The sequence below is a fragment of the Thyridium curvatum genome (assembly GCF_004353045.1).
Source record: "Thyridium curvatum strain D216 chromosome Unknown NODE_65_length_251728_cov_83.732616, whole genome shotgun sequence".
NCBI classification, from domain to species: domain Eukaryota; kingdom Fungi; phylum Ascomycota; class Sordariomycetes; order Thyridiales; family Thyridiaceae; genus Thyridium; species Thyridium curvatum.
The window spans coordinates 1-251,728 of NW_022156820.1; the positions used below are offsets into that span (position 1 = coordinate 1).

The 251,728-nt window shown below is 54.2% G+C and overlaps 68 protein-coding genes across 68 annotated transcripts; 32 read left to right on the forward strand and 36 right to left on the reverse strand.

Annotated features, from left to right (window-relative positions):
- On the forward strand, positions 1-5,849 carry E0L32_009164 (uncharacterized protein; the record flags this gene model as incomplete). Its single annotated transcript, XM_031144098.1, has 8 exons — positions 478-969; positions 1,123-2,854; positions 2,934-3,060; positions 3,153-3,169; positions 4,052-4,752; positions 4,924-5,002; positions 5,184-5,377; positions 5,433-5,849. Coding segments are annotated over 8 exons (3,759 nt in total), but the record flags the coding sequence as incomplete, so codon positions are not given.
- A 1,088-nt stretch (positions 5,850-6,937) lies between these two features.
- On the reverse strand, positions 6,938-9,478 carry E0L32_009165 (uncharacterized protein; the record flags this gene model as incomplete). The annotated part of the gene is made up of 3 exons (XM_031144100.1): positions 6,938-7,134; positions 7,227-8,848; positions 8,913-9,478. 3 exons carry the CDS (start codon positions 9,476-9,478, stop codon positions 6,938-6,940), a joined length of 2,385 nt encoding a protein of 794 aa, XP_030991275.1.
- Positions 9,479-10,205: 727 nt separating this feature from the next.
- Positions 10,206-12,400, forward strand: E0L32_009166 (uncharacterized protein; the record flags this gene model as incomplete). Its single annotated transcript, XM_031144101.1, has 4 exons — positions 10,206-10,618; positions 10,678-10,837; positions 10,909-12,131; positions 12,229-12,400. The coding sequence occupies 4 exons, from the start codon at positions 10,206-10,208 to the stop codon at positions 12,398-12,400; spliced, it is 1,968 nt and encodes a 655-aa protein (XP_030991276.1).
- Positions 12,401-12,888: 488 nt separating this feature from the next.
- On the reverse strand, positions 12,889-15,332 carry E0L32_009167 (uncharacterized protein; the record flags this gene model as incomplete). Its single annotated transcript, XM_031144102.1, has 3 exons — positions 12,889-15,018; positions 15,084-15,140; positions 15,225-15,332. The coding sequence occupies 3 exons, from the start codon at positions 15,330-15,332 to the stop codon at positions 12,889-12,891; spliced, it is 2,295 nt and encodes a 764-aa protein (XP_030991277.1).
- Positions 15,333-18,333: 3,001 nt separating this feature from the next.
- E0L32_009168 (uncharacterized protein) lies at positions 18,334-20,647 on the reverse strand (the record flags this gene model as incomplete). The annotated part of the gene is made up of 7 exons (XM_031144103.1): positions 18,334-18,857; positions 18,930-19,125; positions 19,190-20,071; positions 20,132-20,272; positions 20,347-20,419; positions 20,494-20,510; positions 20,591-20,647. The coding sequence occupies 7 exons, from the start codon at positions 20,645-20,647 to the stop codon at positions 18,334-18,336; spliced, it is 1,890 nt and encodes a 629-aa protein (XP_030991278.1).
- A 3,310-nt stretch (positions 20,648-23,957) lies between these two features.
- E0L32_009169 (uncharacterized protein) lies at positions 23,958-27,825 on the reverse strand (the record flags this gene model as incomplete). The annotated part of the gene is made up of 2 exons (XM_031144104.1): positions 23,958-25,075; positions 25,131-27,825. The coding sequence occupies 2 exons, from the start codon at positions 27,823-27,825 to the stop codon at positions 23,958-23,960; spliced, it is 3,813 nt and encodes a 1,270-aa protein (XP_030991279.1).
- Positions 27,826-29,082: 1,257 nt separating this feature from the next.
- E0L32_009170 (uncharacterized protein) lies at positions 29,083-31,648 on the forward strand (the record flags this gene model as incomplete). The annotated part of the gene is made up of 7 exons (XM_031144105.1): positions 29,083-29,478; positions 29,541-29,635; positions 29,692-29,791; positions 29,850-30,031; positions 30,110-30,372; positions 30,438-31,017; positions 31,111-31,648. The coding sequence occupies 7 exons, from the start codon at positions 29,083-29,085 to the stop codon at positions 31,646-31,648; spliced, it is 2,154 nt and encodes a 717-aa protein (XP_030991280.1).
- A 707-nt stretch (positions 31,649-32,355) lies between these two features.
- Positions 32,356-34,218, reverse strand: E0L32_009171 (uncharacterized protein; the record flags this gene model as incomplete). Its single annotated transcript, XM_031144106.1, has 2 exons — positions 32,356-33,938; positions 34,029-34,218. The coding sequence occupies 2 exons, from the start codon at positions 34,216-34,218 to the stop codon at positions 32,356-32,358; spliced, it is 1,773 nt and encodes a 590-aa protein (XP_030991281.1).
- Positions 34,219-35,173: 955 nt separating this feature from the next.
- Positions 35,174-35,647, reverse strand: E0L32_009172 (uncharacterized protein; the record flags this gene model as incomplete). The annotated part of the gene is made up of 3 exons (XM_031144107.1): positions 35,174-35,291; positions 35,432-35,542; positions 35,598-35,647. 3 exons carry the CDS (start codon positions 35,645-35,647, stop codon positions 35,174-35,176), a joined length of 279 nt encoding a protein of 92 aa, XP_030991282.1.
- Positions 35,648-38,062: 2,415 nt separating this feature from the next.
- On the forward strand, positions 38,063-40,649 carry E0L32_009173 (uncharacterized protein; the record flags this gene model as incomplete). Its single annotated transcript, XM_031144108.1, has 4 exons — positions 38,063-38,176; positions 38,280-39,045; positions 39,103-40,412; positions 40,479-40,649. The coding sequence occupies 4 exons, from the start codon at positions 38,063-38,065 to the stop codon at positions 40,647-40,649; spliced, it is 2,361 nt and encodes a 786-aa protein (XP_030991283.1).
- A 698-nt stretch (positions 40,650-41,347) lies between these two features.
- Positions 41,348-42,521, forward strand: E0L32_009174 (uncharacterized protein; the record flags this gene model as incomplete). The annotated part of the gene is made up of 3 exons (XM_031144109.1): positions 41,348-41,558; positions 41,719-41,856; positions 41,911-42,521. 3 exons carry the CDS (start codon positions 41,348-41,350, stop codon positions 42,519-42,521), a joined length of 960 nt encoding a protein of 319 aa, XP_030991284.1.
- A 638-nt stretch (positions 42,522-43,159) lies between these two features.
- E0L32_009175 (uncharacterized protein) lies at positions 43,160-45,090 on the forward strand (the record flags this gene model as incomplete). Its single annotated transcript, XM_031144112.1, has 3 exons — positions 43,160-43,416; positions 43,481-44,534; positions 44,593-45,090. The coding sequence occupies 3 exons, from the start codon at positions 43,160-43,162 to the stop codon at positions 45,088-45,090; spliced, it is 1,809 nt and encodes a 602-aa protein (XP_030991285.1).
- Positions 45,091-45,578: 488 nt separating this feature from the next.
- On the reverse strand, positions 45,579-46,813 carry E0L32_009176 (uncharacterized protein; the record flags this gene model as incomplete). The annotated part of the gene is made up of 2 exons (XM_031144113.1): positions 45,579-46,459; positions 46,546-46,813. 2 exons carry the CDS (start codon positions 46,811-46,813, stop codon positions 45,579-45,581), a joined length of 1,149 nt encoding a protein of 382 aa, XP_030991286.1.
- Positions 46,814-47,372: 559 nt separating this feature from the next.
- Positions 47,373-48,958, forward strand: E0L32_009177 (uncharacterized protein; the record flags this gene model as incomplete). The annotated part of the gene is made up of 9 exons (XM_031144114.1): positions 47,373-47,503; positions 47,567-47,580; positions 47,639-47,701; positions 47,761-47,855; positions 47,912-48,003; positions 48,066-48,207; positions 48,263-48,421; positions 48,471-48,806; positions 48,860-48,958. The coding sequence occupies 9 exons, from the start codon at positions 47,373-47,375 to the stop codon at positions 48,956-48,958; spliced, it is 1,131 nt and encodes a 376-aa protein (XP_030991287.1).
- Positions 48,959-49,400: 442 nt separating this feature from the next.
- On the forward strand, positions 49,401-50,717 carry E0L32_009178 (uncharacterized protein; the record flags this gene model as incomplete). Its single annotated transcript, XM_031144115.1, has 6 exons — positions 49,401-49,432; positions 49,502-49,682; positions 49,861-49,977; positions 50,067-50,190; positions 50,316-50,387; positions 50,476-50,717. 6 exons carry the CDS (start codon positions 49,401-49,403, stop codon positions 50,715-50,717), a joined length of 768 nt encoding a protein of 255 aa, XP_030991288.1.
- Positions 50,718-51,342: 625 nt separating this feature from the next.
- E0L32_009179 (uncharacterized protein) lies at positions 51,343-53,244 on the reverse strand (the record flags this gene model as incomplete). Its single annotated transcript, XM_031144116.1, has 6 exons — positions 51,343-51,444; positions 51,503-51,733; positions 51,804-52,585; positions 52,668-52,778; positions 52,841-53,077; positions 53,160-53,244. The coding sequence occupies 6 exons, from the start codon at positions 53,242-53,244 to the stop codon at positions 51,343-51,345; spliced, it is 1,548 nt and encodes a 515-aa protein (XP_030991289.1).
- Positions 53,245-54,450: 1,206 nt separating this feature from the next.
- E0L32_009180 (uncharacterized protein) lies at positions 54,451-55,356 on the forward strand (the record flags this gene model as incomplete). The annotated part of the gene is made up of 1 exon (XM_031144117.1): positions 54,451-55,356. One exon carries the CDS (start codon positions 54,451-54,453, stop codon positions 55,354-55,356), a length of 906 nt encoding a protein of 301 aa, XP_030991290.1.
- Positions 55,357-59,687: 4,331 nt separating this feature from the next.
- On the forward strand, positions 59,688-61,905 carry E0L32_009181 (uncharacterized protein; the record flags this gene model as incomplete). The annotated part of the gene is made up of 6 exons (XM_031144118.1): positions 59,688-59,934; positions 60,024-60,667; positions 60,747-60,860; positions 60,948-61,139; positions 61,241-61,633; positions 61,729-61,905. 6 exons carry the CDS (start codon positions 59,688-59,690, stop codon positions 61,903-61,905), a joined length of 1,767 nt encoding a protein of 588 aa, XP_030991291.1.
- A 908-nt stretch (positions 61,906-62,813) lies between these two features.
- Positions 62,814-63,116, reverse strand: E0L32_009182 (uncharacterized protein; the record flags this gene model as incomplete). Its single annotated transcript, XM_031144119.1, has 1 exon — positions 62,814-63,116. The coding sequence occupies one exon, from the start codon at positions 63,114-63,116 to the stop codon at positions 62,814-62,816; it is 303 nt and encodes a 100-aa protein (XP_030991292.1).
- A 1,026-nt stretch (positions 63,117-64,142) lies between these two features.
- E0L32_009183 (uncharacterized protein) lies at positions 64,143-65,529 on the forward strand (the record flags this gene model as incomplete). Its single annotated transcript, XM_031144120.1, has 4 exons — positions 64,143-64,481; positions 64,536-64,603; positions 65,218-65,398; positions 65,461-65,529. The coding sequence occupies 4 exons, from the start codon at positions 64,143-64,145 to the stop codon at positions 65,527-65,529; spliced, it is 657 nt and encodes a 218-aa protein (XP_030991293.1).
- A 1,362-nt stretch (positions 65,530-66,891) lies between these two features.
- E0L32_009184 (uncharacterized protein) lies at positions 66,892-68,213 on the forward strand (the record flags this gene model as incomplete). Its single annotated transcript, XM_031144121.1, has 4 exons — positions 66,892-66,910; positions 66,969-67,068; positions 67,149-67,295; positions 67,406-68,213. The coding sequence occupies 4 exons, from the start codon at positions 66,892-66,894 to the stop codon at positions 68,211-68,213; spliced, it is 1,074 nt and encodes a 357-aa protein (XP_030991294.1).
- Positions 68,214-71,487: 3,274 nt separating this feature from the next.
- E0L32_009185 (uncharacterized protein) lies at positions 71,488-72,927 on the forward strand (the record flags this gene model as incomplete). The annotated part of the gene is made up of 1 exon (XM_031144123.1): positions 71,488-72,927. The coding sequence occupies one exon, from the start codon at positions 71,488-71,490 to the stop codon at positions 72,925-72,927; it is 1,440 nt and encodes a 479-aa protein (XP_030991295.1).
- Positions 72,928-76,898: 3,971 nt separating this feature from the next.
- E0L32_009186 (uncharacterized protein) lies at positions 76,899-80,155 on the reverse strand (the record flags this gene model as incomplete). Its single annotated transcript, XM_031144124.1, has 2 exons — positions 76,899-77,252; positions 77,363-80,155. The coding sequence occupies 2 exons, from the start codon at positions 80,153-80,155 to the stop codon at positions 76,899-76,901; spliced, it is 3,147 nt and encodes a 1,048-aa protein (XP_030991296.1).
- A 3,332-nt stretch (positions 80,156-83,487) lies between these two features.
- E0L32_009187 (uncharacterized protein) lies at positions 83,488-87,103 on the reverse strand (the record flags this gene model as incomplete). The annotated part of the gene is made up of 6 exons (XM_031144125.1): positions 83,488-83,695; positions 83,761-85,832; positions 85,894-86,325; positions 86,389-86,564; positions 86,629-86,848; positions 86,921-87,103. The coding sequence occupies 6 exons, from the start codon at positions 87,101-87,103 to the stop codon at positions 83,488-83,490; spliced, it is 3,291 nt and encodes a 1,096-aa protein (XP_030991297.1).
- Positions 87,104-89,054: 1,951 nt separating this feature from the next.
- Positions 89,055-90,739, forward strand: E0L32_009188 (uncharacterized protein; the record flags this gene model as incomplete). The annotated part of the gene is made up of 3 exons (XM_031144126.1): positions 89,055-89,417; positions 89,488-89,954; positions 90,019-90,739. The coding sequence occupies 3 exons, from the start codon at positions 89,055-89,057 to the stop codon at positions 90,737-90,739; spliced, it is 1,551 nt and encodes a 516-aa protein (XP_030991298.1).
- Positions 90,740-91,416: 677 nt separating this feature from the next.
- E0L32_009189 (uncharacterized protein) lies at positions 91,417-93,817 on the reverse strand (the record flags this gene model as incomplete). The annotated part of the gene is made up of 2 exons (XM_031144127.1): positions 91,417-93,332; positions 93,547-93,817. The coding sequence occupies 2 exons, from the start codon at positions 93,815-93,817 to the stop codon at positions 91,417-91,419; spliced, it is 2,187 nt and encodes a 728-aa protein (XP_030991299.1).
- Positions 93,818-94,899: 1,082 nt separating this feature from the next.
- On the forward strand, positions 94,900-96,210 carry E0L32_009190 (uncharacterized protein; the record flags this gene model as incomplete). The annotated part of the gene is made up of 4 exons (XM_031144128.1): positions 94,900-95,014; positions 95,081-95,187; positions 95,239-95,411; positions 95,484-96,210. The coding sequence occupies 4 exons, from the start codon at positions 94,900-94,902 to the stop codon at positions 96,208-96,210; spliced, it is 1,122 nt and encodes a 373-aa protein (XP_030991300.1).
- A 242-nt stretch (positions 96,211-96,452) lies between these two features.
- On the reverse strand, positions 96,453-97,536 carry E0L32_009191 (uncharacterized protein; the record flags this gene model as incomplete). Its single annotated transcript, XM_031144129.1, has 3 exons — positions 96,453-96,794; positions 96,850-97,118; positions 97,176-97,536. 3 exons carry the CDS (start codon positions 97,534-97,536, stop codon positions 96,453-96,455), a joined length of 972 nt encoding a protein of 323 aa, XP_030991301.1.
- Positions 97,537-98,132: 596 nt separating this feature from the next.
- Positions 98,133-101,592, forward strand: E0L32_009192 (uncharacterized protein; the record flags this gene model as incomplete). The annotated part of the gene is made up of 5 exons (XM_031144130.1): positions 98,133-98,668; positions 98,733-98,835; positions 98,897-99,737; positions 99,794-100,353; positions 100,591-101,592. 5 exons carry the CDS (start codon positions 98,133-98,135, stop codon positions 101,590-101,592), a joined length of 3,042 nt encoding a protein of 1,013 aa, XP_030991302.1.
- A 1,002-nt stretch (positions 101,593-102,594) lies between these two features.
- On the forward strand, positions 102,595-104,001 carry E0L32_009193 (uncharacterized protein; the record flags this gene model as incomplete). Its single annotated transcript, XM_031144131.1, has 1 exon — positions 102,595-104,001. The coding sequence occupies one exon, from the start codon at positions 102,595-102,597 to the stop codon at positions 103,999-104,001; it is 1,407 nt and encodes a 468-aa protein (XP_030991303.1).
- A 2,391-nt stretch (positions 104,002-106,392) lies between these two features.
- Positions 106,393-107,795, forward strand: E0L32_009194 (uncharacterized protein; the record flags this gene model as incomplete). The annotated part of the gene is made up of 2 exons (XM_031144132.1): positions 106,393-106,856; positions 106,925-107,795. The coding sequence occupies 2 exons, from the start codon at positions 106,393-106,395 to the stop codon at positions 107,793-107,795; spliced, it is 1,335 nt and encodes a 444-aa protein (XP_030991304.1).
- A 738-nt stretch (positions 107,796-108,533) lies between these two features.
- Positions 108,534-109,646, reverse strand: E0L32_009195 (uncharacterized protein; the record flags this gene model as incomplete). Its single annotated transcript, XM_031144134.1, has 1 exon — positions 108,534-109,646. One exon carries the CDS (start codon positions 109,644-109,646, stop codon positions 108,534-108,536), a length of 1,113 nt encoding a protein of 370 aa, XP_030991305.1.
- Positions 109,647-110,804: 1,158 nt separating this feature from the next.
- Positions 110,805-113,861, reverse strand: E0L32_009196 (uncharacterized protein; the record flags this gene model as incomplete). Its single annotated transcript, XM_031144135.1, has 4 exons — positions 110,805-112,092; positions 112,151-112,488; positions 112,546-113,033; positions 113,129-113,861. The coding sequence occupies 4 exons, from the start codon at positions 113,859-113,861 to the stop codon at positions 110,805-110,807; spliced, it is 2,847 nt and encodes a 948-aa protein (XP_030991306.1).
- Positions 113,862-115,755: 1,894 nt separating this feature from the next.
- On the reverse strand, positions 115,756-117,478 carry E0L32_009197 (uncharacterized protein; the record flags this gene model as incomplete). Its single annotated transcript, XM_031144136.1, has 3 exons — positions 115,756-116,760; positions 116,825-117,357; positions 117,424-117,478. The coding sequence occupies 3 exons, from the start codon at positions 117,476-117,478 to the stop codon at positions 115,756-115,758; spliced, it is 1,593 nt and encodes a 530-aa protein (XP_030991307.1).
- A 735-nt stretch (positions 117,479-118,213) lies between these two features.
- On the reverse strand, positions 118,214-120,174 carry E0L32_009198 (uncharacterized protein; the record flags this gene model as incomplete). The annotated part of the gene is made up of 2 exons (XM_031144137.1): positions 118,214-119,776; positions 119,845-120,174. 2 exons carry the CDS (start codon positions 120,172-120,174, stop codon positions 118,214-118,216), a joined length of 1,893 nt encoding a protein of 630 aa, XP_030991308.1.
- Positions 120,175-131,019: 10,845 nt separating this feature from the next.
- E0L32_009199 (uncharacterized protein) lies at positions 131,020-131,696 on the forward strand (the record flags this gene model as incomplete). The annotated part of the gene is made up of 2 exons (XM_031144138.1): positions 131,020-131,232; positions 131,298-131,696. The coding sequence occupies 2 exons, from the start codon at positions 131,020-131,022 to the stop codon at positions 131,694-131,696; spliced, it is 612 nt and encodes a 203-aa protein (XP_030991309.1).
- Positions 131,697-132,222: 526 nt separating this feature from the next.
- On the reverse strand, positions 132,223-133,160 carry E0L32_009200 (uncharacterized protein; the record flags this gene model as incomplete). Its single annotated transcript, XM_031144139.1, has 3 exons — positions 132,223-132,480; positions 132,535-133,067; positions 133,127-133,160. 3 exons carry the CDS (start codon positions 133,158-133,160, stop codon positions 132,223-132,225), a joined length of 825 nt encoding a protein of 274 aa, XP_030991310.1.
- A 763-nt stretch (positions 133,161-133,923) lies between these two features.
- E0L32_009201 (uncharacterized protein) lies at positions 133,924-137,637 on the forward strand (the record flags this gene model as incomplete). The annotated part of the gene is made up of 4 exons (XM_031144140.1): positions 133,924-134,180; positions 134,250-135,187; positions 135,648-136,044; positions 136,122-137,637. The coding sequence occupies 4 exons, from the start codon at positions 133,924-133,926 to the stop codon at positions 137,635-137,637; spliced, it is 3,108 nt and encodes a 1,035-aa protein (XP_030991311.1).
- Positions 137,638-145,258: 7,621 nt separating this feature from the next.
- E0L32_009202 (uncharacterized protein) lies at positions 145,259-148,699 on the forward strand (the record flags this gene model as incomplete). The annotated part of the gene is made up of 7 exons (XM_031144141.1): positions 145,259-145,326; positions 145,486-145,648; positions 145,716-145,883; positions 145,961-147,589; positions 147,667-147,931; positions 147,999-148,120; positions 148,190-148,699. The coding sequence occupies 7 exons, from the start codon at positions 145,259-145,261 to the stop codon at positions 148,697-148,699; spliced, it is 2,925 nt and encodes a 974-aa protein (XP_030991312.1).
- A 108-nt stretch (positions 148,700-148,807) lies between these two features.
- E0L32_009203 (uncharacterized protein) lies at positions 148,808-149,725 on the reverse strand (the record flags this gene model as incomplete). The annotated part of the gene is made up of 1 exon (XM_031144142.1): positions 148,808-149,725. One exon carries the CDS (start codon positions 149,723-149,725, stop codon positions 148,808-148,810), a length of 918 nt encoding a protein of 305 aa, XP_030991313.1.
- A 640-nt stretch (positions 149,726-150,365) lies between these two features.
- E0L32_009204 (uncharacterized protein) lies at positions 150,366-152,037 on the forward strand (the record flags this gene model as incomplete). Its single annotated transcript, XM_031144143.1, has 2 exons — positions 150,366-151,364; positions 151,447-152,037. 2 exons carry the CDS (start codon positions 150,366-150,368, stop codon positions 152,035-152,037), a joined length of 1,590 nt encoding a protein of 529 aa, XP_030991314.1.
- Positions 152,038-153,468: 1,431 nt separating this feature from the next.
- On the reverse strand, positions 153,469-154,748 carry E0L32_009205 (uncharacterized protein; the record flags this gene model as incomplete). Its single annotated transcript, XM_031144145.1, has 7 exons — positions 153,469-153,505; positions 153,570-154,041; positions 154,104-154,160; positions 154,226-154,318; positions 154,405-154,537; positions 154,616-154,651; positions 154,719-154,748. 7 exons carry the CDS (start codon positions 154,746-154,748, stop codon positions 153,469-153,471), a joined length of 858 nt encoding a protein of 285 aa, XP_030991315.1.
- Positions 154,749-157,601: 2,853 nt separating this feature from the next.
- Positions 157,602-159,460, reverse strand: E0L32_009206 (uncharacterized protein; the record flags this gene model as incomplete). Its single annotated transcript, XM_031144146.1, has 5 exons — positions 157,602-158,219; positions 158,289-158,993; positions 159,094-159,173; positions 159,236-159,300; positions 159,402-159,460. The coding sequence occupies 5 exons, from the start codon at positions 159,458-159,460 to the stop codon at positions 157,602-157,604; spliced, it is 1,527 nt and encodes a 508-aa protein (XP_030991316.1).
- A 757-nt stretch (positions 159,461-160,217) lies between these two features.
- E0L32_009207 (uncharacterized protein) lies at positions 160,218-162,839 on the reverse strand (the record flags this gene model as incomplete). Its single annotated transcript, XM_031144147.1, has 1 exon — positions 160,218-162,839. One exon carries the CDS (start codon positions 162,837-162,839, stop codon positions 160,218-160,220), a length of 2,622 nt encoding a protein of 873 aa, XP_030991317.1.
- A 611-nt stretch (positions 162,840-163,450) lies between these two features.
- On the forward strand, positions 163,451-163,831 carry E0L32_009208 (uncharacterized protein; the record flags this gene model as incomplete). The annotated part of the gene is made up of 1 exon (XM_031144148.1): positions 163,451-163,831. One exon carries the CDS (start codon positions 163,451-163,453, stop codon positions 163,829-163,831), a length of 381 nt encoding a protein of 126 aa, XP_030991318.1.
- A 1,798-nt stretch (positions 163,832-165,629) lies between these two features.
- Positions 165,630-167,621, reverse strand: E0L32_009209 (uncharacterized protein; the record flags this gene model as incomplete). Its single annotated transcript, XM_031144149.1, has 8 exons — positions 165,630-165,917; positions 165,988-166,433; positions 166,516-166,585; positions 166,648-166,800; positions 166,862-166,955; positions 167,020-167,027; positions 167,146-167,198; positions 167,264-167,621. The coding sequence occupies 8 exons, from the start codon at positions 167,619-167,621 to the stop codon at positions 165,630-165,632; spliced, it is 1,470 nt and encodes a 489-aa protein (XP_030991319.1).
- A 5,361-nt stretch (positions 167,622-172,982) lies between these two features.
- Positions 172,983-173,959, forward strand: E0L32_009210 (uncharacterized protein; the record flags this gene model as incomplete). Its single annotated transcript, XM_031144150.1, has 2 exons — positions 172,983-173,552; positions 173,627-173,959. 2 exons carry the CDS (start codon positions 172,983-172,985, stop codon positions 173,957-173,959), a joined length of 903 nt encoding a protein of 300 aa, XP_030991320.1.
- A 337-nt stretch (positions 173,960-174,296) lies between these two features.
- E0L32_009211 (uncharacterized protein) lies at positions 174,297-178,057 on the reverse strand (the record flags this gene model as incomplete). Its single annotated transcript, XM_031144151.1, has 4 exons — positions 174,297-174,339; positions 174,408-174,508; positions 174,574-177,852; positions 177,911-178,057. The coding sequence occupies 4 exons, from the start codon at positions 178,055-178,057 to the stop codon at positions 174,297-174,299; spliced, it is 3,570 nt and encodes a 1,189-aa protein (XP_030991321.1).
- A 1,124-nt stretch (positions 178,058-179,181) lies between these two features.
- Positions 179,182-181,059, forward strand: E0L32_009212 (uncharacterized protein; the record flags this gene model as incomplete). Its single annotated transcript, XM_031144152.1, has 1 exon — positions 179,182-181,059. One exon carries the CDS (start codon positions 179,182-179,184, stop codon positions 181,057-181,059), a length of 1,878 nt encoding a protein of 625 aa, XP_030991322.1.
- A 207-nt stretch (positions 181,060-181,266) lies between these two features.
- Positions 181,267-182,763, reverse strand: E0L32_009213 (uncharacterized protein; the record flags this gene model as incomplete). Its single annotated transcript, XM_031144153.1, has 1 exon — positions 181,267-182,763. The coding sequence occupies one exon, from the start codon at positions 182,761-182,763 to the stop codon at positions 181,267-181,269; it is 1,497 nt and encodes a 498-aa protein (XP_030991323.1).
- Positions 182,764-185,276: 2,513 nt separating this feature from the next.
- On the reverse strand, positions 185,277-186,536 carry E0L32_009214 (uncharacterized protein; the record flags this gene model as incomplete). Its single annotated transcript, XM_031144154.1, has 5 exons — positions 185,277-185,474; positions 185,538-185,678; positions 185,756-186,181; positions 186,249-186,407; positions 186,471-186,536. The coding sequence occupies 5 exons, from the start codon at positions 186,534-186,536 to the stop codon at positions 185,277-185,279; spliced, it is 990 nt and encodes a 329-aa protein (XP_030991324.1).
- Positions 186,537-187,367: 831 nt separating this feature from the next.
- Positions 187,368-189,308, reverse strand: E0L32_009215 (uncharacterized protein; the record flags this gene model as incomplete). Its single annotated transcript, XM_031144156.1, has 3 exons — positions 187,368-187,671; positions 187,768-188,998; positions 189,119-189,308. The coding sequence occupies 3 exons, from the start codon at positions 189,306-189,308 to the stop codon at positions 187,368-187,370; spliced, it is 1,725 nt and encodes a 574-aa protein (XP_030991325.1).
- A 1,689-nt stretch (positions 189,309-190,997) lies between these two features.
- Positions 190,998-191,657, reverse strand: E0L32_009216 (uncharacterized protein; the record flags this gene model as incomplete). The annotated part of the gene is made up of 2 exons (XM_031144157.1): positions 190,998-191,442; positions 191,509-191,657. 2 exons carry the CDS (start codon positions 191,655-191,657, stop codon positions 190,998-191,000), a joined length of 594 nt encoding a protein of 197 aa, XP_030991326.1.
- Positions 191,658-192,309: 652 nt separating this feature from the next.
- E0L32_009217 (uncharacterized protein) lies at positions 192,310-193,257 on the forward strand (the record flags this gene model as incomplete). The annotated part of the gene is made up of 1 exon (XM_031144158.1): positions 192,310-193,257. One exon carries the CDS (start codon positions 192,310-192,312, stop codon positions 193,255-193,257), a length of 948 nt encoding a protein of 315 aa, XP_030991327.1.
- A 1,012-nt stretch (positions 193,258-194,269) lies between these two features.
- E0L32_009218 (uncharacterized protein) lies at positions 194,270-195,432 on the forward strand (the record flags this gene model as incomplete). Its single annotated transcript, XM_031144159.1, has 2 exons — positions 194,270-194,797; positions 194,872-195,432. The coding sequence occupies 2 exons, from the start codon at positions 194,270-194,272 to the stop codon at positions 195,430-195,432; spliced, it is 1,089 nt and encodes a 362-aa protein (XP_030991328.1).
- An 883-nt stretch (positions 195,433-196,315) lies between these two features.
- E0L32_009219 (uncharacterized protein) lies at positions 196,316-197,613 on the reverse strand (the record flags this gene model as incomplete). Its single annotated transcript, XM_031144160.1, has 4 exons — positions 196,316-196,692; positions 196,794-197,175; positions 197,238-197,433; positions 197,501-197,613. 4 exons carry the CDS (start codon positions 197,611-197,613, stop codon positions 196,316-196,318), a joined length of 1,068 nt encoding a protein of 355 aa, XP_030991329.1.
- A 3,577-nt stretch (positions 197,614-201,190) lies between these two features.
- Positions 201,191-204,111, reverse strand: E0L32_009220 (uncharacterized protein; the record flags this gene model as incomplete). Its single annotated transcript, XM_031144161.1, has 2 exons — positions 201,191-203,419; positions 203,488-204,111. The coding sequence occupies 2 exons, from the start codon at positions 204,109-204,111 to the stop codon at positions 201,191-201,193; spliced, it is 2,853 nt and encodes a 950-aa protein (XP_030991330.1).
- Positions 204,112-205,570: 1,459 nt separating this feature from the next.
- On the forward strand, positions 205,571-206,022 carry E0L32_009221 (uncharacterized protein; the record flags this gene model as incomplete). Its single annotated transcript, XM_031144162.1, has 2 exons — positions 205,571-205,614; positions 205,746-206,022. The coding sequence occupies 2 exons, from the start codon at positions 205,571-205,573 to the stop codon at positions 206,020-206,022; spliced, it is 321 nt and encodes a 106-aa protein (XP_030991331.1).
- Positions 206,023-206,526: 504 nt separating this feature from the next.
- Positions 206,527-208,562, reverse strand: E0L32_009222 (uncharacterized protein; the record flags this gene model as incomplete). The annotated part of the gene is made up of 5 exons (XM_031144163.1): positions 206,527-206,709; positions 206,812-207,579; positions 207,637-207,786; positions 207,849-208,439; positions 208,503-208,562. The coding sequence occupies 5 exons, from the start codon at positions 208,560-208,562 to the stop codon at positions 206,527-206,529; spliced, it is 1,752 nt and encodes a 583-aa protein (XP_030991332.1).
- Positions 208,563-210,820: 2,258 nt separating this feature from the next.
- Positions 210,821-215,043, reverse strand: E0L32_009223 (uncharacterized protein; the record flags this gene model as incomplete). The annotated part of the gene is made up of 5 exons (XM_031144164.1): positions 210,821-212,282; positions 212,342-212,484; positions 212,563-213,813; positions 213,884-214,072; positions 214,153-215,043. The coding sequence occupies 5 exons, from the start codon at positions 215,041-215,043 to the stop codon at positions 210,821-210,823; spliced, it is 3,936 nt and encodes a 1,311-aa protein (XP_030991333.1).
- Positions 215,044-216,098: 1,055 nt separating this feature from the next.
- Positions 216,099-218,893, reverse strand: E0L32_009224 (uncharacterized protein; the record flags this gene model as incomplete). The annotated part of the gene is made up of 2 exons (XM_031144165.1): positions 216,099-218,136; positions 218,208-218,893. The coding sequence occupies 2 exons, from the start codon at positions 218,891-218,893 to the stop codon at positions 216,099-216,101; spliced, it is 2,724 nt and encodes a 907-aa protein (XP_030991334.1).
- An 818-nt stretch (positions 218,894-219,711) lies between these two features.
- On the forward strand, positions 219,712-225,099 carry E0L32_009225 (uncharacterized protein; the record flags this gene model as incomplete). The annotated part of the gene is made up of 6 exons (XM_031144167.1): positions 219,712-220,023; positions 220,080-221,851; positions 222,083-222,173; positions 222,376-222,630; positions 222,702-224,814; positions 224,879-225,099. The coding sequence occupies 6 exons, from the start codon at positions 219,712-219,714 to the stop codon at positions 225,097-225,099; spliced, it is 4,764 nt and encodes a 1,587-aa protein (XP_030991335.1).
- A 321-nt stretch (positions 225,100-225,420) lies between these two features.
- Positions 225,421-226,011, reverse strand: E0L32_009226 (uncharacterized protein; the record flags this gene model as incomplete). The annotated part of the gene is made up of 2 exons (XM_031144168.1): positions 225,421-225,804; positions 225,877-226,011. 2 exons carry the CDS (start codon positions 226,009-226,011, stop codon positions 225,421-225,423), a joined length of 519 nt encoding a protein of 172 aa, XP_030991336.1.
- Positions 226,012-228,498: 2,487 nt separating this feature from the next.
- E0L32_009227 (uncharacterized protein) lies at positions 228,499-229,182 on the forward strand (the record flags this gene model as incomplete). Its single annotated transcript, XM_031144169.1, has 1 exon — positions 228,499-229,182. The coding sequence occupies one exon, from the start codon at positions 228,499-228,501 to the stop codon at positions 229,180-229,182; it is 684 nt and encodes a 227-aa protein (XP_030991337.1).
- Positions 229,183-229,482: 300 nt separating this feature from the next.
- Positions 229,483-231,596, reverse strand: E0L32_009228 (uncharacterized protein; the record flags this gene model as incomplete). Its single annotated transcript, XM_031144170.1, has 2 exons — positions 229,483-231,045; positions 231,132-231,596. 2 exons carry the CDS (start codon positions 231,594-231,596, stop codon positions 229,483-229,485), a joined length of 2,028 nt encoding a protein of 675 aa, XP_030991338.1.
- A 1,095-nt stretch (positions 231,597-232,691) lies between these two features.
- E0L32_009229 (uncharacterized protein) lies at positions 232,692-234,750 on the forward strand (the record flags this gene model as incomplete). Its single annotated transcript, XM_031144171.1, has 8 exons — positions 232,692-232,834; positions 232,903-233,195; positions 233,265-233,583; positions 233,653-233,779; positions 233,837-233,948; positions 234,017-234,166; positions 234,241-234,511; positions 234,582-234,750. The coding sequence occupies 8 exons, from the start codon at positions 232,692-232,694 to the stop codon at positions 234,748-234,750; spliced, it is 1,584 nt and encodes a 527-aa protein (XP_030991339.1).
- A 396-nt stretch (positions 234,751-235,146) lies between these two features.
- On the reverse strand, positions 235,147-236,298 carry E0L32_009230 (uncharacterized protein; the record flags this gene model as incomplete). The annotated part of the gene is made up of 1 exon (XM_031144172.1): positions 235,147-236,298. One exon carries the CDS (start codon positions 236,296-236,298, stop codon positions 235,147-235,149), a length of 1,152 nt encoding a protein of 383 aa, XP_030991340.1.
- A 682-nt stretch (positions 236,299-236,980) lies between these two features.
- E0L32_009231 (uncharacterized protein) lies at positions 236,981-239,304 on the forward strand (the record flags this gene model as incomplete). Its single annotated transcript, XM_031144173.1, has 10 exons — positions 236,981-237,087; positions 237,144-237,262; positions 237,359-237,698; positions 237,758-237,801; positions 237,844-237,901; positions 237,957-238,090; positions 238,408-238,482; positions 238,549-238,974; positions 239,039-239,111; positions 239,169-239,304. 10 exons carry the CDS (start codon positions 236,981-236,983, stop codon positions 239,302-239,304), a joined length of 1,512 nt encoding a protein of 503 aa, XP_030991341.1.
- Between the last annotated feature and the right edge of the window lie 12,424 nt (positions 239,305-251,728).

Genomic DNA, 251,728 nt, shown 5'->3' on the forward strand with positions numbered 1-251,728 from the left:
CCCCCCCCCCCGTCCAATAATCTCTGCCGTTATTGAAAGGACCGTTTGATTACCGGGGCGACGTCATCGACCGATCTGGGTCCCGCCAGTGCTAGGCGCACGCTGTTTCCCACGGCCAATTAGGCCGGATCTGGTGCTGCGACAAGCTGGCGCTATCTGTTCTAGTGTCACCATCCAACGGAGCATCTGGAGCACTATTCCACCATTGAAGACCGTCTGTCGCCTTGAACTTTATTCTGTGCGACCACGCCATTCACCTCTGCTGCTCCTGTTGCGGTCAATTCCAGGCAAGCTAGCTCCTGCAGTCATTCGCAGCTCTGGTCAACCACTTTTTTCGACAAAAAGAGCAGAGTGGCCCTGGTCCTTCCACGATCTTGAGCTGGGAATCTAGCTTGTTCACCACCGGGGAGTGGTACGTGGTCGCCCCCTGCTGAATCCCAGTGTAAGTCAACCACATCACCTAAACTATCTGCTGAGCCCTCTAAACCTCAACCTCCCGCTCCTCCTCCTCCTCCTCCTGCGCCACCTTTCCCTCTCGCCGGTGATGCACGGTTCTTAACGTCGACGACCTACAGGTATCAGACAGCCATCGCGGCAAAGCCGGCCATGGCGCCCTCGTTCCTCAAAGAGTTGCGCAGACGATCAAGAGCGAGCTTCCGCACCGAAACCTCGACCGACTCCTCGAGTGAAGAGAGCCACGGCACAGCCCCTACAACGGGTTCTATCACGCCTCCCTCGCTCAGCCAGACCTCCGACTCTGCATCGAATTTCCCTTTCAAGGACTCTGCAACCACTCCGCCCAATGCTGCCGTGCGACCCCTTCCCCAGCCTGTCCCCAACAGCAATTCGAAGCGTCACAGCGTGAACGGCATGGCCGGTCTTGGCTCGCCTGCGTCCAGCGGCAGGATACCCTCCCTCCCTGTCTCGCAGTTCTCGCCGCGCATCGCCAATGTTCAAGATGGCTCTTGGGTAAGTCGACATCGCTTCTCATCTTGACCGTGACGCCAAGCAGTGCGACCGCTGTGTCTGGGAACACGACATGTATCTCGTACCCTCACACAATTGGCCTGAGCTTGGCATCATATGACACCACAGCGCTGCGCTTACTGACAGCTCGGGTAGGTCTATCAAAAAGTCCTGCTGGTGCATGGCACCATTGGCGACCCGACCCTCCAGTCCCTCGACGGCAACTTGACTGTGAGCCGTCTCGACGATGGCTTCCCTCCGACCAGCTGGCCGGTCTCGCAGTCGCACTTCAAGGCTCTTGTCTACATGATGCCTGGCCCCAACAGAGTTCGATTTGATTTCTCCAGCCCCAAGCTGGCCAACAGCGGAACCTCGAATCCCATACACACCTCGTATCTCACCATCCATATGCTTCCACCCACAAACGCGCCCCCGCTCCAACTTGCCATTCTCATGGCGAAGGACTCCCCTGGGACCTTCGACGCCGTGCCTGCGCGGATCGAACGGGAAGGGAACGGGCTCGAAACGGCGGTTCGGAAGTTCCGCATGGCAGCCTACCTATGGCAGGCGTTCACCGCGGAGCAGATGTGGCGAAACAAGCTCGGTCGCCGGACTTTCCATTTCGAAGAGGAGTGGACCCAGGGCACGTCCAACTATCGTGACCGAGAGTGCGGCCAGATGCGATCTGAAGCACGCATACACATTGTCAGGACCGACAAGACTGTCGCCGAGCTGCGGGATCTCAACCGCGCCCAGCAGAACCCCAAGGCGACAGACAAGGATGCCTTGTATGGGATTGCGCTCGACGCTCTGAGGAACTATTTCCAGCCAAAAGCGGGCCAGCAGCTCCATGTCTCGGTTTTGATTCTGGATGCGCACTGGGACAAGGCCTCCAAAACCATCACGGCTCACGCTGCCCTCGGGGGCGGTGCTGGCGATTTGCACGTGGGCATCTTTGGCTCGCACTGCTTGCAGAGCTACCCGACCAGCTTCGAGGAGGTGGTTCCTGCACTAACCGACTGCACGCCTACCGATCTGAACTTTGTCGGGAACGACTGCAACGATGCCGGCAGCTCCTGGGAGGCCTGCAATATCGGCATCGGCGCCCACCTGCACGAGACGGGACACGCGTTGGGCCTGCCCCATCGTGAGAGCGGGGTGATGCTGAGGGACTATGTCACGTTCAATCGTACGTTCCTCGCACGCGAGGCATACTCGACGAGAACGAGGTCGAAAGGAGGTCTGGTCCTCCAGAACGATGAGTGCACGTGGCATCGGCTCGACTGCCTGCATTTCCGGAGTCACCCGTGCTTCCGCCTGCCCAACGACCCGCCGATGAACCCCGACGATAGTGTTCAGGCCTGGCCGGTCGACAGTGGCAAAGTTGCGATCACGGCAGCGACGGGCGTCGCCTATCTCGAGATATTCGGCGAAGGCGACGACGTATGCCGCAGCTGGATCGAGTTTGGCCCGGAGAACGGCGTGATCGAGCGGCAGATTATCCTGACCGACCAGGACCTCCGGAATCGCTTGCCGGAAGAGAAGCGGAAGGGGAGGGTCAAGGTCTGCATCAAGTCGGTCGGCGGCGGAAATCTCGACATCGACGACTTTCGGCAGCTCTCGTCCAAGGGCTCGTCGTTGAAGCTGGGAAATGCGCTGCTTGGGAAGACAGCGTATAGGAGCTGCAAGTTTGGTCTATCTCAGATGGAGGGCAGTCAACCGCAAGAGGTCATCTTCACTAGTGCCCTGCGACAGGACAGGGTTCTCTCCCGGATCATCTTCTACCACGGATTTGCCATGGACGGGATGGAGTTTGTGTACGATGACGACTCGCGGCAGCTATTCGGAAAGCGGGGAGGAAAGGCCGGAGGCGATTCATTTGAAATGGGTAAGTGCCTTGCGCCCGTACTAGACTGCTGCAGTGTGTGGTCAGTACATACTAATCGTACGTCTCGTGTGTCTATCAGATATTCGCCGCGGAGAGTACATTAGTGGCTTCTATATCCGGTCCGGATTCTGGATCGACGGGATCCAGGTCCTGACCAGCCTTGGCAGGAAGTCTCCTGTATATGGCAATGCTCATGGTGGTTCTGCGTAAGTGACCCTTGGGAGCGTACGCTTTCGGGCTCAAGAAGGACACAGTCGATTAACACGTAGAGGCGCAGAAACACTTTAATACCCCCCAGAGGTTACACCATCTGTGGTGTGTCTGGATCCTGCGCGGCTTGGCTCGACGGGTTTTCCGTTCTTATTGTTCAGTAAAAAGAGGTTGCGATTCACAGCATCGATTATTCTCGGTACATACATATCCTACGCATGGCTTCAGTATACATACGACATTGGCTGTCACGACCGGGACTAGGGGATCTCAGCATATACGCTTGGCGGTTCAGGCGCATCGAACGATTGCATAACCGGGTGCAAGCAGCATAGCATACGCATACATGATGGTTTGGTCTGGATGACGAGCATCAGAGATTGTCTGTCGTCTCCTTTTTTTTTTTTTTTTCCTGAGTCAGAACTTTGAAGACGAGATTGGTGCTGGATGGCTTGGATGGAGGCGGCAGCATAAAAGTAATGCACGAGTCCGAACATTGTACACCAAACGGACATGGGAGAGAGAGGGAGGATGGGGATTTGCATCTCATTATTCTTGGGCAAGGACGGGAATGACCTCGCGCTGTACATAATATACCGAGACAGGGCTGGTCGAGTCCTCTGCGAGGTCTCCGCAGTATATTGTTGGCTCGGCTGGCTGGCTGGATTACCTATTTGACTGGATTGGCATGGCATGGCATGGTATACATAGCATGGCAAACTGGGCCTGGCTGACAAGCTCGAGTATCGGGGCGGCGTGGGCTATAGACAAAGGCACACATAGGAGACGACGAAGGACACTGGGTAATATGAAATACAACAGCGGTATGCATGCGAGCATGGTTCAATCGAGAGAAAGAAGAAAAGGACGTTTGTTGAGGGGGCTGTCATTGGCTGGCTGAATATGCGGTCTGTCTGTGATTGACCAGCCTGGAGTGGCTTTTGGTATTAATTAGCGCTTGGCTTGCACTAACTAAGTAGAGAACAGCCCCCCAACTTTTGTCGTCGTTCCTCCATGACGGCATCACATGCGGCTTTTCCCAGATCCCTGTTCCAAGAATTGATGCCCAGAAGCTTGACTTACTTGACCTCTTTTTCCTTCGTCTGAACTGCATGCCCCGTGCACAAACCATTAGCTTGGAGCAGCGCCTGGACCGACCACCAAAAACTTGGCATTACTTCACCGACAGAACAACTGGAGCTCTTCCCTGTTCTCTGCCCCTCCCCCAAATCTCTCTCCAAGCCCGCGGCAGTTCAAACAACGGTGCATCACCACCCCAACGGTCACTTCACACGAGGAACCACGTACGAGCACGCGCGCGCGCAAAAGAAAACCCCCCTCTTGAGCACATAGCACCTATTTGCAGTTTCGACGGTAGCTGTGGTGATCGCTTCTCGAGCTCGGACAAGGAACAATACTTTCTCGCAACCAGTGCTACTTCTCGAGAGAGAGAGCGAGAGACTTTGCAGGCGAGAAAGAAACTCTGGAGAGCTACTCTCTACCTGCGTGACGACATCCTGCGACGACTACCTCCCGGGCCCGCCGAAAACCACCTCATCCCTTCTCTTCTCCCCTTCGAGGGCCTCAACCCACCACCGCAAACCAGACAACCATGTCGAAACGGACGAGCGCGGCTGCTCAGAGCAACGGCGCGGTCTCGGGCGCCGAGAGCAGCTCGAACCAGCCTGGTACGTCACCTGGCGATCCTCTAGGGAGCTCCATCCGCGTGAGAGAGGTGTGCTCTTGTTGAGCTCCCACCATGCCCCCTTCGCTGGGAGTTGTGTCGCACGGACGACGAGCAGCAGCATCCTTCTTGTCTACTAACATCATTCACGCATTTAGCCTACGACAAGCAAAAGCTCCTCCTCTCCTCTGACGCCGGACACCTCTCCCTCATGCGCGCCCTGCACATGGCCGATTACATCACCGAGCTGAACGGTACGTCCCTGTCCTGTCCCCCCTCTGCCCGCCAACCCCCTTGTCTATCTATCTACACACACACACACACACACACACACACACACAGGAGGTTTCACTTTATAAACACTCATTCATATATATATATGTGTGTGTGTGGCAAAAACAAACATACACTAACTATATATATCCACACACAAAGGCTTCTGCGGCGTCATGTCCATCTTCTCCTCCCTCCGGTACTGCCTCGGCGACCCGGCCGCCAGGGGCAACATCTACCTCGCCCTCGGCTTCCTGCCCCTCGGCCTCTTCTTCGACTTTATGGACGGCAAGGTGGCGCGCTGGCGCGGCAAGAGCAGCATGATGGGCCAGGAGCTCGACTCCCTCGCCGACCTGGTACGTTCTTCCTCGCCCTTGTATTTTTTTTCTTTTTCTTTCCCCTCTCCCCAAGCAAGAACGACAAGTGGAACTCTCATCCAACGTCCCAAACCCCTTGCAGATCTCCTTCGGCGTCTCCCCCGCCGTCGTCGCCTTCTCCATCGGCTGCCGCACGGCCGCCGACCACGTCCTGCTCGCCTTCTTTGTGCTCTGCGGCCTGACGCGCCTCGCGCGCTTCAACGTGACGGCCTCGGTCATCCCCAAGGACCGCTCCGGCAAGGCCTCGTACTTTGAGGGCACGCCCATCCCCACGAGCCTCGGCCTCGACGCCCTCATGGCCTACTGGGTCTCGCGCGGCTGGACCCACGAGGCCCTCCCCGGGGGCACCTGGCTCGCCGGCTCGGCGCTCGAGGTCCACCCCGTCGTGCTGCTCTTTGTGCTGCACGGCTTCCTCATGACGAGCAAGAGCATCCACATCCCCAAGCCTTGAAGGCGATGGGGGGGGGAAAAAAGGGGGACGGAAGGGGGGGGAGAGGGGTTTACCTTGACAGGTTTGTCTTGGGCATGAAGGGGAGGGGCGGAGGGCGGGAGAATACCCCTCAGATAGTGCTGTGGGTTGTCCTGTGGAAGACGTTGGGGGAAGAGGCTGAGCTGGTGGTGGTTGGGGTTGCAAGGTTCGGGACGGGGTTGGACTGTTTTCTTTTTCTTCTTTTGAGATGCATAGTGAGTGAGGATACACGGGGGGTCTGTCTGCGCTACCTCATACTACGAAAGATCACGGAGGGCCATATTTTCATGAGATCGATCAATCATCAAACACGGTTTTCTTCTTCTCTCTTCTCTCCCCCCCCCTTCCCGGTTCCTCTTTTCTTTTCTTTTTTTCCCTTCTCGGTTCCTCTCCTCTGCCTGGACCAGGGCATACATACATACATACACATACACATACATATATGTGTGTACAGGAAAGGCGGAAACTCGGAAACTCGGGCGCATGAAATACACGGAGGTATGCAATTTTTTTTGGTCATTTTGTGCTGGCGTAGAGAGGAATAGCTACTAACCAGCTCGGGGATCTTTCTGTATCTGTCTCGGATCCAGTAACAATATACAAGATACCCACCCGCCCTGCTCTCGTCGAGTTGTAAGCCTGGCATAGATGACGGACTATTATGTGAAAGTGAACGCAGTTTGTCTACTATCACCATCGAAACGCGGCATTCCTTCACACCGAGACTCGGATCTGCCGATGCACAAATCTCAGCTAAAATAGGCGTTTTCCCATTCACACATACCAACCAGCCTTGCAGGCACATCCCCATATCTCTACAGCTCTAGCAAAAAGCAAACCTCTCTCTCTCTCTCTCTTGTATATTTTTATATCATCGACCTTCGTCTCGGCTCGACCCCGCCCAAGTCGGGCCTCGCGCAGAAGCACCTCCACGGGAACCCATCGTCGTCGTGATCACAACGATCATCGCCCCCGTCACTGCTTCTGCTTCTACTTCTGCTTCTGCTGATGCTGCCGCCTCTACCAGCGCTGCCGCCACCCTCGCTCTTGCTGCTCCCCACGACTCGACTCTATGACGAAGCAGGGGCCGCGGCCGCGGCCTTCTTCTTGGCCGGGAAGGGGTTGTAGTTGCCCTTGTCGTCGCGCAGCTTGCACAGCTTCTCGACCGCCTCGTCGAGGGCGATGGGCTGGCCGCGGTCCTGGGTCTCCTGGTCGTCGCGGTTGCGCACGTTGACCTGCTTGTTCTCCATCTCCTCGTTTCCGACGACTGGTTTGTCGGGTCCACAGGGGTCAGCTTCTGTCCTTTCCGTTTCTCAAAAAAAAAAAAAAAAAAAAAAGGGATAACGAATAATAACATACCCATGATAAAGTTGTACTGCGCCAGCTGGCCAGTGCGGATCTTCTTCTGCAGCGTGTTGCCGCTCAGGTCGATGTCGCAGAACATGCGCGCCGCCTTGAAGCGCGCGGCGACCTGCTCGGCGTAGTCGAAGTAGCCCCTGCCGACGGGCACGACGAGGATCTGGCGGGGCGACAGCCACAGCGGCCACTTGCCGGCAAAGTGCTCGATCAGGATGGCGGTGAAGCGCTCAATGGAGCCGGCCATGGCGCGGTGGATCATGACGGGACGGGCGCAGCCGGGCGACACCTTCTTAACCACGCGCTGGGGCTCCTTCTTGTCCTTGCCCTCGGCGTTGGCAGCCTCCTCGCTGGCGACGGGGGTCGGCTGGGCCTCGGGAGCGGTGGCGGTCTCCTCCTTCTGCTCCTGGATCTTCTCGGCACCCTCGGCGGTCATGTACTCGAGGCCGAAGTTCTGGGGCTGCATGAAGTCCAGCTGGATGGTGGCGCACTGCCACTCCCGGTTCAGGCAATCCATGATGGCAATATCGATCTTGGGGCCGTAGAAGGCACCGTCGCCCTCGTTCAGCTCCCACGGAACACCACCCTCAGTCTTTGAGAACTCATCCAGGGACTGTCGGAGGAGGTCCTCCGCCCTGTCCCAAGTCGAGATCTCACCCATGAACTTCTCGGGCCGGGTCGACAAGCGAAGCTTGAAGGTGAGGCCGAGGAGACCGTAGACCTCGCGCATAAAGTCAAAGAGGTCGTCCATCTCCTCCTTGATCTGGTCCTCGCGGCAGAAGATATGGGCATCATCCTGCTGGAAGCGGCGCACACGGGTGAGACCTGACAGGGCGCCGGAAGCCTCGTTACGATGAAGGACACCGAAGTCAGCAACCCGCCATGGCAGCTCGCGATGGCTACGCTCGCGGTGGGCAAACATGAGAGCGTGGCTGGGGCAGTTCATGGGCTTGAGGGCAAAGTTCTCCTTGTCAACATCAATGATGAACATGTCATCCTTGTAATGCTGCCAGTGACCACTCTGTTTCCAAAGGGACGCGTTGAACATGTTGGGGGTCAAGACCTCCTGATAGCCGCGCTTCCAGTACTGATCCCTCAGATAGTCGAGAAGAGTGTTGTAGATACGGGTACCGTGCGGGAGCCAAAAGGCCGAGCCGGGCGACCACTCGTGGAAGAAGAACAGCTCCTGGTCCTTGCCAAGCTTGCGGTGATCACGCTTGGCAGCCTCCTCGAGGAACTTCTTGTGGGCAGCCATCAGCTTCTTGTCGGGGAAACTGATGCCGTAGATGCGCTGGAGAGAGTCGTTGTCCTTGTTGCCGAGGAAGTAGCTGGCCGAGTTCTTCTCAATCGCGAAGGCCTCGATCCTGCTGGTGTCGACAACGTGGGGACCACGGCACAGATCGATGAGAGGACCCTGTCGGTAGACGGTGGTGAAGGTGCCATCGGGAATCTTGTCCTTGATGATGTGCTGCTTGTACTTGTTGTACTTGAACATCTCGAGGAGATCGTCCTTGGACATCTCGAGCCGCTGGAACGGCTCCTTGGCCTTGATACTCTTTCCGACAATGGTCTCCAGCGGCTTCCAGTCGAGGGTCTGAACAGCCTTGCCCTCGGGGAGGGCCATCCTATGGATTGTCAGTCTCGGCGGTCTATGGTGTGAGATCAATGGCTTCACTGCGCAAGACTTACTCGTAGTAGAAACCGTTCTCGATAGGAGGGCCAATGCAGAGGGAGCAGCCAAAGCGACGCTCGCAGGCCTCGCCGAGGATGTGTGCGGAAGAGTGCCAGTAGACCATCTTGCCCTGCTCGTGGTTGAAGTCGAGCAGCTCGAGCTTGCAGCTCTGCTCGAGCGGCCGCTCGAGATCCCACAGCTGCTCGCCGTCTAGCCTTGCGACAACGGTGCGCTTGTATAGAGAGTTGGAGATACCCCGCGCGATCTCTCCGGGGGTGGTCTCGAAGGAGGTGCCCTGCTTGACAGAGCCATCGGGCATGGTGATGGAGATGGGCTCGCGCGGCTTCTTGGCCTGGGCCTCGTCGTACTTCTGCTTGAGGCGGTCGAAGATCTCGATCCTGTCCTGGATGTAGGAGGGCCAAGGGTTCATCTCGACAGGGCCGGCATCGGCAACGTCAGTGCCTGCTGGGGCCTTCTTGTTCTTCTTCTCGCCCTTGGGCTTCCCTCCCTTGCCCTCGCCGCCGAGAGCGACCTTCTTGACGCCCTCGGTGACCGACTCGACGGCCTTTTTAGCGGTCTCCATGGTCTGTAGGTCTGCGATCGGGGCTTCTTCTGTGATTGAGTTGAAGCAGGTCAGCGCATGGAACCAGATGACAGAAGTCAGCCAAGATATACTTGACAGCAAGACGGACAGCGAGTGAGTCAAAGCTGTCCGTTTGGGCGGTGTGACTGACTTTTTGTGGTTGGTGTGTAGGTATATTGAAAATTGCCCCACGATTGGACAATCAGGTCTGACGAGGTGAGTAACTCGCTGTTTCGGGCAGAAATAACAAGCCTTCCCTTCCACCAATTCAATCTGCCCCGCGATACCAGCCATCGATATGCCCGGTGCTCTAGCGGATATCAGAGGGCTACAGGGGTTTTTCCGCTCCGCTGTAAGGTCTTGGACCAGCAGAGTGTGGAGCAGGCGGCACCTGAAATACACTAAGATAAGACGAAATAGCGGAGACCTTCAGCAGGGACCCCCGCTATTCGAAGATGCCCATAGCATTCGCGCACCATTGAACGGTGACCGACCGGCCCCTCTCAGCACCGTCCGTTGAGGAATGGTCCCAAGCCTCAAAAACGGACATTCAGACGGGCGATGAGGGTGGTCGATGCCAGTGTTTCGCTCACCTTCAACGCCTTAATTTACCCAACAGACAGAACAAGGACCTCCATGAGTATATAAAGGCTCCCGGGTATCTGCCTCTCATGCCGGTTTGGAAAAGGGGGCATGCACCGTCTTGCAGAGACTCTCACCTTGAGCCATGGCGTCCCTCAATGAGATCCCCGCTGAGCTGGTCCGCCATGTCTTCCTCTACGTCTCTCCCGAAGACAACCTCCGCGCCATCCAGACGCTGTCTCGCCGCCTGCACAAGCTCGCCGACGATACTCTGCTCTGGCGTCACTACTGCCGCATCTCATACAAGTACTGGGCCCCGGAGCACGACCTCGCGAGGAAGCTAGCTTCGCCAGCCTCATACGTCGACTGGAAGAGGCTGTGGCTTCGCCGCCGGCATGACAATGACCAGGTCGCCCATCTCCTGGACCAGATACTGTCCACCAAGGTGGGCCGGCTGTGGAAGTTTGGTCAGATTTGCCGACTCGGGTACGACGCCAAGGACTATCTGCTCGACCAGTGCCATGCGGGCGACGATGTCGAGGACGTCTTGGCCAGAAGGTAGGCTGCCCCTTCGACACTTTGACTTGGGCATGCTGAGTGGCTGATGCACAACCCAGGTACTACGCCAAAACTGCACTTGGAAGCATCCATAGGAGCCTCGCCGTCAAGGAATGGAGCAAGTACCAGTCTGGTACGCCCACTGTCCGCGGCCTCGACCGCGGCCTCGGTGCCTTTGATATGTTTGTCCTTCACGACCAGGAAGGAGACATGGATGATGTAGGTGACACCACACGGTGCTGCAACCCACCGAGCCTGCACCATCCCCACTAACATTACACGGCTTCAAGATCCAAGGTCTGCTCGACGGCTATGCAGCCCAATTCCGCAGTGAGCACCCGGCCCTGGGCGAGATGAGCATCCGCGACAAGGCCCTCGCTCTCCTGCGCTGGGTGCGCTCCAACAACCTCGTGGGCATGGACATGCCCGAGGATAACTACCGCAACCTGAGGAACTGCCTCATTGGCCAGGCGCTGACCGACGAGACACACCAGTCGCTGCCCATCATCTCCAGCGCCATCTACGTCTGCATCGCACAGCGCCTGGATATCAGCGCCGCATGCTGCGCCATCCCGAGCCACGTGCACGCAATCGTCTTCGCGCCCCGGGGCGCCACCCTCGACGGCAGGCCCGTGCCGCCGGGCGGCGGCGGCGGCGACGACGACGACGACAAGCTGCACCGCATGTTCCTCGACCCCTACGAGTCCAGCGAGGAGGTCACCGTCGAGGAGCTCGAGGCGAAGCTGGTCGAGCTCAGCTGGGACGCCGAGGACAGCGCCGACGTCTTCCTGCGGCCCACGCCGTCGAGCGCCATCATCCAGCGCACCGCGCAGAACATCAAGGCCAGCTGGACCGTGGCGCGCGAGCTGCCGTCCGCGCACCCGGCCGCCGCGGGGCTCAGGCGCCTGCGCGCCGGCGACCCGGACCAGAACCTCGACGCCATGCTCTACGCCTCGATGTGGGCCCCCGTCTTCACGACGCCCACGGCCAGCGAGCACTGGGCCGCCACGCTGACGCCCCTGCTCCGCCACTTCGCCGCGCTCTTCAGCGAGGACGCCTGGCTCGTCGAGGAGCACCTGCTGCCGCTCTACGACGCCTACATCGCCGCCCGGCGCGAGGCCGGGGAGGGCGAGGGCGGTATGCTCGGCCCCGGCAGCCGCCGCCTCGGCTGGGAGAACGCCAGCGCCACGCTCGGCATGGTGCGCAACCTCGACGCCCGCCAGCCCCAGGTCAGCCGCCGCTACACCCAGGACATCATCGACTCGGTCAAGTACCGCATCGGCCAGGTCTTCCGCCACCGCCGCTACGGCTACGTCGGCATCATCAACGGCTGGGCGCCCAACGACGCCGACGGCCTGCCCACGCCGCACAGCGTCAACACCGAGGACGTACTCGAGACGGGCCCTCCTCCGGCCGCGGCATCGGCCTCGGATGCCGCCGCCGCTTCTGCTCCTGCTTCCGGGTCGGCGACGCCCACGCCGAGGTACAGGAAGCAGACTTTTTATACGTGCCTGTAAGTTTTTTTTCTTCTCTTTCCGAGCACCCCTCCCTGAGAAGACGCAGAGAGAAGAGAAACTAACCAATACTCCTTTCTTCGCCCTCCCTCGCAGACGCTCCGCAGAGGACCGTCATGTGGTGGCCCAGGATAACGTCGAGATCATCACTGACGAGGACGAGATCCCGCCGGAGCTGTTTAACGTCGCGGGCAAGTTCTTCAAGAGGTTTGACAGGGAGACGTGCACGTTTGTCTCCAACATCAAGGAGTTTTACCCTGATGATTGAGGAGCTGCGTGGTGGCAGTCCAAAGGGGGGAAGGGGTGAATAACGGATTAGTCTTCGGTAAGTTGTTAGCAGCGAGCTAGATTTGATGAGAATGAAGGGGGGTGGAGGTTGGATCTTTTTGGACGCGGATGATCACAGTCGGTCGGTTGCATTGTTTGCTTTCCTAAGTTTACATATCGAAGATACCCTCTAGACTTGCTGGCGGCAATATGGCAAAGAAAATCGCGTTCAAATATCGTCATTATATGTTGTCCAGAGTACACCGGCCACATGTTGTTGTCACAAAATTGCTTCTTTGGTGAAAGATATCTCGTACACGCTATCCCTGTCTGCTTTCTTGCCAGAAGGTCTAATGTTAGAAAACCATGATCGAACGATGATGGAATCTCTTCGCCTCTTTCCTAAAGCCCGCCCCCGCCTTCCCACGCCCGGCGGTCCAAGTACCAAACCGACACTAACCTTCAGCCCATAGATAATACTCTCACTCATCAATCACTATCCTCCTCCTCCTCGTCGTCGTCATCGTCGTCATCATCATCGTCGCTATCGCCCTCGGCCTCGAGGTACTCGACAAGGACCTTACACCTGCCCCTCACGACCTCCATGCCCTCGCCCTCGACCGCCCGCGCGTCGGCCCACCAGCCCAGGATGCCCTCCTCCTCGAGCACGTCGAGGCTGTACAGCTGCTGCAGCATGGCCGAGAGCAGCGCGCCCGCCCTCGCGGCGGGGAGGGGGTGATTCGCCCTGCCGCTGCTGCTGCTGCTGCTGCCGCCGCCGCCGCCGGCCGCGAGCCCCGCCAGCGCGCGCTGCAGCGCGAGCGCCATCTCGACCTGGTCCGCGACGCCGCCGCCGACGCCCACCTCGCCGAGGAACTTGGCGGCGCCCTTCTTGCCGCGGATGGCGCGGTCGGCGGCCTTGGTCGGCTCGAGCCCGCCGTGCTCGGGCTCGAGCAGCTCGGCGGCGCGGCGCGCAAAGGCCGCGGCGATGGCGCGGCGCATCACGGCGTTGGAGGCGTCGTTGGCCAGGCGCAGGCCCATGAACTCGAGCTTGGCCGAGTCGAAGTCGCCCACGTCGTCGCGCAGGGCGTCGAGCAGGCTGTGCACGGCCTCGTTGTGGAAGTTGCTCGCCGACGCGGCGGCCTTGGCGGCGGCCGAGTCGTCCGAGGCAAACGAGGAGAGCCGCGAGCGCGAGTTGGCGTCGGCGTTGAGCAGGCTGTTGACCTGCGAGTTGACCTCGTCGCCATCCTCGTCGTCAGACACGGCCGAGTTGAAGGTCGATATGGACGACTGTGAGAGGTCGAGACCCTCGAGGGAGTAGATGAATGACTTTTGGAGGTGCTCGGGGTCCCGCTCGTCCTCGTCCTCATCGTCAGAGTCGACATACGCGCAGCCTTTGCCCTCGGGACCAAGAAGAGAGGTGTCGTCATTGGCAGGGCTGAGGTCGGAGGTGTAGAGGGAGAGCTTGGCGGGTGCCTGTAGTGATATGCCGTTGCCAACGTGAACGCCAAACGAGATCAGAGATCCTTCGGGGACGTTGCAGCCGGTGCCTATCGTAGCGGAGTTAGCTACTATGGAGTGGCAGACTGTGCTGTTATCCTCGATGGTCACGTCATCCCAGATGAAGCTGTCTTTGATAGTGACATTGCTGCCAATATGGCACCGCCTGCCAATGACGCTGTTCAAGACTTTGCTGCCGCTTCCCACATTTGTCCTCAGGCCAACCATGGAAGATTGAATATCGGCATTCGCCTGCAGCACCACACCTTTCTCCAGGTAGACGCCCCTCCTGACCATCCGGTATGAATGTCCCGAGACCAGGTTTGAGTCCGGGACCAGTGGATAGGCCCATCGACCCATGACGTCCCTGCTGATCGCCTCGTACATCTGCAGACTGCTGGCGCGAGCAGCGTAGCCTTCGTCGACGATATCGGCGTGGATCATCTTGCCGTTCAGCTCATAGTCCTTCAAGATGTTATGCAGGAAATTTTTCCTCGGCAGCTCGAAATCGAAGCTCTCGGACCAGAGGGCGAGCACATCTGGCGTACAGATATCAATGCCGCAATCGATCAGGTCGCTGCGGACATCGATGACCGCGCTCTCGAGTATCGTCGGGTCGAGCTTCATATAGTGGTCGCTGTCGACAGAACTGATCTCCTCATAATGCAGGCACCTTCCCGTGTTTGCCTCAACAACGAACACAGGCTGGATGGCGTGGCTCTTGGTCCTGTGCTCCTCGGTACCGCCCTCGCGCAAGACCATGGTCATGATGGCATCCCTGTTTGCCTCCTTGCGCGCCTTGTGCTTGGCCAATATCTGGTCCAGGGGGACTGTTGCGACGAGATCGCCGTGCACGAGAACAAAGTCGCCAGCAATCAGACCGCGCTTGTCGAGGTCGCGCAGGAAGTCGCCGACCGAGGTAGCGTCTGAAACCCGGATGAACTCGAGAGATGAGAAGGGAGTTGTCCTGCTTGTAGGGCTCCATCGGGGAGACTCTGAGATGTATGATTCGACTTGGTCGGTGAATGCGCCGCAGTATATAAAGACCTCCTGCACACCGTTCATAGCCAGGTATTCGAGGGTGTACTCGATCAGTGGCGTGTTTGCGAGCGGGAGAAGACACTACAGAGTTCTTTATCAGCATCTCGAGCCAACTCTCAATCATGTATGGGAGATTGGTGTCCTACTCGTGGCTTCTCGAGGCTGAATGGAATAAATCTGCTTTGGAAGGAGTCTGCCAGGATCTAGAGTGCGCAGCAGTCAGTACAACTGTCTCAGGCGATAGACAAGATGCCGGTCAAGCGGCAGCCGCAGACAGAAGCACATACCACAGCTTGAAGGGTCTCCTCGCCCTTCTCCTCGGCAGCGCCGCCTTTGCCAGACTTCTTTCCCTTGCCGGCACCCCCACCGGATTTTCCGCCCTTGTTCTGGGACATAGGGACCTGTGACTTGTCTCGGTGCTTTCTTTTTGTGTTCCCAATGTTCTAATATGCCAAAAGAAGAACTGCCAAATGGACACTTTGCTGTTTTCAGAGAGTCGGGCGCGGAGGGCGAGGTGGTGAGAGAGCTTGGAGATGTCGCTGATTGGTGAGTCAACTGGTCGCATCACCAAGCCTCACGTCGGTTCACAAAAAATTATGGCCATAGCGGGGTACCAGCCAAAGCTCCATTGAGCCAAGACTGATAATGCGATAACTATCACTAGCGCCCCTTTCTGTGTCGTCCCGCCCGTGTGCGTGCGCCAGGAACAAACAGTCCCCGCTCCAGCAATCTCCTCCAGTGGGGACTGACTGCCGCATTACGTAGAGTGCGCTGTAAATACAGGGGACTCGGTACTGTATTTTGCTCGCGTGGAATGCGGCCCCGCGGCTCTATCGAAAGCCACAGTGGACTCGTGCAGGCCAGCGGCTGTAATACTTTTTGACATCTCTAAATATCAATCATCGATCTTATGTACAAAGCACTGGTCTCTTGCTTTTCACTTTCACTAATGGCTCTCTGTGTGCGCTCAAGAAACAGAACTACAGTTTCCAAGTCTGGAAAAGCAGCACTGCCAGGCGACTAGAACCTCCAGACCCCCTCGGGTCGCAAATAGAGTTCGTCCTGGTCCTGGTTATCACACCCTTAACGTCCTCCCTTGGAATCCGAGCATGACAAGCAACTTCAGTTGCAGTGTCTGTCTGTCTACAAGTAGGGTCGAGAAAGAGAAGCTAAAAGGCCACATGTAGCTTTGCCTCCAACCCAGCAAGGACAGTACCTCCCGGCACAAAGGCTTACGAGTGGCTGAACCCCTGCTTCTCGGCGCCTCGCGGAGAGGGTCGAAGACTGACACCTCAGACCCTCCCCCCGCCGTTACGCGGGGTCTAGAACGTCCGTCGAACGCACTTGGCTTCCCGTCATTTCGGAGCCGTGCATCTGCATGAGTATCCGCGACACGCAGGCACACAGCAAGCAGGGGGGAGGTGAGTGTGAAACCCTGAGGTATTGTACCCCTTCCTCCCAGGCCAGATCTGTGTGCAGAGAAATGCAAATTTGCTGTCTCATTCACTAGGCTTGTTAGACGGAACGCCCTTTGGCCCTATCCTCTCTCCGCGACTACCAAAGCAGCTCAGGAGTATGGAAAGAAGAACGAGAAGAGAAAGAGGAGAGAAAAGAAAGTACCTAGGCAAGGAAGAGCGGAATGGTCTACATCTTGTCGAAACAGCGTGCACATGAAGCAACCCGCCTCAAAGCTTCCCTTCCGCTCTGGGGTATTCCCAGCAAGTCGGGCCCTAACCTCCCCAGCTTTCTCGCCCTCGTCATCAACCCATCAAACATCCGTGTCTGCCGGCCAGGGGCAGCCACTTGCTACCTACTAGTACTCCGTAAACCTCAAGCTAGAGGGACCGACAGGGGGAGGGAGGGTTGTTTGCTATCCTCCATACCAAGTGCAGTCGGCCTTCGTTCCAAGAGCCCTCTCAATAAAAAGGCGGCCAGCCTGCCAGTGTGTGCCTCCCAACTGGGGTTGGCGTGGTCGGGATGTGTGAGCGCTGGCGTCCCCAGTGCCCCCGCCCATTCTCTGCAACATCACACCACAACCCGGGGCCTGGACTGCCATGGACCGCCCGATCGACCACTCCTACCCCACCCCCCCGAGAGGTTGCGAAAATGCTTGGGTCGTATGTACGGATAGGTAACACCACCGCACGCTCGCGGCATGAGCCGTTCCAGTAGTTCAATGGAGGACCGTTGGAAGAAGAAAGCAGGGAAAGTGGAATTACCAAGTGACAGGGCACGGCCCAGGGGGGGTGTCTGCTTGTCTGTCTGGTGATTTTCTTTCCATCATAAGTAGCCTGAACGTGCCACGACCACCTGGTCCCTCGCAGCATCGGATGCTCTTCTTCCTCCCACAGCTCATACAAAAGGGCCACATCCAGAGCTTGCCGTCGATGTTTGTTTGCGTACATCTTTCATCTCCTCTTCATACGGTTTGTTGTTTATTCACATGGACTCTCTTCCGTCCTGAGTGTTTTCCTCCTTCCTACTGTTTGTGTTTCCCTCCTTGCTACTGTTTGTGTGTTTCCCTCATCACTCGGCCCTGAACTTACACGCATCGATGGCATCCATCTTCGACCCTCTACACTGATCCACGAAATCAACTCTTCCCGCCGATTTCTCACGCCGTCCACTCGCCCTACGAACATTCCTCCTCCCTTTTCTTTGATCTTCAGCCCCAAGTCCCAAGCTGTCCTTCATGGCCTCAGTCCTCTGTCCTAGAGCTTCACAGTCTCCATCCCGCCGTCTCTCATTTCCGTTCTTCTCTCGCGCGATGCGCCAATATCCATGGACATATTCACAATGTCACCTTTGACCACGACCAGTCCTTCGTTCCTTGAGAACATCTCATCATTCATTTCATCTCCTAGGAGAGAATATTTCCTATCGATACCCAATGTGGCAATATCCTGAGAGTCTGCTGCCGTCTGCTATCTCCTTTCAACATCTGCTTAACCCGCGCTCCATGCGCTTCGTCAACCGCCTCGTGTGGTATCTCTTGGATCCCCGTGGCCAAGAAAATTTCCACCATTCCCTACCCTCCCCGTCTAGCACAACCCGACCAAACAACCGAATAGTAGCAGGCACACTGCCTTGTCAAGAGAGTTCATCATATACCCCAAAGGAAGAAAGGAGGATACGCAAGCCCCCCAACGCCGAGTATCGAAACCCGTGGTCGACACCCCCCAATAGCATCGAAACCACCCCCGAAGAAAAAAGAAAAAAAGTCGACGAATACCGAGTGCGAACCGAATCGAATCGAGCCGTTCCGCTCTACATTAACCCCGCGCGGGCTGCCGGAGCCATGACCAGAAGTTTTTGAGGATATACGATTCGCAATGTGTGTTTGTCGTTTGTCGATATACCCGTGTTTCGTGACAATGAAAAAGAGGAAACAAAAGATTATTGGCCATACTGGACCTGGCCGGGGCCGTACATCCGTTGTCTTTTCTCCGGAGGACCTTCCATCCCCATGCCTTCGGGCATGCTCCGTATCGGCGGAGTCCCAACATGAGGTACCATGCCGCCTTGGAACTGCGGTCGGTGCGTTCCACCAGGAGTGATTGGCATTTGCGAACTTCCGTTCACATTGACAGCGTTCATGTAACTGGTCGCTTCGAGATTGGGTGAGGCCTGCGCTATCTGCCCACCGCCAGGAGAGTGCCATGACGCCGTCGTCGCGGCAGGGGACTGGATCGGGGTCGTCTCAAACTTCATCTGCCCGCCAGCTGTGGCCATCCCAGCTTGGCCGCCAGGACCCATTGTCATACTTGCGCTGGCGTAGCCAGCAGGAGCTTGCATACCGCCGTTGGGACCAAGATCCTCCCCAGGCCCTGGAGGATTCTTGAGGAGGTAAGACAGGTGCTTTTTCAGTATCCGGACCATACCATCCTTGGTAAAGGGCTTTGCCAGAACGTCGTTCATGCCTGCGTCTCGATTAGGAAATGGTTTCCCAGACTAAGCGTCAAGGTAAGTGCAAGTCGTTGCGCAAAACTCACCCCACTGGAAGTAGGTTGCGATATCCTCGCCTCGGATGTTCGAAGTCATCGCGATGATCGGAATGCGCGCCTGCACCATGCGAATACAGGCCGTCGCCGACACGCCGTCAAACACGGGCATGATGATGTCCATGAAGATCAGATCGTACTTGTCGGGGTTGGCATTCACGTTGCTGACTGCCTCGGAACCATCACGCTGTTCAATCCCGGTCAGCGTCTTACCCACCACCAGCACCATACCCATTGAGGCGTTTACTCACAGCAATGTCGACGGAAGCCTCGACCTGCGACAAGAACTTGGCCCCAATCCTCGCGCACGTCTTATCGTCCTCCACGAGCAGAATCTTGGGCTTTCTCTGGCCCCACAGCGACCCTCCGGCGTCCTTGGCGGGTGGCGGTGTGATCTGGGCGGGCACGTCTGCTATGGTGTTTGGGTTGCTCAAGGGGCGGGTATACGGGATGTTGTTGATATGGTCGGCATGGAAGGGATCGATGCCTGCGGTCTGGCCCATGGGGTACACCATGTGCTTCATGTCACCGACATTATCGGCCACGACTGGCATGGCGGCCGAGTTGGGCGGGTTATACATGATGGAAGACGTGGCGGAGTCTGGAGGGGAACCGGTCTGCATCATGGCGTTGATCCTTTCGAGTTCGCGGTCCGCGGCTGGGTCATGGGCAATGCCATTGAGTATCTCGCGGGCTCTGCGCAGCTCCGGAGGTGGCTCGTCAGCGGCGTCAGGGAGCATGTTCATGCCGCCGCTGTGGAAGGTTGGTCCCGAGTGGCTTGAGTGGCTCGAGTGTTGCGAGTGGCGGCTGTTGCGCCGCCTCTCGTCGGCGTTGTTCAGGTGGGATATCAGCTCATGGTGCACCTGTGACTGAGCTTTGACAGCCTTCTGAAGAGTCAAGACCTCGTCTGCCAACAACTTGTTGGTGTGTGTTATCCACATGTACTGTTCCTGGAGCGCCTGGACCTGGTGTTGTGTTGCAACCAGCTGCTCATTCAGCAAAACAATCTGCTGTGCCGCCGGGAATGACTCCTCGGCAGCGGGAGCTTTCCTTGGAGCAGGCGCTTTCCTCCTGATGTTGTCCAGGTTGTCCCTCTTGTTCTGGTGAAACTCGGGATGCTTAAACTCCCAGGCCTGTAATGCAAGATCAATATCAGATACGGCCCAAAATAGAACGGCTTTCCAGTCACATACCCCCGGTCCATACGGTGATTGGCCATTCTCCTCGTTCTGTCTGACTTTGTGGAAGTCGTACTTGTTGAGTTGTCGAACAAAACTCGCAAAGTTGCTGTGCTTGAAGTGCTTTGGGAGGATTGTCTTGGTGAACTTCTCGTTCTGTAGAGTCATCACAGTCAGCTTCAGATCTTGCGGCGCGTTCCTTGGACCAGTCGTTTTCGCATCAATCGTACCTCGAGAACGACGAAGCTATCGCCTTCGTTTCCCCATCGGACGATGTGGCTGTAGGCGGGGTCTTCCAGCATCCTGCAGGGCAGATCAGGTCAGCTTCGGCGCACATGAATAGAGGGCATCGCCCAGCAACGAGGGTTCGTATATACTTGTATAGCTTGCGAACCTGTTCCAAGTTAGCACCGTGCATAAGCCTCGAGGCCCTTGGACTCGATTCGCGACGTCTCGCGGCTGGAGGGGACTCACAAAGTCGCTGGAGTTGTTGGCGGCACCCTGCGCAGCCATCTCGCCTTCAGGCGGCATGATTGCGCCGACAAGAGACGGGGTAAGAGGCGAAGCTGGTAATCAAGCCGTCGATTCCCCAATCAGACGAGTGCGTCTGGTCGCAATCGCAAGCGTACGGTGTCGCCCAGTGGTCGGAGTCTCTGGTCGGCGGCTGGTCTCGATGTCGTTGAAAATCGGGTTATAATATGTCGCAGGTGTTAAACTAGGCCCAGAACCAAGCGATGGGGGAGAGAAAGGTTCAATCAACTCTTCTGGGTGTGCATTCCCTGGCTTTTCGCTGGTTTTGCCTCCCTTGGCTAGTACAAAGTACAAAGTACAGACGGCGAGCTGGGGGGGAGACCCAGTTTCCACTATTAGGAGGTCACAGTCCAGCAACTGCTTTTTTGCGTGGTTGTGTCGGTCCGGTGTAAAATGGCGTCAATACGTAATGCGGGTGGGCAGGGGACCACGGCAAAATGGGCGCCGGCGCAGACTTGCACAGAGTACCTACACTCCGAGACTTATGATTGGGGATGGAGATTTCCCCCCTACTGGACCGGGTATGGTATGGTAGCAAAGTGTGTCTTGGTCCTCTTGCCGGATCAGTCAACGAGGAAAAGGGCAGTAGAATTGCTTCGTACTTCGAACACGGGCCAAGAAAGCGGTCATGTACAGTGCCGAGTCAGGACCACCATGAGAGAGAGAGCCCGCCGTGACGGTAAGGGCCCGAAGCAGAGTATAGTGGATAAGGTTTTGGGTGATGAAGCTGGTTCAACTGCAATAAGGCGCGAGTTCCAAGAGCCTGCTGATGATGTCTCTCGCGCATGGGCGTGGGTGTGCACGGGACGAGAGATGCAAATGTCCAACCGACTGATGTCTACGTAAGGCCTTGGCAGAGCATCCCCCTCCGCTACGAGGCGAGGCGAGGTTCCGGGGAGTTATCTCTGCTCTTCGATTGGGGAGCTGACATCAACAAGTCGAGGTCAGAACAAATCGAAGCCCATCCAACCCTTTTTGGACTGTGGAGGCAGTACTTTCAAGGTTTCGTCTTGCTCAGAGCGGGTCGGGCACCACCCCGCTGAATTCCTAGTTGTGTTGTAGTTCGCTTTACCAGGCGTTCGTCTCTCCAGTCCCTCCAATCGGTGGGGAGTCTTGGCCAGGATGTATCGACCATAGCTGGTAGAAAAGGGGTTTCCGGGACCTCCCAAGCATCCTGTTGGGGTCTCTTGGGTCTGCATCTCTTGAGTTGTCCTCGAGCTACGGAGCAGGTACCCAAGTTTGCCCACGCACGCTTGCGTCTTTGAGTATCAGCCTAGCTCGAGACAGCGTGTCGCACCGTCTAACGGTTCGTGAGGTACTTCATTAGCCATCTGGCTACCAATCGTCCAAGGGGACCGTAGCCGTTCTTGCTAACCACGCTGCCGCGAGTAATGCGCGTGTGGTCATGTTTGGAAGAATCTGCAAACGGATGGTGGCACCTTGAGATCCTAGAGAGGCGTATTAAGGATGAGTAAGAACTTGGTCAAGCTCGTGCTTTGCTCAGAAGAAGCAATGCCAACCCTGTGCTGAGTATATCGCCCTGGAAATGCATTCCAGCATCTCAGACTCAAAGTCTGCTCAGAGAGGGGGTATGCATTCTGTTGCTTTTTTGCAACCGACTGGGGCACTCTCGCACTGCCGACACATTTTGCCCTTCTTCCAAGAACGGTACCCCGTGAATATGCTTGCTTTTTTGGCCTATTAGTCCTGGATAGGTATGGGCATGACAATCGCATGGGCGTCCAGCCCGCGAGCAGCCAAAACTTTTCTTTCCCTTGTACTAGGAGTTGCGCCGGTGTGACGAATGGGTTGCATGGAGCTGGTAGCATACTGGCGAGGCCCCTGGCGCTATCTCGTTATGACGGGTGGCATGCTGTGGACCTGCCATTAGTGACTGAGTTGGGCAATCTAAAAATTGGCAGAGAAGCCCACCCAGACACCGAGACCCTCGCGGAATCGCGGGAGACGGATGGCTCTCGGGCGACTTGCCCATCCACGCTGCTCTGGGGTAGCGTTTTGGCAGACACGAGATCGACTTTGTGCTTTTGCCCATACGCAATTTTTGTGCCGAACAGCCGGCTGAGACTGTGTCAATCTTGCACACGACTGTGTCCATGCGTCGTCGGGGACTCGCTCGGGATAGCGCGCCCGACCCAATCTCATCTCGCACTGGACGCCGCCTAAATTAGTATCACTAGGGATCGGCAGTCATACCTACCTACGGAGTAGGTACTGCGATCGCTCTGCGTCCTCCTCTCCCACATATCGCGGGCCAAAAAGGGACACCGCCTGGCTATCGCGGTGGATGCACAGGGAAACGGTCCCTAGATCTGTGGGCCTTGAACACGACAAGCCCAGGAAGATGCCCTAACTTAGATTATGTTCAGTACACGCCGGCTGCTTTGCCTCATGGGGTTTCCAGCAGAGATAGCCACGAGACGGCGCCGCCTCGTGCTGTTCGTTCTGCGAGTGCAACAGTCAGCTGGCGGACAGGCACATTGACAACGTGTGGTGTGTGTTGCTGTCGGCTACCAGACAGTCCGAGACACCAGGGCATATGTGTCTCGCTCAGTCTGACCCGAATAGGCGCGTGGGGGTGGGTGCTGAATCCCCTACCTGCCTCGAGTGTTTACATGCCTTGTCTCACGATCCCTCCCTTTTGGAACGCTTTGCAGCATTGCAGTCAAAAGAGGGGAAAAAGAAAAAGCCTTTGGGTAAACCAAACCGGTCTCCCCGACAAGCCACGAGGGAAAAGAGAGAAAAAGCCACCGCCAAAATAGTTCGTACTAGCCAGCGTTTCCACGATATACCTAGTCGCGTGTTTGACGCTTGTGAAGTGTCTTTGACCTGTCAAATTTCCGCGTTGAAGAGGGTGTGTAAGGCTGCAGAAATTTTCGCCTTTTCCCGCCGGTGGACGCAGAGATGGATTGGAGTTTGGGCCGACGGGAGTTGCTCGTCAAACAGCAAAACGGCAACCACACTCTAGCGAACGCTCCTTCCCGACTACAGATTGTCAGTTTTCGAGTCCCGAAAAGCGGCTGAGTACCTGGTGCTTAGATGAGCACTAATCTCCAACATCGTGATATTGACTCAAGTTCTTCTTGTATGAGGATTGATGTTTCTCATTTCTCTAAAGACATTAACAAAACATAAAGTGGCAGTTCTTTGCTCGTTCCTTTCTCTGTCTCTCTCGTCGTCTCTCAGCCTCGAGTAACCCAATTTCCATAAACGCCATGCTCATGCATATTACACAGTTCCCTGAAATCTACCTATATACAATTCCTTTCAGGTTTCCCCATCCAGGGCCTCCTTAATATTGTAGCAGCTTTTGCCCCTTATCCTTCGACCCACCACCCTCGACCTGCAGTGTCGAGAACGCGCAGTAGTAGTCCTTGATGGCTACCACCTCGTACGTACCCTCCTGGCTCGCACGGATGACCTTGCTATGCTCGTAGGAAGTGTCATGCCGGGTCTCCAGCACCTGCGACTTCTGCCCCTTCTTGGCGTTGGTGCTGCGCGTGTAGGTGAACTCGAACGGCGGCGTGCCCCAGAACTCGAAGAGGATCTCGACCTCCCCACCCTCGTGGATATCGACGCGGACGTTGCGACCCTTAGATATACGCACCGACGGCAACGGGTGGATGGTCTTGGTGAGACCCACAGCGGCCTGGCACTCGGACGCCTTGTCGCTGATGGACGTGATGGAGAACTCGCCGGGAGCCTCGGCGACACGGCGGAAGGTGGTTGTGGTGGACTTGGCGCGGCGCTTAACCCCGTCAAACGTGTACCAGACCTCAAAGGGAGGTGTGCCCGAGAGGGTGTAGGCGATACGCTCGCCGACGCAGTAATCCGTGCGTGTCTCGAGCGGGTAGATTGCCGGTGCGTCGAAGAGCTGAAGCTGCACCGACGGACCACCGAGCTCCGATGTCCGCTGACAGCCCCTAGCATCCCGAACCTGACGGATGCGGACATGTTGAGTGCCAAGACGGAGGTGCTCGCGCGGAATCTTCATGCCATACTTGTGGGTGTCAATGGAGGGAATGCGGTACGTCTCCGGGGCTGAGCCGCTCTGATGCTTGATCTCAATCTCAACGTAGAATGGCGGGACACCAGTAAGCGTAATCGGGATCGTCTCCTCATTCTCTTGCTCTGACTTGCAGTACTTGAAGGAGAGCCCTGGTTTGTCAAAAGTTGCAGATGGCTTGGCGTTGACGGTCTGCTCCAGTACGAGCGGCGTGAACTTCTTGTCGTCATTGTAGAGGTTATCCGCCAGGGCGGAGAACTTGTAAGTGTACAAGCCGGCTTTTGCGGTATCCATCTGGATAGAAGCCTTGGAGAGGACTGCGTCGAATGACTTGCGGCTCATCGAACTAGAGCCTTGCTTTGGTTTATGTCGAATCTCATACTCGACGTGATAGGGGGGGGAGCCTGACAGCTGTTAGTCCATAGTACCAAATGAAAGTCGTCAAACGCCATGGCTTACCTTGGAGATTGACTTCAAAGCCGTCAATGTCACCTTCACACACGTCTTGCTTGACAAACTTGCCGTGTTGTTTGGTGATACTCTCTCCCGAAACCAAGGCCAGCTCGGGTCGCTTGAACCAGTCGACCTCGAACGTTGCGGCGCTGCGGTCAACTGTTCCGGGGCATTGATTATCCGAGACCTCGACGATCTCATAGGTACCGCGGCCATTAACATCGATGAAGCCGTTACCATTGGTCAGGGTCCGCTTGATAGGCTGAGAGTCGGCATCTGTGTTGCGATAGGTGACGCTCCAGGGTCCGTCTCCAGTCAGCCGCAGAGGAAGCTTGACCCTGGCATCTTCCACGACCTTTGTCTTTCTCTTGCCGTCAATGAAGCCAAAGGCGGCTCTGGGCCGTTGACGGCGGACCGAGATCTTCAGTTCGTCTTGCAAGAAGTTGCGACAGCCATTCTTATCTCGAATGCTGGTCAGAGCAAGCGCATACTCCCCTCCCTCAACGAAGGGTGGCGTCGTGATCCTATGCGACGACTCCATGATGTCTGCAGCCTTGAATTGCTGTTTCTTACCCTCGTGAAGGAGCTCATACTCGAGGGTGAAGGGCGCATCGCCGGAGAGATTGATGTCTATTCCAATTTGCTCTTCCAAACAAGCACTGATCCTGCCGGTGGGTCGGAGGATGTTGGCACTCGCAGCAGGTTTGACATCCTGGTACAAGGCCTTATCAGCCCCAGTGAGCAGTTGGCCCCTGTAGACTTGGTCGTCAACAGCCTTGAAAATGTACTGATGCCTTCCTGCAACACGCGGTCTTAGCTCGAGCTGATATCGCATGCCTGGAATATTGACTCGTTCGCGTCTTGGATCGCCATTGGTCACGACGTCGTAGTAGACAACGAAGGGCGGTGTGCCAACGAGATCCAGATCGACACGGAGGCCGACGGAGTTTCCAGCACACGTGTCCGGAATCTCTTCGGACCGCAGCGTCAACTTTGGCTCCAAGGGATTGAGCAGGAGACACGAGGCAGGTTCTTGGACTTCGCCCTCGCAGGACCCCGCAGTCACCGACTTGAGCGTATACAGACCAGGAGCTGAGATCATGGGCCTGTCCCTCGCGGTCTTGCTCTGGTACGAGCCCTCCGTGATCACATCGCCATGATCGCCGCTCTTAGTCAAGGTGTCGATGGGTGAGAACTGCCAAGTGATCGTGTGCGAGGTGTCATCCGGGACCTTGCCCGCAATCTCAAAGTTGACAGGCAATGGGGTGGCCTTGTTCTTGGCAACTTTGAGCGGATTGCGCAAATCACAGCCTTGGAGACGGACGCGCGGGCGCTCCTGCACATGGAAGTTCTGGACAAGATGCTTCGGCTTAGGGCGCATATCAGGGTCCTCAGCGGGCGAGACGTATTTGGCAACGTTTCCAAAGGCATCGTGGACCTCGTCGACCGAGTACTGCCAATCGCCTCCAGCGTGCATAGACTCGTTCAGGCTGACCATAACCTGGTGAGGCCGGGCCCAGGAGATGTCCTTCTCGTCGGGAATGGTGAGGGTAGTGGACCGGAGTGATCCCATCAGCGGAGATGAGAATCCTTCGGGCTGCAAACTCTGGAAGTGGAAGCTGTGATCCTTGCCATTGATGGTCCGACTGTAGACAATCTTGAGCGGTGGCGTGCCATCGACCTGAAGAGACAGGTCGGAGAGGTCACCAAGACAGCGAATCGCCGAGGGCGAGGCCCGGACGCGGGCGCTGGGACAAGCCACTACGAACGTGTAGGGACTGTGTCTCTGAACCTCCAATTTGTACTCATCGAGGACCTTGCCGAGCTTGTACGCGCCCGTCTTCTTGACTGGGAAATTGTACTGCACTGCGGTCTGGCCACCTTCGTGCGCCTGGCGCTTGCTCAGCTTTTCAATCTCGCGGAGCTGCGACTTGGAAAGCTTGAGGGACTCTTCGTGATTCGTATCCAAGTCGACTCGAATCAGCTCCACCTCAACGGGCGCGGTTGCGTTGAAGTGGAGCGGGATCGAGGCCGAATGTTTGTCGCCTCCGATACAGAAGGGGACGCCTTCCGGGTTCATGATAGCGGTGCCCTCGGGAAGGATATTGATAATCTGCTTTCCCATGATGAGAGAGTGGTTATGCAGAATGTTGCTCGTCTGGACATAATTCTCCGAGATGGAGAGCTCCTTGTCGTAGAAAACCTTGACGAATGCCAGCATGAAGGAGGTCCAGGGCATGGCGATGTTGAACATGAGCATCCAGTTGAGTACGGCGTGGATGAGGAACAGTGTGATTACTGTTGGTTGTGCCAGTTCCAGCCATGGTATCCTCAATTCTGGAAGGCCGAACAGAAAAGCGAGGTCAATGATAAGCCATTTCAGAAACAGCGGCACCGAGTCGGCATGCTCCTCTATCAGCTGCACCCAGTCGTAGATGCGGTATGCGTGTAGGGCAAGGTAGACGGCGCAAGCATACAAGCGTTGGGACGGCGCTGGGATGATGTTGAGAGAGATGACCGGCTGGCCGGCGGCGGTTTGGGGAGCATTGTCCCGCGGAGCGACAGGCAAGGGAGATTTTTGCGATGTTCTTCGCGAAGCGGCGGGAGGCGGTGTTGGTGAAGGAGTGGGAGGAGCTCCTCTCGCGACGGTGCCTGGGGTCTGGGGGAAAGCCCCCGACCGGACTCTGGGCGTCGCGCTCATGGCATGCCGTGATGCCAGACTTCTGGGGGAGAGATGTATGTTCGAAGCGGGTCGCGATGGAGAGGCCTCGTGAGCCTGGAACTAGAAACAGAGGTCAGCCTGGAGAAGAGAAGCGGCCAGGCGCTTGGTTACAAGCAGGACGTAGATTAAAAAAGACACGCACCAGTTCTCTTTGGGCCCCAGGCGGATATAGCGACAGAGGGGCTGGATGGCGAGTGAGGGCAAAATGCAAACGTACAGGCTCACCAGCGTTGTCGACCAATCCTTTGTCCAGCCAAAAATTCCATAGCGCTGCTGGGGCTCCTCGTGGTTCTTTCGTCACGTCAGTAACGCGCGCCGGCGATTTGCAGAGCAACAAAAGGCACCAGTGTAACTGTGGGGCCGCCTGCCGACTCTGATTGGCCAAAGCTTTCCAAAGCTCTTAACAGAGCCTCTAGAGCTAGGGCGAAGTACTTAGAGAAACCACCTGGATAAACAAAAGATATATCACTTATTTAACCGTATCTAGCTAGTGAAAATTACTCTTATTATTGATTTTCTGTAATTTATATTATATAATTTTTAATTAACTTGTGTTTTCTCTTTAAGAACTAGTCATTGTCCCCTATTTTAAAGCAGAGATAATTCAAAAGATACAATTGAACGCTGAAGGAGCTTATCTTATATCAATCCTACGTGCATCTCAAGATATCAAACTCCAGCAGCTTCGTTAAAGCCAGGACTTCTCAAACAAAACCCAAGTCAATCAACAATAGGCTTGACGATTCTCTCAATAGGGCCTCCAAGCTCGAAAGGGGTATGAAGAGCTACGCTCGGGCGCGAAAGATGTTGTTTGCCCGCCCCCACAGGGCCTGATTACTTTGAATTGACTCTACGTCAGAGCCTGCCTATTCAATGCAGTTATTGAAAGAAGTCACATCAACCATTCAGTCCACACTAATATATACGACTGAGCTTATCGTGAATATCCATTGCTGCCAGCATATGACCATTCAGTCGAAACGGCGAGCTGCCCTCCAGCCCGGGTGTGTGGTCGCTGCTGCTCCTGCTCAAGTCAAAGTCACCTTAACGGCTCCCGAACAGCTTGGAGTGACAACATTTGTTTCTTGTTCCGGGCACAAGACCCCGAATAGACGACCAAACTCATAAATTTTCTTTACAAAACCACTTCATGTCGCATTTATCAACCTTCTCTTCCTAATTCTCTCTGTCTTGGCCAGACTCTTCGTCGCAGCTGTCACACCGCAGCCCCTCCTCATGGCCGTCCCGCTCATTCGAACACCACCACCACCCGCAGCTTCTCCCGCAGACACCGGTCAGCCCCCGAAAATGAAGCGCGCAAAGGTGCGTCAGGTAGACGAGGCCCTAGAAGTCCAAGACGCTCAGCCCTTGGTCCGGCGGTCGACCCGTGCCCGCAAGAGGCCGGCCGCATTCGATCAAGAAGCCGAGTACAAGCCTGCTCCTTCCGCCTCGAGGGGGGAGCTCAACAAGAGGATCAAGATTGTGCAGCGACGGAACCCGCCGCGTAAGGCCACGGCGTCCCCGCCACCAGAGGTGCCGCTGCCAGACGACGTGCTTCTCGAGGCATTCGCGCCGATGCGGCCAGAGGAGCTCCAGCAGTGGCGAGGCTGGACCGAGGTTGAATCAGAGCCTGTAAGTTCGCCTCACGCCTCGAAAGTCAGATATCCCCATCATGAACTAACAACCCCTCCAAGGCCTTTTTCAATCATATTTTGAAGCAGATTGGTATAGAAGATGCCAAGATTCAGGAGGTGTTTTCTATCGATGAAGACGCTTTTGCTTTTGTGCCGTGAGTGACAGCCGAGTGAGCCCAGCAAGCCACCTTGATGCTGACAGTGTTCCAAGCAAACCAATCCATGGTCTGATATTCCTCTACCAATTTGTCGAGGAGTCTGAAGAGGAGGAGAGGCAAGATTGCCCAGAGGGAGTCTGGTTTGCGAATCAGGTACGACCGTGACTTTCTCTTCTCTCATATGACCCCGAACCTAACAGAACTCCCCTAGACAACAGCAGATGCCTGTGCTACTGTTGCTATGCTCAACATAGCCATGAACAGCTCAGGGCTACACCTGGGCCCGACGCTGGACGACTTCAAGGCCGAGACCAGGAATCTATGCCCTGCATTACGCGGCTACGCCATGAGCAGAAACCCGACCATCAGGGCTGCCCACAACTCCTTTGCCAGGTAAGATCGCGCGTCCTCGAGAGGCACATCTTCTACCGCACACCCCCCCCCGTACACAACAACTAACAAATACCTCAGACGCATAGACATCCTCAGGGCGGACCTCCACCTGAACAACAAGTTCGACTTCGCAGCCAGAGCTCCTGAATCATTATCACCCTCCCCCTCGCCCTCAAAGAGCAAGAAGCCGCCGGCAAAGCAAGCCAAGCCAAAACCAAAACCAAAACCCAAATCCAAAAAGAAGCGAGCTGTCGACGCCGCGTTCCACTTCATCGCCTACGTCCCTATCGAGGACAAGGTCTGGGAGCTGGACGGCCTGCAGCACAAGCCCTTCTGTCTAGGTAAGGGCGATCCATCCCCTCATCCCCCAGATTCCTCGCAAAAGATTTGCACCTCTCTAACCAAGCAACCTCCGACCGACCAGGCACCTTCGACGGCGACGACTGGGCCGCCGAGGCCCGCTCCCGCATCGAACTGCGCATGTTCCAGGACGCCGACGAGGACAACTTCTCATTCAACCTCCTCGCCATCTGCGGCTCCGCCCTGCCCGCCATACGGCAGAGCCTCGCCCTCACCCTCCGTCAGCTGCTCGTCCTCGACGCCCACCAGCTCGGCCGGGGCGGCGAAGGCGGGTGGGCGCCGCAGCCGGACGACCTCCTATCCGACGTGTCCAAGTTCGGCCTCGACCGCGCCGCCGACATCGAGAGCGTAGGCGACGCCGCGGCCGCCCTCCCGCGGGAATTCACCGACCGGATCGCGCACGCCGAGTTCGGCACGGCCCGGGCGCTCGAGCTGCGCGCCGAGCTCGACGCCGAGCGCCGCCGCCTGCGCGCCGAGTACGCGGCCGAGCTGTCGGCCGACGAGGACAACGCGCGCCGCGTGGACGGGCGCAAGAAGGACTACGGCCCCCTGCTGCACGGCTGGGTGCAGAAGCTGGCCGACAAGGGCGTCCTGAAGGACATTGTCGGCGCCGCCGGCGCCGGGGCGTAGCGTGTCCCCTGGGAGAGCTCGTCGGACGAGGACGCCGAAGGCGAGACGGTGAGCGACGGGGACAGCGGGCTGTGCATCACGGTCCGTAGATCTCAGAGCTGCGGCTGCGAGGGCGACGATTCGTCGGACGCGGAGCGCGGCCAGTGCATCACGGTCGCTAGCCTGTGGGACTCGTGGAACGACAACTCCGCGTCGATTGACCACGACGAGAGCGGCTTTTGCATTACGGCCAGAGGCAAGGAGACGGCATCGAAGGACGGCGAGGGCAATGTACCCAAAGGAAGGAAGGGCAGCAGTCTCACCGTGGACGACTTATTGAACCCGTCGAACGAAAACGACGTGGGTGACTATCGCAGTAGGCTCAGGAGCAAGAAGCGGTCAAGGAGCGACATGACTTCTTCGCCAAAGAAGAGGAAGCGCAAAAGTCTCACCATTGACGACTTGTTGAACCCATCCAACGAAGATGACGCGGGCGACTATCGCAGCAGGCTCAGAAGCAGGAAGCGGTCAAGGAGCGACATGACTCCTTCTCCAAAGAAGAGAAAGCGCAGAAGCCTCACGGTTCAGGACTTGTTAAATCCATCAGACCAAGACGACGGCAATCAGTCCAACATTGCTAGTGGGTAGATTACCTTGTTCTCCCATGGGCAAGGCAAGACTGTTGCATTTTTGGCATGCTTTCTTGCATGGAAAGAGAAGCAGTTGTTTTTGAGCAAAGACTACGCATGACATACCAGCATGGAGTTCTTCTGGAGTTTGACAGGGTACAGCGTACGGCAGGGGAGCATTCAGATGCTGCTTTTTTTTTCATATGCTCTTCTAGATGGCCACAGGAACTACTCATCAATACGAATATTACTCACTCGGATCTTGACATGCATGCAACCCGTATCATCCAGATGACTTGACAATTCACACATCTTTCATAGTTTGGGAGTGGCTCAAAAGATCGTCCAGAGCCTTTCGCCGTCGCCACCTGGAAAGTAACTTGTGCTCGCCGCAATTGGCCCAAATGTCTCATTTTGCGATGCCTTTCGCTCCGGGTATAGCCTAATAAATGGAAAAACAAGCCCCTCTTGGGCACCTGACAAGCATACATCATTTTCCTTATACCTTGCTTAACAAAGCCCTCCGATGTTCGAGAACTAGCCTTATAGATGAGTACCGATTAACTCCCTCGAGAGACCGTACAATAGAGACAAACCCGCCAAAAACCTGGGAAAATAAACTCCTAGCTAAATGCAAGCCTGAAGGCTACAAAACAAAAGACAGCACGGTCTGTGATCAGATGAGGGGTTCCGAGGAAGACAGAGGGAGCCAGAGCAGACTGCCACTCAGTAGTAGTTGTTCAGCTCTGGGCCTCCAGAGCCAAAGCCGCCGCGGTTGCCAACCTGTGCTGCCGGCCCAGTCGGTGGCTGCTGCTGCCATCCGCTAGGGTTCTGGCTAGTGTTGTTCTTGGCAAAAGCCTGCTGCTGTTGCTGGGAGCTATCGTCATAGTCCACTTGATGACTGCCTCGGCCAACATCATCAAGTGAGTGATAGTGGTGCTTACCTCTGCCACCCCGCCCTCCCCGGCCACCTCGACCACCGCGGCCTCCGGTATGGAAGCCCCTGCCGCCTCGGCCGCCGCGACCACCTCTGCCTCCCTGGTGGAAAAACCCACGACCACCACCACTAGGTCCCTGCGGCACACCCGGTTGCCTGAGAGAGGGCTCGATGCCGCCGTCATCAGGCTGTCTGGGACGCTTCCCACCGGTGCCTAGCTTGGGGAACAAGCTCTCGTATGCATTCTCACTGGGGTTGTCTGGCTCGATCCTGAGAAGGACCTTCTCTCCGACTGTGGTCTCGAATACGTGCGCCTGTTCGGGGCTGACAGGGTTCCAATTCTGTATCTTCCCAGCATCGACTGGCCTGGACCCTTTGCGTACGGCGAGCACCACAAACGGGCTCGGATTGTCGGTGTGGAACTTTGCGCCCCGCGGGACAGGCCGGACACTCGCCGCCCAGATGCTATTCTCGAAGCAAGCCGTGCCGGTGATCTCCCACTTCATCTTGGCACCCATGCCGCCGACCTTGTCCAGAATACTACGCGGGCAAGGGCGCGGGCAGATCATGATGTTATTAGCAAGGATCTTGAGGTCGCTATCTGCGACGTCAGCCGGCAGCTGCGCCAGGGTCAACAGACGTTGAGTATCCGCGTGGCTGATGAGATAGCCAGTGTAGAAGACGGTCTTCTTGATGATCAGCCTGTCGCCGCGGTGAGTGTGGGACCTCTTGACGAGAGCTTCATTGTGCGCGTTGACAAGGTGTTGCACTTCGGCAACTTCGACAACAGGGTCCAGATTGGTGGCGAGGTCGGCAACCTGTACGACCTCCGCACCGATGGGTCCTCGAGTCCGGCCAGGAGGGCCTGGGACACTCTGTCTCATGTTGTATTCAGCGAGGAAATCACGGAAGCCCTTCACGTGTTTCGGACGGTCTTCGTATACGCGAATATCCTCGGCGTGTTTGTATGTCTCCATCAGAGTCTCAAGGTAGACCTGCTTGAAATGCATGGTGCTGTTGAAGCGCTGGTTGTCGGGTCCCACGGCGGGTTTGAGTGTAACGAGGTCAAATTCAAGCCCCCTGCTTGTAATCATCCTCTTGACCAATTCACCGAAGCCTGTCTCTGACCTGCCCGTGAGTAGGATGCAGAGGGCGTCTTTCTGCTCCATGCTCAAGCGAACCAACTCAACAACCTTCTCGTTCCACCATCCTTCCCAGGCGCGGGGTTCCTCCTTGGCCAGGCCGTCGCCAGTGGCGGCGAGGATGCGACTGTCGTGCCACCAGCCACCATTTATGAACACATCAGGGCTGGCCAGCGATCCTATAGTCGGTCCGTTCCATAGCTTCGGATTCGGTAGCGGGGTCTTGAACACTGGGAAGGAGCAAATGATGTCAGTTTACAAGGCCTGTTCATATTGGGTTGGGTAGGGGCCATGGTGTGTCCAGGGGACCAATTACTCACGAGTATTGTCAAAATCGTATACATGAAGCGCCTTGATCCTGTCGACGGGCGGAAGCTGCTTATTCAAGATGGACCAGCGGCTCATGGCCGTGACGGTGTATTGCTGCAGGTGCTGCTTGGTCGGGGCGGCGACGCCAGGGGAGCCATTCTGCGCCAACCGGGCGTAGTTGGCGTATGCGGAGGAAGTCATGGCTCGGTTGGATACGGCGATGCGCGTGGACCTGGCTACAGCATGCATGGAGAGGTCATGGCCGATGGCGGATGGAAGATGGTCGCGTGGTCTTGGGGGGGTGGTTGATGGATGTTCAGGGCAAGGCCAAGCTTTGACATGGGTGTGTTCTTTATCTTATCAGGTACTACATCGAGGTACGAATGAATGCCAGCACGTTCAGGTACAATAGCTGCCACTCAGGAAAAGCGGGGGCGTCAAGGCGGTGTCACTGATTCATCTCAATTCAGATGCCATTGAATCATCTGGGCTTTCAAGATCACAAGAAGCAAGTCAATCTTTTTTGGGGGTGACGATGTTAGCTGCCAGAGACTGCTCTGTTACTAGAGGAGGTTCGCATGATCCGTCTTTGAATCCATAGCACCTCAAATTTGCTCGGCATATACATCTGGGTTGATTATATTTGACGGGGCTTAAGCCCCATGCTCTTGTAATTGCTCATTGCGTGCTATCTATTCATCATCTCCCGTACGAGACATCGAAACTGGTTGAGATCGTCAAGTTCTCGAAGACTCAAGATGAACGGGTGCCTCGCAATGGGTCTAATAGTACCGCGACACAAAGGTATGCTTGAATTACGACGTGCCTGTGGTCCCTAGAGCGAAGTCCGCCTCGTTTCAGTGATGTTGATCCGGCATATCTCGGCACATGAAGGCCAATTAAGGATCGCCGGAAGCCAGTCGCATTGCTGTGAGTTGGGTTCCCGGCTCGACGCGGGTATTTGGGTTTGCTGGTGGCTCTGATGTCGGACCTAGAAGCCCGGCAAACCTCATAATACTCATCGCTGATATATGGCTCTCGCCGTGTAGTCATCGCCCGACGTTCTAACACACAGCCACACAATTATGTGAGCAGACACCAGCGTCTATGGTGGGCTGAAGTCTGACTGGATTTGTCGTGAAAGTATTCTTATGCCTCACGCCATGGCGACATCTTCGTTCTGAGCCTTCTCGGGCTTGCCATTGTCCGTGCGCAAACCGACGGCGGCCTCGGCCTCCTTTTGCGAGTATGGTTCCTCCTTGAGTTGCTTGACCCTTTGCAGAAGAAGATGTGTCAGCTTTGATAGACCTTTCGCTATCCCATTCTCAACCCGCGGGGTTCTTGCCTTCTCTTGTGCGGTTTTCCCCTCCTGTGGTCGACGAGGGTGACCTCGGTTTCGAACCACTTTGCGCACTCGACACAGTAATGCCTCCCTAGGCCAGGAAGGTCTTCAGCTGCTTTAGTGTCCTTCCACTGGGCGAGATGTTTTGGTGATAGCAAATCCGCCTTAATCTGGTCGACATCTCTGGTTGGACGTCAGAGACATTGCAGTGGGATGGGAACGGTGACAGTGAACATACCTGGTCTTGTTACGCGTCTTGGTGATGGTTCGCTTGTTGGGGACGCCCATTTTGAAACGTGTTTATGTGGTAATCGGGACAGCCTTATTGTTGCTGCTCTCGCTGAGGACTGGGCAAGGGTAGATCGATCTGTCATTCAATGCGGCCGGCTCACATGAAAGAGGTGAAAGCGTCTGGGGAAAATCTTGCACTTGCAACTTTTTAGTGGGGCTGTAGTGGGCTGGCCTGGTAGAGATAACGATAAGAATGAGAAGAGCCTCCATGTCCAGCTCACTACCTTAGTGACCGGGCCAGGTACAGAGGTACAGAGGTGAGGTACCTACTAGCCAGGGAGGCTCACCCCAAGGCTTTTGGCCCAAGCAACCTTGGAAGCCGAGCTAAATAACAACAAAGTCCAGGCTGGATCGACCTGCAGCTGCCAGTCAATGTCAGGTCATACCTGATGACATGCTGTCTTGTGGATGGGTGATTGATGCAGGTCTTGCCTTATGAGATCATCCTACCACACCTCTGCAACATACTGACGTCTCACCTCCGTAAGAACTTTTCGGTCAAGTCTGGGCGTGACAATGGATCAATGAATATCCCAGAGAAATGCCAAACATTTGCCTCTCTTTTGCCATTGTCATGATGATTTGAATCAGCCTGCAGTGCATGGAATGGGCACTGTAGGCCAAGGCTCGGTCGGAAGCAACTCGTAACGCCTGTCGCGCCCGAGCCTGAACCGGGGCATCGCCGAGCTAAAACAATGACCGCCCCACTGGAATTGGGAAGCTCATACCCACCCCCATGTCCAGGTCTCCAGATCAAACAATTTTTTTTTTCTGTCGTGGCAGCCCTCTTGCTAGCTGCAATTGACAAGCCGCCGGAAGTCTGGTAATTGGCATCTCGGGTACACAAGAGGCTTGCCCCGGCAGTGTTGCAGTTCAGATGAAGCCTTCAAGTTCAGAGGACGTACAAGGCACTTTTTGTCAACCAGATTTCCCCAGTGTACCTTGCAAGCTCTGTTCCTTTTGAACAAAGCTTACCCCAGGCTGCTAACCGCATTGAGCCTGTACAAGTACATCGATGGACCTTCTTGCAGCGGCAACTGATTAAAAGTACCTAGCCCTGCAGCCTTTTTCACAGTGGACAGGCCGGAAGAGCTGGCGGTACAGTTGGCCGGGGAGACGCGACGCCCCACGTCCAAGGAAAAGGAAAGCCAGCGTACCGGCGTGTACCGAGCCGGCCGTGAGGCATTTTGCACTGTCGGCGGCCGAATTTGCATCAGGGCAGTCCATGTACCTTCAACCTTGCTGACCATTGGCGTGAACGCCAATTGCTCAAGCAACAACAAAAACCAATCAGAAGTGTCCCAAATAAATCATTAACAAAAAGAGTCAAGTGCCGTTCTACCGAGGGTCTCTGGTCCAAAGCATCCTCTCACCCCCAGGAGCGAGCCCAATGAGGCAGTCAATATCTCCCTCGCCACATGGGACATGGAATATGTTGCACAGATTTAGGTAGTGGGATAACCCTCTGGGATGTGAATTGGGAACCTGATTGAGGGCCCTGTAACAATTGCTGTTCCCGTCGGCAAGGTTTGTCAGATACTGCTTCCATGATCTCGATGGACCCCGAATCAGTCGGCTCGATAGTTCTTCAGTGTGTCCTGACCACAACTCACGGCCTCAGGCTGTGGTGTTGATACTGTACTGTAGTGAGCATTTCGGATCCTAAGGTCATCTGCCAACAGCAAAGACAGATCGGACATGATATGCGATGCAGTGCTGTGATCTAGGAGATGCCGAGCAGCCTCGCCGCTCATGGCCGGCCACCACTCGCAAATCCGCAAGTATATACGAGTGGTAGTGGCATTTCGGGGCTTGGGAAGGCCTAAAACAGGGGGTGGTAGCCAAGTGGTAGCTTAGTCGAGACACGCTGGACCTTGCACTGGCACGACTGGCCCCACCCACAAGCACCTGGCCACAGGTCTGGCAGCAGGGAGCGCCACTGTGAGCTCCACCCGTAGCCAGGGTAGAAGGGAAAAGCTTGTGACGTTGACCTGCTCTCAGAGGGGAGAGGCCGAGAGACGCAAACCCGCTTTTGCTGGTACAATAATCAGACTCGTCTGATTCGCCCGTTGGCCCGCCATCCCCATCGTCATAGCCGAGAAAGTACCTCGCCGTGGAGGCGGCGACGGCAACGCAGGAAAGCAGCACCTCCAATCTAGCGCCAATTAGCCCAAATCCTGTCTGCCTTCATTATTTCTTCCACCCTCCTCCAATCTCTCCACCCAATTCTTTTCCTCACACTCACGACTTCCTTTTGTTTTGTGTCGGCATCCCAAGGAGACTTGATAATAGATTCATTTCTTCCTTGCGATAGCTTCAAGTGGTGTTTTCTTCAGTATCTCCACTCCAATTGAGCTTTCTTCTGCTTGAGACTCTCCCCCGCACGAGCAAAGATCACCACCTGTCGTCACCATGTTGGCCACTCGTCAGGTGCTGGGCCATGTCGCCCGCAGCCGCGCCCCCATGGCCAGCCTGGGTCTGCGACGGACCATGGCCACTGTCTCTGACAGCCCTCTCGACCGCAAGGTAAGCTCCAGAACCCTTGAGTCTTGAGAGCGGCTTTTCCACGCTGTGGGCTCTGTATGTTGCTCTCTGATAGCTAACCGGTGATGCCTCGGCACAATAACAGGTCAGGCAGAACAACTGGGAGGAGAACAACTTCATCAACTACAAGAAGATGTCTGAGAACCTCGCCATTGTCCGGAGTCGCCTCAACCGACCTCTGACCTATGCCGAGAAGATTCTCTACTCCCACTTGGATGACCCGCACGGTCAGGACATTGAGCGTGGCGTCTCCTACCTCAAGCTGCGACCGGATCGCGTTGCTTGCCAGGATGCCACTGCCCAGATGGCCATTCTCCAGTTCATGTCGGCCGGCATGCCCTCCGTTGCCAACCCCACCACTGTCCACTGCGACCACTTGATTGAGGCCCAGATTGGCGGTGCCAAGGATCTTGCTCGCGCTTGCGACATCAACAAGGAGGTCTACGACTTCCTTGCCTCCGCCTGCGCCAAGTACAACATTGGTTTCTGGAAGCCCGGCTCTGGTATCATCCACCAGATCCTGCTCGAGAACTACGCTTTCCCCGGTGGTCTGCTCATCGGTACTGACTCGCACACTCCCAACGGTGGTGGTCTTGGTATGGCTGCTATCGGTGTCGGCGGTGCTGACGCTGTCGACGTCATGGCCAACCTTCCCTGGGAGCTGAAGGCCCCCAAGGTCATTGGTGTCCGCCTGACTGGCCAGATGTCCGGCTGGACCTCGCCCAAGGACATCATCACCAAGGTTGCTGGTATCCTCACCGTCAAGGGTGGTACCGGTGCTATCGTCGAGTATCACGGCCCCGGTACCGAGTCGTTCTCGTGCACGGGTATGGCCACAATATGCAACATGGGTTCGTTTTCCCCCTTCTTGATGTGATTTGCTGTTTTCTGACCTGGTTGTTGGGCAGGTGCTGAAATTGGGGCCACGACGAGTGTTTTCCCGTTCAACGACCGCATGTATGACTACCTGAAGGCCACCAAGCGCCAGGACATCGGTGACTTTGCTCGTGTCTACGCCAAGGAGCTCCGTGAGGACGAGGGCGCCGAGTACGACCAGCTCATCGAGATCAACCTGTCTGAGCTCGAGCCCCACGTCAACGGTCCCTTCACTCCCGATCTTGCCACTCCCATCTCCAAGCTCAAGGAGGTTGCCAAGGCCAACGGCTGGCCCGAGGAGGTCAAGGTCGGTCTCATCGGCTCTTGCACTAACTCCTCGTACGAGGACATGAACCGTGCTGCCGCCATTGCTCAGGATGCTCTGGACCACGGCATCAAGGCCAAGTCTCTGTTCACTGTCACTCCCGGCTCCGAGCAGATTCGCGCCACCATTGCTCGCGACGGCCAGCTCGCCACCTTCGAGGAGTTCGGCGGTATGGTTCTTGCCAACGCCTGCGGCCCCTGCATTGGTCAGTGGGATCGCCAGGACGTCAAGAAGGGCGAGGCCAACACCATTGTCTGCTCGTACAACCGTAACTTCACCGGACGTAACGACGGCAACCCGGCCACCCACTGCTTCGTCACCTCTCCCGACATGGTCCTCGCCATGACCATTGCCGGCTCGCTGTACTTCAACCCCCTGACCGACAAGCTCAAGGACAAGGATGGCAACGAGTTCATGCTCACCCCTCCCAACGTCGCTGCCATGCCCGAGCGCGGCTACGACCCTGGCCAAGACACCTACCAGGCTCCCCCCAAGGACCGCGCCTCTGTCAACGTCCAGGTCTCCCCCAGCTCCGACCGTCTCCAGATTCTGTCTCCCTTCAACGCCTGGGATGGCAAGGATGCGCTCGACTGCCCCATTCTGATCAAGGCTCAGGGCAAGACCACCACTGACCACATCTCCATGGCCGGCCCTTGGCTCAAGTACCGTGGTCACCTGGACAACATCTCCAACAACATGTTGATTGGTGCCATCAACGCTGAGAACGGTGAGGCCAACAAGATCAAGAACACCACTACTGGCGAGTACGACGCTGTTCCCGCCGTTGCCCGTGACTACAAGGCCAAGGGTATCAAGTGGGTTGTCATTGGCGACTGGAACTACGGTGAGGGCTCTTCCCGTGAGCACGCCGCTCTGGAGCCCCGTCACCTTGGTGGTCTTGCCATTGTCACTCGATCGTTCGCCCGTATCCACGAGACCAACCTGAAGAAGCAGGGTATGCTTCCTCTTACCTTCACTGACCCTGCCGACTACGACAAGATCCGCCCCGATGACCGGGTAAGTTTGCACAGCTTCTGAAAAGTCCTGGCTCGAAAGTTCATGTGTAGCTAACAATAATTGTAGGTCGACATCATGTGCACTGAGCTCGCCGTTGGCAAGCCCATGACCATGCGCGTCCACCCCAAGGACGGCGAGGCCTTTGACGTCAAGCTGCAGCACACCTTCAACGCTGGCCAGATCGAGTGGTTCAAGAACGGCAGCGCTCTCAACACCATGGCCAAGGCCCACAAATAAGCGACGTATGAGCGCTTGAGGATGTTGTAGGGGACGAATGTGAGGCACTGACGATAAGCGTTGATTTCAAAAGCATCATATCATACCACATTGTATTGTGCGAGGGCGGGACTGGAGGTTTTGCGCGGAATCTTGCTGGAGTCTCTGTAATCTTTTTCTATGTTGTTAGGAAGTCATCAACCCCCGACCAGACACTCGAGAGACTTCTTCATTAGCTGTACAAAAAACGAATTAAAAATGTGAAAATACACCGAAGGCCACCAAGACATTCATGAATCTCTGATCCTGTTCTCTCCATGTATTAGTCAGTTTGGGGCTTGAGTGCTCCTCGATAGAAGAATATGTACTGAACCAGACTGGAGTGCTTTGAGAAAATGCCAGATAAGCACGGACCGATAGGGACGATAAGGGGCGATTTAGGTTCAATTTGGCCTGGTATGGATCAATGTCTCACGCGACTGGACAAGCAACTGCTAGAGAACTCCTAGTTAGGCCCATTCGCTCTCCAACTCCTACTCAATTGCACAGAGCTTGGCCGATGTTTGCCCGTTCTCGTTGCGGCTCATGATGGTGAAAGGCCTGTTCGACTTCCTGCCAACAAATATCTACCGCTTCCACGGGCACCGCTGAAGCGCCCGAGGTCTCCAATCCAGCACCTTCGCAGTAGGCAAGGAGACTGGCACTCCGTCGAATCCGCCATGGCGCCCCCTTCATCGTCGTCTGCGACAGGCGCAAGCCGGATGCCGAGCTTTAACTTCTTGCGAACGAGGTCCTACGTCTTCCGACTGCCGCTGTTCACTCGCCTGATCGTCTTCCTTATTGTGCTGTTGTGGTTCCTCAGTCTGCAGTCTACCTGGGACGTCCAGGAATGGGGGGCTTTGGTCCCGGACAAGATTGGGTTTACGACGGGTAAGTTTACGCATTTTGGCATTGGCATATCCGCGCATGTCGGCCCGTACAGGGTATAGTTGGTGCTCGAACGGATAAGGTGCAGGGCGAGGACATCCGGTTGAGTGCGGCATACTCGGTGGGCAGGACGCAGCTGATTCACGTTGTTTTCTTCATACAGCCTACAGGACGAACACGTTCCCACTCGTGCACCTCAACTTCTTCCATGCGCTCATAAACGTGCTGGCGCTGACGCCCCTCCTCGAGCGTTTCGAGAGCGAATATGGCACGCTGACCTCGCTGGCCCTCTTCTTTGGGCGTGAGTGCTGCTCCCTGTGTCCAGCATGACCGGAGAAAGCTGACAGTCTGCTAGCTCTATCCACCTTCCCGGCACTTTTATACGTGTTCATCGAGCGGGGGATCTTGAGGAGTAATACGGCTGTGATGGGCGCTAGGTTTGTGAACATCGTTGCTAGCGAAGACACAAAGACGAGCATTGCTAACGAGCTTGGCAACAACAGTATCTGGGTGTTCCTCCTCCTGGGGATGGAGGCCATCCGGACATACCGCACGAATCCCCACCTGGTCATCGCTACATACCACATCCCGACCTGGACGACGCCGCTCATGCTCCTCCTTGTCCTTTCGGCCCTTGTTCCACAAACCAGTCTCCTCGGGCATCTCTGTGGGCTGGCATTTGGCTACCTCGGTAAGTTCACACCGGCCCTGTTCTTGACGGTTGGGCGTGACGACTTATCATGGCAAACAGCTGGCATGGGTTACATGAAGTTTGTGGCACCACCCGAGTGGGCGCTGCGGTGGATCGAGGGCAAGCTGAACTTGCTGGGACGGCTGCCGCACTACGTCAGCGTGGACCAGAAGACGTACGGCCGGTTCGGCGTGCTTCCGTCTTCGGGCGGTTCTGCCGGCGGCTCAGGTGTGCCGCTGGGATATGTTGGATCTACACAGAGGTTAGGGCCTTGAAGAAGTGAACGACATCTTGAAGCTCGGTTATGGAGGCGGCATTATTGTGTATTATATTATCCGAGCACAGCGTGTGGGCGTTGTTGGAGGCCGAAGGGGCTACTCGTGTGAAAAGGATGCTGTACTTGTCTCGGTCAGATAGACCCTTGCGACGTATATTCTAAAATACAACAAATTAATGGCTTGAAAGAAGCTCTGAACCAGGTCGTCCAGGCATGTACTTGCTGTTCGTCCAAGATCCACGAGTGCCTCGAGCCATTCCCAGCCAGTCCCGTTATGCCCTCAGAACCAATATCTCCTAATGAACCATACCACAAATATCGCATTCAATGTCAGTCACGACACGAGAGTGATGCCTGCATTGCAGTTGACATTGGGTGTGGCTTATGCAGCAATCGGGGGGTACAGTACTTGTAAGGGTCTGTGTGGGGTTGCGGATTGACCAGCCAGCATCGTACTTGCACTCTTTAGCTCCTGCCTCCAAACCTCCAAGCTGTCACTTTCGCAGGGTGCAAGAGCGCAGCTGTCAACGGTATTGCAAGATGCCGCGTCTAATCTGTGAGCGATCCTACCTTTGCACGAGAAGTCCTCGACTCTTCTGTGAAGTCTTGCCTGTCTGACATACTGACGCGCCCATCATGCCAGCTACGGCCCTTAGCCTGAGGCGGGACCCGCGCATCCTCAAGCTGCCTCCCTACGTCTCCTTTCTCTTCATCCTCGTCGGCGTTGTGTCATTGCTGATCCTACCGCTGGACAGCTACTCCAGGAGGACGTATATCTCTGAGAATGCGCTTCTCCCTGGCCAGGTGCATACATATTTTGGCGGGAGCGACCAGAATGTCTTCCGAGCTTACAAACACGAGGTGAATTCGGTTGGAGATAAGAGCAATGTCGTGTATGTCTCTGTCCGGCAAGCCGGGAGTGTGTATGGACCCGTTGCTAACAGAGTCCCATTCCAGAATCAACGATAAGCTCCAGTCCATCCTCACTGGCATCGGGCTCAAGGTTGGCCGTCAGAACTTCACTTACACATCTTCGGGCGACACGTATGCCGGCGAGAACCTCTACGCCATTCTCCAAGCCCCTCGCGGCGATGCTACCGAAGCCATCGTGCTGATCGCCGCCTACAAGAATGCCCAGGGCGACCTCAACCGGAATGGCGTGCCTCTCGCGCTCACCCTAGCCCGCTACTTCCGCCGGTGGTCTCTCTGGTCAAAAGATATCATCTTCTTGTTCCCGCCCGACAGCCTGGCAGGTCCGCAGGCCTGGGTCGACGCCTATCACGATGCCCACGACGGACGGCACGTCAGCTCTCTGCCCCTAAAGTCGGGAGCTCTGCAGGGTGCCATCGCCGTCGATTATGCGCAGGAGGACCGCTTCGAGAGTGTGCACATCATCTACGACGGCGTCAATGGGCAGCTGCCGAACCTGGATCTGATCAACAGTGTCAACTCTGTGGCGGGAGGCCAGATGGGCATGGGCGTCGCGCTGCACGAGATGTGGAACCACGACGACAGGTACGAGGACCGGCTCCGAACGATGCTCAGGGGCATGATGAAGCAGGGCCTTGGCATCTCGACGGGGCCGCACAGCTCCTTCATGGCATACCACGTCGACGCCGTTACGCTCCAGCCCTTTGGCAACGGGTGGCAGGACGAGATGGCCATGGGCCGCGTGGTGGAGGGCACGTTTCGCAGTCTCAACAACCTCCTCGAGCACCTGCACCAGAGCTTCTTCTTCTACCTGCTCATGCAGCGCGAGAGGTTCGTCAGCATCGGCACATACCTGCCGGGAGCTATGCTGCTGGCCGCCAATTTTACAATCATGGCCATCGCATTCTGGATCAAGAGTGGACAGCCTGAGGAGGAGACGACCAAGAAGGCCGTCAAGAAGGACGAAGACGCACCCGCACCGACGGTCGAGAGGGATATTTTCCTGCCCCTGGCCCTGGTGGTGGCATGCCACGCCCTGGGCATTGTGCCCTTGTACCTCTTTAACCACCTCCCCGCCAGTGTAAGTCCCTCACCACAGCCTGCACCTGACCTGGTGGCCATCGCTAACCACCCCACAGCTCCTCACTCCAGCCTTCATCCTCTTCGCTGCGCTCAACAGCGCCCTCCCGCACGTCCTCTCCTCTCTCCTCACCGCCCGCTCCGCCACGGTCCAGCAGTACCAGCTGACAAAGTCCTTCTCCCTCCTCCTGCTCGGCATGTTCCTCTCCTCCCTCGCCACCCTCAACTTCTCGGTCGCCTTCCTCGTCGGCCTCGTCGCCAGCCCCCTGACGTTTATGCAGCCGCCTGCCTCGCCCGCCGCCGCGACCGCCTCCCCGCTGCGGCGCTGGCTGCTCACCCTCGCGCTCAACCTCATGGCGCCGACGGCCGTGCTGGCGGCCTGCTCGGCGGGCTGGGGCCTGGGCGTGGGCGAGGTGCTGCGCCGCGCGGCGTTTGGCTGGGACGTCTGGGGCATGTACACGCCAGTCGTGGTGTGGTGTGTGTGGTGGCCTGCATGGCTGGTCGCGTCGGTACTGGTGCTGGGGCGGCCAGCGGCGCGCAAGGCCAAGGCTGCGTAGTCAGGTCAGAACAGGGGGCAGATGCCTGCCAGAGATGTATGTTGTAGGCAAGAAGTTCAAAAAGGAGTGTGCGACACGAGACAAAAGAGATGAAGAAAGGAGTACTTAGAGATGAGGGCATGCTTTAAGAGAGAAAACGTCATGTAGACGACCATACTGTACAGTAGTCACGCATGAGAACAAGACCTTGAATAGAGTTACAATGGCAACGCGTGAAGATGTAAATCAAGACGCAGCAGATGCAGTTCAGACAGTTGGGCGGGAGCGCTTGTGGTGACCAAAACCCATGGCATCTTGACTCCTGTATTCCGGCGTCTAATTAATGTCGTATAATACAAAGCCAGTTGGTTCATGACCTGGCTCCGTCTGATCTGATTCTCCCCTTCCGCTTCGCTTCTCAAAACACCACACATACACGCACACCCCCTGCTTCTATCTCTTTTGTGACACGTTTTCCTGCTGCCTTCCCCTGGCCTCTCTCTCTCTCCTTATGCGGCCCACACATCCTGGCCGACCCCCTCGATCCAGTTGCCGAGCTGGTTGACGCTCGAGTCCCAGTCCTTCAACCTCAGCCTCATGTTGTCGATCTGCTTCATGTCGAGTACCTTGGGCTGGACCCAGTTGATGTGCGCGACCTCGTCGACCTGGTCTATCGTGCCGCGCAGCAGGCCGAGGCTCAGGGCCTTCATGACGAGGTGCTCGATCTCGTCGGGGCGGACCTTGGTCTCGTGGGAGATGGTGGCGAAGGTCATGGCGCGGTCGTGCGGGGGCCGGCGGAAGACGGCCTCGGTCAGGGCGGCGAGGTAGATCTTCTGTCGCAGCTGGGCCGAGTGCTGCTTGAGCAGCGGGTGGGAGGCGACGTGGCCCGAGAGGACGTCGTAGGCGGCCAGGTCGCCGCGGTTGAAGGCGAAGAGCAGGTCGCGCAGCCAGGCGTCCTCCTTGCGCTCCCGGAGGGCGTCGAGGATGGGGTGCAGCAGCAGCTCGCCGAAGTTGTAGATGCTCGACGAGACGAGGGCGGCGATGGAGAGGTCGAGGGCGCGCTGGCGGCGCTCGCCGGCGCCGAGGGACTTGATGTCGATGCAGGCGAGGTAGAGGAGGGCGTTGCGGTAGTAGAGCGCAAAGTCGGCCTTGGCCTTGTAGTACGAGGCGTTGGTGTCGTAGAAGGCGGCGTGGACGATGGTCTCGACCGAGTCGAACGAGTCGAGGATGCGCTCGGCCTTGTCGAGGTCCTTGCGGGCGCCGTCAAAGTCCTCGAGGTCGAGCTTGACGCGGGCGACGGCGATGGTGGCGTAGACGAAGGCGTCTTGTGAGTCCTCGCCGTCGACCTTCTTGGCGACGGTCTCGAGGAAGCTCAGGCGCTCGTCGAGGTCTGTTGGAAAGTACAAAGTGTTAGAGAAGAAAAGGTAAACAGATAAAATGTGTCCCATTCCCGGGGAGAGAGGGCCGGGAACCAACCTTTGCACGACTCGGCTGCCTTGAGGGCAAGGTTGACGAGCTTAAGTTGGTTGATCTTATCAGCGAACTTTGTGACGAAGACCTTGAAGAATTGTAGCCGCAGCTTCGCGCTGTCGGGGTGGTTGAAGAACTCGAGGAGGGAGTCGGTGAGCTGATGCCACAGCTTGCGCTCCCACAGGTCCTCAAACTGCAGGATCATGGGCTGAAGCTCGTCGGGAGCTCCATCTCGCTGCTCCGCAAGGAAGTCGGAGATGGTATCGACATTCATGGCGGGCACCGGGGGAGGGGAGCTATTAGCTGAATGCGACGATGTGGTGCCTTTATGAGATCCTGGAGGTATGAAGGACTTCGATGTGGGAGTTGAGGGTAGAAAGGGCCGTGTGTAAGCGTGGATTATCGGAGGTTGAGAGAGTTGGATGTCCGTTGATGTTGCGAGGCCGGATCACAGCAGTTTAGGTAAACCACCTCAGACTGGGGGGAGCTTCCAAGTGCGGTCAGTAGTGTTTGACGCGGCTGCGACGCAGCCTGGAGGGATTGTGGAGCGCTGAGAGCAAGCGCTGGAAGCACCTAGTGGGCCAGTGCTGAGCTGCGCTGGTTGGTACGTGCTAGCGCTCTTGACTGGCGCCCAGGATAACCCGCCGCCGAACTGGGTCGATTGATGACTGGCGCACGCACGTGACCCACGCAAAACCAGCTCCGGCCAATCACGGCAGGCCGAAAGCGTGCATTGCGGCATCCCAGCTCGAGCCGATTCGAGATTCAATTGTTTCTCTACAGGCCAATTGGCGAGGCATAGCCCTTCTTGCTACTTCAGAACCCCCGCGAGAATGGCTTCCCCTGCTGCGGCAATGCGGTCGACCCGCAAGATCGCACAGAGCGTCGTCCAACAGCGTCGGTCGCTGTCCGATGTCACGATCACCCGAACCGGCAAACCCATCATCAGGACACAGGGTGGAAGGTAAGGAAGCACTCCCGATGCGTGCCAGAAACCGAATCCCGACTGACTTGCAATCTTCTCTAGGTCATCTCTTGGAGGTATGGATGCCCGCACACGAAGTTGAAGCTGAATCGGAACCTAACATCAGCCCTCCAGGTCATACCGCGACGGTCTTCGGTGCAACGGGTGCTCTTGGACGATACATCGTCAACAGGCTAGGTGCGCTCTACGGATCGATCAATTGGTCGAAGGGTTTATGCTTACGGCCTGGCAAATAGCACGGCAAGGATGCAACGTCGTCGTTCCCTTCCGGGAGGAGATGGCCTCGCGCCATCTCAAGGTCTCCGGTGACCTGGGCCGGGTTACCTACATTGTATGGAATTGCCAATGCCTGCGAACTAATATGCATATGCTAAAACTGGTTTGCAGGAGTACGATCTTCGAAACACGGCTTCGATCGAGGAGAGCGTCAGGCATTCCGATGTGGTCTACAACCTGGTTGGCCGCAACTATCCTACCAAGTATGGATGATTCGGACACTGAGCAGTACTCTATGAGCATCGGATCTAATGATGAGTTTCAGGAACTTCTCTCTCGAGGACGTCCACATCGAGGGCACGGAGAGGATCGCCGAGGCTGTTGCCAAGTACGATGTTGACCGCTTCATCCACGTTTCTTCCCACAGCGTCGACCCCAACTCGCCCTCCGAGTTCCTCAGGACCAAGGTACGATGCGGCGTGCTGTGAGATAAAGAACCCGGAACTGAACAGTGAATACTAGGCAATTGGCGAGCAAGTCGCACGCAGCATCTTCCCCGAGACTACCATCGTGCGACCGGCGCCCATGTTCGGCTTTGAGGACAACCTTCTTCTCAAGCTTGCGGGCGTCATGAACCTGTTCACTGCCAACAACATGCAGGAGCGCTTTGCCCCTGCTCACGTGAGTGAGACCCGGCCTCGGCTGCTTGGATGAATCTAATTTTGTATAGGTCATCGACGTCGGTCAAGCACTCGAGGTCCTGCTGTATGACGACAACACTGCTTCCCAGACCTACGAGCTGTACGGTCCCAAGCAGTACTCCATGGCAGAGATCGCTGAGATGGTCGACCGTGAGATCTACAAGAAGCGGAGGCACATCAACGTTCCCAAGGCCATCCTGAAGCCCGCCGCTGGCATCCTCAACAGGGCACTGTGGTGGCCCGTCATGTCCGCTGACGAGGTTGAGCGCGAGTTCCTCGATCAGGTCATCGACCCTACTGCCAAGACCTTCAAGGACCTCGGCATCGAGCCCGGTGATATTAGCAAGTTCACCTACCACTATCTGGTACGTCAGGCCCTTCCATTCGAGTCCATTTCCATTTGCTTACAACCCCTCAGCAAGGATACCGAAGCTCAGCCTTCTACGACCTGCCGCCGGCGACGGAGAAGGAGAAGAGGGAGGACAGGCAGTACCTGCACGTGCTGGACGACCAGTAGTGGAGTTGAGGTGTCGGTTGACGACAGGCTCGTTTGGGGATTTCAAAAGGGCTCGTTGTAGAGTGTACATATGTAAACAACTAGAGGTTTCCTTGAATCCAGGTGGTGAAATAAATCAGCATTATCAAATCCGGTTAGGATATGTCCAGCCAACCCGGACTTTATTTTGTGCAGTCATTGTATGGGGTTTGCTGCGCCGTGTTCAACTGGTGGTGTAAGTGAATGTATGCGAGCGGAAGACGGCTGGGAGCTGGATGAAAACTTTGGTTTTCCCCAATTTTAGCTCTGTGAACCTCTTAAAATATCGACATATCAGCCCGACTACCCCATCAAACGTTGCCGCAGCAGATATTTGCGAGAGATCTGCTCCGCGTCGCCCATGACACCGAAGTCGAATATTTCTAGTCATCCTCGTTCTTTTCTCGTTGCTTGAAGGTCCATCATGACCGGCAACGAAAGCGACGATGAGCCTCTGTGAGTCATCTCCCCCCCCTCATATGTAAAGTCATTCTCCCTGACAGACATTCTGGGCACGTTATAAAGAGTGCTCTCCTCCCACGCGCTCGATGCACTCAAGGATTTCTATGCCGAGAGAGACGCGCACAACAAGAAGTTCGCCGAGCTGCAGTCTGCGGCCGAGGCCCGGGCGGCCGCCGGTGGAGCGCCGCAGCAGCCGCTGAGCATGGAGGCGTTCACGGAGGACTGGAACGAGTCTCAGTTTTGGGTGCGTTGGTCTTCTTTTCTGCCTATTTGCTGGCCCTGTGATGGGTATAATAAGGGGGGTGTTGGTCTTGTCTCTCGGGCCTGTCGAGAGAGAGAGGGAGAGAGGGGTGGGCTACGTGGTTTGGCATGGGAGTTCCGAAGTAAAGTTTCAATGGATGGCTAATTTGCTGAAATCTCAGTATTCCGACGAGACGGCACGTCTGCTCGCAGGCCAGCTCCTCGAGGGCGCCGGGCCGGAGGACACGGTCGCCGTGGTCTCGGCGCCGAGCGTGTTTGTCGCACTCAAGAACCTGGTGGTAAGTTGTGGCCCTTTTCTTCGACCCACGCCTAGGGGAAGGAAGACATGTACACTGACAGAGGTTCCCGTGGGTGCATATATGCGTAGGCTGAGAGGGGTCCGGACGCGCCCGCGCCGCCAAAGATGGTGCTGCTCGAGCACGACAACCGGTTCGCCGTGTTTGGGGACGAGTTTGTGTTTTATGACTTTGTCGAGCCGTTCAAGCTGCCCGGTGAGTTTTCGTATCCTGCGCCACTCTTTGCCCTCTGATGAGGCTGAGAGAGAGCAGCGGATATACAGTCGCTGCTCTCTTTTACAAGGTCAGTTGGGGGAAGGGACTAACATGCACGTATGCAGGGAACCTCAAAGGCGCAGTCACGAGAATCATCTGCGACCCGCCCTTCCTCAGCGAAGACTGCCAGACCAAAGGTAACGATCTGCACAACACCATTTGAACCTACCTGCTCTCACAAATTGCGCCCCTTGCTAACATCTGACATCTCTCGCGTGGAAACAGCCGCCATGACCGTCCGCTGGCTCGCCAAACCCTCCCCCACCCTTTCTTCCTCCTCCTCCTCCACCTCGCAGAACCGCCTCGTCGTCTGCACGGGCGAGCGCATGGAGGAGCTCGTCACGCGCCTGTACAAGTCCTTTGGCGTGCGGACGACGACCTACGAGCCCGTGCACGCCCGGGGCCTGAGCAACGAGTTCTACTGCTACGCCAGCTTCGAGTGCGGCGAGTGGAGGTGGAAGGCTTGAGTAGTAGGGATTTAGGCTACGAGGTTGACTTGCTCAGCGCAAGTCGTGATTATGGTGGCAGTCCGGTCTGTCATCGAGATTTGTATGCCGGCAGGGAAAGATATGCCCTTGATCATCGGCACGCGTGGACATTAGATATTATGCATGGCTCGGGGATAGACAGATATCTCAAATCACTAGCAAGGCTCAATACTGAAAAGGGGAGTGAAAAGAATGGTCAGACGTCTAGCATTTCTGGTATTCATGATGACAAGTGCAACTTCGTACAAACGCTCTCCTGTTTTCCTGGTGGCCGGCCCGACGCGCCTGATGCAACGACAAACACAATGTAATCAACAAAGAAAAGTAAGAAAACAAACGCCGCGTTGCCCTCCATTGACGAAGGTGCAGTCTTGATGGACGTGTATGTAGTCGTGCTGGATGCCTCTCCCCCCCTTGGTCCCCGTCCAAGAAAAAAAAAACACAATATGCAAACCAGCCCCTTCTGGTTGGGGTCCACCATGATGAGTGGGAGGTGAGGTAATCTGTCGGTGGGTGAGTGTATACGATGTATGGTATCTCTTTTCTTTTGAAAATTGTGTGGATGTGTAGTCAATCCCTTAAAAGGGACTGCCTACACTTGATCTCATGAGAGGGACCGAATGATGTAGAAGAGTAGGTAAGCCTTGGCGCTCAAGACCTCTGACTTGCTCGCCATCTCGACCTTGTGATCATTGAATGCGAACCACTGCTCCGTGTTAGCTGACACGTGAAGAAACAAAAGACAAGAAAGAACGTCGCCATACCTGATCACCGACCCGGCAATACACTACGTAATGGCCAGTGTCGATCTCACCAACGTGGACCACCACGCTAAGCAGGTCGTAGGTGCACGATCTGCCGAGCTCGATGTTCTCTCGGGGGTCCTGCCCCCGGCCCCTGTTCGTGTAAGGCAGCATGTTGAGTTGCAGAGGAAACTGTACAGGCGTGTCGATCTTGGCAGCCTTGTCATGACGCCCCTGTTTATACTCGAAGCGCTACAAGAGTAATGGTCAGTGAGACCCCCTGCTGGTGATATCCTGCCATTGCATTCTTGAGGGGACTAACCTTGAGCTGGATCGACAGCACGTTAGGAAGCGATTTGATGCTCGTATGCCGCCTCGCCTGCTGCATCGAGTCACATTTGTGGCACCGATATTCGCACTTGTCGGACTTGATGTACTCTTCGTCAAGGCACTCTTGCAGTGTCAAGGTCGGGTTCTTATGGCCTTGCTTGCGGCGGCGCTGCGCTAGCGTGTCCAAGCCGAGACTCAAGTCCAGGAATGACTGCACCTGGTTGGTCACTCCGTGGCAGTTCTGGCAGGTCGTGGTGCTCTGCAGCTTGCCGTAGAACGTCTGGTGGATGATGCAGGTGCACGAGTGCTCACTGCCCACCTCGGGTTTCTTACCGTCGCCGTTGCGCTCGTGGAGCTCTTCGGCCAGGAACTGGAAGAACTCGTGTGCGTCCTGTTCCTTGGTGGTCACGAGGTTCTCAAAAGCCTTTTTCTCGGAGATCCAAAAGCCAGAGAGGACATTAGCCGCGGTATAGCCGTTCGTGGCCTCCTGGCTGTAGAACTCTTGAAAGATATCGTCCATGGCACAGCTCAGACAGTGCGAGGCCTGACAGTCAGACCCTTGGTGGCCATCACTGAGATAGTAGTTACGTAGTAGGGGATTGTGAAGAAAGCTCTGGAGGATGACGTTCTGGTAACAGGTGGCGCCGGCATTGTAGATGCCTCGCAGGCCATTCGCCCGGCAGGAGGCCGTGGTGGTGTTGGAGGTGATGTATCTGGGGTCATCTTTGATGGCGTCTCCAGAGAAGAGCTCGTCATGTTTCCTCTTGCGAGCGGCTGGGAGGTGTGTAAGTACATATTTGGCAGACGTTATGCACACCACACAGGACATGGCGCCAGAGCAGTGTCGGCGACTTACTCGAGAAGGAACCGGTGCCGATCTTTCTCAGCCTCAGGTCCTCGAGGGTAGGATCCCATACATAATCATCACACATCTGGCAGTATAGCGCACCGCTCCGAGAGTCGACATCTAGCAGGTCAAGGTCAGCGAGCAGTACAGAGGAAGCACGCGACACCGGGTGGGTGCCATACAGAAGCGATGTGCTTTCTTTGTGCCATGCTTTAAGCGCTCCTCTTCTGTGACAGTGGAAGGACATTGGAGACAGAGGTAGTTGGAGGTCAAGCTTGTGATCGGCAGGCCTTCGGGCGTCTTGGAGGTCTGTGGCACAATCGGGGTCGTGTCGAAGATCTTCCTAAGAATGATCTTGTAGTGTTGGACCGAAGTATTTGTGACTTCCTGGCCTTGGCTCAGGAGCCGTTGAATGTGCTCTGCGCAGGAAATTCATGATCAGTAAGGTTGAGGGAGGAGGAGATGAGACAGAGCGCGAAAAGGAAGGAGGCCATCGCATACCGCATCCGAACATGGGGCTACCTGCCACCGGAGACTTGATCTTAACGTTTTTGGGCGAGTTGGGGGTGGCGGGCACGGCAGCCATGTCGACGAGCTGTTCCTAAGCAGTCCTTGTATCTCGGGGCACCCGTTCCTCTGCGCTTCCTCCGCTTGCGCAGCCCGCCCACCGTTGTTGACGGGGCCGTCTGCTATGAAAGGTGCAATCCTCCTCACGAGTGCAAGGCTAGGCAACTTGGCTGTGACGGCAGCTTCCAATAGACGGTGTGGCGAGATGGGCAAGCAATCTCTCGGCAGAGAGAGGATGGAAATACAGTAGACTCTGGGGCTCTGCTGTTTCCAAGGTTGTTTGTGATTGACTGTCGCCTCGACACTTTGGACGGCGCAGCTGCGAATGTTTGGTGGTGACTGACCCGCGAATCGCTAATAAGTTTCGGTTCCAGGGGACGCGGACGGCGGCGAAGGCGAATTGGGTCAGGGCGGTTGTGCCGAACTGCAGCCCATCAAACCACCCAATTGTCAGCAAAACTCGGTCGCCAATTCACATGCGCAGCGCGCCTGCCAGCGAAACAAACCTACCAGCTCTATGGTGGACCGAGCCTCAGCTGGGTTGCCAAAGTCTCGACTCTCTTGAGGAATTCCAAAGCTGATGGCGCTGAAGAGCCCTCTCCTCCGTCACTGTAAAAGGGCAGGATTGACATCAAGCCTGTCTTCTTGGCCTGGCCAAATTCCTTATCTACACCTGATCTCAGGGCCTTATCGGGGGCGGGTGGGCGGCGGTCAGGGTACCTCCAGTTCCTGTCTACGCCTTACTCCAATCCCTAGTGAGGGTGTACAGCGGGACCCAGCCCTCCATCCCGCTACGCCTTAATTCTTAGCGGCATTTCCAGGGCTAATTTTTTCTTACCGCGACATTCTTACAGGCTGGCCCAGGCCTCTCCGGCATCAGAGCTGGAGCCTCGGTAGCGGGCAATCTACAAGAGGAGCATCATTCAGTAGCGGCCCCACTACGGGTTGTATGCCTTTGCACCACATCCTTCGGACGAGACATCACAACTCTGGTTGGCTTGCCGTACCAAATACTCAAACATACCATCACCCATATTCCCTCTGACTCGGGGCTCATAGATTTCTTCTGCCAGGCGTGTCTGCCCCTTTTCTCTCAGGGGTACCTAGACTGCTGCTAAAGAGCACACGTGCCTACCTACCAGTACGCTCCGTGACTTATACACACACCCTCGTCTTCCGAGGCTCGTGAATGCGGGGAACGGCCTTCCTCCTCCGCAGATCCAAGATGGCCGCGCAGCTCGTCCCGCTCCCAGAGGTCGAGCGGCTCAGCCCCCGCTGCATCCGCATCCTCGGCGGCAACCCGGGCAAGTTCACCCTGCAGGGCACAAACACCTATCTCGTCGGCACGGGCCGCCGGCGGCTGCTCATCGACACGGCCGAGGGCAAGCCGGCCTGGATCGACGCCGTCCGGCGCACCCTCGCCGAGGAGGGCGCCTCCGTCTCCGCGGCGCTCATCACCCACTGGCACCCGGACCACGTGGGCGGCATCGGCGACCTGCTGGCGCTGTCGCCCGACACCAAGATCTACAAGTGCCAGGCCGATGCCGATGCCGATGCCGGCGCGGTCGCCGGCGCCGGAGGCAGCACCATGGCCGACATCGCCGACGGGCAGGTCTTTGAGGCCGAGGGCGCGTCGCTGACGGCCGTGCACACGCCGGGCCACACGGTCGACCACATGGCCTTTGTCCTGCGCGAGGAGGACGCCATGTTCACGGGCGACAACGTGCTGGGCCAGGGCACGGCCGTGTTCGAGGAGCTGGCCGTCTACCTCCGGAGCCTCGCGCGCATGAAGCCGCTCTTCAAGGGCAGGGCCTACCCCGGCCACGGCCCCGTGCTGGAGGACGGCCCGGCCAAGATCGCCGAGTACATCCACCACCGCGCGCAGCGGGAGGAACAGGTGCTGGCCACGCTGCAGTCCCAAAGGGACGGCGAGGCCGGCGCCGAGGTTGCCAACGGGGGTACGTGGACCGCCATAGAACTAGTCAGGGTGATCTACCGGGACGTACGAGAAGATCTACATCCTGCGGCTGAAAGGGGGCTGCTTCAGATACTCGACAAGCTCGAGAAGGAGGGCAGGGTGCAGAGGCTAGACGGCGGGAGGTGGAAGCTGAAGAGCACTTCAGCACTATGAACCACAGTAGCTTCTCCAAACCAATCTGGCCACCGGTGATGCAACGTTTACGGATAGTGGCACTCACCTCAGGTCATCGGCTGCGTGATGATAGGGCAGACATTTATGACGTCAATATTATCATTGAGTTTCATTAGTCTAACGTGCCTACCAGAATATGGCTCTCAGATGAGGCGTTTGAGTCAAACACCGAAGCGGAGTTTAAGGGAAGGCAATAGGTCTCAAGCCACTCGCTGCAATATTTCCCAAGATGGGCACCATTTTCAGCGGTGCCGTAGTCCGCCGAGATGGAGCTCCTTCCGGATGAGGGGACGGAATTAAGGGGACCCCCCGGTTCGAGATGGTCCGTGGGCAGCGAAAGACGCCCGGATGGCCCGGAATGGCTTCAGAGCAATAAAGTGAGAAGGCTGGGCAGGCAGGCAGGCAGGCAGGCTTACAGAATTTACCATTCTCGGGATTTTCTGATCATGGTGTCAAACAACAACCGCTGGATGACCCTGTTTAGCGTCTTGGACTGGATCGACCACCTCACTGGCACTGTACCGGGCTTGGCGAGCATGGCCCGATGACTTCTTGGGTCTGAGTAAGCTCTCGCTCGACACTCTGCCTGCATGGGCTCCAACGGCTATCGTTTCGATGCGTTGTGTGCATGTATGACCGCTCGCAAACGGTGCATTTGCGGTGAGCGAAGTGCATACGGGGGTGTGTTGATTCTCGACTCGGCGGATTAATAAAGTGTTCGGCGGTGATTGGGCGTCGTGGTCTACTACCTCGTCTTGTTCATTTCGACTGATGCTCGTTTGAAGCCCTCTCATAACTTGCCGCCTTGATTCCGGCATCCGAGCATAACTAGCCCTGCCAACCTGGCATTTTGCTGCAACCTTCCCCACATTTAGAGGAGCAAGGGTCGATTGTCATCGCGATCAGATCGGCCCCGAACCCGGACGACGATTGTACGGAGTTAGACAGTCAGTATTGCCTGGTGGCTTCAAGCTGGGAAGCAAGGGTCATGTCCGATCTAGCTCCGCGGACAGCCGGGATTTGGGTTGATATGACTGGATGTATCCAGGAGAGACCAGAAGGAGGGGAGAGCGAGGTCGGGCACTTCCACACCCGTTCTCACCACCAAGACCATCGGAGAAAGAAAGAAAGAGGCTGGCTGGCAGCATCTTGGCTTGCAGGATTTACCTAAAGACAGACCTGTGACTACAACTACAAGCATGCCGACAAGACCATGATGATGTCGGGGCGGACAACTCGCAAGGCCCGAGATTGCCAAGACAGTCGAAGACACACACACACACACACACACACACACACACCTCCCTGTCGTCTCTCCCCTACTTCTCCCTCCAGATCGCCGGAGCACGGCAGTCCCACGATCTGCTCGGCGGCGGGTGCTCGCTAAGGATTTTCTGGACTTGGTCTGGGCGGGCGGTCAGTGCTGCTTTGTTCGGTGTTTGGGGATCATGATCAGCGGCGCGGGCTGGTGGGGTTCAGAGCTAAATGGAGGTAAGGTCAAGAGAGGAAGCGCTAGTGCTGCCGTATAAGTTGCCCCTGCTAGTGCCCTGCATCAGAAGAGTCATCCGACCCGCGTCATGATACGCCATCGAGCCTCGTCAAATCACAATCCAAGAGGTCACAGCTCGAGGCAGGGATGAAGGGTAGGGGTCTGGGGTCCTTTTGGTCCCTGTTTGCGAACATGTGCGCCCGCGGTTTGTCACCGAGCTTCAGCTCCAAGCTCGCTGTTTCAGCAATAGGTCCAAGTGGCCTGAGATAGTGATGGTCCCCCCAAGATTGAAACAAACATGCTTGCTGCTAGGGTTGCAGAGCGGTACATGCATCCAAACAGGACGGATGGTAGACGTGGAGGATCACATCGGAGAGTTCTTTGTACGAGTAAAGTACCCTGGTGAAGAGTAGGGCGCATGCAAAGAAGGGATCGCAGATCACACTGTGTTGGGGGAAATCGTAGCTCGCTCGCCTTACACTCCGGACGTGCAAGTAAGCAGTACTCAAGACAATGTCCTTCTTCCCTCCACGTCGGGATATGCATGAGACAGTGAGGGGGGGAGAAAGGGACGAGGAAGCACTGGATGAAGCACAGCATCCAGGGTCAGAATGCAAGCCAGACAGATGCGTCGCAGATCAGTTTCCCGCTCAGTCGTACGAGAGGCCTTGACGTTGTCCCAGTCACTGCTACGTCGGACCGGCACTTGAGGGGGGACGGAAGGCTCCATTGTGGTGATGCTTGCTGTGGTGGTGTGTGAGTTTTTGGTCGCCTTGCAGATGCAGGCTGCATATGGATTTGTTTAATTCGATTAGCGCTGGGCCATGTCCGTTATCGCGGTGCGGGTGAGGCTCCGTAAATGCCGAGAGGTTGGCGCACTGTGGTCCTGACTGGGCGACGAACGACCTTTTGTAAGTCAGCAGCGAGTCACAGGAGCCGACCGATATGTCAGCAGTTCCCAGCTTTTCGAGTAGCGTCCGATGGGGGAATATGGAGCAACTTTAAACATGTGCGGGCGAGCTAATCAAAAGTGCCGCCAGAGACGATCGCGAGGAAGGGCGGCAAAGAGAGTTCAAGGCGCCTTACAACCACCCCTCCTCCTTCAGTGACCTTCACCACCCCCTCTCAGCCATCGTGGAACGTACGGAGTACAGTGCCTGGAATGGTACCAAAGTCTGTTTTGACATGAGGAGAAGCTTAAAAGTAAGCAATTATGCGGCTCGGAGCTGGCTACCAGACGACGGAGTGAGAGAGCAGAATGCGGCCAACAGAGGCACGAGGCTTCCAAGGCTTCCAAGACATTTGGCCTTCATTAGCATGGCTTGGCTAGGTGCTGCTGCCGTGAGATGTCGATCCTGGGAGAGATGCTCGCCCGGGTATTCTGTCTTTCTCCTCTCTGCAACTCGGGTCATCAAAGGAGGGGGTGGCTGCTGTCGGGTTTGACAGAAATCCGGGGCAGGATGGATGGATGAGGATGCGTGTGCGTACAGAGGTGACAAAAGACCGACCACGCATCCAGACACGTCAGTCAGTACGATACAAGCAGGCAGCACCACAAGCGAGCAGGCGTGCAATCGCGGCTCGATGGATGGATGCTCTCAACGCCCGAAGGGCGACCATGTGGCCATGCCGCACCGCCGCCCGGTTTGCGTCGTTGCTGACGGCAGCATCTCACTACTCGGTCCGCACGAATCCCGACTGCATGTCGTTCTCAAGCGTGCCAACGCTGCGTCTGCCTCTCTCATAAGCTGAGAGGACTGGTTCGTGTGATGGCCTGTGAGAGATCTACCTAGGCCAAACACAGAGATTTGTTTGCGAGCAGTAGTTGTCGGTGCATCGGCAAGTATCAGTAGTTATCCACGTACCTATCTCGATGAGTGATGATGAACCATACTGGTAAGAAAAGGCCAAGCCATGCACCGCCGCGCCCAGGAATGAAGCCCATCTCGACTCGCCCCCACACAGTCCGCACAGTGTGGGAGCAAGAGGAACCTTGAAGGGTGGAGTGCATAAGCGGACCAGCCCAAAGCGACAGCAACAAAAAAAAAAAAGTTGAAGCTCCATGCAGCAGTCCTTCTCGTTACCGCCGCTTCGCTGCTGGTGCCGTCATTCGGAAGCTTCGGAGCTCCATCGCAGACGTTGCTGGAGCTCCATTACGCTCCATCGCCTTTTGCAACCACAAACGGCCACACCTGGGCACGTCCGTACAGACGAAAAAGGTTCGGTCATGATGGGGCCTCTGGGCCCAACATGGCATGGCATGGCATGACTCTGCTCCCATCTTCTAGCTTCCGCTGATGATTCTTCCTGCTTCTTACCAAGCACCAAGCGGGGCATCGGTCATTTCGCCCACGGCCTTGGTCTCTTGGTCTGCGGGTACGGAGCACAAGTACATGTATCTTGACTCTATTCCCGCCATTTATTATGTCTCCGGCAGCTCCCTCTTGCGTTGCGCGCCTTGCTTCCTCGTCTCTCTCCGCTCGTCCTGTAAAAGCCTGCCGCTTGCCAGCTTCCCTCCCGTGCACCAAGATATATCTTTTGTATCCTTCTCCCCTCTCTGCAACGGCACGGCGCATTCCCTACCCTCTTGCGACCCGGTAACCATCCATCTTATCCACCCGTGTTGTGGTGGAGCTTCACATGCGACAGACTAGCAGCCACCCCAGCTAGTCGGGATAGTAATAAATAAAAAAGAAAAAGACCCCTTCTCGACGTCACCACGCGCACCAAAGCTCCCGGCCGACTCATTGAACGCGCGCTCAGGACCGCCCTCTTCGGCAGCACAATTGCACAGGACAGGAACTGGCTGAGAGCTGTCCAGATGCGGTCGACAACGAGATCCGCCCTGCTGCTGCTGGCAGGCGCAGCAGCCCTGGAGCTCGTCCCTACGGTCCTCGCTCATGGCATGGACATGGACATGGGCGGCGAGATGGACATGAGCCAGGAGGAGCCCAAGCCGGACCCCGAGTCCTACGCTCCCAACTACTTTGCGCATCCCGAGCATAAGGCGGCGATCTATGCCCATATCGCCCTCATGATCATCGGCTGGGTGTTTATGCTGCCCGTTTGTAAGTCTGCACCTCCAGAGGCGCTGTCAAGCAAGGCACGCGCCTTGAAAAGCTTCGTTCCAGCAAGGCTAACCGTGCGACTCCTCTAGCCGTCATGTTCTCCCTTGCGCGCTCGCGATACACGCTGCTGTCGCAATTCGTCTTCCTCGCCACCAACGCCGTCGGTCTGCTCATCGGCATGATCTACAACGGCAACACCCCCGACCTGTACCCCAACAACGCGCACCACAAGCTCGGCTGGGTCGTCACCTGGACCGTCTGCGCCCAGGCTCTGGTCAGCCTGCTGGGCCGGGTCTCGGGCGCCTTCAATGCCTCGGCCGACAAGGCCAAGCACGCCGACGAGCGCCACCAGTTCATCCCCGTCTCGACAAACGCCATGGAGGAGCACGACAACCACCACCCCAGCCCGTACCGCTTCTCCAACGACAGCGGGCAGGGCACCGAGCCCCGGACCGAGTCGCTGCGGAGCGGCTCGCTCTCGTCGCACAGCCAGGAGTCCATCCCCCTCCGCGACGTGAACAAGGAGTTCGAGGAGGACGACCTCGAGGCCGCGGACCTGCCGGCTCCCCTGCGCTCCGGCCGCGCGCACTCGGTCGCCGCAAAGATCGCCGCCAAGATCTCGTCGCGCGTCTGGAAGCCGCTGATCCTGGCCTACAACATCGTCGACCGGGTGATCCTGCCTCTGGCTTTCATCACGATTTGCACCGGCATCATCACTTTCGGCCGTCTCTTTGTAAGTCTGCAACCTGGGCGCGGGTTTCGCGAAACGCAACGCTCGAGTGCCAGCTTTACTAACCTTGCTTTGACAACAGGAGGGCGGTGCGATTTTCAGCGGCCTGGCGCATTGGATCAAGGGCGGCGTCTTCTTCTGGCTGGGTCTTTTCACACTCGGACGTTGGGCTGGTGCCTTTGGCGAACTGGGTTGGGTAAGCTGACGTTTTTTTTTCCCCGCACGCGGAGAGGACGGGTGTGTCGTTGTTGGAGGTCGGGAGCTAACAGGACCGGCAAAATAGGCTTGGAACGTCCGCCCCCGGACTGCCCGGCAGAAGTGGAGACCCTCTGCCGAGTTCGTCGAGAGCTTCCTCATCTTCTTCTACGGCTCGACCAACATCTTCCTGGAGCACCTTGCCAACGCCGGCGGCGAGTGGAGCCCTCAGGACTTGGAGCACATCTCCATCACCGTCCTTTTCATCGGCGGTGGTCTGGTAAGTCGCCACTGTGCCTTGAATCTCCCATCATCCCGTCATCCATCCATCCATCCCACCATCTGAACGATCATCAGCTGACATTGATTCAACCTCGCTAGATGGGAATGCTCGTCGAGTCCACCCGCATCCGGAGCCTGCTCAACACGACCGTCGCCGAGGCGGTCATCGACAGCCCCGAGCACGTCTACCGCGACGAGGAGCTGCACCTGCTCGAGCAGCCCGAGACGTACAAGTTCTCCATCAACCCCATCCCGGCGCTCGTCATCCTGCTCACGGGCATCATGATGTCGTCGCACACGCAGCCCAGCATGATCTCGACCATGGTCCACAGGCAGTGGGGCAACCTGCTGTCGGCCGCCTCGTTCGCCCGCGGCTTCACCTACCTCGTCATGTTCCTCAAGCCGCCCAAGTCGGTGCTGCCCTCGCGCCCGCCCACCGAGCTTCTCGCTGCCTTTGGTCTGATCTCCGGGGGCGTCATCTTCATGGCCAGCGTAAGTTGTTTCTTTCTCTCTCCCCCGCTGCAATACGCGCAATTTGGGCGAGGTGTTTGTCGAGCTGACTCTTTTTTTCTTTTTCCCCTCTGCAGGCCTCGGACACCGTCGAAGGCATGATCCACTACGACATGGACGCCATGTTCATCTACACCGTCACCATGGGTCTCGTCGGCCTGCTCATGGCCTGGGAGGTGCTCTGCATCGCCCTCAAGGGCTGGGCCGTGCGCAAGGAGGCTGGCAGACCTGCTGGCTCCTACCGCATTGCGTGAGGCGAGGCCCAAATTTTCTGGAAGTTCTTAATCATTAATACGATACTTCGGGAATTCGGAGGACGTGGTAATATGGGCGGATAATTGGTAGGAAATGGGCATTGGTTTCGGACGGTAGTGTCTGGGAGGGGCTGGCATATTTGAGACTGAAGATGATTGCATCTCTTCTCTCTTTTCTCTCACTCTGCTCCGGGCTTCTCCCTTTCGGGGAGACGAGTGCTGTTTTATTTTTTTCGGAACAAGCATGATACCCACTGGTGTTTGTGCTTTGCGTGTCTAGCCTAGATTGGGCTGGACTAGATTGCCAGGTCATATCTTTTGATACCTGTTTTCTCTTTCATGACGGCCATTAACGATACCCACCTCTTTTGCTGCGAGTCGCGGCAGGAGGGGATACCAGATTATTATTCATTTTTTGAGATACCTATGGATTAGACCAGATACAGGATCACCACAGTCGTTTGCATATCAAAGGAGCTTGAGTTGGAGGCACGTTTCTATTCTGTGGCTCGGTGTCATGTAGTTGCCATCCTCCAATGTTCTACAAGCCTTCCCTCGATCGATCGAAGCCCTTGAGCCCACCTAGCCACCTTCATGCGAGTCTTGACTGGATTGGCCTGCGCGCTTGGCTACCCGCAGCGGCATTTCTCAAACCACTGGTTCGGCTCGGTCTGACAATGAAAGCGACCATCGTGATAGGCACCGACCTTGTGACATGGTGCCAACGCTCGAGACAGGCGCTGCTTGCTTGGGCCTGCCACTTCTTAGGTCGTTCGACCTCGCGACACGACACAATCACCAGGATGATTCCTGCAGTTTCCAGATAGGAACCCCTTCTCTTCTGTCCTGCCCCCTTTCTTTTCTCGACAAGAGGCCGACACTTTTACAGGCCAGAATGCTTCCTCTCTTCATTCGCCATCCTGCTCACCGGGCTCCTCCGCCGCCGCCGCCGGCTTGGCCGACGGCGGCGGCGAGACAATGGCGCGCTGCTGCTCCGGGGTGAACATGGCGGTGCCCTGCTGCAGCGCCTTGACGAGCATGGGCAGCGCGTCGTTCCGGAAGTCGTCGGCGGCGCGCACGCGGTCGAGGTCCTCGGCGAACTCCCTGGTGGCGCGCTGCAGGTAGAAGGACGTGAACTGGTCCGAGACGGCCGTTGACGTGGTGGCGGCGGTGGTAGTGGGCGGCTCGGGGCTCTGCGCAGAGTCGCTCATCTTTGGCTTTGCGAAAGGGTGGGGGACAGAATTGTATTGGGGAAAGAGGTGGTATGAGAGCGGTGTGTGTACGTGCGGGCTTTCTGTGCACTGTTTTCAAGATTGGAACTTTGTGTCTGTCTCGTGGTGAACGTGAAGATTTTTGAGAAGTGAGAAACGGAGATGAAAATATTAGTGGGGCCGTCGAGATGCCGCTTCTGGCAGGACACGCACTTACACGAGTCGGCAAGTAGTTTCTTCTCGTTTTCTTTGGAGAGAGCAATACCTTCAACACACACTTGATGCATGTCACCGTTTTCAAGCACGGGAAGAATGAGCAAACAGCATCACGTTATGCATACCCTGATAAAGCATTCTCCGCCGTTCGTTCGAAGACAGCCTACAAGCATCACAACGTCTGGCAATTCCCTTTTCGAGGAGTGACTGCTCTTAAATATTAGGGCCACGCACTCGACTTCCACGGCGTGGAGGGATACCGCGATTCCTTTGTAGGGAGCAGCGTGAACTGGTCTTGACTTTCGAAGCCAACCCCGAACCCCTTTCCTGTTTGGTCGAAGAAACTTAGGTAAGTACAGGCATCACATCAATGTGCAACCGGGATGACGCCTGGACCTGGCAATGACGATCCGGTGTCTGTGTTTCTCGAGAAAGGGTTCTCGGATTCTCAGGGAAAGCGACTACCATGATGAGCCAGCATCAGGCATTAGCTTCCTCGGTGCCGATGCGCTCTTGCCCCAGACATCAAGTCTGAATGCCAGTGATCTCCTCGCGCCTGCCAAGGTGTAGGTCCTACTGAAACAACGGAAGGCATTCCTCGAGCCAGTCGAAGCAGTCGCGCCCGACTCCCGGGCGATGAGCGTCTATAAGGACCCGTCCAGTTCCTCCAGGCACCCAATCTTGATTCTCTTCCCTTTGTCCATCCATCATCATTGTCACGCTTCTGCATCCTTTGCTCAAGGCACAAGTCAGTCTTATCTTCAATCCTTACCCTTCCTCGGAAGCCAGCCAGTCTTGTCGCCAGTCGCCATGAAGTTCACCGTCTCTCTTCTGTCTCTTTTCGTCGCATCTCTGGCGGCTGCCCCCTCGCCCGTCCAGAGCGCAGATGCAAAGATCGCCATGATCCAGGCCGAGGCCGAGGCTTCGGCATCCCCTGTGCCCTCCCCATCGCCTGCTCCATCTCCTTCAGCTGCTCCCGCCAGTCCTAGCACCAACCCTATCGTCTGGCCGACCACCCAGCGTCAAAAGATCGCTATTCAGCAGGCCGGGAGTGCTGCGGGCACTGTCGGTGACCAATGCCCGTACAACAAGAAGTTCAAGGACCTGTACATTCCCGGCGTCAACTTGAAGGACCTCAGCTACTGCGCGGTAGGCTGCGTTCGTGCTGCAGTTGTCTTGTGCCTTTTGCTAACGATTCTGAAGCAACTTTGCTTCCGTGACGCCTGGAACCTTTCCGAATGCTGCGCGCCCACCCGGCGTTGCGCTTGCAGGTAAGCAGTCTCCCTGACTTTATGTTACTCTCTATCGTCTTCCAGTGGGTTCCCGCCTTGCTGACCTCTTATTCCTCCCTACAAGTTCGCCTCTCTTCACGATGGGCTTCGTCCAGTGCCTCAACTATGCTTGCACGAATTCGGCGATGATGGAGGCAATCCAGTGGGGCATCATTCAGTGCACGTCGAGATACTGCGATGACGATGATGTTGATTGCCATTGAAGGTGCGGCTGACTTGTTGCTGTGGATGCTCTTTGGTGGACTCTTTGTACATAGCTGCACTTGAACAGTGTGGGATGTACTCGCGAATCAAGACTACTGGCTTCAACAATCGTGCCCCTGCGGTTTTCGTGTCAATGTGACTGTATGCCCTGGCTGAACTAAAACCGCCAGGCATTCGCGGTCGTCTTCCAGTCGATGTGGTTGGTACAGGGTAGTGATGCTGGATGAATCAAACATGACGTCAACCTCACCAACAGCGACCTACATTTATCCCAAAGTCTGACAGTTGAAACTAAGCAAGTGGGCTCTGTCTTCATATCCCACCGGATGAGTTCTTCCATCCCTCCAACTCTGCCTTTTGGAAAGAATCCCCCAGAGCTTTCAATCTAGCAGCAAGTGGCAACCTCCACTACGCAGAATGCCGACTGTTAAGGACCAGGACTCGAAGCCCATCAAGGAGGGCGATACAGTATGGACAAAGATTCGCGGCGGGAAGAGAGAGGGTGAAGTCGAAAGAGTCGTAACGTCCGAGGAGGAAGCCAAGAGCGAGGGCGTCAAGAACCCCCCAAAGGTCGGTATTTGCGGAAGTCTCATCTCCAGCCGATGCAGTGCTGACTTATGCGCGGCCCGCAGGTGTTGTTCACTGACCAGCACGGGCATGATGTGGCCCATAACCCCGAGACGTTGCAGCACTCCAAGTAACCAATCTGGTAGGAGTCTGGTGATCTTTTTAAATCGGGGTGGGAGAAGAGTTTTGGGGGGGTTGATGCGTGCGAATATGATCGGGATGTTCGAGTCAGAGATGGTATTGTCTACGCTGGTTAGAGTACGTACCTCGCTGGGCTGCCATCTTGCCTCATCATGTCTTAAGCCACGTCTTATTACAATTCTGTTCCTTGCCTGTCATGAGATGACCTGGCCCAAGAAAAGGGGAAACCTGGCTACACGGTGAACATCCGGGTTCGATATTACGCCGAATGCAGGGCGTGGCGATGCTCGCGGTCTTGCCATTACCTTGCAGTGCTGGATGCTCGATAATGCCACTGAGGCGAGACTGTAACTACCTATGCAACTCTGGACTATGGGATAGGCTGGTTTGCTGCTTGAATACATGTAAGTGAGTGAATGAGGAGAAGAAACATGTGCTGTCAGCTTTGCATGCCGAGCCCCCACCCTTGCTTTTATGGTGTGCAGGTCCTCTTGATATCGGGTACCAGAGTAACAGCTCTACATCCCTTCTCTCAACAAGAGAAAGGGGGGTGTCAGGTAGTAAGCAACAGGGTGACCTGGGCGTTCTTCCAGGCTGAACTTACGCCCGGTCGCTGTGGGCGGTGCAGGGCCGGAGCCAGCTAGCTACGTGCATGTCGAGCACAGGAAGATAGTGGGACGACAGCAAGAGATGCGCATCTGGGAATAGACAATAAGCTTCACGGCCCGCCCGTCAAAAGCTCAATCAATGCCCGTCCGTGCCCAGGGAGCCAGGGTTGTACGGAGTAAAGTTGCGTCAGCTCTCGCGGGTTTGGGCACCGGATCCCTGCAACCTGTCAACCCAGCGCTCGAATGCGCGGGGCGCGTGATTGGTCCGTTTAGGCACTTACAAGCAGGTAACGATACGATGCAGACGAGCTGTGTCCACTTTAACGGGAGCTAAGGCAGAGGCGGAAAACGAGGAACGCGAGAACAACAGTGTGAGAGTGTATCAGGTGGAGAGGCGGTGCAATCGGCAGCATACGAAGAAAACGATTGGCGGAGAGGACGTGGTAGGGCTGAATTGCGATGTTTCGTGGGATGATTTGGATGTCTCTGGGCGGCGGACTTCAGTTGGTATATAAGGGCAACGGAGGGCAAGTCTGGCTGGTGAAATGGAGAGACTGGACGAATAACTGTAACATAACGAATCTACTCTCGAATTGTTTCACTGGAGAGATCAATCGCTTGGTCATTGTCGATACTTTGCAGCCTCGAGCTGGCCAACACACTCGATCGGACCAAGACATAATCCAAATCAACCAATCTCCCCAATCTACACACGGCGACTGAAGAAGAAAACAACAGCCATCCATCATGGAAGACGGAAAATGGGGTGCGCTCTTGAAGAAGGCGTTTGTTGAGAAGTTCGTGCACTAACACCGCATATCCAGTCGAGGGAAGCATCTGGTTTTATGCTCCGAACAAAGGGGCTCCAGTCTTCTTCGCCGTAGCATTTGCAGCGTCAGGGCTCTTGCATCTCTGGCAGAGCTTGTAAGTGCAAACAGTTGACATTGCCGCCATGGATGGTTTTCGTTCCACGGAGTGTTTATACTAACATGTTGCAATTACAGACACTACAAGAGCTGGAAGCTCACAGGCCTCTACGTCTTTACCTCGACCATCTTCGCCGCCGGTTTCATCATGCGAGAAATAGGCGCCTTCAACTACGAGAGCATCGAGATATATATTGCTAGCATCGTCCTCGTATTTGTCTCTCCGTAAGTAGAGCCAGCACGGGCTGTGTGTCCCGTCCCTCCCAGTCATTGGCCCTTTCTTCACACAAAACATAAGACTTACCAACGCAACTTCTTTTTTTTTTTCAAAACAGACCGCTGTACGAACTCGCGAATTACTACATCCTCGGCCGCATCCTCTACTACTGCCCCTACTACTCGCCCATCCATCCGGGCCGCGTCCTCACGACCTTTACGGGCCTGTCGATCCTGGTCGAGGCGCTCAACGCCAACGGCGCCGTCAACACGGCCAACACAACCCTGCCCGCGTCGACGCAGGCCACGGGGCGCGCCCTGCTCAAGGCGGCGCTGGTGCTGCAGCTCGCCATCATCGTCACCTTCGCCGGCCTGGCCGTCACCTTCCACGTCCGGTGCCGGCGGGCGGGCGTGCGCAACGCGGGGCTCTATGGGGCCCTGGCCACGCTGTACGGCAGCACGGCGCTGCTGCTGGTGCGCACCGTCTTCCGCACGGCCGAGTACTTCACCATCGCGCAGCTGAACGCCGGGGGCGTGGCGGACCCCAACGCGCTGAGCCCGCTGGTGCGGTACGAGTGGTTCTTCTACGTGTTCGAGGCCGGGCTCATGCTGGGCAACACGGTGCTGCTCAACGCGCGGCACCCGCGGCGGTACCTGCCCGAGACGAACCGGACGTACCTGGCGCGCGACGGCGTGACCGAGGTGGACACGCGGGCGCCGGGCCGGGAGAGGCCGTGGTACGTCAAGGTGGCGGACCCGTTCGACCTCGTCGGGCTGGCGATGGGCAAGGACAAGGAGACCAAGTTCTGGGAGATTGACGAGCGGGAAGCCGCCAGTGCCGGCGCCGGCGCCGGGGAGGGCGGCGGGCTGGCGCTCGTGTTGAAGCCGTCCGGGTACGGGTCGAGCACGCGCGGGGAGGTGGTCTAGCTGGTGACGAGCCTGCCAAGTCCGGGAGAAGCGACGGGGGGAGAGGTGGGATCGTGGAACGTTCACTAGACTGTATTCGCCTCTGATGCATATTCTCCCTGCATCTTTCACACGACACATGTGGATCGGAGTCTCCTTTTTCTTCTTTTCTGTTGGTCATTCCTGGCGGATGTTAGCGCCAACCTATGATATCTGTATAAAGGTTTAGAGCTTCTCAGCTTGTCGACAAGACTCAGGGGTTTCACATGATACCATAGATTTATAATGATAGGAATGTTTTCTTTTTGTCGACTTGGGGACAACATTGTAATTCTGCGTACGCATGCGAGGGTTCCCGGACTCTGGACACAGTTCGATTTGTTGACATCGCTCAGGAGGAGAACTTGGCGCTTCCACATAAACATCACACAACATTACCCAGACAACCCCCAAGGAAAAGATGCAAGATGAAATCAGTTGCTTAAATCCTTGGCACGACTCGTCGAATACCGAAATAGAGTCGAGAGGCTTCACGATGGGGGTGGCGGCGCGTCTAAGCGCGGCTACTGACCGTGGCGGTGCTATCGTAAGCGCGCTCTCTTGGCCCTTCCTCCTTCCCATCGCTCACTGTGCTGCGGATCCGTGATGAGTAATTTGGGAATCATGTTCCCTGATTAGCAAGAGAACAAGGCCCTCGCCTCGAGTGATCCTGGGAGCTGGGTGGAAGACAAAAGTTGGCATGTGTGCTTGGCCGCTGCCGCCCGGATTGTCGGAAAGGGGTGAGGGAGGATACGGAGGAGATACGGAGTGCGGATGGCTCTGAGGTAGGATTCCTCGGTCGATTCCTCACCTCGTGAGTGCCCACTGCACTGAGACATTGACGTGTGACATAAATAGAAAAGTGCTGTCAAATCGGTCCACCTGCTCTGGTGATGAACAGATAGATCCCCACACAGCTGTGGGTTGGGTTGGACCTTCCCCATATCACTGTGAGTTTGAGCAGCGAGCCCACTAAAAGTGCAGGGACGATGTGGCCAGTACTAGTAGTGCTCTGGGAAAGAACTACCTTACTCCGTAGCATTTGGCATCCGGTGCTCATTCACAGGCGAGGATTCTCCACGCATTCTAGAAGGCCGCCCCCTTCATGCATGGATGTCATCTCGTCAGTCAAGGGACACCCTGGATTTTTACGCTTTACGCCGCTGGCGCATTCGGATCGTCTTGGCCAGCCGTCGGAAGTCTTGGTTGTCTGCACGTTGAACAAGGTCATATCTCTCGTGCGTGGAGCCCCGTGCCACGGTCTTGCGGGATGGCCCTGCAAAAGTACTGCAAGCTTGAGCATCAACGATCTCGCGGAGACTGCTCCGGTTCCGGCTGCTGGCAGTTGAGTGATTGCCCGAAGATGGACGATGCTCACGAATCTAAGATGCTTATCGTCTAGACACACACACCAGACACACGCACACTGGGACGGACTTGTTTTTGGTGCTGACACAACTGCGTCACCTCGAATCCTGGGATTCTCCTTGTTCAGCCCCGAGAGGGGAAAAGCGCCCTCGGCCCCTTGAGCCCCTGTTCACAGACACAAAGTGTTTCTCCATCTCACCCTGCGTAGCTGCAAAGGCACAACAAGAACTCCTGTGGCTTCGACAATTGTCCGAGCTGCTCGCTTTCCAAACAAGCAACCCGGCTCTGGACGAGAGAAACCGTGCAGGCAGACGCGAAACCAGCGCTCTCCATTGGCCACACAAGAATCACACATACAACTCCTCTTGCAGAGTTGCTTTTTGATGTTGTCACGGCATATGCCGGTGCAGGGAATTTGCTGTCTCTGATTGCATGCATCCACACGTACTCCGTACATTGCAATCTCTTGTTTGTGTGTCCGCGCCCACACCTCTCAACTCTCCACTTGGTTGTGCTAGCCTGAACGGCTGGTTGGGGGCACAGCCTCAGGGATCATCGGTCACCTTTTGGCACTACACCAGGGATTGCCTGGGCCTCAGACACATTGCTTCAGGAAGAGGCGGAGTCGCCTGCCCACCGCGATGCCGGGAGGGGCTTCTTTTTCCTCGTTCGTCACGGAATCTTTTGCTGCAATCGCCCCTGGTCTTGGTCCCCTTGCTCCGTATGACCCGAGCCAAGCCTGGGCGAGAGGCGGCAACGCATTCTGAAGCTATTCTATGTTTCTCGTCACGCTCGTTTTATGGGGTTTGGTTTGGTCAAGCTGATCACGCTGGTCAGGCTGGCCTCCACCGTCTGTGTCTTGACAGAGCGGCGCCGCTCGACTGATGCAATGCAATCATCGTCGCCCAAGCCACCCAAAAACGGCTCGCCTCGTTCCCATGCGGCACCAACTGAATAATCAGCAGTAATCCTTGCCCTGCTCTGTCCCCAGCGCGCGACGACTGAGGCACAAGGATAGCGCCTCCATTTTGGTATCTTTGATGAGGCGGTAAACTGCTCCTCCACCTCCTCCACCACCCCTGAGCGCCTCTCTCTATCTCGCATCGCAAGCAAAGCCCCCGCACCTTATTACTCTGTCCTGCGAGGCGGCGTACCATTTGCGAACATTGCCCTGTTCCCCGAGCCCTAGCCCGAGGCTTGTTTATCTCTGGGCTATTACCTCATCTTGCAAGAGGAGAGCAGTGTTAGGCACCGCTTATTCCAGGGCTATTATCTCTCTCTCTCTCACTCCCTCACTGCCAGAGGCCTGCCTACTATTTACGAACGAGGTCTCGGGCTTGGGCCATAAGCAGAACGAGAGACGGCCGTGTTTTGCGGCGTGAGCGTGCATGCGTGCGAGTGTGTGTACGCATGTGAAGTACACGACAATATAACACATTCTCTCCGCTCCCGCGCCGCATGCTGGCTGGCGCCGCTGCTCTCGGACAACCATTCAGACGCAACGTTCCGCCAGTCTGGACACACCCACAGCTCATTAGCCCAACACCTAGAACCACCTGGCCGGGGTCCTTTTTCCCTCGTCTGCACCAGCACACACAAGCACCCAAGACACCCAATCGCCTCATCCTGGATCAGTCAGTCTCAAAGTTGGCAGCCCACTTAGCCTACTGGGGCGCTACCCATACACTTATTCCTCTCTTTCGACCTAACTAGACCATCCACCCCAGTTCTCTTGCCTTCCTCCTGTCAAGCTGGGCCCATGTCTTTCATATAAGCTCATCACCACCCACCACCCACACAACACACGCACACACCTACAAGATATCCGGGTAACATATCCCAGACAGTGTCATTATCCATGGTGACCTGCTGGCAAACGGAACCCATCATGGCTCAACAGCAGCAGATGCCGCATAAGCAGAAGCAGAAGCAGAAGCCGGAGCGCTTATTCCGACAGAACAACAACTCACGGCCACAGATATTTGTCCATGTCGAGTTTGGAGTCTCATGGTCTCCGACACACGTGCCCAACTCGCACGGCGTCACATACCGGTCACGGGCACTCCGAGACAGATCCCCAAACTTTCCTCGCCATATCCCGCCTGCCACTACCAACTACCTGGCGCCATCCACGCAGGAGCCGCGCCGTCATCATCATCATCAACAGCGACAACAAAACCCCGCCCACCATCAGCACCAGCCACGGAGCCAGCCTCAGGCCCAGTATCCCCAGCAGTCTCACTACCAGCACCATGGAGCTTCACACCAGGTCACTCAGCCCTCCCAGAGCCACCAGGCAGGTGCTCATCACCAGGCTCGACAGCGTGCCCAGCCACCGCCGCCCATCTACACGCAAGAGCAGTTTGAGTATTACCAGCAGGTGAATGAGTATATCCACTACCGACAGATTCAACAGCAGCACCAGGCACGCCCTCAACAGGCAGACGGAGAGCGCAGGCCGTCGCGAGAGTCGAGGGGCTCACACGAACGAGGTCGATCCGCACCTCCCCCCATCAACGAGAGCCCGTGGGATGTCACCCAAAACCCCGCCGCGTTTCCGGCAGGGAGCCAAGGGGCCGTGCCGCACCGCCCGACTCCTGAGTTATGGAAAACCTTGCCCGAGACACCATCACGCTTCCGCCTGGGCGAGGAGGATCTCCCATGGGCGTCGCCATGGACATTCCCCATGGGCTACCATCCTGAAGCCGACCCCGACGAGGCGGCGTCTGCCCCGGGCTCCGTGAGGGGTGACCGAGGAGGCTCGCTGGATGGCTACTTCGGCTCCAGTCATGTCGCCGCCCATCCGGGACCCGCGGTCGAGACGCCCATGTACAGTGAAAACGATCCTCAGCAGACGCGAGAGCTCGAGACGCTCCAGGCGGCCATGATGACGGTGGACAACGGCTTCGAGGCCCAGTGGTGGAACCAAGGAGAGCGAGACAAGAACGTGGGTGCTTCATTGGGACTCGCGACGCCGCCTCCCGCTTCCCCGGTCCGCGAGGCTCTGCCCAGCATGACGACCGTCGGCATGACGCCGTCGTTCCTGCAGGAGGGACAGCGTTCGGCGACGATGCCGGTAGGGTCCATCGGCTGGGCGATAGCGAATCCGACCCGCATCGACGAGGATCTCAGGTCTCACCGGCGCCGAGACACCAAGGACACCGAGAGGTCGAGGCAATCCAAGAACTCGACCTCCTCGGGCAACCTGGTCTCGCCCATGTCAGACTCGGCAAGCTCCTTCTCGCCGAGCTTTGTGAGCCCCGTGAACAGGGGCCAAAGGCCGCATCGGACCATGTCTACGCGCTCGGAGGAGCTGCATATGGGATGAGGCTGTGAGCAGTTGAGAGTGGCTACGTGGATCAAGCTCGGAAGCGAGTTGCATTGCATTTGTATGATTATTACGGAGAAAGAGCATGGTTTCGGCGTTTTTGATATCTTGCATTGTCTCAGCGTTCTATCTCTTTTTCTTCTTCTGCAAACTTGGCTTTTTGTTTTGCATTTAGAGGAGGATATTCCCCCCGTTGTGGAAATGACTATGATTCTATGGTTACAGGATGCGACATCCGCATAGAGAGGGAGAGCATATACTCTAGCTTAGGTGAAACTAATGGAACCGTCCAGACGCTCCTCTTCAGGGGAGCCTGATGAAGACGCAACTATGTTTCCACGCGGGTGACACTTGGCGGTGAGGCAGGTGATGACCTCTGCACGGAGCTGTTTGGCGAGCGTGATCTCCGCCAGGCCAGCGGGCAGATCAGATCAGAGCTGTTGTACGCAGGGATCTCCGTTTCACGAGCCACCACTGACGTGCCTTGGAAGGGGGGGAAGAGGGGGCAATTCCCGGGGTATTCGATGCAACGGAGGCGTACGACTCGGCCCTCGAAGCATCCTTGGGTGTTGTACTAACATGTGCACGGAGTACGTTGTGGTCAGGGATCGACACCGGCCGGCCTGCAAGCTCCGCAAAATGCTTATTTTTAGTGTTTCCGAGAGGAGCTTTGCTTTGTGTCATTTTCGCCATGCGACTTTTTTCGACTGGGACTCTTCTCGAAGGCCGAGCTGAACCTGACCCCCCGGTCTTCTCTGCATTTTCTTCGCCTCCTGCACTTCGCTTTCTCACTAGGCCAGCATGATGTCCTGCAAAGAGGCATTGGACATGGGAGTACAGTATGTACTGATTGACTACCATGCCATTCCCACACTGGTTTTGCCTTTCCTCGGAATAATCCCACAAAAATTGTCCGAAGTCCATCCATCCGTCCCCGTCCTGTGCGGGGGGTGGGTGGGAAAGGAAGGCTGTGAGCGAGATGAAACAAACCCCGAGTTTTGGGCGCGGCTGACAGGGCGTGCAGAGTGGCAGCCGCCTGTGACAGGAGTGACCAAGATGGGACGACTGTAGGTAACTATGGAGGGATGCAGATGGGCGAAACGCCCGGATGGGGGGAGCCGCATCGACACAACTGCGAAACCCGGGGTCCTTGCTCTTGCTAGAGTCGAAAACCTTTCAAGGCGCAATGCCGGATGCGCCGAGATAACCATGGTCCATGTAAAAAAGCGAAAAAAAAAAGACAATACTCATATTCGTCTCATGAGAAGCATGTATTCATAGGATCAGACAATGTACAAGCTAGAATGTCATCCTCGCTCGACAACTGACTGATAAATCAACAACCGAAAAAAGGGACCGCTTTCGGGGTTCCGTGTAGGCCGGCATGCCAAGTAGGGTACTCCGGTAAGCAGGTCGACATCATGTGTACATGCAGTTAGTGTGCTGGGCCAGACCTTTCGTCCGTTTCCCCCTGTCAGCAAGACAGCCAAGAGTGGGAATGAAAAACAACGTTTCAGCCATCGTGCAGGGAGCTCCTTCGTTTGCCCTCCACGGTAACTAGGAGCAGATCTCCCCTTACCACCTCCCGGGGGCCGAGCTGACAGGGTTAGGTATCGTAATGCCGCCGAGCGAGAGATCTCGGTCTTGGGGATGACCCCCTGACACTGCAACCCTCTGACGCAAAGGCCGTCCCGTCCGGACTGTCGCTTTGGGTAGGGACGGATGAACGTGTTTGCCCGTGTCTGGAACCATGTCACTTATTATGTCTTGTTGCGACCGCGCGAAACGGCATCCAGGTACATACGGTTACTTCCACAATTTGTTTTGTTTATGGTTGTTGGTTAGAGTGCTGAAAACTATCTGGAGTTGTCGTTTTGTGATTGCCGTGTCTTTTCAAGTATGTGACTCGCCCGACCTTGTTATGAAGACGCCTAATGTTGCGCACATCACGAAACGTCGAAGCCAGACAGTAGACTCGATACTGTAAAGTCCGTGCCGTGAGCTTGCATGAAAATCACTGCAGTCGGACTTTTTATTTTCATCTCCCTTCTTGCTACCCGCCGTCGCCCACCGCATCTGGCCCCGGCACTACCCCGGAGATTGGCGACCGTGGCTGTGTAAGAGAGGCACTGACGGCATGATCCGCTTGCTTTCGACGTGCAGCCTCTCATGCTCTGGCACGAAGGCTCTCCATGTAATCAATAAGCTTGTCTATGTCATCGATGCTGGGGTTCCATGCCTTCTGGTCTCTATATGCCTCTTCTGGCGACCGAGCCTCACCTGACACTGGAGACTAGGGGTCTCTGGGATTCATGCTTTCTTGGGTATGTATTCCGAAAGTGACCTAGCTGGGACCGTGAGGGAGAGAAGGAGGCATGGATGCGCTAGAAAGAAAGAGCACATGGAATAAAGTATACCGTGCTAGGCATCGCCAGCAACGCCTGCCGGTTTGTCATACACCGGTGAATTTGAATGAGCGGTAGCCATTAATAAATCTGACGTCTGATTCAAGGTCGCATGCATTATCATCACAATCGTGCTTCATGCAACTCGCAATCCGTGAAATAGGAAGATGTGACCCTCTCAAGAGGGAGGAAGGTTGGTGTAGAGTTGCAGCGCCTCTCTCTTGCCAGCGAAAGCATGGTACTGTCCAAGAATAGCATAATCAGGTACATCTTACCAGCCAAGAGAGACCAACAACTACCAAGGCAGATCGCTTCAAGGCTACGCCATTTAGATGTGTCCGCATCTGATGGACTCGACGAGAGCCCTTGTGCAGCGAGCTGACAGACAGCCTTGCATAGTACACGCAAGAATGGTCCATCATTAAGTACCAGCTACAATCCTAGATGCTGTCAACTGTGCATGCAACCCTTCAACGAGGTAGACAAGGAAATGCCAAAATAGGATAGCCACCACGTGGTGCCCAAACCATTGAGACTATTCAAGAGTTGATATTTCGTATATGACTGATATATAGCTATCGCCGTTCCTCCTGATCCAGATAGCTCTCGCATCCATAATCGCTAATGCGCGTGCCAGCCCAAAAAAGCCGCTCAAACGGCGGGACACGCTCATCCGCCTCTCGACAGAAAGACAGGCTTCGAAAAGTAGAACAAAACAAAACAAAACAAAACAAAACAAAAACAGCCTTCTATGAACCCCTTGTGTGCGTCCGTGCATTTCGTGTACCTCCGTCGTGATCCACATCGCCGGCCGTGCATATCAAATAAAAAACAATGAAAAAAAAACGCCGCTTGTGTGTAGGTGGATATAACGTAGCGTGTATGCGTGCAGTGTGATGAACCTGAGAAAGGACAGCTCCCTCAGCAACCCTCTGCCCGATACGAGATCCAAAGACAAATATGCAGCCGTCTGATAGTGTGCGTGGTTGAATATGGGGTTTTCCAAAATGGACAGCTCATGGAAAAATCTCCCTCCTTCGCCTTCGGTACAGGAGGGTGGGTTTCCAGACAGGTGAGGGGGTTGGGAATCGTGTGTTGTTACAGTAAAGATCAACCGGGCGACGCTGACCTCCAGGACCGTACTGTACTCTGCCCAAAGAGCTGGTAGGAAAGGCCAGAATAATAAACACAATAGATACAATCGGAAGGGCCCAAATGGGCGGGGCTTCTCTTTCTCAGTGGGTTTAGGTCTGATACTTGATTTCAAGGCGGTAGGGGTTTGCGCCACGGACTGCTCATGTTCGGCGGAGCAAGAAAAGAAAAGACCCGGAAAGTAGGGATAAAATTGTTGTTTGATATCATGATGATGAGAACAGAAATAAGACGGTAACAAAATGGAAAGTGGTATCTCGGTAAGGTGTTCATGACAGAGAGAGTTCCTTCAAGAAAGAGTAGAACCAGAAAAGATGATCAGGAATCAGTAGAATATGGCAGACAAGTCTCGCTCGCTGTCGCGGTGGGGGGTGACAGGCAGTGATGTCCTCTCTCACCAAGGGGAACGAGGCCTCATTCCTCCCGGATCGAAGCCATCGCCATACCCGTCCCAGATACTCCCCTTCCGCCAGCAAGGTGCGGTTGACTTTGCGGCGGCGGCATGTTGCCCGTGTATGCGGACGGCATAGGGGCGTTCAGGCCCGCGGGATTGATGGTCCCGTTATCGATAGGGCTGTTCCCGCCCTTGGACCGTGAGTGACCATGGCTGGGACGTTTGGAGGAACCGTCAGCAACGCTGCTCCCGCTCTCGGCCGAGGCCTCGTGATGGAGAGGCGATGAATGCAATGGCGAATTCGACTTTCTTGAGTGGGTGTCACCGTTTCCACCGCGGGATGAGTTGCGTGGGGACACTCGGCCAGTCTTCATCTATCGAGTTAGAGATAAGAGATTAAATGGTGGCCGACAAAGGGGCATGAAAAGGGGCATGTTTTTTTCTCCCCATGGGCCAGAAAGATCAAAGATGGGGGGGGGCTTACCTGCTTTGCCCACCGCAGCCCGCAACTATTGCACAAGTCGCGCTGCCCGCTGGGACCTCTCCTCCATTCCGGCGTATTCCGTGTGTGACAGTTGGCGCAGTCTCGGACGATGTTGCCAACACCCTTTCTCCTCTTCCTCTTCTTTTTGTTTGTCAGAAGCTGGACAAGCTCCTCAGCCAATATCCTGTTGATCTTCTCCATCTGCCGCAGCTCGTACTGCCAGCTTGTGCAACGCGTCGTCTTGAGCTCGTCAAAGATGTTGTCGTCGGAAGCCAGCGCCTCGTCCTGATTACCCAGGCGCACTGCGCCCTTGGAGGCGGCAGAAGAGATCACGTTGTTGTTGGTTTCGGCAACGCGTCCACCGCCGACAACGCTCCGGTCGTCGGGAGCACCCCCCGAGGACGGCGTCGACTTGGTAGTGGATGAAGGAGGCGGCAAGTGGCGGGACGATGCTTTGATGAGCCTGGTTTGTGCCAGGACAAATGTCGGCTTCTGCCCTTCACCGGCATCGCCAGGGTACAGCACGGTTTGTGCTTGGAGTACTTGGCATCTCCGATTCTGGACTTCGTGTTTGCAAGTCACAATCTTGCCCCTCCTGGCCTTTTCGATGCATCGGCCGAATTCTGGTCGGGTTTCCTTTCGCATGAGGTCCTGGATGCTAGTGCCCTCGAGCTGGTCGGGTTGCAAGTCAAGCAGCGAGCGGACGTTGGACGAGACGTAGAGGAACATGCCAGAAGTGGATAGCTTGGTCCACATCTCGCTGTCTCCGATGCCGCCGTTGGCCTCGAGATCGCGTCGATGCAGCGCAAAGACGGGACGCTTGCGCCCCACTAGGATGATGCACTTGCGACCTTTGCCCTGCTCTACAAATAGCGAGCCGTGGCTCTCAAACCACGTATATCCGCTCTGCTTCCGGCGGATACGGAAGACGATGTTGACGGGGCTGCCAGCCTGCGTGTCCTTGAGCTCCCTGGTCACCGGCACGATGTCGGAGGGGTGGCAGATGGAGGACAGAGAATTTCCGACGAGATCATTCGTATCATACTCGAGGATCTTCCTGCATGACGGCGAGAGGTACAAGAAAAGGCCCTTCAAGGATAGAACGTGAACGACATCGTCGGTGTTCTCCAGCAACATCTTGTCCCAGGACTGCTTGTGCCAATCTGACACGACACCCTTGGGGTTATACTGCTGCAGGAGGGTCGACACGTCGTCGACGCCTAGCGTCTGACCGTTCTCCGGCTCCCACTGACTCGAGTTTGGCGGTGTCCAGATATACTGCCCGATATCGCTGTGCTTGTAGTTGACCTGCACGCCGCCCATCTCCTGGCCTGAAATAGCGTCGGGACACTCGACGAGATCGATCTGGAAGCCAACAAAATACCGGATATCCTTTGTGTCCCACGGGATGGGAATCATGGTGAGCAGGTTGAGGAACGGCTTGCCTCCTTTTCGATAGTTGATCAGGCTTTGCTGAACCTCCTTGCCCTCATGGATCTTCTTCTTGAGGTTATACACGGCGCTATTCTCGACAAACTCGCGCTTGGTGCCAGCCTCCACGTTTCCGTCGGGTGCCTGGAGGAACCGGCAGTTTTGTCCCATGATATCGTGCCTACTGTAGCCAGTGAGGTTCTGAAAGTTGTCCGACACGTAGACAATGGGGCAGTCATTCAAAGAGACGTCGCAGACGACGAAGGCGCAGGACATGTCTACAGCTCCAAGCTGGACTTCGGGATTAGGCCTGGCAGCAACGTAATAGAGAGCTCGTATCATATCGAAGCCGCTCTTGGAGTAGATGCTCTTCTCGGTCTTGATGTCCGGTGGCGGCTGGGGTCCAGCCTGTACGCCCGATCCAACACCAGATGATGTCGTCGGGGTCATGCTAGGCCTAGTGCTCTGCGCCGAGGCTGGAGACTGAAAGCTCGTCGCATTCGAAGTCTCCCGTGATAGGGTTGGGACCGATGGGGCGTACCCCTGCGCGCCGGGGTTGGACTGTTGGTGAGGCGTATGCATGACATCCTGGGGGTCGAATCCCTGGTCCATGGATAACATGCTGTCGTCCGCCTTGGCATCTACCGCAAAGGGTGTCGGACCAGTGGTACTGGAGGCGCTCATAGGGACACTGTCGACGCTCGTGTCCATCGAGAAGTCTCCCCCCATAGCATTCAAGACATTGGGGTTAAATTGCGAGTTCATGTCGGAAGAGTTGAACATGTCTGCGGCCGAGTTGGGGCCGTTTTGCAGGGTGTTCATGTTGAGGTTCGAAAAGGCCATCATGTTACCCATCATCTCGGAGGATATGTTGGCAAAGTCGCCCGAGGGTGGCAGCTGCATCATGCCTGGATGCCCGAAACCGCCAGAACCGTCTCCGAGGCCCATGCTCGTATCCATATCGGAGAAGTTCCCTTGCATACCACCCGCTTGCGCTCCCATGCCATCAAACCGGAAGTCCTTGAAGGGGTTGTTGGGGTCCTGGTTGTAGTTCAGCATGGAAATTCTCCTATCCGCGTCGCCTTGGCCGATGTTGTTCGGGTTATAGGACTGGGGCAGGCTGCGCCTCCTGTGTATTTGTTGAGAGTTTTCGCGGATGATATCGTCGAGCGAGTCGGCACCGGTCATGGGTGCATCGCTCATGGCGGACATGGGACCCATCTGTGCGAAGGACTGAGCATTGGCCGCGGCGATGTTCACGTTGGGCGGCTGATTCCGCTGCCTCTGTTGCTGCGCGGCAAGGAGCGCCTGCCGGCGTTGCATCTCCTCTTGGGAGAGCTGGGTTCCATAGTAGTTGTTCATTTCCACCACATGGGCTCGTGGAGAGAGAAGCCTGTTGATCTCGGGTCTTGGCAAGCAAGGGCTGCGAGAAAAGAGGTGTCACCTAACCGGTTAGGTTGCGGCAGTTGATCGGAGGTTCCCTCGACTCATATAACATCTGTAAGGTCCGTCGATGAGGTTGTGAAATGTCGCTTCATCAAAGATAGACTCCTTCTCTACGGATCGTGCTGCACCGGGGGAGGTGGGGGGTTGAGATCTGCCCGGCCAATTTCCTCGACAACGGGGCGGCGCTCGGTGCTGTTCGGAAGCAAACGACTCGGTCAAGCGGTGGGTTCCGTAGGATAGCGGATGGAAGATGGAAACCCTTCGAGATTGTCGGGAGAATCGGGGTCGAGGACGGATCGAGGGTCGCACAGCCGACTGTTTGGATGTTTGGAAGGACGCGGGGGTCTGAAGGGATGGCGAGAAAGCACAGCTTCTTTGCGGTGGTGTGGTACAAGCTGACACTGGCGAACCAGTGGCGATGGGAAGTGCGAACAGAGCAAAAGAAGAGGCGACTCAGCGGGGCGCACCAAGGAGCCAGAAGCCCAAAAGCTGGGACTGGCGTGCCAGACGGGGCCCTTGTCCCCGTCTCTGCGTTTTCTGCGTTTCTCACCTCTTTGCGAGGGCAGCGAGACGGGCGCACACACAGATACACAAAGTGCGCACTAGGGCGACGAGAGAGTCAGACAAAATGGCGCACTGCAGGCGGGTTTTGAGGATGTACCACGATGGTGTTTGGCCTGGCCGAGACGGGTTGCGTTATGCCTCTTCCCTTATCCTGCAGACAATCAAAAGGTAGGCAGATGGGGTTCGTGTGAAGTTGGGAAACGGATAGCCGCATGTACTCAAGAAAGGGCAGGCCCGGGCCCCCCCCTCCCTCTACCTACCTAATCTGGGCTGCTCTTCTGCCCATATTTTTTGGGCGGTGTTCCCCTCTTTTCTTCCACATTCACCATCATTTACTCCGTACAAGCACAACAAACCCTTGCCGTGCATAAGTACCCAACTCTGAGTGCCTACCTAATCGAACGCGGCACTAGGTATCTACACTACCGTCCAGGGCTTGCGGCCTTCCTTCTTAGTCGGTGCTGGGTAGAGCAAAGGTCACCACCATCCTCCCGGATAGCCTGCAGGCGGGTCCCCGATTCGTCGACGGCCTGAGGACTCAGGGAGAAGGGTGGACGGAGGGCAGGGAAATAGCTTTGTCGGCTTGATCAAAGGGTTGGTAGCGTGGACAGTGTGTGAGTGGGGAGCGACTTGACTTTGCGTGTGAGTCGTCATACGATGCTATGTAACTACCTGAATCCCATGTCTTAGCCATGCCTCCGAGCCAACTTTAGGTCAGAAAAACGGAATGGGCTTCTCTGGCAAAACAACCTGGAAGAAGGAAAACTAAGTTTCACAGGACCCTCGCCACGCATACGGCACATACTTGGACATACATTAATTCTGCAATGTCCCAAGGGAGGGGCAAGACCCTGGAATTCTTGCCGCATGGGAACTACAGCCATTGGTCGAAATATCTGTGGAAGAAACAAGGGACTTCCATCACGTCTTGGAGTCCTGCATCTAGCACTTTGCGTTGGATCCTCGGTTTCTTTCCCTGAATGGTGATAACAATTCTAAGATCAAGTGCCTCGCTAAGAGAGACGAAACAAGTGCATACCAAGAGAACTAGACAGCAATCTAGAACTTCACCAGGCACGCAGGCATTGTCCCCTTCGGGCTTGTTGGACTACCTACCCGCTCAAGTCTTATGACATTGCCGCAGTGGCTTCTGCCGGCTTGCTGAGTGAACAAACTGTGTTCCGGCATTTCTTGCTTGTCGTACCTAATTTGCCTTCCTCGTAAGAGCCTACCGTTTCAGGCAGTAGACAAACGGCTGACAAAACAAAGACGGCCGGCCACTTTGCTCCGTGTTCTCCAATTAAACCAAAATTGATGCCCACCACAGCCACAGACCAGGCCAGACGCCGTCGCGTTTGGGCCCGAGGTCCACGCTCGCAACATCCATCAATCAAATAAAACAGGTGACGGGCAGAAACCAAGAGCGACGACGGCAAGGACAGTCAGTAAAAGCACTAAATTGTTGAAGCTCTGACCCCACCAAAAACGTAGGGGATTTCGTTTGCCCCCCATTTGCCGGCATACAGGGTGCAACGTTTCTGATGCGATACATGGGCGCGTATGTGTGAACACGCTCAGCCAGGTGAATGTACCGTTTGGTTTGGGATGCAATTCTCAAAGAATGCCATCAGCCAGCGAGGCATTTCCCATGTCTCCCCCCCAGAGCCCAGAGCCAATCGCACGCACCCCACACCCACCTACGATCAATCCTCTCTCTATCGTATCTCCTGTCATCCTCCTGTGCAACACACCCGCCCGCCCCTGCATTGCTGTAGAGGGTATCCTTGTTTTTCTTTGCACATGACGCTGCCACGGGCTGAGTAAATGATCTTCGCTGCGCACAGGGCAAGATAATCCTCAGCTCCAATGGACATCATTACCTTCTCCAGCAACGATAATCCGGTATCCATGGAATAAGTTGAGCAGCCCGTCGACTTTACCCATCCCAAGCGGAGGTCAGAATAGTTGACGGAAGTCCATCAGTAGATACCTCAATGTGAACAATGTATGCATGCCATTGCTCTAGAACCTGGAAGGGCTATTCCACTACCTAAACGATCGGGTATGATGACTGGTCAAGTACCTGCTTCGATCAACAGCTCATCAACTATTCTGACCATCTGTGCCATCCACACCATCCCGACTCCAGCCTGGGGCTGGCGACAAGCCCAAGAGTGATCGACATGGCTCCAGTTCGCCCCTTGCAGCCAAAACGCACGCACCCGTCTCTAGTGGCCTTGATGTGTCATACCCTACAGCCGGCATACAGAGTCGTGAACATCTCTCAGCTGGTGTCTCTTGCTCTCTCTCCTCTCAACATAGACCATGTCCCGGTTTATCCCTTTTGATTTGGCCCATACAGGAGAGTGCATCATGACATGCCTATATATGCCTAGGCAAAGAAGAAAACAATAAAATAAGAAATAAAGGAAGAACTCCATATGGAAGTCCTTTGAGGGGAATGCGACTTTTATTTTTCTGTCTCAATTATAGAACCAAATTCGGAATCATCGTAGTGTATGGTATCATCACTGGTCTCGCTTCATCCATTCCTGCGGCCTTGAACCCTTAATCATCTAACTCTGCTGGTATCTGTCCATCAGAGAATACCGCCCACTACCGCTGAGCAGCTTACACCGGGAGCCCCTCGTCCCCTTCCCCAATGTCCCCAGAATACTGGCAAACTAGGCGAAATATTGCTGTATGGTCTGCTGCGCCTCGGGCGAGAACTGCTGAAGCAGAGGGGCCGGGTCTGTTCCCGTCTCCCTAATGAGCGTCTGTGTTGCCTCGACCACCTTGCGTGCGGCCTGGCCAGACAACGACTCGGTTTCTAGCGCCTGGGCGATGTAGACAAAGATTTTGGGTGCCTGGGTCATAACTGCAGGATGGCGTCTGTTGTACAATGTTCATTAGCAAAGAGGTCCAGAGTCATCGGGTCAGAAAATCGGTCGGCTCACTTGTTGATCAGCTCAGCCACAAAGGCGTAAGCATACGGTGCCGCCTCTTCGTCGTTGGTCACCGGCAGGGTCTCGACCCACTGGACAATGACGTTGTCCAGGTTGGCCACATTGGCGGCGTTGTAGTGCAGAATCTTGGCAATGGCAGCGCATGCGTTCTCGGTGGCATACACATTATCCTCATTCCGGGCGTTGGGAATCTGCACGGCCTGGAACAGGAAAGGCAGGGCGCCGCTGACAAACTGAGCCCACGGCTGGCCACCCTTGTGTGCCGCCACACCGATGCCATAGGCCGCGGCCTGGCGGATGGCGGCCGACGGGTCTTTGCATCCGTCGATGAGCGGCTGCGTGATGTAGTTGGCATAGTGAATGCTGTTGGCGCCGCAGTACTCGAGGACGTCGTCCATTATACAAAGTCCCCACTGTCTCTGCGTCGTCTCGGCAGAACGCAGGAACCCCTCATAGGTAGGCATGAGGCGTTCCCAGGCCCTGAGGAAGTCGGCACCGTGATACTTGAAGATGACGTGGTAGGCCTTGTTCATGTCTGACAGAAGAGTCTGGTCGTCCTCAATGGCCATTTGAAGCTCCTCCTCCTCATCTTCGGCATCTTCGGCCGTAGTGTTCCGCTTGTCCTCCTCACGCTGTGCGACACGATCCTTGTAGTCCTCTAGGGTGGATTGTACGCTGTCCATATACTTGTCCATGTGGTCCTGCGTCAAACATGGCTGGCCGAGAACCTCGACAGACTCGTAGAAGCACTGGTACATCTCAGCCAGGGTGTCGATGGCGGGCTCGGCGCTTAGAACCTCGAGGAGCTTCTCGCATGTACCGCTCCAGAGATTCCTCAGCTCGTTTGAGTTGTTTCCAAACGCCTTCTTGACCGAGCTGAGAAGCTGGGGCACGAGCTTGGCGGATACATAGCGAACAGGGTCGTGGAAGAAGAAAGCGAGGCCGGGTAGGGCAATCTTCTCCATGATCTCGGCAACGTAGGGCGCGAAAGCAGACTCAAGAACCTGAGCATAGACGACGAGAAGCTCAATGGCCATGTGCTTGTCGTCCATGGTGCTCGTCTTAATCCCGATCATCTTGCCCTTCAGCGGCACAAGTTCCCAGCCATCTTCCTGTTGGATCTTCTCCACCTGATCCTCGTCATCGAGCAGCTGGATGTCGGCCTTGGCGCTCGCGAGCTCGAGAAGTGGCGGCATGACATTGGGCAGGAATGGAAGAAATTCGGCACCCATGACTCGGCACATGCGACCCCAGCAGTGCATCAGATACTGCGCCTGGGGATCATCAGCTTCGGTGATGTTTGTCTGGATGTTGGCAAGGAGCTGGACGAGGGTCATAGCATCGGATCCAAGGCGTTCCTTGCCAACAGCGAGAGCGATCAGGGTGGCGCATTCCATCGCCTTAGCACGGAGAAGGCGGTACTCCTTCTCGTTCTCTCGTTGGAGGACGTTGACGAGGAGGGGCATGAGCGTGTCGTAATACTTGCCGAAGGCCTGCTCTGCCGCGTCCGCAATCGTGGCAATCGTGGACAGCGCCTGTTCTTGCACGAAGCGCTTCTCGTTCTGGAGCAGCTGGAACAGGTGGGACAAGAGATCGTCCAGGTACGGCTCCAAGATGCTCTTCTCGGCCTCCTCGCAAAAGTTGACAAGGGCAGCAGCGGCGTGCGACTTGACACGGGCCTCAGGGGAGTCGAGCACGGGAATAATGGCCTTGAGCACGGTGTCGTAGTGTTCCTTCTGCATGGTAGGCGCAAAGTCGGTGCTCATCTGGCCCAGGGCATTGCAGCCAGCCCAGCGGACACGGGGATGCGGATCCTTGAGCGCGGGGACGACGAGATCCAAGACCTGCTGGAGCTCGCCCACCATAAGATCACGACAGCCTTCGGAGATGGCAGAAATGGCCATCAGGGCTGCGTGTCGATCCCGCCAGGCTGTCGATGTCATCATCCTGGGGAGCCAGGCAAAAATAGGAGCCAGGATGGTTGCGCCGCCAAGTTTGTTCGCCAACCGGTCCATGCATTGCTCACCAGCTACATGGTTGAGGTCGCTTTCCTCCTGGTCGAGCTAGACAAGCATGTCAGTATTTCGCCACCCCCAGAAAGACTCACACCGGAGGGATACCTACATCGTCAGAGTCCAGCCACTCGGCGGCATCGTCATCATCCTCTCCCAGGTCTGTCATCAAGCTGAGACACTGTGTGATCATGTCGTTGACATATGAAGGATCCTTCTTGCACATCGAGGGTGCATAGTCGGCGAAAGTGGCCATAAGCTCGAGGGCGTTTTGGCGGCAGAGGTCGGTGAGCTCCTTGTCTTGGATGACCGAGATGCTGAATTGAACGAGGTTATGGAACAATGTCTTGAACATCTTGGGCGATGTCTCGGCGAGATCGATCAAGGCTACGAGCGCCTTGCTCAGATCTATCGAGTCGTGGCTGTCCTTGATTGGGGGCAAGATGTTCAGGACCTCGGGAAGCAAGGCAAAATACTTGGTCTGATTCCTCTTGTTAAGGCATCGGAAGAAGGCTGCGAAGGCTTCCATAGCAGCCAGGCGGACCTAGCGTGAAGGGTCAGCATGCAAAAGAAAGGCAAGCATAGACGGGAGCAAGGGCATGCATACCGCGACGGAGTCGTCCTTAAAGCCGCGCGCAAAGGCCTGAGCGACAGCGTCTTCGTGCTGTTTCTCAATGATGCCAGGGGTCGTTGTGAAGACCCGGAAGGCAGTTTCCCTCTTGCCAGCATCAGGCGCAATGCTGAGCTCGAACAGAACGCCGAGAAGCTCGGCCCAGGTGTTATCTGGTGGTATGTAAGTTTGGGACCTGTCCAACAGGTAGTGATTGCAATGCCATGCGTTACCCACCATTCTCGTAATATTGTCTCGCGATCTCGGCGACAGCATCGCTGATCTTGTTCCTCACGGGCCGGTCGGTTTCGGCAGCGAGAGTCTCGAGGAGCTTCTGGCGGATGATGGCTGCCTGGTCGTTTGAGAGAGATGTGAACAGGTCGACGTTCTCGCCCTTGTCGTTTTTGCGCGTCTTGGAAGCAATTCTCCGGAATATGAGGGCAGCAAACGTGCGTATCTGCGGGTGTCCAAGGTGATTAGCGGCGCAGTCAAGAATGTCAATTCAGGGATCCTGGAGGGTTGCGCCTACTGATGCATCTCCTTGCCCACCGATCTGCTCTACCAATCCCATGAGCAGAACCTCTGGGCGTGTGAGCGTCCAGTTATTGAGCAGATGGTCCTCGGCCTGCGAGCGAACAGAGTTGTCCGACGACTGAAGAGCCTGCAGGAGCTGGCCAAGCTCGGCCGTGATCTCTGCGGGTAGCATAGACATGGTGATGGCAGATGTGGTGTAGAAAAGAGACAAAGGAAATCAAATGATCGGTCGCCTCCAAGCTGGTTCGGCCTTGGGAGGATATGCCAGGCTTGGTTATCGTGCCTGGTAGGCGGCCAGCTCCAGGTCAGAGAGTGAGGACGTGGACGAGGTCAGAATGAGGGCCGCTGTGGTGGAGCGATTTGCGGGGGATTTGTCCTTGTCAAACGGCCTTGTCGCACAACTAGGAACAAAAGACGGGGACGGGCGACGCTGCAGAGAGCCTGCTGGTATGGCGTATGATATGTCGAATCGGGGTGAAGGGGTGATACTTCGTTTCTCCAGGGGGGACGAGGTTGGAAGACGCGGCGATCCTTTGTTCCCAACACGGTCAGGTTGAAGGCGGGGTGAGGTGAAGGGGGAGAAAAGTCGAGGATTGGCGTAGAAATTGTCAATATTTTGGCCAAGGGTCGTCAAGTCGCGTGGAGGGGCAGCCCAGTTGATTTTTTTCCTATCAACATTGGACGGTAGGGATTTTAGTTAATGATAAGAGCGCCAGCGCTCATCCCCTGGAAACTCAAGTTACTTTCAGGCACAAAACTTCAGTTCTCCCACCCAATGGAGATCTCGCTTAGATTTTGACGTGTTTGTTCACGATGCCTTTTTGGCCTTTTTTTTTCTTCTTTTTCTTTCTTCTTTTCTTAGTCATTCCTCTTTTACCTCTCCCTACAGTAGTAGTCAAAAGTTAGACAGACATTTGCGACCAAGTCGTGTTCAGGGTTTGAGTCAGCATGCAATGCAAAACACTCACCTCTTGCACCTACTTACTTTAGGTATTGGGCAATGTTTTTGTTGTCTTTGGCGGGTGGTGGTTATTGGTTTAGTAACGGGCGCTAAATCTCGGCACACTCAAGAGAACAGATGAGGAAGCATCGGAGAGTTGGATCGAGCTTGATTTGGGTCGCAACGGGCCTGGCCATGCCATGGCCTCTAGAAGCAGACCGATTGCATGAGCCCACCCTTTTGGGTGTTCCGACTCTGGGACAGGCGAAACTCTCGGGACTTGCAAGTTGGGCAGATGACACTATTTTCGCCCTACGGTGCTGTATCACCTGCTGAGACGCACTTCTCCGGGCCTTCCTCCAGGAAAGGCCGCCGGCGGCCCTTGGCCCTTGGGCCCAAGCAGACCAAGGCCCCGGAAGTTGTAGGTTCTGGACAGGCAACCCCACTAAAGCGATCACATGCATCACCCAGTATCCATGGAGGTAGCGGCAGGGGAAAGCGCCCAAATATACTAAAAGGTACATGTGAATGAGACAAACTCCGTTCCCTGCTCTGGACGAATTGTTGAGCGTTTATTTGAAGACAGAAGACCAGAGGACTCTCCCCGTCAGGATGTACTCTCACCCTTGCATACCTGTACAGTACTACACACCTCCTGGGTAGGTACCTTGCCACTTGTAAGGCTGGTACATTGTTTGCTATCTTATCAGCACCATCATCACTTGCATCACTGACTGGAATCACTCGAGCGTCACAAAGCAATGGAACACATTCCAATATGTGAAAGAAGGAAAGACACCCGGCATCTCCATATGAAGCCATAAACTGGTTCATGTGATCTTGTTTGCGTGCCGCTGCAGGGCGGGAGTCTTGGATGGTCCGGGACCGCGAAGCTGGGCTTGGCTTCCACAGCGCTCACCCCACTCCGCTGCTTGTCATATCATGCACCTGGAGCTATTGGGCGCCGCACCACCAACCACCACCGTCACCTCCATATACATCTGGCCCCTCATTGACCAGCAGCCTCGACACAAACCACCTTTGCGCCATCGCAAACACACAACCCGCTCAAACAAAAACCCCAATCACCTCGAGAGACTCATCGACTATATCATATCCCACTCAGCTTGCTGTTCCCCTCACACCAGACTCTTGAAGACATACCACGGGCCTCCACTAGCCCAAAGCCATGGACTCGACATCGCCGCCACAAGGCAAAGCCGCGCCCGCCGTACCCGGAAGCACCAGCTCGTCGGGATCTGTAGAGAGGTCAAGCTCCCAGTCGAGCCTGCACAGGTCCGGGCACGCCTCTTCCCACCGGCAGAGCTTTGCCGAGAACCTTCGCAACCCTCCGCCCTCCCCGCGCCAGCAACGACATCCTTCCTTCACTCAAGCTGCGGTCCAGGAGCTGCTCAACTATCCGCCTCAGGGGCGCCAGCCCAATCCTCGCTTTGTCGGCAGGGATTGGCGCGATGTCGCCGTTGGCGAATTGATCTCGCAGGATGACGTCAGATGGGTGGACTTGAACACGAGCGTCGAAGAAGCAACCATGGTGCGCCACCTACCGCATGGCATCCGGACATGAACTCTTGGAACAATCAGGCTAACCGCGCGTACAACAGACTCTTGTCAGGAATACGCCGCCCGGAATTGTCCTAGTCCGCGAGGATCCCTCGTCCAAAAAAGCCGTCTCAACCTTTGATTACAACGATCTCAATTCCTACCTCCTTGTCGTCGTCGGCCTGGCCAAGCCCGACGAGGAACATGTCCAGCTGTGTGACGACATCGCCAACAGAGCCCGCGAGCGGACTGCCATCCCGCTAAGAGACATCCAAGCGATATGTCGCAAGGAGACACTGGTCTCCATCCCGGCCGACCAGAACCTGGCACAAGCCATCGAGATATTCGGCAGTGGGATCCACCAGATCCTAATCACCGATCAAAGCTCCGCGGTGATAGGAGCTCTCAGCCAACTGAAGGTTGTCGAGTTCTTCTGGAACGAGCGCGTCAATTTCCCTGTAATTGATAGGCTTTACCCCGCCACCCTGACAGACCTCCAGCTTGGCTCGCAGCAGATCATTGCCATCAAGTAAGGCCCACACTCCTCGAGATTGTGCCCTGTGGTGACTTTACTGACCATTTTGTCTATCCAGTGGCGATAGCCAACTTGCGGACGCCCTGACCCTGATGAATAATGAGGGTTTGACATCGGTGGCCGTTGTCGATAACGGGCTGAACGTCGTGGGCAACATCTCCACGGCAGATGTCAAGCACCTAACCTCGGCGACCAGCCTGCCGCTGCTACAACAGTCTTGCATGCACTTCATCTCGGTCATCCTGACCGAGCGCGGCGTCGAGAAAGGCCGTGACTCGTTCCCCGTCTTCTATGTGAACCCTTACTCCACCCTCATGCACACCGTCGCAAAGCTCGTCGCGACGCAGTCTCACCGGATGTGGGTGGTCCAGTCCGCCAGTCCTTCTCCCAGCGCCCCTGCGACGCCGTTGCTCGCCCCCGTCAAGCCAGCTACTGCCTCGTCAGCCGCCTCGGCACCGGCCAACACCTCTGGCACCGGGGCAACTCGTGACTCCACCGTCATCCTCCCCGCCCCGGGCAACACCTCTGCACCGCAGTCGCCCCTCCCATCTCCGGGCTTCCCGGCTTCGGTCCCGGCCGCCGCTATGCCTGGCGCGCATCTGTCCGGCAAGCTCACCGGCGTGGTTTCGTTGACTGATATCCTCAACATGTTTGCCAAGCAGTCCGGCCTCAACCCGTCAGACCCTGGGGAGCAACGTGCTAGGAGGAGACGCAGCAGCAGCTCCTCTCTGCGGCCAAGTATTGACAGCTCAAGGGCCAGTATGGATATGAGGAGGTGATCTTTTGCCCTATGGGGGGCAGGATGACTTGGTGGCAGGTTACCAATGTGGTCGAGGAGTAGGCCGAGAGCGGCGAAATACAGGGACCACTGCCCAAGACCGTTAATCGGGCAGAGAGATTCAACACTTGTCGTTTATCGCATCGCGATATTCAGGGATGAGACAGTGCAGGCCAGAGACAACAGAAGTGATGGGTCGCACATGAACGTTGAAGGCATTCCTCGTGAGGATTACAGGTTTTGTAATTAGGTAGCAGCGCATCTGGGATCTTTCAGCTATTTGCGCCAGACAGGGACAAATACAACTCTTCCAAGGAGGGGGGAAAAAGAGCAAACACTAGGGGACAGAATATAGATGCCAGCCACGGCCTCCTTCCTCCCGATGCTCAAACACGCAATGCTGACCAGATTCCTCGAGTGTGCTCGCAAGTTACTTGCTTTTTTCCAACGCCCGCAAAATGCCCTTGCCCCATGCCGAGTATGCCGAGTAGGTTTCGTGATTGGTACATTAAAAAAGTCGTACAAGTACAAGATAATTCCATAAAGAATGATGGATGGTGGAGGTGGAGATCCAATCCATGGACCAGAGGAGGCTGTAAAGGCGATTATGATTCAAAGGTGAGCCCTGAGAGACTGGATCGCTCCCGAGGGCATTCGGGACGGCAGGGAGACAGCCCTCTAGTCAACCTCCCAACTCCGCCCGGAGCCCGCCGAGCTCGAAGGGCGAGTCTCGCCCTCTTCGTCGTCGCCCTGACGAATCTTGCCGCTGGCAGGGGCTACGCTCGCCCTCCGCCTGAACGCAGGCGAAAAGTCGTCTTCTTCCGCCCACGGGTACATGCCGGCGTCGCCGTGATCTGTGTAGTCCCACTGCACGGGGATGTGCTCGCCGGCCTCTCCCTGGCCAAAGACGAGGCCTCGCCACTCGCCGGCGGCGATACGCGCGGCGACCTTGAGCATGAGGTTGATGAGGTGGGAAGGAGGCGAGAGCAGGATCTCGCACGTCTTGTGGATGATGGCGCTAGGGATGCGGCGGACGGCCTCCAGGCGGGTAGTAGGACGAGAGACGACGCGGCGCTGGGCCGGCGGGGAGAAGAGGTTGGCTGCGGGTGGCAGTGGTGACAGGGCGCGATGGCGGTTGGACAGGGAGATCGAGGCGGTGGTGGCGCGGTGTCGCACCTCAGGACGGGGTGAAGGAGTGGCAGTTGTAGTAGCAGGTGCGTCCGACGTAGACTGTGGCAGGGTGATAGTGTCGTCTTGTGTTGCATCCGGGCTCACAGCAGAATCAAGGATGGGCTTCCCGGGGTCCTCGTAGACTGACGACGTAGCAGAGGAGCTGCCGATGCTGAGTATGTCAGCACCAGTGGGACTAAGGCCCCAAGCTTCGACTTGCGTTGGTGTGGCTGTTGCCTCAGACGTATCTCTCTGGTTAGCGGCCAAGACGTGCTTTGGTAATCGGATGTTCTCGTGAGGGTATGGGAACGTTTCGGGCGAGTCGCCGGTGCTGGACATGGGCGGGGATGGCGGCAATGGGGTGATCGGAGACAGCCACGACTGCACACTATGAAAGGATTCCGTGGGGGAGTTGGACTCTGTCGCCTCTGATGACTCGCTCGCCGAGGGCTGCCGCCTCGTCTTGGACGGAGGGGATGAGTGAAGAGTGAGCTGAGGAGGGGCAGTCACAGACCGCCGTGCTTGCAGTCGGGCAAAGCTGGTGAGTCTTTTTGAGGTAGTGCGCATCAATCCGGTGCCCTCCAAGGTGGTTGGAGATGAGTCTCCGAGCTCTTCCTCCACGCTCTCGAGCACTGCGGGCTCGTCTTGCACCCTCGGCATGTCCATGACTGGTAACCTTTCCGGTTCTTGTGACTCTGATTGTTCTTTCGGAAGACGAGGGAGTATCTGGTACGTAGGCGGCGAAGTCTCAGGGTGCATGTCCCTCGCAATGCTCTCCGGTCGCGCCATCCCCTCGCACCGTGGCTCCTCCTGTTCAGGTTCAACGGTGGCGGGGGCCGGTTCAGGTAGCTCCAAAGGCTTTTCTTCTTCTTCTAGTGTTTGCTGCTGCAATACCGGAGAGGGTTGTGCCTCCGAAACGGTACTTGCTACTTCTGATTCTTGTTCCTGGTCCAACTCCGGGGTTAAGGCTGATACTGCTTCCGGTTGACCACTGGCCGTCTCTTCGTCTAAATACTGCTGGTCCACCATTGCTGGATGCGGGGATGCCTTCTCCTCGGGTATCTTGAGTTCGATCGATTCTACTAAGGACTTGACCGGCGGGCTCTTGTACTTGTCTGCCTCGTCACGAGAGACCTTGGTGGGAGTCTCAAGTTGCAGTGATGGGCTTGGCTCGCGGTCTCGATTCCTCGGTTTGGGTGTCGTTTCGACAGGTGTAACTGGTGTGGGCGGCAATTGAACCGGAGTTGTTCTTTGGACGGGTGTCCATGGTCGCTTCTTGACCGGAGTCTGGGGCCGTTCCGGGAGGACGACAGTGAAAGCTCTCTGGAATGGGCAGGGAGTCTTCTCAAACTGCAGGACCTTATCAAGGACATGCCTCAACGTCTGCGCTCGCTGGTCGCTCTCTGCATCGCCAACGGGTATCTCTATCCGCCAGTATTGCGGTCTTCGTATCTGCAATATGAATTTGCTCGATATCTCGTCGATGCACCAACATTGACTCTTTGGAAGGATGGGTTGCAGTGCTGATCCGCAACTCAAAAAGGCTACGGATCCGGGGGCCCTGTAAATACAAAAGGAACCTGTTCAACGTCAGAAACGTGGCAAGATAATGTCGCACAATGAGTGCCCGGTACTCACCGACGGCGATGGTCCGTTCCAACTGAGAGGACCATGGCAACGACCCAGGTTCGATGTCCGCAGGAACTCCAGCTCTCGGACTGATAGAAAAGTTGCGAGGTCCGGCCGTGAAGGCAACGATCTTCGCTGACGGATGCACGTATAGCGTCTCGACAACGCCGTCAGCCGTCGAGGGCGAGCCGGCTGGTTCTGGCGCGGTCGCAGCCACAGGCGCAGTGAATACCCGGCGGGGTCCCAGCGGAGGAGCGCCGACGGGTCTTGGGCGATCCATGAGAGAGTATATTGAGCACCAGCTTGCGAAGCTTAGATAGAACAAGATCGCTTGTTCATGACGGGATCGCAAGCAACTTGAGCATGGCTGGCCCCGGCAATCTGGTCTCGTGAGCTCTGTTGAGTGCCGGGCTGACCTCAGACCATGGCATGGACCTTGGTTCCCAGTATGTTCAGCTCGCCGCAACGCGCCTCTGCTCGATCAAAAGGCAGACACGCGCACTGCAATCTAGCAATGCAGGATAATAAGAGCCCTCGTCACTTGTGATAGGCGGGGATTGTAAAGGATAGAGCTTTTCTTGAATTGGTGAGGAAAGGACTGGGGAATCAGAGTGGTTGGTATCGGCGCGGAGGCTTTGCAGGGGTCTGGAGGTTCATTGCTCAATCGGAGCGAGCATCCATGGATCCTCAGGCTGGTGGCTGCTCAGTGGACGACGAACGCGCACGCGCCGAGTTGGAGGACGGTTCAGGGGCCCTAGCTCCTCCAGCTCCTCCTCCGATCGGTAGTGTCGGCTTGGAATGCCACTAAAGTGGTTCTGTCGCAGCCCCGCTACGCGCTGGGAGCACCCGTGTCGTCGAGCCGTTTTGGTGAGGTCAAGGCTAAGCTCGCTCTTATTTCCGTCTACAAGGACACTAGCAACCTTTGGAAGTGTGTACCACTCTAGCAAGGAATTCCAAGCACTCTATTGTTAGGTACCTAGGTAGTCAAGAGTTTCCTTCCAAGACACTTTGCCGTATTTGATAGTCTCAAATATTTTCTGACTATGCCGATTCTCCCTGGCACTCTCGAGAATAGACTCTTCTCCAAGCAAGCTGTTCCAATCTGGCTCGCAGGAGATAGAGTAACTCGAAAGTACCAAAGATTGAAGGTTTTACGGAGGACGCCGGAAACACGATAGCTGGGGAACCCACCTCTGCCCCAGCCACTAAGGTGACATCATCTCAAAGAGGGCTGGGTCCTCTGTCATCGCCTAGATATTAATACCAACAATAACTTCTAACAGCTACTACACCAAGCTTGACGGGTTCAAACATCTTTTTTCATAATTGATCAAGTAAAGTTTGCCGACTAAGGACCTCAGGATGTCTGACATACGAAAACCCCAGGTTGACAAGGAGAAGTTGAAAGAGGCCTTTGACGTCTCGAATTTCGACATCAATGCCATCATTCGAGGCGTACAACTTACTCTGGTGGGAGGTGCGCGACCCTGAAACCGGTGCCGTCTATGAGATGGACATGATCGCTGATTACATGCATCCATAGCTCAACGAGCATTACAAAACCCTGGCATCTTCACCAATGAACATTACAAGCAGGCCGCCATTGCCGTAGCATCCGGCATCATCATCCGCATCCTGATTGCAGTCCCAGTAAGACCTATGGTTGAAATCCGCCGAGGCTCGTCGCTAACCTATCCCTAGATTATCGGAGTCAGGGTCTTCTTATGGGTGCTTTCCTTTGTGGTCAACCTCGATGTGGTAACGTGGGACGATAAGATCGTCCACGGGCTCCATTTCATTGAGAATCATGTTTTGCAAATCCCTCTCTTCCTCATGACGCTGATGCGCTACATCACACCCACCCTTGACAACCTGTGAGTGACCAGGCACCACCGACGGTGCCATCGTCTCAGACCCCATGGATAGCATTGACTTAACATCCATAGGTTCATGGACTCTCTTCAATGGGTCGATATCACATATGTCCAGAAGCACAAGGGTGAAAGCCCCGACTCGCTTCGAGATATGTACTATCCGAACCTTCGCCAGTACTCCAAGAAGGACGGAAGCACGCACACCACCAGCACTGCCGAAGCCACGACCATGTTCCTCTGGAGGTTTGCTCGGAAAGGCCTCATCTCTCTCGCCATCTTCGCGCTCTCATACTTGCCCATTGTTGGTCGATTTGTACTCCCGGCGGCCAGTTTCTACACCTTCAACAAGGCAGTGGGCCTTGGTCCAGCATCCGTCATTTTTGGTACAGGCATCTTCCTGCCGCGACGGTATTTGATCATTTTCCTCCAGACCTATTTCGCCTCGAGGAGTTTGATGCGAGAGCTCTTGGAGCCGTATTTTGCTCGCATCCACTTCACCAAACAGGAGAAGAAGGCCTGGTTCCACAGCCGCGAAGGCCTACTGTTTGGGTTCGGGATAGGTTTCTATACTCTGTTACGGGTACCGCTACTTGGCGTGCTGATCTATGGCATTGCTGAGGCTTCCACCGCGTACCTCATCACCAAGATCACGGATCCGCCACCGCCGCCGGCACAGAGCGCTGGATTTGCGGCCAGCCAGCAGGAGTGGAAGAACAAGCACGAGTTCTTGAGCCTCGATTTGGCAAACATGGATGCGATCCACGGCAAGGGCCGTGCAGAGCCGAAGAAGGACCTGTAATCCAGGTCCCCTCTGGCTCTAAACGCCAAACGCAACACACAATAGAAGACCTGTACATGTACACGATGCCGCTTGTATCGTAACGGACTTTAGGAGAAAGACAGTATTCAAGAACTGCAATGTATGGAACTCGCTGGCAAATCTATGACTCAAAGACGATCATCTCGCGTACGCTGTGTGCTTTCCCGACCAAATTTCTGCATGCCTGCGCTTGATGCAGCCATACACGCCCTGGCCAACCATCAGTCGGACAGCTTCATCTCTTCAAACGCGGCATGACCGGTCTCCTTGGTGTGCTTGACCATGTCCTTCTCCCCCGAGCCGATCCAGTGTTCGCAGCCAGGCACATTGCAGCGAATAACCATGTCATGCGTATCGGTATAATAGTCTTGACGCTTAAGTTGGGCTGCCAATTCCTTCGCTTTCTTGATCACATCGTCGTTCTCGGTACCCCATTGCGTCACATCAGAGTCCACAGGCAAGCCAAGTTCAAAGCTCTGTGCGATCCGGTCATAGTGTATGCCAGAGTAGAGAAGAATGCAACGTGTGTCCTTGCCCTCTCCGTACGTGTCCACTCGAGCGTACTAGTGGCGGTCAATTAGCAAGCCATCGTCTCAACCAGCAAAGGTGCTTGCTTACCTTGACGTCAATAGAGCATATTTGAATATTGTAGATCTCACTCAAGCACATGAGCTCGATAGAACCGCCCCAGCGCTGCGGATCCTGCAAACGCTCTACGTACACCTTTGGGTCGAGATTCTCGAGGATCGCTTTGCTATACTTGTCCGGGTTGTTGAGAATGTGCTCGCCAATCTCTCTGCGCAGGCGGGCGGCCGGATCGCTAATCTGCATGACACCACCAAAGGCTGTAAACATACAGCTGTTGTCGTCGGGCATGACACGCAAGACTGGAGTGATAAGTCAGCAAGATGAAGCTCTGCGGGCCAGCGTCAGCATCGGCATACCAAGATAGCCTCCTTGCTCTGGCCATTCTACGGTCGTCTCATCTGCCTCAACACCCTTGGGTTGGAAAGCAGGGGCCTCAGGTACCGTCTTTGCCCGTTTGGCTTCCGGTACGGGCGCGTCTTCCAGCTCTCGTGCTGCAGGGACCAGAGTCAATGTCTCTCCGTTGAGCTTGAGATCCTTGATGGGCGTTTGCTTGGCTCTAAGGTCGAGTTCTGAGGGCGGGTACCCAGACTTGAGAGAGAATTCTGATACTCTGCATTTCTCCTGGATGGTTTTAACCAGCTGCTCGAGAGTCCAGTCGTCCTCGGCCTGTATGGTCTCGACCCCCCAGGGACCACGAACCCGCATGCGTATAGGCATAGTGAATAGTGATACACGAGCTTCTTGAATTATCTAGGAGCAAGTGTCTCGTCTTGGTCAACGATATTCAGACGTAGGCCTCACTCTCATCGCCAGAGAAATGAGATGCTGGGCCACTCGTTCTAGTTATCTGAGATGGAGGTACGAAAATTACCCGCGGGTCTTCCCTTCCAGAAACTGTGAGAAAAGAAAGGCCAGACCTCTTCTTTGTTGTGGAAGTGGCCTGGAAGTCAGTTTCAGAGCAGGGTGAAACCTGGTCACTGGGAATGATCTGACCTTTGTCACTGACTCGGAGAATAAACCGTAGGTCGCTAACAGATTTCATACACAAAGGAAAGTTCTCTGGGTGAATATGGGATTAAAGCCGAGCAGCTTGAAGACTTGATAAAGAAGAGTGCTGGCACATGGTCCGCCCGTAAGAGTAGGATCACAAAGCAATCCTGGTATCAAATGCCCCATCAACCCCCAGCCAGCCCTTGGGCCTTGGCTATCACGCCGGGGCCAGCCGCCCTCCTCCGGCCCAGAAGCGGCGGGCGCAACTGTCTCGGGCGTCTTGATTGGGCAAGGATTCCAAATGTGGATCCTCGTCTTTCGGGATGGAAGGCGCCTTAGTCAGCTCCCCCAGACCAGAAGGATCTAGCCAGCCCTTGACAGCTGCAGCATGTGCGACTGGCGAGTCTCCCAACGCGCCAAACAAAAAATGGCCTGCCTTGCACCGTCCAACTGTTGGTAGCCAAAACACCTTCCGATCTATCTGTTGCGACACAGCGCTCAAGTTTCTGACACCTTCCCCTGAATCCCGGGCCGACCCTGGGCTCATTCGACCTGTTGCGCCCAACCACACCGACAACCCCGTGCGACAAGCTCCAATCGCAATGGCTGCGCGACGGGACGGGAACGCGTCCGAGGTGCGCGAATCCATCGAGGCTAAGGGCGCCGCTGATCGCGATGTCCACATGGCCGACGCGGTCGCCGACGAGGATGTCGATGCCGAGGGCGAAGACGATGTTGACGCCGAGGGCGACGAGGATATGGACGAGCAGAAACCGGACAATGCAGACCAACGGGATCAACAGCACCTTTTGGATCTCATTGAGACCACTTCGCACTACCTATGCACCTACAGAGAACAGTACGCCCGCAAATGCTTCTAATCTCCATTTAAGAATCGGGACTGAGAACCTATATCTTTGCAGTGACGAGGAGGTAGCAGCGGGATTCCAACGGATACCAAACAAAAGGTTAATTCCCGACTACACCGATGTGATCAAGGAACCTATCGCATTTAGCACCATTCGGGTAGGTTCGAGTTTGGACTCTAGTCCTTCCCGTGATCTTACCATTGACTCCTTTTGTACAGGGCAAAATCCAGAAGAAGCAGTACACGGCATTTTCCGAGTTTGTTCGCGATGTCGCTCTCATCTCTCACAACGCTCAGGTCTATAATCGACCATCCGCTCCCATCTTTGGACAGGCCGTTCGCCTGCGAGAGATATTTGTTGCTAAGCTGCAAGCTATGATCCAGAAGGGTGAGATCAAACCCGAAGAGGCTGAGCTTCCAGATCTCGGCGAGCTGCCAGAGATGGATGAATCCCCCCCACCAGACGCCGAGGACGAGGAAATGGACGAGGATGAAGAAGATGAGGAAGACTTTGAGGAAGATGACGACTCAGACGATGAGGGAGGTCGTCGGCGAGGTCGTCGACGAGGTCGCGCTTCTTTCGGCAAGAAGGACAAATTGGACGATGAAGATGTGCACAAGAAGCGTGGCCGGCCCCCAAAGGTATTTACCCCTATGGAGGCCCGCATTCATGCCGTCATCAAGGGCTTGCGGAAGTTCAAAAATGACGATGGCGAACCGCGCATTGTTCCCTTTGAAAAGCTACCCGAGGCCAAAGCCAATCCCCAGTACTACGAAGCCATTCTGAATCCCATGGCACTCGATCTTATTAAGCGCAAGGCAAAGCGCAAGAAGTATCAGAGCGTCGACCAACTTCTTGCGGATATCGAGGTCATGTTTGAGAATGCCAAGCTCTATAACGAAGAGGGCAGTGAGATCTACGAGGATGCCGTGGAGCTGCAGAAACAGGCCCGTATATTGGCCGCCGACCAGAAATCGAAACCTGACGATGATTTTCGCGACGACGACGGGAAGCTGCCGCTCTCTGAAGCGCATCACAATGGCGAGGTATGGCGCGTCGGTAAGTAACGAGCCGCCCACATAACCTCTCCTAACCTGGGGCTGACAGCCGCAAAGGCGACTGGGTACACATTCGTAACCACAATGACTTGTCCAAACCCATTGTTGCCCAACTCTATCGGATTTGGAAGGATGCGTCCGGACAAGTCTGGGTCAACGCATGCTGGTACTATCGTCCAGAACAGACGGTGCATCGATTCGAGAAGCATTTCTACGAGAAGGAAGTGGTCAAGACAGGGCAGTATCGCGACCACCGCATAGAAGAGGTTATCGACCGCTGCTTCGTCATGTTCATCACGAGATTTCCTAAGGGCCGACCCCGTGGGTTTCCCCCAGACAAGGAAGTATATGTCTGCGAGGCACGGTACAACGAGGAAAAGTTTCGCTTCGCCAAGATCAAGACATGGGCGAGTTGCGTTCCTGACGAAGTCCGCGAACGAGACTACGAAATGGACCTGTTTGAGATGCCTCGCAAGCTGAGAAAAATCCCCAGTCCCATCAAGCATCTCCTGCGAGAAGACGCAAAGGAAACCGACCCCTTGCCAAAGCCGACATGGGGTAGTCCCAATGCGCCACCTATGATTGGTGCGGTGCACAAACGTCCGAGAGAGTCGAATGTAAGTTGCTGGTATCTTTTCTTATCACTCGCACGGTCACATCAATGTGACAACAACTACAACATCCCTCCTCGACGCACGTCGCGTCAATTTCCTTGACCACAGTCTGGTTTGAATGTCATTCTCTTCGGGTACCTCGTTTTCTTTCTTGTTTCTCCACCAGAGTCATTGCAGTCGTGCTATGCCTTGCATAACCCTCACGAGCCTCGAAACTGATCGACATCAAATCATCTATAGGAATCTCCGCCACCAGAACCAACTCCACCGCCAACTCCTGCTGGCCCCATGGACATGCACATGGACCCAAACCGGCGGCCTTCCATGAAGAGCGATGGAGGCATGGTAGGCACACCGGCTGGCTACCATCAGTTAGGCCCTGTCCCGATCCCCTCACCTTCTCATCCCACGTACGGCCAGCACTTTGCACCGCCCAGACCTGGCCCAACCCCCACGCCTCAGGCGGCGGTCCCGCACATGCAACACGCGCCGCCGCAACCGATGCAGTCTCCGGGCCACATGGCCCAAGCCCCTCACTACCAGCCGCATCAGGCCCAGGGATACGGTCAACAGTTCGCCCCTTCGCCCGCCAACATGGGGCCCGCCAACATGGGGCACCACGCTCCCATGCCCAACCCCGTCATGCCGACCTATGACCACCATCGCATGGCACCCACTCCAGCCGCGATGACGCCGGCACGGGCTCCCATGGCAGCCACGCCAAACACGACGGCGATGCCGCACGCAAACGCGGGCGCCAATGCCTACAACCCGCCCAGGCCGGTGGAGACGTACACTCTGCCCGAAGCCATGGATGCTGCCATCCCGTCAGAAGTGCGCGACCGGTTCCAGCGCGACGAGCAGGGCCGGATCCTCTTCTTCACGGCGCCGCCCCTCAACCGCGCGCATAACGGCGTCGCGTCTGAGAGTGCAGACCTGGGCCACAGCGTGCGCTACAGCAAAGACATCGCCGCGCATCGCGAGGAGCGCCAACGCAAGCGTCAAGAGCGAGACGAGGCCGTCGCGGCCGAATCGCGGAAGAAGGCTGCGCTTGAGTCGAAGGAAAGGGAGGAGACGGAGGCGATGCTGTGGCGAGCGGCCGGCGGTGCGCTCGGCGAGCTCGTCCAGCAAATCGACGCGGGCACCAGACTGGTTCAGGACAGCTTGGGCGGGTGGGACCGAGAAGAGAAGAAAGCTATCAACGGTACCAACGGCATAGCCGCAAGTGGGCTGCATGAATGAGTGCGAGTCCCTCTAGCGGAACGTGCACAAGCACTCGGCGTATCCCGCCTAGTCGGACGAGGTCGTTCCTCTTGCGAAGAGTGTGGTGACTGATAGTTGGAATTTTTTTTTATTTTTAAGCTATACGATAAGGGAAGACTGTGGTATCGGCGTATTTTGGGCTTTTATGATTCTGGAAGGAGGCTAGAGCCTGGCGTTCTCTGGGGTTTGGGAACCTACTACCAAGATAAAGATGGGGTTTCCTACTCGGCAGCGATGTTGTGACTCAATCCACCGTGTCATGATGTTTCCAGAGCTATCTGGTTACCATTGTATTATAGCATATCGGACCGGGAATGGAATGAAGAGGCATTATGATACCAGATGTCATAACTCTGAGCCAGCTGTGATTCGTCCTGTCTTGGATGGACAGCGAGCCCGCCATGCTGGACTGTACAGAAGTAACAGAAGAGCTGATAGAAGGCGACCAAGACGAGATGCAGTCGGACTTTGGTGGATCAATGAGGCTGACTCCCCGACTTAGTGAAGCTTAGCTGTCCACGGGTGCTTTATTAGCGCCACAGGAGGGCACAGAGAAGAGTCGAGAGCGCCTCGACGGAGTGGAGCTGCCTGCTGGTGGTGCTCCCGGCGTCTAGTCATCGATTCGCCTCCCGCCTTTTTTCCCCACCGCCTCTCCCATCCCACCACACCCGCGTAATCCATCCCGTCGTTTCTCCATCACCACCACGATTGACCTTCTTCTCAGTTCTTTTCGTTCTTCTCATCACCACAACCTCCACACCGCTGCCTCCAATCCTTCCCGCACTTCGCCTCTTCCAGTATCTTCCCATCCTGACTGCTTACGCTCCGAGCGCATAATCATCTTGGTCCAGGAGAAAAGGGAAACATTGGCATATTCCATTGCATTTCCGCCAGCATCTCAGCATATCACCCATCATCTTGCCATGTACCCCATCCCGCTGCACGACGACTACCAGCTTGGCGGCTTACATTAGTGACAAGATGGGCGACTCTTCAGGAGTGCAAATGCCCAGTTCCATTCCATCTTCGCCAGCTTCACCAAAGCTCGGCAATTTCTCACGCATTTTTCAATATCTGACACTGTCTTCACCACCACCACCTGTACCACCTCATGTAACAGAAGGCGACGGCGTCTCACAAAAGGCTCAGACCCAGCCTCTATCTTCACCTTCGCCCCGTGCAAGCACTCCGAGAGCTTATGCCAGTGGCTTTCTTGGAGGCTTGGATCTGACTTCTGTCCTGCCGGATTCCCAGGCCGCCGATGCCAGAGTTCATGTTTCGTCGGATGAGGAGACAGAGGGAGTCGACCAAGCGTTGGCTTCTTCTTTGCCAGAGACCAGCTCGACGGCAGCTTCATCTCCGCCATCGGACTCGAATGACTTTGTCACCAAGCATGTCCAATCTCGTGCCAATGTCACACCCTATCTGGCTCGCTCAGCCCACAACTCCTTCTTGTACCAACAAGGCCTGGTCGCATCGTCGATCGCTCTGCTCGAGGCCACCCGGCCCGCTGGTGCTCTGCGCACCCGAAACAACCAAGCATCGGCCAGTCCTGCTTGGACTCAGCCATATGTGATTGTTCCAAAGTATACATGCAGCAAGGAAGATAAACTGAGGCTCCTCCAGGCCAAGCTGGCCCCTCAGTATGATCTCGACGCGTTGGGCGCCTCGACGTACGACGCAGCTGGCTCACAGTCGGTTCACATATTTGTCGACTTGTCGAACATTGTCATTGGGTTTTACAACTCTCTGAAAATCTGTAATGGTATTCCGGTAGACCAATACGTCAAAGTCCCGCCGTTTTTCTTTGAAGGTTTCGCCACGGTGCTGGAGCGGGGCCGCTCTGTCGGCGGCAGGAAGCTCGCCGGGTCCGTCGTGGACAACACGGACCGCTCTCGCTGGCCAGACTATATGTACGAGGCAGAGGCAGCAGGCTACGAAATGAACATCCTCAACCGCGTGGACAAGATGACCCTAACGCCAAAGCCTGCATCCCGAAAGGGGTACAGGTCAGGCGGCGGTAGGGAGTATCCGTCAGACGCCTATTCATCGGATGACGCTGCTCCCCTCCGTCAGAAGCGGTCGGGCGAGCAAGGTGTCGACGAACTGCTCCACATGAAAATGTGCCAGTGCGTTCTCGACTTTTCGCCCGGTACGATGGTTTTGGCCACGGGCGACGCTGCGGCAGCCGAGTTCTCGGATGGGTTCCTCGTCAACGTGCAGCGTGCTTTGAAAAACGGTTGGCGGGTCGAGCTTGTGTCTTGGAGGACGGGCATCGCGTCCGCATGGAGAAATCTAGAGCGAAGGCGCGAATGGGCCGGTCGCTTCAGGATCATCGAGCTCGACTCCCTTGTCGACGAGCTCGTCGGCTCTCATCTGGCTCAGTGAGTCTACATACCAGCAGGAGGCGCTGTTATGAGCCCGTGAGCATATGAGTGAGGGTTCTTGCTGCCCAGGTGGGAGCCAGAGGCGGCAGTCCTGTCCCAGGCTCTCAGTATCTTGCACCTCCTCAAGAAGTCAAGAAGTTGGCCCTTTTTTCATTTTTTTTTCGCAAAGCTGGCCAGATTGGCCGCTCATGTTCATCTGCTGGGCTTGGTGACGCCTGGAGATCCGTTACAGCCAGCAGACATGCGACTGTCATGGATGGATCCTTGGTTGCCGATACCTGCCCAAAATCGATTTCTACCGTGTATATTTCAGTCAGCAAACTCGATTCGGCGTCAGCTTTTACGACCAGCGCATTTACGTTTCTAAAGGACTGGATTTGGTCGGGATAGGGCTTTCTGGTCGTTTCAGGCTTCAAGAGGCTTTCCTTTGCATTTGGCGGCTTTTAAGGAAAGCAGAAGGAAGCTCATTTCGTCGTTATCGTTCATCTCTTTCGCCGCCCTATTCAGCATGAGCTGTCTCGTGCCTGGTTCAGACCAGCCTGCATTCTCAAAAAGGCTACGGCTCATCGGATTACCCCCTTGTTGGTTTTCTTGCTCTTTGCTCTTTTAGCGAAGGGGTTCGGCCTTTACATGTTTACAGTCTTACGGAGACTGACCATCTGTCTAAGCGGTATCTTCGGTGCATTGGCACTGTGTCTCAGCGCCGCATGAGCGGGATATCCATGATGGTGATCAGTCATGGTCATGATAGCGTTGCTTTCGTTTTTTTCTCTTTCGGCTTTCGTTTCTCTTCCCTCTCTTTTTCTCAATGTCTATCCTCATCCGCCTTTCCATCTCTTTTTGATCCGCATCAGATCTACATGTATTTTTGCTAGCTGTAGGATATGGCGGTTGAGAGAGAGAGTACACGTTACTCAAAAAACGAATGTGACGAAATCATTGCAGTTCCTTCAAGGGACTCATTAAGAGGACCGCCAGTCTAGGCGCTATCAAGTTAAAAGTCCCAGGCCAAGCGGTGACCAACTCCACCGGATGCAATTGGCGAGTCACAATATGTGAAAGTCATCTCTATTTTCGCTGTGGGCGGGCGAGACCCAGAGAGGAAGCGCCGCTTTACTCAGTGGTACAGGTATCACTCCTTCAAGTACCTAACTACGTAGGTACGTTGGAGCCGCTCATCCCGTCCCGTGTGCCTAGCGTGTACTTGTATGATGGATACTACCTTAATTGTTCGCGGGATCTGCTGGATCTACTCCGTAATCTTGGCCTTCAGGGGCCGGGATGACCCCTGACAGGCCCGGAACGTCTGCAGCGACTGGCTGACGAGTCCTCTCCACCCTTGTGGTGGGCGAAAACGGCTTTGACAGGTCGGCCACAGTCATCCTGTTTGCAACCAACAGACGGTGGGGGCCCAACAGCACGGGCTATCCCTATTCAGCTCACTTGCTTTCTGTATCTACTTTATGTAACACAGGAGATCGACTGTGATCTACATTATTTCCGCTCTCCAAATGCTGTGGTCTCGTTGGAAAGGGGGGACTGGAACCGTCGCCAGCAAAACGTTTGAACATAGGTGATCGAGATACGTAGGCCTGGGCACAGTATATGTTCTATATAGCAATGAATGAGCTTATGTACTTGTAACTAGATGGCAGAGAGCTTGTGTGGACAGGACATACAAGTGCTAAAACAATAACATGCACGACAAGGATGTTGAACAGAGTGTAACCATTTCCATGGCCTGCATGGATGGGCGTGATGGGTCTGCATGTGTGGATGCCAACGGCCCTCCCTCTTTTCTGTGTTGGCCATGCCATCTCCCATCAGCGTTTATTAGCAGGCGTGGCGGGCAGCCGAACCCCCCGTCCCTCAATGCAATTCGATGCTGATCTTGGACAGGCGTACGCAAGGTAGGCATCTCGATCACGCCAGGGGCCGCACTCACCGTCTTCCTCGGCCTGGTCTGGCAAACACGGGTTTGTGTCTTCCTTTTATTTGCTTCTGTCGTCCTCCCAGCAGACACCTACTTGCCTAGATTCTTTGGAGCGTGGTCCTTTCTTGTATCACTGCTCGCTGTACGATGCAAGTTCTGCCCTTGGCACATCGGCAGGTTCTTGTTATTCTTCTTCATTTTTTTTGGTGTCAGGTGTCAGTCGTTCAATAGCCATCTTTGCAGGCTGAGCGTATCTTTAGCTTTATTTACTGTGCGCAAAGGTCACCAAGTCGAAGGCAGCTCGCGCGATACTTGGTTTACACTCTCGCTGTCGAATAGCACCTTCGGAAAGGCCTGCTTCACTCCTGGCCTGGCTCGGAAGAGCTGACGGAACGGCGACCTCAAGATCCTCTGGTCGCTGCTGCAAAATTGAGATTTCCAACAGGTCCGCCGCCCATCATGATCATGGTGCGCCAAGGGCCCATAGGCCTACTCGCCGTCTTGGTCACTGTCATTTGTCTCCTGGTATACCTCGGCACGACAGCAAAGAATGCCTACAGCCTGCCCTCGGGCGTCTCGGGCGCCTTCTCTTCCTCTCGTGGCGGCGCTCAGGGCGCGTCAAATCCAGCTGCCAAGGTGTACGGCAAGGACTACCGCGGGAGGTCGAAGCCGGCAGACATCAACAGGGTGACGAACTCGACCCTGGGCTTCACCAAGATCTTCGTCGTCGGCCTGCCGGAGCGGTCAGACAAGCGCGACGCCATCGCACTGTCGGCTGCCCTCACCGGATTCGACGTGGAGTGGATCGACGGCGTGCGTGGGACTGACATCCCGGACAAGGCGGTGCCGTTCGGCGTGGACAGAAAGAAACTGATGGAGACGAACCTGGGCAGCTGGAGGGGCCACATGAATGCCGTCAGGCGGTAAGTTGGAGATCTCGGACCGCCCCGAGGCGCTAGAACCCTTTTTTTCTCTGACAACCGAGTGACAGGATGGTCGAAGAGGGTATCGAGTCCGCCCTCATCATGGAAGACGACATGGACTGGGACGTCCGGCTCAAGGCCCAGCTCGAGATGATCGCCACCGGCAGCCGCAAGCTCATGACCGACCTGCCCGAGACCTACTTCCCCTCCCACCCCAAGACCGCGGGCTCGGGGACCCCGGCCTCGCCCTACGGCAACGACTGGGACGTCCTCTGGCTCGGCCACTGCGGCGAGCCCTTCCCGGAGGACCTCGACGAGAACAAGGGTCTGGCCGAGGACGACCCGGCCCGGCTCGCCATGCAGCGCAAGTACACCATCTCCAACGACCCGTCGGTGCCGCCGCGCGCCCAGGTCAAGGGCCTCGCCGACTTTGCGGCCCACCCGGAGCGCACGCGCTTCGTGCACCACACGGCCGCGCCCATCTGCACCTTTGCCTACGCGCTGTCGCAGCGCGGCGCGCAAAAGGTCCTCTTCGACCTCAGCGTCGACCGCCTGGCCGGGCCCTTTGACAACGCGCTCGCGGGGCTGTGCCGGCGCGCCGTCGGGGCATGGCCGGAACTGGCGCGGCGGCGGGCCGCGTCGGCGGCGGCGCCCGGGTCGGGATCGGGGCCCGCCGAGAAGAAGCTCTGGAGCGAGGAGGAGCTGCGCGGCATCACGACCGACAGGGGCGACAGGGGCCTCGACGCCAAGTGCCTCAGCGTGACGCCGCCCGTCTTCTTCCACCACAAGAAGAAGGGCCTGCTGTCGGGCGACAGCGACATCCAGACCGTCGGCGACGGCGGCATCAGGGAGAAGGGCACGACCGAGAACATTGTGTGGAGCGCCCGCAACAACCTCCGGAACATGATGCTCGGCCTCCCCATGGAGAGCCAGTACTGAAGAGAATGGTCTTACTTCATCAGGAAAGCGGCGGTGGGTGGGTGAGTGGGTGATGAGATTGTTGTACGATAATGGATATAAAAGACGCGGGCACGAAAACAGACATACATTCTCATTGAGGGCTGGCTAACTTGGGGGGATGGGTCAAGACCCCGGTCAGCCCCCGTGTCACGACACGGGGCATCTTTTTCCATACATTTTCCCTTTGAACGACAGGCAAGGCGTTTGGGGATGGGGATGGTGTTTCAGCGTTTTCAAAAGGAAAAGAAAAGGCCCAGAATCGGAGGGCTCACATATCTATCCTCTGGATGAGCGTAGGAACAGCGTCCGGTTTCGGTCGTCCAACACAGGGTCCTTTGCAAAGACAGAGATGCTGAAGATGTCAACCGCGGTCCCTACGGCCCACCTAGGGGAATGCTAGACATCATCCTAGGCTACAAACAGCAGACAGACCTTCTCATCATCAGTAAATAAGGGAGGAAGGAAAGCAAGGCTCAAAGGTACGATCTCGTGAAGATCATAGAAAGATCTGTAACACACAATGGAAATCATCAACAACAGCTCCGTCGTTTGCTTCAGGTCCAGCTTGTGAAATCATAAAGTCTCACTGACCAAATGTGGTCGTCTAGTGTATTCCTCTGGGGGGTATCTCTTTCTATATAGCTCCTATTCTCTATCCTCTTTCCGAGGTACATGACCATCCAACTTCACCTCAGATCTCCTCGATCCCTGCTCACCCTACATCATCTCGGCCACCGCCGCAGACGCCGCGGCGGCCCCGTCCCTCACGGCCCGGCCCTGCCCGAGCTCCCGCATGATCCACTCGTACGCCGCCCACTGGACGGCGTTGACGATGAAGGCCCGCACGCTGCACACGGTCAGGCCGCGGAAGAAGACGCGCACGCCGCCCTCCCGGTAGGCCTCGCGCGCCATCTCCACGGCGCCCTTGCGCCGCTGGGCCGGGGATGCAGCGACATCCCCGAGCAGTGCCGCGGCCTCGCCGGTGGTGATGGCGGGGCCCGAATGGAGGACCTGCGCCTGCACCCTGGTCTTGACGACGTCGAGCGGGAACACGCTCGCCCAGGTCACGACGCCCGCCACGCCGCCGCACAGCAGCACCCGCGCCGCCTCGCTCGACCACAGAGTCTCCTTGTGCTGCTGCTGCTGTTGATGCGCGGCCGCATCGGCGGCCGCCATCCACCACCGCGTGCACAGCTCGTAGGCCCAGAAGTAGAAGCCGTAGCCGATGCCGTCGCGCGCCGCCGTGACCGCGCCGCCAAAGTAGAAGCCGCGCAGGCCACCCTCGCGGCGGAAGATGTGCCGCGCGGCGCGCCACGACGAGTCGTCGGGCGGGCCCCGGGCCAGCTGGGCGCGGCACTTGACGAGCTCGGTCGGCGTCGAGACGACCCACGTGGCCAGGCCGCCGGCGCAGCCCGCCAGCCACGTCGTCCAGAGGCTCGTGGCGGGCGTCGTGATGATGATGCTGCTGCTGCTGCCGGTGACGGCGGTTGGCGGGAAGAGGCGGCCCAGAGCGGCCTCGGCGCGGTTGTAGGACACAAAGAGCAGGGCGTTGAGGGCGCCGTAGCCGAGGATGGGGGCGGCGGCGCCGGTGACCAGCGAGGCGGCGGAGCGCAAGGGCCGAGCCGCTTCGACCGCCGATGCATGCGGCGATGATGGTAGGGATGACGGCGAGACTGCAGCGGCGGCGGGAGATGCAATGGCCGAGGCGGGCGGCTTGCTCTCGGCGGCGGCAGGCCCGGCCTGCAGGCGGACCTTGACGAGGTCGAGCGGGTTGCCAATGACGATGCCGACGGCGCCGCTGATGTAGCCGGCCCAAAAGTCGGCCGACATGGCTTTGGAAGCGCCCGGCCCGCGCAGCGATCAATGTGCGTCACACTCGACACAGCTAACGGCACGGCAGGGGGGGCAAGAGAGCGCCGTGAAACAAGTGTCACTCACTCGCAGATGCCGTGTAACATTCCACGCGGGCTGTGAGTGGTGTGCTCAGTGTGCGACGACTGCTGCCGATCGGCGGGGCAGGGTCACAAAGTGGTGCCTATCTATCGGCTCGTCGTCCCGGTGTGTGTGTGTATGACGAGAGTGCTCGATTTTCTGAGAGAGGAAGTAAGTCCACAGGCTGCAGCTCCAATTACCAAGGAAGCCCTCGCCTGTGAGAGAAAATGATGGATAGAGTTGCGGGCTGGTCCCAAGGCCCGGCGCTGGAGCTGCCCCGCAATCGATTGAATGTTTCCATCGACTTGGCCGAGGCTTGTGACTTCATCCGGCCGGTACCCGAAACTCGGAACCCCACACACACCACTGCTGCACCGTACCGACATGGAGACACGGAGGTGAGAAGTGATCGCAGACCCAAGCACTCCACATGACCGGCCGGCCGAGTGGCAGGAATTGCTCGTTGGAGACGGCCCGGGTGGCATCTCTGTACATCATGCCAACCGGCAGCATTGATCCTCTTCACACGGTGGAGATGTCAAAATAGCAAAAGTTACCAAGATTCCAGTCAAAGCTTCAATTTCAATTTGCCATGTAGCTACCATCCACCGGTCCCTGCCAACCTATCCTGCCCTTGCATCTGAGCAGACTCCCGTGAATAATCCGCTAATACGGCGCCGGCCCTACCCGTAAAAGGGGCGAGATGATCTGAGCAGCTCTTCAGTCCTCATAGACGTGCATCGACAAACTGTGCGGTAGAGCAGTACCAGGTCAAGGAGAAATCAAAGTACGACATGACGAAGAGAGAGCAGAACGCAATCGACAATGAATTCACAGACAAAAATGGGGGGTACTCAGACTGCACTGTATACGGCAACGGGGAATTTCTTCTAATTGGGAAAAAGAGAGGGAGAGAGCGAGAGAGAGAGAAAACCCAAAGAAACACAGAGCCAAAACCACGAGACCACCTATCCCAGCCAAGCAGCTTAAGAAAAACAGGAAACAACATAGGAGAGTGTTCTATCATCAACGAGAAAAGTCGATCAAGAAACTGCATCAGTGAGGTGTAGACTTGGGATACTCCCCGGGGATGTGCAGGTGTGAGATGGTGGGCACGCTGTCGTTCCTCGCGGTCCCCGAGACGGGTCGCGCCGCCTTTGTCGGTTGAGAGGAGCCGTTGACCATGAGACCGCCGGCTTCATCACCAGGAGTGTTGAGATCGGCGGTCCCCAGTGAGGTGGCGGTCAGGTCAGTCGCCGTAGACATGCGCTGCTGCTCGAGACCCGAAGCACCGTACGCGGCCCCCGCCACGGCACCAGCCCCAGCCCCAGTCGCCATGTAGGCAGCATTGTTGTTGGCAGCCGATGACGCCACCTCCTTCTCCTCCGATGGATACCCAAATCCCTCGCCGTCCACCTCTCGGTGCATCGAATCCTCCTGTCGCTGCTGAACAGGTCTCGGGCCGCCGATGATCATGCCTAAATTCGCTCGTTCGTGCTCGCTGAGCTGCTGGTGTCGCTCCTCAACGCCTGGGTTCCCATCATTCGTGCTTGTCTGCTGCTCGATCGGCTCGCTCGTATAGGGGTTGACCCCGTCCTGCTGGGCCTCGCGGTTGATCATGGCCGCGTGCGAAGGCGCCTCGTTCATGGGGGTCTGCGGCGTCGCTCCGTAACCGAAATGCTGCTGGTTGTCCTGCTGCGGCCGGCCGTCCAGCCCGGCCTGCCCGCCGATGCCGCTACCAGGGAGCGCGCCTGCCGCCGCAATCACGTCGCGGTCGGGATTCTCGCTGTCGACCACGGCGGCGTTGTTGCTGTTGTAGACGTTGTTGTTCTCGGAACTCACACTACCCGGAGAGTGGGGCGCCTGTAAGCCTCGTTGTGCGTTTACCTGGAGATCAGATGGGAAGCGCCCACCTGGTGAAGGTCGTCTCGGGAGCGATTCCTGCCTCGGGTGCTGCTTGGCGGCCTCGGCATCCACCGCAAAGGGCTCTTCGTCCTCCTCGTCGACGACGCCGTCGCTGCTGACCGACCGCTGCGACGAGCGGCTGAAGCTGCGCGAGTGTCCGCGCACAAACTCGCTGCGCTCCTGCGGCGTCTTCTCGGTCAGGGCCTTGATGTCCTCGTACCACGCCATCATCGTGTCGTGGCTCTCGGCCCGGAAGACCCAGGTGTGCCCGCGGTGCATCGAGCCCGTCTGCCGCCCCTTGAGGATGAACTTGTTGGAGGATCCCTCGCCGGTCGAATGGGAGCCGAGCTTCTGCTCCGGCAGGTACAGCGACATGACCGGCGCTTGCGTCTTATCTGCCGACTTGAATTCGTGGAGATGGGTCGGCGACAGCACGTACCTAGCGAGATCAGCGGACAAATTGAGTCGGCCAAAAGCAAAGAACTAGGGACACTTACCAGCCAGCCGTATAGCTCTTGAGATACTTGCTCTTGCGCTCCAGCAGCCCGGCGCGGACCTCTTGACAGGCGTAGTGGTCGCGGCCGGGGTAGTGGACGTACTGGAACTGCCGGATAGGGATTTCGGGGTCGACAAACTTGTCGTCCTGCTGCACAAACATGGTCCACTCGTGGTCCTTGGGCATGGCGATGGGCCCGACGCGCAGTTCCTCGATGGCGGTCCAGGCCGCGTCGGCCTCTCGCTTCAGGATGCCAGCATAAGCATTGTACGACTTTTGGATCTCGCCGACGACAATAGACTCGAGCTCTCGGCCCGAGCTCTCCAGGTTCAGATAGGCCTAGGCAACAAGATTAGCAAATGCGCGATCTGGCTGAGCGCGAACAACAAAAGGTACCTGGTGCAGGTAGTTCTCCTCGTCAATTTGTCTCTCGAGCTGCCTGTCCACGGCGAGACGCAGCAGATAGGGGTCCTGCTTGCCGGTCGCCAGAGAAGAGTCGAGGTCGCTCTGGCCGAGGACGTCCTGGAGCGTCTTGACGGCCCTCTTGGTGCCGTCCATCTCCTTTTCCACCGAGTTCTTGAAATCGCCAGACAGGTTCTTGATCTCCTTGATCTTCTGGTGGAGGTCACTGCGCAGGCCGATGAGGGCGAGGATGACGTCCTCTTCAATCTCGCGCGCCTTGTTCGCTTCGAGAATGGCCTGCTTGTTGTAGCCGCGGAGGACCTGCAGGGCCTCGTCGAGGCCGCCCGTCGTCAGGAAGCCGGCCGGGGTCGAGGTGTTGTTCAAGACATTGGCGAGCTTGAGCAGAGACTTGGACTTGTGCTCGTAGTGCGTCTGGATCTCTCGGAAGTAGGCGATGAGATCTTTGAGGATCTTGCGCCAGGCTGGAGTCGCTCTTGTCAGCCAATTACACGACATAATACATCTTGCCAGGCGCATGGGCGAGCATGAACGACGAGGCACGGGAGGCAAGACTCACATTGGAAGCGGTTGGCCAGGGCCTCGGTGGGATTTCCCGAGGTAGGCACGGGGCAGTAAAAGGCGCTCTGGATCTCGTCCGGGTCGGTGTTGCTCTGCAGGGCCAGGCTCTTGACACTGCCGGCCTTCATGCTGCGCCGGCTGCTGCTGCGGCGGAGGCTGCCGCCCCTCCGCAGGCTGGCCTTCTTCTTAAGAGTGTTGCCCCGCGAGGGCAGCTGAGAGGAGGTCTCGTGGTCCTGGCCGCCGACGGAGCCGCCGGAGACGGAGGCAGACCGCTGCAGGGTGCGGGTGCTGGCCTCGCCGTCCATCATGATGGAGCTGCCGCGCTGGCTGGCGTCCCACTCCTCGGTGAACTTTGTCGGTCGCTGGGCGACGGGAGCAGGGAGGGGCGTGGTGCTGCGACCGCGCTGGGGCTCGTGTTGCGATCCGGGGGACACGATGCGCGAGTTTGCAATGGTGTTGAGCCTGGTCGGGTCGTCGTGGCCGTCGGCAAAGTGGTTTGCGTTGTAGTGGTGAGGATCCTCGGGGGAGTACGGATGGTCCTGGAGATGCGATTGCTGCTGCTGGTGGTTGTAGCGCGGGAAATAACCGCTGGACTGGCTAGGGGTCCTGGCAATTGACTGCGATCCCGAGCGCTCGAGAGTGGTGGCAGAAGAGGCTTGGTTGTGGAGGTGAAGAGGTTGCTGAGGTTGCGCTTGGGGTGGTGAGGTGAGAGGGGACTTGGCCGTCGCCATGTTGACGCAATCGCCAGGGCGCAAGCTCAGAGCGACAAGGAGCAGCCCAGGCTAGCTACGTAGTAGGGAACACAAGCTCCTCAATGGGAAAACCTTAGTGAGCCGGCCCTTTTGCCCAGGTGGGTGCACACGCCAAGGTCGGATGAAAGAGAGTACAAGGCGCCACACTCACTCACTCGCTCACTCGCTGCAGTGTCGGTCTCGCTGTCTCTTCCTCCTGCTCAGTTCAATGCTGCTTGGTCGCTGAGCTCTGCGGGGTTGAGGGATCTAGGTAAAGTGACGGATTGGGTGTCGGATGATGCACGACTCGCGCGTGGTGGAGGACTCAGTTCAGCTTGCTTGGGCTGCTTTGGGCCGAGCACTGGAGCAAACCTAGGTAGGTAGGTACCTTGGGTGGTAGGGGGCATCGGTAAATCAAACACTACCTGCACCAAGGAATAGTGGATAGCACTGTGGGTTTGTGCTGTAGGCAGGGGAAAGCATAAAAAGGACTAGGCAGGCAGGCACAATAAGTATATTCCGTACAGCGAGGACAGAAATTGACGATGGGAGGGAAAAAAGAAGAAAAGGAACAAGATCAAGAACAAGATGGCGATGAGGCCTGATGTGCTCTCGTCTTCCACCACCAGGAGACCCTGTTTCCCCGCAGGCAATTAAAACCAGCTGGGACTGCTCGTGTCGGTGTACTTGGGCCTGCCTCACAATACGGAGTACGTACAAAAAAACACCACCAAATCTTCGCATCCTTGGCAAATGCCAGGGTCCCAGCAGAGGTCGAGATAGGGTCGCTGTTGAGCGGAATACCCGGGACTGACATGTGCACCATCGACAAAGCAATGCCAGACGTCCCAGCTCTCAGCCAGAAGCGCGCCAGAGAAAAGAAGGGAAAGAGACCACCGAACCAGCTCCAACGAACCAACATCACCAGATAGAAACCGATGACGTCGTCTGGGCGCCAAGCCTTGGCTATCCCTGTCGCACATCCACCACAACTTTCCACAAGCGGGCCATCCATCCCCACACAGCTCAGCTGCCCCAAGCACTCAACTCCAAGGTCGATCCCTTCTCCAGATCGCAAGCTTGCAATCTGACAATCATGGCTGGTGCCGTCCGACAAGAAGTAGCAGCTCTGGACTGAGCCCTAACTGCCGCTAGGGTACCTAGGTACTAGATATGGTCGTTTCCAATGCTAATGCCAGGCACCTTGTGCAAGCTCAGCATATTGTATTGTACCAATGGATCACGACAATCATCAACCAGGCATTTCCAGCCCATCCGGCATCCCAGTACCGTCCTTGAACGGGGAAACGACGTCATTGATGTTGAGCACCTTTCCACGTATCGTATGACCTCGCGAAACGGAATCGATTGGAGTTCTTTTGTAGAATTAGACGCGAGCGTCCCCAACCTCTCGCATATTTGACTCGACGGGCAAGGAGCCCATTGCATCTCCGCCCTCCCTGAACGAACCGCCGCATCCCAATCCCGTAGTCGGTAACTAGTTTCACCCAAGAAAAGGAGAGCCTATCGGGTGGTGTGCAAGTAAGAGGGTATATTCCTGACTGTATATTTTGGTCCAAAAGTATGTTCTTGAGCTCCCAGACGATCCCATAAGCCAGAGCTCTGTTCAATCATGCCTCTTTGTATGATCCAAGGAAGAGGCAACAAATGCACAAACGAGGAACAAGACGCGCAAAAAAGGAGACGAGCGCCAAGCGGCTTTAAACATCTGTTGAACGCCGTGCTATGCCGTGCAAGGATAATATCACGATGAGGCTATCAGCCACATCGACCCGTATATACGAAATCCCGTGCGTACAGATCCGATTCTGTCCGTCAAACATTACAATTACTCGGTTCCAGGAGGTGTGGTAAGGGGCTCTTCGGCCTCGTCCTACGAGACCGGTGCAGTCTCGGCGGAGTGCAACGTCTTGTCCGCTGCGCATAGATTAGTGCTGGAAGTGGCCTGTCTCAACCGCGCCCCCCTTCGAGGCGGCGGGGCTTTTGGCGGGAGCTTCTTGTGGCCCTTTCCGTTGGCCTCGAGCGCCGGAGCAGAAGGTGTTGGAGCCGTGGCTGTAATGACCGGGACGCCGTGCCGGTGCTTAGGGACCGCCGGAAGCGCTTTTCTCGGTCTCCTGACGGGGGGTGCGACACTCTCTGACGAGCCCCCTCTGGTATGTGTCGGCGACCCTGTCAGTTCCGGCGACGACACCGTGTCTGGACTGGAGTCTTCCGCCTCGGGTGCGCTGCCCGTCTTGCGACTTGGCGTCTTGACGCCAGGCTTCTCCATGACGGCAGCCACATCGACAACGCTCATGCTGCTGGCGGCCTGCGCGTTGCTCAGGCTGATGCCCAGGAGCTTGCGAGCGACGTCCCCGTCGCCCGTGTCCGCCAACCACTTCACCTTGGAGACGCGGTCCACTAGCCGCAGCGTAGTCTCGTCTGCTGGCGCAAAGTGCAGATTGCCCACGCCGCCGAGAATGGCCAGGACCTTGATAATCTCTTCCCGCTTGTAATGCGGCGGGTGGCTGAGCTGGGTGTGAGCGAGGAGCGGGTACAGGACGCGAAGATAGGTATGCCGCAGCGACATAAGCTCGTTCGGCAGGTCCAGCAGGTTGCGGATAATGACATCAAGCAGCACTCGTAGGTCGTTGGTGTAAAAGTATTCGTACGTCGCCGTTGTGGTGAATAAAAGATAGAGCAGCTTCAGAATGAGGAGCTGCAACGACGTCTCTGTCTCGCGGTTCAGCAACAAGATGATGTTTTCGCCAAACGTCCGATATCTGGGCCCGTGGATACTGAGCACCTTGATCACCCTGTTGGTCATGGGCGCTGTGGGCGACGAAGGGTCGGCGGCTGCGGTGGTCGTTGCCACCATATACTGCTCATTTAGGACCAACTAAGATCGGACTTGTTAGCAAACACGGCTTGGGCCCTTGGCACGAGGACTCTGTTCCACTGACCAGGACTCTGATGATGGGGTAATGATATGGGTCATCGGCATCATCCGATACGTCCTCGATCAGCTGAAAGAGGTACATGACCAACGCATCGTCCACATGGAGCAGGTCGTCTGTCCGTACCCTCTCGATCCGGGACATCTCATAAGTCAATTCCAGCAAGAGCCGGTGTAGCCGCCGGTCGTTGTCCCGGTAGTCCTTAACGAGGTCGACCAGCCTCGCGAAGCAGCCCTCGTCAATCATGCGCCGAAACACATCCTCGTCGGTGCGCCCGTCGAGGAGCAGAAAATTGGCAATGACGTGCAGCGGTCCAATCTCGTCCTCCTGCAGCAGGCTGTAAATGATCTGCGTGCGCACGTAGTCGCGGTGATGCACAAATATCGGGCTGTCCAGCAGCTTCTGGGAGCAAGTCGCTACATCGTCCTCGTAGCTGAGGTACTGGTCTCGGCTGGTAGATACCAGGGAGAGCCAGGAGCGCAGGGCGTCGTCGATGGACTCGTGGTCGCTACACGGAGCAGAGAGAATCCCTCCTAGATCTGCAGGAAGAAATACTGGCTGTCAGTCTTCGTAAGGGGAGAGGGCACGACGACGCATGAACTGACCATCCCAGAACTGCTCCTCACTCCCCACCGATGGAGCGGCCTCGTTGTCCGACATGTTCTAGCATCAATCACGAGAGGACCAGCCGGCCGAGGACAATCTCTCCTGGGCTTCATCGATGGGAGAGGCCTTCGTCGTCAAGACAAGGAGGAGGAGGAAGGCGGGCGAGGTAGATGTGACGAGAAGTGGCAGGTAGCACCAGCCAAGGCTTGGATTGCATATGCCGCCACATGAAGACGAGACGTAGAATGTCAGCCCCACGTTTTGCCTACACGGGTCAGGAAAACCGTCACGCTGCTGGCTCGGGGAGTACGGGTGCCGTTGGCGTGCTGAGCGGCCCCGCTGCGCCCACTGAACCCCCCAAAACACATCCATCCATTCACCGACCGCCGTTATCGCTAGGCAATGGGGCTAGCCAGAGTCGAAGCGACTTTGGCGGATGTCGTGAGCCGGCTGGCTGGAGGCGCAACTGTCAATCTGCATCATCGATCGCCAGTGGAACGAACTTATTGTCTGAAAGTATACAGTAATGTACTTAGGTACACATAGAAATGTTCTATTGCCTCTAAACCAAAGAACTGCCCATTGGCCTCCCACGTCTACTTGCTTCATAGCCCAATACTCGTACACATAGATCGTTGGTATCACAGAGGCCCAGAGGCACTCAGCGCTCTTACTCCTCTCCCCTCGATGCGCCTCGGAGGTCTCAAGCAAACACCATCATCTGCACCATCAAGCTCCCGATGCCGAGATTCGCCCCGGGAAAGTCGCGTACAACAAATCAACAAGACCCTATTCTTCCTCCTCGTAAATCTTGACCTTCTTGGCGTACTCTCGGATGTTGCTCACGATATAGTCCGAGATGGTGTTGCCCCGGCCGGCGGCGACCCTCAGTATCAGCTCGTTCAGCGTCTGCCGGCCGAGTATATCGACGTGATCCGCTGTATTGGGGCCTCCCCGGGGGTTGAAACGCTCGGGCTCGTGCGCCATTTCCACGACGGTAACCTTGGCGCCTGCCGGGTTGTATCGCTTGAACTTCCAGCCCTGGTTGCACATGTAGCCGGTGCTGAGGAGGTTGACAGTCCCGTCGCCCTCTCCCATGACGACACCGTGGTCGACCTCTCCCTCGATCAACCCAGTATCGATCGTCATGTTCAGGTTGGTCAGCAACGGCATCTCGGGAGAGCGGTAAAAGTAGGCTCGTTCCGTCGGCTTGCCCACACCGTAGAAGCAGTAGATCTTGAGGCTCGGCGCGAGGGGCAGCCTTGTTTCGAGCGGGTTGATCCATCGACGGGGATCGTCCTGATTCGACTCGACCTCGGCCGTCGTGTGGGCTACGCCGTGGGAGTAGCTGCCTTTCAACTGATCTTGATACCAGTCTTCGGTCGTGTTGAACAGATAGTCTATGGACCCTTCCACAGTCAAGTTCCTGTCGGGCGTGGTCCAGTTCTTGCCTGTGCGGAAGTTCAGCAGTGACCCGAAGGAATGGAGCTGGCCGGGCTGGTCGTCCGGGGCTCCATCTAGGTCACCCCATACCGCATTACCGCCAATGGGGAGCATGGACGATATGCCGGGCATGGTGCGAAAGATTTCTGCCCGCTCCTCCTTGCTCAGGAACTTTTCCAGGCCATAGACGGCGAATGCGTTCAGCTGAGCAGTGTCCCTCATTTCCCCAGATAGGACTGCCGTCAGTCCCTTGACCGCACCCAGCATGCACCCGCTCACGTTGATCCACGAATCCACGTGTCTCTCGACCCAGTCGGGACCACCCTCGCCGCCCTGGGCCGACTCGACCCAGTGGAAAAAGTAAAACAGCACCTGGGAGCCCATACTGTGCGTTGTCAAGACCACCTTGCGCTTGGACGTTTGGACAGCCATCTCGATATAGAGCTTGAGCCTGGTGAAATACTGATCCCTGACCTCGAGGTTCGCATAGGACAGCCGCCAGTCGTACGCCGCAGTGAACGAGTTGTTGGGGTCGTACCCGAGCGATGCTAGGTTTTCAAAGATCTTGTTCCAGATCCAGTATCCGGTGATAAAGAAGTCGGTAGCATCGAAGCCCTGAGCGGCCCTGAGCTTGGCATCGGGGGGATCCAGGCCCGTCTTCTTGTCCAGCATGATGTGGCGCTTCCACACTTCCTTGTCGAGGACCAGCGCTCGCATCATGGTCCAGCTACCCCACAGCCGCTTGCGGAAGTACTGGCGGGAGTGGTTCGACGTGCCCCAAGACTCGAGGCCCGTGGAGATGACACCGGGGACCATGATGATGGGATGGTCCGCATGCAGCCCTTCTGCCCGTGCCTTGGCACCAATCGCAAATGCATCATAGCTGTCTATGAACTCTCGCTCCCCTTTCTATTGGACAAACGGTTAGCGACGTGGTCAAAGGGACGGCAAGGACCGGACCCAGCAGCTGCACATACGATGAGATCCCGCATGTCCCTAACAAGCCCGGCGGGAAGGACGTCAAAGAAGCTATCCATACTGAGCTCGCCGATCTCAGGAAAGTCGATCAAGTCATTACTCTTGGCAAAGAAACCGGCAGCGATGATGCCAAATATGCTGCCGAGCAAGAAGATGAGGGTGGTGCGCCTCTTCTTCGTCTTGACTTGGTGATGGATCACCTTTGCGGTGACAACCTTAGCATCACCGCCCTGCTTTTCGGGGCTCTCATCCCGGGGTGTCGGGGCCGGGCTAGAGCTGTCAGAGGGCGTCTCGTTGCCAAGCACACGGCGACGGAGAGTGCTGGCCATGGTGAGGGCTGGCGAGTGCCAAGTCGGCTCGGGTGCCGGACGGCGCAGGCCCGCCAAAGGTCGACTCGGGTGCCTCCGGCTTTCACAGCAGAGGACAGGGAGGACGGGAAGGTGTCCTTGGAGGATGCGACAACTCTGTGGCGCCGGTTCGGAGGTAATTCTTCGCGCCTCCCGGCGTGTTCAATGATCTTGATTGGCAGTTGGCATGCAGGCCATACACGCGTACAGCAGCCTCGCCCGAAGCGACGACGACGATTGGCGGCGCGAAATAAGCTCACGCGAACCGCAAGCGAGTTCGGAAACACTTTCGTGGCGCCAAGGACACTGTCAGACGATTGATGCGGATGGAGAGCCCGGCGTTGCTCTTAGTGCTTGCAGCTGGGATTGAGCCTGGCCTGTCTGACGTCAATCATGGCCACTGTAGAGAGGGGATTTTAGTCAGCCCCTGAAGTGGGCCACCAAGTTAGATTTAGTTGGCTTCTCGAGAGAGAGAGAGTTAGAAATTAGCAGGCCACAATCAACCACTATTTTTGACCCCTGCTTTGCAATACCAGAATCCGGAGTTTTCATGGTGGGGTGAACCAGGATATTCCCTCTACTATGATGGAATTACCTTTCTTTTCTCGTTCTCTAGAATCAGATTCTGTCTATGGATTTTCCCTCTCCCTGGTCCAAGCACGCCTTTGCTAAATCTCAGGCCTCCTAGGCATCACCGACCTAAACTGAACTTTATCACTCGCCGCCTTGTAAAGGACCATGACATTTATGGCTATGGCTGAATTAGTATGTAGCTAAAGTATGAACCCTAGACTTCCCTAAACATTTAAAATGACTTATTGCTTATAGGCTTATATAGAGACATGATTTTATTGTGACAGGCTGTCTCTTAGAAGAGAGAGAGACCTACTATAGAATTTACTAGACTAAAAGGATTATAGTGGTACTCTTTTTACTATAAAGTGGCATAGAATAGATATAGCTCTACTAATGGCTAAGCTAGCCATCTAAACCCTATAGGATAAGCTAGGACAGAACTAGATAAGGACTAGAGTTACCAGCATATTGATATATATATATAATAGGCCTAGGACATACCTATAATAGATATACTGATAGACTAGTAATAAGACAGTATAGTCATACTACTTATATATATATTAGATATACATACATCATATCCTATAATATATCATAATAGTCCTATATAGCTAGTATATCTTAATGTACTTATAGCTAGCTAGACTTAGTTAAAGAGAGTAGCTAGATATAGCCATACTATTAAGATCTTTAACATATAGATATATCTATTATCCTAATAAGAATTAGAGAATCCTCCTTATAATAGAAGATCTAGACCAGCTAGCTATAATACTAGTGATCATACAGCTATATAGAAGTCTACTATAGGGAGTAAACTCTAGAGAGGCCGGCTAGAAGCCACTACTAGAGTTAGGTTAAGTATGCTATCTAGGTTGTCTATACTAATAGGGAAAGGCTAGACCTTACTACTAAGTCTAGACCTATAGAGCTATATAATAGGGAATGCTTTAATAAAGTAGGGCGATACTTTAAAAGTCAAACTTTAAGAATTCTTAAAATTTCCAACCTATAGTAGCCATAGAGCAGTAGTAAAATAGATAAGTGAGATCATCTAAGTATATCTCAATAAGCATATTCTACATCCACTAGACAGCAATAATCTTTATATAGTAATAGTAAGATCTTACAGCTATAACTATTAGCTTTTTAATAAAGGACTTTTAACTTTTATACTTTACTACTTTCTTAGGGACCCCACCCTATAATTCAACCTACTAAGTGATAAGGGAAAAACTCCACCCTTTATACTTCATACCTTTTATTATTTAAAAATCTAGAACTGACTTTCTAAACTTTAACTATTTCAGCCTTAGCAATTCTTACTACTTATTAGTTCTTACTAAACTTCTGGCTGTAACCACATCTCAGTATATTCTAGAAGGACCTTAGGGATATAGTATCACTAGTATTTACCACTAGTATTCCCCAGTTAAGATCTTCCTTTTAGAGAACACACTTAAAAGGCAGAGAACTAGCAAACAGTTTCTTATAGCTGACTTTAAGAGTCTTACTGATATTTACTAGTTATAGGTGGCTAGTATTACTTATACTCATTCTCTTAAAGAGCATTCTCTATTACCTAAGTTAATTATACTAGCTATACCTAATAGTTCCTAGTATACAGCATTAAATTCTTCTTATCATTTATTTCTATTAAACTTCTTAGAGCATATCAACAATCTATCTTAGTAGATTAATTCTTTAGCCATCTCTACTTATAAAACTAAGCCATACTTAATAGTTAATATATGTCCTTACATATATATATTATTAATTCCTAGTATGTCCTTATCCTTATTATCATCTCTAGTAATAGATCCTATTAAGAAACCCTTATCCTCTATTACATCTAGAGATCTATTCATCCTCACTCTAGATTTCTTATTACTATATTCTTAGTCTATTAGAATGCTGCCTTTTAATTCAACCTTTACTAGCTATAGGGATTCATCCTTAGTAGAATACCTAGAGAACATCCAGGCTTATGTTCTTATAATAGGAATCGCCCTAGGTAAATCTCAGACTATAATCTTACAAACACTCTTCTGTCAGAATCTAGTAGGAGACACTGCTATATAGTATTGCATGGAACTCACTAATAATAATTAGTAAGATTATAGTATCATTAAAACTAAGTTCCTTAAGAAGTATCCTAAGGTAGATAGCTTAGAGATATAAAGTCTTATTATAGTATTAATTATAATATTTACTTATAAATTAAAAGAGAGTATTTCTAATTACTTAGTGTGAGCTACCTAGCTTAGTCATTAAGCTGTTACAGAAGAAATATAAAACCTACTTTAAAGCCACCTCCTTATCTAGTTAGTATAGAGCAAGCATAATACTAATCTTAAATAACATATTAAGGACAGACTTATCACCTATAGCATACTCAGTAAGGATTTATCTATATTCTCTAGTAGGTGCTTATTTATTAGTGTCTAAGATACTATTCAGGGCTACTTAGTCGGCTATAGAGAGAAGCAAGATATATTTACTAAGAAGAACCAGCTCTATATAAAAGAGGGACTGCTAATATATACTTCTTAAATAGATGAGAAGGTAGACCATCTCAGCAAGACTGTTAAGGCCTTAACTAAGGTTGTAGACCAATTCACATCAGTGAAACTTACTGAAGTATTGAACATAATATCCTAGGCTGCTATAAGAAATTACCAGACTTCTTAAGGATCTTAGCAACACCTAAAGTCACTGATAGGGAATCAAACCTCCAGCTGCATGTCATACTCCTAGTAAGACATATAGCTTTAGTATAGACAATAGTGAAATAACATTCACTATTTCAGGTGCAGAGAGTTTAAACACTACAAGACACAGTGCCCTAATCCTGAAAAGGCTCTCCCCTACAACCAGCAAAACATACTACAAGAAGAGTATTTCAGAAAATAAGACCAGTAGATAGGTCAATAGACTTCTCAACCCTATCAGTCTAGATAAACTTACTAAAGTCAAGCGGTAACTCTACCGCTATAGGGTGAGATGTTAGTTATAAACTTTAAAGAAGTCCCTTTTCATAAGCAATAAGATAGTAAGGCTGTTATAATAACCACTAAGCTAAGAGAGTGTTATACTTTTACTGCTAGTTATATTGATAAGACTTATAAGAAATAAAATACTCCCTACCTAGTAGATCACTCTACTAAATCTTAAGTCTAATAACAGGAAGCTAGTTATATTAAAGACAAGAAAGATGCACCTAAAGGAGGAAAGTCAGTTACTTTCAACATCCTAGATAAAGCCACTTAGTCTAAACCTACTTTATAGAACTCTAATCTAGCCCTAGCCATACCCAGCCTCTCTTATAGTGCTATAGCTAAGCTATATAATCTAATATAAGCTCTAATAATTATTAAGCTTGAGGATGATAAGGATATAACTAACATAAACCTACCTATATCTAAGCTTCCCCTAAATCCCTATAAGAGTCTCCCACCCCTATCTTAAGATAAGATCTACTCTCTCTATTAAATAGTATAAGGATTAATTAAGAAGAACCCTCTAAAGAAAGTAGCACGCCTCTAATTGCATATAGCTAGGCTCACTAATAATAGACTGTCTCTATTCTATATTGCTAATCTCCTAAGTTAAGTTCCAGTTAATATTACTACTACCTAGCTGCTAGATATTTCTCCCTATCTTCATACTGAAATAAATAAGTTTATTAAGCCCACCTAAAAGTCTATTTAACAACAACTATATATTAGAAACTTAGAAAAGAAGTTCTATAAAGCAGAATTCTTAAATCTTAAGCTTGATAGCACTAGAGGTACTGTTGCTAATAATACTACTTCTCCTCTTAGGAGAATAGAAACAGCTAGTAGACATCATCTAGAAGTTAGACTTAAGCCTTATAAAGCCTAGAAGGCAACTATCTCCTTTATTAGCAGCAGTATTAAAGGTATCTTTATATCTCATATCATACTTAACAGTAGCACTACCTTAGACTTAATTAGTCTAGCATTCTGTAAAAAGCACAGCCTTCTTATAAGAAAGTCTATAATACTATAACATATCTATCTTACTGATAATCAAGTTATAACTACTGATAAATATATTCTTATTAATATTATAGTAGGAAAAATCTTAGTCACTATACATATATTTCTTTTTAGCAATAAGAATTTATAGGACATTCTTCTTTTATAGGGTTGGCTTAACTAAGTAAGAGTAATCTAGAACTAAGAAACTAAGAAGCTTATTATATTTAATTAGAATAGACAACCAGAAGAGAGTGTTAAGTTCTTTCTAAAAGGCTCTATACCTACTATAATTAACATCAAGCCTATAATAGATAATACTAAGCAACCCCTAATCTAGGGTCAACTCCTTAACTATTTTGACTAGAAGGATATAGAGGATTTCAACCCTACTGCCAACCAGTTACAGGAGATAACAGAGTTTCTCTACTTAGCTAACAGCCTTAACCAGTATAAGACTGACACTCTACTATAGGCCCTATAGGAAAAAGCTTATGCCTAAGTTTAGAGCCGGCCAGTTCTCAGGTAACTAAGTCTGACTCATTTATAGCTAGTAACTAAAATCTTTTCTTACCCCTATCCTCTAGTTACACTTATCTAGAAGTTTTTAGAGTACTTATAGTAGAGCTCCTAATACTAGATAGTATTACTTATCCTATAATAAATAAAGAAATTAGGTCCCTATATTTTTATAAAATAGTAACTATAGCTATAGAGGATTTTCCTTATATTAAAGTAAACCATTTTTATCATAATTTGATTCCTAGAGATTAAACTCTTCTAATCTATTATCAACCTCTATTATCACTTAAGTTTAAGATCTCCCTGCTAAGAGCGGTAGAGTGCAACTCTCTAGACCTTAACTAAATCTTTTCCCTCACTCAATCCTTAGAATCCTATAATATTAAAGTTCATTTAGCCAATATAGATAATATAAGATCTTAAGACTCAGGATCTCCTCTAGCATAAGATTATAATTATCTTAGTGACATTAACCATAATCCTTAAGAAGCACTAGGTATATAATTATTAAATATATCTCCTCCTCTCTTACTAGAACCCTAAAAGAAGAACCTTACTATATAATATATAGGATTATTAAGATTATTAGTCTAGTAGGATTAAGAACATTAGATTTATCTTCTCTAGGCTAAGAGGAATCTAAAGGTACCCTCCTCTCCTATAGCCGGTAGATTAATCAATATAGTATATAGAACTAAGAGCCAGACAGCTATAGGCATAGGGCCAACCTAGAATAAGAACAAGACAATACATAATAGGACAGGATATACAGATATACCTATAATATCATTAGACAGTACTACAACATAGCCTATAACAAGGCTAGACAAGATGCATACAGGCACTTTATTCCTAGGTATAAGATATACACCTAGGATAGGTTAGGATATAATTAAGATATAGCTATACAACCTAGCTATTACTAGCATGTAGATCTAGGACTTCTACCTTAGAAGAATCTAGAGACTAGACTTAAGTTATTTAAACCAACTATACTCTCTACCTCCAGCACCTACAGCATATAAGGATATAGACTTCTCTACTATAACAAGACTACTAGGCAAGCTAACCCTAGACAACTACCTTATATAGCACTCTAGAAAGTTGCTATACAGGTAAAGATTAAGCGATATATAGGTAAAAGCACTTTATAAGTAGGAATAAGAAATCACTAAGTGTGATATCTATATAGCTGATATAGGGGAAGAAATACAGACATTACTACTAAGTTCAAAACCAGAGGGCTATATAGGCATTAATACTGGTATAAAGTCACTGATATATAGAGCTGTGCTAAATTTAGTAGGGAAACTAAATTTAAAGAGAGACCTCTTTAAAATCACTAGATGCCTATAAATTAGAGAACTAGGCTAAGCACCACTAGAACAGGTTAATAAGTGGTTCTTAGCTAGCAGCATTTATATCAGCCAGGGGGCCATAACACTAGAATAAATTTACTAAGTTAAAGATTTATATTACACCTATAAAGATGTCTTTATCACTTAACTCTAGAATATAATAATTACTAATATCATAGATCATCCTATCCCTCTTAAGAAGGGCGCTACTCCTTATCACCTCTATTAGGTCTGCTAGACCTATCTATAAGTTGTATAGTTAAATAAGACAATTTCTAAGATAGAACACTAGGATTTAATATTCTATAGAACTTTAAGATAGGCAGCCTAGACTCTCTTTCTATCTAAGCTGAATTCCTCTAAGTTTTATATGGTCCATAATTACTGACCTATTAATTCTATGTCTATCTATTTACAATACCTATACTACTCCCTTAAAGCCAATCTTAACACTCTTATGATAGGCAGACTGGTTATATTCTTTAAGTCTGATGTAAAGAATGGATATTAGGGCGTCTCTATCTAACTAGAGGATGAATATAAGACAGTATTTATCATACTGAATAGTATGTACTTTTACTGAGTTATGGCCTAAGGACTTTATTACACTCCCTAGACTTATATAAGGTTTAGTAATTTAGTTTTTAGATACCTACCACCTAGAACTAATATCTATACGCCTAAACTAGAGTCAGTTCTTAGATTCAACCTAAAGACTAGGGATGCCTATATTATTTATATTGATGACTATTGCCTCTTAGGAACCATATTTAATTCTTATTTCAACTTCCTTTATAAGAAATATTTCTCTTATATTATATTTAGCCTAGTTCCTCTTTTATCTAATAAGACAGAATTATTTTATAATTCTTTAGAAGTAGTGGGCATATAGCTCTATAATAGGAAAATCTACCCTTCTGATAAGCACTGTTACTGATTCTCTAACTAGAACTTATATTAGAAATCACTTCCACCTTAGTCTTAGAATGAGGTTAATAAGATAATCTATCTCACTTCATTCTTATAGAAATATATTCCTAGTCAAGCGGTGCTTGTACACAAAATTAAATCTATATTCTTTAAGAAACAATCTACTACCACTCTATCAGAAAAGCTATTAGTTAAGACATTATCTATTAAGCATAAAACACTAGAGTGGACTCCTAAGTATTCTATAGCCCTCTTCTAGATTTATCAGTCAGTTACTAATAACTATATTTATAGTATTGATTACTCACATCAGATTTATCTAGCTATTAATATATATCTTAATAGTATTAGCAACATCTTATTTTAATTAAAATCCTAGCATCCAACCAGCATAGCTTACCACCTAAAATTGTTTAAGGATATTAAGATCAATATATTCTTAAGCTTTAGTCTATTAGTAGCTAAGTCCTGATACTTAATACCTAAGAAGAAGATACTAGCCATTATAAAAGCAATCTTAAAAGTATAATAGATAATTTAAGGATTATTATACTTAGTTAAAATCTATATCAACCACTTATTAATTGTCTAGTTAATAAAAAATATAGATAGAGTATATAGAAAACTGCTTAAGTTTATCAAGAAAATTACTTAATTCCCTCTTGAATTCTATTACTACCTAAATTCTGACAAGATGATTTTAATCACCAATAGCATATCAAGACTCACACCTCCTCTCTAGAGAGACTGTAGGAACTATAAGTTTAATAGAGCAGACAACTTAGATACTAGCTTCTAAGATACTCCCTAAATCAAGAACCTCATCTTACTAAATAGAGTTGTCTATATATTAAGGGAGATCATAGGGTTACTAGACGATTTCTTTAAGAAATTTAAGTGCCTAGAAGAGTTAGTGAGGTTGGCGCAAGCCCTACTGCCTTTTAAGGAGCTAGTAGAACTATACCTTATTAAGGAGCAACTCTAACCACTAGAAGAATTAATATAAGAACATAATGAACTATAGCTAAGCAATATTATCAGCTTCCTCCTCTATAGCAATAAGAGAATCTCTTATATTCTATTAAAGTAATGAAGTTATATTAAAAAGAGAGTAATAAAGTTCTGCCTAATTAATAGGAATCTATACTACTATAAGGTAGAGGATTTCTTATCATACTATATTAGTAAAACCAGTGTTAAAGAAGCACTCTACTAGGCTTATAATTACTATAGTTATTACTTTATGATAATAACATCCTATTAGCTAAGAGGAAAGATCTAGTGGCCAAAATAAAGTGATGATATTTAAGATTACTGTAAATAATATTATATCTACTAATAAATTTAATATGACTATATAGAGAAAACCCCTTCTTAGAAGATTATATCTCTCTATCTATTTAAATTATACGGCTAAGATTTCATTAGACTAATCACCTCAGCTACATAAGATGGATCTTAGTACATCCTGCTCACTGTAGATTACTTCAGCTGATTCATACTCTATAAAGCACTCCCTAAGGCATCTAGAGCCATTATAGCTATAATATAGATTTATAACTAGATGCCAATCTTTAGCTGGCCTTAAAGCCTATACCAGAATAATAGAAGCCACTTTAAAAACCAATATATAAAAACAATTTTCTTAGGACATAGAGTATAAATATTATTTAGACTGATATCTCACCCCTCAAGCACTAGGCTTCCTAAGTATATAGTTCAACTTATTAAAGATAGGCTGATAAAATAGGCTATAAGCAGAAATAGAGTTAGCCTTAATAATTAGCATCTTATACTCTCTAATATTATTATTAATATTAATAGTCAGATAATCCTAAGTCTTAGAATTACACCTTTAAAGATATTACTAGGATTTATACCAGAATATTATAGATTGCTAACACTAAGTATGATCAACCCTAAAGAGGTAGAAATTATTATATAAGATAGATCAGATTTAGTTAAAGCCAATAAGTCCTAAGTGCTGTCTTTTCTAGAGACAACCAATATAAGACATAAGGATTTCTAACTATAGTTATTAGACAAACATAAGGAATATAAGAATAAGATTGCTAGAGAGCTAAAGTCATTCTCTAAAAGGATATAGATTCTTAAGAAATAGATGAAGGTTAGTAAGAACCCTAGTAAATTCCACCCCTAATAGGTTAGATCTAAAATTATAATCAGACATATAGAGAAGATCTCATATTAGATACAATATATTAATAGACAGACTGCCCCTTATAAAGTTCATATCAATAACATCAAGCCTTTTATCTACCTAAGATACACACCAGCCAATATCTACAACACAGATCTAGAATTACTAAGAGAGCTAGAAGAAATATCTACTGAGGAGAGCTTAGGGGTGGGAAATAAGTAGAAAAGTTTAGACCTAACTCATATCTAGCAGGTCTCCACTAGATGAAGGGATTTTATGCTGCTAAGTTACACTATTAGAACTCAGTCATTCATTTAGGATACGCCCACTTCAGAGCAAATCAGGGTCGATTTGCATTTTCATTCCCGGGTATCGTGTAGAGAGGGGATTTTAGTCAGCCCTTGAAGTGGGCCACCAAGTTAGATTTAGTTGGCTTCTCGAGAGAGAGAGAGTTAGAAATTAGCAGGCCACAATCAACCACTATTTTTGACCCCTGCTTTGCAATACCAGAATCCGGAGTTTTCACCGCCCAAACAACAGCGCGAGCATCGTCATGGTCACACCTTAATGGGACCCGCTCCTTTCACATGCAGGGCGGAAAACAGCAGCATTCCGGGAGGTCTGGTTATGCCAAGTCAGGCCTACGCTTGGCCTCATTGGGGCAAAGTTGCTCGTGGGATGAGACGGCTCGGGGCACGTTTCTTCACCTTTTCCCAGCCGGTAGACACTTCGGACATGGGACAGCACTACGTACGAAGTGTCAGCCCTGGAGGAGGGGATACCTTGCGGATTTGATACCTATCCTTGTACTTGTAGCTACGGATGTCACTATCGATGGTACCCCTCGGAGCTCCAGTGTGTCCCTCTAGCGGCCAGAATACCTAATTGGGTAGAGTGTGCGCACCGAGTAAGGAGCAAGAGCTGCCCGTAGACAGGTACTTTATGGAACATTCTGCAGCATGTGAAAGCACCAGACATCATCCCATCCATCTCTGGTTTGGTGTACTTACAAAACAACTCCCTCTCCGGACGACGTGTCGAGGTTGCAGCTGGTCTGACTCCATGTACTCTGGATTGTGCCAGTACTGAGTACTTTCATCCTTCCCCTCGTTGTTGCTGAACCCGTCCATAGAGGATTCTGCCGTTGCGGTTTCACGGCGTGCGCCCTACCTCCGCGGGGCTTACTTGCTTCCATCCCACAAGCTTTGAGTCACGAGCCTGTCAGCAATTGCGATCCCCAACTCCCTCCCTTCACCTCCCGCAGTAGCAAGGCGACATGGCTACTGTCGCGACAGCCTCGAGCAGCAGCGACCTGCCTCGCACGGCCAAGGGCCTCACCGCCGAGCTCAATTACGTCCGCTACGAACACCGTTTGGAAGAGCAGTACCTGCCCGCCATCCGGGCCCTCATTTCCAAGGACCTGAGCGAGCCCTACAGCATCTATGTCTACCGCTACTTCCTCTATCAATGGGGCCATCTGTGCTTCATGGTGCGTGATTGCAGCCTTTGTCCCAAGCGCCGCTCTCTGACTGACACTCCCGCTCTCCGTTCCAGGCCCTCGACCCCTTCGACTCGTCCCTCATCGGCGTGATTATCTGCAAGCTCGAACCCCATTCTGTCCACAGTGCTCCCACCAACCGAGGCTACATCGCCATGCTTGCTGTGGCAGCACCATGCAGAGGCCGCGGCGTGGCCACCTCGCTCGTCAAGATGGCCATTGACGCCATGGCGAGCCGGAACGCCGACGAGATCGTGCTGGAGACGGAGGAGACCAACGTGTCCGCGATGCGACTGTACGAGAGGCTAGGGTTTCTGCGCTCTAAGAAGCTGCACCGCTATTACCTCAACGGCAACAGCGCGTACCGTTTGGTCTTGCTCTTGAAGCCCATAGATCCTGACGGCCCCGCGGATCTGGCCCTCGAGGAGCATGAGAGGGGAACATTCACCGTATGAAGCGGTCTCTTTCGAGCGTATCACAGGCATGGGACTTCGTTAGCATTATGCATGGCACTCGCATCACGTAGCATCATCTTCAGGCAGGGCCGGCGTTTGGTATATGATTTCATTTCACAAGATCTTTCTCGCATTCGTTGGTCTATCTTGAATCCGTCTCTCATCCGCCCGTGCCAATTTTCATCGTCGCTAGCTCTTCTCAGGTCGCATACAGCTCGCAAGCAGAGGCAATATCTCGGAAGCCTGGTTGGTTGGTTGAGAATCATTCTGACTAGGGAGCTAGGTAAGTTTGCATGAAAACGTTGCGAGCAACCTCCTGAGTGGAGAGACGCACGTTCTATGATCGTCATTCTCGAATACCAGCTCATCGCCCTTTGCTCAAGTGAGAGAATATCTCTTTGGAGTCATAAAATGAGGCCCTGAGATCCCACTTGTTACCACTACCAATACCCAGGTATGTATACGCATCTTGGCATGCGGACTTGACATTAGTAAAGATCCCACCTCCAGCCAGATAGGAACAAGACTAACCTGGCTTGTAGTAGATCGGGCGGCCAGTGCTGGTCACTAGGCCAAGCTTCCTCATACTCAACAGCACACGGGCAACATCATCCTTGTCCCGAAAGTCTGTTGTGTAAATGCAGACCAGCCGGTCCCGTCTCGGATCAGCCTCGGGGTCTCGAGGTGCCACCTTGGCAGCGATACCAAGCTCGTTTCTGGCTGTGGCCCTTGCAACAACCTCCCACACATCATTGACAGCGGACGGTTCAGGAAAGAGCATCCACTATATCATCCATTTTAGCAACAGCACGAGCCTGTGTAGGGGAAGAGGACCGACCTTGCCCGTCGTGACATGCGTAAAAGCGGCCAGCTCTAGGATATCCTTGACTGCATCGGCACGCGCCTTGTTGGCCTCGCGAGTCGCTGCCACGGTGGACACACCGCCTTGTCTGGCAAAGTCCATGTAAGCGCCCAGCATCTCTAGTCGCTCCTCGCCGCCGCTCTTGAACGTGAGGACCTGTGCGTTCTTGTCCTCTGGTCCCTCGTCCTCGCATCCCTGTATGTGGCGTGTGTCGGACTCGGCCTTGGATTTGCGCTCGATGAACGGGTTGCAGATGAAGATCCAATCTAGCCCATCACGCCTCTCTGTGGTGGCGGGCGGCAGGCGTGCTAGGAAGGCATCTACCGTCTCGCTCAGTTGCCATGCTCCAGGATGGCCCGCATACGGGTTGTGGAACTGGGGCGACGGGCTACGGGAAGCGGACTGCCTTTGCGGCACGGCGAGCCCGTGGGCGCCGCGGTCCCTCCAGTACTGGTCCACATTGAAGCTCTCGACCCTCGCCTCGAGCGCCGAGACAGTCTCTTCGTCGCCTATACGGCCTGGGTCAGCGCATTCTGTTTCAAAGAGACGCCGGAAGGATGCGGGTTACCATAAAAATCCGACTCGTCACTCAGCTGCTCCATCGCGAAGAAAGCGTCGGTGTGATTACGCTTAAAAATGATGGGCCTTGGGTTATGCAGTTCTCTGCAGTCAGGTCTTCTCAATAATTTGGTGTTCGTCCTCTTGGCCCTACGTGTGCCTCATGAGAGCTGCTTTAGGCAGCTACTCCTGGGTAGGGAACTATTAGTAAAGAAGGTGCAATGAAAGAGGAAGGAGCGAGGGTCGTCTGGAAATCCATACAAAGCCCCGACCTCGACATAACCAAACCAGACAATACCAGTGACTTCCACACCTCTTCTGTTGGGGTGGACAATCGAATTGTTTCCATGGCCCAGAAGACTCCAGGGGCAGCTTCTTTCGAGTTCCAGCCCCGTGCAGTCAGTTAGAGTTTCGACGGCAGTCTGACAGGCGACGGCCTGACCCGATATTAGTGGCGGAACGGCAGGACCCCGTGGAGCTTCTTCATGCAGCGCCGGCATACGGGCGCTATTCCCCGCTTTAGCGGCCACCACACCGCCGAATTTTCACCCCGGCTGCCCCCAATCAACGTTTTTATCATCCATCCTTTACGTCTCCTCTCCCACCATCCTTGCAAAGGAACCCCTACGAAGTACAGGGATATTCCAGCGGCTTTGCAAGCAGAACAGCCAAAGAGAAGGCAGGGTCATCCCCTGAAAAAGTAACACTTGCTCACCGAAACCTGTCGACTCAGCGTCAGCTGGGTCCGGAGATACTCCGTCAGCCTCCGCGGGACCGCAGGAGCACTATCTTGCCCAGGCTGTCGTCATGCCCTGGCCAGAGCCTGTTGTATCTGCGCGATCCATTGTTTTGGATCTCCCTCCAAGTTGTATCGAGTTCTGTCCTGCACATCCCTCATACTTCCTGGTTGGCACGTATAACCTCATCAAAGACATCCCGGACACAGAGAGCCGAGCATCGCAAGACAAGAAGGACAATGATCCAGAAGACTCGGATACCGTCTCCAAGAAGACACAGAATCGCAACGGCACCATCTTGGTGTTTCAGCTTCAGGATGATGAAATGTAGGCCGAGACTGTCATGCCATGGCCTCAAGTCGTAATCACAGGACTCATGTCTAACCTCCTTCACAGAAAACACGTGCAGACTGTGGATCAGCCATCGGCGCTCTTGGACCTTCACTTCCAAACAGTCGAGGGCCGAAATGATATCTGTGGCGTGGTGTCGAGCACAGGATACCTATCTACTTTCCAGCTTTCGCCTATAGCATCGTCGCCGCAGCCACTGCAACAAGTGAGCACCGTGCGGATACCAGACGTTGGCGAAGAGGTTTTATTCCTCTCCCTGGCATGGCATCCAACGGACCCAGATCTCGTTGCCATCACGACTTCCACGAACGATGTCTACCTGCTCAGGCTGAACCCTGCGCACACAACATTCGTTGCGGGCTTGCAACCCATCATCTCGCATGACCTGGAGGCATGGACCGTGTCCCTATCCTCGCCGCTCTTGCGCATCAACCCCGAGACGCCCGCCAATCAAGCCGACTGGTTCACGCTTTACTCGGGCGGCGACGATTCCACCCTTAGGTTCACCTCTTGCCAAGTAGAGAAGCAGAACGATGGTGATGCGGCCGCGGCCACGCCCTATGCACCGGTCAAAGTGCCCGGTCATACGGCGGGGGTCACGGCAATTCTGCCTGTGGACGTGATGTTCCGAGACGGCTCCAGCCTTGTCATCACCGGGAGCTACGATGACCACCTGAGAGCATATGCAATACAGCCCCTGCATGAAACCTATGGCATGCGCAAATCAAAACTCCTCACGGAGATCAACTTGGGAGGCGGAGTGTGGCGGCTCAAGCTCATTGGCACTCGTTCGGACACGGACGGGCGGTGGACAGCGAGGATACTCGCCTCGTGCATGCATGCTGGAGCGAGAGTGGTGGAGCTGTCGGGAGGTTCGGAGCCTGCGTGTGGGATTGAGGTGCTTGCTCGGTTCGAGGAGCACAAGAGCATGAACTATGGCAGCGATTTCCATGTTGACGAGGCAAGTCCTGGCCAGCTGTCCTGTGTGTCTACAAGCTTTTATGACAGGCTTCTGTGCCTCTGGCACTTGGACCTCGACCAGCAATGACATGTTCTCTTGTGGTGTGAACTACGGATGGGTGCATAGTTCATGTGCGGCGGCTATGTGCACGCTTATCTACCTAGGTGAAAAGACGGACCTGCATAGTGGCTTCTCTGTAGGCATATATCGACCGACAAGTGCATGTGATACCGACCAAACAAGTCCCGCTGGACGATGCGGTGCTGCGGACGCGTGTTGTGGGAGGAGATGGAATTCGAGGCTTTCCTGATGCGGAACGGGTTGTGGGTTACCCGTTCGATCAAATTGATTCTCAGTCGTTGCCTGGCTCGGCCACGGTGGAGAGTGAGCCCACGGCATCTGCTATTGACCTAGAGCGAACGCCGAAACCCCACTCTGCGATTGCACCCTTGATCAAGTGTCGGTGGGATCAATTGCTCCAGCCATTGGCGACTTTGCATCCTTTCACCCCTCGAGTCCCCTCCCGCCACTTTATCCCGAGCTTCTCGATTCTCAAAGATGGAGCGTTGAACCATTGCGGGAATCTGAATTCAACTTCTCGCTCGTTCAGTCACCCGCCAAGGCGCCCTCCCCAGTCACTCTCTTCCCGCCAGCCCCTGGCACATCGCTCAAATCGATCAACATGGCGCCAAAGCAGAGAGAGAGGACCTATCCTCTCATGTCGAGGAGGCAGGTCGAGGGCCTCATTGCAGATGGACGCAAGATTGTGATTATCAACCAATTCGTTGTCAAGGTCGATGCCTGGGTTCCGTATCACCCAGGCGGTGAAAAGGCCATCCAGCACATGGTGGGCAGAGATGCCACCGATGAGTTCCAAGCGTATGTCAAAGCCAGCGCCGGGCCACCACGGATTGGCGTCCAAAGGAAGGAAAGCTAACTGCGCGTCCGAACTGTAGCTTCCACAGCGTCGAGTCACAGCGCCTGGCCGAAAAGTACCGGGTTGGCCGGATTGAGGGCCGTTGGACCAACTTCGTCCCGCCCATCCAGGGAGGAGTCTTTCGGCCGTTGCCCACTGCGAGCGACGAGCTACAGGAAGTGTTATTGGAGCGGGAGAATAATAAGAAAAACATCACAACGGCCTCGAGCGCGGCGAGCTCAAGAGCACCGTCGCCCACGTTTGATCTGCCCGAGCCTGGCGTGCACCAGCGCAAGGGGGGAAAGGTCGCACAGCGGGCCTCGTCTGCGTCGTCGGTCTCCTCAGTCGAGGATTTCGGAGAGGCGAAAGAGCCGTCCATGTCCTTCCTCGACGTCAAGACCATGAAGGAGGTCAAGCTCGACCTGGAAAGGTACCCGTCCCTGGACGACGCCGTGCAAGACAACATCGTGAGGAAGTACCGGGAGCTGCACAGGCGGCTCGAGGCAGAAGGGCTCTTCGACTGCAATTATTCTTCCTACGCCATCGAGTGCTGCCGCTACTTTCTGTTTGCCGCCGGTGCGTTTGTCTTTTTGCGTCTGGGTTGGTACGTGACCAGCGCGGTCTTCCTCGGCTGCCTTTGGCATCAGCTCTCCTTCACGGTCCACGACGCCGCGCACATGGGCATCACGCACAATTTCCACATTGACTGGATCATTGGCATCGCCTGTGCCGACTACATCGGCGGTCTCTCCGTCGGGTGGTGGAAGCGCAATCACAACGTTCATCATATCATCACCAATGATATAGAGCATGACCCGGACATCCAACACATGCCCTTCTTTGCCATTTCGCACCGCTTCCTCCACTCCCTTCGCTCTTCCTACTATGAGCGTGTCATGGAGTATGACGCCTTTGCCAAGCTCATGCTCTCAATCCAGCACTACTCCTACTACATCCTGCTCCTCTTTGGCCGATTCAACCTTATCCGCCTTTCCTGGGAGTACCTCATCCTCGGCCTGGGCCCCAAACGCGGCATCGCCCGCCACTACCGCTGGGTCGAGATTGCCGGGCAGTTTTTCTTTTGGTACTGGTTCGGCTACGGCTTGCTGTACCGCAGCATCGATACCAACTGGCATCGCTTCCTCTACTTCCTTGTGGCTTCGATGGTCACCATGCCCCTGCACCTGCAGATCACCCTCTCCCACTTCGCCATGAGCACGGCCGACCTCGGGCCCCAGGAATCCTACCCGCAAAAGATGCTTCGGACCACCATGGACGTGGACTGCCCCCAGTGGCTCGACTTCTTCCACGGGGGGCTGCAGTTCCAGGCGATCCACCACCTGTATCCGCGCATGCCGAGGCACAACCTCCGGCGCGCGCAAAAACTGGTGCAGGAGTTCTGTGACGAGGTCGACATCCCGTACGCCCTGTTCGGGTTCGTGGACGGCAACAAGCAAGTGATCGGCAGGCTGGCCGACGTCGCGAGGCAGGGCCGCATCTTGGCCGAGTGCCAAAAGGCGCTGACGGCGAGCGGGGATCCGCTCCATGCCCACTAGATGATCCGCGAGATATGTGGAAGACCTTGCATATTTTGTAGATTTAGCAAGGTTGGCATTATACACTTAGGCAATGACTATCTGGCGTCTGAAGGCATGTGCCGAGTCATTGCATGTGCATAGTTTAAGATACAGCACATATCAGAAAAGACTAACCCGAGGCGAGGGTAGTGATCAGCCTTTACCTACGACCGAGACATCTAGTAGATTATAATAGAATACATTATCAAAGCTCCTGCTGTGAGAATGATAGACTGTACCTACACGCGCGTATCATTTATAGTTGCCTCTAGGCAGTATTCTAACTCAACATTCACAGCTAGTTCCTTGTATTATATCTTCTTGAATCCTCTACTTACCAGCTCCGCTGCACTGGACTGAGGACTCCCCAGAGATTAACATAGCTAGCTAGACAGTGCTACTCCTTGTACAGGTTGAGACACTCCTTCAATTGTCAGATATTGATCTCAGGAGTAACAATGTCCGAGTTACCTTTGGGCGACGTGCTGTCGATCAAGGAGATGGACGTGTGTGCAGCAACCAAGCACAAAGGAGTTTCTGTCCTTCTCAGTCGGTATGTTGGAGACTGCCGGAGCCGCGGGAGCCGCCGTCGGGGTTGGACTATTCGATCATCACTTGCCTTTCCCGAAAAACCTAGTCTACTGCAAGTCACAGGGCAGAACCGTACGACATTCCGCTCCGCAAGATCATCGCTGGGAGTCCTCCGCACGCATCTGCAAGTCAGGAGATATGGAAGCATTGAAACAAGGATCCCAATCACGGAATGTCTTCCCCGTAATTGTGATGGCGTCGTCGACAGTAGCTAGTTCCTTGATACGTCTGTTGCCTGCCGCGGTAGCCTCGGACGGTCGTGCTGATGCCAGGGAGTTTACCCGATGGGGCATTGAGCCGGGGTAGACTCTCCTGAGAGAGATGAAAGGAACATGGCAAGTTTGTGAGGCAGCAGCAGAAAGGGCAGTTCAAGAAATCCCTTCGCGACAGATAGGCCAAAGCGCGCTGCCGCCACGGACACGGGGCCACACCACGTGCCATATCTTGAGCACAGAAGGGCCCAGTTGTGTTGCAGCAAGTTCACGGCACAGCAAGTGCATATGCGCGCGGGAAAGGGGCGACAGTTTGGCATGACGGGTCAAGAAGCTAGATAGAGTTGCGTGAGGATACGTAGATGTGCAGATGTTTGGTCCCACAGGCTGCTTAGGGGGGCCAATACAAGGCCAATGTCAGAGGTAAACAAAGTGTGAGAATCATGAATTAGCGTGCAGAGACAATGCTTGTACAGGTTCACAGAAGAGGACTGACTGCCCGCCCTGCTGAGTCTGAGAAACGAGAGGCCGAAACGGACGTTTCTAACGAGGTCGCAAAGGATCCTTGTCAGCCACGCGGCAATGTCGAAACAAGATCCTAGACCGCTCCGTCTGCTGCGAGAAGGCGAGGGAGAGCACGACATACAGAGTACTCGTACAAGTACGGACGAAGGCAAGTATGGCGGGGTGCAAGGAGAAGAAAGCCAGAGAAACAGGGCCCAAGGTCCGAAAGGATGGGAGGGAGTCGCCATGGATCATGTAGATCATCTGACCATAGATGGTACCGGGGTATTTAGGCCTGGGGGGCGGAAAGACAGGTATGGTAGGTAGCTCGAGATGTGTTCTTTCTGAACGTACATCTCCGGTCGTGGATGTGGCTATGTCTCGACGATCAACGTAACGACAAAGGGATCGACCCCCCCTCCAGCTGGCAATCCGGTCCTGCTACTCGAGATGTCGTTTGTCCAGGCAAGAAGAGAGAAGAGAGAGGCCGAATCACGGCAGAGATGATGCACAAAGGCTGTAACATGGGGCTGTCCGAGTGTCTGTCAGTTCTCTCGCTTCGGCAAGTGTCCGTCATCCTTGTGCACAATCTCTGGCTGGGGGGGGGGGGGGCAGCGGGCCCCTGGTCGAACGCAGATGACTTGCAAGCCGGGGTATCGCTGTCAAGCAGGGAAAAGCACGCACTCTGGCACCCGCGAGCCCACGTCTATGGCTCCACGTTTCCACGGCCAAACCCACACAGGCCAGCCCACTCACCCCCGGCCGCACCCGTTTCGTGGCGTGCGAGGGGGTACGAGCTTGTAAGGGGTGGTGGGAGGGTTGCCTGTTCATGTCCTCTGTCGCTCACAATTCAGGTTCCCACGGGACTGGTTGTGGTTTTCTCGCTTCCAGTCCCCTGGGTACTCTCTGGGTTATCGTTGCTTCTGGCAGCTCGCTTCTTCCCTTGTTGCACCGTTTACCTGCAGCAGCGCGCGATCCTGGAGTCCAGCAGCCGATCGACTGGTCGTCATCCTTTTGCTTCTTTTCTTCTTTCGATGGCGTGCATATTCAGGTGGGCGCAGCCGACGAACCTAAGTCCGCAGGCAAGATGATCCTGTTGCTGTGGACGGATACACACACATACATACACACACACAGAGAGAGAGAGAGAGACTCCAGCCCGGAGGGTGCTACTTGTTTGCCTTGTTTCACCAAAGGTTTCTACTTGCCCACCATGGACACTGACGATGGTGAGGATGTCTGCTAGCCTGGTTATTTTTTCGTACTTCCGACTTTGTTCGTGTGGAGCACCTCACTATCTGGATGTCACCAATTTAACCCATACGAAGTTATTCCCTCCCTCCGACCTGGCTTGTACAAATACTCCGTAGGCAGATGCGTACCCCATGCCCTGCGAAGAAACCGCGACAGGAAAACCCCCCTCCAGGTGGATCTGTCGGCCATGGCACCGCTCGGTGTGCGTAGTCTGGTACGGCCTCGGGAAGGCTTCCTGTTGGTGCCCTGGCTCATCTTCGTCTAATTGCTTCTGCCGCTTTTCCTTTCTTTTGAATTCCCTCCCTGCCATGGACAGGTGGACAGGGGAGCCTTGACCAGGACAAGGGAGCTGGATATGATGTGTAAAAGAGATATGCAGTCGATCCTCGGGGTGCAACACGGTCGAACGCACGGAAAGGCCGGGATCTGCCCAAAGGCCAGAGCAGCAACGGCCAGAGGAGCAAAGCAATGAGTTGGGTGGCATGGCATGGCATGGCATGGGTCACGGCACGGCACATCGGCCAGGTTTGTCTGTGCTGTGGACGCAAAGCCCGTGCATACACATACAGAGCCGGACTTGACGCTGTGAGATAGCAACGATACGATACCCTCTACAAGTACTTGGCTCAAGTACTTGATTGCCCAGTCCACCAGATCAAAGGACTGACTACACTAGGCTCCTTGGGCAAGGTACAAGTAGTGGTTGGCTTCATCTGTCCAGGGCTCCAGTGCTAACCCTTGTCTAGCTCGTGTCTGTCACTCTATCTGGCTTGCCTTAGCTCGTTCCCTTGGAGTGCAATGTTTCGTGTTGGATCCACGATCTACTTCTCGCATTTGACCATCATGAGGCATCGGGGAGCCACTATTGGGGAACCACTGCCCAAGCCCTTCTCTCCCCTTCCCCAGGGACAACCCCGTCCGCCCTACGACGTACTTCTTTCGGTCAGCCCCGAGCATGTACCGATATCTGATGAGATACTCTGATTAGCCCCAGAGCAGACTGGCTGGATGCCCAATGCTGGGGTTCACTGCCCTGCGCTGAGAGTGGAGAGTCCAAGTCTTTGGCCCCCTCCCGTCTTACGACCGGCATGCGGCACATGGCATTGACGACATGCTTGACTTGCTGAATCACTCCATGTCGTTTTGGGAAGCCCTGGCTCTGTTGTCGGTCTCTAGCCTGTGTTGCAACCTAACCTTACCAGCTTCGTTTGGTGTATCGTGTTGCAGCGAGCAGCAGCATGCTCAGAGACTCCACAGTCCGTGTATATGTAGCTTGGTGCTCGCCCCTTGGTGTTGAGCCATCCTGCCCTTCCCCTGGTCTTCAATATTGCCTCCAAGCCTTCTACATATCAAATCACACAGGTCCCAGAGGTACTTCTCTAGCAGAGTATCTGAGCAGGCCTCACAGTTGCCCCAAAAGCGCAAACAACAAGCAGCGTTGCATATTCACACGTTCGCATATCACGGCCACCCACCACCAGCTTACACAGAAGCTGCTCGTCCTACCGCTCGTCTACCTCTACCGCTCGTCTACCTCTACCGCTCGTCTACCTTGCCGATTATCGTCCGTTCTATACTGCTTCATCATGGGCCGGGGCAAGATGGACGAGGCCGCGGCGGCGAGAATCCGCAAAGCACGGGGAGAAAAGGTGCCACACTGCCTTGCCGCTACACCGAGACTTACACGCTGATCACTAACCGCGGCCCCAGGACGAATTTGCCCGGCGGGCAGCCATCGCTGCCCGCGCGAACAAGGAGAGCGCCGATGCCAAGAGCAGTAAGGAAGGCGAGAATGATGCGAGCAAGCAAGGGCAGGGGAGTGGCCAGAAGAAGAAATGAGCAGAGAGGAGGGAGGACGAGAGAAGCAGAGGGCTGGGCATCCATGGAGATCATCAACTTGACCGGTTTCCGCCCTGAGACTAGTACCTGTGCTTTTTGGGCATGGCGGCTAGCGAGACGCCTTTGGTGTGTGGGTTACAGAGGGCGCAGAGGAGCGATGTAGCCATAGCCACGACCACTCAGGGTGAGCATCATCCAAGAAGATCAGTCGGTGTGCAGAACACAGCTCCAGCGGACAGGGCTTGTGCGTCGTGAGATCTGACGGAACACATCCTCGGGAGCGGACAGGGCCTCGCTCGCGTTGAGCCACGGAGATGCTGCTGATCCCATTCGTCCCCCGAGATCCATAGCGCCCTCGTTGGGTGCCTGTCGGGCTTGCAGTCGGCTTGCAGACTGTGAGACGGATGGCACGACATGGCAGCAACGCTAGCTGGCTGAGGCCTAGAGGGACAATATATCAGATATGACGGCATGGGCTGTCTCTTCACCGGTTCCGGAAGACGAGACCAACGGCCTGTGGCATTGCTGCTGGGAGGCTGGGTATCCCGGCATGACCTGCACCGGGCAGATTGGCTGGTGTGGCCTGGGAGCCACTCGCGCGTCTACTCTAGGACCCAGAGACGACGATGTATGACGCCTCGAGGGTGATCAGAGTGTCAATGTTGGTGTTTGGGATGCCGGAGCCAGGGGGCGGTCGCGCTGTAGTAGGGTGTAGATAGACACATGGGCGAGCAAGAGCCATATTTCCTTCCACCTTGCTTCATGTCACTGGCTGACTGAGACCCGGGCCTGTCTGGGTGAGCTTCGAACGGATGATCGCCCATAATCAACGTGGAGTTCCTAGGGAGAGACACTGCAAAAGGGTGAAATGCCCAGGGGTAGAGATTCAAGCACAGCTGTGCTTTCCTTGGACTGGCCTCTCCCATCGACTGGGACGGGCCAGTATACATCGACGCCCTGTAGTCGTGATATGCCAGCGCAATGAGCGGACGCAACGATCAACTCGGTTCTCCATCTAATCCGCAACACTCCAAAGAATTGATTGATAGGCCCAAGGTGATTGGACGGGAGTAGGGAGTGGTGTCGAGAACAGAGGCTGATTCTGGGAATTCTAAGAGGGTGTGTATGTTGCCTCACAGTATTCTCATCTTGAGAGCTGGCCTGTCCCGATGATAGCCTGAACCAGACACAACGTGTCCTCCTCGCAGCACTGATGCTACGATTACTGTTGGGCAATAGACCATGGCGGAGACTGCAGATACTGTTGGATGGAGAGGGGCAGTACGTAGGGGTTTGATGTGAGCCGTCTGTGGGTTGTGTCTGTGTTTCCTCTCTTTCTCTCTCTCTCTCTCTCTCTTTCTGTGTGTATGTATGTATGTATGTATGTGTGAGTGTGTGTGTGTGTGTGTGTGTGGTGTGTGTGTGTGTGTGTGTTCTCCGCTGTCTTTGCGTCCGCTTGCAGGTGACGATATCATGCATGATGCAGCCTCGAGAGCTTCAGGGCAGGGTAAGGTGTGCGAAGGACCCTTATCGAGCCCGGCCCCTGGCCTATGCAGGTGGACAGGCTTAGAGTCAGTCAGGTGGTCAAGCTGGTGCTGTGTTGTCACCACTTTGTTGGTTGTGGTATTCTGGGAGAATGATGTAATGCCAAACCCAGGCACAGCCTCCGAGTTGGGAGAGGGGGAGAAAATCCCGCGATCTTTCGGTTTTGCCCCTTGTTCTCTCTGTCCCCCGATATGAGGGTCGCTCCGGCCCCCTCTCGTCGTACGTCTTTCAGCAGTCACTTCGAATTCCGGCTTTTGCGCAGCGCATGTCTCGCAGCCTTTCGGTCCAAGAACACGAACAGGTACGCACGCATACTTGCACTTGCTCCAATGCATCGATCTCGTCCAATAGCCGGCCAGTCCGGCCAGCTTTTTGAAGGCCTGCACTCGCTCATGTCTGATAGCATACCAACTTACGGTACACAGTACCTTAGGTAGGTATAGGTAGGTAAGGGAGGTGACTGTCCCCAGGCTCGATCCATGGATATCCTGACGGCCCACGTGCATTGTGCTTCCTCGCTAAAGTACGAGGTAGCAACTTCACGTCACTAACCCTGCAGCCGGAAGGCGTTTCAGGGTCTCTGGTGCTTACCAGGCCCGCGAATGGCCTCTCGAAGATCGACGAGCGCTTTCGTCATGTTCTTGGTGAGGGGGACCGAGTCGCTTCTCCAAAACCCCGCCCCCTCAGAGTTGAACAACATCATCAATGCTTTCTTCTTGTATGGTCGCAGACTACATCGAGACCTGTATGCAGATCCGCCGGCCAGCCGTTGGAAGAGACAGCCTGCTTGGCATCTGGAGATGAGTATCTTGGAAGGGAGTAGTTGGGGGCCGTAAGCCGGCCCGTATTGACAATGTCGAAGATGCGGGTCTACGGCTTCACATTGCTAGTCAAAATTGGGGAAAAGAAAAAGCAAGTAGTTAGAGTAAGATGGCTATCACCGTCCATAGGTCAGTACTGATTTCCCAACATTCACTGTGAATCCATTCCAAGTGTTTCGAGCAAGAAACGCACCCACAATGGCCTCGATGCTCATCCTCGTCTTTCGTCAATGGATCAAGTAAATTGCTACTAATAATACTCACAAGGTTGTAACTACCTAAGCTCAAGGTACGTTCAAGGAGCTGGAGATGGATGTTGCCCCACGCCCCACGCCCGGGCTTCTCCATAAACGGTTGGCACCTCCCGGGGAGTCTCTCCAGGGGCTGCAACAGAGTTCCTCGACCACTGGTGGCGCTAACGTTACCCTGCCCGGCTTATCCTACAGTGGGCCTAGCGCAAGGCCAGCGCGAACCAGATTATCGCACCTGTCCGTTGAGCCGCCATCCAACGTCACACTGCTCCAGCTTGCTTGCTCATCCAAGGTCGACCACCCAAACAGGCAGAGACTTCCCGAATTGCCGCCTCAGACCTTAGACCTCACCCAGCCCGCGATACCCTTTCGTGCAGGCCCAAGCGCCAGAAAGCACGCATTTCGGCAGGGAGCAGAGAGAGTGAGACAGAGGGACTGCGAGACGAGGGCCCTGCTCTCAGCTCTCATCATCGCAACCTCGATCCGGACGTCGACTTGCCAGACTGGCGATCGTCGACACCACTGACGTCTTTCCTGCAGCGCAGCATGAAGAGTTTCCCCAGATCCTTGACCTTTCGCAGCCATGGACCCCAGCATTCAGAGAGCCCTGAATGACAAGCTCTATGACAAGCGCAAAGTTGGAGCTCTCGAGTAGGTGTCACACTCCTTTTCTCCTGTTTCCGGCCTGCTTCCCCACCCTTCCGCGGCACATATCGGCTGCAGCCTCACCGTGTCTTGGTACTCTGGGGATGCCTCAGATTTACCACCGCAGCCCAAGTTCCGACCCGAGTTCTGACGGTGTGCTGGTAGGCTCGAGAGGGTCATTCGTGAGTTGGTCGTGACCAAAGACTACTCGAGGGTCCAGGCCATCCTCGATCAGCTGTGCAATGAGTATGCCTATGCTGTCCACCAGCCTCACGCCCGTAATGGAGGCCTGATCGGCCTCGCCGCCGCCGCCATTGCACTTGGCTCGGTAGGTCTGCTCCTCTACCGTGCGAGAGAGAGCCCAGGCGCTCACCACGTTTCCCGCCATTCTATAGGAGCTGCCCAAGTACCTGGAAGTGATTGTGCCTCCCGTGCTTGCCTGCTTTACGGACCAAGACGCGCGGGTGCGGTACTATGCCTGCGAGGCCATGTACAATATCGCCAAGGTGGCCAAGGGCGAGATCCTCATCTACTTCAACCACATATTCGACGCTCTTTGCAAGGTGAGCATGCTGCATGGCCCACTCGACGTGCGCTCTCTCCCCGGAATGATAGCTAACACTGCTCTCCGCGTCGCCAGCTTGGCGCTGACTCGGAACTCTCAGTCAAGAATGGTGCCGAGCTGCTGGACCGTCTTATCAAGGACATAGTCTCCGAGTCCGCAGCCACCTATGTCTCCGTGCTCGAAGTACCGCCCGAGTTTGAAGGTGACGACAAGGAGGCACCAGAAGAATCCGTCGACCTGCCGACTGCCTTCTCCCTGAAGAGGTTCATCCCGCTGCTCAAGGAGCGCATATTTGTGCTGAACCCCTTCACCAGGACGTTCCTGGTCGGCTGGATTGTTCTTCTAGACTCAATCCCCGATCTCGAGCTGGTCACCTTTCTGCCGGAATTCCTTGGGGGCCTGCTCAAATTCCTCAGTGACCCGAACCGGGATGTGCATGTAGCTACCCAGGGATGCCTAGATAAGTTTCTCAATGAGATCAAACGCATCTCTCGCGTGAAGAAAGGGATAGCAGAGAGCAAGAAATCCAAGGGGCTGGGGGATGGCAAGCGGAAGCGCGTCGACTCGTTCGACAGCGGTAGCGCACAGCCTGCCCTTGACGATGGCGATGACGTCGGCTCGGCGACAGTCAATGAGGATGATGAGTCCAGCAGCGAAGATGACTGGGTCCCCGGCCAAGACGTGCACATCAACTACCGCGCCATCTTGGAGATCTTGACGGCGACGCTCGACTCGCCCTTAGGTGCGTGGATCGTCGAACCCGAGACCGGTGACTTTGCTGTATTGACCAACCTTGCCACACTAGAAGAAGACGGGCTGCTAGAGTCGCTGCGGTGGATCGTCGAATTCCTCGACATATGCCCAGAAGAAGTATTGCCATTCACCCCCAAGATCCTGGCCCATCTGCTGCCGGCCATGGCTAGCGGGGTAGAGTCTATCCGCCAGGATGCCGCCAGGGTCAACACGTCGCTTATGGACTACGTCGTCTCGCTGTCGGACGAGGCGGAGGCGCCCTTGTCCCGCCTTCCCTCGCGAACGCTGGCACCGCCGCTGGCCGAGCGCGCCGAGGGTCAGACGAGCGCGCGGGCCTCCCTCGCCAGCTCGAGGGACCTCGAAATACGGAGTCCCACTCCCTCTGGACAGACGCGGAATGCAGCGACGGCGACACCCACACCGGCGTCTTCGATCCACCCCCAACCCGATCTCGACTATGCCGCGGCGGTCAACTCGCTGACACTCCTCTTCCTCAACGATCACGAAGCTACCAGGGTCGCTGCTCTGACGTGGCTCATCATGCTGCACCGCAAGGCGCCGCGAAAGGTCCTGGCATTCAACGACGGAACGTTCCCGGCCCTTCTCAAGACCTTGTCCGATCCGGCAGAGGCCGTCGTCACCAAAGACCTGCAGCTCCTGTCGCAGATCTCTAGGGACAGCGAGGACGACTACTTTAGCAACTTTATGGTCAACCTCCTCCAGCTCTTCTCGACGGACCGCAAGTTGCTCGAGACGCGCGGCAACCTCATCATCCGGCAGTTGTGCGTCAGCCTCAGTGCAGAACGCATCTATCGGACCCTGGCAGACTGTATAGAAAAGGAGGAGGATGTCGAGTTTGCCAGCATCATGGTGCAGAACCTCAACAATAACCTAATCACGGCGCCCGAGCTGGCCGAGCTGCGCAAGAGGCTGCGGAATCTGGAGACAAAGGTATGTATGCATAGACTCTACTACGTCGGGAGCCAGGTTGGGCGTTTGCCCCGATATTGACAGAGAGTGCTTTGTAGGAAGGACAGGCTTTCTTCGTAGCCCTGTTTCGCTCGTGGTGTTACAATGCTGTCGCCACCTTCTCGTTATGCCTGCTTGCTCAGGCCTACGAACAGGCATATAACCTGTTGCAAATCTTGTGCGTATGCACCTGGAAAGGGGCTGACACGAGGGCTTTCGTCACTGACTACGAGTTCTTCTCTAGTGCCGACCTCGAAATGACGGTCAATATTCTCATCCAGATCGACAAGCTGGTGCAGCTGCTCGAGTCGCCCGTCTTCACATGTACTTTTTCGCCCTGTCTCCTCTGACATAGCGCCCAAGCCTGTCGTGATGCTAACGAGTAGACTAGATCTCCGCCTCCAGCTCCTGGAGCCCGAGAGGTATCCCTATCTATACAAATGCCTCTACGGTCTCTTGATGCTGCTCCCGCAGTCGTCTGCCTTTGCCGCTCTCAAGAACCGCCTCAACAGCGTAAGCTCGATAGGCTATCTACACAGCGTGCCCCGAATGTATGTTCCCCATGCCACAAACACATCTCAGTCTCACTCTAGGCAAAGCTCTGTCGTCGAGGCGATCCACTCGATCCAGTCTCTACAGCAGCAGCAAACAGCCGCCGCCGCAAGCACCCCCCGCACATCCAAGTTCAGCATAGACACTCACACTCTGCCTCTCAGCAACTCGGCAACGCCCAGCGGCTCGAGCTACGACAGACCCACCAGGCTCAAGGGCCGTGAGGACAGCATCATCCGGTGGAACGAGCTGCTAGAGAAGTTCCGCAGCGTACAGGACCGTGCGCGAAGGGCACAGCGGCTAGGAGGCGACCTCGACGACGCGCCATCCCTGGGCCTCGGTGAGCTCCGACTCAGCGATTCGATCGAGTTTCGAGGGCCGAAGGAAGCAGCCAGGCCGCCGGCTGGGCCGCCAGTACCTTCCAAGGATCCGCCCTCCGCCGCTACCACCCCGGCGAAACCGCGCTCGGGATTGGGGAGGCAGTTCGGTCGACTGGGAGGGGCCGTGTCGGGGAGGGGTAAGCGAGGGCAACAACCCTAGGGGGTTTTCTTTCGAAACATGTACGCTAGACACTGCTTGGACAGCGGACGACGGCTGTGCTGATAGTCACAGAGTAGTAGAGCAATCCTTGGTATATAAAAGTAAATTTCACCGTCTTGGTTTCCGCGGCGTCTCCCGTTCAACCAGGCCCTCGAAGACAGCATCGCGACGCTCGGTGATGCTCCGGAGTTCGGCACGCAGCGCCTCGAGCTCGCGCCGCGCCTGGTCCGGGTCGGGAGGCAGGCCTTGGAAGGACCTGATCTGGGCGACCAAGTCCTTCTTCTGCGCCAGCAGGTCCAGGTACGCCTCCTCCTCGAGGCGGACCTGCTGGATGGTCGGGCTGGGCATGCCCACGGAGTGGGCCAGTGCCAGAGCACGGTCTCGCAGGTCGGGCAGCTTGGACACTGCGGCCTTGATTTGGCGCTGCAGCTCGAGGTTCTGTTTGGCCATGTGGGCCGGGGGCCGGTATGCCTCCGTCTGCACCTCGCGCAGGAGCACCTCTGCCTGGGCCAGCTCGGCTTCGACGTGGCGCTGGAGCAAGCCCACGCGCGCGCTCATCTGCTCCAGCCCGTAGATTTGTGCCTGGAGGTCGACCAATTCGGCCCCGAGGGCCGCGGGGTCAGGGTAGGCGGCGCCGAGCTGGACGGCCGTGGCGGCGAGGGCGTCGAGGGCGGCCGCGCCTTCGCGGGGGAGGTGCGCTTCGAGAGCGGCCAGGACCTCGTCCTGCAGGGTGCCTTGCTGCTCCTGTCGTCCGTCGCGGTGGTCCCGCAGCTCCTGGAGGGCGAGGGCGTCGGCGCGGGCCACGAGGTCGCGCTGCTCGTCGGCGGACTCGTTGAGGGAGGCGAGGGCGAGCAGGGCGCGGAGGGTGTCGGGGTTGCGCTCGAAGCTGGGGACGTGGGAGCGCCCGTGGGCCGAGAGGCGCGACTGCAGCCACGAGTCGACGTAGTTCCAGTCCTTGGCGGTCGAGGCGGCGGCCCGGGCGACGGAGGGCGAGAAGATGGCGGAGGAAGGGGGAATATGCGCCATTGTGACGACGACGATGATGCTGTTGTTGCGGTGGAGGTGCTGTTTTGGTGCTGGGCAAACCTAGCTATTCCATCCAATGTTGACCGCGGTGGATGGATGCCTCACCTTAGCAATAGCAACCTCGAAGTCTTTCAGAGGAAAACAGTGGGGTTCACCTGCAGCGTTAGGGATCGATGGTGGATGGATCCATGTTTCCAGGGGTGGTTCCTTAGCGGCATTAGTGGGATGGAGTTAGTGACGTGGGGGGTGGGCAGCGTGGGACCCAAAAATAATGCCAGGTGGTCAATGTGTCAATCAATGCCCGGCGTGCGTCCAAGAGGCCAATTTACAAGTATATCAACCACCGTCAAAAGAAGAGGACAACTTTCTCGACTCGGCGCTCACTCGGCCGGCAGCACAAGGATAAGACCCAGACGCCAACCCAGCACCACATGGTGATGCTCGATCTCTCTCCCCCTTCTGCATCCCAGTCCTCGGCTCTGCCTCTCGCTCTGAATCATTTGCTTCGTCTTTCTTGCTGAGCCCGTCGAGACCTTTGCAGGTCCCCCCGATTTCTACAGCAGAAGAGACGCACCCTCTCCCACCCTCCTCGTCCTATTCCGACATCCTAGACTGGTAGTCGGCCTTGCAATCCCTCAGCATGCTTATCCGCCTCTCCACGGTGGCCCTGGCCGCCAGCTTTCTGACGGCCTGCCCGTCCACCCTCGTCGCCGCTCTGTCCTCCCACGACATTCCCGCCGATACCCCCGTCTCCGCCCTCCTCGCCTCGGCCCAGGGCCACCTGTCCAAGGGCGAGACGAACGATGCTCTCGTCTACTACGACGCCGCCATCGCCCGCGACCCGTCCAACTACCTCACCTTCTTCAAGCGCGCCACCACCTACCTCTCCCTCGGCCGCATGTCCCAGGCCGTCGACGATTTCGAAAAGGTCCTGGCCATCAAGCCCGGGTTCGAGGGCGCCCACGTGCAACTCGGCCGCATCAAGCAGCGGACCGCCGACTGGGAGGGCGCCAGAACCCAGTTCCTCGCCGCAGGCAAGACGCCCGCGTCCAAGGAGCTGCAGGAGCTGCAGGAGGCCCAGGGCGCCGCCACCCTGGCAGAGGAGGCAGAGAGGGCCGGCAAGTGGGAAGAGTGCGCCAGCCATGCCGACGTCGCCATCTCGGTCGCCAACCGCGCAGTGTCGCTGCGCGAGATCCGATCGCATTGCCGTTTCGAGCAGGGGAGCCTTGAGCAAGGGATGAGCGATCTCCAGCACATCCTGAGCATGCGACCGGGCGACACAACGCCGCACGTCAAGATCTCGGCCATGCAGTTCTACGCGCTCGGCGATCTCGACAAGGGCATGGCCCAGATCCGCAAGTGCCTGCACTCCGACCCGGACTCCAAGGTGTGCAAGAAGCTGTTGCGGCAGGAGAAGGCCGTCGACAAGGCGCTGGCCAGGGCCGTCAAGGCCTTTGAGAAGAAGCAATATATGAGCGGAGTCAAGCACCTGGTGCCGTCTGGCGAGGACGAGGAGGGCCTGATCAAGGAGGTCAAGGACCAGGTGCGGGCGCTGCGGGAGGACAAGACGATACCGCCCGCAGCGACTGATTCGCTCGTAGTGAGGCTCGTGAGCATGGCCTGCGAGGCCTACTATGAGGTGTGCATTTTCTCTCGCCCCGTTTTCTTTTCTGCTTGACTTGCCGCACGGGACTCGCTGACAGCTCCGTGCTCTGTAACAGACCAACAGCCGCAAGGCCAAGACGTACTGCGACGAGGCTCTCTCCCTGGACGAGAACGCCTTCTACGGCCTCCTCCACAAGCACAAGACGCAGCTCGCGGCCGAGCTCTTTGAGGAGGCCGTGCGCACGCTGCAGAAGGCCATCGACGCGCACCCGGACAAGCAGGACGTGGCCAACCCGCTGATGCACGAGGCGCAGGTCAAGCTCAAGCGCTCCAAGACCAAGGACTACTACAAGGTGCTGGGCGTGGCGCACGACGCCGACGAGCGCCAGATCAAGGCGGCCTACCGCCGCATGTCCAAGCAGCACCACCCGGACAAGGCGGCCAAGCAGGGCCTGTCCAAGGAGGACGCCGAGAAGAAGATGGCCGGCATCAACGAGGCGTACGAGGTGCTCAGCAACCCGGAGCTGCGGGCGCGCTTCGACGCCGGCGACGACCCCAACTCGCACGAGGGGCAGCAGGGCGGCGGTGGCAACCCCTTCCAGCAGGGCGGCTTCCAGCACCCCTTCATGTTCCAGCAGGGCGGCCAGCAGTTCAAGTTCCAGTACGGGTCCGGCGGCTTCCCGGGCGGCTTCGGCTTTGGCGGCTAAGAGGAGGCCGAGATGCGGGCCGGGTCTGGCGGTTCTGTTTGTTCTTACTGTTTGTTCATTTTCTACATAGACATGACAAGGGAGGAGCTAGGGAGAACACAAAAGAGCGAAGTCTCCCTACCGGGCCAAGGGCGAAAAAGCAGCCCAGCAGGGCCCGTCCACGGGCACCCTTTGAACCTAATACGGATCCGTTTTTGTCTCTGTGTTTTTGCGGGGAGTTTATGGTGTTCATTGCCTTGTAATATACATACACACGCCCCGGTCCCTACCTCAGCACCAGCGGGTTGAGAAATAGCTAGCTAGCTTCAGAGATGGATACTATCTCATGTTGAATGACGAGGGAACGGTCCCAATTTCCACCGTTGTATGTCTGGATCCGTTTACGTGATGCAACGATGCAAGTGCAGGCCCAGTATCTGGAAACAATTCGATCGCTCCGTTCTCGAGGATGTGTATGGCCTTGCGACGACGCACTTGATAGTTTCATCAAATTGATGGAGCTGCTCGAGAGTAAACAGTCGTCTGGGAAACCGAGGGGCAAAGTAGGGCGCCTGGGGAACGATTCGAATACAGCTAGGAGGGAGGGAGACCAAGGATGGCTGTCATCAAAGCGCCTGAGGGAACAAAAGTCACACCACCAAAGACAGCTGGAGAGGCAGCGACAGTGCCTGCCCGGTTTGTAGAAAGACACAAGCAATCAACGCCGTTCATTGTTCCGTTTCCGACCCCTTTTTTTCTCTTTTATCTTGCGCATCTAACCCGCCGCGGTCCGTTCCCCGTGCCATGCGATACGATACGCTTCAGGGGGGGGAAATAAAGAAGGAGCTCAGAAAGTAGAAAGAGACCAGGGGAGTATCTCGCTCCAGATACCGCCGCCGAGATAGTCTGTTTCCCTCTCCTTGTTGCTGGTTTGTCCAGTGACATATTATGTACAGGTTATTGAGGTTTTAGTCTACTACAAGATGTCGAATGTGAAAAGTGGAAGATAGGAAGTATGAGGGAATGGAGAGCGACAGCCACCGGAACGTCAATGTGGGGATACGTCGTGCTTGCAAGGCGCCATCCTGCACCGACTGCGTTGTCGAAAGCCACTCTGTGTGCTGCAGAGACGATGGCGACGAGCAATCTGGCAGAATTCGGAGATACGGGGTATCGCGCAACGTATCCTAGAATGACACATGACTTGGACGTGGAGGAAGATGATGACATCATTGGGAAGTCCAAGTGGCCCAGGGTTCGAAGCTGCTGATAACCGACAAAGGCTTCTTCAACCAAGGCTCAGAGGTCAATCGAGGGTCGCTACTCTTCCTCAAAGGAATTTTGGTGGTACAGTTGTAGAGAGGTGAGAGGCAGATCCGGCGTGGACCAAGGTGCTGTCACCCTTGAGCGAGGAAAATCGCCCCTTGGTGCAAGAACTGGCCAGAGGGCTGCTCACTGGGAGTTGTCGTTCTGGCGGATAAAGTAGGCCCTATACCTATTGTCAGCAAGCACGAACATAGTGCCCGGGGTCATGAAGGTTTGACAAGGCATACTTTGAGGCCTCGTACGCTGACCAACAGATGGCCGTGCTCGGCATAGTCGTGACGACTCGGGGCCGCACGCCCTTGAAGAAACCCTTGAATCCTTCTCTCGCAAAGAGCAGCCGGCAGCCAGCCATGAAACCGTTCACATTCCTCAGCTCGGCATCGTGCGCAGAGCCTCTTGTCTGCAGCATGGTCTTGATCACATCCATGGGCGTCGTGAGAGCAGCGGCGAAGCCGCCGGCGACAGCGCCAGCCAGGCAGTGGGTCACAGGGTCGTACTTCTTGGTCGGGTTCATAGTCGTCGATATCGATTCGTATGCGAGGAACTGGAGAGCCGTGAAGGGGACGGTCATGGACAGGGTGGTCGGGTAGGAGACGTAGAAGGCAGACATGCCCTCGTTGCGGTAGACGTATTTTGCGCAGTCAAACATGGACTTGTACATGGCACCGGAGCCCTTGATCTGCATGCGCTGCTTGATGACTAGACGATTGGGTCAGCGGCGGGCGGGCCCCAGCAAGAAGCGAGGGGCGGCCATGGCTCACCGTCAAAGGGGTTCATGAGGGCATCGCTAGCAATGGTGGCGGCGGCGCCACTGGTCGCTACAGACATGGTCAGCACAGAGGTCCCGCTGGGGGGATCGGCACCGTCCGTCGTGGTGACCAACCTGCAGCCAGTGGGTGGTGCTCTCCTGCCTTGTTGCCGCCCATCAAGTGCTTGACGGCTTCATAGGTAGCGAAGTAGACGGCATGGGCCGGGCCTGTGGTCCCGCGTTAGTTCTCCGCTCCGCGGGCCAGGAGCAGACAGTCGCCTCCAGGAGGGGAGAGGCTGGGAAGGGTTACTGACCAGCTCCGACCACAACACTGGACATGCCACGCCATAAGCTCATGAAGCCCTCATGCGTGGCTATCCGGTAGGTGCCCTGTATCATGCCATTGTAGACGGCGGACGGGGTGGGGTTGATGATCTGCATGCGCGTCTGCCGAGGAGAGCAAGGAGAGCCGTGCCGTCAGCCAGGGAGCGCCACATCGGAAGGCACTGGGAGGTTGCAACACACCTTGATTGCATCAATCGGGTACATGACAGTATGCTCCTGTGCGGGGGGGTGAGGCAGTCAGAATCGCGGCAATCAAAAGCGGCCAAGGATATCGGGTACGAACGGCAATGCCAGCAAAGGCGCCGGCGGCCATGTTCTGGATCAGCGAGAAATTGGGCGGGAGGGATTCATAGCTGCGACAGGGTTTGCGGGTTAGACATTTGGCTTCGCCTCGTGGGGGGGGGGGGGGGAATGAGAGCCAGAGCAAGGAAAGAAAAGAGACGCACTCGTAGTCCTCGACTGGCTCGGCATTTGGCTGGGCCATCTGGGCCACAGCTTCGGATGCTCCGCCGAAGGGCTTGCTTTGAAGAGCCAGGGTGACGATGGTAGACGCCTCGTCGCACCGAGGCCAAATGGCGGGCTTTGGGAGCTCAACAAAGTGGGAGGGACGAGAGCTCGCAGCCGGGGCTTCTGAGGCGCGCACACGGGGTCAGAGCTCGTGAGGGTGCGCGGCGAGCAGTGTGCGTCTTGGGGCGGAGCTCTTTTCGCCGGGTCTGCCAGACAAGATGGCCGTCGTCGTCGTCGTCGTCGTCGTCGTCGTCGTCGCGGTCGTGAGCCGGAGGAGGTCGAGAAGAGCGAGAGAGGAGGAGTTGTGGGTGTGAGTGTGGTGGTTCTGCGGGTCTGCCGTTTGGCGGCGGTGGCTCCAATCGTCAGGAACTCCGAGGAGGCAGAAAAAAAAATGCGGCTGGCTGTGACCAGCTGGCTGCTGCTATCGGAGAAAGCTAAGATTGATTGCCGCGAAACCGCCAGCCGAGATGTCTCTTCTCTCCCGTCTTGCGCGCGCGACGTCCCCAAGGTAATCCAGAAAAAGAAGAAGGTCAAAGGAAAACAGCAGTTGGCCTTGATCTTCTTTTGCTCTTTTTCCTTTCCTTTTTGCTCTCTGGCCTACGGGTCAATTGGCAAGGGCACAGGGGGGGCCGGCAGCAAGCCAAAGCACCGAAGAGACGAGGGTCGAGGATGGCTGTTGGCGATCGGTTCAACAACCGTAATGGTTTTTCTTCCTTTCCACGGACTCGACTGTGTATGCAATGGGCGCGCAATGAAGAGGATGAGAAGGAAGAAGAGGAGAAGGGAGATAGAGTAAGAATAGCGAATGCTCTCTTCTAAGCAGCATGCATGCAATTCGCACACGGTTACGGCATATACACTCCGTGAAAGGCCAAGGTATGTATTCGAGGGTACATGTAGGTTATGAATCACCGCGAACTCGGAGCATAGGCGGGCCCCATTCATCTCCCATCCACCCAACCCAGTCCAACCCCAAACCGAGCTGGACCCTGGTACAATGGACAGAAAAGAAAGAAAGAAAAAACTGTTACGTACCTACCTAGGTATCCCATGGATGTCCTTCCTACCCCCCCTGTGCCCTGTGGACACGCTTCCACTTCAATGCTTGCTTGCTTCCCTTATCAGATCCGAAGGCCGGCCGGCCGGTGCACATGATATCTCCGTCCTCGCCCATCAATCATCTCTCCAAACAACCAGTTCAGCTATCACAGCCATGAGCCATCCTGTGCACACAATGACCAGTCCAGCACCGTGTATTACTGCCGGCATGTACAAACATCTGACACACCCCCATTCCTACATCCCGACGCATGCCTGAATGTGCATCCGGCCATCCGCGCGCGCGCACGCACAGCACAATACCATCGGGCAATGCCCAGCCAAGTCCTTCTTTGCCAGGGACTCCCAGGGGGGAAATGAGGCTTGATGTTACCCCATCAAAATCTATTTATTTTTTTTCTTGATCAGAGTTGATGGGTGATGGGTTACCCGCCCGTGCATTTCCGCTCAACTTTGATACACATGTCCAAGTGCTTGGCCTCAGGGCCGAGAAAGTGGACTGTCCCGTATCCTACATACCCAGGCCTGAAACCACCATGGCTGTCTTGCCGACCAGAATAGAAATAGTAGGTAGTTCTATCCACTGAAAATGGACCCTGTTGCCACGGAGCTTGGTAGCTTTTCAACCTTGATAATTGGCCCTAATGGGTTGTCTGGCCTGGGTCTGAGTGATGCACCGAGGGAATGATCACCCTGAGTGTCGACGACAAAATTCCAGTCATCAGAGAGAAGAGTCCACCCGCCGGCCTCGCTTGGCGTTGAGCACTGGACGGGTGACAAGGGCGCGCCGAGACAGGTGGACAATTTGCCGCGGACAACTCTGGCAGACCGACCATATGATGGATCCTTCTCCCCTCTAGCTCCGCTCGGAGATACGGCAGATCGATCTCACCAGCTGGCTTATTAGCGCCACGACGTGTGGAGGATATCTCTACCAGCACACTGCTGTATACCGAGTTAGGTACGTACAGTATGCATCACGGACAGCCAAGGTCTGCCTGCTCCAGCAGCCACACCTAGGCACACGATGACTGGACCCATGATGGAGTGGCGACAAGGCACATCCAGTGCAAAGCAAACAGAGGGGCCATTCACAAGCCATCTATCAATCCATCACGCAACGAGTCTCGGGGCAGAAGCATCGGTTGAGTGCCAACTGCCTGTATTATTACAAAGGGGCCTTTCCTCAGCCAAGCCCGCAATCCTAGAATACTGTCTCCTCCGGCTTTCTGCAGCTCTATGTCATCCTCTGCTTCCTTCCTCTTCGGTTCTGTGAAGCTGCCACATCACAGCCCTATCAATCGTAACAACGGCGTCTTCTTGATCCTTGGGTCGGTCCAAGAGACGGGGATAGCCCAGGCCGGCCCCCAGAGTCCGAACTCCCCGTCTAATAATCGCCGCGCGTCTATGTGTCGTCCCCAGCCCACGGTTCGTGTGTTTTATGTGTGCGTGCGTGCGTGCGTGTGTGTATCTGGTGTGCAAAAGTACAAGACAAAAGAGACGCTATCCACCGCCCCCCCCTTCGTGCAGAAAACAATACAGCCGGGATCAATGCCGCCCATCGTAGGCTACCCCCTTCACTACCGCGTACATCCCGTGCTTAGTAGTGGATCGCCTTGGCGTAGGTGGCCATAGCAGCCTCCTTGAAGGCCTCGGCGAGCGTGGGGTGCGCGTGGCAGGTCCGGGCAATGTCCTCGCTTGACGCGCCGTACTCGAGCGCCAGCGTGGCCTCCGCAATCATCTCGCCCGCGTTGGGGCCGACGATGTGGACGCCCAGCAGCCTGTCCGTCTCGGGATCGGCCAGCATCTTGACCATGCCCTCGGTGTCCAGGTTGGTCTTGGCGCGTGAGTTGGCGCTGAAGGGGAACGTGCCGACCCGGTACTTGATGTTGTCCTTCTTGAGGTCCTGCTCGCTCTGGCCCACCCAGGCCACCTCGGGGTGCGTGTACATGACCGAGGGGATGGCGGCGTAGTTGACGTGGCCGTAGCCCTTCTTCAGGTACTCAATGGCGGCAACGGCCTCCTCCTCGGCCTTGTGAGCGAGCATGGGACCAAAGGTCACGTCGCCGATGCAGCGGATATGGGGCTTGTTGGTGCGGTACTCCGAGTCGATGACGACGCGTCCACGCTCGTCAACGTCGACACCAATCTTGTCGAGGCCGAGACCAGCAGTGTAGGGTCGGCGGCCAATGGCCACAAGGACAACGTCGGCGTCGATCTAGAGAGAGGTGGTAGTGGGTCAGCATCAAGAAGCTCGCGGATCCGACGCAGCGGCGGCGCGACTTACCGTCTCCTCCTTGCCACCCTTGGCGGCATCGAGCTGAAGCTTGATCTTATCGCCGCTGGTGTCGCCGCTGACGACCTTGGTGCCCAGCTTGAAGTTGATACCCTGCTTCTTCAGGATCTTTTGCGACATCTTGGAGATCTCGGTGTCCATGCCGGGACCACCGATCTGGTCAAGGAACTCGACGACGGTAACCTTGGCGCCCAGCCGGGACCAGACGGAGCCCATCTCGAGGCCAATGATGCCGCCGCCAATGACGACCATGGACTCGGGGACCTTTTGCAGAGACAGAGCGCCGGTGCTGGTGATGACGCGCTTCTCGTCGATCTCCAGGCCGGGGAAGGGGGTAGCCTCGGAGCCGGTAGCAATGATGATGTTCTTGCCAACGACGCTGGTCTCGCCGCCGTCGTTGAGCTCGACATTGACCGTGTGCTCGTCGGCGAAGGTGCCGGTGCCCTTGATGTACTCGACGCCGTTCTTCTTGAACAGGAACTCAATGCCCTTGGTCAGGCCAGTGACCGACGTGTCCTTGGCCTTCATGAGCTGAGCGAGGTTCAGCTTGACGTCGCCGACCTCGATGCCACGAGGCTTGGTGTCGTGCAGGATCTGGTGATAGATGTGCGAGTTGTTGAGGAGGGATTTGGAAGGGATGCAGCCGACGTTGAGGCAGGTACCGCCGAGGGCGCCGCGCTTCTCGATACAGGCAACCTGATGACGGAATACATTGTCAGCGTCTCACGTCGAGGATCATGGCAGCAGCCTGCGGGTGCGTCTTGTTTCATGTTCTTCCTTGGCTTCTTCTTCTTACCTTCATGCCCTCCTGGCCGGCCTTGATGGCAGCGACGTAGCCCGCAACGCCGCCACCGATGATGACCAAGTCCTTCTCCTCTACATCGGGCAACATTGTCAGTCGTTTTCGACATTTGGAGCTTCGGCAGAAAAAAACCAACCTGCTTGAGAAGCGTATGTGCGTCTCCATTGTGCAATTGAGGTCGGGGCGAGAACCTTGGGCAGCCTGTGGGCGCGGGTGCAATGGTCAGCCGGGACGTTGAGCTATTTGCCGAAACGAGCCAAACACCAGAAGCGGCTGGGTCTCGAGCAGCAGGGACAACGTACGTGCTTTGCCGGAAGGCAGATCGGACGGCAGTCCGGGATATGGAGGCTGTGGACAGCATCGTGAAGGGATGGAAGTCGAGTCTTTGCGGATTGAGCGCAAGGAAGAGAGAGTAGGGGAGTGGATTAGGAGAGAGTGGAAGGGAGGGAGGGAAAGAATGGAGTGTGAAGTCGCATCGAGCTTGGTTCAAAATTTCCCCAAAAGCATGGATCAACAAGCGGACGGGATTTTCTTTTGGGGGAGGGGGGGGGGGTCCTTGACTGTTGACTGCCCTGTATTGTACAGTACGTACAGACCTGGAGCTAGAGCTGTTCTGATTTGGGGCCACTAAAGAGTCCACTGGGCCACTCTTGACGACACTGATTGAGGCCAGGTGCAAAAAAAAAACAGCGACTCTGTCCGGGTCCGCTCGGGCCCCTCCACCAATAGGAACCCTCACGGCTCGCAGTCTCACCTCCGTTTTGGGGTCCCAACGCGCTTGGCCCGGTGACGCCCGCACAAAGGCGACAATAGCCGTCCGGTCTGCCATCGTCGTGGTGCTTCGGCTTGCATCTAGGTACGGAGCGATTATTGCACATCACATGGGGACGGATGAATAATTATGGACGGACAAGCGCCGTCCGCCACTCGTTCCTGGGGGGAGGGTGGCATCAATATCTCCTACTGCTTCCCTTCTGTTGTACAATTTCAAAGCTCGATTTGGAATACCCATCCAGCTACGCTTTAGCTGGAGACGTCAGATGATCCACGACAGGAGCTCGGTGCGGGTCAAGTTGACAAAACAGATAGTACCGGTCGCTGCATTGGCGCGGCATAACCTAGCCCTCCTCAGCTGCGGCCGCACCGGCATCCTCAAGTGCCTTCTCGGCCACGTCGCATAGCTTGCTCAGTTTCTTCGCCTGCCCTCTGCCCTTCAAGGCATCTGATTTCCTGACCACCTTCCGTAGAAAATATTGCAAGCCCCGGATCAAGGACGGGTCCGCGGCTCCCTTGAACAGGCCCGACACAGCCGCCTCCTGCCTGCCTTTCTGTCTCTCCGCTTCCTCCAGCACAGTGACCAGCATGATCTCCACCATCGACCGGGTCTTGGGCTGGAGGTACGGCAGGTTTAACGGCTTCAAAACAGCCAAGCTCGCGGCTCCCATCGCCATCAGCGAGCCAAACATCTTGGCGATGTTGACCAGCCTGCGCAGGTCCATTGCCTCGTCGTCTTCCTGGTCGTCTGCCTCTTCGCCGAAGAAGGGCTCGCCGAGCCGCTTGAACAGCTTCCAGAGACTGTCTTGAAACGCCCACTGCACCTTGCGGTCCGAGCACATCTGTCTCGCGATGAGAGTATAGTATGCGTTGTAGTGCTGCTCCGACCCGACACATTGTATCAGGACGTTGGGGATCTCCCTCTTGTCATACTTGTTCAGCCTCAGCCTCTGTAGTCGGTGAAAGGCATCCTCGTAGTCCGCGGCCGAGAGCAGCGTCACAAAAATGGCGCGGCGCACCTCGGTATTCATTCCCTGTTCTCGGGCCAGTTGCTCAAGCTCCGAAACGTCTGGCACCGTTTCGCCCCAGGCCCCCAATATGTCCTCGTCTTCCTCGTCCTCGGCCTGCTGCGCCCTCGTCTTGGAGGGTGCCTCGCCTCGTACCAGCGGCTCCTTGCTTGATCCAGCCCAGCTCGCGCCCACAAGCCACCACTTGCCCTTCTTATCGGAGTCCTCGATATCCTTGAGACCCATACGGAGAGGCTCCGTGGACTCGAGTTTCCTTGTGTTGAGTGACCCGAGCAACTTCTTCATCCTAGTGACATGCTCCGACACGACCGCAGACGCACTGGCGCCGGCCTTGATCTTGTTGTTCTTCAAATCGTTGATGGTGTCGATCATGAACTTGGTTCTGACCGACATGTTGCTCTCGCCGACCTGGGCGATTGCCGGCCGGATCAACGCGACAATGTCTTTGAGCGCTAGCGGATCGTCCTGTCGTAGCTGGGGCCCGGACATGCGGATCACCCTCAGCAACAACTCGGCGTTGAGCTCTGTGAGCTTGGAGACCAGCAGGCGGATGTAGTCAAATATGAGATTGGCGCCCACCATCTTCAGGCTGTACAGCTCGGTAATGAAGGTGATGAGATTGGAGCTTTCCTTGGATGCTCCCGTCTGGTCGGCCGCCTGTTCTGCTGCTCGCTCGTACTGTGACTTGAACTGCTCCACCGTCTTCTGTACCAGGTGCGCGCCAAAGTCGGTGCCCATGACCTTGTAGACTGCCGTCGCAAACCCTGCGAGCAAGATCAGCAGGGTGTCTGGCAGGCTCGTGGGCTCCGCGATCTGCACTAGGAGCACGTCGACAAGGCTGTCTGTGACGTGCTGGCGAGGGTTGGACCGGTAGAGCTTCTCGACATCGTTTAGGATAGCCACCATGTTGGACTCTGTGAGACGGTTGACCAGGCCCTGCACCTGTTTGCGTATCCTCGACACCAGCTCTTGGTCTGATGCTGGTTCCTGGCGGCGGGACGGCGGGACATATTTTGCGGTCGTTGCCGTCGTCGGGGCGACGTATGGGTTTTCCCGTTTCCTCGGCTGTTGCTGCACGTCCTCCGCATCGCTTTCCAGGCCAGAAGAGCCAGGGTCGTCGTCGCCGTCAGTCCTGTCATCGTCGAGATCCTCGCCCAGGATATCTGCATCGTCGAGGCCTTGGTCGGATCCAAGATCGATGTCCTCGCTCCACTCGGCATCATCGTCGCTGTCGGCCTCGAGATGATCGAGCTCGTCCATCACAGCGTCATCCACATCCTCGTCTTCTTCATACAGTCCTTTCCTTTGTGCGGAAGCTTTTCTCCGCTTCTGGGCGAGCCACTCATCGGCTTCTGCCTTTCGCTTCTTCTTCTCGTGTGAGGCCTCGTCGGCCTCTTCAGTGCCGCCCAGGAGCTCGTCTAAGCCATCCTCACGGAAAGACTTGGGAAGCGTTTTCCTCTTCTTCAGCCCAAGTTTCCGTTCCAGCTCCGCAATCTCCTCGTCGTCAGCCGCAAGCCTTTCCCGCACGGCCTTGGAGATCTTGGGAGCGGAAGCCTCGGCCGTCTCTTCCAGATCAGAGTCTGTCTCTGACGAGCCAAAGCCTTCAAAGTCTTCATGGAGGTCTTTTGAAACAGACTGGGGCGCCGTGCGCGGTTTCTCTGCGCGTGGGTTCCCAGGCTCCTGACGACTCTGCACAGGTGCCTTGCCGCCCTTGCGGGTGGTGTGGTCCGCCTGTCGCCGATAACGATGTAGGTCCCGACTGGCCTGCCGAGGGGCGGCAGGCTGGTGTCCCTTTTTACCCGACCTCTCCTCCTTGCGGCGTTCCTTTCTGGACGGCCGCCGAGCCCTGCCCTTGCCCTTGTTCTCCGCAGGCGCTTCGAGGCCGAGGTGCTTGAGAAAGCCGGCGGACAACGAAGGGCCTTCTCTGCTGGTAGACATGATGGTCAGGGTCCTCAGAGAGCAAGATGTCTCCTTTTCAGCCCGTGTAGACTTGACATGGATATCGCATGTTCGGTTTGCAACAGCACCTAATCCTCGCGGCCCATGAACGCAGTGGCGTTTTACATATGTAGACTACTTGGATGGCATGGCGGCGATAAGACCGAGCGCCAAAATTTACAAAAAAAAAAGTTGCAGATCAAGAAAATCCACCCGCGGGAGCAGCGAGTGGGTCGCCTAGAACAGCAGTTGATAGATCTGTTCCTCCACCCCACTCTAAATTCAACGTCAGTCAAGTTGCGGGGGGTCCATACACACACGTCTCTTTCTTGACGGTACACTCTTCGCTTCGCTTCGCTTCGCTACCCTCACGCACGAGACCGAAGGCGACGGCACCTATACGAGGGATCGCTTTTCCAGTGTGGATGCTCGGTCGGCGGCAGTAGAAGTCACAGTCACGGCAGAATGAGTCGGCTCAGCAACGACGAGGTATGCCGTTCCTTTCCTCTTGTCTCGTCCCATCTATTCCAGCAGCTAATCCAACCGCGCCCAATATCTTCAGTTCTTCACTCGGCTCGGCGAGCTCTTCGAGGCGCGTAAGGGCAAAGACCATGGTTCTATCTACCTGTCTCAAAAGCGAAGTAGGTCGTCCCTCTGTCGCTACAATCCTCTCTTCCTTCTCGCTCACATCATCCCCAGTCTCTTCAGACGCTTCCTCCTCCGCATCACCGGCCGTCGATGCTGCCGGCAGCGACCTCAACCCCGCTAACCCGTTACCCATCCTCATCCGTGCCACCAATGGCAAGTCCCGAGAAAATCGCGCGCGCAAGATCAAACTGTCAACACTGGTCGAGCCCGACGCTCTCGACACCTTCTACGCTCGATATGCCGAGCTATGCAAGAACGGAATGACGGCGCTTAAGCCGCGAGACCGCAGCAAGAAGAAGGCCAAGGCGAGGAGCAAAAAGAAGGGCGCCGCCGCCACGTCGTGATAGGACGGCCGAAGGCGAGAGGGTTGATTGCGCATCCCGAGCACGCCACCAAATGTGGATGTGGTCAGGCAAGGAGGACGGTTTGAAAGAGATATCAGTGTTAGGTTTAGATACCCTCAACAAGGTTAGCATACGGACGGAGCACCGTTTACACCGATAATTAGGGTTCCACTCACAGGCGATGTGCTTGAAAACGCTAGCTAGATGTTCTCGGAGGATAGGAAATGCCAGCTAGAAAGCTCACTCCCCTCCTATCTGCCCCTGTCTCCCATCTACCATCTCCATGACCCCAACCCTCCTGGCCCGTCCACATTCTCCACATTCCCCTGCTTCCGGCGTCCTCGGGCTGCCCACATACACGCGCAGGCTCTCTGGGCATGGGCATGCCCCCGGCAGCTTGACGCCATCGCAGCAGCTGCCCAGCTTCTTGTACGCCACCCATTGCCTGCCGCAAGGGCACTGGAAGTAGTGGATTTCGCACATCCTGCCTCGCCCACGAGCCGCGAATGCTTGCACCCGGGAGGAGGGAGGCTTGGAGGTGGCAGGAGGTGCGGATGATCAATCGACTCAGACACTGTCACCCTTTCCGAAGCGACGATGTTGGTAATTCTGGTACACTCAGGAACCTACTCGATCGTGTCGTTGCTGTGGCCCGCCTCAGAGGCCGAGACCCATTGACTTGGACTAGGTACAAACGACAATGTTTTGACGCTGATCACGTCCCATGCGATATGATCGTGGTAGGTCAATGAACCGGGATACGACGCATTCAGGGTGCATGGGCCTGCCCAAGACAGATATATGTATGAACCCTCCATATCGATGACGAGTCACCCGACTCGCCTAGTCACCAACATTCTTGTTTGGAGGAACTGAATGATTGGGTTCGTTGCACAACAAACATACACGCACAAATAGAGCCCAGCGGAAACTGCGTCCCTACGTCAGGGAGATGTTGCCTTTCGTAAAGTCGTCAAACTGTCGGGTATCATACATCGCGTCGATTCCCATCTAGCTCCCAAAGAGCAAACACAATCCCTAGTCACTCAGACTACGTTTGCAAGCTGGCGAGCCTACAGCCAGGGAGCTCAACTGTTCCGTGTCTAGTGACAAGGGGTATGCCAAACCGTGATCGGCTGCTCGGATGCCGTGCCTGACAAATCACCACAAATCCTACATCTGACGTGTCATCCGTCCTTGTCGCGTGACTCTAGCATCGCCTATGCCGGAGAATCAGATCCTATTCGAATACAATCTAGATAGTTCCACCATCTCCCGTAGATTTTTTTCTCTGTCGTTTGAGCGTCGGCCAGCGTGACGACTCCCGTATGGGGTTTTTGGCTGGAAGCTGATCGCGAGAGAAACGGAACGGCGGCAAGAAAAACCGTGATCTCTCGATATTTCCCGATGTTGCCGACAACTACCCCTTCTCTCATTATGCATCAAGCACTGGGCCCTCGTCCGACAGAGGAGCCGCCTGTGCTTTGGCGTTCCTCCAAAGCCGATACCCCAACCTGTTGTTGTTGTTTTTTGAAACCCAAGGAAACCGTAAAGGACGAAGAGGAAGAATAAAAGTCAAGATCACCGCGAAAGAAAAACAACGTGAAAGGCAACGAACGATTGAGGGCCAAGAGACCAGAGCTGCATCGTACATTGCCCAGTCGACACCTGCAATCGTCCAACAACCCCGGTCGGCCGTGTGATAATGGAAACAAGTGCGAGACACGACCACTTCATGTCTCAATTGTGTTCTGTGCGCAAATCAATTGGCTCGTTTCTCGGGCACAGACGAAGCCGTTCACATGATTTGGTCCTGGGTCAGGCCGCCATGAGGGTCGGTATCCATACTGTCGCCGCCGCCACCAGGAGTAGCATATTTGACGAAGCTGAGGCCGAGAGGTCGTCCACCGTACTGGTAGCCCTGGAACTTGGCAATGGCAGTGTCGGCAGTCTCTGCAGAGTCGAAACGAACCACGCCCGAGCCCCTGGATCGACCGCTTGGCTCATACTGAATCTCGGCCTGCTCGACCTTGCCGATCGTGCCAAAGAGCTCGACAAGATCCTCGTTCGAAGTGGACCAAGGCAGCTGCGAGGAAGTTAGATATTGGGCGTTCTGGGTTGCTCATCTCGTGGCGGGCAAGGGAGGGTACACTTACGTTGCGCACATAGATGATCTCGCTTCTATCGGTGCCCGAGGTGGCATAATCCGTGAACGGGTTGGGAGGAACAGAGGCACCAGCGTTATGGCCAGCGTCAAAGCCACCACCACCACCAGGAGCGCCTCCACCTGAAAAGCCTCCTCGGCCGCCATAGCCTCCAAAACCGCCGCGTCCCCCAAAGCCTCCTCGGCCGCCATAGCCCATGCCGAAGCCGCCGCGGCCGCCACCGAAGCCGCCACGGCCACCGTAGCCACCACCCATGCCGGCACCGGCGAATCGGTCCTCACGGACCTCGAGGAGGCGGCCCTGCCACTCGTAGCCGTTGAATTGCTGGATCGCGTTGCGCGCATCGTCGGGGCTCTCAAAGACCACGATGCCGGATCCTTTGGGCCTGCCGTCAGGGCCGAGGTGAACATCAGCACGAGCGACGCCGGCAGTGCGAGCTGCGTTGTTACCGTCAGTGATCAGCAAGATACTCAGATATGCGAGGACATGGCAAAAGGGATCGGGCAATCAGTCTCTTACCGGCGCCACGGAACAGGTCCTTCAGGTCCTGCCAACCAACCGTAAAGGGGAGCTGGGCGGCGAATGTCAGCTTCAAAATCAAGCACGAGAACAGTCCTGTGTCAGCACAGAAGGTTGGCCGGGGTGACAAACATTCGCTACGTAGATCTGGCGTCCTCCGCCACCCATGCCTCCGGCATTGTAGCCGCCGCCGTAGCCGCCGGGACCACCCATGGGCCCTCCGTAGCCTCCACGGCCGCCGCCGCCACCGGATCCCTGGTTGAATCGGGGTTCGGCTTCCCGGTCCTGTGTCGCGATGCGCGTTCAGCAGTGGGCAAACCCAATCGTACCCGCGCGGTCTGCTTACCTCGCGAACGTAGACCAGTCTGCCCATAAGATTCTGGTTACTGAGCGTGGCCACAGCGTTCTGAGCTTGCTCCCTCGTTGCGTATTCCACAATACTACCACCGCAGCCATATCAGCACGTCTGAACCTGTACGCACAATGCCGTGGTGCGCAACTTACCCGCATCCCTACAAAGATCCGTGGACAACGTCCCAACCCGTCAATCCAACAATTCCATCAAGGGGAGAATAGCCAGGGGTAATGAAGCCACAAAAGAACCAGCCCAGACTACGTGTAGGCGCCCACCTTCGACATTCCATTCGGAAGTAGCAAGACATCGGCAAAGAGAACCTCTCCAGCTGTCACGAATCCGTCAGTTCGCCCAGTCCACCGCAGATAAAAAGGTCGTCGGCCTAAAACCCACCCTGCCTCATAAAGTCCTTGAGATGATGCCATTTGACATCGTACGACAGGTTGCCGACGTAGACGCGGCGGTCTTGTTGGGACGACTCGCGGAGATTGCTCATCATTTGCTCGCGGGCGGCCTGTCGCTCTTCATAAGATCGATGCGGGGCACCGTAACCGGAGGTCGATCCTCCCGACGGAGCTCCTTGGCCACTCATGGGGGACCTGGATCTTCTAGCAGATCTGCGGTAGTCGGCGCTGCGCGAGCGGTTGCTTCGGGGTGAGTATGAACGTCGGCGGCCGGGGCTGCGAGATCGTCCGCGACGAGGAGAGCGAGACCTCTCACGCTGCGCGCTGTTAGAACCCGTCTGCGACATCGATGCGGAATGAATTCGGGTGGAGGATTGCGGTGATGTGTTGGGCTTTTGGATGTGATGGGGGAGGAAGCTCTCCAAGAGCTCGCGCAAGGAAGTGCGAGAGAATGATTCAGCTCGGCGGGATGTAGCGCCTCGAGCCAGGATCTGGTGCGATACCTGTCCCTAGTCCAGGCGCTGGCCAAATCTTTCGCGTTGCCGAACCAGAGCTAATGAGGCATAGCGTCCGAAGACAGCCAGATTGTCTTGGCTAAGCTCCCAGACTTGATAGTACGGGTATGGAGCAATTGGGCTCCACTATAGCAAAGCCTAGGGAGTGGCACCCTGATGGCATCCCAGGAGATCGTGGACAGCACTGCCCGGGCTGCCGTTATGGGCGAGAGGACGAGGCCAGATGACGTGCAGAGAATCGACGAAGGAAAACAAGAGGATGTAGTAAGTCAACTTACTGGGCGGTAGGTATCACCTGAGTCAGCTGTAAGATTCGATCAGTGTTAGAGAGCCGCTCAACGATAGCCAACAATGCGAGCAAGAAGAACTGAGGACAAAGGTTGAAGGTGGGAGAAGGACGGAGGCGATGGAGGGCGAGAGAAAAAGCATGGGATGGAAAAGAACCAGGGGAAAATGGAAATGGGGAGGTGTCAGGTAGTCTTGCGAGTGTTGCATGTACGGAGAGGCAGTTGGGAAGACAGTTGGGGGAACCGGTAGCAGGTGGAGCAAGACGGAACTCAGGCGCAGGAAGGGGGGAAGTAAAGAGGGGTCGACGGGAGAGAGAAGTGCGTGAGTGACCAGACAATCAGAGTGCAGCAATGTACCTCGTCAGGCAGTCAGGCAACGTTTGACGGGCAGGCTGGTAGGGCACAAAAGTATTGCAACAGACAATTTTGCCAACGGTGGTGAAAGGAAACGGCTGTGAAGCAGGTGATTGGAGAAGACGAGGATCAATGTACGAGGCGTGCGGGACGCTGGTACCTTGGGATGGAGAACAGGGAGGGGGAACGACCGTCGCCAGCGAGCGAGATACAGAAGGCGGTCACTCATCGCCAATGGCTGGCTGTCATGGTCCAGGCAGCCCTGGAGGTAGGTAGGTAGAGGGGGGGTGCAGTGTCTCGGATTGGGAGAAGGGGGTACGTGTTGCTGTGTATGTGTACTGGTGTCGCCTTCTCTGCAGGTGCACATAGCCCTGGAGGTAGAGACGGGGAAACAGGGCGACGGGATAGAGAGTGAGTTCGGGTGCGGTATTTCCAGCGAAACAAGGCAGCAAAACGAATGCAGCAAAGGAAAGAGAGGGACCTTTTTTTCCTTGGGAGGAGGTGATGGCCTTGCTGATGGATTCCGAGAGACGTTGAGAGACACGGAAGCTCGGGAGACGAGGCTTGGTAGGAGACACACACGTGTGATGAGAAGGGAAGAAGGAGGAAAGGGAGAAGAGACAGGACGGGCAGCGAGCGAGGGCTGGTATGTAAGAAACTCACCCATGACTGTATAGGGATCGATTTTTTTTTTTCGTCAACTTAGCCGCTTGATACAAATCTCGGCGAAGATGGGATTGGGTGGAGGTTGGCTTTCTTCGGAGGGACAGATGGAGGTGCGAGGCGCTGCCAGGCTGGGCTGGGGCAGCAATCGAAGGCACGCGCGTGGAGATGGACGCGGGTGGTGGTGACCGAGAGGAGAAAGAAGATTGGGCTAGAGATGCCTGGGTTAGGGGGGTCCAACGACAATTGGACGAGGAGAGAGACAGACGGGCTGCACAAGCAGTTGCAGTAGCAGACACAAGACGCAGTTGGACGCAGACTCTGCCCCAGTTGCTCGAGGTGTGTGGTAGTGGGAATGCAGACCGGTTGCGAAGGGACGCCAGCGACGGGCCCGAGGAGAGAGACTTTTTGGCAAGAAGCGTATCAGCCGGGTTAGCTTGAAGTCTGGTTGGTACGTTTGGCAGGTGGTATGGTAGCTGGAGGTACTTTGCTTGCTGGAGGAGTGGAGGTGAAATGCATGTGTTGACTGGGGGGGAGGGGGGGAGGCACTGGAGGGGGCGTGAGGGGAGGAGGGAGGACCAGCCCATTGCCTTTTGGGATTGCGTACCTTGTCTGGCTGGGAGGTTCCGAGGAGCAGAGCGGTACCTAAGGTAAAGTACTGGGTAAGAATGGTGGTGGTGCTGGTGGCCGTGTCGTCGTCGTCGAGGTAGGGGAGGGAATTGTGTGTTGGGAGGGATCAGTTGAGAGACGGTGACTGTCTGATGGATGGATGGGTGGGTGATTGGACGACCCTGCCCTGCGAGATAGAGAGGAAGAGCTCAAGAGATAGAACGCGCAGGGACCAACAAAGATACCTACGGATACTAGGTAAGGTAGGTAGGTACAGGGAGCTGGATACCTGATGGTGAGGTCGCGGCGCGCGTGTGCATGCGCGTGCGTGTCCTTTGTGTGTGCGTGTGGTGGATGTGGATGCCTGAATGTTGGATGTCGAGGACACGAGGTGGGAATTGCAGCAAAGGAAAAGGGAAAGGAGGCTGCAGCAACGACCGTCCGTGCAGAGCGGGCGGGCGGGGAGGCTACTTGGCCTCGACGAGTACGGGCTGACGCCTGCGTTAGGCCAGAAAGGGATCAATCAGCGGGTACACAGCGGATTTGGTGACGGGGCCAGTTTTTCAGGGCAGGGTGTGCTTCTAGAGAACATCCATGTACCTATTATGAACTCGAGGTCTGAGAGGTAATCAATCAAGAAATATTGCCTGCGCTCTGTGTTTGCTGGTTTTGTCACGATCGTTGGATGCAATGGCAGGGAAAGGCACGTCCTGCCAGCTCCATGTCTGGAGTATGTAGATTTATGTCTGGATCAAAGTCCGCAGACTACACACACTCACTCACATAGCAACATTGAAAGGACACCAACGCCAGGGCGAACAGGTTGAGAATTCCATATATGAGCTAGGTAGGTACCTAGAAACGATTGGGTACTTGCTTGCTCTCCTCCCCGTCACTCAAATTTGCAGGACATCCAACAGCACCCCCGATGCCTCCTGGCTCTCCTCTCGAGAAGTACTAGAGGTACCTACCTGTAGGTATCATGAACCACGGCAGCCAGCCGGCAGCTCCAGCACACTGACCTGACAAGAGGACCCGGGGTGGCCTGGTCGTTTGAAGCAAGCCGTTTATTAGCGGCAGGTACGGCGTGCTCTGGCGTCGTGCCCATCAAGGTCTGAAATTTCCCCCAAGAGCGAATCAGACGCCACAGCGGGCTCACCCTGGGATTGTGGCCCCGAACCAGGCCGCCAGCTACGAAGTCGTTAGCGGCGATCCGGGGTGGAGATTGTTCTGTCTAGGCCCTGCAGGTGCTTGACGAACCCACTCGGTGCCCCTGTGCCAGCAGCACTCTGTTCAAGGAGTACGGAATAGTGAAGCACAAACATCACTTGGAAGGCTTTCCCTCATCGTTCGAGATCAAGTCCTGGCTTGCTGGCCCTTCACATATGCTTCCCGGGAGCGAGGAAACGCAAGGCAAGACCCCCTGATTCTCTGGGCGGCAGTAACTATAAGCAAAGTTATAGTTGAGTATTTCGATGAATGATAGAGGGAGTGACAACGATCCTGGATCGTTGGGATAGCATGGTGTGGGTAGATTGCGGGCGTGCATGGCTACCAGTACAAGTAACTACGTACTCGGCAGACTTCGTACTCCGTACGTGTGTGCTACGCGCTGACCCTACGGCTGCCTTTGACGAGGCCACCGGTCTCCTTGCGGAGCTCTGCATCCAGAGGTTGTAATTGAAGTGGAGATGTGCGAATGATGCGATGCAGCCCCCCAGCCGAGCGAGGATGCCCTCCCCAGGCCTGCATCCACGAGCAAGTACTCCGTAACTGACCATTTCGTAAACCGGGGCCGCTTTTCATAAAGGCATATCACAACGGCATCGATGTCTGTCTGCCTTGAGGGATAATTAAAGCCTGGATTGCTTGAGGGCCCGAGCTTGCGTCTGACGATCTCCGGACCATGGGCCGAGCAAAGAGCATGTCTAGACCAGAACGAAGGCCCATCCCGTATCTTGTCAGCGATTCTACCCACCCGTGCTCTCACCTACCAGTGACCAAGCTGAAGGAGACTTCGGTCAGCGGCCAGTCGGCTCGGGATCTAGGCCCTTTTTTGCTCTTTCCTGCCGTTACACAGCATATGCCACTGTGCAAGGGATTAAACATGACCGAGTCTACGCCTCTGCGGACTGGACACTCCTCGGGAAGCGGCGGCAAGGCATGGGATCGAAGAGGATTTTCGATCCCGTAGACAAGGCCCTGTGATCTGGCTGATTCCTCCTCGTGCATTGATGAAGTCGCGAGACTAGACAGGCACTCCGTATTAGACTCAAGTCGCTGTCACATCTCCACCCGAAGACGTTGGACAGATGGCTAGGCTACCCGCTGGGAGAGCTGTCCCTTTGGATGTCAGGACCGTCGCAACATGCACCAAGCAAAGCAGCCTCGATCTGCTGGAGTTACAAATACTTAGCTTTGTACCGAATTGCTCATGCAACAGGGCATCCGAGTGGCGGGTTGCAGCGAGGCATGGGTGCCGTCCTTGGCCTTCGGGGGGTGACGTCCTCCGGCTGAAGAATGGAAGCCATGGGGTCAATTTGAGGACTCCGGCAGCAGAACGAGCCCTGGCTTGGAAACCCTTGACTGATGAAGATGTAAAATGCTGTGGATGGCATGAATTGACTGCTAGAAACCCTGTTGTGGCCGATCACTGGTAGATATTTGTCAAGCTCAGCCCATCTTTGGTCTCTTTTGTGTTATTCGAGACAAGGTTCAAAAGATGAACGCTCGTTGCGATACCTCCCTACCTAGGTCCTTGAGGGAATTGAGAAGGCTGGAATCAGGCCAAAATAACGACGAGCAAGCACTCTATCTACCTTACCTTATAGGTACCTATAGTTAGTACAAGTAGGGACCAACCTCTCGAGTTTCTCAAAGTACAAGCACCTAGGTACTTGGGTGCGTCCGATATCACAGGGAAACGACATTGGTAGACCGTGCTGGAGGAGCCCCACCCAGCACCGGCAGGGCTGTTAGCATTGGCCACCTGCATTCGGGAAGACCCCTGCTAGGATCATCTTGGTCTCCCATAGTTGAGGCGCATCACCTTTTTTTCTCTGAGACCTTCTTATCAGACCCCAATTGATGATCCTAAGCACCACGCCCGGGTTTCGAGAGACTGCAACCCGCCAGTAGCTCCAAGCTGCCCACTGTCCCTGAATCGAGGAGGGCATCCCACCTCACTGTGCCCCAATTGCCAGCCTTGCATGCCGGACTCATCGCGTGCCGTTCCCGACAAGCATCTTGCAACATCCACACCCCATCATCTCCGGTCGTGATGGCTTTGCACGGTACCAAGGCGCCGTCGCTGGTTCGCCAATTAGTGCCTGCAGCGCGGTCAAGTTCCCGAGCAGTAGCCATTCCGTCACGAGCACGCACCTTCTGTGCCGCTTACAGAACTGCCGCCATCGAGAGCAAACCCATCTCGCAGGCCTTGCGCCTGCGCCGCCGGCCCCGTCCCCTCGTCCCCTCGTCCACGCCCTGCGGCTGTGCCGCCTCGTACCACTCCTACGACCACCCAGACCAGGCCGGCCCGTTCAACAAGGAGGAACAGGCCCTCCTGTCTGCCGCGTACGCCCATGTCCCCGAGCACGGCTTCACCCAGCAGGCCTTGGTGCTTGGTGCCCGCGATGCCGGCTACCTCGACATCAGCACCAATTTGCTTCCCGAGGGCGTCTTCAGCCTCATCCGCTACCACCTCGCCACGAAGCGCCTCGCCCTCGCGGCCCGTAGCCGTGAGCTCTTCGAGACACCCGAGGGCGCCGCGCTCAGCACCGAGGCCAAGGTGCAGAGGTTGGCGTGGGAGCGTCTGGTGAGCAATCGGGAGGTCATCGGGAGATGGCAAGAGGTAGGCTTCCCCACACGCCAGAGAAGGCTCATCCACGAGCTCCATTCGAGACTGACCTCATGACGTACCCGTAGGCCCTCGCGATCATGGCCCAGCCGAGCTTCGTCCCGGCCTCGGCCAAAGAGCTTGCTCTGCTTGCCGACGAGATTCTCTTCCTATCCGGCGATGCCTCTGTCGACCCCTCGTGGTACACGAAACGCGCCTCCCTGTCGGCCATCTATGCGGCCACCGAGCTATTCATGACCAACGACCGCTCCCCGGGCTTCGAGGACACCGCCGCCTTCATGCGTCGCCGGTTCGGCGAGGCGGGCGACGTGAGTAGCGTGTTTGGTGCCGTCGGCCAGTGGATCGGCTTCACCGCGAGCGCGGGGCTCAACGTGCTGAGGAGCAAGGGAGCGAGGATATAAGGCACATGGGAGTCAGAGAGCATAAAAGCGAGCACGACGAGATACCCACGCAAATGGTACACGTGCCGCCCCTCGATTTCCTTGTAGACTATTGTAAACATGTAATCATGTAATCTAGCTGTAGTTCTAGCACCCCATACCAAAGTAGCAGCATAACATCGACGTCTCCATTCCGCCTGTACATGTATCAGACACGCCTGCGGGGGGACATCACGGGCCAGGACCAGCGCATACGCAAGCAATCAACTCCCAAGCTCCAACAACAGATGCCGATCAAATTACAAGATAAAAAACGGGTGCCACGTCGGGCACGGAGCTGGAATGGCTCCAAGAAGAATTAACGGCCGCCTGTCAAAATGCGCTGGCGAGGATCCGTCAAACTGTTCATGGTTACTAATTAGTCATTCCGTGTGCAAGCAACAAAAGGACGACATGAACCACGACGTACCGGTGAATTTTGACATCTTTATCCGTCGCCACGGAGCCCGTGATGGCGTTGGGCGTGATGAGGATATACTGACGAGAAACAGACCGGCGAGCTGCGTCGACCTAGAGTTATACTATGTTTAGTCGCCAGCGGCCAACAAGAGCGTGCTCGCGTCTAGGGAACTTACCAGCATTTGCGTGCTAATGGCACGGTTGACATTGTCCATGAAGACATCAAACTCATCCAGGCATCGCAGAGGCGATCCCATGGCCTCCCAGATGGCCAACAGAAGACAGATGGACGAGAAAGACTTCTCTCCCCCAGAGAGAGTCTTGGTATCGCGCCCAGATGCAGTCTTGCGCGTGGCGTCGGGCTCGACCTGGATCTCGAGCCGCTTCCGCGCATGATCAAGCAGGAGCTTGCCACGGAACTCGCGCTCCGAGAGCAAGTAGATGAAGTTGGTCCGCGAGTTGGCTGATATATAGCGCTGGAAGATGCGCCATTTGTCGAGCCTGGTCGCAAAGGTCTGCTTGAGTGCCTGGATCTGCTCCCGGGACCCGTCGAGGACCTCCTGCGCCTGGTCAAACGTCTCCTTGGCCGTGATGAAGCGGTTGTTGACTTCCTCGTCGGTCAGGCCAATCTTCTTCTGCCGCAGGTCGAGCTGCTTCCGTACCCCTTCATACTTTTTCTGGATGCTATTCACGGTCTCGTCCTGGGGAATGTAGACACGTTCCGGGGCTACTGCCGACGCCTGCACCGTGAACTCCTCCACCTGCGCCCTCTGGCGGTCCCGCCGGGCCTCGGCGACGCGCTTGTCGTCCCTGCACTTGTCCGCTTCCTCAAAGGCTTCATTCTTGGCAACGAGGGCAATCTTGCGCACGTCTTGACGTTGCGTGACCTTGTCCTGCGCCTTGTTTAACATCGCCTCATAGTCCCGGAAGGCCAGCTTCTCCTCGGTCAACTTCTTCTTCAGCGTCTCCATCAGCTTATTCTGCTCCTTCTTGCGCACGTTCATCTCTCCATACTCGTTGCCGTACGAGTCCTTCTCCTCCATGACCTGGAGTAGCTGCTCTTGAAGCGCCTGCAGGCGTACGTCGACGCCGTCAAACTGGTCCAGATCTTCCTGGACCTTCTCTGTGTGCAGCTGGGCATGCCGTAAGCTCGTCTGCAAGGCCTGGAGCTTCTTGGTCTGCTGCTTGATCTCCTCCTGACACCGATGCGCGGTCTGCTGCAGCTGGCGTCTGTCCGTCTCGAGCTGCCGCAGTTCGGTCCGGTACGACTCGAGATAGTCTTTGTGGATCGCAATCTGACTATCGCTATCGGACTTCATGCGGGGCCTCTGGTTGCCCCCAATGACAGGGGATGTGCTGATGCCTTGGGCCCGAGCGGTCAGGCGTAGACCCTGTCCGCGCTTGCCATCATGCAGGGCTAGGCAGGCGACGACATTCTGCGGGACGGGTCCGTTGAACATGACATCTTCGGCATTCTTGCGCTCCTGGATGAGAATGACCTGTTCTATCCTGTTGTTGATGATGAGCTCCTTCTTGATCAGCTCGTTGTCAAATCGCAAGACGCGGAGGATGGTATCGAAGCGCTCGTCGGGCTCTTTGCCGCTGGTGTCGAGCAGACGGCGGTTGGCGATGACGATCGGGCTCTTTTGTACCCTGAAGCGCTCCATCAGGCCACGGAGTCGCTCCTGGTCCTGCTTGCTCGTGACGATGAAGCCATTGAGGATGTTGCCGAGCGTGGCCTCCAGGATCGGGCTCCAGATAGGTTGCAGAACCTGGATGTGCGAACCGATCGGCCCAACGGGCTTCTCCTTGAAGCCGGCATCGTGCTCAATCGCTCGCAATAGGTCGGGCATCTGCTGCTCGTAGGCATCATATTTGGAGCCGTGGCTTTGTTGCAGATCTCGGATCTTGCCTTCGGTTGTCTGGATCTCCCTCCTTTTGAGCTCGACAGATGCCGCCGCCTCGCTCACCCGCTTCCTCGCGGCCTCTTCTCGCCTCTGCAATTCCGGCAAGGCATTGTTGGCGGCGTCGATCTCGTCACCGATCTCAGCCTCCCTGTCCCGGGCAGCTTGGAGCTCCTCGCGCTTCAGGGCGTGTGCGTCGCCGTTCTTGTCTTCGATGCGCTTCTCCTCCTGGCGCACCTTGGCCTCAAGATCCTTTACTTGCTCGGAGGCATTCCTCAGTCGGCCAAACACGTCTCGCTCGTCGTTGTGCAGCTGCTCCAGATCCCTCCGCGCCGAGGCAAACTTGTCGGCAGCCTCGTCCACCCGCGTCTTGTAGTCGACGCCCTCCTCCTGAACAGATGCAAAGGCATCCTGTGCGCGGCGCAGGCTCTCCTCTGCTTGCTCCAGAGCTTGGGTGGTTTCGGTCTTGGTCTGCTCCGCCCGGGCAATGTTGGCGTCCGCCTCTAGAATAGCATTCTCTCGGTCCGCGAGGATCTTTTCCTGCTCTTCGACCTGAGACCAGGCAAGCTGGTTCATGTAGAGACGTTGACGGCGGCGCAGCTCTTGGTTATCCTGTATCGTCCTGCGCAGCTTATCCGCAGCTTCGAAGGATCGCTGCGCGATAGCCAGCCTCTCTTGCTGTTCGGGGAGCTTGTCTTCGCTCGCGTCCAAGAACTCCTTCATCAAGGCGTAGTCCTTGTCCAGCTGCTCCAGCTGGACACCCTGCAAGAAGAACTTGTACTTCATAGACGCCGACGAGGCATTCAAAAACTGCCGCGCGTTGTCCTGCGAGAGGACGTTGAGAGGGTTGTCGACCTGGAGGCAGTAGTACTCAACAATCTCGGACACCTCGCTCCGCTTGGTGGAGACGACGCGCCCGGTGGCCGCCCTCACCTTGAAACCACTGCTGCCCTGTCGCGAGAAGTGGCGCTCCACTATGATGGAGTCGCCATAGTCAATATGCTTGTAGGCATCCACGCCCTGGTTCTTGATCTTGACAATCAAGACTGCATGATCCTGGCCTTCCTTGACGAAGCTCTTCAGACTGCCGCCCCGGTTCGTCGAGCTCGCCTTCCCGCCGAGACACAGAGTGATCGCCGTGAGGATAGCGCTCTTCCCACTTCCGTTTTCACCGACGACAAAGTTCAGTAATGGGCCGAGATCGACGGATAGGCGCTCGTGGCACATGAAATTGATACAGGTGATGTTTTCCAGGATGCCGTTGTCGGCTATCCTGTTCTCACCGACCACATTCCTGTTCTTGGACCTCAGCCTCTGTGTGGCTCGCTGGTCGTCCTCCTTTTCATGCTGCAGGTGGCTGAAATCGCGGTCTCGGAGGTGCTCGTACTGGGTGGCCGGGGGCATGTCGAGATCGCCGTCGTCATCCTCCCGCGCGGATGGGTCCTCCTCGCCATCGCTGTCTGCAAAACTCGGGGATCTCCCGAGTCGAGGCGTGCCGTGGGCTTTAGGGACTTGTTCGTCCACGATGTCGGATACCCGTACTCGTTTCCGCTGGGAAGGGTCAGCAGATGTCATCCCAGCACAGGTGAGCGAGACAAAGAGCACTCACAGATTCATGGCGCAGCGACGAGCTCGCGTGGTGAACATCGATCACCTCGTCAGGTTTGTCTTGGGCGTCATCGGCCCTTTGTCGCTGACGTTTTCTCGTGCCGTCTCCAAGGCCGTTGACGGTCTGCCTCTCTGTTCGGGAAGGCATGGGTGGCGGCGCGCGAATCAGGCGCGGGAGGACCGTGACACCTGTGACACCGTTGATATGATACAGAATTGGGCCGACGCAAGGTGGTGAAGCGCCATATGTCTACCTACCAACCAGGATCTGGCAGAGGTAGAGATGATGTGGGATGTGGATTGGGGAAGCTGCCTAGTACGAGGTGCCTTACGCGCGACGCGTTACTTGCACTTGGGGGGGGGGGAATCCCTAAATCAATTTACAAAGAAAAACACGCTACCGTACACTAGGAGAAGCGTGGGGGACCGCGCTAATTCAGTACCTAGAGTGAAAATGTCAGGGAAATCGGTGTGGTACCTATAGGTACCTAACTTCTTTGATGCTTGTGTTGTTGCATACCTAAAGTCTTAGCCCGAAAATTAGGTGAGAAGTGTGCTTTTATCCTCCATGCTCCATGTGACACAGTGGCTCCTGCCCCATGAGCCCATTTACAGTAGGTACCTACCGTTAGGTACCTAGGTAGGTAAGGTAGGTAGGTACGATGTAGGCACTCCACTTACTCTGTACCTACTCCGTACTGTCTTCTGTAGGGTCAAGAGGTGCGTGCCACTGGTGAGAGCATGGATCTTTGCAGACCACAAGACTACCTAACAGTAGATAAGACAAATCGGGCCAGGATGAAGACGGCCCGAGAGCAGAGAAATTTGATGACTGCTCTATTCCCGGTTGTGAGATAAAGCACCTAGGTACCAGGCGCGTGAGACAGCTCTTCGATAAACCCACATCTAAGGTTATGACGCAAAGACACTGGAGGCGCTACTCTTAGGTACTCCGTACCTCTGTGGAGGTGGGCAGAGATTTCAATATCAGTGTAGCACGGGCAGTTTCCAGTGGAGCCTCTAGGTATGTAGATAGGTAATTCGATTAGTCTATCCTGTCCAGCAACGGCAGCAACGTCACCCAAACAGGCAACGAACGACAATAGGAGGCGGCTTGCTTAGACATTAGGTGTTGCTTTCTTGACAACGCCTGGATCTTAAGTGGACACAAGCCGGGCATCAGACTGCCAAAGGCAACAGGCGCGGTCCTCTCCCAATCCGTTGAGGAGCGTTCCGCCACGTAAAGGCCGGGGAACGGGGTCCCAAGCCGAGATGGACGGGTCGGCAGGGTCCGCCGAGATGGCCGGGGACATGCCGGCGTCAGACACGAAAGCCGGTTTGTCGCATGACAACTGCGTCGAGTACATGGTATTCGTCGTTCACGCGCGCGAGGAGACCGGCAAGCTCCTCCCCGCGCTAGAGAGCATCCGCCGGCGAGGCATGCAGCTGTGCGAGGAGTACACCAAGGACTACATTTGGCAGAAGGAGGCCTTCGCGCTCGAGGTCAAGAGTGAGCGCGGATTGCTGTTCCTGTACGGCAGCACCGAGTATGGCGATTGTGTCGAGGACGAATGGCTTGTCGTCTTTTTGTTGCGTGAGCTCAGCAAGTTGTTTGCGGAGGCTTGGATCCGCGTGTTCGACGGCGACGGCGAGTTTCTCTTCATCGAGGCCGCCAGCGTCGTCCCAAAATGGCTCAGTCCCGAGACCGATGCCCATCGGGCCTGGATACATAAGGGAGAGCTGCGGATCATCGCGCCCGGCTCGCAAGCCGGAGCCAAGGCCGGGTCCATCAGTCTGCCCGAAGCTGTGGAATATCTCAGAAACAAGCCGGGGGAGCTCGTGCATTCGTCGTTCGTCGAGGCGGAGGCCTTCTACAGGCTGGAGAAGTACCCACGCTGTCTCCAAGAATCGATGCACCACGCCCTGGTTACTATTCCACGGAGGCTGGCCTACGTCTTGCATGACCGCCCCCGATCTGTGGCGCCTGCGGTGGAGGCCTTCTACCTGCGAGACCCCGTCGCTCTCAAACCCATCCTCGCCGCATCGCCGGCGTTGCACTTTCCGCCTGCCGACCTCGTTACAGTGAGCGTGCGCTTCACCAGGACGCTCTTTGCCCAGCTCAGGTCGCAGCGCTTCGACCCTCCTCCACCTCAATGGCGGCCCTTGCTAGAGGCTGCCGAAATGCAAAGCTCGGGGCACAGCGACGGCCCCCCCGCGAAGGATCTGCTAGAGACAGGTATGAAGCTGACCACCGGGTTTGAGATGCTTCTCGCGACGGCCAAGACGAGTAACCAGCGGATCGTGCGAGAGATTGCCCTGGTCGTGGCCGACCTCGATGAAGATGGCGAAGACGCGGCGGCACTGCCATCTGACGAGGTGATCAGGTCCTGGAGGGATGTGGGCCGCCACGACGACGACTCATGGCTTGACATTGATTCTGCCGACTTTGAGCGGGAGCTAGAAGGAGCGTCTGGCCGGAAGCGAGACGGATCCAGCAACAAAGGCTTTGGCGATGCGGCAGCCCAGGCCGATCTGCGCAAGATTGTGGAACGTTTTGAGGGCTTCCTCAACGACGACAGGGCAGGTTTGGATGGCGCCCTAGTGGACGAGATGGACGAAGACGATGAAGAAAGCGACGAAGACGACGACGACGATGGAGATGGCGGGGACAGTGGCGACGAGGACGTACACGTCAGCTTTGACGAAGCCGAGTTTGAGAATATGATGCGGCAGATGATGGGCTTGCCGGGGACGGCAGGCTTGGCAACACCGTATACTGAGCAGTCAAGGCGAGGCGTCGACGACGAAGCCAAGAGGGCGCCGGAGGAGGATAAGGAGATCCAGGAACTCGCCGCGTATTTCGAGTCCGAGCTCCATTCTCACGGGGCGCTGAGGCTGGATCCGGCCGCTCCCAAGAGGCCTGCGCAGCTGGCAGACGGGCAGCATAGCAAGCCCGATACCGCACCCCACCCGGCGGCCGTGCCCTCGACTACCGATGACGAAAGCGCCGATGAAGAGGTGGACATTGACTACAATTTGGCCAAGAACCTACTCGAGAGCTTCAAGAGTCAGACTGGTATGCCCGGTCCCGCTGGCAATATCTTGCGAATGATGGGCATGTCACTGCCTCGGGATGAGGACGATGGCTAGCTGAACCGCATCGGCAAGCACTACGGAACGTCACTGCGGAACGATCTTGCTAGGGGGGCACGAGAGATGCGAGTGATGTGCTTTATTTTATGCTGCAGACGAACGGCCCCATCTTGGGGCCCTATACAGTGCACTTTGGCCTCTTTGGGGGAGCTCAAGGATGCGTTACGCCTCCGGAGAATGCTCCCACCCTGCAACGCCCTCAAGTCAAGCCTCCAGGTGCTCATCGTCCGCCTTGGCCTTCTTGGCTGGGGACACGACTCCGCTCGGCCGTCGGTGTCGCGCTTTGGGGCTGGCCTCGTCGTCGTCGTCGTCCTCGACCTTTTCCAGTTGCGCAAGCGTACTGTACAGCCTCTTCCTGGCGGTGATTTCGCGCTGGCTCCCACCTGGCTGCGGCCGGTAAAACTCTTGGACGATGGCGACGAGGGCATGGTAGCACCGATAGAGGAGCATCCGGACGTGCGCTGTCTTATCCCGTCCTACTGGGGTGTCGGCCCCTTCGTCGCGGTCCTCCTCGTCTTCGTAGCCTCGGAGGAAGTCTTCGTTGGTGTCCTCACAAAAAGGTTTGGAGAATAGTATGTCGCCGAATATACATTGCGACCAATCTTTTAGGCCAGATATCGTGATTTCGTTGGCGTGTTTGTCGCCGCCTGCCTTCCCCGCCGTGCCGCATTTGTCACTGCCTGCCTGCTTGACATCGTCAGAGGCCAGACCCGAACCCGCAGGTGCTAAAGCTGCTCCAGTAGGCCTCGAATCAGCGACGAGGATCTCTTCTCTGGAGGCGCTGATTCCCCTTGTTGATGCTTCGCCTGGATCTGCCCTACCCGTGGCCGGCTCGCTCCCGAGAATGCATATGCTGGTGTCCTGCAGCGCATTGATCGGCACCAAGCGCGCTGTCGTCACCTGGTTGAGGGTAAAAAGTAATCTCTGCACGTGGCGCCGAATCATGGGATAGGCTAGGACAATGGCCATATCTTCACCGTCGTGCAGGACGTCCTCGACCAGAGCAAGGAATGCCGCCGCCCACGTCTGGGCGCCATGTGCCACCCCCGTGTGCGATACAGCAGCGTTCGCCGGGCTCTCGTGTGGTGTCGGCATCCCGAGAACAGAGAGCGCACCTCCGAATCGTCCAGATGGCGACGTGAGCCGGGAAATCCGGTGCGCGATCTGGCCGCTCTGGTAGGCAATGGAGCGGAGCTGCTCTGGCGCCAGGGAGGGCTGGAGCGTCGCCAGAGAGTGTCCCGGCGAGTACTGCAAGAGTTTGTAAGGGGTCTCTAAGGGGCCGGCCGTGGGCGAGTACGAGACGATCGAAGGGAGAAGGCGGTTGATTGCGAGACCACGGCACGGGCTTGTGGGTCGCCCGCCTGTGGCACGCGAGGTGCATGCGGCTTTGTCGTACGGGGTCCAGATTTCTGCGGCCCCCTTTCCAGTCTTAGAGGTAGTGTCCTGCCAAAGCATGCTCGTCAGCCATCGGAGCACAACGGCTTCCGACATGATCGGCAGCTGCTCGGCCCGCATGAGCATGACGTTGGAGGACGGCGCCATGAACAGCACCATCTCTTCCTTGCCGGACAGGTAAAGATGATAGACCCTCTCGAGTCTCGGCGAAGCTACATGCTCGACGGCCTCCAGCGTAACGTCGGGATACCCAGCCGCTCGTAAAACGGCCAGCAGCGCCTCCTCCGACGGCAACAGCTGATCCATGGGGACAGGTTGGACAAGATTGGCTCGTAGGCCGCAGCTCGGATGCCCTGGATGTGGTTGTAACGGACCGGGAGGCTCTTTGGTCTGGCGAGGTTCTTTTGGGTGACAGGGCCAAGACCCTCTTTCGTGTGCGACAGAATCACAACAGGCTCAGGGGCAGATCAACAGAGTGGCTGTGGATTGCTGTGCTGATGTAGCAGACGTTCTTCTGTTTCTCCTCTGCGTTTGTGTCATGGCCCTCCCCCCTTTTTAAAAAAGATCTTGCTGCGGCGTCCTGTCCCTAACTTATAAAGGGCAGACACGCATGCTGGTGATGTATGGAGCATGAGCAGATGAACCAATGCCCACCACTGTATTCACCACTCTGGGCTGGAGTATGCAGGGGAGAGACCGGGCAGGACGGGTCATGCAGGGAATCGCACTGTTGGCAGCTGAGCTGCGAGTGTTGGCCAGTCGAGGCAGGGGTCTGTCGGGGCAAGTACCACCCTTCTCGCACCCTCTCGAGAGTCAGGGGGTGTCCTTGAAGTTTGGCTTCCTTCTACAACCGATCCGGGAGTTCCAGGTTGGCAGTATGCTTGCAACTGATCTGGCCGGCGACTAGATGGCGCACGGTATGTCGCTGCTTGGAAGAGAAGGAAAAGTTATCAGCAGTCGTCAACCAACATGAAGCAAAGGGGTAGTCATATGCGGTTGAGCCTGCATTCGGATGGCGTGTGGGATGTAAATGCCGTAGTGATACCGGCCAGTACGGGCGCGAAAGGGGATGACAAGTCAGGCCCAGACAAGGCAGGTGAAGACACAACGAGGGCCTCGCAATTATGTTGCATACACTGAAGGAACATGCCGGGACAGTCAACTGGGGCCTCAGGGCAACGACTGGACGAGAATGGAATGGCTCGGGGGGGGGGGGTAAATCAAAGACCCAGAAACGTCGAATCACCTAGACAGGCGCTATGTCATATCCAAGCAAGAGCACATCTGCCATCGCTGCCAGACCCCAGCTTCCGGCTACAGGGAGAGAGAGAGACGACCTTTGGCAGCATGACGGGTAGTTGACGCCACTGGGCGGATTACCTAGAGCGGCATGGCTCCCGGTCCTGCAAGGGTGAGGTGGAGGATGGGCCCCAGGGGGGCTCAACTTTACTTGCCCGGAACGTCTGGCCAGGACGCGGCGACGTTGGATCGAACGTGCTTCTGGAAGCGAGGCTTGGTTGCGATTGGCGCACCCAAGCGAGAAGCCCGTCGACAGCCCGTTTCCAAGACAGACGCCGCTCCCTTGGCTAGGCTAGAGCCCTTCACTAGCTAGCTCGAATGGCTTGTCAAAAGCACGAGAATAGGTGTGTGATGAAGACGGCGGCGGCGCCCACGTGCTTCCCCGGCATCAATCATCACAGAAGCTGGATGTTCTGCCCAATTTCGGCTCTCGGTGCCCTGGCATGAGTCCGCGCCGCTGCCCGCCTGACAGACTTCGTAAACGAGACATTCTTCCCACGGAGTAGGTTGATGGATTGCCATCCATGGGTGGCGACGCGTTGCTTGTGGAAGAGGTCTCGAGTGGAGCCGTAGTGCCACCGAGGAAATGGGTGAAGAGAGCAAGGGCAAGCGAGTCGGGAACTACTTGATTGGCCGGTTCTTAGCGAGTCCGCTCTCTCAGCACCCTCACCCTCCCTTTCTCTACACCGGACAGCATCTGCAGCCAGAATCACCAGTGTCAACAAGGCATGGCGGCTCAACCGCATTCTTCAGACTTCAATGCGCCCTCTTTCGGCTCTGGCTGATGCTTGACGGCTCGCTTGTCGCTACATGATACAGGCCTAGTGAGCGGAATCACTAGGTCTCGTGGGCCTATGCATGGCATTGCCCACGGACGACCACTGGCCAAGGTGATTAGTTACTGTCTACAACCTGAAGAACACTCGCGGCGAGCCTGTCGTCTTCAGCCTTGCAAACACGCTGGAGAAAAGTACAGTGGGTGGCGGGAGCATCTCCTCGAGTGTGGTGACATCAGCTCCTGTCTTCCTTTGCGACCGGCCCTCGTGGACGAATTCTAGGTTTGAGAAGGATGTACGTCTCTTGCGCCGCTTGCTCAAGGTACTCAGTCAATCGATGCCACCGCGCCTGGGTGGAAATGGACGGAGGAGGAGGCGGTCGTGTCGCCAAACTCGAAAGACCCTGCGACGTTGATACCCCTGCCGTCTTGATCTTCGCAACAGGGATCGGCCCTGGCCATCTTTCGTCAAATTTATCGCAATAAGGCTTAGCGCCACCAGCCTCCCGCGTCGTTGTTTTAGCATCTTAATTTACTTTTTGATGTTGGTGGAGTACCTGAACGCTGACGGGCAGGTCCCATAATAAATACTGTAGTCTTGACTTGCGCTTGGTTCACGCATGTTGGCCAACGCTTCTTTGGCGACTTGGGGCGGGTTGACTGTCAACCTGTACAAGTACAGTACCGTCATTTGCTTTCCTCGTCTTAGGATGTGTTGACAATAGAACTGTGGCCCCAAAAGCAGTCAAGCCGCGTCGTCCGCTGTCGCAGTGCTTTGCGCGATTCCTCCCTTCGAAGGGTCCTCGTTGCTGCTGGCACCCCCTTTGGGGTCGCCTCTTGGGGGTTGGCGACTCTTTGCGCCTTGGTTGGAGATCTCGGTCAGATTATACCGTTTCAGCTGCTCCCAGTCACTGCCCTCGACAACGCTCATTCCGCAAACCGACTGTAGGCCCGGTCAGATCCCGGACCAGTGCCTTCCAGCAGGTAGGAGGATAAAGTGACATACCTGGTAAATTTCCACCATGATGATTTTGTCTGGGGCCCCCAGGTTCACCTTGTGGCGGTCGTCGATCATGCCGGCGATCGTCTTGATGACCTGGTCTCGACTCAAAGTGTTGTGACTTCGCGTAGTGGGTCGGATGCCATACTAGGTAGTTCTCGATCAGTGGTCTCCTCGGTGCCAGGCCGCGCCGAGTTGGCTGGTCGGTCGCTTGGTTCACATACCGTGCAGAACTGCGTGTCGTCTGCCACCTCGGCCGGGACTCCGTCCTGCCCCTTCAGCACGAACGTGCCCGGCAGCACCTTTCTGCAGATATCTTCCAGGCCTTTCTCGCTCGCCTTGACCACATGGCTCACGGGGGTCAGCCTGTTGATGTAGCGGGTTTTACCCGGCGCTCCTGGCCCTGCTGCTTTGGCCTCGAGGCATATCTGCCTCACAAAGTGAACTGGCTCCACCGGCGGCCTGGTCTTGGTGAAGAGCAGGCACTCGAGACTCAGCCGGACCGGTAGAAATACCCGTTCCGCCTTTTGGGCGCCGGTGGGGTTCAGCGAGCTGATCTCCTTCTTGATGGACGCCTCGATATCCTGAGCGTCGTCCTCTTCGTCGGAGTCGTGCCCAGGCGGCTTGATACCGTACATCTTCTCGGCGTGCTTGGGTCATTGTCAGCGGAGGCCCGGTGGCCGGGGCGAGTGCCGGGTCCAGGGGCCGCTCTCTCACCTCTTCAAAGAGCATCTGCAGCTCCCGGGCTGCCTTGGCTTCCATGCCGCGAGCACAGGTCGCCCAGATGCCCACATCTCCAACCTCGATATTGCCGCGCTGGACGGTCAGCGCTTTCTGCCTCTGATGCGGCGTCTGCCACCTTCCGGCATTGCCTCCCTTGGACGCAGTCAGTATGCCATGCAGGTGGCGACAGGCTCATGTCGAAGGCGTCAAGCTCACCTTCTTCTTCTTGGCCTGGCCTCCATCGCCCGTGGGTGGGGCCTTGCGCTTGTTTGCGTCGGCCATGATCGCGGACAGCAGGCTCTAGAAAGGCTAATCTGAAAGATCCCAACTAGATGGAAGATCCTTGTTCAGATCGATCCGAGAGCACACGGGGTGATGTAGTAAACTCACTGAGAACTCACTCAGTTCAGTGTATGCTTCTGCTTTTTCAAGCTAGGTACCGAGTCCTCCTACAGCGCCAGCAATTCGCCAATCACGTGGCGGCACGCCCCCCACAATAATGCCTTGATCGGAAACTTGATCAGAAACTCCAGCGACCTCCAGCGCTGTTGTCTCCAATTACTCCAGCTACCTACTTCCAGTGCCACTCTCCGAGGAAGAGAATAATATACAGGTAAAGCAAAGCACCTCGGGTAAGGCAACGTATGGAATGGTGACTGAGAGGCCGGCCATGGCTTTGGTCGCAGGTGCCGAGGGAATCAAAGTCTGGCTCCTTGGAAAGTAATTATGTTACATTATGTTACATGTTGGTCCCATCTCACAGCATTGCTGGCGTGGCGCCGGAATATGTAACTCTGTGCTATAGCCGCAACAGAGTTGAGAGCCTTCTATTCTTATGCAAAAAGGACAGGAGCCCCGGCTCGGATGAGCAAAGATGTTCGTTCTATTTCTTTTTCGTCCGCCGCCTCCTAAGTAAAGACTCCTCTATGCTAGCCTGCCTGGCTGCCTCCATACCACGACACCTACAGTCTATTATGTACTTACACACAGAGAGAGAGCCTTTCATGATTTCATTACGCCATTACGCGGGTCCCTGCCCGGTTTTCATATACGCACAAAGTGTAAGGAAGCAATGCCCAAACGCCCCCGACGCCCTTCTCTGCGGCCTCGCGTCTACTCGGCCTTTGCGTTGTTCTTGGCGCTGGCCTCGGCCGTCATCACCAGAGCTCTCGGCGCATCTTCCTTGGGCATGTAGAGCTCGACAAACTGGAGGCACTTGGCCGCGTTGAATTCGGCGTCGGTGAGGAGCTTGTTGAGCTCGTCCTTGGTCTTGACCTGGAACTTCTTGGCCGTCTGCTCGGTGCCGCCAAACACCGTCACGAGCTCCTTGAACTGCCACTGGACGATGTCGTTGTACTCGGCGTCCATGCCGTGGATGAACCGTTCGATGGTGTACCCATCGTTGCAGAGGACGAAACTGTACCCACACAAACTCCGCGTTAGCCGGGGTAATCCGTTCGAGATGATCCGCAGGGGGGGGAGGACGGGGGGGAAGGACTATGCGGTGACTCACATGATGGGGTTCAGCTTGTGCCTGATCATGGTGCTCAACTCTTGGGCCGTCAGCTGGAAAGAGCCATCGCCCACAAAGAGGATGGTGCGGCGGTTCTTCTTCAAGTCCTTGACGGCAAGGGCAGCTCCCTGGCAGGCCCCCACGGACCAGCCGATACTGCCCCACAGCACTTGGCTCAGCGCCGTGACGTTGCTTGGGAACTTGGTATCCCAGATTCCAAAGTTGGACGTGCCCGTCTCGGTGACGACGACATCCTCTTCCCGGAGGAACTCGCCCACTCTGGGCCACAGCCACGCCTGCGTGATGGTCTGCGAGCCGTCGTTGTTGGCCGCGACCTCGTTGGTGACGCTGGGGCCCGGCACGACCGACAGCTTGGCCGTGTCGACGCGGTCGATGATCTTGCGGAGCACGCCGCGCATGGTCACGCCGGGGTACTCGGAGTATCTGACGACACAATGCGTGCTGTGGAAGTTGATCACCTTGAGTTGAGAGGTGCGGTAGGTGAAGCCGGACGTGTTGAAGTCGCTCTTGAGCCCGCCGATGGACAGGATGAGATCCGAGTTCTCGACGCGCTCCGAGACATCTGCGTGCGAGCCGCTGCCGGCATACACGCCCGCGTAGGTCTCGTGCGACTCGTTGACGGCGCCCTTGCCCATGGGAGTCACGAAGACGGGCAGCCTGGTTTTCTCGATCAGGTCGTGGACTTCGGGCAGGACGCGGTGGCGGATAGCGCAGGCGTCGACGAGGATGATGGGGTTCTTGGCCTCGTGCAGGTACCTGAGGACGACGTCGACGACGTAGTCTTCGCGCTCGGCATCGTTGACGGGGTCGCGGAGGTCGATGGGCTTCCGGAGCCGCTCGCCCTCAACCTTCTTCTGGACCATGTCGGTGGGCAGCATGATGTAGACGGGCCGGCTGCGGACCCAGCATTGCCGCAGCGTGTAGTCGATCTGGTTGGCGATCTCGGTCGGGTCGTTCAGCTTGGCGATGGCGCACGAGATCTCGGCGTTCATGTTGGCAAAGACGTTGAAATCGCCATTGCCGAGCGTGTGATGCAGCAGCATGGAGTTGCGCTGCGAGACGGTCGACGGGCACCCCACGATGTGCACGACGGGGACGTGTTCGGCGAAGGCGCCGGCCACGCCGTTGATAGCCGACAGCTCGCCGACGCCAAACGTCGTGATCATGGCCGAAATGCCCTTGACACGGGCGTAGCCATCGGCAGCGTAGGCTGGGTAGGTTCCCCCAAGTACGTTAGCCACCAGCGACACTCCCTGTCACCGTTTCGCGAGACCGGCAGCGCCGGCTCGGAGACCGGCAGCGCCGGCTCGCGACAGCAGAGAGCACTCACCTGCATTGAGCTCGTTGACGCTGCCTACCCAGGTGAGGCCGGCCTTTGGTAGGTAGTCTAGCGCAACGAGGTTGTAGTCACCGGGCAGGCCATGGACGGACCGGACGCCGATCTGGTGCAGCCTGGTGAAGAGGTATTCGGCGACGTCGACGGGTTGTCTCAAGCCCTGCAGTTGCGGCGTACTAGTCATGGTTGAGGGTTGGTGTATGTCTGGAATGGCAATTAAGCTGGCAAGACAGTGTGTCTGGCAAGTTTGGAGAGGGGATTGGAGAGAGTCAGACCGAGCCGAACGGAAGGGAAAGGCTGGACTGTTTATAAAGGAGCTCAGGACTAAGGTAGCTGGGTAGGTAGCTATCTCTGCACGAGCTTCTCGCGTGGCCAGGGAAGAGCGAGTCCAGGTAAACTCTAAAAAAAAAAAGGTAAAAAAACACACACATAGGCAGGGCATGCAAGCAAGCAAGCAAACGAAGCAACACGTTGCTGGAGCAGGAGACGCCGGGCAGTAGGGCCGATACAGCTGTGCTATCTACGGCTTGCTCCTCTTTTTCTTGTTATCGTTACCCTCTGTGACCTGTATCATTTGCAAATGGGAAGATATGACAAGCAAAGCCGGTGCCGGTGCCGGCCCCAGTCTCGGAGGCAGCTGTTGGGCCAGCTGGCCAGGCAAGTCCATGGAGGGCAGAACGTGGGCGGAACTATGTACGGTGTCTTGGGTGTCGTGGGTGGGCATCATCAACTCGATGACGATCACGCCACCAGTTTTCGACCGAGTAAGCTTGCATGGACGGGCAACGACCAGGCCAGGGCGGGACCCACAGTGCTGCTTTGCTCTCGTCTCGGGAGAAGGAAAGAGAAAGAGGAGAATAAAAAAAAAAAAACACGCATGTCTGCGAAATTATGGGGAACGGGAGGCGGCTCTTGGGGAGAACTTGCATCCATGGATGCAAGCGCTGGCACAGATGGGTGGCTTGTGAGACGTAGCGGTGATGTAATGTGGGATCGGAGAGGGATTTGGGAGATGGCAAATCAGGAGATTGAGGAACCAGCCAGCCAGAGCTAGCCCGGAGGCATGGAATTTCCTGATGAATACGCATCTCTCGGATCTAGCGCCACTAGGGACCCCCCATGCCTGCCCTGGAGGGGCGGCCTGGAGCTTCTAGTGCCAGTCTGATACAAAGTACAGACCTCAACTCGTCTCTAGGGCTACTTAGGACTCAGTCCAGCCTGGGAGGATGCCCGCCGTTGCCGTACTGGTTCAGGGCTCCATCGAACTGGAGAGACAAAGATCGGATTATCTCTCTGGGACGCTCGTGAGATCATATGCAAACAAACAACTAGTTAGAGCACAGTACACCAACGGAGGATGTCTGAGGGTTGGTACCGGGAGCGCCGTGAACCAATCCCAGTGCCATCTCCCGATCTCCGAGGGATCGACGACAATGCGCCGATCTCCGGCACCAACGACGGGCGGGCCAAGCCTTTTTGTGGGAGGGAAGAAAGCGGAACAGGCCCGACTTTCTGATCAACAGTTGGATATGTATCCTTGTACAAGGAGACTGCAAGCAATAGGGAATTATGTTTCCCCCCTCCTCGTTTTTCATTTGTTTTCCTTTTTCTTGAAAATAGAAGGGGAAAAAAGGAGAAGAGATCTTTCTATGCCTCTATGCAACCGATGCGACCCATTAACTAGAGTACATACCAGTGGTCTGTAACGCCCAAAACGCCTCGTGAGTCGGATGCAGCTTGCGCGGCTGCGACAAATGCTTGGAGGTGGCATAGCCCTCCGTCTAGGATAGGTGGTGATGATATAGGACAACTGAGAAGTATGCGCCGCGGAGAGACGAGGCTCGAGAGGGAGACACACGCTCTCTTCCTCTCTCTAATCGCACCTCCCGTCCTTCCAGCCCGTGCGCCATCGCTGCTCCCACAGCCCGCAGTCAAAGATGGGCTTGCCCAGTTTCTTGTTGACATCGTTGTGTGCATCGCACAGCCACTTGCCAAACTCTCCCCGGCTGCCCGCGCGAACCGGGTCCCGCCGCAAGTAGGCCTGGAAGTCTTCGGCGCAGACCCAGCAAGGATACAGCCGTGAGAACAAGCCCATGAACTGCTTGATGTCGGACTGCTGGCCGGCCGACGGCGTCTCGGGGTACTGCGCCGCGATCGTGTGGAGGAGGGTCCAGGAGCTACGGCCTAGAGTCTCGACGTCGGCTGGGCAGTCTGCCGGCGGGCCCCGTGCCGCTACAGGCTCTGTCGCGGTGCCCGTTTTGGCCTGGAGCGCCTTGCTTTGGGAGGTGAATGCGGCGAACGAGTTGCATGATCGGCATCTAGAGAGTGTCCTCGTTAGCTAGGGGAGCGGAGAGAGCCTCAATTGTCGCGCCGGTCGGACTCACGGCTTCCCGTCTGGCCCCAGGATAAGAGGCCTCGCGTGCTGCTTCGGTGCTGGAGCTGCGGCTGCCTTGGTTGCGGCGGCCGCGGCGTCGGAACTCGCCACAGGCGCCCCGGGCGCAGCTTTGGAATCGTCTGCTATGCTCACCGCCATGCCTCTTGGTCTCTTGAAGAATGCGCGCCGGTTAAGAGGGCGATGGGAGGAGAGGAAACACCCATCAAGGTGATATCCAGGACTTCTGGCGCCAAGAACCACAGTGGATGAGAGCACGCCCTCCATTATTTGTCAGCGCCCAGCACCTGGCGGCCAGCGGACCCCCAATGTCGCTTAGCGTCCCTGAGGACTACTTGTAGGTACCTAGGTAGGTATGGATGGGTCGAGCCTCAGGTGCCTCCAGGGCTGCTGCAAGTTGCCCACTGTAGGTAGGAACCTCCCCGGCCACTGGGAATGATTCCGAATCCAGGAGTGGGCCTCGGGGCGACCACATGATGCTTCTCACTCACTCCGTTTCCGACCTACCTTGCTTCTACCAAGTACAAGTACTAAGAGCCAGCTCCGTACCACCACACACACACAGACACACACACACACAGACACACACACACACAGAATCCCCAAGCTGCGCGGTGTGTCGGTTGCGCCTGTATGCTTTGGGCGAGGCTGAGTCGCACCGAAAGGCGTCAGTTCCACCAGCTCTGTGCCCCTCGATGGAGGACTCGGTTGGCAAAGACCGCTCCATACCGCCTGCAGTCACGCGCGCAACCTCTTGAACATCATTCGCGTGTTGCCAACTGCGAATCATTCGATGGCGGCCCCAGGGGTCGATGCCTCAGCGGGCAGGATACCCGTGCTCTTGCTCAAGACCAGATCCAGCCCCAGCGATGCCTACGAGGAGCTCTTCTCGTCACGGCATAACGGCTTGCACTTCGAGCCCATCTTTGTGCCTGTACTCGAGCACAAGTTCCGCGACACAGAGATGAAGCTTGTCGCCGGCTTGTTGCAGAGAGGTGAGATGGGGAAGGGCCCCGAGTGCACGTATGGCGGCATGGTCTTCACTTCGCAGCGAGCCGTCGAGGCCTTTGCAAAGCTCGTGCGCGAGACGCCGGCCGACGCGCCGTGCCGACACGCACTGGCCGAGGTGCCCGTCTATAGCGTCGGCCCGGCCACCACGAGGGCCCTCAGGGCCGTGATGCAGGAACCCTCCCTCCAGATCTTTGGCGAGGAGACGGGCAACGGAGAGGCACTCGCTCCCTTCATCATGCAGCACTACGGCCAGTGGTACGAGGACAGGGTGCCGAAGCCCCCGCTACTGTTCCTGGTTGGCGAGCAGAGGCGAGACGTCATCCCCAGGACGCTCATGAGCGAGTCCCTCCCCGAGCTCGACAGAATACGGGTCGACGAGACTGTCATCTACGGCACGGGGGTCATGGAGTCGTTCAAGGACGACTTTGAGCAGGCTCTGAGCGCCACCCGCGACCGCAGCATGAGATGGGTCGTGGTCTTCTCGCCGACGGGGTGCGACAGCATGCTACAGCGCATGGGGCTACTGGACTCCGCAACGGGTGAGGCCAGGTCGAGGAGGGCCCAGGGCCTGGAGTCTACCCTGATCGCTGCCATAGGGCCGACGACACGAAAGCACCTCCATTCATTTGGGTTCGAGCCCGAGGTCTGCGCCGAGCAGCCGAGCCCGGAGGGTGTGTGGAATGGCATCACCAGGCATATGGCAGGCTTGGAGGCGCACGGGGCGGAGTGAGCATGCTTGATGCTTGGCAAGATCCCATACACGCAAGCAGAGCAGACACGATGCGCACCGGGGCTGGTGCGTATGTGTGACTCGTAGGTAGGGGGGAGAAGGGGGGAGAAGGGGGGAGAGTACCCTTCGTCAGAGGCTCGAACCCTCAGAGAGATGGATACTACCATATATGGACACTAGAGAGAGGTATTGAGTCACTCTGCAGAAGTAAAAGTACAATACACACGAAATTCCTCTTTCGATGGGACACGACAGAGTCGTTCCTTGCAGTGCTGGGTTGATTTGACCAAGACCTCATACAGGCCTCTCTAGTACAAGTAGTTCTCAGCACGGGTAACTAATTCTTGACTACCTAGTACCTACCTAGGTAGGTACTTGTACCTAAGTTAGGTACCCAAGGGCCAAACTCTTTGGGGCATTTATTACCCCGCCACCTTTTTACCAAACCAAGCATGCCACGCCAGCGAGAGAAGAACAACCCACACCAGAGGAGAGGAAAAGACAAACCTCCCAGTTGTGAATGTGTCTACACCTACCTACCTAAGATATCTTCCTACCTCGTAGTTAGATCCTTCATCCTGCATCATATCGATTGGAACCCCCACCCCTCAACACCCCCCTCAACCGGCTGATGCACCACGCACTTCCGGCACAGTCGTCCCACCCTCGATCCGGGTCCCGCGTCCCAAGCTTCATGCATCTTCCTTGCCTCTCCGGCCCCCCTTGGAGCCTTGTCAGGCCGCCGAGTCATCCCCAATACTAACCAGCGAGCAAGCACGTCCGTCGCCATCCGATTCGTCTTCACGCTCGCGTGCTCTGCGAGCAAGCCCTTCGACTCGCCTCTTCGCTGCCCGTCCAAGCCCGTCCTCCAACTACGGAGTTACGTCAGAGGCGCCTAAGTGGGTACCTCGTCGATGTGACAGGCAGCCTGTGTGCTGATCACCGACCGCCGTCTATTGCCAAGACCACGTTTCGCACGACAGCGACTACGTTGCGGACAAGCACAACAACAATGAGCCGACACCACAGCCGTACGCCCTCCGGCCACGACTCCCTCTCTTCCCCACCCGAATCTGGCGTAGTCACGCCCTCTTCGCCCTCTGCGAGCTCCTCCTTCATCTCGAGCTCCATCTACGGTGCCTTTGGCGGGCTCATACGACGCTTCTCGTCTGACCCCGCCGGGAACATGGTGCCCTCGACTTCAAACTCGCACCTGGCCCACGGCAACGACGGTGTCGCCGGCGTCTTCACCCCGCCCATCAACAGGACCGCCTCGCCGATGCAGCCGCCTCCTCTGGACCCCGTCGTCCTCCTGGGCTTCCACCAAGACACACCCGCCACGGCGAGGTTGCTATCGGCGCCCGTCGCCGAGGAGATCCGCATCATGGTGCCCGAGAGACTGCGCATCGAGGAGGACTGGCACCTGGTGTATAGCCTGGACCAGGATGGGGCGAGCCTGGCGACCCTCTATGAGAAGTGTGGCGTTTACAAGGGCAAGAGGGGCGGGTTTGTCCTCGTAGTCAGAGATGACGAGGGAGGGGTGAGTCTCTGCATATCGGGCCACCGCATGGCCAACAGGACCCCCATTTCCCCTACTAACAGCCTGCCTTGCAGACTTTTGGAGCGTACCTTTCCGAGGCGCCGCATATATCACCGCACTACTTTGGCACGGGCGAGTGCTTCCTCTGGCGCGCCTCGTTGATGGCTGGCCTGCCGCCACCTCCGTCCGCTGACACGGCCGACCTGGCCGTCCGGTCAACAACGATTGCAGCCTCGACGCCGGCCCTTGTTCCCGATCTAGAGCCAGCGCCCCTCGTAGATGTGTCTCGCTCCACACCAGCCCTCGCCGTCTCTGCCGCCGACAGCGGATCGGACCGTCACCATGCCCACCAAGAGCAACAGCAGCAGCAGTCGCCGCCGCCGCCGCCCTCGCCGTCAATACGTTTCAAGGCCTTCCCTTATAGCGGCGTCAACGAGTACTATGCTTACTGCGAGCAGCACTGGCTCAGCGTCGGTGCTGGCGACGGCAAGTACGGGCTGTGGCTCGACGACGGACTGGAGCGCGGCGTCAGCTCTACCTGCCTCACGTTTGGCAACGAGCCGCTAAGCGACCAGGGCGAGAAGTTTGGCGTGTTGGGCGTCGAGGTCTGGGTCATTGGTGCCAAGGACCGCTGAGATGACCACGGTCCTGGCGACACCATCCCCAAGCCTCGAGAGACCACAAAGGAGCCTCGACCGTAGCGTGCGTCCTTGCTGGTCGAGGACCATGGCAGATGGCTGGCCTCTCCCGACTAGTACAAACGCCAACTTGGCCTTTAATTCCCCGGGTTATCATTCCTGTCCGTGACAGAGCGCCCGCTTAAGAGCTTGCCCGAGGGCCTCGAGAGGCATGCCTTGCTCCAGACACTCGTCCAAGGCAAGAGCCGCGGGCAGCCGAAAAGGGATGTATGCCAGAGGGGGCGGGAAGGGACGTGTTGTTCTGCAAGCCTCGCGGACGCATAGCTCGTCCCCATCCATCTCAGTTGGAACTGTGTGGCGCCATCACACCCTTGCTCTTCCTGTGCATAAGAGGACAGCGCCTCGCGGGCGCCCTTCGCACGGCGGGATCACAATATACGGCGCCTCGTCATTGGAGGGAGCATCGTCGGGCGACTTGGCATAGCTTCTAGCAGTCAAAACGACACTTCATACTGTCCCAGATATGCTCATGTGCTTTCATTTCAATAGATATAGACCATCAAGGTTGTTTCCCATGATACCCTACTACAGAGATTGACCAGGAAAATGCCGTTGAGCCAGCCCTCCTGCTAGAGGACCTACAATTATTGGGGCCGGCGTCCCAACAACCTCGACTCTTGTCGCGTCGTATGACCGCTATCGGGCCGTTCTCCTCGGGGCCCAAGTTCAGCGCCTCCCAGCACTTCACAGGCGCAGCCCCTCTTCGTGACCATGTCCTCTCCCCACTCCCGAACACGGGCTCTGCGTCGTCTTGCATACGGATCGTCGTCACACCTTTGCGTCTCACCTCCACTACGCTGGACCAGAAATGTGCACACATCTATCGCATGATCTCGTCATAAATCAGCCGCTTCAGCTGCTCCTTGCTCAGGTTGTCCTTGTGCTTGTCAAAGTCGAAGAACTCCTCGGGGATGGGCGGCGCGGTAGGCTCGTCCTCCGGGTCGTGATACGGTTCGAGATACGGGTGCTTCAAGGCCTCCTCGACGGTAATGCGCTTCACGGGGTTGAAGGCAAGGAGCTTCTCGAGAAGATCCAGCGCCAGGTCCGATGTCTTGGGGAAGAGGGTCCGGAAGGGGACCTTCTTCTTGAAGGGCAGAGAGCGAATGTATTCCCGGGCGCGGCGCGACTTGATACCATAGTAGTCCTCCATGGTCGGCGTACCGAGCACGTCGAGAATCAGCGTCAATTGGTGATGGTCTGCACACACAAAGGTCAGCACGTCAATCCATGCGGGCCACTCCTTGGACAAGCCCTCGCAGGCCCGTCCATGACGTCCGAGGAGGAGGTGAGCAGCTTACAGTCTTTGCCGGGGAAGAGAGGTTTGCCGCTGAGCATCTCGGCCAGGATGCAGCCGACAGACCAGACGTCGATGGCCTTGGTGTATTCCTTGAAGGTCAACATGATCTCGGGGGCGCGGTACCAGCGGGTGGCGACGTATTCCGTCATGAAGCCAGAATTGTCCTCTTGCGAGGCGGCGGAGCGGGCAAGGCCGAAATCGCACACCTTGAGATCGCAGTTGGCGTTGAGCAGCAGGTTGGAGGGCTTTAAGTCTCGGTGGAGAACGTTGGCAGAGTGCATCGCCTTGAGGGCGCGCAGGGTCTGGTAGATAAAGTACTGGCAGTGGTCATCCGATAGGTCCTGCGTGCGGATGACTCGGTGCATATCGGTCTCCATGAGTTCCTTGAAATGCCGTTTAGTACAGGGTCGCACGGGGCAATTGGGGGGCGGGAATATGGCTGTACCTGAATGAGATAGACCTCGTTGAAGGTCTCATAGCTGCGGGGCTTCTGGATGTCGAGGATCGAGATGATATTCTCGTGGTTGAAGTACCGGAGGAGCTTCATCTCGCGCAGGGTCCGTAGGCAAAACATGGAGTGATCAAAAGGCGTGATCTTCTTGATGGCCACCTTTTGGCCAGAAGGCTTGTGTATCGCAGAGCTAGACGACGCACGGCATCAGTACACAGGTGCGAGCTGCTGCGGGAGGAAGGGGAGGGGCGACTCACCAGACAACGCCATATGCACCTTCACCGACGACATCCTGGATGTCGTATTGCTCGCTGACATTGAACGAGATCTTGCGCGAACCCTGGGGGTTCGGGGGATTTGATCGAGACATGCTGACCGAGCTACAGGCCGGCAAGGTTTAGAGGAGGAGATGGGCTGGCTAAAGGTTGGCAACGGGACTGGCGGGCCCCCACGGCGTATTAGTACTCTTTGCCTGCGCTTGCCGCGCAGTCGGGCGGGCTGGGGGCATGAGTGTATGGGAGTGACGAACCCGATGTGGCCGTGCGGAGCAGCCCAAGATCTTCGCGTGGGATACGTTGGATCGCCGAGATCTAGCAGTACGGCTGCGCCGGCTGTTGAACACCGACAACAGATCTTGCGAGAGCCTGTACCCGGCGAATGACGAAGCGGGGAGCAAGTGCGCCTGGCTGTGCGCGCTCAGAAACAAAGAAGCACTGGGGTACTCGGCCGAGTGTTGAAGTAGTGGGGACGAGCGCACGTCGACTTGGTTGCGAATCTGGCCGGCGTCAAGCTGCTGGGGGTAAGGATCTTGCTTGGAAGAATTCGAGGCGGGAAGCGTCCGGCGAGGGCCTAGAAGCTGGAGAATAGAAGCACTAGAGGCGATCTATCCGTGTCAGCTTCGAACGTCTGGTTGTGGTTGCAGACAGAGGGCAAAAACAAGGAAGGAAGAAAAGACAGGTTCAAGCGGATGCGAACGCGTGAGCTGTGTTGGACAAGAGGTTCTGGTGTGCTCTAGTGGCCCAACGGAACCTGGTTCCCTTGCGGGCAGGATGCCGCCTTGTCCCTGTATGTACTCGGTCGGAGCGCCGGGGTGGGAAGAGGGTGCACGAGGGGCCTGTCGCACCTCACTCGAGAGTTCAGACGATGGCCGTTGTTGCGGCATGGGCCTTGGCAGAGGCCGATGAAGCTTCGAGAAGGCAGGGTCGGAGGCCAGATTGCGAAACTCATCCACCCCGGTTTTGAAGCTGGCGGACGTGTGTCACGGCGCCAAGCTCAGACGCAGCGACCCGGACGCACCAAGGGTGGCTCGAGCGACCGCTTCTCCGAGGGTAATTGTAGATGGGTAGGCAGTAGAAGCTAGGGGAAGAGGGCTCTTGGGCACATTGGGCACAGCGGTATCTGAAGTTCGGCAGCGGAGCTTGCCTGTATGATCTTCATGGAGAGGAGGGGTTCGGCGGACGGGCGGTGGGGTCGATAGGGAGGCCAAAGGACCGGAACCTCTGACAGTGTGCACTAACCTAAGGGGCTGTCGCAGGTTCGATCAGACTGGACCAAAAAGGCCAGATGCCGGCTCTGTAGTTCGCTCTGTGCTTCGCTCTGTGCTTCGCACACCAGGTAGAGCGCAGGTCGCAGGATCTGGGATCTGGGACCACGGTCGGTTGCTAGAGGAAAAGAATCATGTGCGGACGTCTGGGAGCGGAGGGGGGTGCAGGATGCAAGATGCAGAACGAGAGAAAGGGGAGAGGGGAGAAAGGGCAATTTTGAGAAGCAGAGAGGGGAGAGAGAGAGAAAGGGAGAGCGGGGTGTGGGTAGGTTAGTTAGAGGTGCTGTCGTCTCAAAGAAGCACGGTAACCCGCCCAGGCGCGGCGGGGCCCGCTGGCTGGAACAGGACGGATCGATCAAGGGTCCGTCCCACGGGTCGGTCCCCTCCATCACCTCCTACCTCCTAGTTCAAGTACCTAGATCAAGTACCTAGGTAGCTACTTGTACAAGTAAAGTAGGCACTCCAACACCACCTTGGTCGCTGTACTTGAAGCACAGGTAGTACTTTCGCGCCAACAGACAGCCTCTTCCCATATTCCCAGGGGTGACTGGTGATAGGTATCCCCTCCGCTCCTCTCAACTCCATTCTCTTCCTGCCGAGAAGGAACTTCCCCCCCCCCCCCCCCTCGTATCGGTGTGGAATACAGCAGCATGAGGTCGGATGAAAGAGGTCTGATACCTAAAGTACCTACTCCGTACCCAAGGTAACCATTCGGCCCTGCTGTCTGGTGGTTTCCCACTACCTGTATTGCCTCGGTTTCGGTCACGGAGACCGCATATCGAATACCGCACTTATCACCTCTTGTCCAAGAACCCAAGAGAGCCAGAAGCGATGGGGACCACCCACTCCTGCCCTGCTGTTTCTCCTACTCCTGGATCTTCCTCTCTTCACTCGGTACAAGTAGTGACAGAGTTACTTCGTACGCCATGCACCCACCCTTCTCCGGCTCTCTCTCACTCTCAGGGGTTGTTAGAGCAGCCGCCGTGATCAATGTTTAGTTAGCGGTGCGACATCATTTAACAGAATCCGGTACCAACCCAGTAGCCACTAATAATGAATGGCTGCAAGTACTTGTAGTTTCGATTGCGGCTGGGAGCTTTAAACGTTGGCTCCCGTTAGGGCGCTCCCCCCTCGTGCCTCTCGCCTCCAGAATAAAACAGAAAGGGAGTCCAGTGGGGTGGAGTGTTTCCAGTCTGGACCAGCCCCAGGGTCACAGGCTCACAGCGGGGTCACGTCCGCCGCACCGTCGTCCACTCAGCGGTGGAAAGATCAGAGTCGCCTCCGACCTGGACATGGGATCGGATGATGGCTCCAGCTCCTCAAGCCAGCACAAGCGCTGTTTTAGGGAGTAACCTGAAACTCTGATGGCCGCCCCCCTCCCCAACAACGCAACGGCCCGCCTACAAGAGAGAAGTCAGCGTCGTACTGACGCACGGGGATCGCTACTTACTCCGTAACTACCTGAGGATCATGAGTGAGGCACCTACGCCCACTCTCCCGGCTGGTAAACACTGTTTGCCCCACAGTCTCTACCTACTAAGTACCTAGGTAGGTACCTATGTAGGTTAGGTAGTCAAGTAGCCTTCCTGACGCCCTTGAGCATATGGACTAGAACCTGTTGACAACCAGAGCTGGCCCGTCCCCTTGATTCCTACCAAGCCAAACAGCCTTGAGTAGTAGGCACATGCGATCTAACTCCGTGCACTCATCTGCCTGTGCTGCAGCCATCCATGCATGTCAAAATGTCAAACCAGGCGCTACTTGTAGAGTTAGCCGCCCGGGACCACATGGCGCGTGTTTCAGTCACATCCGACGCCCGTTTCATTACCGGTTAGTGGTTAGCAGGCCCCCTTTTGGCGGCCGGCATGGGACAGGGGGGGGGCTGTGCCAAAAATAGCAATTTGCTCTTGGGACGACGGGCCTCAAGAGTCAAGACTGACAAGCGACACAACTAGCACAATGCTCAGCGATGATCTGTGCTTCCATGGACCAAAGCAGTTAGGTACGTTGGTCCTCGGCGGCAAAAGGTGACCGAGCACCTGTCATTACCCTGGCAGCCTGGGTTGGGAACGTACGGCAAAGTAGATAACTACCATTCATTGGCTGCGCAGCAGTGTGAAGCCCTCGCTCATGTCAGAGGCAAACTTGAATTTCGAAAATACAACCGCAAGGCCCAACTGGATGGATCTATATACCCACTACCTACCACAACGCTTTTGCTTCTTCAGCCCGATAGCCCCCGCCCCCCTGATAAGCACGCCCCCAACACACATACCGCGCGCCACGCTCGACTGGACACCACATGTTCGCTCATCGGTTTTACTGGACGACCTGGCGCACTTCTTGTCAGCATCGGCAACACAGAGGGCCATCGGAGCGCGCAGGAGCACCCAACGACCGACTCTCAACGTGAACTGACCTTTTCTCGCAGGCTGCCCATCCATTGCTGGAAGCTCATGCCCTGATCTGCCCTGTCCTCCACCAATAGGGTCTGCGCCCACAGCTTGAGGCTCGGCTCCCCATCTTCTCTGACAATGTAGAGGTGCGGCAGGATAATGCTGCCCACGCCCTTGGACTTGTGGTCCCTGCTCTTCTGGATGACGGCGCGTACCCGCTCGTTGAAGTCGTTGTCGAGCTCGGGCACGCTCCCCTTGCCCACGCGGAGCTGTGCCCGGTCCGACACGCCAAAGACGTCCGCGAGCAGCTGCGGCACCGCGTCCCTGCCGACCCAGAGGAACTGGGTCTGCCCGTCGTCGATGAGATACAGGCCATACGAGACCAGCTTTTCCGACGACAGGTTGACCGGGAGCGGCAGCGCAATCTGGCTGGTCTCCGAGTCCGGGATGCCGGCATTGTCCGGCATGTCGTGCAGCGAATAGAGCCGCGGGTAGATGTACTGCATCAGGAGAGGCAGGGGCAGGGTAGACAGCTGGCAGAGGCCGGCGGACCGGAGATCCGAGGGGATCTGCGCCGACTTTCGGAGGCCGACGTTCTTGATCAGGCCGAGGAAGAGGACGGGCAGGCCGCGCAGGTTCGACGGGAACTGCAGGCCGTGGCCCATGCTCCCGCCGGCGAGCTCCTTCTTGAAGGTCTGGAGCAGCTCGGTGATCTTGCTCTGGAGGCTGTCGCGCGCCGACTCGAGGCCGTTGCTGAGGGCCCTCTCGACCGCCTTGTGGCTAAAGTAGGTGGCGATGGCACACTGGTCGGCCGACGCGTACACGTCGGCCAGGTTGGTCGTCGTGGGCAGCGCCAGGGTCATGACCCTGATGCGACGCTCCCCGTTGCACGTGGTGTGCAGCACGGCGGTCTGCATGCAGACGATGTTCTTCTGCAGGTTCTCGTCGATCGCCACCTCGACCACGTAGCACTGGTCGCGAGGGAAGGCGGGGAAGGCGCACAGGTCGGAACTCCGGTTGAAAAAGTTGCCGTAGAAGGTGCTCATGCGCAGCCCCGTCGTGGCGCGGACACGCAGGACGGCCTCGAGGCCAATCTCGGACGACAGGTAGTCGCTAAACTCGGAGGCGAACTTGATGGCGTCCTCGGGCCGGCCGGCGTTCCAGCCCGGGTAGAACCACGTCTGCCCGCCCGTGTACCTGGGGAGGTTGCTGAGGGAGGCGACGTCCTGGTACTGCGACGAAAAGAGGAACATGTCGATGGAGACCTGGTTCTTGGAGCACTCGACGGCGAAGCTCTTGTAGAAGCTGTTGGCCGTCTGCAGCAGGCCGCTCTCCTTGGAGGTGCCCAGCAGCTTCTTGTCCTCCCTCATGTCCAGCTTGCCGTAGCCCATGTTGGGCAGGGAGGCGCTGAGGACGCAGATCTTGCCACCCAGGGGCGAGATGAGCTTGTGGCCGGCCCGCAGTGCGGATCCCATGCAGGAGCCGCTGTTCTGGTTGTTGACAAACATCTCGGGCAGCTTGGTCAGGAAGTTTTCGATGCTCTGCCTGGACTCGGTCAAGGGGACCAGGAGCTCTTGCGGCACGGGCAGGAAGGGCTCGTCCAGGTCGCTGACGACGAGCATGGTCGTCTCGGCGTTCTCCTCCTCGTCCTTGGGGATGGCAAAGTAGTGCAGGCTCGAGTCGACGGCGATGAACCCGACCCTCGTGCGCCGGTCGGCGTTGGGTATCCTGTTGAGGCTGTCGAGGATGGTGCGCGCGCTGGTGGCGAGCAGGCCCGTGGACACGGCGGCGTAGCTGACGTCAAAGAGGAAGAGGTAGACCAGGGGCTGCGGCGGGCGGACCATGTACTCCTGGGGCGCGACAAACTCGACCACGGCGTGGTTCAGCTCGTGCCTCTGCCACCTGTCGACGCTCTTTTGCGCAGCCGCGTCCCAGTCGAAGGCCTGCGGGACGTCGTTGGTGAGGTTGCACATGTTGCAGCGCCACCGGTGGCCATGGTCGAGGAAGGTCACGTAGGGGTTGATATAGGAACGACACCTCCGGCAGCGGGAGATGACTTGGTCCTGCACGATGGGGACCGGGTCGTCCAGGTCGTGCAGCGCGGCGTACGGCTGGATCACCAGGGCGAAGGGCAGCTTGGACTTTTTGAGGAGACTATGCGATGTAGGCACAGCATTCAGCGTAGAGCGAACATATTTAGGAGGGCAGTTGGCGTCCGGCGAAGGTGTGACACTCGACTGCGGGTTCCCCAGCAAGGGTTAGCAATCCGCGATCCTCGTAGAAGCGCGTGGATCTGGAAACTCACATTTGGGGGCAGCATGATAGGCGGCGGTGGCAGGTCAAGCTCGGAAACATTGAAGGGCTGGTTCAAGAGGTCGGTCGGATAGAGCTGGTTCAGAGGGCCGACACGAGCCTGCTGCGGCTGCTGCGGCTGCTGAGGAGGCGGCGCCTGGCCGGGGCCCAGATTCATGGCGCCCATGCCAGCGGTGACGCCGCCGAGGCCTGGTGTGAGAGGAGCCGGGCTGCCGGGGTAGCCGTAGGCGTCCGGGGCCTGGTAGCCGGGGCCGGGGGCGGGCGAAGGCACCCCGGGCTGAGGCGCGCCGTAGGGCTGGGAAGGGTAGCCGGGCTGCGGCGCCTGCTGTGCCGGGTAACCTCCATACTCGGCGGCGGGGGGCTGAGGAGCGCCGTACTGGGCTCCAAACGGGGCGCCGCCTTGAGCCTGTCCACCGACGCCGGCATTTGCTCCGCTTCCGACGTCGAACGCGCCTGCCGCGTAGGCCCTCTTCTTCTTCTTGTCGTGATGAGCCTGGACCTGCGGGGGAGGCGAGGGCTGGGCATCGTAGGCCTGCTGGTCAGGGTAGGGGCTCTGCTGGCCGTAGGGCTGGCCCTGGTCTTGGGGCTGGCCATAGCCTTCGCCTGGCGCAGACATTGTTGCAAGCGGACAGGGGATTCGGGGTCGCGGTGCAAAGGTCACTTGTCGCGGCGTCGACCGCGGGGTTGGGGTGGGCGAGCTGGTGACCAGAGTGAGCCGCGAATATTATATAAGGGAATGAACAGGTGGCCTGATTTTGGGTTCCAACGTAGCCCAGTGTGCGTGTCGATGAGGCTCTGGACCACAATGGCTGGATCCGTCAACCTGGCGGTGCTGGGAGTGATGCTCGGGGTGGAGGACAGGCTGGCCTGAGCTAAACCTCGGGTGCAGTCAACGACGGACGGGAGGGCGGTGAACGAGGCGTTGCGTGTGTCGAGTGGTGCTCGCCACAAGGCCAAACAGGCAGGAAGAAACCCAGGCAGCTAACGACGAGGTCGGCGACAAGACTCTGGGTGCACAGTCGAGCTCCAGAGGGGGGGGGGGAAGGGGGATGGTGATAGGAGAGGGTTAGGTAGGTAGGAGATGGCGAGGACGGTGGTGAGCGGTGGAGTCTTGCCAGTTAATCGTGCTGCCGTGTGCATCATACCGCAGGAGAATGTACGGAGTAAACCAATGGCAACAGCATTGGGGATTTTTCACCTCCAAAAAGAGCTGCAGCAGTGCAGCGCAGCGCTACCTCCACTACCTAACTACCTATACCTAGGTGGAGGTAGGTACCTGAGGTTGGTACTGAGCCCACCCAGCCAGCACTGTGCAGGCAGTGGCACCCCACTGTAGTGCCTGCTGTAGGTACCTCCCTACCTTAATCCAGCCTACCTACCTCCAAGCACCAAGGCCCCGAATTGGCCCGTGCACGACGAGATTTCGTGGGTTCCACCGGGCCACCGCACAGTTTCAATTTCTAATTAGTTAGTTACTTGCTTGTCCTTGTACGATGGCTGGAGCTCGGGAGGACCTCCACCAGCTTTGATTAGCGCTGTTCAATGTTGCCCACCTGCGCAAGTTCATTCAGGATTCAACAAGCACAATAGCAGCGCGAGCAGGTGGCTAACGTTGGTTCCACTGGCCTTACCTTGGGTCCCTTACGGAGTACTTGTAGTTACGTGGAGGTAAACTACCTACCTAGTAGGTACCCAGCTCGAGGTGGCCAGGTGCCGAACCAACCCCCCCTCCCTCACCTCCCTCCATTATTCCCAATCCACATGCAATGCAGCCAGAGCTGAATGGCCGACCCTCTGGTTTCAGCTCCTTCAAGTGGTAGAGAGAAAGAAAAAAAATAGCTGTGGCCCCCGCCGCTGCCTGCTTTACTTACCTATTACTTGCATTACATGTGCATTTTGGTCCCCTCTGGAAATCAACTCTTGGTCAACAAAGCCCTTTGGACCTGCTCGATCCTCTCTTAGTTTTCCTACCTCAATCGCCATCATCATTTGATCGCCCATCTTGCCAAGAGATCTGCCACCCTGCCTCCATCAAGCCCCAGACAGATAGACAAGAGCTTAAGACCGATCGCAACATGGCTTGGGGTAAATCTGGCTCGCGTCAGCCCTCCACCTTGGGGTAGGTCGGCCTCCTCTCCATAATGCTCCCCGACCCCGATTCCGCAGCGGAGCAGCAAGAAGAAGAGAAAGGCAAAGAAGAGAAAAGACAAGAACGAATTCAGCTAACTCGTGTCGCCCTGTGTGCAACAGCCAGCTCGTCCCTCTCCTCATCGTTCTCGTCATCCTTGGGGCCATCGCCTGGGTCGGCTACCAGATCTATCTCTCCGTTGCTCAGATACAGGCCCAGGCCACCAAGAAGATGGGCAAGAAAAACGTCGTCTTCACCAAGGACGGCGTCCGCGTCGGCGTCAAGCACGTCGAGAATGAGCAGTACGTCGACAAGACCCAGAGCTGGGTCGTCAAGGCCTGGAACCTAGCCGACAATGGCGGCGCCAAGACCCCTACCGACGTCAAGAAGAGAAAGTGAGCCACCGGTCCGTGCCCGAGACCGGCTCTCAGGAGGCTAGCCAGCTCTTGACTCAGTTAGGTGCTGTCTGCGAGATGGGAACATGCCCACCATTTGGATCCAGAGGAACACCAGGAGGAGTGTTACGTATGACTTTGATGAAGCAGCTTTGACGAGATACCCTACCAAGCAAGGATTTACAAGGAGATAAAGAATCACGGGAGCACTTCGTCGTCCACGGCGACGGCGCAGCAATGAACATGAAGACAGGGAAGGGGGGTATTATATAGTATTAGCCACCATGAGGTGGCGGCAAAACGCCCGTGTAACCAGTTATCCCATCGCCAGACTTGAGATCCTAGTCGACTTGTGTGTGCGGTGCTACGGCAGCCAATCCTTTGGAGGCGTCCACACTACAGACACAGCACAAAGGGCGCCGACGAAATTGCCGTGCCCCGGTGACGGCACGCAGCCATCCCGCGAGATTCGCAGCTCACGGATGATGGCGCAACAGGCCTGTTCTACTCAAGATTCCGCGTCCCCGGGGCTTTCCTTTTGCTGCAGTGGTTGCAGAGGCTTGTTGGCTGTAGGCGAGGCGGAGCGCGACTTGCGGCTCGAGGCCAGTTTCACAAAGTCGCCCGACATGCCGTTGGGCTGCGCCATCATGCCATCTCGCCGGATGAGCATGGAAGGGATGCGGATCTTGATCTGGTCAGGGGCGGCGTGTCAGCATGTTTTCCAGATGGCGCGAGAGAGAGAGGAGGGGTGGCGGGGGTTGGGGGTTGGTTCCCAGCCGTGGCTCATGCTTACCCCTGAGAGCAGGCCGGCGTAGCGGACACCGAGCTCGTTGGCAATGTACTTGAGCCTGCCAGTGCACCACGCGCGCTGTGCGTCCGTGGCGTAGTCTTGCCCGTTGATGCACATCAGAGGCCATGTGAGGAAGTAGCCGGCCAGGCCCTTCATACAATCCTCTTCTCCACAGGCAAATCCGGAGAGGTCGTGCTTCTGCTGGATCTCGGGCCTCTTGAGGTGCCAGCCCAGATGGAAGGGCACCGACGCGATGATATCTGTGATTGTGTCAACGCATGACCTGGCTGCCGTCGCGTACTCGGGTGTCGTCCGGTAGTCGACGGGTGCGCAGACCCAGGCGGCGCAGCGCACGAGCACCGACGCCAGGATCAGGCGCGACGTGCGCACCATGTTGTAGACGCTCGCCATGTAGAGGTCCGGATACAGGTCGACCCTGCCCGGGAACACCTCTGCCTTCTCGTAGTCGCCGTTGGGGACGTGGTCTTCCCACCCTACCGTCTTGAACCGCCATAGGTCGGGCAGGTTGCTCATCCAGTTGACACACTCTTGGTCCACAGTCTGCACCCTGCGGATCATGTCGAGCATGAGCTCGACGTTCTCGGGGGTCCTCTGCGCCGCGGTCATGAGTCGCGTGACTTCTGCCCGGATCTCGGCCACCTTGATGCACAGTCGCTGGCAGCGCCCGGCGACCTCGACATGGACGGCGTCCGTGAGCCACCACTCCACGCCCATGGTCGGCGCTTTGCTCGAGGCGAGTGTTTGGATGATCTGGGTTCGAGGCAATCAGCAGGGGCTCGACAGAACCGGCGGTTCGGGCTCACTCACCATTTGCGTGCGGACCGCGATAAAGAGCAAGAGCCCGGTCTTGGTTCGCAGCTGCTCCCGGCCGCGGCTCTTGACGAGCTGCACGGCTCCTTCAGTGTGGGATCCCCAGGCGAACAGGCCCATCTGCTTCGCTGTGATGCTCTTTGAGCTCTGTCAGTTCCCGTCTTCGACCTCGTTTGCAAAGAGGGGAGGGGCGGGTCCGGGCATCCTACCTCGAAGAGACCGAGCAGCAGCACCGCGGCCAAGACGCCGTCGTCTTTGGACAAGACCGGGTCCTTGATCGCTGCGTGGGTTGCGCTGAGCGCCTTGACGTACTCGCCGAGAGCTTTGCCTTCAAAGTCGAAAGCCTCGGACGCCACACGGTTCCCGAGCGACGCAATGGCACAGGCATTGAAGGCGCGGTGGACAGGGCTGTCCACTGGCTGCTGCTTCAAAAGTGGTATCAGGTAGTCCATGAAGCCCCGCGTGCTTCCCTGGCGCGGCACCAGGACAAAGTTGGCGACGAAATGGCACGCGGCCAGCTCCTCTGGGTGCTGGCCCAAGACGGGGATTATGCCGGCTTGCTCGAACGAGAGGCCCGGGCCGCCGCCTTCGGTTGATGAGCGACGCGCTGTATCGGCAGCCGGCGCTGTTGGATATGACGAGTGAGGTTTAGACGCCGAGGGTTTCCTGCTGGCCTTTTGCGCCCGGCGCTCCGTCGCCTGCGTTTCGTTCCTAAAGACGAGGTCGAATTCATCCTTGTACCCGGGGCACTGCCGCCGTGATTTCGCACACTGCTTGCAAGTCGGCTTGGTCTCGTCGCACTATGACCGAGAGGGTGAGCGATCGAGCCTCGTGCGGGATCCGGGGCAGGAAAGAGTGCTTACCTTGATCCGACGAGTCCTGCACATCTGGCAGCCCCGCGAGGGTTTCCCACAGTAGACCATGATGGGCACCGGGCTCGTATGCGAAGAACCCGGGCAAGGACCGCGCAGAGACGGCCCACAGCGGCGGAAGATCTGCCCTTGCCTAATATCGCCCTGCGAAGTGCCCGTTCCGTTCTGTGTTGAAACGGAGAAGCGCAACCAGTCAAAAAGGCCCAGAAGGAACAGTCGCTCGACGCTGAAACTCGAGTCAGTAATCGCGACTCGATACAGTTTGTGGAATTGGATTCGGCTACCTATCAATCGCAACAAGTAGTTGAGGTTTGGGGGGGGGCCGGGCAGGTCATGCTTCCGGGGAGAGAGCTTGAGTCGGGCTGGGCGGAGACGCTAGGTACGCAGCTATCCCACCCGGGTGCCAGGTTTGTGCTGAGGACAGGGGAGGGTAACAGTGGAGGGTGGAGAGGTCTCACTTCGTGACTTCGAGACGACCTCAGTATGTACCGCACAGTTGGCCGAAGTTTCATCAAGAGATACCTCAATGTTAACAGTGCACACCCTTGCTCTGGAACCCGCGGTCTCGCAAGGGTTATCCAACTACCTTTGAACCAATGCATTCGATGGAACCTCAAGTCCTTCTGTTAACAGCCCGTCGACTAGGTAGTTAATGCGGACCATCGCTTCGTATCTCAAAGGCAAACACGCACGCCCCCGAGCACAGCGTTTAGGCCACCTCTTGGCAGCGACTGTGACGAAATGATGAGACGCCTCCTCTTTGGCTCTTGAGCAAGCAAAAAGAAAAGGGAAAAAAGTAAAAAAGGTAAGGCGATCCCCCGCCCCCCTTGTTCAACCTCGCAGCAGCAGGGGTGCGAGACTGTTTCGGAACCGCACGCATATGCCGTGGTCCCATTGGGCTCCATGCCGAAGAGGGCGAACGAAGAAACTCTATCTCGACAGGTCCGTGGTCGGGCGGGTAGGCGGCATGTCCAGCACGGTCAGGAGATTGGTGTCCTGTAGAACGGGATCAAGGCTTTTGGGCCCAAACGAGTACGACGTTGTACAATTGACGACTGGGTCAATGCAACAGCTAGCACCCTGTGATGTAGAGATCTGCAGGCCCAGCCTAGTTGGGGAAAAGGAAAGAGGAGAGGAAAGAGAAAGGCGGTTCTCAGTGCGTCTTGCATCGAGTGGTGGTTATCGTGGTATTTCCGGCTTCCTGACCGTAGTCCTTGGTCAGTCTTCGGTGTTCAATCGAATCTTGAATTCATGACATCCTCAAGTTCAGGACCAAGAGCAAGTGAGGGCATCTCACCCCTGTCGACAGAGAGCCAATCTGCATCCGATACCAAAGTACGAGAGATGTTTCAAGAGGTGCTGTTTGCTTTTTTTCGGCTAGTCTGCTCACGAGTACAATAGAATATCCGAAATGAAAACTCTAAAACAAGAGAAGAAATCAAAAGAGCAAGAGGGTGAAAAAAACAAAGAAAAGGAAAAAGGAATGTCTACCCCCAGCATCACCACCAGCGCCGACATGGCTTCCAGACCATATCCGAGAGGGAAGGATGGACATGGCTACCTAGGTAGACTAGGTAGGTAGTTACCTCGATTGAGGTGCAGCCTCGAAAACGTTCCCTACAAGACCGCTAGTTATCACATCACTGTGAAGATGGATGATTGAGCCGTGGAGATACCAAAGGAAGCTCGACAGCGAGCCCTAGGACTACGCTGAAGGGAACATCGTGAGATGGCTGTCAAGACCCAAGAGTTCTATATCTTGGATTCTTTAATCTTTAATATACACCCGGTAACAAAACCACCGTTGCCAAATCCCCTCCAGCCATTGTTTTAATCACAAGTGTGCTTTACCCAGCCCCTGGTGTATCATTTACGGGATTTTGTTGATTGTTGATTGTCGACTTGTAAGCAGCGGCAGCTTGACTAGGAAAGCGTGCGTGCGATATCTTGCTTACATACTATTTCTTTCCCAAGGAGCCCTCACAAGAAAGGGTTCACATGCAATATCATATGCCAACGACGGTGAACAAACCAAAGGACGAGCGTTGGTTGTCGGTTGTCGCAAATGCCTTTTTCAATACGCCGAAGAGTCAAGCAATCAACTCTCAAGTTAAGGAGCGCCAACAAAACCATTACCAGGACCATTTTTGTCACGCTCTGCGTCGCCTCAATTCATATCTATATATCGCTGTAGCCCTCAAGTCCATAGACCATCAAGGAGACCGAGTCCTCTTCTCTAGTTCAACCACCACAAAATACACTCCCGCTGGCCCGGTATGCCTTCCCACGCAATAGCGCCCGCGGCGAGCTCACTGCCCGGTATTAAACAGGCCCGCTACTCCTTCTAGATCAGGGCTCTGCCTCGTAGCGGCGGCGGACGGACCGCCTGCCTCCCCAGAGCCGAAACCCGCCGCACCACTAGGCGTAGGGCCCGGAGCAGTCATGAACGCCTGGGCCATCTTGCTGCGCGATGTCTTCTTCGCCGACCGCCCGGCCTCCCCTTTGAAGCCGTTGGTCTTGCTCAGCCTGCCCTGTTCCGAGATGCTCACGCCCTTGAGATCTTTGAGGAGGTCCAGTACGATGGCACGTTGTTGGCGTGTGTGCAGTCCTGGCCGGCCGACATACTCGATGGTCTGCCGGACGTCTTCGGGCTTGATAGTGGGCAGGGAGAGCAGGACGCTGGCCGGTGTGGTGGACAAGGGCGCATAGTAGACCAGGATGAATGCAATCAGAGACCCGAGCTCTTTCTGCAGGTCGACAAAATAGGGCTCGTGGAGCGACTCGATGCAGGCCTTGAGGACGTCGGACGAGATGAACTCGCGGATGGCACTGGCCGTCTCGGCAGGGATGGGAAACCCGTCCAGCGGCTCGAGGGGGCGCGCACTGCCAGAGACGGGCTGGTCCGAGGGTGGGTTGCCGGCCGTCGCCGCGCCGCCGGTGAATTCGGGCACGATGGACCGGAAGACGCGAAGGACGACGCCACAGCACCGCCCGTCGTGCATGCTGATGGCGTGCATGAGGAAGACCAAGAGCGGCTCGACGATCGAGGACTGCATCAGACAAAACTTGCGCAGCGACGGATGCCTGCCCGATGCTGGTTCGGCGGGAGGATCTGCACACACGTGGTTAGCGGCCAAGACGCTGTGGCGGGGCGGGGGTCGGGTCTCACTCGTCCTTGCCGGGTCTAGAAAGTCGGCGACCATGACGACGGCGGTATACGTGAGCTGTCGCAGGATGCTCTCGGCCTTCATCTCCTCCGTCAGGGCCTCACCGTCCGATTGCACACCTTGCTGCCGGTCGAGCTTGTCCCATTCCGACTTGATCTTGGAGTCCATTTGCTGGAAGCAGGTGGCCAGCAGGGGCGGCAGGAAGTGGTCTCGAAGGGCGACGGGACAGTGGTCAACAAGGTAGCGGACCAAATTGAGGAGGTTGATGATCTGGTGTGCCGACAGGCAGAATGAGTCCGCAAACAATGCGTGCGCCAGGGGCCCCGGCAGCTCGTTGAAGCCGTAAAAGTGCACGTCAAGCCGGCTCATGCAGTACAGCACGGCGTAGCACGTCTCGCGCACGAAACGCACCGTCCCGCGGATCGTCGAGGCCAAGCCCTCGAGGGTGCCCTTCTTGTCCAGGACGCGGGCGTAAAAATCATCTTTGCTGCCCTCGGAGATGCCCGCCTGCCAGAACCTATCTGTCAGTACCTGGCCTACGACGGCGTGCATGTCCGCCGGTAGGAGAGTCCAGTTGGCAGGGTTGTGCGTAGCGTGGGCGTGGCTTGGGAACTAGGTCAGCCAAGGCATGTATGTCTTCGTGTTCACACGGCGCGATCGTACCTGAGGAATTGCAAGAGCTGTGGCAGAATGTCCGCAAACGCGTCGCGCCAGAGCTCACAGGACGCGAGGTAAGGCGACGAGTCCTTGTCGAGCTTCTCGACGGAATAGGTCAGAAATGACTTGGTCGCACGAAGCGGCAGGAGCTGTGCAGGGAGTCAGTGCGCGCTCGGGGTTGCGGGATAAGTGGATCGGTGGTCACGGAGGGCGCCGTGGGCACTCACAGTCTGTCGCTCTTCGAGCTCGCTCTGCAGGGCGAGGCCCTCGCCGTCGAGCTCAACCGAGCCCCAGTCGGCAATCTTGTGGATGCGTTTCCGAGCCAGATACGACTGCGCCCGGTCGAGGGCCATCAGACCGCAGAACCCTCCGTAGGAGGCTAGCTGGCGCTTGAACTCTTCGTTCTTCCACTGAGCCACAACCGGATCGACGAAAGAGTGCAGCCGCCGTAGCCTGTCGCCCTCTTCCATCCGACTCGCCCGGTGCACGATGATGAAGAGGAAACTCTGATAGGCAATCTTACGCTTGCTGTCGAGGGTGCCAGAAGCAATCATGTCGTTGACCTTGGCCTCGAGTTGGTCGTACACGTCGAGGAGGTGGTCGGGCATCTTGGACGCAAGCCGCTGCAGCTCCACCATGCTCTCCGACTGCAGGTCTTTGATGGCGTCGTTGAAGAGCTTGTGCTCGGGTTGCGGGGCGGGCCACGTGAGGAGGATGTGCTCGAGGACCTTAAGCATGAAGCCCGCGTTCCTGTCCAGCGCCGTCGTGGAGAAGGCGACGAGGAGCTGCAGGATCCGCTTCCTGATAGCGGGGTCCTCGACGGGCATATCGAGCAGCCGGTTGCACCACGACTCAAAGTCAGCCTCCATCTTGCTCTTCTGGTCGACATCCGGCCCGGCCTCCCGGTTCATAGAAGCCTTCCAGCGAGCGAAGCCCTTGAGGGCTGACTCGATCACGGTAAACTGGGCGTCGACACGCAGGGCGGGCATCGAGTTCTTGTTGTAGCGCGCGACGTCGAGCGGAGGCTGGCCATCGTATAGGTGCTCGAGGACGTGATCTGCCTGGCCTAGTATGTGGCGGGTCGCGTCCACAAGCTTGAGCTGCACCACGCTCTCGATCACCTGCGAGCTGTATCGACGGTAATTGCCGAGGAAGGCATGGCGCTCTGGAATGGTATCGGTGTCCTCAAAGAGGAGAAGGTAGGTCGGGTCCTGCGTGTCCTCGGGCAGGCTCTCGTAGCGGATTAGCCTGGCGCTGCACACTTCCAACAGCGGGCCGATCAGGGGCGTGTCGGCGATGGACGAGCCCAGGGCGCGGTTGCTCAGGAACCGGGTCCAGGTGACCAGGACGGGTATCGAGACGACCAGGCTCTGGCTCTGCACCACCCTCAACAAGAGCTCCAAGAACCTGGGGACCTCCAGGTTGGCGGGCAAGCTGGAGAACTTGCGCTCCAGATAATTGCCGAGACAAGACATCATCTAGCAACACGTCAGCGGCCTTCCTCATCCTCCCATCTTCTGGATCGGGGGTCGGAGAGTTTCGGCATACCTCGGAGAATTTCTTTGCAAACTGGTACTTGTCGTCGTCTATGTCTTCGGCGTCGACGGTAGACCATTCGAACAGTCTTGTACAGAGGTCGATGAACTCGGGGTCGTACATGGGCACGACGAGGTCGGTGAACTCCTCGTCGGTAAAATTACTGCGCGAGTACAGCGCATGGAGAGCCTCTAGAGATGCCTGGATCGCGGTTAGTGACGGGGGATGGCCTGCGTAGGTGCCAAAGGTGAATGTGTCTGCAGCGCCGGTAGCGAGCTTACCTTTTGCACGGCTACGTGCGGCGCCGCCAGCGCCCGGCACATGAGCGGTACGCAGCGTGAAGCAACGATGGCCTTGGGTATGGCCCAGGGCATGAGGGAGTAGATGACCGACAGTGATTTGAGGGCGCACGACCGCACGTCGTCGTTTGTTTGCACGTCGCCGTCGAGGCAGTCGCCCAGCAGACGCGAGACGCGATCGAGCCAGCCATCGTCGTTGAAGCGCACATTCGGGCCCAGCTGGCGGTTGGGGAATGCCTCGCTCAGGACGGCGGACGGCGTGAAGATGTCCACGCAGGCCTTGCTCAGCACGCCTTCCCGGAGCGCGACGACGGCGTCGTCGCCGGTGAAGACCTCGTCGGAGAGCATCTCCAACACGGAGAGCACCAGTTCCTTATGCACGAGCGAGCCGGGCAGCTGCCAGAGCTGCATCAGAAGCTTGTCCATGTCCATCCACTCGGCCGCCCAGCAGCGTTTGGCCACTTCGACCCATAACAGGCCAACCTTGGTCCTGAGGAAGAGCGGATCGTCCCTCGAGACGTTCTCGGCCAGCTGCAACACCCATCTGCGCAGCAGCACGACCTGGTCCTCGGTGTACCCCGCCCACTTGTGTTTGATCGCATCCTCTAGCAGCGACAGGCCGTAGTGGCGTATGATGGGCGAGTTTGCCGGGGCAGAGGCGAGCTCGAAGCCGATGGACGGCGCTTGGCTCGTCGTCTTGACCTCCTCCAAGAAGATCTGGGCGTCTTTCCGGTCCTGGTTCGTCGACTGCGGGTTATATATAAGCTCCAATGCGTCGTATATCCTCGCCGTGGTCGCGCCATCGCCCAGGCTGCTCGAGGGGGGGCCGGCCAAGGCCCGACCGCCAGCGCCGTCGGATGTCACCGCGGCCATCTACAGAGTCCCCCCCTTTTGGTCCTGGTGCAGCCGGCGTCGAACGGGAGCAGAGGCCTGTCGGCGTGCAAACGTCACTTGCAGGCAATGGTGTAATCGGCTGCAGTGTGGCTACTGCGCCATTCGACCGGGCGTAGTCGTCGAGAGCTCTAGAATGATCTTGAGAAGCGTCGAGACTGAGGGCCGGTGGGGAGACGGGGAGGGATCGCTGGGCCGGTCGGTGTACTGCGGTTTTTCTCTTTGAAGCCGATGCCAAGGGGATATTTCTCGCGGGTCTGCCCTTGCGCCACGGTGAGATTCCAAGCAGGAAAGGATGCGAGGTATTGGATGTCTCGGAGGGCGACTCTGTGGCTGTCCTGCAGGGGGAAGCACTCTGAGAGTGGTTGATTCAAGCACGCGCGCCAGTGTGTGTCTTTTGGGCGCGATGCAAGTTGCGGCGTCGGGTGACCCAGGCATGAGCGGGGCACTTGAGGTGCCTACCTTAGCTTAGGTAGGCTGTAGCGTAGGTAGGTACCTCCTGTTGATAACTTGGAACAATTGGGTCGATCCACATTCAAGTACAATGGAACTCTATGGCCTTGCCTCCCTCCCTCCTTACCAATGAAGCTAGGTGCCTTACTTACCTCCTAGGTATTACGGGGCTCGATGCTTAGTGGCTTCACTGGCTGGATGGGTACCTACCTACCTACCTACCTAGGTAGGTATATGGTAAGGAGGTACCACCTCGTCCTGTTGCGGCTCTCAAGCTCCAGCTCCTCCTCCACAGGAGGCTACAATCCATGGAAAATACCTACATCATCATGGATCCATTGACAGTGCCACATACTTTGCTCTGCTGGCGCGGATCGAGGCCGAGAGTAGCCGATGCTAACGAGTTTCTTTCAACGAGATAACAATACACAAAGCGCAGCAACCACTTGTCACTCTTAGCGGTCAGCGCATGAGTCTTGCAAGACAGTCCCACGCGTCTGGGACCCCGTCCTTGTTTCTGCTTCACACGGGTCCAATCACACAAGGGAGAGTATGAAATCAAAATGCTGTGGCTTCTATACAGTCTACCGGACGCCGCCGTGCCTGTGGTTCATGTGTGCCTGTTGGAACTGGTACATGAGTCCCAATACACCGACTTCCGTGTTCTCCCCCTTGACTTCGCTATTCTCCCGCGATAGCGTCTTGGTGGGTGACGTCTGCCATGTGGACTCGTCCAAGTCTCCGTCGCCTTCGGGGGGTTGCTGTACGGCAGCACGACGGAAGCGATCCGCGCCCTCGAGGCCGTCCTCGAGCGACTCTTCGATGATGTCCCGGTCACCATGGTAGCCTGCGCGTTTCGGGCGCTGCCTCTGGGCGCTGCGGGAGCCAAAAGTCGAAGCGGCCGGCTGATGATGCGGATCCAAGAGGATCGACGCTACGGGAGACTGTTGCGAGCCAGTGGGGCCGAATCGCGGCGTGCGCGCGTTCTGCGATGCCGGCGCTCGACTGCGCCCTGCCCGTGAGTGGTGCATGTCTGTCGCCAGCGTCGGGGAGCCAAGGCCCGGGAAGGAGGGCGGCGGATTGAACTGGTGTCTTGCCCCGGGGGGCAGGTGGCCGGGTATGCCCGTCTTCGGATTGATGACGTAGTTGTCCAGGAATCCGTAGTAGGAGGCGGCCATCTTGCCGTGCTTGGTCGAATAGTACTCCTCGCGGACGTCGGCTCCCGCGACCGCTTGGTTCGTCTGGCCCACGCCTTTCTTAAAGTCGAAGACGGCAAATGAGCACACGTAGCCGAGGCCGTCCACGTGGACTGTGAACTCGCGGAAGAAGTCGACGATCTGGTCTGTCGAGTTGGGCAGGGTCGTGAAGAGGATCAGAGGTGTGATCAGGATGCTGAGGATCTCCTCGAGAAAGATGACCAGCTTGATCTTGTAGAGCTCGGAGAAGTCCTTCTTCACGTCGAAACTATGCAGCCGGCCCTGCCAGTGGTCCGGCTGGAAGTGGGTGTATTCAATCACGTTGCGCAGGGCGTATTCCGGGTCGAACACGCTGTTGTCGTCGGTGATGCTGCCCCGGGCAGCGGCCCAGATCCCTCCAAAGATGCCGAGGTAGAACAGCACGGTCCGGTCTTTGGTGATTTCAAAGATGAAAAAGTTGTCCGGGTCGAATAAGGAGCCTATGGCCAGGACCGCAACAATGGCACCCGCAATAAAGGCAACCGTCTTGGCCACCTGCTCGGTCTTGACCTTGGGGAACTGATCTATGTAGCGTGTCGCAAATGGGTACGACATGTTGAGTCTCTCGCGAAAAAGATGTTGAAGCTCGTTGAATTCTCGAAATTTCCATTCGGCAAGGGGCGTGTAGCTCCGGGCCGACAGTGCCGACGGATTTCTTTGGTATTCGTTGTAATACGTTAGGAAATAGACGATGATGAGGTAGCACGCCAGGAACGGGGCCAGCACGAGGTTCATAAGCCCTGCGAACTTGAACCTCGCCTTGAGCTTCTGGCTTAACTGTCCACGGCGACCCGACTTGAGGAACTCTGGGTTGACCTGGCCGCGCTCGTCAAAGACAAAGTCTAGGACGCCAAACATGAGCGTCCACTCCAGGGTGCGGGTGAGCAGCTGCTTCTTGCGCAGAAAAGGCAGGGGGATGCTTAGGTCGAGAATATCCTTGTTGAACAGGGCGATCAAGTAGTTTTCACGCCTCATCAGCCTGTTGGCAATGTCATGGGCGTCAAGTCTCTCCTTTGACTGGCTCCCAATCCATTCCCGTTGGAGGCGCGTCATGTTGCTCGCCGTCTTGGGGTTGGCATCTCGCAACGCCATGACGCGGACGACGACATCCTGCCAGGAGACTGTCTGCATGTCATGCTCGGGGATGTTGAGCAGGTGCACGTAAAAGTCACGCAGGTTCAGCAGACGACGGATGTCGAGCAGGTTCTGGATGGACTTCCAGATAAAGTAGAATGCAAAGACCCAGAGTCCCAGGTTCCACATGGTGGACATCCTGTTCATACATCGCGGTACGAGGACCTGTTCCAGCCTGGTGCTGCCACGAAAGCGCGTATAGTCCACACACTGCGTGAGGAAGGTCAGGAAGACGGCGACGAAAGTGACGTTTCTAGTAGTGTGGCGTCAGCAGTCAACTTACGCACATGCGTCAGGGGAGTGCGCAGCTAGAGGGAAGCTTACACAAGGTGGAGAGCCCGTTCCATCAAGATGCACCAGATTCCGCAGCCGAGATAGTAGTCATAGACGTCTTTGATGAAATTATCGAGGTTTGAGACATTAACCCATCGCCACATGGCCTTCTCCCTCGGACTCCCCGATACAGAACGCGACATGAGGGAGCGAGGGTGGCCGCCTCCGGTCCGTGAGGAAGGAGCCATTTCATCTTGGTGCAACCTCTGCTGGGCCTGTGTGGATTCCCATTGCGCACGCGCTCTGCGTGTCGAAGGGCCTGGAAGAGGTTGTGTTGCCGGCGATGCGGGCCGTCGTTCTCGGTGGTGGTGCCGCTGCGGACCGGCATGACTTTCGGCTACATTGGGTTCAACTAGCAGTGACCCCGGGACGTCGTTGTCTGCATCCTCGTCCCCTCCCAGCCACTTCGTGCCCGAATGTCGCTCGGGTCGGGCTGCGCGATCCCCGACGTCTTCTCGTATCACGCTTTCGTTGGCCGTAACCTGACTGCCATCGAGCCCCAAGCCCTGGGCGTGGTCGAGGTCATAGTCGTGAAATTGGTGGCTGAGGTTGTCCTCGTCCAGAGCAAGCCCCGCCCGCTCTTCTGTGTCGAGAGCGTCGTCTCGCGCCCTCAAGTCTTCGTAAAAGGACCTGCCTCGCCCCGAGGCCACAAAGCGCGAAAACATGTTGGATGCCATGACGGCCGATGTGTGGACGGAGATGATTTCGGGAAGGGCGGCGCTGTCCGCCAGGATGATGCAGTTAAATGGCGGTCATTGCCCAAGGTCGGACTACCAACACCGCCCATTCACATCAGGAGTTGAGAAGGGAGACGGCACGGAAAGTTGCAGAGACCGTGCTACAGCGGGAGAAGGTTTCTGACTGTCGACGTGTTGATAGTTCGTCCAGTCAGGTGCAGTCCGTGATCAGGTGGGCGGGATCGTGGTCGTGTTTGTGTCTGTCTATGAGGGAGGCGCACATGCCAAAGGGAGCCATGCAGCGTTGAGGGCAGATGACACAATCAGCGTGTCCCATGGGCAGGCAGGCAGCTATGGGCGGTGAGCATGTTTTTGGCCGGCTTTATTATAACTACACCCCTGTAGCCGCCCACAGTGGAGTACCTATACCTACTGGTGCTCGTCATTCGGGTTTGGCGGTGACGGTGAATGGGCCCCTCTCTGTGCTGGGGCTACTTGTCTGTTTGCGGTGGAGATGAGGTATCGAGCACGAAATGAGCATAGGTTCATCGCATATTGAGCTGGATAGCGCCCCTTCAGTCGACTCAGCAAAACAAGCCAGTATTCTCGCACAGGTCGTATAGGATCTTAAATTTCTTTTTGTCTTCTCTGTCTGATTCCTTGCCTTTTCTCTTCTTGGCTTATGCTGTGACTGAAGAGGACCCTCTGCCCTCTCTCTCTATTTGCTCTTGGATGCAGACATTCTGAGAGAAGGTGCTGCTCATGGACTTGCCGCCCAAGACAGCAGAGCCGTCCAATCCTTCCTAGAGGCGTCCACGATGTCATCAGCAAGATCGCCACCGGAGCATCCCTCTGTTCACCCTCACGTGGCAGTCGGCGCGGAGCCTCGGTCGCCTCCAATCACTGGGTCATCCATGGCATTGAGAGGTCTGCATCCGCTTTCCTCCAAAGTGAATACCGTGTTGTCTACCTCGTATGCCGACACCGACTTCCGGGACAGTCTTCATTTGCTCGACCAACGCAGCATCCAGAACACCGGAGAGGCCCGTCGCCGCCTCCGTCTGGACCTGCAAAAGGAGGTCATTGAGTGCAATGGAGATATCGTACACGAGTTTGGTCGTGTCTCGGAAGTGAGTGCTCTTCCACACACGGGCGATGCCGCGCGGAATCTGACACTGGTGAGTAGCAACTACAGAGGATAGGCTCGACACTGGAGAGCCTCAATAAGATGTACAGCGAGATGAGATCCAAAGTGGACGTGGCTCACGCCTCGACATCGTCCGTCCTGGGCGAGGCTTCGGCGCTGATGCTTCAACGCCGCCAAGCCGAGGCGAAGCAGCAGCTGTTCAGGTCCTTGCAAACGCAATTCGTGCTGTCAGAAAACGAAGTGGCGTGCCTGTCCATGGCAGCGGAACCAGTAGATGATCGATTCTTCACGACGCTGGCCAAGGCCAAGAAGATTGTCAAGGATTGCGAAATACTATTAGGTTTTGAGAACCAGACACTGGGGCACGACATCTTGGAGAGGGCATCCAAGACGCTCGACCAGGCTTTTCAGAAACTATACAAATGGATTCAGCGCGAATTCCGGACGTTGAACCTGGAGAACCCCCAGTTTGGCGCGCGTATCAGACGGGCGCTTCGTGTGCTGGCAGAGAGGCCGACGCTGTTCCACAACTGCCTCGACTTTTTCGCCGAGGCAAGAGAACATCTGCTCTCCGACTCGTTCTATGTCGCTCTGACCGGATCGTCTACCTCGGGCAGGGAGGAGCAGTCCGTGAAGCCCATCGAGCTCGCCGCTCATGACCCGCTTCGCTATGTTGGCGACATGTTGGCCTGGACCCACTCCGCCGCGGTGAGCGAGAGAGAGGCTCTCGAGGTCCTATTTGTGTCGGAAGGGGGTGAGATTGCCAAAGGGATACAAGCCGGCCGAGACCACGAGATCTGGCGCCTTGTCGACAGCGAGGAAGAGCCCGGGGAACCTGCCTTTGATGCCATCAAGGCCCTAAACGACCTCGTGGATAGGAATGTGTCGGGTGCCGCGCGTATCTTGCGACAGCGCGTGGAGCAGGTCATACAGAGCAACGAGGAAATCATCCTGGCTTACAAACTTGCCAACCTCCTCAACTTCTACCGCGTCACGTTCGTGAAACTCCTTGGCGACCAGTCCGTCCTCGTCGAGTCTCTCTCGAGCCTGGAAGCCGAGGCGCTCCGCCAGTTCCGCTCTTTGATGAGAGACTACATCGCCGCCTTGCAGGGGGACCTTCAGCACACTCCGACCGACCTGGGGTCGCCTGACTTCCTGCAGGAAGCATTGGAACAACTCCATGCCATATTGAAGACATACGATACCTCGCTTACCTCGTCTGCAAGTCGCGAAGTCGATTTTCTTCCCATCCTTGGAGAAGCCTTTGATCCATTTATCCAGGGATGCCACAACATCGCCCGGGATATCGGCCAGCCCGGGAGCTCCATCTTCCTGATCAATTGCCTTCTTGCCGCGAAGGCGGTGCTGCTCCCGTTCGACTTTACGGAGGGGAGAGTCAGGGCGTTGCAAGACGAGATACGGCAAGAATCACAGACGCTTGCTGAGAGTCAGTACCGGTTCTTCCGTGAAGAATCGGGCCTGGATGGCATTTTGACCGAGACGACATCAGTCACGACGTCCAAAGAGGACCTGTCAAGGCTGAAAGCCATCGAGGCACTAGCCCCTGAATCCATGGTGAGAGCAAGCCAAAAGCTAGACGATTTCCTGCCGTCGGCCCTGATGGACGCACTAGAGAATATGAAGCAACTGCAGGACTCGGGTCTGGCCCGGCAGATCACCGAGGATGCGGCGGAGCGATTCTGTGAGGAATTTGAGCACCTAGAAGAAGTCCTCGTCGCTGCGGACGAGGTCAAGCCAGCTGGCATGGAAAGCACAGGAGCAAATATTGACGAGCAGACCACATCATGGAGGTCCTTGTTCCCTAGAACTGGCGGGGAGATCAGGGTGCTCCTGTCATAGAGTCTTGTACGCTCCTGAATCAATACTACAACGTAATATACTCAAATGGCGGGTTTGGCACATTTTCTTACTTGGCTGGGCACTGAGATTAACCTTAAAGACAGCCCTGAACTCCAGTGACGTGGGTACCTCCCAGGCACGTTTTAGAACAGGTTCAGTTGGGTAAGGAGATGGATATGTAGCTGGAAAAGCACCGTAGCCAAGAGCCCCGCTGGCCAGTGGCAGCCCCACCTGGGCTGGGCCATTTGGTGGGATCCAGGATGTGTGCCTGATGTACGTCACTGCTCCTAGGTCTAGTACTGACTGAGCCTGACCTTGCTATTCTTGATCGAACTTAGAGTGCTGCTTCGACTCAGCAAGTCATCGACCGATACATACATCAGCCTGGCTCGCACACGGGACTCGGCGCCTGCTTTCACTACACTTCACTGCACGAGTGTTGCTGTATCAGCAAGCTTTCTGGCTGCCCCTTCAGACACGCCGCCATCTTGTCGCGTCGCAATCCCAGGCCTCCAAGAATCTGCCAGCCCTGGTCGGCCGGAGCCGCTGGTCTACACAGAAGTTCTCGGCCGGCGGGCAGTCCTCCCCAACATACTTGTTCACCCGTGAGCTCGGCCATGTTCCGGAAAGCAGCACGATGCTGCAGGGCAAGGGAAACGCAGCCAACCTACAGGGTACATATGATGAGAGTTACCTAACGTGTTCGAAAGCGGTGTTTTACGAGAGCCAGGTGTGTTATCTATGCCCGCTGACAGTGTCCAATTCCCCGGGACATCGCTTACCCGGGTGTCGCTGGTGTAGGGCAACGAAGATGAAGCAATGCGCTGTTGGAAGGCGGCTCTTGGTGTGATATCTAACAGCCGTGACATTGTCCGCCCCGGCGGCCAGGGTTCGCAGTCCGAAACAGAGAGCGCGTTGACTGACAGCCTGCGGCAACTCGAACTGCAATGCAAAGAACGGATCGACCTGCTAGAAGCACTCAGGCTCTCGCGCGAGGATGGTCCTCGAATACAAAAGACAAACGCGCCTAGTATAGCTGAGCCAAAGGCAGCTGACGCCTCGTCGCCTGGCTGGATCGGCAACGGAACCATACCTGCAATCTCATACACTCAATTGCCTAGGCCTCCCTTGCCACCGCGGCCATCTCTGCAGTCGAGAGCGTCGTCGAAGCACTCCACTGGTATGGGAAGCCTTGTCGATCTTGGTTCCGACGTAGACTCGACTGAGCAGTCCATCCTTCGGCCCGTGGCCGGATCGAGCTCCCAGCCCACCGTCTCACGATCTCCAAGCCCCGACAAGCATACCTTGAGAACGACTTTGCGCACGGGGAAGCTTGGAGAGCGGTTCACCAAACCTAAACGGCGAACGGGCTCCAGGCCGGCGTCGGATGGCCCTGGGGCCAGCAGGGCTGCCGCTCTTGCCTGGAGTGCCTTGGGGTTCAGAGACAGGGCGAGCAAATCCCAGAATACTGAACAGGCTTCCACAACATTGCCCGCGATCAGGACACCGTCCCGCGAGGACCGGGTCGTTCGAGAGCCCGGTTCGTCACGGCTGCAATGGGACAGCCATAGCAGACGGCTTGTGGCATCGCACGAGAGAGACATCGACCCCACGCCAGGCTCCAGGCACAGTCTAGACTCTGCTGTTAACTCGCGGCGATCCCGAGACCATGCCTCGCCCAGCGCGTCTGTGTTGTCTGTCCATGCTGCCGCCAGTGCGCTCGTCAACAACCTACCCACCGAGCCCACCCACTCGGCTCCAGGAAGAACAGGCAAAAATCACATTCCTAGGCACAGAACAGCACCGCCGCCGGAGCAGCCCCTCAAAACGCCGCCCCCAAGGGCTGGGGACGAGAAGGGTACATCAGATGGTGGGATAGCAGAACGTAGCAGCAGTACATCCGACCTGCCGAGTCGAAGGATAGCGGTCAAAGAAGCAACTACGAAAATGGGGGGCAGACACCCGGTGCCTGGGAGACACAGCACGAGCGAAACACCCGCCGGAGCGAGCACCTCGCCGGGCACGGGGAGTGTTCGGGATGCGATGCGCAGAAAGGGAAAGACCAAAGACAAGGGCCTGGAAAGGGATCTGGAATACGAGGCGCTACAGACGTCCGGAGACTCGGATGGGAATGAGAGTGAGAAGGGAGGAAATGCGGGGGGGGGCCGGGAGAGGCGCGCAATTCTGAGAAACTTGCCAGCTGGCATCGACAAGGATGCCGCCAAGCAGATATTGAATGAGATAGTGGTACACGGAGACGAGGTCCACTGGGGCGACGTTGCCGGGCTCGAGGTCGCGAAGGCGGCGCTCAGAGAGGCGGTCGTGTACCCCTTCTTGCGGCCGGATCTGTTCATGGGGCTCAGAGAACCAGCGAGGGGCATGCTTTTGTTCGGGCCTCCGGGCACTGGAAAGACCATGTTGGCACGAGCTGTGGCCACCGAGTCGAAGTCGACGTTCTTCTCCATCTCGGCCAGCAGCCTGACCAGCAAATACCTGGGCGAATCGGAGAAACTGGTCAGAGCCCTTTTCTCGCTGGCAAAGCTCCTGGCACCCAGCATCATCTTCGTGGACGAGATAGACTCGTTGCTCTCGCAGAGATCGTCCTCTGGAGAGCACGAGGCGACAAGAAGGCTCAAGACTGAATTCCTGATCCAGTGGAGCGATCTGCAGAGGGCGGCGGCTGGGCGGGATCTTGCCGACAAGGAACAAGGCGATCCAAACAGAGTGTTGGTCCTAGCGGCAACGAATCTGCCGTGGGCCATTGACGAGGCAGCGCGGAGGCGGTTTGTCAGGCGGCAGTACATTCCTCTGCCGGAGTCGGAGACCCGCCGGACGCAGCTCCAGGCCCTTCTCGGGCACCAGAAGCACAGCTTGACAGAGGAGGATATTGAGAAGCTAGTCAGCTTGACTGACGGTAGGTCACGATGCCCGGCCATGGTTCTTCCTCCTTGCGCACCTGTTACTGACGCCATCTGCAGGGTTCTCAGGCTCAGACATCACAGCACTGGCCAAGGACGCAGCGATGGGTCCATTGCGGTCACTGGGCGAAGCCTTGCTGCACATGACTATGGACGATATTAGAGCCATTGGCTTTGGGGACTTTGTGGCGAGCCTCAGGACCATTCGTCCCAGCGTCAACAAGGCAGGCCTAAAGGAATATGAGGACTGGGCTCGAGAATTTGGAGAGAGGGGTGGCTAAGGCATGATTCAGGCAAGAGGGGAGAGGGGGCGGGAGGCGTTCCCGCAACGTGCTGGGACGACGGAGTAGTGACGTCTTTTCCTCTTGGTGGGTACGAAACTGCGCCATGGATTCTGTCTATAAGCGGTCCTGTATGAAGGCACATCTAGAAATACAAAGACCATCAAGATCTCATTATAAAGTACAATGCCGGTAGGGCAGGATCCCGGCGAAGCCGGACCCCTCCAACGACCATCCGGAAACCACGGAAATCTGGAAGCCAAACTAGCATGCCTTGTTCGTCGACAGCCGGGGCTCAGCACCGACCATTCCGCCTCCGAATCAGTCAACATCATCCGAAGATGTCTTTGCCGCAGCCTCTTGCTGTTGTATTTGGTGTCGCTGGGCTTTCTGCTCGGCAATTTCCCGGCTCCGCGCCTTTCTCTGTGTCCTTTCATGCAGGGCCTGGGCATTCTCCTCGGCCTGCCGCGCTGTTCTCCGCTCCACCTTGGCCTCTCGCGCCTCGACAGCAGCGGCCCAGCGCTCCTCCTCGGTCGGGACAGGCGGACGCTCGTTAATGGGGACTTGTGCGGGCGCGATAATGTGCTTGACAACGTGGCGCTTGTGTTTCGAAGTGCGCCAGCCGGGGGTAATGGCTACGACATCACCAGTGCGCAGGGAGTCGTTGGGGTCGTGGACAAGATACTGCTGGGGTTTGTTGAAGTGCTGCGGACAGGTCGCGGGTTAGCGGGCACGAGTCTGGGACAGAAGCTGAAGGTCAACCAACGGGGAGCGCACCTTCTTGATATCGGCGTGCCACTTTCGCCCACCGACGCGCACCTTGACCGTCTTGGACTGAAGGCCGGCCGATACAACCACGCCATGCAATTCCCTGAACACCTGCTTGGCAGCAGCAACGGCGTGAGTCGCCATGGCCAGATACCCGAATGGCGACCTCAGGTGGTAAAGTGGTAGGGACGAGATGGACTGTGCCCGTGTTCGGCCTGGCAGCTAGGAGCAGGCAGGGTTCCTATCGTTGTCGTTGTTCTTGTTGCTGCTCGCAGTGTCGTACCCTAACATGAGGTGAGAGTCGTCGCTGCGAGGAATCAAATCACATTCATCTTCGATGGGAGGAAATTCACGACCGAGAATAGGAAAATCGGGGCGTACCCACTTTTGAGCCCCAGCTTGGCGTATTGGGCGATGGTCGTGAAATGGGGCCATTGGCACCAACGGGAATGACTAAGCAAACACCATCCATCCCTCTACCGAGTACATTACGGGGTTACGTCGGGGTATCACGACTTAGACGCCCGTCAAGCTGCTCTGGAACCAGAACCACGCGGTTCACTGCAGTGAAGGACAAGCAGACCACCTGGGCAGTCTTTTTCAATCACGCTTGGGTTTTCTAGGCTTGTATTATGCAGCCCTTCAATGTCTGTCTACGCATTGTGAAGTTGGACTGCGAGATAGCAGCAGGGTTAGTATTGGCACCATGGATGGTTCTCGTGAGAGCTTCGCGCCCAAGCAGGGGGCTCATCATCTCTGCCCATGTTCTTCTGCTGCAGTCCAGGTGAGTCTTCCTTGGACTGTGAATCCCACCTGGTTCGAGTCTAGGCCAGCCGACGACTATTAACCAGTGTATCCCCTGGCACTTGGGCGAGGAGGATACGTAATATGGAGCAAGATGGGGCCCGAGTATGAAGGGATCGAGGTATACGGTGTCCAGGACAATGATGACAGGGGGTGGTTCCCTTTGGTGAATTTGGGTGCGTGCATTTTTTTGGAGCGTCTGGCGTTGAGGGTTGACGAGGAGTAACAACGCCGTCTGGTGATCGTGCATCATGGCTTTCGATATGAGGTGGGAATCTGTAAGTAACATGTTCAGCGTATGAGCTTCGGGAGATGTATGACGAGGTCTGGCTAGGATGGGACTGGAGAGTTCCAGTCCCGTGTATTGATAGTTCAGAGAACATAATGCCTTAATATAGTAGACAAACAGATATGTTATTACCCACAGAATAATATGGAGGAGACGTCCGATGGCTACATCATATTCTACTTGTGGTTGGAGGATGTTATCAGCAAGCACGGCTAAAAAAAATGCCAGCTTTACCAGAGAGAGAGAAACCCCGAAGTGATGGGAGCATCTGTGTCCCTTGGCATGCATGCGTGGACATCGACCCTCCTGCGTACTGGTGATGCTGGATAGTCTGTGAAAGACACGCAGCTCTTGTCAGTTTCTAGTCTCTGCACGTCGGCCGTCGTATTGGTGGCATATCCCCTGGGCCCGAAAATACAGGTCAATGACTGGGCAGCTTGCAAGGGCAGGGTTTAGAACATGTAGCTCATTGGGGTGAGAAGCAACAGCAAACTCGTCCGCCCATCAGCCAGGCAGAGTCCAGGGAAGTCGTAGGCTGAGGTGGAGCTCGTCACGACTCACGAGAGAGGTCGACCGTCGCCCGCGTCGTCCACACCTCGTACATGGGTAGTCCAGGCCACTGTTGGGATAGAGGACAGAGAGTCCTGTGGTCACCTCCCGCTCTGTCCTCGACCAACGCGGGGTTGAAAGCACCGAAGGCGACGTCAGTTTCTCCACCCCGATCCCCCCGCACCAGGCCCGGAGTCTCCGTCTCGCGGGCCGAGCACACAACCCCGGGCTGGCCTCCCTATGCTTCCCTTCAGAATTCTTATCTCCTACATACACGCTTATCCTCCCATTCTCATGAAGCTTGGGCCTCGAGGAGGGGCGAGGGCAACAGTAAGTGTGAACTCCGGGGTTCTCCGGCTTTGGGAGGGCATTTTGGCCCGTGTTACAACCCAAATATAGAGTTGTAGTCTCGCATGCTAAAAAGCATGCATGCAGGACAGGGGGCCGGCTTACCCATTATTGGTTCAGATCCCCTGTCTTCCTGGTCACCGAGTTCAAACAGCAGAGTCCTGGGGTTGTTTAGTGTCAATACCTCAAGCTGCTGCCGAACTGCTGATTTCCCCGCTCGCCTTGAACTGGTTAGTATACAGATCAATGGACGCGTCCGTGTCATCAGGCACTGTAGCCGAGAGCGCTTTTTTCACGGCTCTCCCGCCAGAGCTGAGGGCGCGTATCCTGGCCACTGCCTTTGGCGGCCTGGTGGTGCACGTCTACCACCCGTCCGCTAATCCCGCTGACGTCTCGCCTTCTCTCTCCCGCGACGGCAGAGGTCGTTGCCACGGCCGTCTGTGCGATGCTGATCCCGACCGCGACAACCCGAGCATAGACAGCTGTCTAAGGGATCATCGGCGGCAACGGCACGTCGGCGCCGTAGGCTGGCTGGTTTCTTGCCGGAGGGCGTGAGTCTTAGCCCTTGCCTTGTGTCCTTCTCTCTACTGCCCTTGTCCAAGTCGGCTACGGTTCTCACTCGTACACAGAGTGTGCTGATGATGGACCTCAGTTTCGAAGAAGGGATCGACGTCCTCTACGGCACCAACACGTTCCGCATCTCCCTCGAGACACTGGAGCCGGGACTGGCATACTATCTGCCCGCATACAGCCTGTGCATGGTCAAGTCACTCGAGCTCGTGCTCGATCCGCGCGTCCTGGGGATCAGCCAGCCCGGCATCCGCGACGCGGTGCCCCGGGCGACGGGCAGAGAAGAGAGACTCCTCGAGGCTCTGTTCCGTTCCATGGAGCCGGCCCTTCTCGGCCTGCAGAAGCTCTACGTCGGGTTCTGCGGCGGTCTCGGCTTCTGGAATCATGACCCCTACAGCACGCCCAAGCAGCGGTACCAGAACTACCGGGCCCACCTCCTGCCCCTGGTGGACGACGCCGCGCGTGCCTTCGGCAGCCGCCTGCGGGAGATAGAGCTCGGTCTGCCGTTGAGCTCTTTCTGGGCGCACTTCGTCACCGGCTTGGGTGCTGGCGGCAAGTTCCAGGCCCCTAGCTGGCAGCCGGGCCGGTGGCCGCAGGGTGGCTATCACGCCAGGCAGCGGATTTGGCGCTCGGTCAGCTCGGCCTCGGAAGGTCAACCTGCCGGGACGGAAGCAGACCTAGGGTACTGGATCACCGAGACGTGGTCGGATACACCGGACGGGTGGATGCTGGACAATGACAGATACTGGGAGTGAAAGACGGTCCTGTTTAGGGTAGCTGCAGGGAAACCCCGGTTTTCAAGGAGAATGTTGGGATGAGAAGATGTGACACAGACAATTCTCTCACTATGGACACGAATCAAAAATCAAGATGTCACGGAGGCCTTAGATCCGTGCCCGAGACATATGAACCGAGACAAAGTCGTTCTACTTCAAGGGTGCGCATCACAATACATTACAAGTCCTCGATAGAATAGCAGCAGGAGAACGGAGACAAACACCACGGACAAACGAGCATCTCCCGTAGATCAAAGTGTTTCACCGACAACGGCACGCTCAGTCATTCCCGCCGCAACCGTTCGTCCACCCTCCCGCAGCCTTCACTACCTTGTTGTTGCTAAAGCATCTCGCCCTGACCCAGATGAGATCATCAAACGTCGCCTTCCACTCGTATCCCTCCTCGGAGGGCGGGTCCAGGTAGTCAAACTTCCAGAGGCTCGACTCGCCTGCGCAGTGGTTGATGTTGGGCAGCAGCGTCTGCTGGCCGTAGTCGTAGGTGCTGAAGCCCTTGCCGTAGATCTCATAGCTACTCCACACGCCGTGGTACCAGCCGTTGCATTTGCCGTCGGGCTTCTGGACCGGCGGCCAGGGCCGCTTGTCCGCCATGGCCGTCACCTCCCACGTGTTGCCGCCGCGCACCCACTGCCCGCCGAACTTCCAGTCCATCGGGTTGCCCGGGTCGTTGCCGTCGCAGCCGTTGATGATGCGGTCCAGCGACTCGCGGCACTCGGCCCGGATCTTGTCCTGCCCGGCGGTCGACGTCGCGTCCACGTCGGTCAGCTGCGCCGCGAAGACGTGCTCGTCCGGCGTGCCCTGGTGGTACGTTGTCGAGCCGATCCAGCCCACCCCGCCGCGCAGCACGAGCTGCATGTCCTTCTCGCAGAATTTCTTGAAGTTCTCGTTCATGCGGTCGACCGACGCGTAGGCCCGCCGGCCAGCCGCCTGCCAGCACGTGAACTTGTCGGCCTTGATGCAGTCAGGCGCCGACACGCCGAGCACCTTGGCGCGCAGGTCCATGAGCTCGGCGGCGGCGAACGAGGCGATGGTGACGTGGCCCATCTCGTTGGGGTGGAAGTTCTTGCCCACGCTGTCGGGGATGGGTACGCTGATCGTGCTGCTGTCGCCGGGGCAGTTGGGCGGGCTCGGGGCGCGGGGGTTGAGCTTCTTGAGCGCCACGGCGCGGGGGTTGCGCGACTTCACCAGGCTGCTCTCGTAGATGCTCTCCCAGGTGACACGGGGCCGTGTGGCGAGTGCTATCGTCACGCCTTCTCGGTCATCGTCGCCGACATCGCTGCTGTTGTCCGCCGCGTCCCTCTTGCGCTTGAGCTCCGTGTCCGGGAGCACGACGGTATTGGGCTTGAAGAACTGCAAGTCGGGCTGATTCTTGTCCGGGTACTCGCCGCTGGACTTTGGATCGCAGAACTGGCCCGAAACTCCCATGTATACCCACGGGTCCCAGTTGGAGAAACCAATGGTGTACTTGATACCCGAGGTAGAGGCGATGTCCTTGACCACGCCCTTGATGGCCGCGTTGATCTGCACCACGAGGTCGTTGAACTTCTTGCGGCGCTCCAGCTTGAGCTTGAGCGCCTCGCCCAGCAGTGGGATCAGGGTCCAGTCCTGGCCCACGCAGTCGTCGTCCCTGTCCGTGTTGAAGAACTGGGCGTAGCCGTTGAACACTACGATGGACTTATCGTTCATCTTGTCGTTGAGCGCCTGCAGGACCTGCTTGATGTTGTCCTTGAGGATGGTGTCTATATTGTGCTGGGCAATGGTTATGACGGCCTCGCACTCTTCCTCGCTAGCTTTTGCCAGGACGCAGTTCTTGATCATATCTGCCTGCATACCGGTGTGTCTCACTGTCAGCATTGGTCCTTTTCTTGCTGTCCTTCTCCCCTTGCCACATACTTGCGGCATCAACTTACCAGACACAAATCGTTGCCCCCAGCCGTCATAATGACGAGGTCCAGGTTCCCTTGCATCTTCTGCACCTGGGTATATATGTCTCCCGTGCGATCACCGGAGCAGGCGACAAATTGGAAGTCCTCGACACTCTTGCCGAAGGCTCGGTTCAGCACCATGCCGTACGCGCGGTCGTACCGGGAGCAGTCCCAATCGGCCGTGTTGTGGAACCTGCTCCCGAGCGGCGTGCCTGAACCGATGCCGGCGCTGAAGCTATCGCCAACGGCGGCCCACCGCTTGATCCAGCTGAAGTCCGCTGGGTTTCCATCCCTCTTCAGGATGAGAGGTTCCGACACTGTGTCATTGAGGACGTCTACGAGACCTTGAGCATTAACGAGGCCTCTGGTGCCCCGATGGCGGGGTATCATAAGAGCACAGCATTGCCCCAGAACGATTAACAACATCCAAAGAGATAGTGGAGGAGCCATGGCTCGTGCGATTTGCGCTGGATTTTCTTGTCAGCAATGATGGTGCGAGAGACAAGACGAAACCAACTTCTACGGAGGCGAGGGTGGGAGGCGCGACAGCGGGTGAAGAAGGGCGACGCAGGACTATCCCGTCTTCACGGTTCCGAAAGTGCCGATGAGAAGAATCTCTGATGCCACATACAGAATCTGGATGCCTCATGCCATGTTTGCTGCAGGGGAAGAGAGATGCAAGAACCCACCAGACACTCCAGTCCAAGTGATTCACAGTGCCGTGTGCCACGATGATCCCATCCGTAGCTCGTTTACTCGACCGAGGGTCATGCCTCCCTCATCTCGTCTCCCTCTGGCCCGAAGCCAATCACGACCACAAACAGTCAATAATTGTTGTCGAATGGACGGTCAATCTCCGAAGGCCGGATGCAGTTCGCGCCTCTTCCACGCTGCGGTTCCGGGCCTTGTACCGGTACGGTGCCGGTGGTTGTGGATACGCTTCTGCGAGATGCACACACGGGGTGAGATTTCGGCGCCACGAAAGCTTATCATTCCCACACGCGGGCTACCGACTTACAACCACGACAGGTCATTGGCCACATGTCCATGCTGGCAGTCAGGGGGTCATCAAATGACTCCCGATGGATTACCACTGCGTGTTATTGTCGTCCCTGACCTGGTGATGGTCGATGGGACGCACTCGGGCATGCAGGAGGGATGCGTCAGGTCGCACATAGCACGCGTATATGCGGCTACTGGTCTCGGTGCAATTTGCCTGACCCTATAATGAGATTAGAGATTGGGGGCTGGCAGAGTGATGTGTCCGGCAATGGAGGTCAGTATGATACTACGGTTACGGCAGCTTGTCGAGACATGATGCAGACCTCGCTATCTCCTGATTGCTCGCATTGTTGCCGGTGCCGTTGCTGTCTTCAACCATCTGGTACTAAGGCCAGAGGTACTTCCTGCTTTGATTCCTTGGCTTGTCGGCCTCCATCTGCCCCCTGAGTGTCCTCAAGAGGAACTTCTCCTTCTGTACCATATAGTTGTGTATTCCTCCCCGAGCCAAAAAAACGACTGTTAGTAACTGAGTCCAGTATCGCGATGGCCTCAATTGCACCAATCTTGTCTTGGCATGTTGCTATAACGGCCTTGTTCGCCTTTCTTGCGACTGCTCCAGCGTCTGCACAGGACGATTACACGTGCTCTGCGACAAAGGGTTGCAAGATAGGCTGTTGTGGACCGCTGTAAGTCGCCATTCGGGTTTGGAGACTCTTTGCCGATACGATGGGAATGACTGACAGGATGCGCGAAGGGACTCCTCCGGGAAGGGAGTATGCGGCCTGGGGCCCGACTTCTGTGGCAAGGGTTGCACCTCGACCTGTGGCTACAAGAGCGAGTGCGATCCCGGATGGGGAATGCAGTGGTCCAACGCTTCAGCATGCCCGCTCAAGGTATGCTGCAGCAAGTTTGGGTTCTGCGGCACCACGGCGGATTTCTGTGGCGGTTCGACCGTCACCTCGCCTTCCTGTAGCGCGAGTGCCGGCAGCTCCAACGGCCGCACTATCGGGTATTACGAGGGTTGGAACTGGCAGCGGCCCTGCGGAAGTAAGTGCGTTCAGGCAGAGACTCTGAGAGCAAGCGGGGGTCGAGGACGCTGGCACTGACAAGGCGTAGCCATGGCCCCCGAGGACGTTCCCTTGGGCTACTACACACACATTAACTTTGCCTTCTCTCTCATTGACCCGGCCACGTATCGGCTGGCCCCCATGGACAGTAACACAGGGAAGCTCTACAAGCGTGTATCGGCCCTTAAGCAGCGCGATCCCAGTCTGAAAGTGTGGCTCGCCGTCGGCGGATGGGCCATGAATGATCCAGGCCCGACTCGCGACGTCTTTTCCCACCTGGCTGGTTCTCAGTCTGCCCAGGACGAGTTTCTTGAGTCCCTCGCAACGTTCTTGAGCTCTAACGGCTTCGACGGAGTGGATATTGACTGGTGAGGGCTCTCAGATATTCGTAGCACCGTGCCCTGGGGTGACTGACGTGTTCCCGCCCGATCAACCAGGGAGTATCCGGTAGCTGATGATCGCGGCGGGGTCAAGGCCGACTTCAGCAACTACGTTTCGTTTCTGAGAAACATCCGCAGTCGTCTCAACCAGATGGGGGTTCCCATGGGCCTTTCTATCACCCTAGTAAGCATACTACAGAGAAGAAGGCGCTATTCACGGACGTAATAAACTCAAGCTAAGCGTTGCTTTGGCCACGTGGAACAGCCGGCGTCGTACTGGTACCTCCAAAGATTTGATATTGTCGAAATGGAGCCATATGTGGACTGGTTCAACATCATGACATATGATATTCGTCAGTTGCCTCCCGGTGTACTGGAGACATCCCTGGCCCTTCTCGGCGGAACTGACAAACCGTCATAGATGGCGTTTGGGACAGCACAGTGAAGTCCATTGGTTCTTTCGCATACGCCCACACCAACCTAACCGAGATCAACTCGGGTCTCGAACTGCTCTGGCGAAATAGCATCAACCCCGGGCGGGTAAACCTGGGTCTCGGCTTCTATGGCCGCAGTGAGTTGTCTCCTATAGTCGCGGCGGGGACCATGTCTCTCTGAACACCACTGTCGACTACTAACATAACACAGGCTTCACGATGGCTGACCCATCCTGCCTGTCTGCTGGATGTCCTTTCGTGAAAGGCACTGGTGCGAACGCCGGTGAGTGTACCGGCACCCCCGGTGTGCTTTCTGCCGCCGAGATCAACAAGATCATCAAGACCAAAACCGTCACGACGACAAAAGACACAGTAGCGGCAGTGATGATAGCAACTTGGGACTCGAATCAATGGGTGTCATATGACAATGCCGACACTCTGAAAACCAAGGTCGACTTTGCCAACTCGAGGTGTCTTGGAGGGTGAGTTTACGTTCCTTTACCGCCTACCGGAACCGTGGTGTTTTCGGACCCGTCCGCTGACACACTGTAGAACCATGATCTGGGCCATCGATCTGGATGACGGCACCTTGATCAACGCCCTGGGGAAAAGCCTAGGCCGCCCCAGGAGACCAGAACTCCCTGATCCGCCCGCCAGATCGAACTGCTTCGGTGGCTCCGACTGCCCGTCTTGTAATACTACTAGCACAAATGAGTTGTGAGGGGGTGGAAGTCACTGTTTCAGTTCATCTTAACTATTCTCTGTTGGTATAGTCTGAAAACATACAATAGTATTCAGCCAACTGCAGGATAAACTCCGTGCCGAGAGTCAGGTTCACGTTCTCTAATACTTCATCATTTTGCGAGACAATAATATCTCAGTCCACGGCGCAAGTCACTTACAGTATGGTTTGGAATGCCTTGGACGCCATCGGGGCTTCTTAATAATAGCACGCGCTCAGGGTGCCAAAGATCGAGAACAGGAGGGATTCACACCTGCGTGTTTTGTTATTACTGTCGAAGGAACCAGGGGCACATTCAACGAGCATATCTCTCTCTGAAAGACCTTGATACACACTGCCAGCAAGACCCGTAGTATAAATCAGACTGTACACTATCTATCGATTGCAAGAGACACCGGTGTCATCGTTGCGCACACTTGCGAAACGGCCTTGTCGGGGTTCTCTAGGGTCCTGAAGTAAGGTCTCGGTATAGTCGCTCGTCCCGTACAGAGTGGTCAGTCCCGCGACATCTCGCACGCTCGGTCGCAAGTTGGGCAGGATAGGGTCGCCGTTGGTCTTGAAAAGCACTCGCGCACGATTGCCACTGCTGTCGGTCTTGCCGCCGGCGCCAGTAGGGTACAGCATGATACTCTCCCAGTCCACATCCTCTGTGTCCTCGGTGCCGGGCTTGTAGCTGTCTTGGTCACCTAGTGGGAGATACTCTGCGGCGCTAAAGCCCCATGTGCGAGCGATATTGCGACTGGTACACATGCTCTCCTTCTGTGGCCCGTAAGTGATCTCGCCCAGACCACTCGGATCCTCGGCGATCTTCTTGTCGATCTTGGTCAGCGCCTCTTCATAGTCGGCAAGGTTATTGCACACCCAGTTGATGGAGCTGAAGGTGGTACCAGGCTTGCCGCCGTAGTTCGAGGCCCAGAAGTAGGGGTTTTGGTGCTCGTGATAAAGCCCCCAGGCATGGCCGATCTCGTGCGCGACGTTCGCTGTCACGTCTAGCATGCCGACAGTTGCATCGTCCGAGAGAGTCATGCTGGATGGTGCAATGTTAGGCTTTGCAGTAGTCGTGCTGAGAGTTGACTTGCCACCGGCGGACCGGGGCGGGTCATAGTCGATAAGGAGGACATTGTATCGGTTGTTATGGCATTCGCTGTCGCTGACTTCGACCATCTTGAAGGACTCGTCCAGCCCGGCCGTGTACCACAGCTTCATGCCCTCAATGACGAGGTCATAGAGCTTTCCCTTGGACGTGACATCTTTGTAACAATACTTGATCGTTTTGTCCGGCCAAAGAGCGATGCCGTGAACCCCAAGCCCGCTGCTTGCATCAACCGTCACCCATCGCTTGTCCTGGTCACCATGGGGGCGTGCAAAGGGGTCCCAGTCAGTCGTGTTCTCTGTAGAAGAAGCATGGAGAGCGGACGCAGGACCGACGGACGAGCTCATGAAGCCAATCTTGGATTCGAATAGAGGATGACCGGCCAGTGCGCCGGCCACCGTGAAGCTTAGGCCGAGAGCAGCTGGCGCCAACATGATAGTAGGCATTGTGAGAAAAGTGGTGCTCGACAGGAGGCCTGAATAGAGGTGTCGCAAGCGGGTGCAGTGATGCTCAAGGTGAAACCAATGCTGGGACAAGGCACGGAGCTCTTCACGCAGCAAGCAGACCTCGGAGATGCCAGAGCATAGGAGCAAGGCTCGCGCGACAACAGTCCACACATAATCCTGCCGCGCATCCCGTTCTTAATCTTACTTCTAATGAATGTCATCACACGATGCAATATCGAACGTCGCGTAGACGGCCGAGTGCAACCCAGCACGCCGCTGCCGACAAGGAGACGATGTGTGGCCTACGGCACAGCATCCGTCTTCATCCGTATGACCCTGGCTGTCGAGGTACCAGTACATTCGACCTCACGTCGCACAGAATTTGGGGGTGTCAATACCCCTTCAGGTAGATGCATGTAAGCACGGGATTGAGATGGCTCCGCATCATATGCTCTACACCATCCAGCAGCCTGTACAGCCCAATCCCTCAATGCAACGCATGATGTATTAAGAAATCGGAGAAAGAAGGGGAGCTCGGCAGGGGCCGCGGGTCTCCTTTCACATCTGTTGAAATCGTCCTCTCAAGGCCCTGCAATTCTTCTCCCACCGAAGTTGACGACGAGAATTAGTTGCGTAGAGATCTACCTTGTGGTGACATACGAGAGGCATTATGTTTTCTTTCAAGATCCTCCTGCTGATCACTGCGTTTTTACGAGCAGTTCATGCTCAAGACGCGTGCCCGAAAGCGCCCACGTTTCCTGACACGGTCTCGAATTGGTATGTGCAGTCTGGCAACATCTGCATCTTGGGCTTCATGGCTAATCGACGTATAGCAACCTCTGGCACACCATCGTTTCTGGGGACACATGTTACAGCGTCGAGCAGAAGTTTGGCATCACTTCGAAGCAGTTTCTGCAATGGAACCCATCTGTCTCGTCTGACTGTCTGACAAGTAAGCCCGTCATGGACCGTCAACGGGTGGCTCATTCTAGCTGGGCCTAGGCCATAAGAACGAGTCTGGAACGGAATTAATCAATGACTGTCACAGACTTCTGGCTGGGCGAGGCCTACTGCGTCGGCGTTGGTAGTAAAAAAGCAGACTGTTCCAAGTCTAGCAGCACATCTAGTACCTCTCGCACATCTACGTCTTCCAGCCGTAGCAGCCACCCGACGACAAGTAGCACCACCACGCAGAACGCTACATACTCAACGCGTTTCCCCATCACAAGCTACAACCTGACGACCCCGACTGTCGGGATAGCTTGGCCGCCTACCCGGACCAAAGGGGGACAGCCCAGCTACTGCCGTTCGTGGCACTTGGTCAATTCCGGTGATACATGTCAGAGTATCGTGAATAGAAATGGCGGTGACATCACCTTGGATGACTTGTGAGTAGCTCTGTCGGTCACTTTGATATCCTGGCAATGCTGAATGAATCATGCTCCAGGCAACAGTGGAACCCGACACTTGGGTCAGATTGCTCGGGTCTTTGTAAGTGGGAAAAGCCATTCGCCATGTCTTGATCTTCTCCAGCTCCCCTTCTGCAACAGTTCCAGACACTCACCGGAGCCTCGCAGACGTCGGCTGGTGGGTGTGTGTTGGGATTCAACTCCAGACCTCAGTCACTCTGACCTGGTCAACATCAGCGACAAATGCGACCATCCCGAATCCGACCTCTTATACGCCGCCGACAACTACCTCCGTGGACTTTGCCTTCACGCCATCGCCAACACAGGCGGGCATGCCGAGCGGCTGCCAGTCGTACTATCTCGCCCAAGCCGTAAGTAGCAGACCATCCGCAGGATCTCAACCACCTGCTGACCCCCGCCTGCCAACCCAAACCGCAGGACGACACTTGTAACACGGTGCTCCGCCAGATGACCTACATCACCAAAGACCAGTTCTTTCAGTGGAATCCCGCGCTGAACAGCCAATGCAACGGGCTCTGGGTCGGGTACTATTACTGCGTAGCTAGCTTTGGGTCGTCTCGGCCAATGCCGACGGTCACTGTGAGGCCAACCCCAGTTGCCGTGGGCTCGTCGGGTTCGTGCAAGTCTTGGTACAACACAACGGTAGGAGACACGTGTGACCGGATAGCACTACAGTTCGGCTCGTTCCAGGCGTCCGACTTCATGAAATGGAATCCCAGCGTCGGGTCCGACTGCGGAGGGCGTAAGTACTCAGGGACCATCAGATCGTTTTGGAACAAGCCTTGGGCTGACTACCCCTACTCGCTAGTCGAGATGGGCCTCTACTACTGCGTGGCCATCGATGGTACGCCCTCCACCCGCACGGCGCCCTTCTCCGCCACCACCACGGCTGCATCGTCCACTTCTCTGCCCAAGGGCTGCGCAGATACCTGGTTCGTTGGGGTAGATGACACATGTCAGTCTATCACCGACTACAAAAATATCCCGCTGGCCAGCTTCATCAAGTGGAACCCGCAGTTGAACGCCCACAACTCGACCGATTGCCAAGTGGCACCTAACACGTACGTCTGTGTCGGCAGCAGTGACGGGGCTACCACGACAGACTTGTTCTCCTCGACGGCGACTGGTACCGCAACATCTAGTACCAGCAGCACCAGGACAACGAGCAGTTCGACGACAACAAGAGTCGCCGTATCCACGCCTGCTCCAACACAGGCAGGGATGGTCCAGGGCTGTAAGTCTACGGCCCGGCTTCTTCTTGAGAAATTAATTACATAGCTAATGTGTACAACCCATAGGTATGCGGTTCTACTATGTAGAAGAAGGCGACGGGTGTTGGCAGATCGTTCATGACGCTAATATTGACCTCGGGTACGTTTTGCCTACTGTAGTACACGAAGCGCGTTGAACTGACTGATTTGGCTACAGTACATTTCTTTCATGGAATCCAGGCGCCAAAAGTGATTGCTCAGGGCTGTGGTTGCACTCGTACTGCTGTATTGGCATCAGTGGACCAGTGACTACCATAACTAGCGGAACTGCTATTCCTGCACCAACTCTATAGGTGTTAGGTCTAGCTTCTCATATAGAAATTGGTTTTTATTTTAGAGACCAACTCTGTGGACTGTAGAGAAATAAGTATCTTAACAGTTTTTAATATATAATAGATCTTCTACCTATCTTAAAACAAACTATAAAATATTTTTAACTAAATTCTATCTATCTATCTATTTTATTAATTGTTAGTCTATTTATTAGATGTAAGCTAAGTTATACTATTAATATACCCTTTTAAAAAGTTTATAATAATAATATAAAACTATAGTATTAAATTAATTAATTAATTAGAATCTTATATATAAGTTATTTACCCTTTTAAAGGGCTTATAATTATAATATAATTCTATAATATTAGATTAATTAATTAATTAGAATCTTATATATAAGTTACTTAAGTAGCTTCTATTAACTCTATTTAATTTATAACCTTATTAAAATAACTATTAATATAGTAAAACTATATATATATATAATATAATCTCTCTTAGAGGATTTATAACTATAGTATAAATCTATAATATTAGATTAATTAATTAATTAGAACCTTATATATAAGTTATTTAAGTAGCTTTTATTAACTCTATTTAATTTATAATCTTACTAGAATAACTATTAATATAGTAAAACTATATATATATATAATATAATACTAGTTCTATTCCTTCTTTCTTCTTTAAAGATACTTAACTATCTTTCTTAGATATTCTAACTATAGTTAGTATTTCTTAATATTAAAGAGTTAATTAAGATTTAGATTATTAGATTTTATATCTATAAGAATAGTTATACTTTTAAATAGCTTTATAATATTAATAGTCTTTAATAAGTTATATCTAAATTCTAAAAGACTATAATTATTAATATAATTAATTATCTTAATAGTCTTATATAGTTTACTTAGATTAGACTTAAAGAAGATAAACTTTTTAATTTTATTAAAGAGTTATTTATTCTTCTTATTAAATATTATAGAAATAAGAAAGAATAATATCTCTTTAATAGTCTTAAATATATATATTAATATTATATTAGATTATTTAATAGAGAATATACTTAAGAGTCTTAATATAGATAAGTATAAAAGATAGATTTAAGAGAATAAAAGAATAGATTATTTTATATATATTTAAGATAATCTCTTAATAATAATCTTAAAGTATATTATTATATTAAAGCTTATAGAGTAGATTACTTATTATTAAAAGATTATTTATTATAATAATTTAGTTATATCTATTATTAAATAACTTATATATCTAGACTTATAAACTTATATATATAAATATCTAGATAAGTTAACTTATTAGCTAGTTATAGAAGTCTAGCTAAATTATAGTTAAGAGATTAAAAAGTCTAGAACTAATTTTAAATATTAACTATAATTAAGAGGTCTAAAAGTCTAGAACTAATTCTAAATCTTAGACCTATATTAAAGATAGCTATTAGACTTAAGAGCCTTTATAATTAGAGGACTATACTTAATTAATCTATAATTATTAGAACTCTAGTACTAGGTATGATTACACTCTAGCTATTATCTATTATAGATTAGAGTAGGTAATATATAGCTACTAAGCAATTATATAGTGACTGGCTGTATATAGTATAGATTATTAATAGTCTGAGGCTAAAGGCCTCTAGTGCTAGTACTAGGGGACGATCTTAAATAGAGGGAGTTATATACTATAGAGATAGAGAGAATAATAATAAGAATAAGATTATAATAATTAGTCTAATAATATCTAGATATATATATATCTATTAAATATAACTAAACTAATACTAATTAATTATTAAGAGGTATTTAATTACTCTTTTAATAGTAGATTAGCTAGTAATAAAGAGATAGGACTAATATATAAGACTTTAAAGCTATATTCTATATTTTATCCTATAATTTCTATAGAATTAATATCTAGAAGACTGGTTTAGATATTATATAAGAGAATTAAAAGATTATACTATAAATTTATTATTTATCTAAAGAAGTTAAATAAATTTAGAATATAATTATATATTACTATATAATTAAGAAAATATAGTATTCTTATCTAAGAACCTAATATCTAGAAGCTAAGATAATTCTTTAATCTTAAAACCTTCTAAGACTATATATAAAGAAACACTAAAAGATATCTTAAATAATAATAAGAAGATATATAAAGAAATAAGTATAAAGATAAATATCTTAATAGAACTTTAATAAAGATCTATTAATCTAGAATTCTAAGATATCAATCTAGTTCTTATATAAAATCTAATAAAGTAATATCTAATAATATAGTGTCTTATTCTTAAGGACCTGTAGGCTTTTAAGCAGCTCTGCTATATCAACAGTCTGTAGGAGCTTGTACCTAAAGACCAGAAGGCTATAGATGTTACCGGTGTTGATTTCATTAGCAATATCATAAAGCCTGCTTAGACAGAGCTTAGAGAAGGTGAATTTCTTGACTTTACTAAAGAGTTGCCTATTCTTCTTATTAGATACTATAGGAATAAGAAAGGATAGTATCTCTTTAGTAGCCTTAGATATATATATTAATATTATATAAGTATGTATATATATAGATGAGATTATTTAATAGAGAATATACTTAAGATTCTTAGTATAGATAAGTATAAGAGACAGACTTAAGAGAATAGTAGGAGAATAGACTATTTTATATATATTTAAGATAGCCTCTTAGTAGTAGCCTTAAAGTATATTATTATTATATTAAGGCTTATAGGATAGATTACTTATTACTAAAGAATTATTTATTATAATAATTTAGTTATATCTATTATTAAATAGCTTATATATCTAGACTTATAAACTTATATATATAGATATCTAGATAAGTTGACTTATCAGCTAGCTACAGGCTGAATTATAGTTAAGAGGTTAAAAAGTCTAGGACTAATTCTAGGTATTAACTATAGTTAAGAGGTTTAAAAGTCTAGGACTAATTCTAGGCCTTAGACCTATATTAGAGATAGTTAGTAGCTATTAGACTTAAGGGCCTTTATAGTTAGAGGACTATACTTAATCAATCTATAATAATAATTATATTCTTATTATTAGATATTATTATAGTGTCTCTAGAATATAGGTATTATATTTATTATATCTCTTTTAACTATATAGTATTAATAGTATAACTTAGCTTATATCTAATAGGTATATTAAAAATAAATAAAATAGATAGATCTAATAATATACTTTATATAATTTATCTTAGAAATATCTTAGATAAATTATAATAATAATATTATTATCTTATTATATAATAATATATTTTAAGAATAGATAGAGAATATCTTTAAGTAGATCTATTATATATTTAAATATAAGATATTATTCTTAATATAAAATAGATATTTAAGATAATTATAAAAAGAGTATAATTAACTAAATACTTATATCTTTAATATAAATAATTAGAGCCCTCTTAAAGAGTTTATAACTATAATATAAATCTATAGTATTAGATTAATTAATTAATTAAGATCTTATATATAAGTTATTTAAGTAGCTTTTATTAACTCTATTTAATTTACAATCTTATTAAGATAACTATTAATATAATAAAACTATATATATATATAATATAATATTAGTTCTATTCCTTCTTTCTTCCTTAAAGATATTTAACTATCTTCTTTAAATATTCTAGTTATAGGTAGTATTTCTTAATATTAAAGAGTTAGTTAAGATTTAGATTATTAAGTTCTATATCTATAAGAATAATTATATTCTTAAGTAGCTTTATAATATTAATAGTCTTTAATAAGCTATATTTAAACCCTAAAAGACTATAGTTATTAATATAATTAATTATCTTAATAGTCTTATATAATTTACTTAGATTAAACTTAAAGAAGATAAACTTCTTAACTTTATTAAAGAGTTATCTATTCTTCTTATTAGATATTATAGAAATAAGAAAGAATAGTATCTCTTTAATAGCTTTAGATATATATATTAATATTATATAAGTATATATAGATATAGATATATATATTAGATTATTTAATAGAGAATATACTTAAGAGTCTTAATATAGATAAGTATAAGAGATAGACTTAAGAGAGCAGAAGAATAGATTATTTTATATATATTTAAGACAATCTCTTAGTAGTAGCCTTAAAGTATATTATTATTATATTAGAGCTTATAGAATAGATTACTTATTATTAAGAGACTGGTTATTATAATAATTTAATTATAACTATTATTAAGTAGATATAACATTCTCTAAGAATAGCTTATATATCTAGGCTTATAAACTTATATATATAGATATCTAGATAAGTTGACTTATTAGCTAGCTATAGGTTAAACTATAGTTAAGAGGTCTAAAAGTCTAGAACTAATTTTAGATCTTAAATCTATATTAAAGATAATAGCTATTAGACTTAAGAATCTTTATAGTTAGAGGACTATACTTAATTAATCTATAATAATAATTATATCCTTATTATTAGATATTATTATAGTATCTCTAGAATATAGGTATTATATTTATTATATCTCTTTTAACTATATTATATTGATAGTATAACTTAGCTTATATTTAATAGATATACTAAAAGAAAATAAAATAAATAGATAAATAATTAGAGAGACATACAACCTATCTCTTTAGTAAGATCTTAAGATATAAATAGAAGAAAGACTAAAGAGAATAGTAGAGATTAAGAACTTAAGAGATTATATAGACACTTAATAAAATACTAGAAGTCTAGATATTAAAGACTATATAATAAGCCCTTTAGATATCTATAGATCTATCCTATATTCTATATAATAATCTTATACTTTTATATAAGAGATATTAAAACTATTATTAATAAGAATCCTAGCTATTATATAAGCCCTTCTATTAGATAGAAGATATATATAACTAGTAGAGATCTTTCTATAGACTTATTATATAGAAGAATATAAATAGTTAGTTTTCTCTAGCTAAGAAATTATATATAACCTCCTATTAATATATAAAATCTAGAATAGATCTATTAAGAGAGATAAAATTATAGCCTTCTAGAAAGAATAAAAGTCTATATAAAACTATACTAAGAGACTATATAATATCCTCTATAATAAGATATAATACTTTATTAGATTTTATAAGTGACTAGAAATTACTAAAAAGTAATACTATATAGTATTTCTAGATATTCTTACTAACTATATAGAAGAATTCTATCTTAATTATATTAATCTAGAGAGATATTAATATAATATCTACTAAATTATAGATAGCTATTTTAATTTAATTATTAGCTATAATAATTATTAAACTAACTAGACTATACTTATCTTTATATAAGTAAAGTATAAGAATCTTAATAAATTACTATTAGAAGTCTTAAAGATATTACTAAATAAGCTCTAACTTATATAATAAGCTTTAGAAAAAGACTACTAAGAAGAGATAGCCCTTTATATACCTATAGTAAGAGCCTATAGAGGAGTTCTAGAACTAGAAATAGTATTACTTTAATAGAAGCTAATATATAAAGCTCTCTTTATAAATCTATATATATTACTTTAAGTTATAATAGATAGAAATATATTAGTATAGTATTTAATTATCAGTCTATATAATATTAACTTTATTAATTAAAGATATAACTATATAAACTAGAGAAAGCTATATCCTCTAGCTAAAATCTATTAATAATAATTATTATAGGGACTATTATATTATATAAAGAGATTATATCTTAATAAGAAGTACTTTATCTATAAGAAGAAAGAATATTAGTTAATAAATTATAATTATATAGAGTAAGATAAAATTAAGATATAATATCTTAATATAGATAATATAAAGAAATATAACTATATATAATAAGATTATAAAGTCTTTCTATAGAAGTATAAAGGCTATAACCTAAGTATAGTTATATATAAGAAAGATAATAATAATATAAAGAAAGATCTTAATCTAGATAAAGTCTAAGAAGTAATATAGTTTCTAATAGATATAGCTTAGTTCTATTATATAATAGAGGAAGATATCTATATTATTATATAAACTATAAAGATAGATTAATTTATTTTAGATAATCTCTATATATAGTAATACTAAAAAGAGTTATAGAATATAAAAGCTATATAAGTTTTAATAATAGAGAAGATATAGGCTATAGTATATATATAAAAGTATCTAGATATAAAGATAGATTAGATATCTAGAAGCATCTAAATTAAATTTAAAGAAGATATCCTCTTATATACTATAGATATAATAGAGATTTAAAATCCTATTAGCTAAATTATCTACTATATTCTTAATATACTAACTTTATTTCTTCTTAGTCTATATAATATTAATAGATTAAAGATATATTTTAATAATATTAATAATACTATTATATAATAAGATAGAAAGATAATATTAGTTATCTAGAAATAGGGATATCTATTCTTTAATATTAGCTATATAGAAGTTAGATTATATTTTATAGAAGTATAGCTATAATAGCTATATTAAAGATTTAGATATCTATATATAAAGTATCTATATATTCTTCTTAAGAGAGTAGATTATAATAATATATATATAAAGACCCTAAAGAAAATCTAGAAGTTTTATTATTATTATTAATTATATAATCTAGTCTTAAGATAATTTAAATTTTTAATTAAGGATAAGTATAAGTTTAACTATAAAATTATAATTAATATTATATATATTAATAGAAGGTATATACTATATATTATTAATATAGTAATATTATTCTAGATAGTAACTTTTCTAAAGTTATTATCTATATAAGATATATAGAATATACTCTATAAATACTAGATCTATATATACTAAGAGCTATCTAATAATATTATCTATAATCTAAATATAAACTTTTTATCTAATAAGTTTAAAGGCTAAGTTAGAATCTTAGAGATTATATATAAAGAGATATTAGTAGAAGCCTACTAAATAATTAGTAAGATTAAGAGATTATATAGACCTCTATATTAAATCTTTAATATTCTTTTTAAGAAGTTAGACTATTATATAGATAAAGAGATAATTCTATAAATAGTAGTTAAGGCTTTAAATAATACTATTAGTCTAAATAGACTTATACTAATTCTATTAGTATTTAGTATATATCTAAGAATTAATAGTAACTTATCTTTATTACTAGATATTATTATATAAGTAATTATAATCTAAAAAGTTATTAAGACTTTATAGAAATACTATATAAAATAAAGTATTAATTTAATAGTTAATATTAAGAATAGACTAAATATTATATAAGTTCTAGATCTATTACTAGGAAATAAAGTTCTAATATAAAGAAAGAAGAGAGATTAGTTAGAACTATATAAGATTAAGATAACTAAAGGATATAATATAATAGTTATTACTATTAATAAATTAGTTAAGTTTTATATAATATAAGTTAAACCTTATTTTAAGAAGAAGATTATATAAGCTATAAATAATAAAGAAAAAACTAATAAAGTAGCTCTTATATAATAAGAATCTTAATTAAAGAAGTATAGATAATTCTAAAGAATCTCTAAAGAGCTCTAATATAAAGAGAAAATCTCTATATAGATTGACTTCTAATTATAAAGATATAATAGATCTTAAAAAGTTATTATATAATATCTTATCTAAAAGGAAAAAGATAATAGAGAACTAGCTATTAAACTTTATATAAAGGGAGTGATTATAATTATTAAAGAGCTTTTTAAAGAATTAGATATAATAAAGATTAATAAACTAACTATATAATAAGTCTTTAAATTTATATAAATAGATTCTAATAAATATAGCTATCTTTAAATCTTTAAGATAAGACTTATATAAGAAGTTAAGAGTAAATTAATAAAGTTATATAAGAAGTTAAGATTAGTTATATAAGATTATAATAATAAAGAGAAGAAGATAATTCTTATATAATCTTCTATAGTTTAAAGGATAAGCTAAAGACTTCTTCTTATATTAAGACTAATTCTTATATAAGACTTTAATATAAGAGATAGACTTTAAGATATTATATAAATATATATCTAGACTAATAATAAGCTTAATAAAGAGATCTTTATATAACTCTTTAAGAAGATAGAGATAAAGTATTTAATAAGAATAATCCTCTATATTATATAACTATTATATAAACTTATTAAATCTAATCTATATTAATATAAGATATACTACTTATATTATAAAGAAAAGTTAAGAATATAAAACTTAATATATAATCTATATCTATTATTTACTTAAGATAAACTAAAAATCTTTAGTATTACTATTCTTTAGATAGATAATATCTTTAGCTTTACTATTAAAAACTTCTCTATATAAGAAGAATAGAAGCTAAAGAAGACTAACTTCTAAGTAAAGCTAAAGATAATACTAATATATAATCAATTTATTAAATTTAATAGAGAGAAAGTTAATCTAAATAGTAATAATATTATCTTTATATAAAAAAGATAAGTCTAGTAACTTTAAAAGATTAATCTTAATATAGATAATATAATATAATAATATATCTTTTAATATATATAAAGGATATATATTACTTTAATATACTAACTAGAAGTAGTATATAATCTATTAATAGTAATCTAAATATAAGATTTAAAAGCTAAAGATATTAATAAGCTAAATATATAACTTAAATAATAGATAGAAAATTAAGTATAAGACTTAAAGTTTATATCTCTTAACCTAAGAAGTATAAAGCTATATATATTTATAAATAGCTTCTTTATTAATAACTAAGATCTATTATTATAGATTAGTTTTATTATTATACTCAGAATTAAGAGATATATAATAAAGGATTTCTAACTATATAGTAATATTATATACTAAAGCTTAATAAAATATAAGTAAGTTATAAGAAGTATATTAATAAGCAAGCTCTATAGTATAATAAATAGATTTAACTATAGAATTACTCTAAGTATAATACTTTAGAAAATTATAAACTGTTTATTACTATTATATATTCTTTTAGTAATTTACTTAGATTTAAGATCACTTTATAAGTATTTAATAAAGTTAGATATAATAAGTAAGAAGTATCTAATAATTAATATTATATTACTTAAAGAATCTTATAAAAGATATAAAATCTCTAAAGTATAATAAATTAATAGTAAAGATAATTTAATAGATATCTTTATAAAAGAATTATTAAATTAAGCCTTTAAAAAATTAATAATAAATAATATATTAACTATATAAGTTAAAGTTTTTATTAATAGACTTAACTAACATATATAAAAGAGAAAGATAAGCTATTAACTATATAGCTAGAGAAGATAAATAAAAATAATATATAAAGCTTAAAGTTTCCCATTAATTTTACCTAATAAATAATATTTAATTTAATATAATCTCTTATAATATATAATAATTAAAAAATCTATATATAATAGATCTTAATAAATCTAATTATTTCTTATTATTTAAGCTAATATTATTATTATTCTTATTATCTAACTTTAACTACTTATTTAAGCTAGAAAAGATATTACTATTATTATCTATCTATCTATTTTATTTATTTTTAATATACCTATTAAATATAAGCTAAGTTATACTATTAATATAATATAATTAAAAGAGACATAATAAATACAATATCTATATTCTAGAGACACTATAATAATATCTAATAATAAGAACATAATTATTATTATAGATTAATTAAATATAGTCCTCTAACTATAAAGACCCTTAAGCCTAATAGCTATCAACCATCTTTAATATAGGTCTAAGGTCTAGAATCAGTCCTAGACTTTTAGATCTCTTAACTATAGTTAATATCTAGAATCAGTCCTAGACTTTTTAATCTCTTAACTATAGTTTAGCCTATAGCTAGCTGATAAGTCAACTTATCTAGATATCTATATATATAAGTTTATAAGCCTAGATATATAAGCTATCTACTTAATAATAAATATAACTAAATTATTATAATAAACAGTTCTTTAGTGATAAGTAATCTACCCTATAAGCTATAATAATATACTTTAAGATTACTAGCCGTCTTAAATATATATAAAATAGTCTATCCTCCTACTCTCTTAAGTCTATCTCTTATACTTATCTATATTAAGAATCTCAAGCATATTCTCTATTAAACAACCTAACCTAAAGAGATACCATTCTTTCTTATTCCTACAATATCTAATAAGAAGAATAGACAACTCTTTAGTAAAGTCAAGAAATTCATCTTCTCTAAGCCCTATTTAAGCAGGCTTTATAATATTACTAGTAAAATTAATGTTAGTAACACCTATAGCCTTCTGGTCTTTAGATATAAGCTTCTATAGACTATTAATATAGTAGAGCTACTTAAAAGCCTATAGGTCCTTAAGAATAAGATATCTAATAATCTAAATCTTAACCAGCTCTTCTATATTAATAAATACTAGTTATAGCTAGAGTATCTAAGAAAGACAGTTAAGTGTCTTTAGAGAAGGAAGAAGGAATAGGACTAGTGTTATGCTGTATGTATATATGGTTTTACTATATTAATAGTTGTTTTAGTAGGGTTATGAATTAAATAGAGTTAATAGAAGCTACTTAAATGACTTGTATATAAGGTCCTAATTAATTGATTAATCTGACACTATAGAATCATACTATGGTTATAAACCCTCTAAGAGGGGATTACTATTATTATAATCCTTAGAATTAATATTACTAATATTAATAATATTATAATAATTATAGTATATATTATAGAAATAGAAGATATACTTAATATATAAACTATTAAAGATATTAGAAATTTAATAATACTTAAGAAAGTAGAGAGTAATAGACTCTTAATATATATATTTATAAGAGTACTTATAATAAAGATTACTATATAATTAGATAAATATTATATAATAGTAATCCTTATAATAAAAGAGATGAATAATAAAGTATAATAAATAGTAATACTTATTAATATTAATATAGATAAGAATATTATATAAGAGAAAAGCTATAAGAGTAATCTTATTAAATTAAAATATATATTAATAAAAATAAAAGATTAATAGATAAAGAGAGAGCTTTAATAAAAAATAAAAAGATAGATAACTATATATAGTAATAGAAGATAAGCTTAGATAGAAGATATTAATATATAAGAATAAGAGGTTAAAGAAGAAGAAGAGAAAAGAAGAAAAATTAATAAATAAGAAGAAATCCCTTTTATATATAATAAAAAGAGATATATATAATAAGAAAAGATATAAGAAGAAAGAAGATATTATATAAGAAAGAAGAGTATTATATAATAAAAAGAGAAGTTATAAGAGGAGAATTATTAAGAAAGAAGAAGATCTATTAGATATAAAGTAGTAAAGAGATTATTAATATATAAGAAAGATAGCTAGAAATAGAAGAAGATAGAGAAGAAGATTTTAAAAAGAATTTAAGAAGATCTTAAAGAGATAAAAAAAGAAGATATATAAAAAGAATTATTAATCTAATATAATAAATAAAACTAGTAAAAAGATAGAAGAACTAATCTAAATTAAAAGTACTAATATATATATTATACTTATTAATTTTTATTAAGTTAAGCTTATTTATATATATAAAGATATAGGCTGAACTATAGTTAAGAGGTCAAAAAGTCTAGGACCGATTCTAGGCCTTAACTATAGTCAAGAGGTTTAAAAGTCTAGAACCGATTCCAGGCCTTAGACCTATATCAGAGACAGTTAGCAGCTATTAGGCTTAAGGGCCTTTATGGTCAGAGGACTATGCTTAATCAATCTATAATAATAATTATGTTCTTATTATTAGGTATTATTATAATGTCTTTAGAATATAGGTATTATATTTATTATATTTCTTTTAACTATATTATATTAATAGTATAACTTAGCTTATATCTAATAGATATATTAAAAATAAATAAAATAGATAGATAGATATATATAAAGATAATAGACTAAAATATATATAATAAGCTCTTTATTATAGATAGATAAGAGACTTTTTTATTTATTATTTAATTAAATAATAGAGATAGTTTAATCTATCTCTATATAGAATTAATAAGTAGATTAGAATATTTATATATAGCTAGTATATATAAGCTATTAGACTAACTAATAGCTTAAAATAATAATATATAATTATAAAAAGAGAGTTATTAATATTAAAACTTTAATATTAAATATAATTATACTCTAGCTATTATTTACTATAGATTAAAGTAGATAATATATAACTACTAAGTAGTTATATAGTAACTAGCTATATATAATATAGATTATTAATAGTCTAAGACTAAAGGTCTTTAATATTAGTACTAGAGAACTATCTTAATGTTACAGAATCAGCCGCCGCTACCGCGGGACACTGCCCCAAGGGCGGTCAGCACGATAAGATAGGCAGAAACGCACGGACCGCTGGATCACCCTGGAGTACGGTGATCCATCGTGAGGGATCACG